The 279,416-nt window shown below is 39.0% G+C and overlaps 1 protein-coding gene, 2 long non-coding RNA genes and 1 other non-coding gene across 45 annotated transcripts; 1 reads left to right on the top strand and 3 right to left on the bottom strand.

Annotated features, from left to right (window-relative positions):
* Positions 1 to 7,711: 7,711 nt before the first annotated feature.
* On the bottom strand, positions 7,712 to 10,461 carry LOC141375516 (uncharacterized). Its single transcript, XR_012383610.1, has 4 exons — positions 10,333 to 10,461; positions 9,561 to 9,658; positions 9,424 to 9,486; positions 7,712 to 9,309 (listed from the first exon to the last, which is right to left on the bottom strand). It is a non-coding gene; the product is annotated as an uncharacterized lncRNA (long non-coding RNA).
* Positions 10,462 to 43,119: 32,658 nt separating this feature from the next.
* On the bottom strand, positions 43,120 to 174,971 carry slit2 (slit homolog 2 (Drosophila)). Of its 42 annotated transcripts, XM_068220869.2 has the most exons (41): positions 173,712 to 174,971; positions 172,688 to 172,759; positions 170,332 to 170,403; positions 163,751 to 163,822; positions 104,465 to 104,536; positions 103,924 to 103,995; positions 102,312 to 102,383; positions 100,004 to 100,167; positions 99,505 to 99,637; positions 95,113 to 95,184; positions 94,951 to 95,022; positions 91,903 to 91,974; positions 90,189 to 90,332; positions 88,160 to 88,323; positions 87,680 to 87,703; positions 86,658 to 86,678; positions 85,496 to 85,646; positions 82,971 to 83,045; positions 82,734 to 82,877; positions 82,334 to 82,477; positions 79,338 to 79,504; positions 78,935 to 79,067; positions 78,631 to 78,699; positions 77,617 to 77,688; positions 76,111 to 76,182; positions 75,894 to 75,965; positions 73,743 to 73,906; positions 73,583 to 73,615; positions 73,223 to 73,347; positions 69,717 to 69,814; positions 64,140 to 64,279; positions 63,916 to 63,942; positions 63,449 to 63,542; positions 55,596 to 55,733; positions 55,260 to 55,500; positions 55,046 to 55,176; positions 50,417 to 50,571; positions 49,975 to 50,263; positions 49,599 to 49,807; positions 47,566 to 47,606; positions 43,120 to 44,695 (listed from the first exon to the last, which is right to left on the bottom strand). In XM_068220869.2, the coding sequence occupies exons 1-41, from the start codon at positions 173,867 to 173,869 to the stop codon at positions 44,603 to 44,605; spliced, it is 4,533 nt and encodes a 1,510-aa protein (XP_068076970.1). In that variant the 5' UTR covers positions 173,870 to 174,971; the 3' UTR covers positions 43,120 to 44,602.
* mir218a-2 (microRNA 218a-2) lies at positions 86,199 to 86,286 on the bottom strand. Its single transcript, NR_030122.1, has one exon. It is a non-coding gene; the product is annotated as a microRNA 218a-2 (primary transcript).
* A 97-nt stretch (positions 174,972 to 175,068) lies between the features above and the next one.
* Positions 175,069 to 195,128, top strand: LOC110439261 (uncharacterized). Its single transcript, XR_011010789.2, has 3 exons — positions 175,069 to 175,387; positions 176,741 to 176,810; positions 194,668 to 195,128. It is a non-coding gene; the product is annotated as an uncharacterized lncRNA (long non-coding RNA).
* The last annotated feature ends 84,288 nt before the right edge of the window (positions 195,129 to 279,416 follow it).

Here is a 279,416-nt window from a genome sequence, read left to right as displayed (position 1 = left end):
ATATTAAAACATCTTTTTTATTTTTATTAAATTACTAACCACAGAGTTAGGAGATCAGTAAAAAACAATCAATTAATCACAATTACAATTCAAAAAATCAATCACAATTTTTCATATTTCAAATAAAACCCAAAAGGGTTTGCAAGTTTACAGTATTCAACATAGCTTCTAGAAATTCTGTGTATTACCAGATTCACTATAGAACTAAAATGATTGATTTTAATATATTTTATTTAACATTTTTTGCATTTATGAGGAAAACGCTCTGTTATGGATGTGACAGATGTGAAATTTCCTTTTGTGTGACTTTTGTAAAACAAATATAATTTTTGAAAAAACCTTGACAGATACATTTTTGAGTATTTCCGTACTGTAAAATACAAGCCTGCTCAAACAAACTTAGAAAGGGTTTTTGGTGAAAACCTTTTTTCATGGCGAGGTTCACATTTGGCGACGTGGTGGCGAAGTGGGTAGCACTTTTGCCTCACAGCAAGAAAGTCGCTGGTTCGAGCCTCGGCTGGGTCAGTTGGCATTTCTGTGTGGAGTTTGCATGTTCTCCCCGTTTTTGCGTGGGTTTCCTCCAGGTGCTCTGGTGTCCCCCACAGTCCAAAGACATGTGATATAGGTGAATTGAGTATGCTAAAATTGACCATAATGTAGGTGTGTGTGTGTGTGTGTGAGCGTGTGTACGAATGTTTTACCAGTGATGGGTTTCGGCTGGAAGGGCATTCGCTGCGTAAAAAAAAATATGCTGTATAAGTTGGCGGTTCATTCTGCTGTGGCGACCCCAGATCAACAAAGGGACTAAGCTGAAAAGAAAATGAATGAATGGATGAATGAATGAATGAGGTTCACATTTATGTATTTGCTCATATGCTAAAACAGCCACTATTACAGTGTATAACAACTTGATCACACTGTAGGTAAATTTAAACAACCAAAATAGACATATACGTCATAATGCTTTATATATATGAACATGTTAAAATGTCTTTTCACGAGAGCTGTTTAGTTGATATTTCATGAAATGCAGTGTTGAGGTCTACAGTATCTGGACATCTGTCACTCTGCAGCTGAGCTCATGATGAAGAATCGCCAGGGATGGGCAATAATACTGTGCACTGAAATGTATTTTCAAATAAAATACCAAATACCTCAATTTTACATGTATGTGAAATAAACTAAAGAAAACAGCAGCCACAAATGTATTAAAATAAACTACTGTATTTAGAAAATGATACAAAATACTTTTACAAGGAAGTGTGACATTTCTTCACAAACCTTCGATCAATAGGCCTGTTCGATCAATCCCTTCACCATTAAACTGATTTGTGAAGTAACAACAGCCTTTCTCTGAGCAAGTTTTAAGTCAGCTTCTCTGCCAACTCATTCACCTCTACTCCTGTATATGAGTAGGCATTCATAAACATTGTTTCTCTTTCAATTCAGTATAAATTTTGTACAAATTTCATATAGAAAGTCCAGTCTTAAAGATGATCTCTTTAATCACTGTAAAAACCATCTAATGCAGATAATGAGTTGGAACATACTACTATATCTCTTTGTTGTTTCCATCCATTGTGTGGCCAGTGAAATGGACACCATCTCTTAACGTCTTATATTTTAACGAAGAGGTTATTTTTTTTTTTGTTCACATAATTATCTTTAAACAAATCTTTAATACTTAATATAAAAACATAATTTCTGAAATCTACTAAAATCCACAGTTTTAGTCATTTCCATACATCATGCTAGTTTTTGCAAGTGTTCTCTTTAATGCACTTCTCTTAAAAAAAAAAAAAAAAAAAAAGGTGTTCTCTGTTTTTGCAAATAAACTCTTTATATACTATATGTCCTGCTGCAGAGGAGGAGCTTGGCCAGATGCACCCCAGCCCAAACCAAACGCATGAATTGAGCATGCCATTGTTAATATATTAGGAGAAACATAAACGTATGTATGCTTTTTTGGTCAAACGCTTTGGACATCGCTTGAACAAAATTTAAGACTTTGTAAAAACTCAATTATTTTTTTAATACCTTTTAAGGGCCTTAATTTTCTCATAACTGATTTATCAACTTTTAATACTTTTCAAGACCCCGCGGACACCCTGTAATAAATAGCATCTGTATGACAAATATAATTAACCTGATGTTTTCTAATAATGATAACGTGGCGTAGCATATAAACTAAAAATAGCTGTGGGCCTAAAGTCATGGTCACACTGCACTTTCAGCCCCATAGATTTCCATGCATACGCATGCGAAAGCAGAAGACAGCAAACGCAGGCTTGTGCGACAAGTTTAGCATGTTGCTGCGTTGTAAAGTTCTAGCTTGGCCAACTCTGACCTGCAAAATATTGGAGAAAAAAAAACATAGGAGGGCTGATCATTTTGACTTCAATGAGCTATACAGTATATGGACAGATCGTGTTTTTCAGCCAATGATGAACTCTCGGTAAAAGCTTGCCTTAATGTGACTGTTTTCAATCTGATATGGTTCCTTTTACAGCATGGATGTTGTGATGTAATTCAAATATAATCAGTTAAAAAGGTTTAAGCATGCAATTGATTGTTAAAGAGTGGAAAAAATTCAATTCAATTCAATTCAGCTTTATTTGTATAGCGCTTTTACAATGTAGATTGTGTCAAAGCAGCTTCACATAAATGGTCATAGTAACTGGAACAGTGTAGTTCAGTTTTTAGTGTTTAAGTTCAGTTCAGTTCAGTTTAGCTCAGTTCAGTGTGATTTAAAATCATTACTGAGAGTTCAAACACTGAAGAGCAAATTCATCGATGCGTAGCTCTACTAATCCTGAACCATGTGAGCCAGTGGCGACAGCGGAGAGGGAAAAAGCAACTTCACCTGATAGCAGTGAAGAAAAAAAACCTTGAGAGAACCAGACTCAGTTGGGCATGACCCTTTAAATTTCTCCGCTGGCCAAAAGTCTTGTGCAGAGCTTCAGTCACGGCGGTGGAGGCTGGAAGCTGGCCTCAGCGAAGACTCGTCTGTCCCTGGAGCGTCGCTGGAATCAGACTCATGTTCTCCACTCCCCATGACCATCAGCGCAGCAGCAGCTCAGGATATGGCCTGGTCCCAGATATGGAAACCTTGGGATCATCTTGTCGCTGGTCTTGGATCCAATCAGTGACTCTGCATAATCTGAGGACCTCGGGATGAGTATCCCCAGGTAAAAATAGAGAATAAAGAGAATAATTAGCGTGCTGCACAAATTATAGCAGCAGACTAGCGCAAAAGTTTCATTGAAAATACTGGGGTCAAATTAATTTCCATATTTTAAAGACGGTGCAGAAAAATGGAATTTAATGCAGTGCTTCTTGTTTGGTCTGATACCTACTTAATATTGTATCTCAGCCAGGTAGTGATGATCCAGGCCTGAAGCCAGCCTGGTGAAAGGGGTGATTCTTTTTCTCAAAAATTGACTTTTTTGCAGTTATTCGCATCATTTTCTATTTAATGGTGACATTTAAATATTGCATTTAAGTGCAATTTTTAGCACTATTTTTAGCTGGATTAGCTTGTGGGATGGCCATCAAAACCACACATTATAATGTTCCAAAAGATATTAGTTAAATATTTAGAATAAACAATAATAGCCAAATTACTATTCAAATTCATTTTAATATGAGCCGCTTTTGGTGCTTCACACCTTATTATTGCTCATTTTTTGTTTCAAGAATAACGTCCAAGATTTAGAATAAAAAGTTACTTGTAAAATCTTTCCTCCATTTAAAAACAATACAGTAGTGAGAGATGACTTCACTTACGTCAGATTGTGTGTTTTCTTGCTGGTTGTTAAACTCATGAAAACTTGTTTGCACTGGCCAAAACTGATTAGCTGAAGTCACACTGAAGCCACAGCCGACAGAGGATTCCGCTTGCTCTTACTGACTTTTTCTATGGGTTATTTTCAAATTAATTAAAAAAATTAAATGAAAGAGAAATTAAAAGTTTGTGTGCATATATCTCATTGCATGTGGACATTTTGTATCTGTATCACCAATTTAGTTGAGTTTACACCACATGTATGTATATTTGCTGTAAAAAATACAACACTGGTACTCGAGAAGTAATGGAGAAGAACTCTTTTCCTGCTCTGATTGACTTACTGCTGATCAAGAGCTGTTTACATTTAAACCAGTTCAATATTCTGTCACCACGGCAACCTGAGTTTACACTTTAAATCCACACAACTGTCTGAAAGTCTTGAATCCTCTGCTTGAAGCTCTTTTAACTCTCCAAGTCGACAAGTTTCATCAGTTTGTCTGATTTAAGTTGATCTTCATGGAGCAGCGTCGCCTCAGAAGAACCAGAGCTCTTCCTGCACGCCTGAAAGACTTCTGGGTGGAGGGCGTCTCTTCTGTTCTGGATCCTGCAGCTGTGGTCAGGTTAGACCACACTTACAGCTGTGTCTCTGTTTCAGGTTTGGAGGAGCGACACCTGAAGAACACGGCTGTCCTTCCTGACCTCCGTCCAGCAGTCAGAGTGTCTTCAGTGGATGCAGGTCAGCAGGCAGAGCCTCTCTCCATCCATGGCTGCAGCGTTGAAGTCTATCAGGACATCTACCGCTCTGTGGTGGAGCCCATGACCAAGAACCGCTGTGGTCACCGCCGTCCATACAGCCTGCAGCTGGGCCTGGATATCAAGCAGCGGCTGTGGGAAACACTCGGGTGTCCTGTAGTGGAGGAGACAGTGCAGGCCGATGGACGAGTAATCATCACTGAGAGCAGGTCTGGTTCCAGCATCGCTCCTCGAATCCAGGTAGACATCAGTGAAGAGCCGCTGCCTGTGGAGCCCAGAAGAAAGAGGCCCAGACACTGAGTCCTCACATGCAGAATCACACCACATGCTGCATTTGTATATACTGTAAATACTGTATATAGTTCTAGAGCAAGTTTACAAGTAAGTTTCCTTTTCACACACTCTTGTTTCATCAATAGGATGTGTTTGGTGATTGTCAGTTGGTTTGCTCATGGTTTTTAATGCTTTGCGGTGTGGTCATCAGGTGGTTTTCTGAGCGGTTGTTCTCATGTCGCTGGTCGGTCGCTGGACTCCTCTGGGTGTTTCGATGCGTTTAGTGATTCACGGTGTCAGGTAGGTTAGGTTAGGGTCCCTCACACGGTTTGCAGCTTGACGTGCTGTGAGGGCTTGTGTGCATCAGTGATGCTGAGAGCTTCACCACTGGTACTTCACAGATACCGGCAGGGTCACCCATAGTGGACAGGTCTCAGCTGAGATGCCCGACTAAGACAAACTGGCAGATTCTGGACCGCAGAAGATCATACACTGAAGACAATGCCAACAACATCAGAATTAAGAAGACACAGGTGGAAGTGGAACAATCGACTGTACAAGACAAAATAAAATAAATAGGTAGAAATTAATTTAATAAATAAAAAAGTTAAGGTGAACAACAGTGTTGTATTTTTTTTCAGCACTCTTCTATACATTTTCACAATGAAAGTCGAGGGTTTTAGTATATTATATTATATTATATTATATTATATTATATTATATTATTTTATATTTAAATTATATTATATTATATTATATTATATTATATTATATTATATTAAATTATATTAAATTATATTTATAATATTATATTATATAATATTATATTATATTATATTATATTATATTATATTAATTATATTATATTATATTATATTATATTATATTATATTATATTATATTATATTATATTATATTATATTTAGGGTTGCCAGTTGATTATAAATGTTCATTTAGTTCACTAAAATTTTAATTCATAATTCAGTTTTACAGACCTTGCAGATTTGGCTGCCAGCTTTCTTCGTCATGTTTTTGTTTTTCTTTGAGCAAAAAGTAGACATTTTTTTAAAGAAATATTTCCCAAATGATGTTAAACAGAGCAAGTAATTTTTTACAGTAAGTCTGATTTTTTTTTTCTTCTGGAGAAAGTCTTATTTGTTTTATTTCGACTAGAATAAAAGCAGTTTTTAATAAAAACCAAAAAACATTTTAAGGTCAAATTTATTAGCCCCTTTAAGCTATATTTTTTCGATAGTCGACAGAACAAACCATCAATATGCAATCACTTGTCTTATTACCCTAACCTGCCTAGTTAACTTAATAAGCCTAGTTAAGTCTTTAAATGTCACTTGAAGCTGTAGAGAAGTATATTGAAATATGTCTAGTCAAATATTATTTACTGTCATCATGGCAAAGATAAAATAAATCAGTTATTAGAAATGCGTTATTAAAACTATTATGTTTAGAAATGTGTTAAAAAATCTCTCTGTTAAATAGAAATTGGGGAAAAATAACAGGGAAGCTAATAAGAAGATAACTATAGATCAGGGGTGGCCAACCCTGTTCCTGGAGAGCCACCTTCCTGCCGATTTCAGTTGCTACCCATATCAATCACACCTGAACCAATGAATTAGGACATGAACACCACGTGATAATTACAGGCAGGTGTGTTTGATATGGGTTGCAACTGAAATCTGCAGGAAGGTGGCTCTCCAGGAACAGGGTTGGCCACCCCTGCTATAGATAGTTATATAGGTTGGCAGGTAGGTAGTTGGGTAGCATATTAAAAAACAATGCCTTTAAAATTCCAGACACTCAGAATTATTCTGTGAGTAATGTTTCAAAAATAATTGAACATTTTGTAAAGTAAAATCATAAGGATTTATGATTGGAAATCTAACACACCAGAGCTAAATAAATAAATAAATAAATTGCTTGTGTTTTACAAATCTTAATCTAACTTTAACCTCAATGAAATGATGCGGAGTGAACTAAAACAGAGCATTTGAGCTGAAGTCATGAAATATAGACGATGTAAATCTACTAATGTGCTAAAAAAGCCACTATTCTCCAGAAAGTATTTTGTGGATATTGTGTTATGTATAAAACTTTAGACACTGTAGGTAACATTTAAACACAAACAGCAGACATATACATGCTAATGCATAATATACAGTTGAAGTCAGAATTATTAGCCCTCCTAAATTATTCGCCACCTGTATATTTTTTCCCAATTTCTATTTAATGGAAATAAGAAATTTTGAACACATTTCTAAACATAATAGTTTTTGTAACTCATTTCTAATAACTGATTTCTTTTATATTTTCCATGAGGATAGCACATCATTTACCAAACATTCTTTTCAAGATACAAGTATTCAGCTTAACTAGGGTAATTGGGTTTATTAGGAAGGTAAGTGGGCGAATCATTGTATATAGATGAAGATAAGGGATGTATAAGGATTGTTCTGTACACAATTGAAAAAAAAATACTGAAGGGGGTTAATAATGTTGACCATAAAATGTTTGTTTTTTTTTATCTGCTTTTCTTCTAGCTGAAATAAAACAAATAAGACTTTCTTCAGAAGAGAAACATGTTAAATGAAATAATGTAAAAAAAACTCCTTGCTCTGTTAAACAAACTGGAAAATATTGGAGAAAAAAAAACATAGGAGGGCTGATCATTTTGACTTCAATGAGCTATACAGTATATGGACAGATCGTGTTTTTCAGCCAATGATGAACTCTCGGTAAAAGCTTGCCTTAATGTGACTGTTTTCAATCTGATAAGGTTCCTTTTACAGCATGGATGTTGTGATGTAATTCAAATATAATCAGTTAAAAAGGTTTAAGCATCCATTTGATTGTTAAAGTGTGAAAAAAATTCAATTCAATTCAATTCAATTCAGCTTTATTTGTATAGCGCTTTTACAATGTAGATTGTGTCAAAGCAGCTTCACATAAATGGTCATAGTAACTGGAACAGTGTAGTTCAGTTTTTAGTGTTTAAGTTCAGTTCAGTTCAGTTTAGCTCAGTTCAGTGTGATTTAAAATCATTACTGAGAGTTCAAACACTGAAGAGCAAATTCATCGATGCGTAGCTCTACTAATCCTGAACCATGTGAGCCAGTGGCGACAGCGGAGAGGGAAAAAGCAACTTCACCTGATAGCAGTGAAGAAAAAAAACCTTGAGAGAACCAGACTCAGTTGGGCATGACCCTTTAAATTTCTCCGCTGGCCAAAAGTCTTGTGCAGAGCTTCAGTCACGGCGGTGGAGGCTGGAAGCTGGCCTCAGTGAAGACTCGTCTGTCCCTGGAGCGTCGCTGGAATCAGACTCATGTTCTCCACTCCCCATGACCATCAGCGCAGCAGCAGCTCAGGATATGGCCTGGTCCCAGATATGGAAACCTTGGGATCATCTTGTCGCTGGTCTTGGATCCAATCAGTGCACTCAAAAAAATGATATGTTGGCGTTAATTAACTTTTTTTTGTCCACTGGTTCCACGTAACCGAGTTAAGTTACCTTTAAGAAAGAATATTCATTTTAGTGAACTTAAGTTAGTTACATAAAGGTAATGTAATGTTGTTTAGTTCAATCAACGTAACATTAATAATTTAGCTTTAATCAATGTAGTTATTTAAGTTCAATTATTCTAAAATTGATATTGTTATGTTTAACCAAATAAAAAAACAATTTCCGTTTCATTGAGTTTATTCAATAGCATTTTTACAGTTTTACATATTTTCCAGCAATAAAATGATTATCAAAATCCAAATACTGTCTTTATCTGTATCTTCACTTATTACAATAAGTTAAAATATTAATACTATTAAAATAATAGTAATACAAGTATGAAGCAAATTGAAAACAATAAATGATTTTAAAAATATGCTTACAAAAACATCATAAAATACACTTTTCAAAAAGATACTTTTCATATATTACAAAAAACATTCAAAAATAATATTCTGCCTTCAAATGATTTATCAAAAATATACTTAGAAAAAATAAGTCTTCTTTTGTAAACTATACTGTACCTTCTTTACACTGAAAAAGTAGATAACACTTCAGTTGTTTAAAGAAAAATTAACATTTTAAAGCAAAGTAACACGATCAGCACTACACCATAAATTAGACCAACCATCACAGAACATGCAGTAACTACACACATTCATCTCTCTGACACTTGCACCATTTATGCACATTTGCACCAGACACTTTCTTACAAGCACTCCCTATATCTAAAAAACAAAAAACAAAACATTGTGCATGAAGTCTGCTTCACACAGGTGTGTGGGCTTGACAAACCACATGTAGAATTTTTTTGTATAATTAGCACATCTTGGGTGTAATGCCTTTTCTTGTTGATTTCCTGAATGTCTCCTCAATTGTAAGTCACTTTAGACAAAAGAGTCTGCTAAATGTTAATGTAACTACTGTAGATTCATAAGGTGGTGTTGCACATCAAGGTTTACGCTTCGTCATGCCCAGCATCCTAAAAAAGTCAGGTAAAAAAATAAAACATTTACCAACAGATCAAAGGTGAAAGGAGAAATTGGTTTAAGAGGAAAATACAAAATGTTTAAAAAAATTAAATAAAATAGCTTACCATGTACTCCCTCACTTAGGGCTTTGAGGATGCATTCACACCTTTTTTTCCACTGGTGATTTTCTAAATGACATGAAATGACAATTAGTAATTTACTACATAATTAGTAGTTAAAATTACTAGTATTTTTAATGTACATCATTTTAATGTGTGTATAGGTATCTAAAGGCATAGTAGCTGGATGATCCACAGTCTCCTCAGCCAGATATGGGACTTTAGATGTTGAGCTGTAAAACTGTGAGGGAGAAAATAGATGTGAGTGAGCAAAGATTTAAAATAATAAAATATAATAATATAAATAGCAAACTACTAAACTTAAAAATTTAAACGTGTTAGATGACCAAACAAATAAACTTACATTAAATATGTCAACATGCTAGATGTCATCCTATTTAAGTGTCACAAATGCATTTTTGCTGATTTTTTTAAGTTAACAGGCTTGAATAATACAATTAAATAATAAATAACACTGTGCTAACACCACATTTTAATTAATATTATGTAAGTTATCAAAACTAGCATTCAAACTCGACAAACTGCTTGACACTCATTTAAAATAAAGACCATCAAATCAAATAAAAAATCAAATCACTTTTATTGTCACATTATCAGCAGCACGTGTGCTATGATGAGTGAAAAGCTTAGACTATTCTAACATGACTATTCCTTACTACCAACGTTTGCAACTTTATTTTGGGGGAGTTAATATATACCAAGTATAAAATTTCACAGGAATGCAAAACAAACTATACATTTATCTGTCTATAATGTGGAAAAGACACAGGGAACATGGCAATTTTATAGCAATACTATACACAAACACAACAGAGTATTACAAGAGAGTACATTTATGATTCAAATGTTGTCACAGCCTCAGTATAAATACATAAAAAGTAAAAAAAATCTCACCTGTGTGACCACATTGGGGAAAGCTTTGTGCAAGTTCTCAATTTGTACTGTAATCTTCATCTTTTGATTCCCATAATATGGCGCCGAGCTGAGAGTGATCGTTGTGGTTTGAATCTTCTTACTTCCTGTGTTGTTTTGAAACTGCGCATGTGCAGATATTACTCCACCTATTGACCAAAATGCAGTACTGCAGAAGCAACAAAACTCCCTTTCATTCATGTTAATTAAGCAAGCTGTTTAAATGTAAAAACTTACTTTTTCTAATTTTTTTCAACACAACACTTTTATTTTTAATACACAAACATAAGCAAATTGTTTAATTTAAACATAGTTACATTCTTTGGACCAACTAAAGCCATAATTCATTTTTTTGAGTGTGACTCTGCATAATCTGAGGACCTCGGGATGAGTATCCCCAGGTAAAAATAGAGAATAAAGAGAATAATTAGCGTGCTGCACAAATTATAGCAGCAGACTAGCGCAAAAGTTTCATTGAAAATACTGGGGTCAAATTAATTTCCATATTTTAAAGACGGTGCAGAAAAATGGAATTTAATGCAGTGCTTCTTGTTTGGTCTGATACCTACTTAATATTGTATCTCAGCCAGGTAGTGATGATCCAGGCCTGAAGCCAGCCTGGTGAAAGGGGTGATTCTTTTTCTCAAAAATTGACTTTTTTGCAGTTATTCGCATCATTTTCTATTTAATGGTGACATTTAAATATTGCATTTAAGTGCAATTTTTAGCACTATTTTTAGCTGGATTAGCTTGTGGGATGGCCATCAAAACCACACATTATAATGTTCCAAAAGATATTAGTTAAATATTTAGAATAAACAATAATAGCCAAATTACTATTCAAATTCATTTTAATATGAGCCGCTTTTGGTGCTTCACACCTTATTATTGCTCATTTTTTGTTTCAAGAATAACGTCCAAGATTTAGAATAAAAAGTTACTTGTAAAATCTTTCCTCCATTTAAAAACAATACAGTAGTGAGAGATGACTTCACTTACGTCAGATTGTGTGTTTTCTTGCTGGTTGTTAAACTCATGAAAACTTGTTTGCACTGGCCAAAACTGATTAGCTGAAGTCACACTGAAGCCACAGCCGACAGAGGATTCCGCTTGCTCTTACTGACTTTTTCTATGGGTTATTTTCAAATTAATTAAAAAAATTAAATGAAAGAGAAATTAAAAGTTTGTGTGCATATATCTCATTGCATGTGGACATTTTGTATCTGTATCACCAATTTAGTTGAGTTTACACCACATGTATGTATATTTGCTGTAAAAAATACAACACTGGTACTCGAGAAGTAATGGAGAAGAACTCTTTTCCTGCTCTGATTGACTTACTGCTGATCAAGAGCTGTTTACATTTAAACCAGTTCAATATTCTGTCACCACGGCAACCTGAGTTTACACTTTAAATCCACACAACTGTCTGAAAGTCTTGAATCCTCTGCTTGAAGCTCTTTTAACTCTCCAAGTCGACAAGTTTCATCAGTTTGTCTGATTTAAGTTGATCTTCATGGAGCAGCGTCGCCTCAGAAGAACCAGAGCTCTTCCTGCACGCCTGAAAGACTTCTGGGTGGAGGGCGTCTCTTCTGTTCTGGATCCTGCAGCTGTGGTCAGGTTAGACCACACTTACAGCTGTGTCTCTGTTTCAGGTTTGGAGGAGCGACACCTGAAGAACACGGCTGTCCTTCCTGACCTCCGTCCAGCAGTCAGAGTGTCTTCAGTGGATGCAGGTCAGCAGGCAGAGCCTCTCTCCATCCATGGCTGCAGCGTTGAAGTCTATCAGGACATCTACCGCTCTGTGGTGGAGCCCATGACCAAGAACCGCTGTGGTCACCGCCGTCCATACAGCCTGCAGCTGGGCCTGGATATCAAGCAGCGGCTGTGGGAAACACTCGGGTGTCCTGTAGTGGAGGAGACAGTGCAGGCCGATGGACGAGTAATCATCACTGAGAGCAGGTCTGGTTCCAGCATCGCTCCTCGAATCCAGGTAGACATCAGTGAAGAGCCGCTGCCTGTGGAGCCCAGAAGAAAGAGGCCCAGACACTGAGTCCTCACATGCAGAATCACACCACATGCTGCATTTGTATATACTGTAAATACTGTATATAGTTCTAGAGCAAGTTTACAAGTAAGTTTCCTTTTCACACACTCTTGTTTCATCAATAGGATGTGTTTGGTGATTGTCAGTTGGTTTGCTCATGGTTTTTAATGCTTTGCGGTGTGGTCATCAGGTGGTTTTCTGAGCGGTTGTTCTCATGTCGCTGGTCGGTCGCTGGACTCCTCTGGGTGTTTCGATGCGTTTAGTGATTCACGGTGTCAGGTAGGTTAGGTTAGGGTCCCTCACACGGTTTGCAGCTTGACGTGCTGTGAGGGCTTGTGTGCATCAGTGATGCTGAGAGCTTCACCACTGGTACTTCACAGATACCGGCAGGGTCACCCATAGTGGACAGGTCTCAGCTGAGATGCCCGACTAAGACAAACTGGCAGATTCTGGACCGCAGAAGATCATACACTGAAGACAATGCCAACAACATCAGAATTAAGAAGACACAGGTGGAAGTGGAACAATCGACTGTACAAGACAAAATAAAATAAATAGGTAGAAATTAATTTAATAAATAAAAAAGTTAAGGTGAACAACAGTGTTGTATTTTTTTTCAGCACTCTTCTATACATTTTCACAATGAAAGTCGAGGGTTTTAGTATATTATATTATATTATATTATATTATATTATATTATTTTATATTTAAATTATATTATATTATATTATATTATATTATATTATATTATATTAAATTATATTAAATTATATTTATAATATTATATTATATAATATTATATTATATTATATTATATTATATTATATTAATTATATTATATTATATTATATTATATTATATTATATTATATTATATTATATTATATTATATTATATTATATTTAGGGTTGCCAGTTGATTATAAATGTTCATTTAGTTCACTAAAATTTTAATTCATAATTCAGTTTTACAGACCTTGCAGATTTGGCTGCCAGCTTTCTTCGTCATGTTTTTGTTTTTCTTTGAGCAAAAAGTAGACATTTTTTTAAAGAAATATTTCCCAAATGATGTTAAACAGAGCAAGTAATTTTTTACAGTAAGTCTGATTTTTTTTTTCTTCTGGAGAAAGTCTTATTTGTTTTATTTCGACTAGAATAAAAGCAGTTTTTAATAAAAACCAAAAAACATTTTAAGGTCAAATTTATTAGCCCCTTTAAGCTATATTTTTTCGATAGTCGACAGAACAAACCATCAATATGCAATCACTTGTCTTATTACCCTAACCTGCCTAGTTAACTTAATAAGCCTAGTTAAGTCTTTAAATGTCACTTGAAGCTGTAGAGAAGTATATTGAAATATGTCTAGTCAAATATTATTTACTGTCATCATGGCAAAGATAAAATAAATCAGTTATTAGAAATGCGTTATTAAAACTATTATGTTTAGAAATGTGTTAAAAAATCTCTCTGTTAAATAGAAATTGGGGAAAAATAACAGGGAAGCTAATAAGAAGATAACTATAGATCAGGGGTGGCCAACCCTGTTCCTGGAGAGCCACCTTCCTGCCGATTTCAGTTGCTACCCATATCAATCACACCTGAACCAATGAATTAGGACATGAACACCACGTGATAATTACAGGCAGGTGTGTTTGATATGGGTTGCAACTGAAATCTGCAGGAAGGTGGCTCTCCAGGAACAGGGTTGGCCACCCCTGCTATAGATAGTTATATAGGTTGGCAGGTAGGTAGTTGGGTAGCATATTAAAAAACAATGCCTTTAAAATTCCAGACACTCAGAATTATTCTGTGAGTAATGTTTCAAAAATAATTGAACATTTTGTAAAGTAAAATCATAAGGATTTATGATTGGAAATCTAACACACCAGAGCTAAATAAATAAATAAATAAATTGCTTGTGTTTTACAAATCTTAATCTAACTTTAACCTCAATGAAATGATGCGGAGTGAACTAAAACAGAGCATTTGAGCTGAAGTCATGAAATATAGACGATGTAAATCTACTAATGTGCTAAAAAAGCCACTATTCTCCAGAAAGTATTTTGTGGATATTGTGTTATGTATAAAACTTTAGACACTGTAGGTAACATTTAAACACAAACAGCAGACATATACATGCTAATGCATAATATACAGTTGAAGTCAGAATTATTAGCCCTCCTAAATTATTCGCCACCTGTATATTTTTTCCCAATTTCTATTTAATGGAAATAAGAAATTTTGAACACATTTCTAAACATAATAGTTTTTGTAACTCATTTCTAATAACTGATTTCTTTTATATTTTCCATGAGGATAGCACATCATTTACCAAACATTCTTTTCAAGATACAAGTATTCAGCTTAACTAGGGTAATTGGGTTTATTAGGAAGGTAAGTGGGCGAATCATTGTATATAGATGAAGATAAGGGATGTATAAGGATTGTTCTGTACACAATTGAAAAAAAAATACTGAAGGGGGTTAATAATGTTGACCATAAAATGTTTGTTTTTTTTTATCTGCTTTTCTTCTAGCTGAAATAAAACAAATAAGACTTTCTTCAGAAGAGAAACATGTTAAATGAAATAATGTAAAAAAAACTCCTTGCTCTGTTAAACAAACTGGAAAATATTGGAGAAAAAAAAACATAGGAGGGCTGATCATTTTGACTTCAATGAGCTATACAGTATATGGACAGATCGTGTTTTTCAGCCAATGATGAACTCTCGGTAAAAGCTTGCCTTAATGTGACTGTTTTCAATCTGATAAGGTTCCTTTTACAGCATGGATGTTGTGATGTAATTCAAATATAATCAGTTAAAAAGGTTTAAGCATCCATTTGATTGTTAAAGTGTGAAAAAAATTCAATTCAATTCAATTCAATTCAGCTTTATTTGTATAGCGCTTTTACAATGTAGATTGTGTCAAAGCAGCTTCACATAAATGGTCATAGTAACTGGAACAGTGTAGTTCAGTTTTTAGTGTTTAAGTTCAGTTCAGTTCAGTTTAGCTCAGTTCAGTGTGATTTAAAATCATTACTGAGAGTTCAAACACTGAAGAGCAAATTCATCGATGCGTAGCTCTACTAATCCTGAACCATGTGAGCCAGTGGCGACAGCGGAGAGGGAAAAAGCAACTTCACCTGATAGCAGTGAAGAAAAAAAACCTTGAGAGAACCAGACTCAGTTGGGCATGACCCTTTAAATTTCTCCGCTGGCCAAAAGTCTTGTGCAGAGCTTCAGTCACGGCGGTGGAGGCTGGAAGCTGGCCTCAGCGAAGACTCGTCTGTCCCTGGAGCGTCGCTGGAATCAGACTCATGTTCTCCACTCCCCATGACCATCAGCGCAGCAGCAGCTCAGGATATGGCCTGGTCCCAGATATGGAAACCTTGGGATCATCTTGTCGCTGGTCTTGGATCCAATCAGTGACTCTGCATAATCTGAGGACCTCGGGATGAGTATCCCCAGGTAAAAATAGAGAATAAAGAGAATAATTAGCGTGCTGCACAAATTATAGCAGCAGACTAGCGCAAAAGTTTCATTGAAAATACTGGGGTCAAATTAATTTCCATATTTTAAAGACGGTGCAGAAAAATGGAATTTAATGCAGTGCTTCTTGTTTGGTCTGATACCTACTTAATATTGTATCTCAGCCAGGTAGTGATGATCCAGGCCTGAAGCCAGCCTGGTGAAAGGGGTGATTCTTTTTCTCAAAAATTGACTCTTTTGCAGTTATTCGCATCATTTTCTATTTAATGGTGACATTTAAATATTGCATTTAAGTGCAATTTTTAGCACTATTTTTAGCTGGATTAGCTTGTGGGATGGCCATCAAAACCACACATTATAATGTTCCAAAAGATATTAGTTAAATATTTAGAATAAACAATAATAGCCAAATTACTATTCAAATTCATTTTAATATGAGCCGCTTTTGGTGCTTCACACCTTATTATTGCTCATTTTTTGTTTCAAGAATAACGTCCAAGATTTAGAATAAAAAGTTACTTGTAAAATCTTTCCTCCATTTAAAAACAATACAGTAGTGAGAGATGACTTCACTTACGTCAGATTGTGTGTTTTCTTGCTGGTTGTTAAACTCATGAAAACTTGTTTGCACTGGCCAAAACTGATTAGCTGAAGTCACACTGAAGCCACAGCCGACAGAGGATTCCGCTTGCTCTTACTGACTTTTTCTATGGGTTATTTTCAAATTAATTAAAAAAATTAAATGAAAGAGAAATTAAAAGTTTGTGTGCATATATCTCATTGCATGTGGACATTTTGTATCTGTATCACCAATTTAGTTGAGTTTACACCACATGTATGTATATTTGCTGTAAAAAATACAACACTGGTACTCGAGAAGTAATGGAGAAGAACTCTTTTCCTGCTCTGATTGACTTACTGCTGATCAAGAGCTGTTTACATTTAAACCAGTTCAATATTCTGTCACCACGGCAACCTGAGTTTACACTTTAAATCCACACAACTGTCTGAAAGTCTTGAATCCTCTGCTTGAAGCTCTTTTAACTCTCCAAGTCGACAAGTTTCATCAGTTTGTCTGATTTAAGTTGATCTTCATGGAGCAGCGTCGCCTCAGAAGAACCAGAGCTCTTCCTGCACGCCTGAAAGACTTCTGGGTGGAGGGCGTCTCTTCTGTTCTGGATCCTGCAGCTGTGGTCAGGTTAGACCACACTTACAGCTGTGTCTCTGTTTCAGGTTTGGAGGAGCGACACCTGAAGAACACGGCTGTCCTTCCTGACCTCCGTCCAGCAGTCAGAGTGTCTTCAGTGGATGCAGGTCAGCAGGCAGAGCCTCTCTCCATCCATGGCTGCAGCGTTGAAGTCTATCAGGACATCTACCGCTCTGTGGTGGAGCCCATGACCAAGAACCGCTGTGGTCACCGCCGTCCATACAGCCTGCAGCTGGGCCTGGATATCAAGCAGCGGCTGTGGGAAACACTCGGGTGTCCTGTAGTGGAGGAGACAGTGCAGGCCGATGGACGAGTAATCATCACTGAGAGCAGGTCTGGTTCCAGCATCGCTCCTCGAATCCAGGTAGACATCAGTGAAGAGCCGCTGCCTGTGGAGCCCAGAAGAAAGAGGCCCAGACACTGAGTCCTCACATGCAGAATCACACCACATGCTGCATTTGTATATACTGTAAATACTGTATATAGTTCTAGAGCAAGTTTACAAGTAAGTTTCCTTTTCACACACTCTTGTTTCATCAATAGGATGTGTTTGGTGATTGTCAGTTGGTTTGCTCATGGTTTTTAATGCTTTGCGGTGTGGTCATCAGGTGGTTTTCTGAGCGGTTGTTCTCATGTCGCTGGTCGGTCGCTGGACTCCTCTGGGTGTTTCGATGCGTTTAGTGATTCACGGTGTCAGGTAGGTTAGGTTAGGGTCCCTCACACGGTTTGCAGCTTGACGTGCTGTGAGGGCTTGTGTGCATCAGTGATGCTGAGAGCTTCACCACTGGTACTTCACAGATACCGGCAGGGTCACCCATAGTGGACAGGTCTCAGCTGAGATGCCCGACTAAGACAAACTGGCAGATTCTGGACCGCAGAAGATCATACACTGAAGACAATGCCAACAACATCAGAATTAAGAAGACACAGGTGGAAGTGGAACAATCGACTGTACAAGACAAAATAAAATAAATAGGTAGAAATTAATTTAATAAATAAAAAAGTTAAGGTGAACAACAGTGTTGTATTTTTTTTCAGCACTCTTCTATACATTTTCACAATGAAAGTCGAGGGTTTTAGTATATTATATTATATTATATTATATTATATTATATTATATTATATTATATTATATTATTTTATATTTAAATTATATTATATTATATTATATTATATTATATTATATTATATTATATTATATTATATTAAATTATATTAAATTATATTTATAATATTATATTATATTATATTATATTATATTATATTATATTAATTATATTATATTATATTATATTATATTATATTATATTATATTATATTATATTATATTATATTATATTTAGGGTTGCCAGTTGATTATAAATGTTCATTTAGTTCACTAAAATTTTAATTCATAATTCAGTTTTACAGACCTTGCAGATTTGGCTGCCAGCTTTCTTCGTCATGTTTTTGTTTTTCTTTGAGCAAAAAGTAGACATTTTTTTAAAGAAATATTTCCCAAATGATGTTAAACAGAGCAAGTAATTTTTTACAGTAAGTCTGATTTTTTTTTTCTTCTGGAGAAAGTCTTATTTGTTTTATTTCGACTAGAATAAAAGCAGTTTTTAATAAAAACCAAAAAACATTTTAAGGTCAAATTTATTAGCCCCTTTAAGCTATATTTTTTCGATAGTCGACAGAACAAACCATCAATATGCAATCACTTGTCTTATTACCCTAACCTGCCTAGTTAACTTAATAAGCCTAGTTAAGTCTTTAAATGTCACTTGAAGCTGTAGAGAAGTATATTGAAATATGTCTAGTCAAATATTATTTACTGTCATCATGGCAAAGATAAAATAAATCAGTTATTAGAAATGCGTTATTAAAACTATTATGTTTAGAAATGTGTTAAAAAATCTCTCTGTTAAATAGAAATTGGGGAAAAATAACAGGGAAGCTAATAAGAAGATAACTATAGATCAGGGGTGGCCAACCCTGTTCCTGGAGAGCCACCTTCCTGCCGATTTCAGTTGCTACCCATATCAATCACACCTGAACCAATGAATTAGGACATGAACACCACGTGATAATTACAGGCAGGTGTGTTTGATATGGGTTGCAACTGAAATCTGCAGGAAGGTGGCTCTCCAGGAACAGGGTTGGCCACCCCTGCTATAGATAGTTATATAGGTTGGCAGGTAGGTAGTTGGGTAGCATATTAAAAAACAATGCCTTTAAAATTCCAGACACTCAGAATTATTCTGTGAGTAATGTTTCAAAAATAATTGAACATTTTGTAAAGTAAAATCATAAGGATTTATGATTGGAAATCTAACACACCAGAGCTAAATAAATAAATAAATAAATTGCTTGTGTTTTACAAATCTTAATCTAACTTTAACCTCAATGAAATGATGCGGAGTGAACTAAAACAGAGCATTTGAGCTGAAGTCATGAAATATAGACGATGTAAATCTACTAATGTGCTAAAAAAGCCACTATTCTCCAGAAAGTATTTTGTGGATATTGTGTTATGTATAAAACTTTAGACACTGTAGGTAACATTTAAACACAAACAGCAGACATATACATGCTAATGCATAATATACAGTTGAAGTCAGAATTATTAGCCCTCCTAAATTATTCGCCACCTGTATATTTTTTCCCAATTTCTATTTAATGGAAATAAGAAATTTTGAACACATTTCTAAACATAATAGTTTTTGTAACTCATTTCTAATAACTGATTTCTTTTATATTTTCCATGAGGATAGCACATCATTTACCAAACATTCTTTTCAAGATACAAGTATTCAGCTTAACTAGGGTAATTGGGTTTATTAGGAAGGTAAGTGGGCGAATCATTGTATATAGATGAAGATAAGGGATGTATAAGGATTGTTCTGTACACAATTGAAAAAAAAATACTGAAGGGGGTTAATAATGTTGACCATAAAATGTTTGTTTTTTTTTATCTGCTTTTCTTCTAGCTGAAATAAAACAAATAAGACTTTCTTCAGAAGAGAAACATGTTAAATGAAATAATGTAAAAAAAACTCCTTGCTCTGTTAAACAAACTGGAAAATATTGGAGAAAAAAAAACATAGGAGGGCTGATCATTTTGACTTCAATGAGCTATACAGTATATGGACAGATCGTGTTTTTCAGCCAATGATGAACTCTCGGTAAAAGCTTGCCTTAATGTGACTGTTTTCAATCTGATAAGGTTCCTTTTACAGCATGGATGTTGTGATGTAATTCAAATATAATCAGTTAAAAAGGTTTAAGCATCCATTTGATTGTTAAAGTGTGAAAAAAATTCAATTCAATTCAATTCAATTCAGCTTTATTTGTATAGCGCTTTTACAATGTAGATTGTGTCAAAGCAGCTTCACATAAATGGTCATAGTAACTGGAACAGTGTAGTTCAGTTTTTAGTGTTTAAGTTCAGTTCAGTTCAGTTTAGCTCAGTTCAGTGTGATTTAAAATCATTACTGAGAGTTCAAACACTGAAGAGCAAATTCATCGATGCGTAGCTCTACTAATCCTGAACCATGTGAGCCAGTGGCGACAGCGGAGAGGGAAAAAGCAACTTCACCTGATAGCAGTGAAGAAAAAAAACCTTGAGAGAACCAGACTCAGTTGGGCATGACCCTTTAAATTTCTCCGCTGGCCAAAAGTCTTGTGCAGAGCTTCAGTCACGGTGGTGGAGGCTGGAAGCTGGCCTCAGCGAAGACTCGTCTGTCCCTGGAGCGTCGCTGGAATCAGACTCATGTTCTCCACTCCCCATGACCATCAGCGCAGCAGCAGCTCAGGATATGGCCTGGTCCCAGATATGGAAACCTTGGGATCATCTTGTCGCTGGTCTTGGATCCAATCAGTGACTCTGCATAATCTGAGGACCTCGGGATGAGTATCCCCAGGTAAAAATAGAGAATAAAGAGAATAATTAGCGTGCTGCACAAATTATAGCAGCAGACTAGCGCAAAAGTTTCATTGAAAATACTGGGGTCAAATTAATTTCCATATTTTAAAGACGGTGCAGAAAAATGGAATTTAATGCAGTGCTTCTTGTTTGGTCTGATACCTACTTAATATTGTATCTCAGCCAGGTAGTGATGATCCAGGCCTAAAGCCAGCCTGGTGAAAGGGGTGATTCTTTTTCTCAAAAATTGACTCTTTTGCAGTTATTCGCATCATTTTCTATTTAATGGTGACATTTAAATATTGCATTTAAGTGCAATTTTTAGCACTATTTTTAGCTGGATTAGCTTGTGGGATGGCCATCAAAACCACACATTATAATGTTCCAAAAGATATTAGTTAAATATTTAGAATAAACAATAATAGCCAAATTACTATTCAAATTCATTTTAATATGAGCCGCTTTTGGTGCTTCACACCTTATTATTGCTCATTTTTTGTTTCAAGAATAACGTCCAAGATTTAGAATAAAAAGTTACTTGTAAAATCTTTCCTCCATTTAAAAACAATACAGTAGTGAGAGATGACTTCACTTACGTCAGATTGTGTGTTTTCTTGCTGGTTGTTAAACTCATGAAAACTTGTTTGCACTGGCCAAAACTGATTAGCTGAAGTCACACTGAAGCCACAGCCGACAGAGGATTCCGCTTGCTCTTACTGACTTTTTCTATGGGTTATTTTCAAATTAATTAAAAAAATTAAATGAAAGAGAAATTAAAAGTTTGTGTGCATATATCTCATTGCATGTGGACATTTTGTATCTGTATCACCAATTTAGTTGAGTTTACACCACATGTATGTATATTTGCTGTAAAAAATACAACACTGGTACTCGAGAAGTAATGGAGAAGAACTCTTTTCCTGCTCTGATTGACTTACTGCTGATCAAGAGCTGTTTACATTTAAACCAGTTCAATATTCTGTCACCACGGCAACCTGAGTTTACACTTTAAATCCACACAACTGTCTGAAAGTCTTGAATCCTCTGCTTGAAGCTCTTTTAACTCTCCAAGTCGACAAGTTTCATCAGTTTGTCTGATTTAAGTTGATCTTCATGGAGCAGCGTCGCCTCAGAAGAACCAGAGCTCTTCCTGCACGCCTGAAAGACTTCTGGGTGGAGGGCGTCTCTTCTGTTCTGGATCCTGCAGCTGTGGTCAGGTTAGACCACACTTACAGCTGTGTCTCTGTTTCAGGTTTGGAGGAGCGACACCTGAAGAACACGGCTGTCCTTCCTGACCTCCGTCCAGCAGTCAGAGTGTCTTCAGTGGATGCAGGTCAGCAGGCAGAGCCTCTCTCCATCCATGGCTGCAGCGTTGAAGTCTATCAGGACATCTACCGCTCTGTGGTGGAGCCCATGACCAAGAACCGCTGTGGTCACCGCCGTCCATACAGCCTGCAGCTGGGCCTGGATATCAAGCAGCGGCTGTGGGAAACACTCGGGTGTCCTGTAGTGGAGGAGACAGTGCAGGCCGATGGACGAGTAATCATCACTGAGAGCAGGTCTGGTTCCAGCATCGCTCCTCGAATCCAGGTAGACATCAGTGAAGAGCCGCTGCCTGTGGAGCCCAGAAGAAAGAGGCCCAGACACTGAGTCCTCACATGCAGAATCACACCACATGCTGCATTTGTATATACTGTAAATACTGTATATAGTTCTAGAGCAAGTTTACAAGTAAGTTTCCTTTTCACACACTCTTGTTTCATCAATAGGATGTGTTTGGTGATTGTCAGTTGGTTTGCTCATGGTTTTTAATGCTTTGCGGTGTGGTCATCAGGTGGTTTTCTGAGCGGTTGTTCTCATGTCGCTGGTCGGTCGCTGGACTCCTCTGGGTGTTTCGATGCGTTTAGTGATTCACGGTGTCAGGTAGGTTAGGTTAGGGTCCCTCACACGGTTTGCAGCTTGACGTGCTGTGAGGGCTTGTGTGCATCAGTGATGCTGAGAGCTTCACCACTGGTACTTCACAGATACCGGCAGGGTCACCCATAGTGGACAGGTCTCAGCTGAGATGCCCGACTAAGACAAACTGGCAGATTCTGGACCGCAGAAGATCATACACTGAAGACAATGCCAACAACATCAGAATTAAGAAGACACAGGTGGAAGTGGAACAATCGACTGTACAAGACAAAATAAAATAAATAGGTAGAAATTAATTTAATAAATAAAAAAGTTAAGGTGAACAACAGTGTTGTATTTTTTTTCAGCACTCTTCTATACATTTTCACAATGAAAGTCGAGGGTTTTAGTATATTATATTATATTATATTATATTATATTATATTATATTATATTATATTATATTATATTATATTATTTTATATTTAAATTATATTATATTATATTATATTATATTATATTATATTATATTATATTATATTATATTATATTATATTATATTATATTAAATTATATTATATTAAATTATATTACATTATATTTATAATATTATATTATATTATATTATATTATATTATATTATATTAATTATATTATATTATATTATATTATATTATATTATATTATATTATATTATATTATATTATATTATATTTAGGGTTGCCAGTTGATTATAAATGTTCATTTAGTTCACTAAAATTTTAATTCATAATTCAGTTTTACAGACCTTGCAGATTTGGCTGCCAGCTTTCTTCGTCATGTTTTTGTTTTTCTTTGAGCAAAAAGTAGACATTTTTTTAAAGAAATATTTCCCAAATGATGTTAAACAGAGCAAGTAATTTTTTACAGTAAGTCTGATTTTTTTTTCTTCTGGAGAAAGTCTTATTTGTTTTATTTCGACTAGAATAAAAGCAGTTTTTAATAAAAACCAAAAAACATTTTAAGGTCAAATTTATTAGCCCCTTTAAGCTATATTTTTTCGATAGTCGACAGAACAAACCATCAATATGCAATCACTTGTCTTATTACCCTAACCTGCCTAGTTAACTTAATAAGCCTAGTTAAGTCTTTAAATGTCACTTGAAGCTGTAGAGAAGTATATTGAAATATGTCTAGTCAAATATTATTTACTGTCATCATGGCAAAGATAAAATAAATCAGTTATTAGAAATGCGTTATTAAAACTATTATGTTTAGAAATGTGTTAAAAAATCTCTCTGTTAAATAGAAATTGGGGAAAAATAACAGGGAAGCTAATAAGAAGATAACTATAGATCAGGGGTGGCCAACCCTGTTCCTGGAGAGCCACCTTCCTGCCGATTTCAGTTGCTACCCATATCAATCACACCTGAACCAATGAATTAGGACATGAACACCACGTGATAATTACAGGCAGGTGTGTTTGATATGGGTTGCAACTGAAATCTGCAGGAAGGTGGCTCTCCAGGAACAGGGTTGGCCACCCCTGCTATAGATAGTTATATAGGTTGGCAGGTAGGTAGTTGGGTAGCATATTAAAAAACAATGCCTTTAAAATTCCAGACACTCAGAATTATTCTGTGAGTAATGTTTCAAAAATAATTGAACATTTTGTAAAGTAAAATCATAAGGATTTATGATTGGAAATCTAACACACCAGAGCTAAATAAATAAATAAATAAATTGCTTGTGTTTTACAAATCTTAATCTAACTTTAACCTCAATGAAATGATGCGGAGTGAACTAAAACAGAGCATTTGAGCTGAAGTCATGAAATATAGACGATGTAAATCTACTAATGTGCTAAAAAAGCCACTATTCTCCAGAAAGTATTTTGTGGATATTGTGTTATGTATAAAACTTTAGACACTGTAGGTAACATTTAAACACAAACAGCAGACATATACATGCTAATGCATAATATACAGTTGAAGTCAGAATTATTAGCCCTCCTAAATTATTCGCCACCTGTATATTTTTTCCCAATTTCTATTTAATGGAAATAAGAAATTTTGAACACATTTCTAAACATAATAGTTTTTGTAACTCATTTCTAATAACTGATTTCTTTTATATTTTCCATGAGGATAGCACATCATTTACCAAACATTCTTTTCAAGATACAAGTATTCAGCTTAACTAGGGTAATTGGGTTTATTAGGAAGGTAAGTGGGCGAATCATTGTATAAAGATGAAGATAAGGGATGTATAAGGATTGTTCTGTACACAATTGAAAAAAAAATACTGAAGGGGGTTAATAATGTTGACCATAAAATGTTTGTTTTTTTTTATCTGCTTTTCTTCTAGCTGAAATAAAACAAATAAGACTTTCTTCAGAAGAGAAACATGTTAAATGAAATAATGTAAAAAAAACTCCTTGCTCTGTTAAACAAACTGGAAAATATTGGAGAAAAAAAAACATAGGAGGGCTGATCATTTTGACTTCAATGAGCTATACAGTATATGGACAGATCGTGTTTTTCAGCCAATGATGAACTCTCGGTAAAAGCTTGCCTTAATGTGACTGTTTTCAATCTGATAAGGTTCCTTTTACAGCATGGATGTTGTGATGTAATTCAAATATAATCAGTTAAAAAGGTTTAAGCATCCATTTGATTGTTAAAGTGTGAAAAAAATTCAATTCAATTCAATTCAATTCAGCTTTATTTGTATAGCGCTTTTACAATGTAGATTGTGTCAAAGCAGCTTCACATAAATGGTCATAGTAACTGGAACAGTGTAGTTCAGTTTTTAGTGTTTAAGTTCAGTTCAGTTCAGTTTAGCTCAGTTCAGTGTGATTTAAAATCATTACTGAGAGTTCAAACACTTAAGAGCAAATTCATCGATGCGTAGCTCTACTAATCCTGAACCATGTGAGCCAGTGGCGACAGCGGAGAGGGAAAAAGCAACTTCACCTGATAGCAGTGAAGAAAAAAAACCTTGAGAGAACCAGACTCAGTTGGGCATGACCCTTTAAATTTCTCCGCTGGCCAAAAGTCTTGTGCAGAGCTTCAGTCACGGCGGTGGAGGCTGGAAGCTGGCCTCAGCGAAGACTCGTCTGTCCCTGGAGCGTCGCTGGAATCAGACTCATGTTCTCCACTCCCCATGACCATCAGCGCAGCAGCAGCTCAGGATATGGCCTGGTCCCAGATATGGAAACCTTGGGATCATCTTGTCGCTGGTCTTGGATCCAATCAGTGACTCTGCATAATCTGAGGACCTCGGGATGAGTATCCCCAGGTAAAAATAGAGAATAAAGAGAATAATTAGCGTGCTGCACAAATTATAGCAGCAGACTAGCGCAAAAGTTTCATTGAAAATACTGGGGTCAAATTAATTTCCATATTTTAAAGACGGTGCAGAAAAATGGAATTTAATGCAGTGCTTCTTGTTTGGTCTGATACCTACTTAATATTGTATCTCAGCCAGGTAGTGATGATCCAGGCCTGAAGCCAGCCTGGTGAAAGGGGTGATTCTTTTTCTCAAAAATTGACTCTTTTGCAGTTATTCGCATCATTTTCTATTTAATGGTGACATTTAAATATTGCATTTAAGTGCAATTTTTAGCACTATTTTTAGCTGGATTAGCTTGTGGGATGGCCATCAAAACCACACATTATAATGTTCCAAAAGATATTAGTTAAATATTTAGAATAAACAATAATAGCCAAATTACTATTCAAATTCATTTTAATATGAGCCGCTTTTGGTGCTTCACACCTTATTATTGCTCATTTTTTGTTTCAAGAATAACGTCCAAGATTTAGAATAAAAAGTTACTTGTAAAATCTTTCCTCCATTTAAAAACAATACAGTAGTGAGAGATGACTTCACTTACGTCAGATTGTGTGTTTTCTTGCTGGTTGTTAAACTCATGAAAACTTGTTTGCACTGGCCAAAACTGATTAGCTGAAGTCACACTGAAGCCACAGCCGACAGAGGATTCCGCTTGCTCTTACTGACTTTTTCTATGGGTTATTTTCAAATTAATTAAAAAAATTAAATGAAAGAGAAATTAAAAGTTTGTGTGCATATATCTCATTGCATGTGGACATTTTGTATCTGTATCACCAATTTAGTTGAGTTTACACCACATGTATGTATATTTGCTGTAAAAAATACAACACTGGTACTCGAGAAGTAATGGAGAAGAACTCTTTTCCTGCTCTGATTGACTTACTGCTGATCAAGAGCTGTTTACATTTAAACCAGTTCAATATTCTGTCACCACGGCAACCTGAGTTTACACTTTAAATCCACACAACTGTCTGAAAGTCTTGAACCCTCTGCTTGAAGCTCTTTTAACTCTCCAAGTTGACAAGTTTCATCAGTTTGTCTGATTTAAGTTGATCTTCATGGAGCAGCGTCGCCTCAGAAGAACCAGAGCTCTTCCTGCACGCCTGAAAGACTTCTGGGTGGAGGGCGTCTCTTCTGTTCTGGATCCTGCAGCTGTGGTCAGGTTAGACCACACTTACAGCTGTGTCTCTGTTTCAGGTTTGGAGGAGCGACACCTGAAGAACACGGCTGTCCTTCCTGACCTCCGTCCAGCAGTCAGAGTGTCTTCAGTGGATGCAGGTCAGCAGGCAGAGCCTCTCTCCATCCATGGCTGCAGCGTTGAAGTCTATCAGGACATCTACCGCTCTGTGGTGGAGCCCATGACCAAGAACCGCTGTGGTCACCGCCGTCCATACAGCCTGCAGCTGGGCCTGGATATCAAGCAGCGGCTGTGGGAAACACTCGGGTGTCCTGTAGTGGAGGAGACAGTGCAGGCCGATGGACGAGTAATCATCACTGAGAGCAGGTCTGGTTCCAGCATCGCTCCTCGAATCCAGGTAGACATCAGTGAAGAGCCGCTGCCTGTGGAGCCCAGAAGAAAGAGGCCCAGACACTGAGTCCTCACATGCAGAATCACACCACATGCTGCATTTGTATATACTGTAAATACTGTATATAGTTCTAGAGCAAGTTTACAAGTAAGTTTCCTTTTCACACACTCTTGTTTCATCAATAGGATGTGTTTGGTGATTGTCAGTTGGTTTGCTCATGGTTTTTAATGCTTTGCGGTGTGGTCATCAGGTGGTTTTCTGAGCGGTTGTTCTCATGTCGCTGGTCGGTCGCTGGACTCCTCTGGGTGTTTCGATGCGTTTAGTGATTCACGGTGTCAGGTAGGTTAGGTTAGGGTCCCTCACACGGTTTGCAGCTTGACGTGCTGTGAGGGCTTGTGTGCATCAGTGATGCTGAGAGCTTCACCACTGGTACTTCACAGATACCGGCAGGGTCACCCATAGTGGACAGGTCTCAGCTGAGATGCCCGACTAAGACAAACTGGCAGATTCTGGACCGCAGAAGATCATACACTGAAGACAATGCCAACAACATCAGAATTAAGAAGACACAGGTGGAAGTGGAACAATCGACTGTACAAGACAAAATAAAATAAATAGGTAGAAATTAATTTAATAAATAAAAAAGTTAAGGTGAACAACAGTGTTGTATTTTTTTTCAGCACTCTTCTATACATTTTCACAATGAAAGTCGAGGGTTTTAGTATATTATATTATATTATATTATATTATATTATATTATATTATATTTAGGGTTGCCAGTTGATTATAAATGTTCATTTAGTTCACTAAAATTTTAATTCATAATTCAGTTTTACAGACCTTGCAGATTTGGCTGCCAGCTTTCTTCGTCATGTTTTTGTTTTTCTTTGAGCAAAAAGTAGACATTTTTTTAAAGAAATATTTCCCAAATGATGTTAAACAGAGCAAGTAATTTTTTACAGTAAGTCTGATTTTTTTTTTCTTCTGGAGAAAGTCTTATTTGTTTTATTTCGACTAGAATAAAAGCAGTTTTTAATAAAAACCAAAAAACATTTTAAGGTCAAATTTATTAGCCCCTTTAAGCTATATTTTTTCGATAGTCGACAGAACAAACCATCAATATGCAATCACTTGTCTTATTACCCTAACCTGCCTAGTTAACTTAATAAGCCTAGTTAAGTCTTTAAATGTCACTTGAAGCTGTAGAGAAGTATATTGAAATATGTCTAGTCAAATATTATTTACTGTCATCATGGCAAAGATAAAATAAATCAGTTATTAGAAATGCGTTATTAAAACTATTATGTTTAGAAATGTGTTAAAAAATCTCTCTGTTAAATAGAAATTGGGGAAAAATAACAGGGAAGCTAATAAGAAGATAACTATAAATCAGGGGTGGCCAACCCTGTTCCTGGAGAGCCACCTTCCTGCCGATTTCAGTTGCTACCCATATCAATCACACCTGAACCAATGAATTAGGACATGAACACCACGTGATAATTACAGGCAGGTGTGTTTGATATGGGTTGCAACTGAAATCTGCAGGAAGGTGGCTCTCCAGGAACAGGGTTGGCCACCCCTGCTATAGATAGTTATATAGGTTGGCAGGTAGGTAGTTGGGTAGCATATTAAAAAACAATGCCTTTAAAATTCCAGACACTCAGAATTATTCTGTGAGTAATGTTTCAAAAATAATTGAACATTTTGTAAAGTAAAATCATAAGGATTTATGATTGGAAATCTAACACACCAGAGCTAAATAAATAAATAAATAAATTGCTTGTGTTTTACAAATCTTAATCTAACTTTAACCTCAATGAAATGATGCGGAGTGAACTAAAACAGAGCATTTGAGCTGAAGTCATTAAATATAGACGATGTAAATCTACTAATGTGCTAAAAAAGCCACTATTCTCCAGAAAGTATTTTGTGGATATTGTGTTATGTATAAAACTTTAGACACTGTAGGTAACATTTAAACACAAACAGCAGACATATACATGCTAATGCATAATATACAGTTGAAGTCAGAATTATTAGCCCTCCTAAATTATTCGCCACCTGTATATTTTTTCCCAATTTCTATTTAATGGAAATAAGAAATTTTGAACACATTTCTAAACATAATAGTTTTTGTAACTCATTTCTAATAACTGATTTCTTTTATATTTTCCATGAGGATAGCACATCATTTACCAAACATTCTTTTCAAGATACAAGTATTCAGCTTAACTAGGGTAATTGGGTTTATTAGGAAGGTAAGTGGGCGAATCATTGTATAAAGATGAAGATAAGGGATGTATAAGGATTGTTCTGTACACAATTGAAAAAAAAATACTGAAGGGGGTTAATAATGTTGACCATAAAATGTTTGTTTTTTTTTTATCTGCTTTTCTTCTAGCTGAAATAAAACAAATAAGACTTTCTTCAGAAGAGAAACATGTTAAATGAAATAATGTAAAAAAAACTCCTTGCTCTGTTAAACAAACTGGAAAATATTGGAGAAAAAAAAACATAGGAGGGCTGATCATTTTGACTTCAATGAGCTATACAGTATATGGACAGATCGTGTTTTTCAGCCAATGATGAACTCTCGGTAAAAGCTTGCCTTAATGTGACTGTTTTCAATCTGATAAGGTTCCTTTTACAGCATGGATGTTGTGATGTAATTCAAATATAATCAGTTAAAAAGGTTTAAGCATCCATTTGATTGTTAAAGTGTGAAAAAAATTCAATTCAATTCAATTCAATTCAGCTTTATTTGTATAGCGCTTTTACAATGTAGATTGTGTCAAAGCAGCTTCACATAAATGGTCATAGTAACTGGAACAGTGTAGTTCAGTTTTTAGTGTTTAAGTTCAGTTCAGTTCAGTTTAGCTCAGTTCAGTGTGATTTAAAATCATTACTGAGAGTTCAAACACTGAAGAGCAAATTCATCGATGCGTAGCTCTACTAATCCTGAACCATGTGAGCCAGTGGCGACAGCGGAGAGGGAAAAAGCAACTTCACCTGATAGCAGTGAAGAAAAAAAACCTTGAGAGAACCAGACTCAGTTGGGCATGACCCTTTAAATTTCTCCGCTGGCCAAAAGTCTTGTGCAGAGCTTCAGTCACGGCGGTGGAGGCTGGAAGCTGGCCTCAGCGAAGACTCGTCTGTCCCTGGAGCGTCGCTGGAATCAGACTCATGTTCTCCACTCCCCATGACCATCAGCGCAGCAGCAGCTCAGGATATGGCCTGGTCCCAGATATGGAAACCTTGGGATCATCTTGTCGCTGGTCTTGGATCCAATCAGTGACTCTGCATAATCTGAGGACCTCGGGATGAGTATCCCCAGGTAAAAATAGAGAATAAAGAGAATAATTAGCGTGCTGCACAAATTATAGCAGCAGACTAGCGCAAAAGTTTCATTGAAAATACTGGGGTCAAATTAATTTCCATATTTTAAAGACGGTGCAGAAAAATGGAATTTAATGCAGTGCTTCTTGTTTGGTCTGATACCTACTTAATATTGTATCTCAGCCAGGTAGTGATGATCCAGGCCTGAAGCCAGCCTGGTGAAAGGGGTGATTCTTTTTCTCAAAAATTGACTTTTTTGCAGTTATTCGCATCATTTTCTATTTAATGGTGACATTTAAATATTGCATTTAAGTGCAATTTTTAGCACTATTTTTAGCTGGATTAGCTTGTGGGATGGCCATCAAAACCACACATTATAATGTTCCAAAAGATATTAGTTAAATATTTAGAATAAACAATAATAGCCAAATTACTATTCAAATTCATTTTAATATGAGCCGCTTTTGGTGCTTCACACCTTATTATTGCTCATTTTTTGTTTCAAGAATAACGTCCAAGATTTAGAATAAAAAGTTACTTGTAAAATCTTTCCTCCATTTAAAAACAATACAGTAGTGAGAGATGACTTCACTTACGTCAGATTGTGTGTTTTCTTGCTGGTTGTTAAACTCATGAAAACTTGTTTGCACTGGCCAAAACTGATTAGCTGAAGTCACACTGAAGCCACAGCCGACAGAGGATTCCGCTTGCTCTTACTGACTTTTTCTATGGGTTATTTTCAAATTAATTAAAAAAATTAAATGAAAGAGAAATTAAAAGTTTGTGTGCATATATCTCATTGCATGTGGACATTTTGTATCTGTATCACCAATTTAGTTGAGTTTACACCACATGTATGTATATTTGCTGTAAAAAATACAACACTGGTACTCGAGAAGTAATGGAGAAGAACTCTTTTCCTGCTCTGATTGACTTACTGCTGATCAAGAGCTGTTTACATTTAAACCAGTTCAATATTCTGTCACCACGGCAACCTGAGTTTACACTTTAAATCCACACAACTGTCTGAAAGTCTTGAACCCTCTGCTTGAAGCTCTTTTAACTCTCCAAGTTGACAAGTTTCATCAGTTTGTCAGATTTAAGTTGATCTTCATGGAGCAGCGTCGCCTCAGAAGAAACAGAGCTCTTCCTGCACGCCTGAAAGACTTCTGGGTGGAGGGCGTCTCTTCTGTTCTGGATCCTGCAGCTGTGGTCAGGTTAGACCACACTTACAGCTGTGTCTCTGTTTCAGGTTTGGAGGAGCGACACCTGAAGAACACGGCTGTCCTTCCTGACCTCCGTCCAGCAGTCAGAGTGTCTTCAGTGGATGCAGGTCAGCAGACAGAGCCTCTCTCCATCCATGGCTGCAGCGTTGAAGTCTATCAGGACATCTACCGCTCTGTGGTGGAGCCCATGACCAAGAACCGCTGTGGTCACCGCCGTCCATACAGCCTGCAGCTGGGCCTGGATATCAAGCAGCGGCTGTGGGAAACACTCGGGTGTCCTGTAGTGGAGGAGACAGTGCAGGCCGATGGACGAGTAATCATCACTGAGAGCAGGTCTGGTTCCAGCATCGCTCCTCGAATCCAGGTAGACATCAGTGAAGAGCCGCTGCCTGTGGAGCCCAGAAGAAAGAGGCCCAGACACTGAGTCCTCACATGCAGAATCACACCACATGCTGCATTTGTATATACTGTAAATACTGTATATAGTTCTAGAGCAAGTTTACAAGTAAGTTTCCTTTTCACACACTCTTGTTTCATCAATAGGATGTGTTTGGTGATTGTCAGTTGGTTTGCTCATGGTTTTTAATGCTTTGCGGTGTGGTCATCAGGTGGTTTTCTGAGCGGTTGTTCTCATGTCGCTGGTCGGTCGCTGGACTCCTCTGGGTGTTTCGATGCGTTTAGTGATTCACGGTGTCAGGTAGGTTAGGTTAGGGTCCCTCACACGGTTTGCAGCTTGACGTGCTGTGAGGGCTTGTGTGCATCAGTGATGCTGAGAGCTTCACCACTGGTACTTCACAGATACCGGCAGGGTCACCCATAGTGGACAGGTCTCAGCTGAGATGCCCGACTAAGACAAACTGGCAGATTCTGGACCGCAGAAGATCATACACTGAAGACAATGCCAACAACATCAGAATTAAGAAGACACAGGTGGAAGTGGAACAATCGACTGTACAAGACAAAATAAAATAAATAGGTAGAAAAAAAATTTAATAAATAAAAAAGTTAAGGTGAACAACAGTGTTGTATTTTTTTCAGCACTCTTCTATACATTTTCACAATGAAAGTCGAGGTTTTTAGCATATTATATTATATTATATTATATTATATTATATTAGTTTATATTTATTATATTATATTACATTATATTATATTATATTATATTAGTTTATATTTATTATATTATATTACATTATATTATATTATATTATATTATATTATATTATATTATATTATATTAGTTTATATTTATTATATTATATTATATTATATTATGTTATATTATATTATATTATATTATATTATATTATATTAGTTTATATTTATTATATTATATTACATTATATTATATTATATTATATTATATTAGTTTATATTTATTATATTATATTACATTATATTATATTATATTATATTTATTATATTATATTATATTATATTATATTATATTATATTATGTTATATTATATTATATTTATTATATTATATTATATTATATTATATTATATTATATTATATTATATTATATTATATTATATTTATTATATTATATTATATTATATTATATTATATTACATTATATTATATTATATTATGTTATATTATATTATATCATATCATATCATATCATATTAAATTATATTATATTATATTGTATTATATTATACTATATCATATCATATCATATCATATCATAATATATTAAATTATATTATATTATATTATTTTATATTATTTTTTATTATATTATATTATATTAAATTAAATTATATTATTGTTGTAAATGAGGGCGATGCCAACCCTCTTGTGCACCACCAGAGGGAACCATCGCCAGAATTCTGATTCGACTCACGGACTCAAAATCCCATAAGCCCTGCTACCTGGCACTGATTACGGTCCAGGTGCAACTCATCAGCTCTCGTGTATATATACCACACTCACGCTCCGGTTCGTTGCGAAGTCTTGATTTGCCTGGCTGTCATTTCTGAGCGTTCCATACTCCCTGCTTCGGACTGATCTGTGTTTCTGACCCTGTGCTTGTTCTACGATTACGAAAGACATCTGCCTGCCCCTGAACTCCAGCCTGTTATTCTGACCAGTAAGATATCTACCTGCCTTTGAACTTTTGCCTGTCCCGCGTTCTTTCTCCTGGATTGCCCCTTTGTGTTTGTTTGTATGTGTGCTCTTAATAAAGCTTGCAAATGGATTCAATGCCTTCTGACTCATCACAACAGAAGACTTCGCCACTACAGAATCCAGCAGCTTTAGCACAAGTCTCGACTGAACTTTCCGCTCAAGCCACTCAGTTAGCCACCCATCATCAACAACTCACCCATCTAACTTCTCTCACGGAGGAACTGGTGAGAGCTATGCAGCAACTCCGTCATCCGAATCCTGCAGTTACCCCGCCTGCTACCATGACAGCTTCTCAACCAACGCATGTCTCCAATGCTCCGGCTACCGTAAGTCCCCGATTAGCTTTTCCTGAAAAGTTTGATGGGTCACCTTCTCGCTGCAAAGGCTTCTTATTGCAATGCAAACTATTTGTTAACCAACAACCTGCATTATATCCCACTGATTCTAGTCGGGTGGCTTTTGTATGCAACCTGTTAACGGGGAAAGCGCTGGAATGGGCTACAGCGATATGGAAGGAGGAGGAATGTAACTATCCCACATTTGAAACTTTTCTCAAGCAATTTCGGCAAGTGTTCGAGCACCCAGCAGATGGGAGAAGCCCCGGGGAGCAGTTACTTTCTCTTACACAGGGGCGTAACACAGCTGCAGAATACGCCCTGTCATTTCGCACTCTCGCCGCTCAAACTAACTGGGTTGAGGATACACTGAAGACACTATTCAGACGGGGTCTGAATACCAATCTACAATCTGAATTGGCTTGCCGTGACGAAGGAAAGAAATTGAACGAACTCATTGAACTTACCATCCGTCTTGATCATCTGATTCGCAGCCGTAGAAATCCTCGCACACAGCTCCATGTTTCAAGTGACACGCCCCCTGATGAACCCATGCAACTGGGTTTCACCCGTCTCACCCATGAAGAAAGAATGCATCGATTGCAAAATCATCTATGCCTGTACTGCGGTCAATCAGGGCACAGGAAATCCACCTGCAGCGTACGACCTCAGACACCAGTTCAATCGGTGAGTCCTTCCCATGTTCCTGCACTTTTCAGTGTACTGATTCCTGTGATTATTAAATTTGATAACAGAATGATTAATACTACGGCTCTTGTCGACTCTGGATCTGCCGGAAACTTTATATCTAAGAAATTTGCTTTATGTCACGAACTATCTCTCAGCTCATATGATTCCTGTCTTGCAGTGGAAGCACTAGACGGTCGTCCTGTGGGTGAAGGACGCATCCGTATGATTACGAATAAGCTACAGTTACAAGTTGGTGTTCTACACATTGAAGAAATGCAATTCTACATTATTGATTCAGTTAATCATCCACTGGTGTTGGGACTGCCCTGGTTAAGGCGACATGATCCTCATATCTCCTGGAGGGACGGACAGATATTGCAGTGGAGTGAGTCATGCATGAAACAGTGCATCCAGCCCATTCACAAAATTTCATTATGAACCACCAATGTGTTACCTGAACTCGTTGATGAACTAATCCCCATTGAGTACCATGACTTACATGAAGCTTTTAGCAAACAAAAAGCTACTCAACTTCCCCCACATCGACCCAGTGATTGTGCTATTGAGTTAATTCCAGGTTCAAGTCCTCCAACGGGTCGAATATTCCCCCTGTCACAACCTGAGCACAAGGCAATGTCTGAATATATCGACGAGGAATTGGCCAAGGGTTTCATACGACCTTCTACATCTCCTGCTTCAGCTGGATTCTTCTTTGTAAAGAAGAAAGATGGCAGTTTACGTCCCTGTATTGATTACCGAGGGCTCAATGAAATCACCGTAAAATTCCGCTATCCATTACCCCTCGTACCTCCTGCCCTGGAACAATTAAGAAAGGCTAGATATTATACCAAGCTTGATCTTCGCAGTGCATATAACCTTGTCAGAATCCGTGCTGGTGACGAGTGGAAGACCGCGTTTTCCACCACCAGGGGGCACTATGAGTACACAGTAATGCCCTTCGGCCTGTCAAACTGTCCATCCGTGTTCCAATCTTTTATGAACGATGTCTTTCGGGATATGCTGGATCGCTGGGTCATCATTTACATCGACGACATCCTCATATATTCAAACACGATGAAGGAACATGTTGAACATGTACGTATAGTGTTGCAACGCATGATTCAACATCGTCTGTACGCCAAATTAGAGAAGTGTGAATTTCACCAGACACAGATCGCCTTTTTGGGATACGTCATCAGTGCAGAAGGGATTACCATGGATGATACGAAGGTACAGGCAGTTCAACGATGGCTGTTACCCCAGAATCTCAAGGAGTTGCAGCGATTTCTAGGTTTTGCCAACTTCTATAGACGGTTTATCAGAGGCTTTAGTTCAATAGCCGCACCATTAACAGCCATGACCAAACGAAATTCCCACAAACTATCCTGGTCCTCTGAAGCACGCCAAGCATTTAGCGATCTGAAGACTCAATTCACCACAGCTCCTATTCTCCGTCATCCCAACCCAGACCTACCTTTCATTGTGGAAGTGGATGCATCCAACACAGGAGTCGGTGCTGTGTTATCTCAACGTCAGGGTCAACCATCCAAAATGTATCCATGTGCCTTCTTCTCCCGTAAATTGACCAGCGCAGAACGAAACTATGATGTGGGAAATCGCGAATTACTGGCAATGAAATTAGCCCTGGAAGAATGGAGACACTGGCTGGAGGGGGCTAGACAGCAATTCACCATATTAACTGACCACAAGAATCTGGAATATCTTCGCTCAGCCAAACGTCTAAATCCCAGACAGGCTCGTTGGGCTTTGTTCTTCACCAGATTCGACTTCATTGTCACCTATAGACCAGGGAGTAAAAATAGTAAGGCAGATGCACTATCCAGGCTATCAGAGGATAAAACCCCAATTAGTGATGAAACCATTATTCCTACGAACTTACTAGTGGCTCCAGTACAGTGGGACATACTTACCGAGATCCAAGAGGCCAACCGAGAAAACAACCCTCCAGTAGACTGTCCGAATCACCTGATTTTTGTACCCAATAACATACGTACCAGATTACTGACCCATATTCATGACACTCCCAGTTCGGGGCATCCAGGCATCACTGCAACTTTGGAGTTAGTCAAAGCCCGTTTCTGGTGGCCGTTCCTCACGAAGGATGTAATTAATTATGTTCAGAAATGTAAAATTTGCCAAAGCACGAAGGCATCTCACCAAACCCCTGCTGGCCTGTTACAACCGCTACCGGTTCCGCAACGGCCCTGGTCCCATATAGCGGTGGACTTCATTACGGATCTCCCTGTTTCCCAGAACAACACAGTCATTCTCTCGGTGGTTGTTCGTTTCTCCAAGGCTTGTCGCCTAAAACCGTTGCCCAAATTGCCCTCTGCCTTTGAAACCGCAGAAGCCCTGTGCAATCATGTATTTCGAATGTTTGGCTTACCTGATGATATCGTCTCAGACAGGGGATCCCAATTCACTTCCCGGGTATGGTCCGCTCTCTGTAAAAATCTAAATATTAATGTTAGTCTCACCTCAGGGTACCATCCTCAATCCAACGGCCAAACTGAACGTATGAATCAAGAAGTCATTCGATTTCTACGTTCCTACTGTCATCAGCAACAGCACGACTGGAGTCGCTATCTGATGTGGGCAGAATATGCACAAAATTCATTAATAAAGCCAGCCACGGGTATTACGCCATTCAAATGTATTCTTGGCTACCAACCACCCCTGTTTCCATGGTCCGGAGAACCCACTGAGTTACCTGCTGTCACGGATTGGCTGCAGCGGAGTGAGGATGTCTGGAACCAGGCTCACAGACATCTCATGAGGGCAGTCAGGAGGAGAGAGATTCAGGCGAACCGTCACCGACGCCAGGGACCCACGTATCAACCGGGGCAGTGGGTGTGGTTGTCGACACGAGACCTTCGTCTGAGATTGCCCTGCCGCAAACTCAGTCCCAGGTATGTAGGGCCATTCAAAATTGTACGCCAGATTACTCCAGTGTCTTTTCGCTTAGCCTTGCCTAATCATTATCGTATTTCTCCTACTTTCCACATGTCATTACTCAAACCCGCTGGTGGTCCACGAGAGGAGGCGGTTGAGGAGGAATCGGAAACCAGGACCCCTCCACCTGTCATGATCGAGGGCGAGGAAGCTTACCTCGTTCGAGAAGTGCTGGACTCTCGACGTCGGGGTGGCGCCCTCCAATATCTGGTGGACTGGGAAGGGTACGGTCCAGAGGAACGGTCCTGGGTGAATGCTAGAGATATTCTAGACCCAACTCTCACGGAAGAGTTTCATCAAAGGTTCCCAGAGAAACCAGCCCCCCGACAGCGCGGTAGACCCCGGCGTCAGGTGCCTTCTCGCTTCAGGAGCCGCTCGCAGGAGGGGGGTTCTGTTGTAAATGAGGGCGATGCCAACCCTCTTGTGCACCACCAGAGGGAACCATCGCCAGAATTCTGATTCGACTCACGGACTCAAAATCCCATAAGCCCTGCTACCTGGCACTGATTACGGTCCAGGTGCAACTCATCAGCTCTCGTGTATATATACCACACTCACGCTCCGGTTCGTTGCGAAGTCTTGATTTGCCTGGCTGTCATTTCTGAGCGTTCCATACTCCCTGCTTCGGACTGATCTGTGTTTCTGACCCTGTGCTTGTTCTACGATTACGAAAGACATCTGCCTGCCCCTGAACTCCAGCCTGTTATTCTGACCAGTAAGATATCTGCCTGCCTTTGAACTTTTGCCTGTCCCACGTTCTGTCTCCTGGATTGCCCCTTTGTGTTTGTTTGTATGTGTGCTCCTAATAAAGCTTGCAAATGGATTCAATGCCTTCTGACTCATCACAACAATTATATTATTTTATATTATTTTATATTATATTATATTATATTATATTATATTATATTATATTATATTATATTATATTATTTAGGGTGGTCAGTTGATAATAAATGTTCATTTAGTTCACTAAAATTAAAATTCATAATTCAGTTTTACAGACCTTGCAGATTTGGCTGCCAGCTTTCTTCTTCATGTTTTTGTTTTTCTTTGAGCAAAAAGTAGAATTTATTTTAAAAAATATTTCCCAAATTATGTTTAACAGAGCAAGTAATTTTTTCACAATAAGTCTGATATTATATATATTTTTTCTTCTGGAGAAAGTCTTATTTGTTTTATTTCGACTAGAATAAAAGCAGTTTTTTAAAAAAAACAAAAAACATTTTAAGGTCAAATTTATTAGCCCCTTTAAGCTATATTTTATCAATAGTCGACAGAACAAACCATCAATATGCAATCACTTGTCTTATTACCCTAACCTGCCTAGTTAACTTAATAAGCCTAGTTAAGTCTTTAAATGTCACTTTAAGCTGTAGAGAAGTATATTGAAATATGTCTAGTCAAATATTATTTACTGTCGTCATGGCAAAGATAAAATAAATCAGTTATTAGAAATGAGTTATTAAAACCATTATGTTTAGAAATGTGTTAAAAAATCTCTCTGTTAAATAGAAATTGGGGAAAAATAACAGGGAAGCTAATAAGAAGATAACTATAGATAGTTATATAGGTTGGTAGGTAGGTAGTTGGGTAGCATATTAAAAAACAATGGCTTTAAAATTCCAGACACTCAGAATTATTCTGTGAGTAATGTTTCAACAATTGAACATTATGTAAAGTAAAATCATAAGAATTTATGATTGGAAATCTAACACACCAAAGCAAAATAAATAAATAAATAAATAAATAAATAAATAAATAAATAAATAAATAAAAATAAAATAAAATAAATAAATAAATAAATAAATAAATAAATAAATAAATAAATAAATAAATAAATAAATAAATAAATAAATAACTTGTGTTTTACAAATCTTAATCTAACTTTAACCTTAATGAAATGATGTGGAGTGAACTAAAACAGAGCATTTGACCTGAAGTCACGAAATAGAAGGCGAAATCTGCTTTGCACAGAAATATGAGCAATTCCAGCATAATGGATGTGACATTTGCAGTAAAATCTCAAAACATAAATTCACAGAGAAAGTATATGTTAACATTATATTAAAACATCTTTTTTATTTTTATTAAATTACTAACCACAGAGTTAGGAGATCAGAAAAAAACAATCAATTAATCACAATTACAATTCAAAAAATCAATCACAATTTTTCATATTTCAAATAAAACCCAAAAGGGTTTGCAAGTTTACAGTATTCAACATAGCTTCTAGAAATTCTGTGAATTACCAGATTCACTATAGAACTAAAATGATTGATTTTAATATATTTTATTTAACATTTTTTGCATTTATGAGGAAAACGCTCTGTTATGGATGTGACAGATGTGAAATTTCCTTTTGTGTGACTTTTGTAAAACAAATATAATTTTTGAAAAAACCTTGACAGATACATTTTTGAGTATTTCCGTACTGTAAAATACAAGCCTGCTCAAACAAACTTAGAAAGGGTTTTTGGTGAAAACCTTTTTTCATGGCGAGGTTCACATTTGGCGACGTGGTGGCGAAGTGGGTAGCACTTTTGCCTCACAGCAAGAAAGTCGCTGGTTCGAGCCTCGGCTGGGTCAGTTGGCATTTCTGTGTGGAGTTTGCATGTTCTCCCCGTTTTTGCGTGGGTTTCCTCCAGGTGCTCTGGTGTCCCCCACAGTCCAAAGACATGTGATATAGGTGAATTGAGTATGCTAAAATTGACCATAATGTAGGTGTGTGTGTGTGTGTGAGCGTGTGTACGAATGTTTTACCAGTGATGGGTTTCGGCTGGAAGGGCATTCGCTGCGTAAAAAAAATATGCTGTATAAGTTGGCGATTCATTCTGCTGTGGCGACCCCAGATCAATAAAGGGACTAAGCTGAAAAGAAAATGGATGAATGGATGAATGAATGAATGAGGTTCACATTTATGTATTTGCTCATATGCTAAAACAGCCACTATTACAGTGTATAACAACTTGATCACACTGTAGGTAAATTTAAACAACCAAAATAGACATATACGTCATAATGCTTTATATATATGAACATGTTAAAATGTCTTTTCACGAGAGCTGTTTAGCTGATATTTCATGAAATGCAGTGTTGAGGTCTACAGTATCTGGACATCTGTCACTCTGCAGCTGAGCTCATGATGAAGAATCGCCAGGGATGGGCAATAATACTGTGCACTGAAATGTATTTTAAAATAAAATACCAAATACCTCAATTTTACATGTATGTGAAATAAACTAAAGAAAACAGCAGCCACAAATGTATTAAAATAAACTACTGTATTTAGAAAATGATACAAAATACTTTTACAAGGAAGTGTGACATTTCTTCACAAACCTTCGATCAATAGGCCTGTTCGATCAATCCCTTCACCATTAAACTGATTTGTGAAGTAACAACAGCCTTTCTCTGAGCAAGTTTTAAGTCAGCTTCTCTGCCAACTCATTCACCTCTACTCCTGTATATGAGTAGGCATTCATAAACATTGTTTCTCTTTCAATTGAGTATAAATTTTGTACAAATTTCATATAGAAAGTCCAGTCTTAAAGATGATCTCTTTAATCACAGTAAAAACCATCTAATGCAGATAATGAGTTGGAACATACTACTATATCTCTTTGTTGTTTCCATCCATTGTGTGGCCAGTGAAATGGACGCCATCTCTTATGTCTTATATTTTAACGAAGAGGTTTTTTTTTTTTTGTTCACATAATTATCTTGAAACAAATCTTTAATACTTAATATAAAAACATAATTTCTGAAATCTACTAAAATCCACAGCTTTAGTCATTTCCATACATCATGCTAGTTTTTGCAAGTGTTCTCTTTAATGCACTTCTCTTAAAAAAAAAAAAAAAAAAAAAGGTGTTCTCTGTTTTTGCAAATAAACTCTTTATATACTATATGTCCTGCTGCAGAGGAGGAGCTTGGCCAGATGCACCCCAGCCCAAACCAAACGCATGAATTGAGCATGCCATTGTTAATATATTAGGAGAAACATAAACGTATGTATGCTTTTTTGGAGTCAAACCCTTTGGACATCGCTTGAACAAAATTTAAGACTTTGTAAAAACTCAATAATTTTTTAATACCTTTTAAGGGCCTTAAGTTTCTCATAACTGATTTATCAACTTTTAATACTTTTCAAGACCCCGCGGACACCCTGTAATAAATAGCATCTGTATGACAAATATAATTAACCTGATGTTTTCTAATAATGATAACGTGGCGTAGCATATAAACTAAAAATAGCTGTGGGCCTAAAGTCATGGTCACACTGCACTTTCAGCCCCATAGATTTCCATGCATACGCATGCGAAAGCAGAAGACAGGAAACGCAGGCTTGTGCGACAAGTTTTGCATGTTGCTGCGCTGTAAAGTTCTAGCTTGGCAAACTCTGACCTGCAAAATTGCATCACGTGACTGTGTGAGACCAATCGAAGCTCAAAACATGACCTCTCTGTACAGAAATGTTAAATATAGACCACTAGCTTGCTTTTTTTAATGTCTAATCATCCTAATCATCGCCCCTTTTCGCAGCGCTGTACAACAGAATTTCACATGCTCTAGTGTGACTGCAGCATAAGACAGAGCCTTGTGGCACTCTTTACTGCAGTTAGCTCAAGACATTTACCTATTTAAATGAACAAAGCAAACACAGTAAAGGGAGGGGACATCTTTATTCATTGATCAGTAAAACAATTTGCTCAATGAATGAGCAACGTCCTCTACAATAAACATCAGCATCATCATCCAAAGTCTACAATACCAATTTAGCAGCAACATGTTAACATGGGGGAGACAGAGTGGTAACAAAGTAGTATCATTTAGAAAAAAAGTCACAGTTTTTCTTTCTATTTGTTTCGTTAAAAAGGATTTGCAAGGAGGATATTTTAAAAAGAGCTTTATTGACAGCTATGGACGCTACTGTTATTTTCATTATTATTATTATTTTTTTAACTAGGGCATGTGCTCTATACAGAATACAAGGGGAGATTTTAACTATACATTTAAACTCTAATATAAAGCACGTCTGTGTCACCATACAAATTTTAGGAGATTTGACAAAAATATACAATGTTTTCACTTCACATTTGAAGATTCAGAACACCACTAAGTTATTTATTTATTAACTTTTTTTTTTTTTTAGAATTTTCTTTTTTATGTATTTTTTTGCTGTTTTCACTGTAAATACAACAGTCCCATTGGTCAAACCAACCAACCGAAGGAGACACAACGTTAGTTTTCTACTCAATAAGCTATGAGTGATTTAAATCGGTAAGAGGACGAATATAAATTAATATATATTAAGAAATTCCAACTGTAACTCCAGGGAACCAAGGGCTATACTGAGTATAAGTAATGTGACAGTATTTTTGATACAATAAATACACATGGTTTATAATGCGGATCAGAAAAGAGTGTGTGTGTGTGTGTGTGTGTGTATGTGTGTGTGCATGCTGGAAGAGACCATGGGTGTATACTTAGTAGGGATGGTGTGTGTGTGTAAGAGAAAGCAGCTATGATAGTGTGTTTGTGTGGTGTAAGGAAGTAAGATGGGAATCCTCCGCTCTCAGTGAATCCCCTTGCAGCCTCCATAATGATACTCTATCTCACCTTCACAAAGTCCAGGTGAAATGAGTTACGGCAGTCCAGAAAATCACAAAAAAAGAATGGCACATAGAATGACACACACAAAAAAGAAACATGTCGTCAGGGTGTGTTTGCTTTCCATTCTTATTTGAGGTGATTTTGCCCCCAAAAAAAAAAAAGGTAATGAAAACGTCACAGTACCTAAGATGGCAAATAAAAAACCTCTAAAATCTATTTTTTGTCCTTTTTTCTCAGCTTCATAATAAAAAATAGGTTCTTTATCTTACAGTAATCCATTATCTCCTTTGAAGGAAAAAAACATTAGTCCAACACTGACAAAAACAAAACAGGGGACTTCAAACAAGGGGAGGGTGAGGATGTATTTTTGTTGTTGTTGTTTTAGGATGGACATTTTGTGCAGCCACACTTGACAACCTTTTCCACCTCCTGTACAAAAGAGGACCCGTCTGTGCATTGGAAGGTGTATTTCCTGCGTTTGCTGCGGAGCGGGGCGCAGCAGGAGGTCCCGTCCCCACAGCTGCCCCGACACTCTAAACGCGAGACCTTCTCTGTGCTCTGGCACGCGGCGTAGCCCTGCTGCGTCTGATAGTGATCTCGGACCCGTTCCCCCCGACACGCCATCTCTACAGGAAACAGACAAAAAACAACACTTAGTCAGCACTATATATATCTTATTAAGCATGATCTTTCATGATATTTTTACTGAGAAAAAAGTCTGAGTGAAATAAAAAAAAGGACTGTGGGAGCTGCAGAAATATAGGTTCACCTTAAAGGGTTAGTTCACCCCAAACATGAAGAATTTCTGTTACTAATTACTCACCCTCATGTCATTCCAAACTCTTGTGATCTTCATTTGTCTTTGAAATACTGATAAATATTTTTTAGATCACAGGTCTCAAAATCAATTCCTGGAGGGCCGCAGCTTTGCACAGTTTTACACCAAGTCTAATCAAACACAGCTGACCCAACTGTGCGCACGACTACTAGAGTCTATTAAGCAGGTATGAGTTAGGGGTGGATGGAGATAACGAAGAGAGTTTTAGCCCTCAAAATATTGAGCTAAAGACCACTGTTTTATATTAAATCTGAGAGCTCTCATCCTATATATATAATATATGTATATATTAATATATATATATATATATAGACAGAAAAGGATGTTTTGCCATAAAATTGCCATTACAGGAATACCTATCGATTTTCACCACAGAATGAGAGCTCAATAATTATTTATTTTAGCTAATTATCATTTTATCCAGTGACTTTTGTTGTTTTATTTTTTAATTTATCGTGATTTTTTTTTTTCAGTTAAAATGTTTCTGAACAATAGTTTTCGTCTTCTTTTTAGTTTGTGTTTACTAAAATAACCTTGGTTCATGAGAGCACAATGCACGTGTGTACTAGGTTGTGCTGTTGAAGTGTTCCCTCAGATGCATCAATGGGTATCTTGTGTATACATCAGTGCACAGTGCTAAATTACAATTAAATTAATTATTTTTGTTTTAAGTGCGTACAAAAATATTCCTGTAGCTTTAAAACACTGTGATTGAACCACTGAAGACACATGAACTGTTTTGACAATGTTTTTGGTACTTGGAATGAATCGGAACTGTTGCTCTCTATGGAGGATGAGAAAGATCAGATTTTATCTGAATGATCTTAATTTATGGCAATGTGGTGGTGCAGTAGGTAGTGCTGTCGCCTCACAGCAAGAAGGTCACTGGTTTGAGCCTCGGCTGGGTCAGTTGGCATTTCTGTGTGGAGTTTGCATGTTCTCCCTGTGTTCGCATGGTTTTCCTCCGGGTGCTCTGGTTTCCCCCACAAGTCCAAAGACATGTGATACAGGTGAATTGGGTAAGCTAAATTGTCCATAGTGTGTGTGTGTGTGAATGAATGTGAAAGGATGTTTCCCAGTGACGGGTTGTGGCTGGAAGGGCATCCGCTGCGTAAAAACGTGCTGAATAAGATGGCGGTTCATTCCACTGTGGCAACCCCAGATTAATAAAGGGACTAAGCCGAAAAGAAAATGATCGAATGAATGATCTCAATTTATGTTTTAAAGATGAACAAAGGTCTCTTTGGAATAACATGAGGAAGAATAATTATTGTCAGAATTTAAATTTTTGGGTAAACTATCCCATTGCATAATTAAAAATCTTTAAGCTTCATAATAAGTTCATACTGTGTCTGACTTCCCATTATTGTGTAGATGTGAAAATATATCAATGGTTTTCAATGTTATCATGTTTTTACCGTTTGCATTCACCACTTTTATTTTTTCATTAAAGAGTATGTCCCAAAAATGTCACTTGCTGCAGAGCCACTTAGGTGGAGCTGGAGCCCCTAACCCTTGGGTGTCAAACTCAATTCCTGGAGGGCCGCAGCAGTTCAGTTTTGTTCCAGCCCTGCTTCAATACAATCTGTAGGTATCAAACAGCCTAAATCCCTCAATTAGTTTGATCAGGTGTGTTTAATCAGGGTTGGAACTAAACTAAACTCCAGGAACCGAGTTTAGCTGCGGTCACACTGGGCTTTTCCTCCCATAGACTTCCATTCATACACACACGAATGCGTCAGACCGGAAACGCAGGGTCAAGTTTCGCAGGTTGCTGCGGTGCAAAGTTCAAGCTTAGTGAACTCTGACCTGCGAAATCACATCACTTTACTGCGTGAGACCAATCAAGGATCAAAACATGACCTCTCTGGACAGAAATTTAAAACATGGAGCAATCGCTCACTTTTTTAGATGTCTAATAAGCTTGTTTAATCCCGCCCCTTTTCGCAGCGCTGCACGACAAAATATTGCATGCTCAAACTCTAATATGACCGCAGCTTCAGACACCTGTGCCCTAACCTCAACCCCCAGTGAAGTACAGCAATAAGGCTCCCCCTTGCTAGAGGTCAGCTCTGCCCATGTGGCTCTGCAGTGAGTACAGTACCACACACAAAGTTGTGTATGAAAATGTAAAATACTTTTTGCATAAGTAAATGTAGATATGTGTATTTGTTTATTTTTTCTGACACAGAAAAACTTTGATGATATGGTTGCAATTTATTTTACAGTGAATGTAATTACCAGATAAAGTAAAAGGATAACTATAAAACTACAAGGCTTAAGGTTGGGTTTAGGGTAGCGCAGAGTTATTATGCAGTTTATGTACATGCAGTATAGGACTGTTAAGTGAAGTGCTGCCAATAATTCGAATGAAAAAAACAAATTGTGGACAGCAAAAAGCATTTTAGGTACTCCATGTCCTGAATACCTGGTACAAACTGACCCGAGCACAAAACCTGTGACTCTGGGTGTATTTTAAGAGCATTAAAGCTTTTCTTCCTCTTTAAAACTTTACATGCTGTGTTTGCCAGGTCAAAAACAAACAAAAAAAAACAGATGTGTTATGAAGTTTAAGTTTTAAGAGTTATTAGTTATTAATTGACGAAAGAAACTAAAGATGAACACACACACACATACATACATGCATGCTTCCCTCACCTGGCGGACCTGAGTGGGGTCCATACCGCTTTCAGTAGCAGCTTGAAGGTTACAGAAATGTTAAAAATGAAGGTTAGTAAAACAAAACAGTAGTGCAGTATTAGCTCTTCATAGAGTTAGCATTTCAACAGCAAAGCAACAAAGAAATTAAGAAAGAAAGCACAACTTTTAGCAAGGTAAGCATTTAAGACATTTAACATGCAAGCACAGGATTCAGTTCTGGAGTGCGTTTCCCAAATAACAACATAACTCACGACTGAACTACCACAACATGATGCATCTTTCGGGAATAAGTAAAAAGTTGCAAAGATCCATAGTCTGTAAGTATGGAAGGGACACTTGTATTTTTATATAATACAATTTTCTATAATTGTTTCACATGATATATAAATGCATTATGAGTTCTGTGAGTATTTAATAATAATTATCTTGTTTGCTTGTACTTCGTCTATCTTTTTTTGCTCCATACTTATGTAACTGAAAAAAGACATTTATTTGTTTTTACAAATTTGTAATGACAAAGTAGTCTAATGTCATGTACAAATTAAATATCTGTCCGTGCAATGACATGTAAAAATCTATTTTAATTTTATTGTAGTGTAATGTTAATGGACGAAAGAAACTAAATAAGAACACACACATACATGCATGCTTCCCTCACCTGGCGGAAAAGAGTGGGGTCCATATATATATATATATATATATATATATATATATATATATTATTTGAATTAGTTTTTGAAAATTGACACAGGCCTACTTTTTAAATGTAAATGAAAACCATGTGTATATGCATTTACCATAACGTATATGTTTCCTCTCCCAGTCTTTGGAAGGTAACAGATTTTTGCTTGTAATATAATGTAAAAAGATTTTGTGCGGCACTGCTGCGATCAAAATGACATAAATGCGTTCAGAATGCACTAAGTAGGGACAAACATTGTCACTCTGAAGATCATTAAACTAAACCGCAATAAAAAATAATAACTTTGAGAGCAAATTACATAAAATGTGAGCAAGCCAAAGATATTTTAATGTGGTTGAAGAAGTGTTTTAAAACAATAGGGTATAGGAAGATAACTCAGAGTAGAATACAGCCAGGAGCTCTGCTTCTAACCACAGGTCTAGAGATGTATTTACAACCACACAAGATTGCGATGCTGCTTACCAATGTTCATTGGAACAACGAATTTAGGAAAAACAGAATTTGCGAACAATGTTTATGATGCAGAACTTGTAAACTTAGTTGGCTAATGATGGTTTTGGGAAATGCACCCCTAGTGAGTATTGCCAACACATACACTTTTATGAAATACCTTGCCATTCAATGATCTGATCAGCTAAAGTTTTAACCCTCTGTTTTTGTTCCCCTGACAGTGACATGAATGTACTTGATTTTATGTTTTTTTGTTGTTAGGGTATTGTTGGTACTAAATTACATTTATGTAGCAGTTTAGTTTTAGTCAACCATTTTTAGGGCATGGGCCTGAACATGAAATTAATTCTAAATTTTAAGTTAAAAAGTACATTTTCTAGAGCTCAAAGGCACAAAAATGTAATTTTCAAATTGTATATGAAATACTTATTTTCACTAGACTATTTAAAGTTTTTAAATCAGTGTGTGTGCCCTTTTTTGTTTGTTTTTGCAGGGTAAGTGCCACAATGTTTCAAACAATTCTGATAAACTGCAAGACAAACCAAAATGTAACAAGTTTCAGTGAAAAATGAACGAATAGCACAAAAGGGTTACCTTTTTGTCGGTTTTAAATCCAACTAAGGTTGAGTTTTAGATTTAAAATAAAACACCCTTAAATTTGACGACATTTTGTCTGATTTTAAAATAAAAGACTAATAAACTAAATTTATTCTCAAAAAAACATTTTTAAAACTGTATTGGATTTGGATTTGTATTTAACTTGGAATCTGCAGTGAATTGTTCTATGACTATTAATACTATGACAGTATTTTTAAAACATGACATTTGATGCTTTTTTTCTAATTATGTTTGATATAAAGAGCAAATCTAGCCATACCTCTGTCGCAGCTTTGCCCCGTGTAGCCGCTGTTGCACTCACAATAGGCTTTGCCCAGTCCAGACACACGACATCGGCCGTATTTGCATGCTATATACTGACAGGGGCTGAGCTGCTCCTCTTCATCACACAGCACACCTGCAAAGCCTGGAAGACAACGGCAGCTGTACGAGTATGAGTTTATGGCCATACACGAGCCATGGATACACCTGAAAGACAAAAACACACAAAGTGCTTTTATGAGTCTGCTCTCTTGCTGTATAATAAACTACGTGTGTGTGTGTGTGTGTGTGTGTGTGTGTGTGTGTGTGTGTGTGTGTGTGTGCGTGTGCGTGTGCGTGTGCATGTGCATGTGCGAGATTTTTGAGTCTCTCACTTGTTCCCGTCACATGGGTTGTTGACCTGCTGGTCACAGAGCGGGCCAGTCCATCCCGCCTCACACTCACAGCTGAAAGAGGACTGTCCAGTGGCATGGCACTGGCCATGAGCACACATGCTCCGCTGGCATGGCTGGCATCCGGGCACAACACCCTCCTGTAGCAAAAACTGGGTGAGATCCTGGAGTTGGTCATTAATGTAGAGATTTCGGATGCAGCCATGGAAACTAGAGCCATTCCTGCCAGAGCCCTGACGCAACGAGGCCAATCCAGACTGCTGAGGAAGACCTGACAACATACAAGATTATTCTATAGTTTTATTCCTAATTGTTAGAATTGTATTATTATTATTATAATTTACATTGATGTGAACTGCGTCTGAAAAGATCTAGACTTGACATAGTGCTAACACTGGCATTTTATAAAGTGGCTTGTACATACCACCAAGATAAAGCGGGGCCGGGCTGGGCACTGGGCTGGGGCTATTGGCAGTGTTGATGGATTTCGGGCTTCCTCCATCAATGGACAGTGACAGAGACTGATCCTTTGCCACCAGCTCCACTACATGAAAGCTGCCATCATTTATTGTCTCGACACTAAAAAAAAAGAGCACAAGTGAGCTGTTAGACAGTTAAAAACACAAAAAGGTTATTTGATTAGATGAGATGATGAAAATTAGCACATTACTGAAAAGAAAATAATTTTTTTTTTTTTTTTTTTAGGATTTTGCTACTGTTAATATCAGAGGTCAATAGTACTAGTGGTACTTCAATAGTACTGTTGATCAATAATCCAACGTGAAAGGCCATTTATACAGGTTTTGGAAAATGGATTAGATTTCTTTTAGGATTCTTTGTTGAATAGAACGTTCAAAATAACAGCATTCATATGAAATGTAATATTTTTTTGACAAGATTAAAGACTTCAAAGGCCTTTACTCACGGTTTCCACCCACCATACCAAAGATTTAGATCTTTTTGGTTGATAATCTCAACACTATCAAATGCAGATGGAAAACACTGCATTCTCATCATCATTTCAATACCAGAAGTCCTATAGTTTTAGCGAAGCAGAATATAAATAATGCCACTCCATGAAAATTATTTCAAGATTACTTGGTGCTATTTTACATCTCAATAAAATCCAGAAAACCTACTCTAAATATGTGGTCTACTATGCTGCTCCAGAAGACTTATTTTTTGCAAAAAGGTCAGACAATCATACAGCAACGCAGGTTTCTGCAGAGTGCGACACCAAAAACAGAATGTGGTCTCTTTTTATCTAGAGCACCACGAGGCCATTAGTGACATACAGGATGAATCACAGTTACATCAATTTTGACCTACTTGCACCAACTTGCACTTTTAACCTACCCACTTTTGATCTATATTTCAGTCTACTTACCTCCTACCTGAACATATAGCTTGTAAAATCATCATGCATGAATCCATATCTTATCTGGTGATAAATCGTGTTAAAGTGGTCACACTTGGTCTAACTTAAACAGTATATACACGGAATAATAAAAGAACAGACCTTTATAATGTATATAAATGAGTATATTAAATGAATATGAGATGAATAAAATGAATTTTCCACCACAGATGGTAACCGCATATATATATATATATATATATATATATATATATATATATATATATATATATATATATATATATATATATATATATATATATACTGTACATATGATTTTGTTAGCTCGCATTGCCAGCTTTGTGGTGAACAATTCATCTTTGCATGGCATTAAGAAAAAAAAATTAATTAATTGCCCTTCCGACGCGGTGACGCAATAGATGCTGCTGCCCCACAGCCAGAAGGTTGCTGGTTTGAGCCTCTGCTGGGTCAGTTGGCGTTTCTGTTTGGAGTTTGCATGTTCTTTCCGCGTTCGCGTGCGTTTCCTCCGGATGCTTTCGTTTCCCCCACAGTCTAAAGACATGCGTTACAAGTGAATTGGGTAGGCTAAATTGTCTGTAGTGTGTGAGTATGAATGAGTGTGTATGGATGTTCCCAAAGATGGGTTGTAGCTAGATGGGCATCCGATGCCTAAAACATATGCTGGAAAAGTTGGCGGTTCATTCAGCTGTGGTGACCCCAGATATATAGGGGTCAAGGGGCTAATAGGGGGCAAGGGCCTAAGCCAAAAAAAATGAATGAATGTTTGCCCTTCTAATCTTTAATTGAAATCTGAAAATGCACTTCCTGTTTGTTTTCAGTTAGTTTATCAGATTACATGATACATCTGTCAGTTTTGACAACAAACAGTAATGGTGAGCAGGAGGAGTCTGTTAGGTTAAAATAACTCTTATAAACCCCCTTACCTGACCTTTCTGAATAAAATGCCTACTTTATTACATCCATTCAACCTGCGGTAGAAAAAACAAACCACGCCCACGGTTTGCTCATTTACAATGCCGTTTCTCTAGAAAATGCGTCACAGTAGTAAAAACATAAAAATCGCAGCTTTCTGTTTACTTTAAATGAGAAGTTATGCTTTGAGCTGTGAGATGTGTCCACGACAAGTGTGTGCAGTTTATGTTACCTTATGGTGTCACTCTTTTGATATTGGATATCGGAGATGCATAAATTGCTGGTATGCACTAATCCTGCTATATCCACTGGTGCTGCCATTTGTGACAGGACAGTACAGATGTCACAAAGGCTATTTTAGGGTTTAACTCAATTTTAACTCAAATATATAGTTACTGAACTTTGAAGTGCAGGTTGATTTACTAATGTTTGGTGAAGATACAAAACAAAACAGCCTAAAGGTACAGTTCAGTCTCTTCCTGAAACAATAACATTTATGTCATATATTGTTGAAAAGATCTCAACCAGCACAACACTATAGGCCAGGGGTTCTCAACCCTGTTCCTGAACATCTACTTTCCTGTAGAGTTCTGCTCCAACCCAGACACACCTGAACCAATTAATTAGGACAGCACTTGATAATTACAGTCAGGTGTGTTTAATATGGGTTGCAACTGAAAATCTGCAGGAAGGTTGAGACTATAGCTCAGGGATGGGCAAACTTGATCCTTGAGGGCCGGTGTCCCTGCAGAGTTTTGTTCCAACACTAGTCAAACACACCTGAACAAACTAATCAGTGTCTTCAAAATCACTTGAACTCTATAGGGAGGTCTGTTTGAATAGGGTTGGAACTAAACTATGCAGGACACTGGCCCTCCAGGATCAAGTTTGCCCACACCTGCTATAGCCTATGACAAGACTACCTAATGCTTTCCAGATGATAAATTCAAGTATAGTTGCATTTTTATTTTTAATTTAGGCATATATTTACAGCTCATATCATTGATCTGTTTAAATGTGTATTTTCATATTTTTTCATCCCATGTATAGTAAATTGATGTACTTTAGTTTGAAGTCCACTCACTTTAAAAATCTCTTCCTATTCTAAAACAAACAAGCTCTTTTCCTGCAGGCTATATGTCAGAATCCTAATTTCAATTGCTTTTAAAGACTTTTTTAAAGACCTTCTCAGAATATTTTAGGACCTCATCACCACTTCAAGTTCTAATCAGTAATTAAACCTTTAGCTTAATAAACAGTTGTACTGCAGCAGTGGCCACATCCCCAATCACAGGCCCAATAGCATGGCAGTGGTGGTAAATCGCAACTTAAAATATGTTTTCATTAATGTGTTAAAACTTGGACAATAAAATAAACTGTCTTTTATTGAAATCTGTGAAAACAGATGCTGTCAGTCTTTCTCTTTTACAACTCTGAAGCACTGATATAGCTGATGTTATGTTTAATAGGGTGGTACACCAGAGTTAAAAGACACCTATGGTGAAAAATCTACTTTTCAAGCTGTTTGGACAGACATGTGTGTAAGCATAGCAAATAGACCGTCATATTGGGGTGGTATAAACACAAACAGTCCTTTTTTTTTTCAATATAACAACATAAAACAGTGGACTGATTGGAGCGGTTTTCAGAGCGACTGCAACTTGACGTAGGAGTGCGGTCCCCCCTCCCACCAATGTTGATTGACAGGCTCATCACCATATCCTTAGTTTGTTGTTTCACGTCCGCCATTTTCAGCTTGTGAGTCAAAGCAATATCACTAAAGGAACACCCTTGCTCTATTTTTAGATGTAAGTCTCATTGGGCTCAACAAAAGATCAATTTTCTCCACATTATTGCTCTAATCAGAATTGCTGTTTGTACCTTTTGGTAGATTTGCAAACGTGTACTTTTCATTGCGTCTACCTTAAACCTGAGCCGTTTGCATTTCTCGCGATCACAGAAGCTCCCTGTGATCTTAACTAGGTGCAGCTGGAAAAGTGTAAGTTTGTTGCCTCATGTGCCATTGGCATTGGCAATGGAGACATTGGCATGTCTTCATTGGAAATAAAATAACAAACTTGCCTGCAGGTCGCTACCTAAAGAAACATCTGCCACTCAAAACTTGACAGACTCCACTTAAAAGACCCGCCTTCCTGAATAGAAAAAAAACAATCAAACTAACAACGACGTCAAGTATTGCCCAATCAAAAGTAGGAAATAAGGCATCTTCATAAAATGTGTGTGGGATGATTTGCATAAAAAGCTACTTTAAAAAAAAAAGATAAATACGGGACAAAACCCGTTATTAATTCAAAACGTGATGCACAATTTTGTTGTCAATTACAGGACGATTCTGTATTTTAAGGGACACGTGGCAACCCTAGTTTCACTACACAAGAGCATCATATCACCTTCCATTGTTTGCCACAAATTACGCAACATCACCCAGACAGAGGATCTTGGCTGGATGCACTCCCGCCCCAACCAATCACGTGGATCGAGCATGTTAATATTATGAGAGATATAAATATATTTATGCTTTTTTGGAGTCAAACACTTTGGACAATGCTTGAACAAAATTTAAGACCTTGTAAAAATGCCTTTAAGACTTTTTAAATACCTTTTAAATGCCTTAATTTTCTCAAAATTGATTTATCAACTTTTAATACTTTTTAAGACCCCGCGGACACTCAGTTTCAGTACTGTTGTTAAATATCTGCAATATCTAGTATGTGTGTGTACCTGTAGATTGCAGATGGAGGATATGATCCAGAGTCATAACTGACTCTCAGTCGGCCTCTGTAAAGCTCCACAGCAATGTGTTCATTATCTCCTTTGTACAGCAACACTCCATTATCCTCATCTGTGGCGATCTATGACACACACATACAGTGCAGGTGTGTGTTTATGCACAATCCCTCTCTTTTTTACATACCTGAATGATCAGTGCATTTACCTGCAGAGATATATTGGCCTGTTCTGTAATAAGGTTGGAGGGGATTTGCAGGAAGGATTCTCTGTTGATGAAGTTGACGCTGACCAGTCTTTCACAGTGCACACCCTCGTAACCTGGCAGACACTGACACACGGGGTCCGTGTCCTTCACAACACACTGTGCACCGTTGGCACAGTCGTAGTGATCGCATGGACTTGTTCTTGGCAGGACCATCGGAGGAGAAAACTCGCAGAACAACCCACTGCACACACACACACACACAGACAGTAAGACACACATTTCACATGGTAAAGTGTAATTATCGGTTTCTGATGACTGTTGTGTGTTTGTGCTTACCTGTAGCCTTCTGGACACACACACGTGTAGCCGTTCACAGCATCAATACACTGAGCCCCGTTTTTACACTTATTATCTTCACAATCATCAAAATCCACCTCACAGTGCTCACCGGTATAACCTGGAGTGCATTCACACCTATAAAACACACACACACACACACACACACACACAAGCCAACACATTTAACATTTAAAACCTTCTTTAACTCAGATAACATATTCAACATAAAAATGACTGAAACTCCTTGACGAGCACAGAGTTGTTTGTTTTGTTGTGGTGATGTTTCTTCTTTCTTTATTTCAAGGTGCCATATACTGCATTGATTCAAGTTAAACTGGTCTCTGATATCTACATAGGTTTGTGGTTTAAGTAAGTTCAGAAAAAGTCCAGAAAAAGATTTATGTGCTCATTTATTACTCCGTAAAATGCCCCTTGAATGAGAAGCTTTATTATATATTGACCATATTTGGGGCGGTCGTATTATATTAATGAGCTCTGAAGCTCTCAGTGCTTTATCAAACCACACACATACGTGTGTGTGTTTATAGTGTGTATCATTTGTGTGCATATGTATAGAGTGCATCATATGTGTCAAATCAAATTAAATCACTTTTATCGTCACATCATCAGCAGCATGTGTGCTTTGATGGGTGAAATCACATATCCAATGACCTACTGTAAGAATGAAATGGTCAATGTATATACTGTACACACGATACATGTACTCAGTACATATGCACAAATGATACACTCTATACACAAACACTCCATACATATACACACAAATGACACACTCTAATCATATACATGTATATATGTATAGAGTGTATAGTCTCATATGTGTATCATGTGTGTATACAGTGATCGTTTTTGTTTTCCAGTAGGTCAGTGGTTATGTGAGTCACCTCTCACGCCACAGACCTGGGTTTTATACCAGACCCTGACAGGAGTGTATCATGTATGTATGTCTAAGGAGTGTATATGTATGGAGTGTATTATTTGTGTATATGTATAAAGTGTATTGTGTGTGCATATGTATGAAGTGTGCATCATATGTGTAAATGTATGGAGTGTACAGTATCACGTGTGTATATGTATAGAGTGTGTCATTTGTGTGTATATGTATGGAGTGTTTGTGTATAGAGTGTATCATTTGTGCATACGTATAGAGTACATGTATCAAGTGTGTATACATTGATCAATTCATTCTTCCAGTAGGTCAGTGGATATGTGATTCAGCTTTCATGCCAGAGACCCGGGTTCTATACCAGCCCCTGACAGGAGTGTATCATGTATATATGTTCAGGGAGTGTATATGTATAGAGTGTATCGTTTGTGTGTATATGTATGGAGGTTATATGGATGAACTGTATATGTATAGAGTGTCTGTATGTATAGAGTGTATCATTTGTGTGCATGTGTTTAATTTGAGTGTATAAGTATAGGGTGTATATGTATATAATGTATCATGTGTGCATATGTATAAAGTGTACCGTGTGCATATGTTTGGAGTGTATCATTTGTGTGCATATGTATAGAGTGTATCATTTGTGTGTATATATGTATATAGTGTATCATGTTTGTATGTGTATAGTGTATTGTGTGTGCATATGTAAAGAGTGCATCATATGTGTATATGTATAGAGTGTACAGTATCATATGTGTGTGTATATACAGAGTAAATGTATTATTTGTGTATACATTGCCCATTTCGTTCTTCCAGTAGGTCAGTGGATATGTGATTTACCTTTCATGCCAGAGACCCGGGTTCTATACCAACCCCTGACAAGAGTGTATCATGTATGTATATCTAAGGAGTGTATATGTATGGAATATGTATGTACATTATGTATATGTATTGTGCATATGTACTGAGTACATGTATCATGTGTGTATATACATTGACCATTTCATTCGTACAGTAGGTCAGTGGATATGTGATTCACCTTTCATGCCAGAGACCCGGGTTCTATACCAGCCACTGACAGGAGTGTATCATGTGTGTATGTCTAAGGAATGTATATGTATGCAATATATCATGTATATGTATTGAGTGTCTGTATGTACGGAGTGTATCATTTGTGTGTATAGTAGAGTGTATTGTGTGTGCATATGTATACTTTGTGTGTTTACTGTATGCATAGAGTGTATACAATGTGTATATGTATAGAGTGTACAGTCTCATGTGTGTATATGGTGATTGTTTTTGTTTTCCAGTAGGTCAGTGGTTATGTGATTCACCTCTCATGCCACAGACCCGGGTTCAATACCAGACCCTGACAGGAGTGTATATGTATGGAGTGTATTATTTGTGTATATGTATAAAGTGCAATGTGTGCATATGTACTGTATGAAGTGCATAATTTGTGTGCATATGTAAAGAGTGCATCATATGTGTATTTGTATGGAGTGTATCATGTGTGTATATGTTTAGAGTGTGTCATTTGTTTGTAAATGTATGGAGTGTATTTGTATAGAGTGTATCTTTTGTGCATATGTATAGAGTACATGTATCATGTGTGCATACATTAGCCATTTCATTATTCCAGTAGGTCAGTGGATATGTAATTCACCTTTCATGCCAGAGACCCAGGTTTTATACCGGCCCCTTACAGGAGTGTATCATGTGTGTATGTCTAAGGAGTGTAAATGTATGGAGTGTATTATTTGTGCATATGTATAATGTATAATTTGTGTATATGTATAAAGTGTCTGTATGTATGGAGTGTATAATTTGTGTGTATACCTACAGTAGAGTGTATCATGTGTGCATATGTATAATTTCTGTGTATATTGTGTGCATAGAGTGTATATGGTGTGTATATGTACAGTGTAAAGTCTCATACAGTATGTGTATACGGTGATCATTTTTGTTTTCCAGTGGGTCAGTGGTTATGTGATTCACCTCTATGTATAGAGTACATGTATCATGTGTGTATACATTTGTCAGTTTCGTTCTTGCAGTAGGTCAGTGGTTATGTGGTTTATCTCTCATGCCAGAGACCTGGGTTCTATACCAGACCCTGACAGGAGTGTTTCATGTGTGTATATGTATAGAGTGTATCATTTGTGCATATGTATAGCGTGTGTCTAGTGTGTATATGTATAGTGTATCATGTGTTTATATGTATAGACTGCATCATTTGTGTGAATATGTATAGAGTGTAAATTTTTGTGTGGGTGTGTCATGTGTGCATATGTATGGAGTTTATCATTTGTGTGTATGTGTATAGAGTGCAGCATATGTATAGACTACATGTATCATGTGAGTATACGTTTATTGTTTTCATTCTTACAGTAGGTCAGTGGTCATGTGGGTCACCTCTCATGCTAGGACCCGGGTTCTATACAAGACCCTGACAGGAGTGTATCATGTGTGAATATGTAAAGGGTGTATAGAGTGTATAGGGTGTATCATGTGTGTATATGTATAAAGTGTATCATTTGTGTATATAAGTATAGAGTGTATCAATTGTGTGTTTATGTATAGAGTGTATCATTTTTGTTTACAGTATATGTTTAGAGGGTATCATGTGTACATATGTATAGAGTGTATCATATATGTATAGAGTGTATCATGTGTGCATATCTATAGTGTATAATTTGTGTGTATATGTATAGAGTGTATCATGTGTGCAAATGTATAATGTGTAGAAAGTGTATACAGTGTATCGTGTATATTTGTATAGGGCAGGGGATGTCCTGAAGGGCCGCAGCCCTGCAAAATTTAGTTCCAACCCCATTGAGTTTGACATCCCTGGTATAAAGTGTATCATATGTGTATATGTATAGAGTACATGTATTATATGTGTATACTTCATCGTTTTCATTAGTTCAATAACTTTCATTAGCTCAGTGGTTATATGGTTCACCTCTCATTCCAGAGGCCTGGGTTCTATACCAGACCCTGACAAGAGTGTATCGTTTGAGCATATGTATAGGGTGTATCTTGTGTGCATATGAAGGCAGTTATTATTTTATTATTATTATTATATATTGTACACACTTATGAAATGAAAGTTTTTAAGTAATTATTAGTAGGCTAAAAGCGAGTTATTCTTTTGATGGCTGTGAAAACATTCTGAAAGCATAAAGAGAATTGCTCGGGGGAATCACGTCAGTTTTAACAATTATATAAATATATATTTGCAATTTAATCTATGATAAATCATAATTATTAATATAGCAAGTTATACTGCAATCAGGTGATGTGGTCCATCGGCTCGATAACCCTAATAAAAATTCTGTAATGTCTGCCATGCTGCGGTTTTCATATCTTCAGTGTGCGCACGTTTAAGATTTGAATTAATTGTTAATGATAATATAAAAAGCCATTATTTAATTGCAAAAAGAAAACAAAAAAAACAATGTATTTTATATTTATATTATCATGTGTGAGTATCATTGGTATAAAACACTGAAAACCACAGCAAAAGCATATAAACGCCACAAAGCAAAGATTGTGGACTAAAAAGAAGAAATTAGACTAAATGTCTTATGTAAATACACACATATGTAGAATACATTCACTCATTCTTTCATTTTCTTTTTGGCTTAGTCCCTTTTTAATCAGGGGTCTCCACAGCGGAATGAATCGCCAACTTATCCAGCATATGCTCTTTATGGAGCAGATGCCCTTCCAGCTGCAACCCAACACTGGGAAACACCCATTACACTCTTGCATTCACACACAAACACTACGGCCAATTTTAGCTTATTCAATCCACCTATACCTATATGTCTTGACGCAGACACAGGGAAAACATGCTAACTCCACACAGAAATCATGCTACCCACTGCACCAACTTGTGACCCACATATGTACATATGTACATTTATTAAATGTAGGTTCATGTATCTAGCTCTGAGGTCCCAATGTAGACCTGAACATGCCATCATCTGTTTAATTTGAACTTGGGCACATTATTTGTTATTTTGAAATACATTATACATAAAGCGTCTCTAATTACAAAAGTTTTACTTCCATAAACCATTAAAAATGAACTTTGTTTTTAAGATTTTTACACACACACTCTGCAGCGTTACATAAACACATTCATCATCCTATCGTATCGTATCATGTCATCTTTAAAACACCCCCTCCAACTCAGTTTTATAGTAAAGCCGATGGGAGAGCTGTAATTGAATATCAGAGGACAAACACAGAGCACAACCTCAGAGACTTCAGCTGAATTCCACACCGATCCACTGTTGTGTTAACATTTGCAGCAATGGGCATAAAAACACACAAATGAACTTATGTGGCCTGCTGCTCACACACTTTAGCAAAGAAGGAAACACACACACATACACCTGATGGTTTATAATGTAGCTTTTAAGTCAGTTTTTTTTTTTGGTGTGGCAGAAAAAGGAATGAAATGAAAGCTGAGGTGAGAGAGAATGTTATGAATCTATATCCAAAGTGGGTTTAGATTCAACAGACTTGAGTGAGTGCAGAGCATGCAGAGGGTTTTCAAGAGTTCCCACTTAGCTGATGAATGGTAATAAGCTCATGAGATCCTCGAGCCCGGGGCTCCCTCCTGTTTGCAGGGCGAGATGGAAGTTTGAGCTCAGGTAGATCTCGAGAACCCCCCTCCCTCCTGCTGCTTAAGGATTGCTATGAGGGTGTATTGCTGATGGAATTTGACTATAGTGCTATTTGACTATAGTATTTGGTTTAGTCAGTTTACTTATGTCTTATGTTTTGGACTGTGAAAGTAAACCGGAGGACCCATGGAAAACCCACGCGAGCACGGGGAGAACATGAACTACACACAGAAATGCCAACTGGCCGGGTAGAGACGCGAACCAGAGGCATTCTTGCTGTGAGGCCACAATGCTAGCCACTGGGCCGCAGTGCTGCCCTATAGAGGAAAAAGAAGGAGGAGAGGGGGTGGAAGGGGGGATTCTTCAAGACGAAGATGACTAAAAGTAAGATGCTTGGTTACTGAGTTAGGAATCATCTGATTGGTGGTTCATACATTAGCTTGACTCAGGGCCAGCCGTGTCAATTATAAGCATGTGATCCTCTCGAAGGATTTAAATGTCTTTAAAGACATATTCACATAGCAGTGTCTATTCAGCACTAATGCATTGCAGTAACTGGAGGATCCTGAGTTTGTGTCATGAAACTACTTGTCTGACACATCAAAAATACAATTTATGTAAGAATTTTAGACTCTAAAGCCTGGAAAAATCTTTCTTTGCTTTAGGTAGCTTAAAACACAACAATGTAAAGGCAGACCTTGTTTACACCTGACATTTAGATCACAAGTGGACGACATTAAATACTGTGGTAACAGGATGTAAAACATGTTGCGTGTGTCCACCTTCCACTGCGTTCAAAGTGTGCACTTCCAGTATTACACTCTAAATATATATTTGAAAAGAGTGTCAGTGTCTCTTTCACTTTCTTACATCACTTCTGCCATGGCTCTCTGGTGTGCTGCTATTCATAATTGACCTTCTTTGATTGAATTATATCAGGGCTTTTATATGCTTTATTTGATCAAACATACAAAACTCTAACAATGTGAATTATTATCATACTTTAAAGTGTTTTAAAATGCTTTATATATATCATGAAATAGAATTGACCCTTTTGATTGTGAAGCTGAAATTTCAGCGGCTTTTACTCCAGCCTTCAGTACCACATAATACCCTTAGAAACCATACTAATATAATGATGCTCAAGAAGTATTTCTTATTATCATCATAATAAAAAAAACAGCTGTGCTGCTTAATGTTTTAAAAAATAAATTTTGGTGAACATCATTAAAAAATACATATATTCTCTGAAAACCTGTCAAATCTGATGAGTTTACAGTGCACTTGCTGTATGCATTTCAAACTATCAAATTCCCTGATTTTCCTCTGACTTTCACTGAATAAAAAGCTGGATTTAAATTATCTAGGAGCACTGAGCAGATAAAAAGAAAATATATTGTAAGCATGTGTTGTCTGTTTTAATGTCAAAACTTCCCAAAAAAAGAGCTATATTTCTATATCGGTAAGTGATCATTTATGCCACCTAATACAGGTTACTGTTAAGACTAAAGTTTGTTTATTTATTTTTGTTGTGCATTGCATGTGTCTTTTTCTTTGTCCTGCCTTCTTGTGTTGTTTTCTGTTACCCCATAGGCTCCCATTTTAAAATTTTTCAGGCTCTGATCGGCTGCTGGTCACAGATCTATAAAAGGGAACTTCCGGCAGAGTTCAGGGAGCTCATTTGTGATGCCACGGTTGCATGGAGTGGAGAGCTCCTGGATTTCCCTACCCCTCCGGCTGACAACCAACCGTTATTCTTGTACAAATGTCAATGTATGCTTGCAACTGTTTAAGCTTATAAGTGTGGCCTGCATATTTATTTGATTACTTTTGACTTCATGTTTAGGCAGGAAGATACGTAAGCTTCCTGTATTTTTCTTTACAGATATACAGGTAATTTACTTTGCAGATTTTTTTGTTTGTTATTTTGGCCTGTGGTCACCCTGAAGAGATGCTCATTTAAATTGCTACTTTTCTTTTTCTATAATAAATATATTTAATTACTCTCAACTGAGTTTCCACATTAGGTTGTCGACCGAAGGGGATCTTTTGCATAAGAAGGGGGTTGGTCAAGTGCCTCCTGAGAGGGGCACCTCAGCCAATGAGGGCAGAGGGGCAGTTGCTCGAGACACCGGGCCATCCCCCTGTGCACGGCCCTGCATACTAGGTTTAACAGATTTGATACTCTGAACTTTGTAAGCGATGTACCAAAGTGATCTTGCCAGTATGTTTCAGATGGTCAGTAAATACTGTGAATTTATTTTGAGTTTACAATACATGTAGTGAAAATCGTAGTCACTTACATGAAGCCCTTAGCAGTCAGAATACATTTGGAGTCATGCTGACACAGGTTAAGCTCTGAAGCGCAAAAATCCAGCTTATCTTCACACAGCTCCCCTGCACACACACACACACACATACATTATAAACAGACAGAAAGAGAGGAAGGCAAATGAATGAGCAAAGTAGTGTTTATTGTAGGAAAACATGAGTTGAATATTATTAAACCAGTAGGCTTGTGTGTCTGTGTGTGTGTGTGTGTGTGTGTGTGTGTGTGTGGGTAGTTTCTGATTAATCAGCTTACAGAGGGAAAAGACAAAATACCAATGCTCTAGGGAACAACAATTCAATACGGCTCTATTTACAGTCGAGGAGTAAGGTAAACATCAATGTATGTGTGCATTTCATACTTCAGCAAGACAGAGGAAGCACTAGCCAGAAACAGCAGAGGGAAAAGACAGACAATGGGAGCATGAAAGAGTAAACTAACCTTTCTCCACTTCATTATTATTAGCGGCTGGTAGAAAAAAGAGAAACAAGAAGCAAGGAAAGGAAACAAAGAAATACAGAGTATGCGTTTGGCACGTTAGCATGTTAGCTCAAGCATGTTAGCAACACATTTAAATCAAGCACAGAGAACACAGAGCATTTGGCATGTGACTGTGTGGGTATGCGTGCGTGTGTCTGTGCTGTGTGTGAGAGCGAGAGATTTACCTGTGTATTCAGGTGAGCAGAGACAGGTGTAGTTGTTGATACCGTCCACGCATGTAGAGTTATTCTCACAGTCATTATCCTCACAGTCGTCAATGTTTATCTCACATTCATCACCCTCAAATCCTTCTGGACACACACACCTGAACATACACACAGGAAAACTTTATCTTGTTGTTAATGAATTTTCTTTTTGTTTTAGACTAAGCTGTAATTATTTGCTTTGATATTTCATTAATGCCTCTAGCAGTAATGTTCTAGAAACTGTGGTGCCCTTGATCACCATTATCAGCAAGTAATCAGAATTCGGTGAACACCTAAAATACAATAATCCAAAAGAAAGATTGGTCAGTATCTGTATAACAAAATTGATTGCTTTAGTAGACACAGTGACACATTTCTATATATATATATATATATATATATATATATATATATATATATATATATATATATATATATATATATATATATATATATATATATATATATATATATATATATATTGAATTGCTCAGAAAATGCTGTAATTTATTTTTTTATTGCTAAACATATTTTATAGCTGTTATACAACAGCAGATTTGGCACTTTCAGCTTACTTTTCATATGTTGTTGACATACCACGTTTAATTTGTCTATAGTTTAAAAGTTCTCATAGATGTCATTTTCGAGGAGCTGTTAAGTTTTTGTTTTGTTGAAATTGCATAAAATCTAAGGTTGTCTATAATACAGTGCATCCGGAAAGTTATTGTAGCGCTTCATTTTTACACATTTTTATTGTTGCAGCCTTATTCCAAAATGGATTAAATGAATTTATTTCCTCAAAATTCTACACACAATACCTTATAATGACAATGTGAAAAAATATATTTTTTCATTTTTGCTAATTTATTAAAAATAAAAAACCTGAAAAATCACATGTACAGAAGTATCCACAGCCTTTGCTCAATACTTTGTTGATGCACCTTTGGCAGCAATTACAGCCTCAAGTCTTTTTGAATATGATGCCACAAGCTTGGCACACCTGTCTTTGGGAATTTTTGTACCTCTTTTAGTACCTCTTTTATTTTGTACCTGATTTAGGACCTCTCAAGGTCTATCAGATTGGATGGGAAGCGACAGTGTACAGCCATTTTCAGATCTCTGCAGAGATGTTCAATAAGATTTAGGTCTGGGCTCTGGCTGGGCCACTCACGGACATTCACTGAGTTATCGTGAAGCCACTCCATTAATAATTTGGCGGTGTGCTTTGGGTCATTGTCCTGCTGGAAGTTGCCCCAGTCTGATGCACTCTGAAGCAGGTTTTCACTCAGGATGTCTCTGTACATTGCTGCATTCATCTTTTCCTCTATCCTGACTAGTCTTCCAGTTCCTGCTACTGAAAAACATCCCCTCAGCATTATGCTGCTGCCACCACCATGCTTCACTGTAGTATGGTATTAGCCTGGTGATGAGCGGTGTTGGTTTTCTCCAAATGTAACGCCTGGCATTCACTCCAAATAGTTCAATTTTAATCTCATCAAACCAGAGAATTGTTTCTTATGGTCTGAGAGTCCTTCAGATGCCTTTTGGCAAATTCCAGGCAGGGAGTGGCTTCTGTCTGTCCACTCTACCATACAGGCCTGATTGGTGGATTGCTGCACAGATGGTTGTCCTTCTGTAAGGTTCTCCTCTTTCCACAGAAGAACACTGGAGCTCAGACAAAGTGACCATTAGGTAATTTATCACCTCCCTGACTTAGGCCCTTTTCCCCGATCACTCAGCTTAGATGGCCGTCCAACTCCAGGAAGTGTCCTGGTGGTTCCAAACATCTTCCATTTACAGATGATGGTGGCCACTGTGCTCATTGGAACTTTCAGAGCAGCAGAAATTTATTTGTACCCTTCCCCAGGCTTGTGCCGCGTGACAATCCTGTCTTGGATGTTTACAGGCAATTCCTTTGTCTTCATGCTTGGTTTGTGCTTTGACATGCACTGTCAACCCTGGGACCTTATGTAATCAGGTGTATGCCTTTTCAAATCATGTCCAGTCAATTGAATTTACCACAGGTGAACTCCAATCAAGCTGTTAAAATATCTCAAGAATAATCAGTGGAAACAGAATGTGCCTGAGCTCAATTTAAAGCTTCACGGCAAAGGCTGTGTATACTTATGTACATGTGATTTTTCAGGTTTTTTGTTTTTTAAAAATTTGCAACAATTTAAAAAAAAAAAAAATTTTCACAACGCCATTATGAGGTATTGTGTGTAGAATTTTGAGGGTTAAATACAACAACGTATATGATGCTGAAGCAACTTTAGTTTTTGCTTTTTGTTTATGAATATAGTATTCTGCTGGTTTATCACCTTAGGATTTTTTTTATTTATTTTTGTGCTGCTGCTCTGACTTAAAAAAATTAGTGTTTAAAAATGATTTTTGTTAAAGATTTGTTATTTAGTTATGAGAATTAAAACTGAAGTTTTTAATCAGTGTATTCTCCATGCAGCACTGAAGTTGGGGCATTAATGGGAGCATTGAAAATGTTCTTTGGAAAAGCAACTTAAAAATGACTTTTAAGACTAACGCATTACTTTTTGGTGTAAGTACTGGATAAAGTAATTAAGTTACTATTTGAATGAAGAAACTAGTAATTGTAACTAGTTGCTATTTTTCAGTAACTAACACAACACTGCTCTTCAAGTAGACAGACTTCCCATGCTTTAGACTATTGTTAGATATCTTTTAGATCAGTGGTCACCAAACTTGTTCCTGGAGGGCCGGTGTCCAGCAGATTTTAGCTCCAACCCTAATCAAACACACCTGAACAAGCTAATCAAGGTCTTACTAGGTATACTTGAAACATCCAGGCAGGTGTGTTGAGGCAAGTTGGAACTAAACCCTGCAGGGACACCGGCCCTCCAGGACCGAGATTGGTGACCCCTATTTTAGATAGTCAATAACAGCTCAAATTTAGCCTTGTTTGGAGGGATTTAGCCAATATGTCTATGTTAGGATGTATATTAGAGGTCAGTTAAACACACGCACACATACACACACCAAATGGGTTCTGCGTCCTTACTTGTGCTGCCATTAAAATAGTTTTCCCAAATGGATACTGACAGCCAACAGTGCTGGAGTGGCAAAGTAATGATTAATTTTCCCTCACTGGTGTGACCAGTGACCAGTTACTGGTCAAAAGGTAAAATTGATCAAGTAAAAATTGACAGCCATTTGACCCTTTTTAAGTTTGTAATTCCTAGGATTTCATGTACTTTTCTGCAAACATTTGGCAGATCAGCATGAATTTATTTTTTTTTTGTCTTTTTTCCAAGCTGTGGTTTATGTTGTGATTATATTTTCCTATTGAGGAATGTGTTTGCTGAGATTTGCTTTAAGTGGGGGCATCACGGTGGAGCAGAGGGTTGCATGATTGCCTTACAGCAAGAAGGTCGCTGATTTGAGCTGGGTCAGTTGGCATTTTTGTGAAGTTTGCATGTTCTCCCTGTGTTGGCGTGGGTTTTCTTCCGGGTGCTCCAGTTTCCCCCACAGTCCAAAGACATGTGGTATAGGTGAATTGAGTAAGCTAAATTGGCCGTAGTGTATGTGTATGAATGCAAGAGTGTATGGGTGTTTCCCAGTGTTGGGTTGCGCCTGGAAGGGCATCTGGTTCATAAAACATTTGCTGGATAATTTGGCGGTTCATTCTGCTGTGGTGACCCCTAATCACTAAGCTGAAAAGAAAATGAATTAATGAATGAATGAATGTTTTAAGTGGTGTACGTCTGAGTAAATAGCATTTAATGAATCTTTTTTTAGATGAAGAGGTATTTTACAGCACAATATTGAATGTATGAGTGCATTTGAAGTTAGATTTTTAGTAATATTGATCCTTGCCTTTCAGAGGACCCTTATAAAACAGTTTAATCTTACATTTATTATTTATGATGTTTCACACTGAACATTTTCCGATACATTATCAGGGTACAAATTCATGCTTTTGCTCTTTGGAAAATTGATCTGTGAATGACTTACTTACGGTTGTCATTGCATATTAAACTGAAAAGAATTGTATGCAGTGTGCGTGCATGTCTGTGAGTGTATTACATTACAGGGCCTAATCAACATGTAAAGCAGAAGTTCTCAAATGAAACTCTTCTTATTCACCAGCACAAAGAATTCATTAGCATTGATAAGTATATGACAGCAGCTGAACCTGAGCTCACCACACACACACACACGCACACACATGCACACACGTACAGAAAGGCCCTTGATTGGTTGATTAAGTGCATGAGTGAGCTCAGATCAGTTTCAGACACTTCAGTCTGATTAAGACAGATTAGACACACTTTGTCCATAAAGTATATTTATTACCGGAGCAGCAGGGACACACACACAATGTTCTAAATGAAAGCCACATTCAGCAGAGCCTGAATAACATAATATCTCTTTATGGGTCTCATATAAAAGTCATTTATATTTTGATAGAGTTCAGTGATTAAAGGTGCTGTATGTATGTTTTTAACTCTTCTGTAGCATAAAAATACCATAATATGTTTACAGATATTCAAGAAACATGCCAAGTGAACATTCTTGCTTAACTAAAAAACAGTTATCCTCAGTTATTCTGCTTTTAAAATGGCCGTTCAGGGGCAGAAACTGTCTTTGATTTGGTTATTTTAAACCGCCCACTGCCAGTTAAGCCAATTATATTCCAGCACCCTGGGTTGCCTAGGTGGACCGCATATTTCATTGATTCATTCAGAATGGCTGTCAAAGCATGTACCCGTGACCGAAATGCGACCTCCGGTTGACAGTAGCAGACTCCGAAATGAGATGCAGATTCAGAGTTCAACATGAGCTTATTAATTAGCAAATAATATAAATACTATGAACGTAAACATTAGGTGAGCAGGTTACATTGTAACCCCATGTCCTAACAACACCGTAATGAGATTTGCAGTGATAAGCAATTTGGCTGTTTGTACCAGACGCAGCACGACAGAAATTTAAATGCAGCCATTCAGAAGCACAGAATATGCACTTACTCATAAAATGGTAACATTTATAATCTAATTAATGTATATTTAACCTCTTTTACATTATTAAATAAATCACTGATATGTGTTGGTTTTGAGTCTAAAGTTCTAAAGTTAATTTTCTAACTGTTTATTTATACTGAGGTGAATTGCTGCAGCTGCTATCAGTAGTATGGCTATAAATGTTATGTAAAATGGCAATCAAACTCACATTATAAGCATTTAACACTAAATAAAGCACATGAGGTGTACCTGAGGTGTAAATTATCCTGTTGTTCAACTGTGAGAAATAGAAGCCATTTCTAATACCAATTCAAGGTGTTGGTTAGAACAAAAACTCCTTTTATTATGGAAAAAATATTCCTTCTATCGCGGCCCGTTGATTTTATTAAGAACATGATTTAAATTAGCCTTTAGGCTTGAGACTTGCTCTTGTTAGTCGACAATCTGGCAAACTGCTCTTGGCGTTTGTTTTTATCCAAGAATGAAATACCTAGTTCAACCACTGGGTGTCAAACTTACATACTGCACCTTTATTAATGATGATCAAGATCTTTCTCACCAGTGAGTGTTTTCCTCTCCATCCTTCAGATGACAGGTTCCTCCATTCTGACAGGGGTTACTGATGCATGCATGAATTGGTTCCTCACAGTCTTGACCCTGCATAAACAAATGCAGCATTACAAACAATTGCCTCATACTCGCTTATTCTCACAAGCAGATGTTTATTCAGCCTTCGCTCATTCAAAACCATCATATTTGAGTTTTTTTCTTTTGTACAACACAAAAGAAGTCATTTTGATGCTAGTTGATGGTACCCAATGAAAAATATAGTATTTATTTCTAGGGTGGAAGCCAATGATTATCTTCATCAGGTATGTTTTAAAATATCTTATATTTTGTTCAACAGAAGAAAGAAACTAGTGTAATGCTGAGCTCATTTTCATTTTTGGGTGAATTAACCGTTTGATTCAAGATAAAACTAGGTTTATATATTCATTCATTTTGCTTTGGTTTATTTCATTGGTTATCAGGGGTCACCACAGTGGAATGAACCGTCAACTTATCCAGCATATGTTTTACGCAGCGGATGCCCTTCCAATTGCAACCCAGCACTGGAAAACATCCATACACTCTCATATTTACACACACACACACACACACACACACACACACACACACACACACACACTACGGCCAATTTAGTTTATCTAATTAACCTATAGCACATGGCTTTGGACTGGGGGGGAAACCAGGGCACCCGGAGGAAACCAACACAAACACAGGGAGAACATGCAAACTCCACACAGAAACGCCAACTGGCTAAGCCAGGACTCAAACCAATGACCTTCTTGCTGAAAGACAACAGTGCCAACATTGTAGGTTTATATATTCTAAATAGAAACTTCCCTTCAAAGTTACCATGTTCCATGTTTTGTGTAACATGTTTGCTTTCCAGTTGCTTAGGCTTTTTAGTGTACTTTTTTGTAGTACAGCTATGTGTTTGCTATGGTGATTTTGCTTGCTAGCATTGTTAGCAAGTGCAATCTCTGTGACACTCTGCTCAGTATACATGACTCATCCCAGAGACTTTAAATATATAAAGACGATTCACTTATTTGACTTATGAAAGGAATAAAGTGCGGTGCACAGTATGGTGGAATAATTCATGACTTCTAAATAAAATAGCCAAACGTCAGTTGGTAAAACTGCAGTTGTCGTCAGAAGCTTATGTTACCATAGATGTTTTCCGAGGTGTGTTTTTAGGACTGCACATTCGCATTAGCAGGACCGGGTTGATATATTCGCTTTTAAAGGGGTTACATATAATATTCAGAAAGACTTGTTTTTAGCGTCACTAACTATGCTCATTAACATTGACTGCAGCAACTTAATGCTCAAGCACATAACAAGTGTGGGTGTGATTCAAAGCCCGTATATACTTACGACAAATGTTTTTTTCATTCTGTTATTAGAAGTAAAAGGAAGTTAGAAATACCACTGCTGTGATATATTAACACCCAAATGCTGCTGACTCTCAGCGGTGTTTAGATAAATATGCAAATTCAATATGTGCTGCATTCCATCATCTCAATAATAAAATAAACAAACAGCCAAAATGACAGCAATGTAAACGCAGCAGTTAAGAAATCATCTACGGATGTGTTTGCACAAGCTCTGCCCTTCACAGACGTGATGTTGATAGATGAGGAAATGTGATAGTTTGATTCTAAAGTATATTTGAGACTGCAGAATCCATGCGTGCAGATCTGTTTAATACTATAATTTCTTTGAATTGATTTCATGACATACTGAGAACATTATACAAACATTTGTTTTATGCATCATAAAAAAAGAGTAAATGCCACATCTGCTTTTCCAGCAAAAACGTTCTGACTTTTTAACGTTTGTGCACTGTTCAAACTACCATTTTGTTATAACAGGGATGACAACACCCACTAAAAAGATGTAAAAATGTATCAGATAAATAATTGTTTTCTTTTTTTTTTTTGCATAAATCTGTTGCATAAATAAACCTCAGTCCTGATCAAAACTACATATTACAGGATTTTAACTCTTTAATTGCCAAGTTCATAAATGATGTCACTGATTTTGGTGGAAAAAAACACACAAAATGACGTATTTTCAATATAAAAAGTAACTGTGGACTGGATTTTTTTTTTTACCTTTTATCACGTCTTGGACGTGTGAAAGATCAGTAACAACGTTCAATTCAATTCAGCTTTATTTATTTTTAAACCAGGTTGAACATTGGCTCTGGTGCATTGTTCTCTATGTAGTTCTGAGAGCTGAGATGCAAATTCTGACTTTCTCAGACACATCAAGGTAAGTGTGTAAAGGTCACTCTTACACTCTCACCGACACACACATATACACACTTTAACTTGCTGTTTTTCTCCATATAAAATCCAAAAACTAAGTTTTCTTTTTTTTTGTACAGGCCTATCTAAAGGGTTAATGGTGCTTATTGATGATCAACAGTAAAAATTACAAATTTTACCTTTTACAAACAGGGAAAACCACCAACAATCAAGAATGTATGACTATATGGTGTCATGGTTTTGTAATCAAAAAATGTGGTAATGATGGAAGTCAATGGGGCAAAAACAGCCAGCAACAGTAAATTAGGGTGAAAAAATGTAAATTAATATAAAATAATGCATCAATAGTGTGTGCATTTTTTACCAAATCAGTTACATCTTTTGTGAACTTGGCAATTAAAGAGTTAAAAATCTGTAATTTTCTAACCAATTTAGTAGTTTTAATCAGGACTAAGGTTGATTAACAGATTTATGCAGAAAAATGAAAAAAAAAGTATCTGATGCGTTTTTACAGCAGTTTAATTTAGTGGATGTTTTCATCCCTAACATAACAAAGTAGTACAGTAAATGTGCGCAAATATGCCAGACTTTATTGTTGAGTTTAACAATAATTGAGTTTAAGTAAAATTACAAAGCATTTTTTTTAAAAATGTGTCAAAATAAGATTTGTCACCAAAAATCATTCTGCTAGCAGAAACATACAAAAAAGTTATGGCTAAATTAAGGCACAAAATCACCCCAGAGTGAGTGAAAACATCCCAAACAGTACATAAGAGTTAACATTAAAAGCTGACTCAATGCTTTGGTCACATTTAAGCAATACATTTTAAGCAATAAACTTTATGGAAGATTTCATGTCCGATTTTGTTGTTGATTTTTGTTGCTTTTTAAGCATGATAAGGAGATTTTAGTATTTCTCCATTCAAATATATAAAGTAGGACATGGTCTTAGATGGCCAAAATAGCTGCCTGAAAGTGATGCAAATATGTGCACTAAATAAATAGAATTTGTTCAGAATTCTTTTTTTTTTTTTTTTTTTACTGCCTGCCTGGTGGAATGTCTAATTATATATATATGTATAAAGTATTATTACCCCTATTTCAAACAACACAGTTTCATTTTGGACAGTTGTAGTACAATTGGTACAAGGCAAATTGTGTATCTAAAATTTAGTAAGACTACTGATAGGATGTTCTTTCCTGATTAAATGTGTATGTACAGTACCTTAAAACCATACGGGCAGGTGCATCTGTAAAAATCTACAGGATGGTTACTGCAGGTCCCATCATTCTTGCAGGGATTGGACAAGCAAGGGTTACATTTAGCCAAAATGCTTACATCCACTGGACCTAAGAGAAATGCAGAGAGAAAAGGTAATTACACAGCATGTTATGCACACAAACAGAAATTTAACAAATGTTCACAGGCTCACAAACACACATAGGATTGATCAGGTAAGGCATCACACAAATTATTCACAATTAAACACAGGTCAAAAGGTCACTTTAAAACCGGGAAAAGTTTAGAAGGCAGATACGGGTGTGGGGCTATAGGAGCTCTCTGGGCTCTGATTGGCTTCCTTACCTGGCACAGGAAAACCACAAGTCCCCGGCACCTCTACAAATGCACCAATCATATCATATTACTTACGATATTACCATCTGCATATATAAGCTAGTGTTAGAGTTAATGTTAATGCCCTCTCTGTGACAGGATAAATGTGTCTTAAGTGGGTTTTTTATACCTGTGCATGTGAATTTCTTAGAGGGTGTAGTGAGCAGCAGTTTGTCAGTCATGTCTCCAGGACCGGTACAGCGGGCGATGCCAGGCTCCTTGTATCCACTCTTTACCCAGTCAGAGAGCCACTGCATGTGACAGTCACAGTACAGGGGGTTTGCGCCCAGAGCCCTGCATAAAACACACACACAAAAACAACCAATTACAAATCAAGTAATGCAGTGTCTTCTGCAAAAACTAAATGTTAAAAATAAAAATAAAAAAGACATCACACTTTTTTTTCTGTTTTGTTACATCATTTGATGTTACTTTTTTTGTACAAATTATTTTGGCTTTGTGTCCCCACCAAAAGTACACACATCCTTTACTCAAGTCGAAGTACAGATTCTCATGTTTTAAAGAATCTGGTAAAAGTTGAAGTACTGACTACACTTTTGTACTCTAGAAAAAGTAAAGAAGTACAGCCTGAAAAAATAAAAAGTAACCATTACTACTACATGCTTTAGTTTCACTAGATTACCCCCACATTCCAAAGATATGCAGTATGGGTGAATATATAAACTAAACTGGCTATAGTATATGAGTGTATGAGAGCAAACATTTTTATGTAAAATTTTTTGAAAGTAGTCAAGCATCATCGCACCCTGTAATATTGCCCAACAACATTGCTCAAAGTCAGCCCATGTATCGAGCCCATTATGGTTACTTTTGTTGTTGTAAAGCATTTGTTAAAAAAAACTAATTGAAGACAACAGTAGGCCTATTTGTAAAATATATATTCAATAAAAAACTGAAAAAAGCATAAATCCTGTATTAAAAAATATATAAACTCATCGGAAATAAAAGAAATAAATCTTAATGTATAAAGTTTTTATAAAGTATTTGATTGTTTTAGTACTAAATGTACAAATCTATAAAAAAAGCACTTTTTTTTCGCAGTATTAGATTAAAAGAGCAGAGAAATCCAGTGCAGTATGATCAGAAGTAAACAATTGACTCTAAGCACTTAAATGGCATATTTTTGAACTGGAATGTGTTTACCTTGTTTACCTGTGATCTGATTGAGCAAAATGTGTCCCATGTAAACTATTAAAACATATTACCGGCAACATCAGTCATGTTAAATTCGCAGACTCCCTCTGTCTAATCTGCGTAGTCATTTTTGCCTTACTCGTAGTAATCGTCATAAACTAGGCTACATAAGGTGTTTGACAGCTTTGGTTAAAAATGACAAAAAAAATTGATTGATTGCATCAAAAAGGCGTTCAAATTGTGCCATAAAACACATGAAAAAGAAAGTATTAACTGTGGTTTAAAAATGTATGGAGTAGAAAGTACAGATGTTTGTGTAAAAATGTAAAGAAGTAGAAGTAAAAAGATTTTAGTCTAGATTTATGTCTAATTTATTTCTAACCATATATTTGTAGTAAATTTCTGTCAATTCCAGCAGATTTTTTATTATCTCATTGGTTCATTTTTTTATGTTTGCTCATTTCTCTTTAGCAATACCATCCAGCAGAGACATCAGAGAATTCATTTTTATAGAAAGCTATCACGCTTCAGATCATTGAGCATGAGTTTGGCAGGGGGCTGTTCCTCCATGCTGCTCTGGTTGGCTGATTGCCCTGTTAATGCGATAATGTCTACCTATCACATTCACAGTCCACAAATCATCCTGAAAGTACCAAACGTGTGGAAAGTTTATAACTCACACACCTGGATATTACTACTTTTTCTTTGTCAAGTTCAAAACAAAAATGCTTGTTTCTGCACTCTAATATTTAATATTTTACAAATGTACATATATGATGTGACTTTGATGTGTTTTTTCTTTTAAATTATTGCAATATTGCTTACTTGACAGTCTCTGGTGTAAAGTAATGTGTATTTTTTTTTCGACTTGGCTGTCAGTCATAATTACACTTGTGAAACCGATCTATGGGAATGACAAAAAAAGGTCAACATAAGAGACCAAGAACTCAACCAATCTGTGTCTGCAAAACCCCAGGTTCAGACAAAGAAAATGTTTCAGTGTGCTTGTGTGAGAGAGAAAGAAAGAACCAAAGTGCATCCAGCTGTCAAAACCTATTTGGGACACTTCATAAGTGCTTTGTGTGTGAGAGAGTGTGTGTGTGAGTGTGTGTTCTGAGGTGCTTACAGGTGAGAGAGTGAGGACAGATCTTTGAAAGCTCCATCTGGGATCACAGCAATATCATTACCATGGAGAGACCTGCAGAGAGAAGAAAGAAATGAAGCTATCCAAGAGAATTCAAAACACATAAATCAAAGTCTAATAGCAAACACACACACACACACACACACACACACACACACACACACACACACACGCACACGCATGCTAGTAAGGTACTTACAACAAGCGCAGAGACTTGAGGCCGTCGAACGCTTTTGCAGGAATACACCTTAATCTGTTGTAGCTTAAAATTCTGACATAAAACAAGATATTACAACACAGTTACAATACAGACAATTAAGTTATTATCTTTAATAATTGATATAAATGTGCTGTATGTGAATTTTTTATTTTTCTAACGCATAATAATACCATCTTATGCTTGCAGATATTTGAGAAACATGTTAAGTGAACATTCTTGTTTATCTAAAAAACAATGCTGAAGTTAAATATTCTGCTTTGAAAATGGGTTTGATGTGCCAGAATGCTGTCTTTGTTTTGGTTCTTTTAACCCGATGCCACTTTATTATTTTTATTATTATTCAATTATATTCCAGCACTCAGGTTGCTTTGGTGAAAAAAAACACATATTTCATTCATTCATTCAGAATGGCTGTCAAAGCATGCGTACGTTGCTATTTTAAGAAACTAAATTAGACTGCACAAAAGACCAGCTGAGAGAAGGTCTAAAGTCCAGTGTAGAGTGTGTAAGTTGTACATTGCTTAATTAAACAAAGAATGTACAGCAATACACAAATATCTTTACAAATGAAAAAGAATTAAAGTAATAAAATATTAAAAATATATATTATTTTCTACATAAATATAAAAACCACTGCCTTCATGACTTTTTCATCTCAGGAGGTTTTTTTAGTTTATTCATTACAATTGCCTTTGGTATAATGTTATTATTATTCTTGGTGTTACTTTTTATATGCATATTTATATTTGTTGTTATTAAAAACAAGCTTAGATTTGCCTACCTGTCAGGTTTTAGAACATATATGGCATAGCATGAGTATTTGGATATAACTCAGGTGTTTGAGCACACTTCGTTATTATTGTTCATTTATTCGTTTGCTGGTAATTAGAACTGAATTAAGAAATAGCTTTGAAATAAATCTTTGTGCTTAAAATAAATTAATTATGTAGGCTAATGGATGTCTGTGCGTACAACACGTTTCCTTATCCACGAAAGAGAGTGAAAGTGAAAGTAAAGAATGAAGAGGCTCATTCTCTCATTCTCGCACTGCAGATGATCTGTTTAACTGTTTTCTCGCTAGCGAAGCATTCAGTTTTTCCACTTACAAAGTTTACCAAGTAAATAGCAAATGTGCCATAGCACGACGCAAATGACTCTTAAAGGTAATGGGAGATGAGACTCTGATTAGTTAATTTTCAAAACACACCTATAACTCATTAAGAGAATAAGCTTAAACATGTTAGCCCTGCGCTTTGCACTTTGAGCCTAGATTGTTAAAATAGAGCCCTAAGTGAGCAAGTATTTGCATTGGTGGATAATGCACCTATATTTGCATATACACAGATAAACATTTAGTTCAAGAAATCTGAAGTTGATTTTGCACACACACACAATGCACAGCTACAGACACACACAACTACAATAGTGTTTGCACAAAAAACGAAGACACATCAATCTGAAGCCTTAGATCGCATTGACACTCACAGTGTGAGCAGCTCGGACATGTTACTGAAGCTGTGGTTGGACAATGTGCTGATCTGGTTATTACTCAAATCACTGCAAGAAAACACACAAACACACACGCGCGCGCACACACAAACAAACAAAGGCAGAGTGTTATGAGCCACAAGAAAATCAAACACTCAAAGCCAACATTTATGGTACATGGCAATAACACTGCATAAACATAATAACACAATAACATTGCACGGCATTAAAAGCACAAGATTCTTTGGAGCTTTCCATTAACATTACATGTCATTAAAAGCACAAGATTCTTTGGAGCTTTCCATTAACTGTTTCACTCGCCCCAACAAAGCCATGACCACAGTTTCTGGAAAAAATATGGTTAAATATTTAACTTAAATGAGCATAAACTGCAAAAAAAAAAAAAACATAAATAAATAAAAACAATGGCCAATGTTAAACATACTCGAATGACTGAATGTAATAATGCAATGACTGTTATATCTTTTAAAACACAAAACATGTACAATAGTTATGTGTTAGGCTTATAGTCAAAATGCAACATACATTCAACAGCAACACAAGCATTCCACATGCTAGAAGCATTGAATCACTTGAACGGACATTTCTCTTTAGATCTGATGTAAAAGTCTAGTTTATATACAGTCATGAAAATAACAGAATATTAAAAAGAAATGAACTTACAGGACCAAAAATTCCAAATATTCTGATAGTTCATGTGTAACTGCTTTATAGTAATGTGACAAAAAAGAGATTAATTTAACTCACAGTCTAAATTTGCTATATTTGTTAATTAGAATTTTGTTTATTTGCTCTGTTTAGTAGAGATGGAATATGCTGCCATAGTGCAGAAAAAAAGATGAAAAGCCAAAACAGCATTTGGCAATGGCTGGATGAGAAAATAAATCATCATATACGGAATACAGATTACTCAAAAAGACTTTAAAGGGGCTGAACCGATATAACTGTAACGACTAGAGACTGGCTGATTCCAAAGTGGGCAGTACCTACATGAGAGTGAGGTGTTTATAATTGGATAGTTCCAGAGGGACTTGTGTGAACTCGTTGCCATCGAGATAGCTATCAGAAAAAAGACAAACAAGTTATTACTCAAACACAGAGGAAATAGCACATTAGCAAGAGTGTAATGGGAGAAACTTCAAAGACGTATATATAGCAGTCATGTATTGTTTCAGACGTCAAGTATGTGTTTTTGGTGCAGCTGCGCTTATAAAAAGGCGTGCTTGGATCAGATACGGGGATTTTTGAAAATGGCCATTTATTATAAAATTGCTTGTGGTTTGTGTACACTCACAGCTCTGTAACGTCTCTAGGAATGCCCTTAGGCAAAACCTTGAGTCCTTTATTACTGCAACGAACCACTGTATCCAAACACGAACACTCGGCAGGACAGCGAGCCAGTGGTGAACAGCTATTCTCATCGTTACCTGCGCACACACAAAGAGGAAATTAATCATCGTGTTAATGTTCTCATATATCAGAAGCCGAGAAGAGTGAAATTTGAAGTGAGTTTTTTGATATGCCCATGGTGATTATTATTGTTAGCTTGCAGGAGTTTATGCAAAGGAAAGATAACATTGATCTACGCTCGAGTTAACATAACAGATCTTATCAAAGACCTATTAAGAGCTAGAAACAAGATCTTCTTACGCACACACATACATATTTAACTCTCCCACACACACATATTGCCATACCTTCTTCACAGGCAAAGTCTTGTACAGCTACATCTTGAATAGGGATCTCCTTGAGAAAGTAGGGGCTCTGACAGCGGGGGTTGCCTGTGACAATCCGTTTCTTGCGGAGCCATTCACCAAGCCAGGCCAGATGGCAGTTACAGTTAAACGGATTGGCCAACAAGTTCCTGTGGACAGCATAAGGTAAAATAATGAAGCAAATATTTGGCAAATTATACAAACAAATCCACTGTAAGCACTAAATGCAGTGGCTGGCATCACAGTGACGCAGTGAGTAGCATGATTGCCTCACAGCAAGAAGGTCGCTGGTTCGAGCCATGGCTGGGTCATTTGGCATTTCTGTGTGGTGTTTGCATGTTCTCCCCTGTTCATATGGGTTTCCTCTGGATCTTCCCCACAGTCCAAAGACATGCGCTATAGCTGAATTAAATAAGCTTAATTGGCCGTAGTGTGTGAATGCAAGAATCTATGGTTTTTTTCCAAATTTTTTTTGTTGGGTTGCATCTGGAAGGGCATCCACTGCGTAAAACATATGCTGAATAAGTTGGTGGTTCATTTCGCTGTGGCGATCCCTGATTAATAAAGGGACTAAGCCGATAAGAAAATAAATGAAATGCTGTGGCCTATGGAGGCAGGATATTGTAGGCAGACTGTCATTTTGAAAAGTGTACAGTTCATTCATTCATTTATTTTCTTGTCCCCTTAGTCCATTTATTAATCCGGGGTCGCCAAGAGCGGAATGAAACACCAACTTATCCAGCATGTTTTCACACAGCTGATGCCCTTTCAGCCGCAACCCATCTCTGGGAAACATTCACACACATACACTCATACATTATGGACAATTTAGTCTACTGTACCGCATGTTTTTGGACTGTGGGGAAAAACCATGCAAATGCAGGGAGAACATGCAAACACCACACAGAAATGCCAACTGAACCGAGGTTCGAACCAGCGACCTTCTTTCTGTGAGGCGACAGCACTACCTATTGGGCCACTGTGTCGCCTAAAAGTGTTCAATATCAATGTTAAAAAACAATGTTATTTGTGATTTTTTATTTTTATTTTAAATCAATTCTGATTTTAAATAACTAAAAAGTTCATGATATTATGCTAATAGATGGGTGTTCTATGCATTTTTCAAACTGCATAGGATGAAAATCTGTTACAGCCACAATTAAAGGGACCGTTTACCCAATTAAAGGGACCGTTTACCCAAAACTGAAATGAATGTCATCGTTTACTCATTAACTTGTCACAGAACTGTTTAAGTTTCTTTCTAATAGTGAACACAAAAGATGTTTGAAAAAAATGCTGAAAACCTGTCACATATTTGCTTTCCTACCATGGAAATCAATGGTTAGAGGTTTCATTTGTCAACATGTGTGTGAATAAAACGTTTACAACATTTTCAAATAACTTATTTTCTTTTGTTATATAACTCATAAAGATTTAAAACAACCTAAGGGTGAATAAATAATGAGTAAATTTAAATTGTGGGCGAACTATTCCTTTACAGACTCTGTTATCATTTAATAACAACACATACTTAAATTTAAACAAAATCATTGCAAACAATATTTTGGTTTGTTTTATGTTGTGAGAATTTAAAGCATATTTTTAAAGTGAATTGTGGAAAATCTGGTAAACCCATTTGGAATACCATTAGGCTCATGATTTTTTATCATGAACAGTACATCACCATAATCAGATGTGTCCTTAATTGCTAAAAAAAGACAGAAGAGTAAATATTTACATATTCATATAAAAATTCAAGAGTTCACCCTTAAATATTGCTTGATGATGTTCAGGAGAGAACCCTGAGCTTGGAGATACAGTAATTGAGCCCAAGGCTCCCGTCTGGTTATTGAGCATGTAAGGGGGTACGAGATCAGGTAGTTCTATAGAACTCCCTCAATTCGTTTGGCCTATTCCTAAATTAACAAGGGCAGCCCTAGAGAAATAGCCAACCGCACCAGAGTATAGCCACATGGTGAAGCTAAGTATTAACTTCCCATTCACACGAGGCTTCAGCATCAACACTAGACTGAAGGCGTGTCTGAAGTTGAGGCTGACGCGATCATCATAGCAGCGTCATCCAATGAAATTCATTCAGTAATAGGCCACTGTCTAGCTGGTGTTTTTGCATACAGAGATCTGATTGGCTGACGCTTCCGTCAGCGCTTGAAAAGTTGAGCTAGTCTCAACTTCTGCAGCGAGCAACGCCTCTGAAGTGTCGCCGACGGATCCACAATGCAGTTTGGCAACGTCTGACGTCACCCATTCATAGTGAATGGGAAGCGTTGACGCTGACACCCCGTGTGAATGAGGCGTAAATACTTCTAAATGTTACTATTTATTTATTTAATTAACTTATGTGTGTTTTTGGATTGTGGGAGGAAACCGGAGTACCCGAGGAAACCCCACGCGAACAAGGGGAGAGCATGTAAACTCCACACAGAAATGCCGACTGACTCAGCTGGGACTTGAACCAGCGACCTTCTTGCTGTGAGGCAATCGTGCTAGCCACTGAGCCGCCGTGTCAATCAATTCTGGACTAATCTAGAAAAGAGGAGGAGGGAGATATGGTGGATGGAGGGGTTCTTCAAAAAACGAACATAAGGAAGTAAAGTTAAACAGGATATTTATGTTGAGTTTGGGATGATTCGATTGGCTTGGTAATGAATACAGATGGGGGACCAGCCACAATCAATCCTATCACGTGCTCCTCTCGAAACTTGTTTGTGAAACTTCACTAAACTCTTAGCAGCACGGCTGGCATTGGGATATTCAATAATACAAAAAATATATATCCTACTGTACAAGAACAACAGAAAACAAAACACTTCGTAACAAAAGAGGATTTTATTTTGTGTTGTTGTTGTTGCTGTGGTTTCATTCTTTGTTAAAGGCTAGGATATGCCCTCACAGTCACCTATTTAGGTAGCAACAGTGCTGAACAAAACAAAACACTTTGTTGATAATGTGGTACTCACAATGTGGAGAGCGAATGTAGTGTGTCAAAGGCTCCTGGGGACATGGAGGTGATCAGGTTATCATAGAGGGAAAGCAACCTCACAGAGCTCAGACCGGTAAAACTGCCGTTATTGACACAGCTTATCCTGTTACTCCTCAACATCCTACATGTGACAAACAGAGACCCATGATAGATTTTTAAACAACCAGAAGCCAAAAACTGCAAATGAGATTGGAACACACAAACCAATGTACCACCACACAGAATACAATCATACTTGGATTTTTGTTTTATTTAACATCGTGCACGTCTCTAGATTTTGCTGTGATCTTTCATAAGATAATTCTTCCTTGTGATTCAATTAGGAGATAATATTTACTTGTATGGTTCAATCGAGTGTGCCAACATGTGATACTCACAGTGTGCGGAGACCACCGAGGCCTTTCAGCATGCTGTAGTGAACCCCCTCCAAGCGATTGCTGGTCAGTATGAGTTCATTTACTCCACTGGCCCCTTCAAATGTGCCTTCTTCGATATCTGTGATCTTATTGTTGCTAAGATTGCTGTAAAACAAACAAAAAAATAGGCATGGCAGTTAAGGTTCTGTCATAAGTATTACTTATATTGATAGATTAAAATGACAGAGCAAAACTTACATTTTGCGCAACTGAGGAAGCTTCTTGAAGATTCCTGTAGCCTCCAGCACTGTGAATTCATTATTATTCAAGCGGCTGCAGGGGGGATTGGGATTAAAAAACAAAGCATGCCAGTAAATCTATTGATAAATTATCTATTTTAACATCTAATGCAAAATTTAACACAACATCTTTATTTGGAATTTTTGAGCAGATTTAAACATAACTGTATTATTTTTTTCCACTTTTTCACCAAAAATATAGTGCTTTAAGGTACAGCATGATTATATGTAATTTTAAAGGGGCACTTACCCAATCATTTACATTAATAAACTATTCACCATACCATTATCTTTTTTGATGCAACTTGAGATAAATTAGATTTTTTTAATATGATGAACAGGTTTCATTTAGGCATTAGTCAACAAACATAGATAGAGAACCCCTATTTGTGGTTTACTGTAATTTGCTTGATGCTCAAGCCTAAATCTCATTAACTTTATTTAACAATATTTTATAAACATTTTCAGGCAGAATTGTTTTTTGAAACATCTTTATTTGAGAGCCTGGAGCCTGGATTTATGTTGAAAAAGTACTTTATAATTTTGCAAATAGTCAAGAATCCATTGTATAGGTCAAAAAATTTCTTGTAAATTTCCTACTGTAAATATATAAAAACTACCATGTGATACTAATGTGCAGTGTTAAGAACTTAATTTGAACATATTTAAAGGCAATTCTCAACATTTTTACATTTGTTAATCCTTAGATTCCACAATTTCATATATTGTCACCTTAGAATTATAGGGTTCTATCTGACATTTTTGTCAAAATTGAGTTATTGACGTACTCTTGTTAAATGACAAATTATTTGCATTATGGGATGTTTTTTTTATATGTTGTTTACATTAAAACTTTAAAAAAGAATAATAATAATAATTTAACCACATACTGTTTGCTATGGAATGCAAAAACTTTAAAGCTCAATATCTCAAAATCATTCAGAACGGAGGAAAAACCTTATAATTCCAAGGTGTTTATATATATATATATATATATATATATATATATATATATATATATATATATATATATATATATATATATATATATATATATATATATATACACAGTATATATATATATATATATATATATATATATATATATATACACAGTATATATATATATATATATATATATATATATATATATATATATATATATATATATTATCTCAGCCAAACATTGCCCAATCCTAACAAAGTATGCATCCATAGATATATACACTAGATATCGCATACGAACCCTGAGCATGCATTAATACCGTCACCATATTTGTACAGTGCTCCCAGGACAAAAGTCATTCAGCCGTACTAGTCAAGAATGAAGCCAATCTAAAGATGCTGAACTTCTGCGCTGCATACAGGTGTAGTAACAAGCAAACAAAGAAAACATTCGTAAGATTTCGTTTTTTACATTTTTGTATGTTACATTTGTTCCAAACAAGTAACTATATTAATAATAATAAAGTCACTCATTGCACTGACCATAAGGCTAAGTAGCACCCACTTGCACTTAATTCTAGGCTAATGCTAGCTTTGTTGAATAAAATTAGCAAACAATGTAAATGAAATATGGCAAGACGCTGCAGTGCCAGAAACTTTTATTATTGTTGGTTAATTGAAGCAACGGCTAACATAACAGTGCCTGCATTAAATGTGCATACGGTTCATCCTAAATTATTGAATATTACAAATTTCAAACACCATTTAGATCACAGGTGTCAAATCCAGTTCTTGGAGGGCCGAAGCTCTAAGTTGAGTTGCTTTAACATACTTACCTGTAGGTTTCAAACAAGCCTGAAGGACTCAATTAGTTTGATCATCTGTGTTAATTAGGGTTGAAGCTAAACTGTGCAGAGCTGCGGCTCTCCAGGAACTGGATTTGACACCTGTGATTAAGATCATAAAGGTGGATATTATGCACATTAAGATGCAAGGATATCAATGGTTCATACAAGTCGTTCATAAAAAAAATTCATTCTCAAACGAATCGCTCCCTCCGTTAGAATAAGAAGTGAAAGCAGGGGGGTGGGGGTTAGGGTGGGGTTCAGGACATGGATTAGATCAAATTGAGCATGGAGGGTGGGTAATACATTTCCATGCACACAAACACATGCTCTTTGTCAGCAATGCTCATGCGATCACTTATCCATCAATATAGAAAAGTGATGTCAAATTATAATTTTCATAATTAAAAACGATAGATATATGTGTATATGTATATCTATGCATGATATATCTGTGGCACCGGATGGCCAGTCCTCTACTGTACCTTGGTCCCACATTCAAAGGAGCACTAATGGCAGCTCTATTGATGCATTCTTTCCAATAGAAAACAACAGCGTAGGCAACAACTAATGTAAATACCTATGGTAGCACCAATAGGAGTTTATTTATATTTCATGTGATGCATAATTCTCTATTCCAATATTCCATATTTTTTTTGTCCAGGGAGGAATGATATGAAAGAGAAACACTCACAGTTCTGCTGTATACTGAGGGATGTGGTCTGGGATCTTGGTGAGCTTTTGTCCAGAGCAGTCCACTGTGGTTCCTTCACATCGACATTTCTCTGGACAGGCCAAATCAGCAAAGCAATCCCCACCTAGTTTTGAGCGGTAGTCTTCTACGCCTATTTATAATACCACACCCACACACCCACACCCACACCCACACCCACACACACACACACACACACACACACACACACACACACACACACACTATTACATTCCACACAATCATGAAAATAAACTGTATGAGACAAACAGAGGGCAAAGAGAGATGGAAAGGTAGATAGGTAAAAGTAAAGGATCATTGGGCGGGACGACATTAAAGGTTAATTGTGCTAGACCAGAGGAAACTCAGTTATCACCATGGCAACATCTCATTCTTAACAATCCACAAAGCCATGCTGACATACCAGCTATGACTTTGGGGTGATATGTAAACACACACACACACATAAACACAACATAAAGTAAGACAAGGACAGTAGACACAAATCTGCGCAAACAATGACAATAAAACGTTCACACACTAACAGACACATGCACACACACACACACACACACACACACACACACACACACACACACACACACACACACACACACACACACACACACACACACACACACACACACACAGGTTGTCTCTTGTTGCTTGCCATGCTGTAGATGCTGCAAGACCTTCCATGGTGCTTGACAGAACCATGTATTAGTCTGAGTCTGCAACCACATGGTTAGATCAAGCACAAAGGAAAACCCCGCTGAATTTCCTCCACAAGACACAGAGAAAAGGAAAGACCAAGAGATAGAGAGAATGAGATACTAATTTGTTTAGCTGGGGTAAACTAGTTGAAATGACAGAGAGAGGAAAGATGCCAAAACAAAACAAGAGAAAGGCGGAAAAATTGTGGCAGGAACATTGCAGTATAGAAATAGATGAAGCAGAGATTATACAAACAGTCAAACAAACACATACACATACAGTTCACATCATGTGCTAAAATCTCATTTTCACATCTGCATGAACCCTGTGATTGGGTTCCTGGTCTGTGATAGGCTGGGGTTGAGGTTGAGGGGGAGGGGCTTGCTGGGTGACGTCTTATTGTTTTTGTTTTTTTTGGTCAGTTACTTACACTTATTGATATGATGAATCCCTGAGTGTGTGTGCGGGAAGGGAAGAGAGAGAATATGTAATACACTCAAATATTTAAACCCTCACACAGGGGAATGCTGGAAAAACCAGGTTTTAGATTCATGCCAAGTGTGTAGTTTTGTGAGCATGCACAAAACAACGTCAGGTGGGTTAAGCTTTCACAACAAATTGCTGAGGTGACATTTGTATAACTTTATGTGTTAGCTCATCTAACAACTTACCGTAAAAACTGCTTTTCCATTATAGTATCAGGACAATTTTATCCCCCTAATATTTACATTATCAAAATAACTAAATATATAACATTATATGGGTTAAAACTATAGCGTTTTCTTTTATGGCATAAAATTATTAGAATAGTAAATAAAAATCATGTTTCATGTAAATATGGCGCAAAATTGCTACTATATATATATATATATATATATATATATATATATATATATATATATATATATATATATATATATATATATATATATTTAAAGAAACTTAAAAAAAAAATACTTTTAAGTAGCTGTATCTTGAGCAAATAATGTCTTACTGTGACAAACCATTAATCAAAGGAAAGCTTACTGTATTTATTTTGCGTTAGGGTAAAGCATAAAGCTCTATTTAAAAAACAAAACAAAAAAAAACACTTATGTCTAATGTTGTAATTAAGGGTCACATATATGAATGTAATTTTTTATATAAATCATTATTCTGAAAAATAAATGTATGAAAAATATAAATAAAATCAATTATTTCACTTAACTGACCCAAAGGCTACACAAGAACACAGCACCACTGTAAGCAGCTTTTCTCCACAAATACAGAAGAAATCATAGAGCATCACACTTCTGAACGTCAAGCAGTGTATTTCTACAGCAAACTGGTGTACAAACTGCTTTTTTTCATCTGTATGATACTGCGTGTGTGTGATTTGCGTGCATAAGCGTAGTTGTTCAAAACCTTTAGTGCAGTACACACAGAGACAAAATGTTAAGCAGTTCAACATACCTGGTATAAAATATTGCTCTTTAGCTATACAAAGAGAGACACACAGAGAACTGAGAATGGTGTGAGTATGTGTTTGTGTGTGTATGAAGATCAATAAATGAATATGAATATTGATCAGAGAATCCTCCTCATTTATAACACCTCAGCAATCAATACTCAGACACAGACAGTAAACTAATAATACACACACACATTTGCATTCTGATTTATAATCTGCTTAGACAGGAGAAGATAACTCATGGTGAGACCCTCACAACTGCTTGAATAACTGAAAGCTGACTAAGACATTTACACCCGTAATCAAACACACACGCACACACACACACGCAGGCAAACACACACTTGGTCTCAATGACACAAGTTGACTGTCAAGATCAGACAGGAAGAGCAAGGTCAATCGACTCAGTGTTTTGGAGAATGTTGACAAATGACCAATAATTACACATAAATGCAAATAACTATCTGCATGTGTGTATTTACCTGAACAGCGGAACTTTTTGCTCTTGATCTGGCCAATACGTTTGTTAGCGAGGCGCCGGGGACTGGTGCACCGAGCTCCACTGGTCTCAATAGGGTTGTCTTGCAGGTAATCTGCTAACCACTTCAAATGGCAGTCACACATGAAGGGGTTCTGGGCCAGATGACTGAAAAAGAGAATTAAAATTACTTAAGAAACTTGTCTTTTTTTGCCAATAAAGCTAACTAAATTTTATTCCCAACTTACAGACTAACCTGAAGTATTACTGAATCATTTACACATTTGCCAAATTTGGAGGGGGTAATTGATTGGCTGATGAATTAATTTGTGTCATGACATCGGAAACGCCTTTTTGTGTTATGCTTTCACATGTCGATAATGTAAAGTATTCCTTTAGGCTCGCTGCTGTTCAAAAACAGTGATGCTGCTAAACTATAGCTTGGAGTGGCTGTAGCTCAATCAGAGTTTTAAATAGCCCTATTTAGTCCTAGGGTGAACAGATGTCCTGTTTTTCCCCAGGAAAGTCCCTTATTTCCCAGAACAGTTTCTTATTTCAGCTCTGCCGCGAGAACGATCCAGCCAAAGGTAGGCTAACCAAACGCATAATAGAACAAATAATAAAATTCAAACAGTATTCGTTATTAACATGCAGTAAGAGGGCTCTGGATAGGTGAAATCATGCAGACTGGACTCATAACTGAAGCGCTGTCTCGGTTATGAGAGGGCAGGATTGTGCCGAGACAGTGTGCGACCAAATCAAATAGCCTTTACAGACAGTTATCAAAATGTCCATCGCTGCAGAGTATCTACCTCAAGGAAATACATGGTTTAAGTCTAACTGAACCAGTTAGACATGCAAAACTTTTAAATGAATGAATTTCCCCTTTTATAAAAATGACAGTAATAATCCGAAGCACTGAAATAATGGCGCTGGCTTTCATCAGACAGTATATGTGAGAAAAAAAAAAAAAACATGCCAATCCTCTGTAATTTATTGAGTCAAGACCAAAAAGAAAATTACTAGCTTGGCTAGTTAAGATATTTAAGGGATTTCTCATTCATTCATTCATTTTCCTTCAATTTAGTCCCTTTATTAATCTGGGGTCGACACAGTGGATTGAACCGCCAACTTATCCAGCATATGTTTTACGCAGCGAATGCACTTCCAGCTGCAACCCATCACTGAGAAACACTCATACACTCTCATTCACCTACATACACTATGGACAATTTAGCTTACCCAATTCACCTATAGCGCATGTCTTTGGATTTGTGGGGGAAAGCAGAGCACCCAGAGGAAACCCACGCCGACACGAAGAGAACATGCAAACTCCACAGCCGGGACTTGAACCAGCGACTTTCTTGCTGTGATGCAACAGCACTACCCACTGTAACACCACGCCGCCTTTATGGATTTCTGCTCAGCTAAAGTTTAAAGCAATTTTTTTAAAGGCAACTCTATTTAAAGAATTTATTGTAAACCACTCATTTAGGAAGTATGACATGTGGTTTACTATAACCCCAGGGAACAATATGTTTTGTGTAAACCACACTGTAAAAGCTATTTTACATGTTTGTTTACATATTATAGATGTTTAAAAACTATTTTTAGATGCTTAATTTAATTCAAGATTCGTTGTATATGCTTGTGACAAATATAGTAGCTAGAAAATCATAGCTTCACCAATTTTGTTTTTCCTTTTCAACTTCCTTAAATTGTTATACTACAAGGAACCGTTATAGACAAAACATGACATTAAAAATAGATATTTGTTAAATTATTTATACATTTGCATGTTTGTTTTTTTTCTCACTGGTTTTAAATTACTAAATTAGTATAGTATAGTATAGTATAGTATAGTATAGTATAGTATAGTATAGTATAGTATAGTACAATACAGTATCGATCAAAGAACAATGTCCACCAATGTTACAAATAACATTTGTGAAAAAAGTCAAGGGAAATGTTCTATCATCAACTAAAACATAGTGGCAATTGTTTTTATTCATTCTGCAACCAAGGCTACTCACAGGGTTTGGATAGCTCTGAGAGAAGAGAAAGTTCCCTTTGCGATGGTCTGAAGTTTGTTGTCATAAAGCGACAGAAGATTCAGATTCTGCAGGTCTTGGAAAGAATCTACACGCAAACAATTGATCTTGTTCGCATTCAGCAATCTGTTGGGATAAACATTCGCATGTGACATTTTATCCAAATCTCACAGGTAAACAGGAAAATCTATACATGCGTAGTAAATTGAGATATTATAAATGTCATATGCAAATAGATTAACATTTAAAGACAAACAAATAAACAAGACATTCTAAAAAAGAGAATCAATTCCCTGTGGTCTCCAGACTCATTTACACTGCATTACGAGAGAACAAAGTTGTGAATAAATAGAGGCTTTATTTTACAAAGCAGCTTTTGTTTAAACAGGATTTACATGTTCCACATTTAGTGCAAGCAGTAAGACTCTGTGTGGGTTTGTGTGTTGTTTGAGGTACTGGTATAAAACTTTTATATTTGTGAGCATTTACAAATGTGAATTTCTTATTTAGTTATTTCAGAAAGAGTCTGAAAGAGTGAGAGATTACATTAAATTACATTTTATTTCTTCCCCAAACCTAACTGATTTCTGTGAGAAAATTGGGTCCATGGGGGTTCCAATAGGTCTTCTGCAGTATTTGTGATGATAGGGATGCAGTTCAACAGATGATTCATAGGAAAAGTCTACCTTCTGCCACTTTTCGAAATGATCAACTAGGGGTCAAGTTATTATTTATCGCTTTTTTACAACTGGGATCGACGACAAGAAATTTGTAAGGTAGCGTACTGTATAAACTGTATTTTCTATCACCCTACAATTACCCTAACCCTACGCCTCAAAGGAAAAAAAAAAAAAGCGAAAATAATTCAGTATAAATTATAAACCTTTTAAAAATGGTAACATTGGCAATGTTTTCTTATTGTAAGTCACTTTTTCCTTGTAATAACGGTGTCATACCCATGCCATTATACAAGTTTGTGTCCTAATATGTCAAGCAATTGCACACACACACACACACACACACACCATTGCAAGCAAGCATGCATGTAGGTATGAATGTAGAATGTAGGCTAATGTTCATATCCTTCCAGTGCAAACACAGATGTTTTTTTTTTTTTTTTCTGAGATAATGAATTTTTTAACTGAAACTCTGTGGCCACTGTGGCTACGTAATGCATAACATTTTGATCTAAACAGTATTTTTTTTACTTAAGCAATAATGTGTTAAACAAATAGTACAGTCATTTAAGTGTACATTTAGCAGTCTGACGTCAAGTTTTGCAAGAACACATATTTATATGACATTTTTACAAATATCTCATGTGAAGTAATACTGAATTGCTGTAAACTACCCAAAGACTATATTACAACACTTTATTTTGTCAATAAAATAAAGTGCATTAACTAAATTAATGTGTAATATTATAGTTATTATTAATATACTGGTATGTAAATTTATGTCGAAAAATAATTGTGGTATCTTGACAACTTTATAATGAGCTAATCAAATTTCCCCACACACAAACCTTGTTGTTTTATTAGATCCTAATAGCAACATCATTTAGTATATCTCTTAAGCTGTTTATCATTGGCTGGTCTTTATTGGCAAAATCTGATCCACACATGCTTGCACAGAAATAAACGCCCTGCTCTCATTGTCTTTTTAAACATAAATTCATAGAATGTGCATCACTCACAGTAGCTGCAATGAGAACAGTCCATCAAAAAGGCCTTTGGGAAGTTCAGTGATTTTATTCCCATATAAAACCCTGAAAGGCAGAAACACAAGGGAACATTAAATAAAAGCAAAGATTAAAGATGTTCATTACCCACCCACACACACACGCATTCATCACAAACGGTTCCTCAAACAGAGCACAAGACGCACCACCACAAATCATCCCAGTGCAGGCAGTGACAAATCACATTTGAACACAAACAAAATCATGTGGATCCAGATTCATGAAGAAAACTCAAGAAACACATGTGCACAATCATCTTCAAATGATGAATATATCAATTACAGCTCATATTCATTACTTTATTCTAATGGTCCATAACCTTACGCAAGCTGAGGTTGCTGTAAAAAAGGGTGAGAAATACTGGGTAATTTAACACTAATCTGTTAAAGCCATGCAGTGAAACTTTTTTTTTTTTTTTGCTATTTTTATTTTAAAATGAAAAATGGCATTGTGGCTTTGGCCGTATGCTGATATCCTACATATGCAGAGGCTCACACACAACCTCTACAGAAACAACACAGATTTTCAGTGTCTGCCATTCACAAAGCTGTGTAAATACTACATGAAATATGTATGTTTATCTGATTGGTAATGATAATGATAATGATTTAAGCTAATAACAGACATCTGCAAACAAATAGTATATTCAGTCAATTATCCACACACCTGGCAAATTCTGACTTAAAGTTACTTTTATTTACCCAAGAAGGTTTTTTTTTTCTTCTCACAAACACAGACTTCTACCAAAAGAGAATACAATGATGTACAAGAGCCATCATTGTGGAAAATTCTCAGCTTTTATTTACCTTTGAAGAAAAAGAGTGATGTCCAAAATAATTCATACCTTCTGCAAACTGACACAATCAATAGGAAAATCCGAAGTTCTATTACAAATAGTCCAAGCTGTTTTAAGGCATCCCAATTACCCTCATTCATTGGGAACAGCTGTTTTAATCAACTCAACAGATGGAAACAGAAGCTCTCTGCTGTTGGTTTGTGGACAGTCATGGCTAAGACAAAGGAGCTCATTAAGGGCCTGTGGCTGCGCATTTCGGCAAGTCAAGAAAGAGATATAAGACCATGTCTAAATGTTTTGAAGTTCCAGTGGCCACAGGGCAAAGCTTTTTTTTTATCCAACATGTGTCTCATTGTGGCCCAGCCAGTGTCCTGATTTAAATCCAATTGAGAATATGTGGAGGGAGCTAAAACTCATGGTGATGGCAAGGAGACCCTCCAACCTGAAAGAGTTGGAGCTTATTGCTAAAGATGAATAGGCAAAAATACAACAAAGACATAAAAAAGCTGGTCAGCAACTATAGAAAGTGTTTTAATGCTGAAAGAGCCAATAAAGTATTTTCTATTGATTATTAAGTAGTATATTCATTATTTTGGACTTTTTCTTCAAAGGTAAATGAAAACTGAGAAATATTTTTCCACAAAGATACTTCTTGAGCACTGTATTATTATCTTTTGAAGCCTGTGTCATACTGTATATATACATTTTTTTAGTAGGTTCTATCTGACTGACTGTATAATTGTGATGTCATATCAGGACTTGCATGTGTGTGTTCGCTTATGTTACACCGGATCACTCATCTGGCTTGAAGTTGTACTTTTTCAGGAGGAGAGATTTTAAATGGCTGGCTGCTGTTCCTAAGAGGCTGGTCCGAAGGGAACAGGAGAACTGTTCCGCCCACTGAGTTCTGGCTCATTGGAACCCGGTCAGTAAAGTAAACCAAAGAAAATACAGAGACCAGGCAAAAAGGACATATACATACCAACCCCCTAACGCACATGGAAAATACCAGGCCAAAACAAACAGCTTTGTACATTTCAGCAAAGGGCTTATATTAGCTAATTTTATATTCTAGGTCATAAGGTCTGATTTGTTAACATCAGTTGATGTATTAACTGTAATTTGATCATCCCATTAAGACATTATATTAACTATAAATAACGTTGTCAACTAGCATTTGTTTAATACCCGCTAATACTTCCTTTTAATCTATTTTATTCATTGCTGCGGACTTTGCAACTACGCATAGACAAAAGCCAAATTTATTCGAAGTGCCTTCACATACAGTGCACATGTTATTACAACAATTACATGGTGTGTGTAAAGTATGCACGTACTGATGAAATTGGCTGGTGCACACTGTGTGCAAATGAAGTGTTCTTTGGACTTCATATTAACCTCCACTAAAACGTTATTAGCAAGCCAACTCCACTGATAATTAGTTTAGGTTGAGCAAAATTATATGTAGTAAAAAATGTAGAATATTTATATAAATAATGTAAAATAGCATATTTTCAAAGTTGGAAAAGGTCTTCATTGTTTGCTCATGTTAGATCACAGTTTAAAAAAATAAATGAGCAAATATTGAAAATAGCATATTAACATTAAATAATATATTAACTGAATATTAATATTAAATGCTGAAAAAATATTTTTTTAGTTTATGTTTATGCCAACTACTGCAGCTCACCCCTGTGGCCTCATTGTAAAGTGTTACTACTTTCTTTAAAGATGCAGAATGTCTGTTTTGTTTATGGTATTCATTTTAGAATGATAATGGTTTAGCTTTTTCCATGTCATAGAAATCTATGTTAAACTGCCACCTTAGAAAATTCTCATGAGGGTTAAAATAGGTTAAAATAATATTTATTAATATAATATATTAAGAATAATAACTATATATGTACACATAATAATTAGTAAGACAACAGAAACTGTACAGTAAGGATGCTTCAAAAATGCTTATTAATTTAAGATTACAAATGCCATGTAAATTATGTTTGAATGGTGGTTGGCTTGACTTAAAACCTGCAAGGACTTACCTGCTCTATTCTCTAAAAGCTTGAATGAGTCAGATCATCAATAATTTAGAGAGTGACGGAAGCTTAATATAACTCTTACATTTACTTCTCACGCACACACACACAAAATATACATACATGCATACACATATAAATACATATATATACATATATATACACACTTACAGAGAGTTTAAAGAACGGAGACCTTGAAAGGAGTCTGAAGCCAATTCAGTTATTTGATTATTACTTAGATCTCTGAAACAATAAAAGAACAATTAGAGAATACGTGTGTTTGTGTGTGATTTTGCATGTATTCTTCATGTGCTCACTCAGACACACACTCACATTCTTCGGAGTCGCTTGTAAGGTGCAAAAGCTCCTGCTGGAATAATCTTGATGGAGTTTTGCTCCAGTCGACTGTGAACAGAGAGGATAAACCAGATCAACAAATCAAGCAGCAGTGCAGATGGAAAATCCAAAGCGCAGAAAGGTAAGGGTAACTGGAAAAATGATGGCCTCTGACAACACTATTGAGGACTTATAGGAGGAGTGTGCATATGAAGAGTGAGGGGAAGACAAGATGGCATTTGAACATTTGGAAAGCCTCATATTTTCTTATCTTGGATGATATTATTTTTATAGAAAAAAAGAAAAGAAAAAGCAGAGGGAAATGAATCTGATTGACAAATGTAATAGTAATGCCTTTAGAATGATTTTAATCATAACTATACTCTTGAACACACTGATTGAACATCTGAGTTTCGCTTTGCGTGCTTGAAAGCCCAGTGAGTGTACACTGTCTGAAACAAAGGTATGCGAGCTGTCACTGGGGTGGTACCTTTTCAAAAGGTACAAATTTGTACCTCAAATGTCCATATTGATACCTCAAGGATACATATTATTATCTAACAAGTCCAAAGGTGTTCCTCTTAAAATGTGTTGAATTTGTACTAATTTATTCTTTTGAGGTAACAATATGGACCCTATAAGTTCAAATGTGTATCTTTTGAAAAGATACCACCCCAGTGACAACTCACATACTTTTATTTCTGAGAGTGTACTATTTCTGTTTTTATCATTGGATATAAAGTGTATTTGATGCAGAGTAAACTCTAGCATGTAAGATTCACAGTCGCTTGGCTAAGAGCCCTCTGTGTTTTTATTAAACACATAAGAAGAGAAAGCAAGAGTCTCTCTAGCCCTGAGAAATTATATTCTTTGTTATTGTGGTTTTGATTTTGTAAAAATGTGCTTGTTTAAATTTACTTAGCCTTTGAAGGTCCCATGATGTTTGACATAATCTCAACCAAAACAAGAAGAGAGGGCAGGGCATAATGTAGCCCCTCCCCTTTAAAAAAATAGCCAATAGTGTTTAGTTTTATCACTGCTCTGCCAGATAGAGTGGTTGAGCTCAAGAGCATCAAATAAGAAGGGTCTTGAAGGGGGCAGGGCATGTCAGATTATGATTTGATGAGAAACTGAATTATGAGATGATGTGAATAAAACCGTTGACAAAACTACAAGCTTTACATGTTTATATCAGTTTTACTAGTTCTACTAAACATAAATTTTGGTACTGTTTTAGAGCACAATAGTTTATAGATATTTTAAAAACTACATTGTAATTAAATAAGACCTTTAAAATTGAGCAGAAGACACTGCTGGTTCCTTTAGTAGCGGTCAGAAATACTAACAAGAACATGAGTTAACAAGATCTAATGATAAGTGACTGTATTTTCATCAACGTTAACAAAAATAAATAAACACTGAGGGTGGCATTATGGCTCAATGGCTCAGTGGTTAGCACTGTCGCCTCACAGTAAGAAGGTCACTGGTTTGAATCTTGGCTAGACCAGGTGGTCTATTGGCTTGGGTTTCCTCTGTGTGCTCTGGTTTCCCCTACAGTCCAAAGACATGTGGTATATATGAATTGGATAAACTAAATAGGCTTAAGTAAGTGAATGTTAAAACATATGGGTGTTTCCCCATATTGGGTTGTGGCTGGAAGAGCATTCGCTGGATACAGAGTATATACAGGAATCTGAGAGTGAAATTTGAGACCTTTTCAAGACTCTTTTCATACATTTTACGACCTTATAACCACTTAAGGTTTCAACTGGAAACAGTGGTGAGATTTTACTCACAGTATTTACTAAATATTAAGGTAAAAAACTAATCCAAAACTAAAACATTATTCATATACAGAATAAAAATCTATTAATTCAGCAGTTAGGCACCTATAGAAATGCAGAAATAATAGTGCTGCCATGGTTACTGCAGTAAACAAAGCAGCATGATGTCAAATCTAGAAGGATTTTATTGATTACATAAACTACATAGTATCCAGATATTCGCAGATTGAATTCAAGCAAACTTTATCATATAACCATACACTACATAAACAAAAATTATATTAAAAATTAATACCTTACAAAATAGCATTTAAAACTTTTTAATACTTTTAAAAGCCTTAAATTTCTCTAAACTGATTTATTTAAATTTTTAAGACCCAGTGGACACCCTGTGCATAAAACCTATGCTGGAAAAGTTGGCAGTTCATTCCACTGTGGCAACCCCTGATAAATAAGTGATTAAGCTAAAGAAAAATGAATGAATGAATAAACACTGATTAAATATGCTGCTCATTGTTTGTTTATGTACACTAACTAACATGAACTTTTGAAATCGTTACTTATTGTAAATGGTTAAAGTATAATAATAATAATAATAATAATAATAATAATAATAATAATAATACTGTATATAGGTGTCTATAAATGTTTGAGAAAGTTTAACAAATTTAATCCACAAATAATTATTTAGTTCTACACTTTCTTTACGTGTTTTCCTGTTTCTCAGGTGTTATCAATTTTATAGCTGAACATTTAATTAATCAATTTTTTTAATCCTAATTTTTAAAGTGCTTTTTTGTCAACTTTCCAAAATAATTACATACATACATAACTATACTATGATATATAGCATTACCGTGAAATAAAATTACTCATACCATGACACAGAATTTTGGCCACCACTAGTAGCAGCTGTGTCTGTTTGTTCTTAGGCAGAGCTCATGTCCGGTTGGCTGTCTGCTTCTGTCAGACTAAGAATAAATCCAACATCTCCGTTTCATGAAAATTTAATTATCAGCACACTTCTAAACATAGACATTTAAACATTGTCTCAGTATTCTATACTTTTTTCAATGTTTTTTTTATTATTATTATTTATTTAGAAATGCTTATGCCTAAAGAAAAACAGTACTGTGTCAGCCTTATACTGTACAAGCTTTTGTAATTGACATAACATTGGTCAGATAATGGAGCCTGTTCACTTAGAAACTCTGTTTACACATTTTTTCCTTAATTGTATTATTGTATAATATCTGAAGTCTGCTGCTGCTTACATATCTGCATGCTTTAATAAAAAAATACGATTATTATGATGATTTGTTTCCATGGATTAAAACAATGTAGTAAGTTTGAGCGTGGACACAGATTTCCATTTTATTTTACCAAAAGTTTAAGCATTTTACCATTAATTTTGACTTAATTTCTTATAGCTGTTGTCTCACTTGCTGCTTTTTACCCATTAAACATTACACATTTAAGCTAATTTCATTTTTGATGAGTACAAAAAACAACATCAGTTGTAGGTTTCTTAACTGCACTGTCATGACAGCTTTAATTAACTAAGAGCAATTATCTTATATCTCGTTTTCTAGCATAAAACAAGCCATGTATATTTATAACACCTCTCGCACTTGTGGTGGCACTCTCTCTCTTTACATATCTGTTCTTCTCTTTGACAGTAAATATGTCATAAATCAGATAAGCTCTCCAAAGTTGACAGAGCATGAAAATCAAGCCCTTGCATAGGTGGATGAACACACGCATACACACACATTTCATTCAACCGGAGCCAAATGAGATAATCCGACTCATCTGCCAAGGCCCGGCATGCGGCTTTCAGAGGATGAAAAATGAAGAGATGACAGAAAGAGAAAGAAGGGAAGAAAAAAGACAGACAATGACCCTGGCAATGAGAGGCACAACAAAAAAATGATGAGGCATCTCAATCCAGGCCCCGTTGGCAGAGCGCTGGCCCTCAGAAGAGATGCCATTGATAAAATAAATCCATTTCCACACTGAATTAATGCGCATGACTTCAGCATGGCCTCCGTGGTTAAAATATTTGATACACATTCAGCAGGCCTCGCTTTCTCTCTTTCTCTCTCTCTGTGTGTGTGTGTGTGTGTGTGTGTGTGTGTGTGTGTGTGTGTGTGTGTGTGTGTGTGTGTCTGTTTATGTCTGTATGAAAACTATATCTGTCAAAAAAGTCTACATGGAAACCTCAAGTGTGTGTCTGTGTTTCAGACAAATCTGTAAAAGTTAATGTAAAAGTTAATATACATATACAAATAAGTTAATATACATATACAAATATACATTCAAAGCATTTATAATATAATATAATATAATATAATATAATATAATATGATATAATATAATATAATATAATATAATATAATATAATATAATATAATATAATATAATATAATATAATATAATATAATATAATATAATATATGATAATATATGATAATACAAGATAAGATGATATGAAAATTAGTATTTAGGTTATGTTTATAATTAAATTTCATTATAATTAGTATAATGTACTAAGCAAGAGAAGCAAATGAGAATGTGTGTGCCCTTCTATCTGCTCTTCACTCACATCTCAGTGATAGTTTCTGGCAGGTTGGTGGGTATTTCAGTAAGTCCTTTCCCCCGGCAGTCCACTACATTATTACTGCAGGTGCAGAGCTCAGGACACTGCAGCACACTACAGGATGAGTGTGACTGGGGCCCTAAAACACACATACACACAAACAGATGATGATGAGAATGCAGACACATATTGTACTGTATGTCTCACAAAGATTAGTTAAATTTAAATAAAAGCTTAAGCAAACAAGTTGTGGGCTGCATATTAGAAACTAAATGCAATCTGATTTTTTTTACTCGTGTTATTTCAGCCCAAAATAACTTGCCTTCACTGAAGTCTTGAAAGCATGAGCAAAGAAAGATAACAGTTAAAAAAAATGAATATGACAGAATATGAAAGGCTCTACAAAAAACAGCAAATGTATGTATTTATAAATGTTTGTCTCTTTATTCTCATATGACATGTCTCCTATAAACATGCTGGGTAAGTAAAACAGTCAGAAACTCACCTGTACACATAAACTCTTTCTTCTGAACCTCTGCGATGTTGTGGCCTCTAAGGGAGGGTGGAGCCATACACTGTGTGTAGAGGCCAAGGCGGGGCCTCTGTCTCAGCCAATCAGAGAGCCAGGCCACATTGCAATCACATAGCAGATTATTAGAGTGCAGGCGACTGGACAGATGCAAGAAAAAAAAAAAAAGAGTTATTTGAAGGTCTGCTTGCAGTCGGAGCTAATATATCAACACAACCTGTGCGCGTATATATATATATATGTATATGTATATGTATATGTATATATATATATATATATATATATATATATATATATGTGTGTGTGTGTGTGTGTGTGTGTGTGTGTGTGTGTGTGTGTGTGCGTGTGTGTGTGTGTGTGTGTGTGTGTTTGTAAGTGTGTGTAAATCTTATCGACTTTTCATCACACAGTTTCATGTTTATTAATTGCTGTCTTATACTTGCAAACAACAGTGATTTCTCTGTTGCCTCTGGTGTTTCTGTGTAGTCAGCATCTTTAGCAGTCCTTCCCCTAATAAGATTAATGTTACAACCAAATTCGCACCACATTTGTAAAAATCTGTTGTAATATTTTCTAACATGAAAAATTAATGTTAAAATGATGTTAAAATGATATAAAGATAAATTATCAATATGATACTCAGAAATTGAAAACAAAGATAGTGAGACATAATAATGTTTAATAATATATCTTTTACATTATTTTATACAGTAATTCATCATTCATTCATTCATTCATTCATTCATTCATTCATTCATTCATTCATTCATTCAATTTCCTTCGGCTTAGTCCCTTATTAATCAGGGGTTGCCACAGCAGAATGAACTGACAGCTATACATTTTCCTTCTGCTTAGTCCCTTATTTATCAGGGGTTGCCACAGCGGAATGAACCAACAACATGTTTTACGTAGCGGATGCACTTCGGCTGCAACCCAGTACTGGGAAACATCCATACACTTTTACATTTACACTCAGACACTATGGCCAGTTTTGTTATCTAATTCACCCATTTCTTTGGACTGTGGGGGAAACCAAAGCACACGGAGGAAACCCCCGCGAACACGGGGAGAACATTTAAACTCCACACAGAAATGCCAACTGTGATTTTTCAAAACTTCTATTGGACTTTTATTTTTTTTATAAGATTTTTTAGGTTCAGTAATTGTTCTTACTAAACTTATTTGATAGTGGTTAATTATATATATTTTAACAAAATTTAAAAAGGTCTGTGTATGCTTTTTCAGATCTCAAATTACTCTCATGAGTGCCATTCGTGCCTGCTGTTCTTGTGTAAATCCACCAGAGGCCGCTGTCGACTGACTGACTGACTGACCGATCAACTGACCCACCCTCCTGTCTCCTTAAACCCAGCCAATAGTGTTTTCAAAAGCATGGATTGACTCGCCCACCCACTTCCCTTAATCCAATCATCAGTTTTAAAAAGCAATTCAGAAAAAGAAAAGCCCTCGCCTAATTTTTACCATATTTTCAGATTTTACCACATTCTCGTCCTGTTATTTACTTGTTTATTTTATTTTTTGGCTTCTATTTTTGTCTGCCGTTCTTTACCAGACTCGAATATCATCGCCATGATCAACTCCTTCCTGTGTCTCAAGTCTGTCAATGTACATGGCGAGCTACTAAACAAACTGGTAACAACGGGAAAGCCATCCTTATGCAGGTAAGCAGTCAGTTGGTAAGTGCGAAAAGGAACAGCGTCATAGTGTTCCTTTTGAAGATGAAATGCAGCCAAACATACTTCTGGCTACATATTCAAAATCCCCAGAAATGTATGTACAGCTGTATTCTCAGAATAAGCCTATGTTGGATGTATGGCAACAGAACATAAGATGATTTAGTACCAAACTATTCAATGGCATGATCGCAAAGACTGACATTTCACACTTTCCTATCTTGCTGCACGCTGCCTTTCTTTCCATCATCTACTGCTGACGTTTAGCTAACAAGGTCCAGAATACAAATATAGCAATTAGCTACTTTAGCTCATCACGCAAATGGAATTAAATCATGATCGCACACAAAGAACTCCAATCTATGAAATGTATGCTAATGAAACATACATATTAATGCACTTATTAAACCTTATTTCCTTATAATCACAGTTATTAAGGGCCAGCATGATAAGTGCTGGATAACATGCTAACGATAGTCTGAAGAACTGCTTTAATGTGGTTTAATGTGATGTGTGTGTGTGTGTGTGTGTGATAGAATAGAGAGAAAGAGTGTGTGTGCATGCGTTGTGTGTGCTTGTAAATTACTCACAATGTCCTGAGCTTGGGCATGTGGTTAAAACTGGCCACTGACAAACGAGAGATATTGTTGTTGTTCAGTGTGCTGTGAAACAAAGATAGAGATAGAAAACATTCATTCTATACACTGTGAAACCCAAAAAGTTAAGGTAACTCAAAGCAATTGCATCAAACCACTTAAGTTCAAGAACTGATCCTGAGTACTGAAAAACTTAATCCATTTGAGTAAACGAAGTATTTTGAGCACAGTAAAACCCAATCAATGAAGAGAACTTAAAACCAACTGAGTACTGTAAAACCTAAAAAAGTCTGGGCAACTCAAACTGATTGAGGAAAAAACTAATCTGTATGAGTACTGTGAACTTAATCCATTTAAGCTGAAGTAATGAGGTATTTAATTAATGCAATACCTTCAACACTGAGTTCAAAACTCTTTTCAAATAATAAGATTTAACTTTCAGTAAATATTAAATTTCACCTTTCATTTGATAGTTTAAAGTTGAAGTTGACTGTTGAATTTTACAGTGTAGTTATATTTAGAGAACCAGCATATACAATAAAGAGGGACAATTCCATTTAAAAAAATAAATACATTTTTGTCATATTGGTTCCTAGTTTTTTTGCTAGTAGAATGTCCAGTTTCAAACATCGAAAGTGAATGATGACCCTTGAACGTGAACTCTGCCTACTGCTGATCCCCATTAACAGTCATAATAATAAAAGAGCATTTTAAACAATTATGCAAATAAGTTTGTATTCCACACACACACACACACACACAAATTCATTCATTCATTTTCTTTTCACCTTAGTCCCTTTATTAATCCGGGTTCGCCACAGCGGAACAAACCACCAACTTTACGCAGCGGATGCCCTTCCAGCTGCAACCCATCACTGGGAAACATCCATACACACTCATTTACACACATACACTACGGACAATTCTTTGGGGCTTACCTAATTCACCTATAGTGCGTGTCTTTGGACTGTGGGGGAAACCGGAGCACCCGGAGGAAACCCACACGATCACGGGGAGAACATGCAAACTTCACACAGAAATACCAACTGATGTAGCCGAGGCTCAAACCAGCAACCTTCTTGCTGTCAGGCGATCGTGCTACCCACTCTGCCACCGTGATGTCCCACACACAAAACAATGCTTTGAAATATATTCTGAGCACATCTGCTATTAAAAAGAAAAGCTCCTAAAGCCTCTTCTGTCCAATTGTCACAAAGCATCAAACAATTCAAAAACAAGCATTTTGACACACTCATTTGTATATCTTAAATCCATCCGCTAACAGGATTATTCCTCTAATCCTACTTTAAAAAGCCGATATGAGTTTTATATAATCATTATATAAACACCCTGCAGGTATGATCTGACAGGCGAGCACACAGCATGCCGTCAACGTACAGAGAAATGCACACCAACTTTACACCAATATACAATTTTCTCATCTCTATTTCAATCTAAATCAAACAAAGTTTCTGGAACATTCTCAAACCTGTGTGGCCCCGCTTTGACCCAAGTCTAATAAAATCTTGATTTTTAAAAACATCTCTATGGTTGGATTTAACTCAACAGTCTCTCACACACACACACTCACACATAGTGCACTTACAGTACTTCTAAGTCCCGCAGAGCTCTGAACGCTCCATCTTCAATGCAGGAAATCTGATTATAGTCCAGCTGCCTGAGAGAGAAAATCACAGAGAAAAAAAAAATTTGAAGATGTTGTTGTCGCTTTTTTTGTTTGGTGCTCACAGAATATGGTAATAGAGTAAAACACTCTCAGAAACAATACTGATCCTTACTAATAAACAACATGCATGTTTCACGCTTCCATCCTTCAGTCTGTCTTTCTTGTCTCTCTCTCTCATTTTGTTGTCACTGTCTTTTTCTCTTTCTCTGTCCTCCAGTTTCCTGCCTCCACACTGTGTCTGCTGTGCTCTCCTCCACTATTGTCTACAGTACCTGCGCTGCCCACTCCTCCCATCTGTGTGCGTATATATGTGTGTGTGTGTGTGTGTGTGTGTGTGTGTGTGTGTGTGTGTTCATGATGGTCAGTTTGCCGGGGCACCTCATTAACGCACACTATCATTAATGTAAAGCTCTATTTCCCTCTCTCTTTTACACATATACAGTATACACAGAACACTCACAGGTTTTTGATCTCTGTAGATCCTCTGAAGGCTTTTCTGGGAATCCCCTGGATTTGATTTTCACTCAGGTCTCTGGCAAATAAAGAGAAAGAACATTAACAGTCACAGTCAGTTATGAAGAATGCATTAGGATGATCTACAGGTCTCTTTAAGGCAGAGAGTACACTATTTTTTCATCATTGCAGTTGTTGTGGTAAGTGTGAATTCTTCAAAAAAAAAAAACAAAGGAATGTAAAGCCTCTGAATGTCAGATGGTAACATTTATCTTAGTTCATTCATTCATTCATTCATTCATTCATTCATTCATTCATTCATTCAATCAATCGTTCGTTCGTCCGTCCGTCCGTTCATTCGTTCATTCATTCATTCATTCATTCATTCATTTTCTTTTCAGCTTAGTCCTTTTATTAATCAGGGGTCGCCACAGCAGAATGAACCGCCAACTTATCAAGCAAATGTTTTACACAGCGGAAGCACTTCCATCCGCAACTCAACACTAGGAAAAACCCGTACTCTCTAGCATTCACACACATACACTATTCTGTCTTTTCTCATGTTATGTCTGAATTATATGACCTTCCTTACAACACAAAAGATAAAAACGTGTTTGCAAAAATGATTTTAAGAACATTCTAGTCTCCAAAATAAAGTTGTTAATCTCATTAAAAAAGATGTGTATTAGTGATAACTATTAGCGTCTGATTTATTTATTGGATGTTTAAAGAATTAATTTGTTGGCTCTATTTTGACTCCAACCTTTTTCCAAGATAATATTTATATGTCTGTTCTAATCAGTCTGTTATCGTTTTAGAACAAACAATAAATAAACTTAAATAGATAATATCAGTTTTATGTTCTATCTAGTGAATATGTCTGTTTTTTTCTGTTTTAGTAACTTGATAAATATTCAATTCTCCATACATGTAAAAGAGCAACCAGAACTTAAAATAATACAAAAAAGGCAAATACTGAGGATTTTACATTACAACAAAGTATCTAAGACATCATGCACCAAACCAACCAGCTACTAAATTAAAGCAAATCAATGAAACATTGTGATTAACAAAATCAATAAAAAAATGATAGATAAATTAATAACTTAATGTTCTTTGTTGCAAAATACAATAATATAAATGCAAAATGAAAATATAATCCTGATGCACTTTGTGATGGTGTGCATTTGTACTTCAAAGAAACAATCTTTGATGAAGAAGATGAGAGTCATTGAAGATTTGATTGCACTGCCATTCAAAAGACAAGTGAACATTATCATAAAGGTTTATGACCATTTTTGTTATATTCAGAAAGCCTGTAAAGCTTTTATATAAATAATTAATGCTTCAGATGTTGTATGTGCATATTGTGTTTACATTTTTGTTAATATGTCAGTACTGTTTTTCATTCAGTGCAAATCAAAGAAAATGTATGTTTGGTCTATTGTAGATAACATACTTGATGTGAAATATGAACAATTATCAGATTACTATGAGAACACATATATATATATATATATATATATATATATATATATATATATATATATATATATATATATATATATATATATATATATATATATATATTTATATATTATATAAATTTTTAGACATTTTATTTATATGAAACACACACACACGCACGCACGCACGCACGCACGCACGCACGCACGCACGCACACACACACACACACACACACACACACACACACACACACACACACACAAATATAGTTATGACACTAAACCAATATTTTTAACAGAAGCTCCAACTTCTTCAGGCATGAAAGCAGACATTTAAACAGCCTGGGTAAGTATTCAGCGCTCTTTAAAATGTCATCTTGACATGACCTGAGCATGAACTGAATGGGAATCATCTTTAATCAGGTTCATCTGCGCCTGTACAGGACACCGACATGGCGTCTGTGTGCACATTTATGAGATCAAAAGTACTTCTGGATTACAGCACAAACATTCCAGCTGTCAACCAGATGAGAGCGAGACGAATTTAGGCAAAGACAATCACACCATGTAAATCAAACAATTAAAAAGCCTGTTCCCGGTTCAACAGGGTTACTAAAATCAAAATAAAGCACCACACACTCAAAGACATAGTGGGAGGTGGGCTCAACAACTGGGGACAGCTCTCTCTCTCTCTCTCACATGCAGACAGGACACACACACATACACACACATACATTTGTATTGTACAGCTATAAATGGGTTACAGCTATTTATCCTATAGATGCAATGCTTCCTATAGGTTTGAAATATACTGTACTTGGATTGGTAGCCGGATTGAAACACACCATTTATCTACATCACATAAACAGTTAACTATATGCGACAAACAAAACCTAATTAAAATTGTAACAATAATTTTAATTATTATGACACTGTTGGACACTGTTTCTTTTCAATGGATTAAAAAATACTGTTGAGAAAAAAAAAAGAAATCCACTATTCTTCTTACTTATTTGCTATTTAGGAGCCACGTGCATTTTAGATATGTACATAAAATAGCCTATGTAAAATAGCCTAATGGCATCATCAAAATAATACAATAATTAGCAACAGAGAAATATATTTATGTTATTTTGCAACCAGTTTAGACCAGTCATTTGGTCTTCTCTAAGTAAATACAAAACTTTTTTGTCGTTTAGATTCAAGAATGAACTATTGAATGTTTCTCTTGCTCTTGCATTCGCAGTCAGCTGCAAAGCAAAGTGAAAGTAGGCAAAAAAGTACTGCAAAAACACATGCTTAGTGAACAACAGCTTTAAAAAGCAAAAGCCGAATCCCAGACATTTTAGGAGATTTAGAAACCCCAGCCAGACTAATTTTTTAAGTGCCAAAAAGGAGCGTCTCTGTGTGTCTACAGAAAACGTGACACTGTTTGTGGGAGTGTTGGAGTGTTGTTCACGTACACAGAACGAAACGTGTAAAAGAGAGAAGATTTTCTACAACTTAATCAATTGCGGATGTTTGGTTATATAAGGCAGATACAAAATAGTGTAAAGACATGATAATAATAGTAAAAAAACATGTCACTAAATATTCTTGGGTGGCCATTAATACAGTATACCTGGGTGGCCCACCCAAGTAAAAGTCTATGTGTATGAAGCACTGAAATGTAATGATTTTTTATACTGTATTTTCTATCCAACTCTTCCCCTGAAACCCAACCCTGAAAAGACATAATCATTTTCAAACTTCTAAAATACTTAATTCGGTGTGATTTCTGAGCTTTTTTCTGCATGGTGACCAAATAAAATGTCCCCACAAGGTCCAAATTTACTGCACACTCACACACACTATACAACTTCAGTGGCAACATAGTATAGAACACTCAGTAGGACATCGGGTGCAAAGAAAGAACTGAAGAATAAAAGCAAAAGAAAGAGGGTTAAATGATGACCCCTGAGCACCTTTAGAGGAAGTGCTTCACTCGCTCTCTTCCTCTTTTCATTAAATGAACAAAAACGAACAGAAGCTTAATCCTTGCTTTCATCCTGCTCTCCGTCCTTCACTTTCTGTCACTTTTGCTTTTTCTTTACTCCTGCTGTGGGAAAAAAAAACTCATACAAGACACAATAAAGCGCAGAGAAGTTAAACGAATCAACGCATATGCTCACTCTCACTGTGAGTATTAATATAATGAAGAGTTATGAAGAGCCCACCTGCACTAATTATGATGACCAATTATCTTATTCATTTCAATGAATATCAATTACTTTAATAGCAGTTAACAAAACACTTGGGTTTTTTTTCCTCCAAGGGTCACATGATCAGATTTTAAGAGCAAGGCATGTGATCAAATCACCATTCAGGGGGTCCCACGGGTTGACCTTTGCACCCATGGAGTGTGCATATGTGCGGGTTTCTGTGTGTGCGTCTCCATAGGGGGTGACTTTAATGAAGTGTCTTCCCTCACGCAAAGCAGACCCTCAAAGACAAGCCTCTCATTTATAGACGTACACCCGCACTTTCCTCTCTCACACAAACACAGCATGGGACCCTTACAGATTGTTAATAGCCAGTTCAGTTAGCCAGACCTGTCAGTCAAATTCCTCAGCCGTCAATCATAATAGGAGACAGACACTGAGTCTCCAAAAACTAGACACTGACCGTAAGAGTCATCAACTGTGTGTAAGTGTGTGTGTGTGTGTGTGTGTGTGTGTGTGTGTGTGTGTGTGTGTGTGTGTGTGTGCGTGTGTGCGTGTGTGCGTGTGTGCGTGTGTGTGTGTGTGTGTGTGTCCACGCAGTGAGGTCAGGCTAGACAGAGATAGATTGTCTGTCTGTTGAGGGCTCTATTCATCAAGAGGCCTGTCATTTTCATGAGTGGCACATGACAGCACCAATCACAGAGCACCAGGATTTAAATGAAAATGCCAAGGAGACAGACAGGTATTTATAATATCACAAATATTCACTCAAACACACACACACACACACACACACACTTGTGGCAGCCGTGATGCATTCCGTTTTCATTCACTAGGGGGCAGTGTGAACTAACCAGCATGGACGACACACACCAAGTGCTTTTGTTAAGGTTATGTCCATTAACCTTGTAAAGACATTACACATGACAATAGCTCAGAAATAGATCACTATTTAATACAACTGGTAGAAATAAATTTTCTAAAATAATAATAATAATAATAACAGAAGGGAAATTCAACGAAATTCTGTCAGTGATTTACCAAGTATTTGAATTCAAATAGTGCTATTAGAGCTGTTGGGGGAGAAACATTATCATATATTATATTTTAGCTGACAATATTCAATACTGCTCTTTTCATCCTGTAATCATAAAGAATTGGGTTTAATGCAAGTAAGTGGGCTCTAGTCATTGTGGGACATTAAGTTCTGTCCAGTGGCAATCTGGGCTATCACTGGGGGATGGGCTACCCAGAATGTTGTCCCAAGCCCTGTGACAAGGGGGGCCCACTAAAGTGCACTATGCTATAGCCTTCACATTGAAAAAGGGGGCCCACCGATTAACATTTTGTCCTGGGTCTCAAGACTTTAAGTAACTGACTGCCAAAACGCTCTGCTTGGTTTAAAACTTACTTGCATTTTCCTTTAGATGAGCAAGACACTTTTTCAAAAATGAAACTGCATTTATTTCCTTTTTTTTGTGTGATAGTGGATTAAACCAAGAAATCCTACAATATGAGTCTACAGGAATAAAGAGACGGAGTGGAAAGTGAGAGGGAAAAAACAAACAAACTGAGATACTATCACATCCTTGAGCCTTTGATAGCTATTGTTACATTTACCGCCAGTATGACGAACCAGAAACAGTGCTATCTGGCCAAATGACACGATAAGCACACAAACATCAGAGCTGGAAGTGTTTGGATTTGCTTGGACTGCATCACAAATGGTTATTTCACTCAGACGGCGTGCGAGAGATTTTAAGTATGAGCCAGAGTGAAACTATGCCACAAATGAGACTCTCAATCGTCTGCCAATGCGGGTCTGTTTGGTATGACCCCGAACGCATTCATTCAGTATTTGAACATGATGAACATTCAGTGTTTGATCATTTTTCATCTTATATTTGTTAATTACCTGCAATAATTTTTTAGAACTGACAATACATCATTTCCCTTTTGTAAATTATGGTGACACTTTATTTCAAGAGTTCCCATTTAGATATGCGTGGCATTTATAGCAGGTTTGGCATGCTGTCCCGGGAGAGAACCCTGAGCTCGGAGATATTTGAGCCCAGGGCTCCCGCCCGGTCTAGAAGCATATCAGGGGATCCGAGATCAGGTAGGTCTCGATCGCTCCCCCTTTAGAAGGGGAGAAAAAGGAGGAGATGGGGTGGAAGGGGGGATTCTTCCAAAAAGAAGATAGAGCAATAAGGAGAAAGTGATGCATTTCTATTAAGCTAGGATCAGTCTGATTGGATTATTACTGGTTACAGATGAGTGGCCAGCAGTGCACAATCATATCACATGCTCCTCTCGAAATTAGTTTATGAAACTTCACTTTGAAGGTACATTTGAGTATTAGACTATCTGTTTAATATCTGTTGATATGCTTCTTTAACAGACATTTAACTGAGTATGAGAAACTTTGCAAGTACATGTCAACTTACGCTAACCCTAACCCCCTTAACCCTAACCCCAACATAACAGTATACTTATAATAAATTAGTTGACATGTAGATGCAATGTAACTTAATTAAACAATACAGATCATCAAAATAAACAGTGACCTAAATTGCAAATATACCACCATTAATAATCACATAAATAAATACTGGCATTTAACTTTCAAATGTTATATATTTTTGATATACTTTGATGGTATATTGATACATTTTTTTTTATCATAATTACATTATAATTTGTTTTGTAAATAAAAATTTTAGACCCCAGAGAGTGAACATACAATTTATATAGTAATTATTTTAATATTACGTTTCATCCCACGACTGAATCTTCTATCTGTTCATGTGCAGTTTGATGGATTTCTTGAATAGTTTAGTCTGCCTTAACCACAAACTTCTGTTTATTTTTGAGTAAAATGTACACATTTCAAAATCCTGAATCCTAAAAACTACTAGATAGAAAGACTTCATTCATTCATACATTCATTCATTTTTTTTTTGGCTTAGTCCCTTTACTAATCAGGAGTCGCCACAGCAGAATGAACCGCCAACTTATGCAGCACATGTTTTATGCAGCTGGATGACTCCAGCTGCAACCCATCACTGTGAAACACCCGTACATTCTCATTCACACACATACACTATGAACAATTTTGCGTGTCCAATTCACCTATACCAAATTAAACTGACCCAGCCAAAGCTTGAACCAGCAACTTTCTTGCTGTGAGGTGACAGTGCTACCCACTGCACCACCATGCCGCCATTGTTGAATATCACAGTACAGAAAAAAATCTATTGCTATTTTCAGTTCATCTCGACTTTAATATAATTTGTCATTTGAGAGTTTGTCCCCCTTGTTAGATGGTAGTTTGGCTTCACTAACAGCTGAGATGCATCAATAAAAACACTGGAAATGGATTAGTACACTGAGCGTGAATGTGTGGTTGACACATTCTCCCTCTCTCTCTTTAACATCCAGTGGTGCTGGGGAGACCACCTGTCATCCATGAAAATGTCATACGCGCACACTCACACACAGAGACACGCACACACACACATTAGCAGATGTTAGAGGGATTTGTGAAGAAATAAGCGCTGATCATTTGCTTTCCCCTGTGAGGCTCATTAGTGAGGTGTTTATGAACTGGAGGCATTCAGCACTCTTCTTGTAAGCCTGACTCTGAGGGCACCAGACTGCCCTTCTTCTCACACACACGCACACACACACTCACGCACACGCATACTGTACAGATAGTTTTTTGGTGAGGTGGGCACTCGCTAGTCCTGCGATCTGCTTTATATGTTGGATAAACAATAAAAAGTCACAGAACCAATGACTTTAATGCTGATCAATGCTACATTAATAAATCCCTGAAATAAAGAGTCTGATAAATATTAGTGAAATTTTACATTTTAAAAAGTTCAATCATTCAGTTTCTTTAGGGCTTAGTCCCTTTATTAATCACGGGTCACCACAGCTCCTCCAGCATACGTTTTACGCGGCGATTGCCCTTACAGTTGCAATCCATCACTGGGAAACACCCATACACTCTTGCATTCACACTCATACAGTTTATTCATGAACTAATTTCGAGAGGATCACGTGATTATGATTGAACACAAAAGGAAAAACAAGATTATTTTGCTTACCCCATTGGCAGATCATTTTGCTTGTTTTAAGGAAAAATTCACCTAATATTGGCACATTATTTCTCAAAACAAGAAAATATGTTTTGCTTGTCTAGAAAATGCTTCTTGATTTAAGAATGTTTAGATATTTGGACTTGAAACAAGACAAAAAAAAATCTAAATAAGAAAAGCATTTTTGCAGTGTAACACACTATAAAGAGCCAGGGTTTTTTCACTACAGTCATCTTCGATTTGAAGAATCCCCCCTTCCACCCCTACTTCTTCACCTTTCCCTACATAGGGTGGCATGTTGGCTCAGTGGTTAGCGCTGGGTTTTCTCCGGGTCCTCTGGTTTCCTCCCACATTCCAAAAACATGCACAACAAGTGAATTGATCAATCTAAATTTTGCACTACAGTCAACCTCTTACCCTGCAGCATATCTTTTCATAGCATTCAATTTTTAGTCATCAGTTTTTATCAAGGGGGAGTTCTACCTGAGCTCAAGGCTCCCCTCTCGCCCTGCAAACTGGAGGGAGCCCAGGGCTCAAGGACCTTTTGGGCTCAGTGCTCTCTCTCTCGGGACAGCATGCAAAACTTGCTTATAATCAATCATCAGCTAAGTGTAAACTCTTGAAGGCCAATTAAGCTCATCCAAGTCTTTGGAATGTGGGGGAAACCGGAGTATCAGAAGGAAACCAAGGGAGAACATGCAAGCTCCACACAGAAATGCCAACTGACTCATTTAGGGCTGAGTCCATAAGGCTAACCACCGACCATCTTGCAGTGAGGCGATCGTGCTACCCACTATGCCACCGTGATGCCCCCAATAATTTAATGTAAACCTCAAATAAAAATGACAATTTCAAAATGAGCAACAGCAACCAAATAAATCAATAAAAATGTACATACTTTCTTGAGACACAACACATTCACAGAATAAATTGCTAGTGGAAGATCAAAAAGTTGAAGAAGTCTGCATGTTGCTCTGGTCACTGAAATGTCAAAGTCATCATCAAAATGATTGGCTACTCTTTAAAGACGTGCCTCAGGCAGTTTTGCTAAGGTGTCTGCCATAAGTTGCTAAGAAAAACACTACAAACAAATAATGACATTTATTATAAAAAACAGCTCCTTCACCGGCGGTAACAACTTCATTTCATTTCTGTTTTTCTTTTACAAAAGAAAAGATGAAATGAAACTAGATATCTAGTCAAATAATTTTTACTGTTATCATGGCAAAGATAAAATAAATCAGTTATCAGAAATTATTAATTAAAAGTTGAAGAAATCTCTCCGTTAAACAGAAATTGGGAAAAAAATAAACAGGGAGGTGAATAATTCTGACATTAACTGTACTCCCAATACACTTCAAAATGTAAAGTTATATCAAATTTATGATACTTAAATTTATGACAAATGATAAACAGTTTATGACAAAAGCCAAAATATTAATGTTATTGGATTATGATGAAAAGTGTGGTTGCAGCCCTACAGTGCATTAAGTGCAGGGTTAAAAAGTCAGTAAAACTTGTGTGTGTGTGTGTGTGTGTGTGTGTGTGCTCTTATGTGAGAGCAGGATCGGATTGTGCCAGTGTGGGTGAACACAGACAACCACCAACTTTCCCACAACCACTTGTTTTCTCTCTGTCTGTGTCTCCCTGTGTGTCGTTCTCTCTGACTCCATCTCTTTCTGCCTCTGTCGGTCGATCTGTTGCTCTTTCTCTCTCTTTAAGACACACAGATCGAAACAATTGAGACAAAGAGACACTCAAAGATGAAAGACAGGAGATAGTAACTCTATTTCGCCTCTCCTGTCTTTCTCTCTCTCCCCCTAAATCCTTTCAAGATGTTTGAGTCTCGTAGCTATTTGCCGTAGATTCCAGCAGACAGTATATGTGTGTGTGGGTGAGTCAAACTGAAATATTCCTGTTCAAATACAGACGAGGCCTCAATGTTGTCTTTCACACACCCGCAAACTTCAGTCACGACCAATGGCTACACACACAGCTGCTTGAGTCCATCTGTCCTTTCCACACTCACACACACACAAAGTTAAGCCCACATTTCTTCAGCGGGTCACTTTAAGGATGCGTCTGTCAGAGCTGTTGATTTTGGAGCTTTGAGGTTCAGTTTCTCAAACACACACGTTGAGAAAGTAGACCAAGAGTCCAAATTCAACTTGTCTGTGATATATAATTTCAAAATATAGATTAAAAATCTCATAGAGAACAGAAAGAGAGAAGGAGGGAGGCAGTGTGGTTTTCCAGTCACACTCAATCTGCCAGTGGGAATTACATACAGCCGTCGAGGATTTCCTTCTGTAATTTACTGCTTAACGATCACCACAGTTTGTGTGTGTGTGTGTGTGTGCGTGTGTGCGTGTGTGTGTGTGTGCGCATACGTGTGCGCCTCTCATTTGTAATAGCAGGTTGTGAGTCGGTCTTACCAGAAGTTTCCCTCGGCCTAAACCACCATGAACCAATCAATAAAACTCAGCCCACAGCAGCTGTTAAGATGTCAGCTTTACATATCTGATTACATTACATATGAAACACAGTCAACATTATCAACTCCCTCTCTCTCTCTCTCTCTGCGCGACCTTTCCCATAGTTCCACTCTCTCGTCCGAGTTCATCGGGAACAAATAATCATGGTTGAGGGGAGATTTTGTTTGAAGGCTAATGGAAGGTTCTGTTAACGCCTGACCAAGCCATAAAGCATTGCAGTAGAGTCCTGCCGTCCTGCATAGTATTCCTCATGTCTAAACCGCATATAGACACTTCTGGGGATCGTAAAGAAACTGATTTACTGCCTCATTTGAATGTATTCAATGACTTTAGTACAGTTTGCAGTGGTTTATATTTTTGAAATACGTTTTCTCTTACTGATGCTCATTTTTCCTGCATGCTTTGTGGTTGAATTCTTGTCATGGGATTTTCTTATTGCAATTTCATATGCTCGCGCACACACATGCAGGAGGTTACGTATGCAAGCGCAAGAGCCAAAGCAAACATACAAATAAAATCTAGAGATGCAAACTGTGTGTCAAAGTCAAAACCTCTTGCAGTAAGCAGTAAACTTCAGTTTTTTGATTCACGTGCGTTCTGGGGAATATATTACGAAGTAATAGTTTAATAACAGCTCACTTGATATGTGTACATTCTCCTGCGTGTGTGTGTAATAGATTATGTTACATTGTGGGGTAGGGATGTAATGATTACCTGTGGGCTGACTTAAAATTGATAGAAATATGTGACAATTTAAATCGGTTAGGATGTTAATTGAATCACAATGCATGATTGGAAAAGCAGACGCCATTTTGTTTATTGCAAGCTCACTTAACATGCACCATAGCTGCGAACAATGAGTTGAAGCAAATAGTTTTAAAGCAACAGCGAGCGTGAATGCTGATATTAGGAAAAAGCTCTGATCAAATCTGGCCAGCGTCATCACACAGTTCATAAAACGTATGAATTGTCTTTTTTTTTTTTTACTGTCATTGATTAAATCGAATTTAGCTCACTTGTAAAAACCTGCAGAGATGACAGTACACTGCAGTGGAGACGTGTGCTCTCTCCCGTCTGTGCAACAATCTCTACTTAAGTGCACTAACTACTCTGCAAGTATTTTCGATGACACTATGACAAATACGACAAAACACAAAGTTAAAAATGATAGACATAAATCTGAACATTTAGAAAATTTGTATTTCTCAGGTTTTTTCCTTTCTCTCTTTCACTCTCTCTTTCACACACAAACACGTTCACTTTTAAAATGCATTTTGCAAGTCTGTGTAGAAACTATTAGAAGCTATTAGAAACTACAAATAAAGAATGCTTTTCTGTATATCTGAAAGTGTATATTATTAGGAGATTGTAAATGTGGATAGATCTCAACTTATACTTTAAAATGATGATGTGCTGATATTACTAAAAATATAAAAAATAAATCAAATAAACAATTAAAGAAAAATCCAAGCTAAGAAAAGTATAGACAAATTCATATACTTATTGTATATATTGGACTCTCAATAATGACTTCAAACCACACTGAACTGAGCTAAACTGAACTGATCATAAACACTAAAAACTGAACTACCCTGATCCAGTTACTATGACCATTTATGTGAAGCTGCTTTGACACAATCTACATTGTAAAAGCACAACACAAATAAAGCTGAATTAAATTGAATTAAATATACTTATGAGATGAGAATATTATATTTATTTTATTTGTATTATTCTTTTGTATTTTATTTTATTTGGAACGTCTTTTCGAATTGCAAGTTAGTTTTGGTGCAGTTCATTTCACTGTGGTAACCTCTGAAATAGAGACTAAGCCAAAGAAAAATGAATGAATGACTGAATAAAGTTTGTTTTGTTTTTAGACAATTTTGTTTTTATTTTACAACTTAATATGCAGCATTTGGGAGTTTGGATGTTCTTTCCGTGTTTGCGTGGGTTTCCTCCGGGTGCTCCGGTTTCCCCCACAGTCCAAAGACATGTGGAATAGGTAAATTGAATAAGCTAAATTGGCCGCAGTGTATGTGAGTGTGTGTAGGAGTGTGTGGGTGTTTCCCAGTGATAGGTTGCAACTGGAAGGACATCCGCTGCGTAAAACAAATGCTGGATAAATTGGCGGTTCATTCCACTGTGGCGATCCCGAATTAATAAAGGGACTAAGCCGAAAAGAAAATGAATGAATGAATGAATGAATGAATGAATGCAGCATTTGCAAAATAGTAAAAGGGCATTTGTCAACTTTGTTAAATAAATGTTTAAAATTGTGTTATGTGTTAAAACATTAAACATAAGAATATGAAATCCAAATGCATGCAGTGGAACAAAGCAAACTATAAAAACTTTGACAATTGACCCATCCAAAGCTCGACCCAGCAAGCTTTTTGATTTAAGGCGACAGAGCTACCCACTGTGCCACCACACCTCCCGGTAAATGTAGTACAAAGCAATAATATACTAATATATCAGTTTGAAATTATCAGTTTGATAACCACGTGCAGTACCACCTCTAATGTACCTTGAAATTTATGCCAAGAGGGTCAAATTTGTATAACACCATGATACTACCGTATATGTATTCAGTACATATACGGTAGTATCATGGTTGTATTTAAAGTTACATTGCATGTATAATCATGTAAACTTTCTCATGAACCAAAAACAACTTCTTTAGGACTTTACTTCAATATCAGTATTGTGAGATATATGCTTCTGAAACTGCATACTGAATGGGACAGCAAACTAACAGCTTGAGAGAGATGGTTAAAAACATTCTGCTCTAATCATTAGAAAAGAAATGTCGATTTGAATAAATATTACCAAGGTGTGGATAAACCTCTGCTGATCAGTTGTTCACTTCAAGCAGAGCATTGAGAACTTGCAAAAAAAAAATGCGAATTCTGATTTTACGAGAACTTTAAGCAAGCCATGTTTTTGCACATTCGAGCACGTTCTGACACACACTAAAGATGCATGTCAGACATTTTAAATTATAATAACAAACTCCAACAGAGAAGTTGCAGACTGCGGGATCAAATTACTGTACCATGAACTACTTAAATGTGCCTGTTTGACTGTCTTTGAATGATAATGTTCCACTCCATAATTCAAACTATTTCAAAAGAGGAACATAATGTGCCAGTGCAAACACATATGCATAAAAACAACACTCGCAAAAAACATACACTTACTTACTTTGATGGAAAATCCCCTGACTTCACAACATCACAATTTCAAACCATGAAAACACACATACTGTAAGTGCGTTCACCAGCACCACATGAAGGAACACGCGCTCACGCAAACACACACACACACACACACTTTGCCATGGCAGGAGGTTTATTAGAGTCAATGCTATTGATGTGAATGAAGTCATTAAGAGATAAATTATTCACGGCTCATTTGATTCCTATGGACCACCGTACTCCCCGAAAACATGTTTCCATGACAGCAAGAAAGCACAAAGACAGGAATTCAATATACACTCCAACCAAAACACACAAACATTCACACATAATTGTATGTGGCCTATGACACATGTATGAAAAACATAAACAGCCTTATTTTTTAGCATATAAATCTGACCAAATAAACTTTTTTTTCTTTTAGCTTAAACTAAGTGAAAATAAACTTTGTTTGTTTTTTGTTTTGTCACATGGTACACATGGGTATTGGAAGTTGCGAAACATCTGTTTTAAAATACAGTGCGTGTATGTGTGTGTGTTTGTGTGTGTGTGTGTGTGTGTGTGCGTGCGTGCGTGCGTGCGTGCGTGTGTGTGTGTGTGTGTGTGTGTGTGTGTGTGTGTGTGTGTGTGCGCGCGCACAAGTGTGTTTGGAAAGTGATTTGATGTCATTATTCACCCGTGTGATAACAAGTGACTCTACACCCTTAAAAATCCTTAAACCCCCACCCACTCGCATACATACACACATGCACACACATTTTGAATGCAATAAAATCTCACTGGATGTCTCAATGTATCAATGTCATACCGGCATAATCTGCCCACTCTGAGTAATTCATCACAGAGCAGTGTGTACGTCCCCTGATCACACACACACACACACACAGAAACACACAGTCCACCCGCAGGCTCTACACAATGATAGTACTGTATGGTGAGGCTGCCACCACAATAGAACTGCAGAAGCCTTTGTGTATCTGTCAACCCCTGTCTGACTATCTTAATAGATCACACACTCAGAGAGAGAGAGAGAGAGAGAGAGAGAGAGGGAGAGAGAGAGATTCAGTGATATTTCTCATCTATCTATGCATAGTTTTTATTTTGCATTAGAGAGAAAAGGACCGAAGGCTTATTAAAAGATTTAATATAATTGACTGTTTATTTTGACAGCTTTTTACTCTCTTTCTCATATGTACACAAACACCTTTTTTAAAACATCTTTGTAGAATTCAAGAGATTTTTGTAACCCACATACTTCAGTTATAATACTCTTCTATGAACTCAACAAAGTTAAAACAAACAATAAAGTATTGTTGGTTCTCGCTAACACACAGACCGAAGATGGGATGATAATTATTGATCAATATGAGTATATAGACCAATAGATGTGTAAATATGAGTAGACAAATGTAATTATTACTCAAATAATAATACAAATAATAATAATAATAATAATAATAATAATAATAACGACAGATTACTAGATTTTCTGTAACCAATTGTTAGTTGCATAGATTGTTTCCATTAAAATAAGTGTGGGTTTCACGAGTTCACACTTGCATTCGTTTAAGTATAAAGCATATTTGGCGTGCTGTCCGGGGGGAGGGCTCTGAGCTCGAGGAGACACCCCAACTCGAGTTATTCCCCTTATCAGGAAACAAAGAGGAGTTGGGATTCGAGCGAAGTATCTAGCCCGGCCCCAGAACGCTCCCCCCGGGAATGCAATGCAAGAGGTGACAGGGTGGTGGAGGGATGCTAAAGTCGTGAGATGCTGCAGGTAAGACAGCTTAGTTATATATAGGGGTGGCTCAAGAACTGATTTGATGATGGAATAATTGTCAATGACGTATTCGATACTGAAACTTCTGCGCATGCTCCTCCCGAAATTTGTTTACGAAACATCACTTAGAAGCTGTTTTTAGGTTGGCCATGTGTATGTTGTATAAATCATACTGTTGTTGACTATTAGAAATTAATAAAAAATTTAATAAATTCAATAGATTTTTTTCTAGCATTGTTAAGTATAAGTCATTAAATGTATTATCAAGCACGTTGTTTTAAAGAAATACATTTTAAGTAAAAATGTATGTATACGTACCATAGACTTTTATTTTACTGCAATATTGGCTAGCAGTATTGAAGCAGTATTACTGTAGGCCTGGGTGATAAATCTATAACGATAATTATCACGATATATGTATTTTTTTCAATAAAATGATAACGAGAGTTTGATAAGTGCTCAAAAATGTTTATGCACTGTGCGTCTAATAATCTGTCTGATAAAATAGTTTAAAACACCTGCAGATATAACTGAGATCTGCACATAACAGGGTTTTATGCATCGCACAATGCAATGTCAAGAGGTTGACTCCATAAGGTAAGGTAAACTGCACACACATGATTATGTAATGATTGGACGCATTTCACAGCGCACAGCATAACTTAACCTTTAAATGTCCATGCTTAATCAGTCCAGCCCCTTAGAATTATAAGGGTCTATCTGACATTTTTCTCAAAATTGATTTATTGACATTTTTTTATTAAATGACATCTTATTTACATTATGGGATGTTTTTTATTAGTTGTTTACATTTTTAGACTTTTTATTAAAAAACAAATGTTACACACATACTGTTTGCTATATAGAATGCAAAAACATAAGATCAATATCTCAAAATTATTCAGAATGCAGATAGAACATTATAATTCCAAGGTGATGAGTCATCGATAAGGTCTATCTATTTAAGGGTTATTTACAATCAATCGATTATCAAGTAATCGTTAGCATCCCTAAATAAAATATATTAAAGGATCTTTCATTCATTCATTTTCTTTTTGGCTTAGTCCCTTTATTTATCAGGGGTTGCCACAGCAAAATGAATCGCCAACTTATCATATGTTTTACGCAGCAGATGCCCTTTTAGCTGCAACCCATCACTAGGAAACACTCATACACTCTTATTTACATACATTACACTATGGAAAATTTAGCTAACCCAATTCACCTATAGCGCATGTCATTGGACTTGTGGGAGAAATCAGAGCACCCGGAGAAACACGGGAAGAACATGCAAACTCCACACAATAATGCCAACTCAAGGCTTGAAGCAGTGATCTTCTTGTTACGAGGAGAAAATGCTACCCACTGCAAAAACGTTACCCCTTTCCTGCACAAAGGGACGGGCATGCTAAAAAGCCTTTAATATGGATAGATATAAAAAATTGACATTTATTGTGATAATTATTGATATCAACTGATAAAATTTTTGCCATATCGCCAGACGTTTTTAATTGTAGTCCTTTAGTAGGCAATTTAAAAATACATTTTTATTCATTTTCATTTTTCAGCTTAGTCCCTTCATTAATCTGGGGTCGCCACAGCGGAATGAACCGCCAACTTATCCAGCATATGTTTTACGCAGCGGATGCCCTTCCATTCACACTCATACACTATACAGCCAATTTAGCTTAACCAATTCACCTGTACCGCATGTCTTTGGACATGTGGGGGAAACTGGAGCACCCAGAGGAAACCCACACAAACACGGGTAGAACATGCAAACTCCACACAGAAATGCCAACTGACCCAGCCAAGGCTCTAACCAGTGACCTATTTGCTCCGCCTGCGTGATGCCAGATTTATATTATATTATATTATATTATATTATATTATATTATATTATATTATATTATATTATATTATATTATATTATATTATATTATATTATATTATATTATATTATATTATATTATATTATAATAAAAATCATGCTCACAAATACGTTATTTTATTGGAAATATGCTCATTACATTGACAATTCATCTAAATGGACACCCTGTAATGGTATTCGGATAATGCCACTGGGTACGAGAGCAGACATTCAAAGTTGTGTGTGTGTGTGTGTCAGTGGTTTAAGAGGTCATTCCTCTATGTCTTATATGGACTGAAAGCTGAGCATCTTAAAAACCCTTCAAAAGCTGGAAGGCAAATTGGCGCTCACTTCAGCTGCTCTTTTACTTTTCTCTTCACCGCTCTCTCCATCTCCCTCTTAAAACATAGCCCTCAGTCATGCATTTATAGAGCGAGAGAGAAAGACCTGGTGTGAGTGTGTGCATTTGTGTCCTCGGGTCGCACTGATAAAGGCTGTGTCTGTTAAAACATGCTTGCTTTAGTGTGTCTAAAAACATACTGACCGGTGAAGGATACTAATCAGCAATCTTACAAAGCCAATAATGCACGCCACATAAACACATACCAATGTAGTCTGTCCACTTGCTCCAGGAGATTATTCATAGTTGGCGTGTTGCTCTTTTTCCAGTTCTGTCCATCAGACATAAACTTCAATAAACAGACAGTCACCGCTGTCTGTCAAACACAAATATTTGTCTAAGCACACCCATATCTCCAGTGCAGTTAGCATGGTGGAGAGCTTCATTACACTAAATCAAAAAAAGATCAGATGCGTGCATACATTTAGACACATTCTGTTTAGCAAATATATAAATGACTCATCAATAAACCTCTGTAAATGTCTGCCAGACGACAAATGCTTACTTGATGCATATGATCATCTCAAAAACATTGCAAGAAATAGACGCCTTGTTTCCAGAGACAAACTTGTTCATGCTTTTATCACCAGCAGGGTGGATTACTGTAATGGACTCCTCATTGGCCTTTCCAAAAAGACATTTAGACAGTTGCAGCTCATCCAGAACGCTGCGGCCAGGATTCCGACCAGAACCAGATAATTAGAGCACATCACACCTGTCCTCAGGTCCTTACACTAGCCTCTAGTTACATTCAGAATAGATTTTAAAGTATTATTACTCGTCTATAAATCACTAAATGATTTAATACACTACAGCTATGCTCACTAACTACAAACCTAACAGATCACTCAAATCATTAGGATTCATTAAATTAGAAATTCCAAGAGTTCATTTAAAGCAGGGTGAATCCCCCTTCAGCTACTACACCCCTCACAGCTGGAATCCAGAAATAATGTGATATGCTTCAACATTAGGCTCATTCAAATCAAGACTGAAAACACATCTGTTTAGCTGTGCCTTCACTGAATGAGCACTGTGATATGTCCCACAGATCACACTATTACATCCTTTTTTTTTTGTTTTTCATTCTTTTATAACCAATTTAACACATTTTAATCTGTTTATATCTGTTTTAATCATTTATAATTTTCTTGCTTCTTTTATTCTCATTTATGTAAAGCACTTTGAATTACCATTTTGTATGAAATGTGCTATATAAATACACTTGCCTTGCCCTGCCTTGGCTACTTAGCCATCTAAATAGGGACATTCCGAACACTTCCATTGTGTTTTCATAAACAGATAGTTATAAATACTGTAACCAGCACCCTAACTGAAAACTTTGCATTTTTACAAATTAGGACATCGCCAATAGAATTTTTTTTCAGATTTCGCTCACTTCTGTGTACAAATTTGGCTCTACAAAAGATAAGGCTAAAAGCACAAACATTGTGACAGAAATAACAAAACAAACAGAGTTCTTTAGTGAGGTAGCTTGAACAATCAAGTAAAAATAAATAAAATCAATTCTTCACCTTCACTTTTGGACTTTAGTGCAACAGTAAATCAAAAAAAATAATAATAATAATATAAAATCAAATAGCACCTCAACTTAAAACACCCAGCAGGCAATCCCACGTTTACATATCTCACAGCTTGCTATGGCAATGTTGTCGTCATCAACTTTTAATACCTCCAGACCATAGACAAACTTACGCTTTCAGCTTCAAGCTGCTTCCGTGTTCTACTATGCTGGCATTTAACCAATAGCATCTCTGCAACAAAGTGATGTCATTCCGCATATATATATATATATATATATATATATATATATATATATATATATATATATATATATATATATATATATATATATATATATATATATATATATATATATATATATATATATATATATATATATATATTCGAGTCCTGATCGGAAGATAACGTCTGAAATCATTTTTCGATCACGTGATCGGATCTGGACAATCCTATTTTTAACTGTCTTGTGAAAATGAAAGCAGAAATGAGTCCGCTTTATTCTAAAAGGGACACAATTGCAGTCACAAAGTTCATCTGTGATTTCTTCTTCTTCAAAAAAAAAAAAAATGGTGACGTCTATATGTACATCACTGAATAAACCTAAATCGTTCATTTCAACAAAACCCATTTAAACTCATTTCAAGAGTTCACACTTAGCTGATGATTGATTATAAAGCTTGTTTGGCATGCTGTCCCAGGAGAGAGCCCTGAGCTCATAAGATCCTTGAGCCTGAGGTCCCTCCCATTGCAAGGCGAGAGGGGAGTTTTAGCTCAAGTAGATCTCGAGAACTTCCCTTCTGTAGTAGCTAATGTACAGATAGTGATTGCTCTTAAGAGATAACTGCTTACTAGGAGCATGTCTATAGTTACTCAATTAACTTAGGTTGCATGTTTTGGACGGTGGAAGGAAACCGGGGAACCCAGGGAAAACCCACGTGAGCACAGGGAGAACATGTAAACTCCGCACAGAAATGTTGGCTGGCTTGGTAAGGACTAGAACCAGTGACAATCTTGCTGTGATGCAATAGTGCTAACCACTGGGCCACCATGCCACCCATCTAGGAAAGGAGGATTAGAGGTGGAAGGGGGATTCCTTAAAACAAAAATGGCTGTTATATGGAACTTAGGGTATATTTATATTGGCTTATAAATCGTCTGATAATAGTGAATCATAAATTGAATAATGCGGGGCCGGTTGCAAGCAACCATAAGCACGTGATCCTCTCGAAATTAGTTTATAAATAAACTTTACTTGAATCCAAACTTTACAGAGTAGAATAGTCATTGAGGAGATACATTGTTTTTGTCTTTGCAATAAATAAAATTAAAAAATGGGATTTTGTATAAATAGAAAACATATTAAATTCAATAATGATTCTACTTTAACACAATACTAAAATTAATTTTGGCCATTCATTCAAAGCTTCTATTGAGATATTAGAATTGACCTTAGAATGTCTGTTGTATGAGGTCAGGACTCTAAAAATATTACAAAAATATTTGTTTGCAATATAATTGTGAACAAGTAAACAAACCACATTTCCTCAATTTGTGCAGCAAGTAGGAGAGTAAAGGTTTTTTTTAATTCAGTGAATTTGACTTTAAACACAATATGTCTGAGGTAAAGTATGTTTTTGCTATCAGAAAGTAAAAAAAGAAAAGTTTTATAAAATTAGTGTGGAATAGTAGCAGACGCTGAAATGCTTTTGCCATTTGACTATTCAAAGTAGTAATACTCAGAACTCTTTTGTGTTTTGCCATTTTACAATGCAAAATTTACACATATTTAACAGTTATTAAATAAATTATTAAAAGATTTAAATGACTATCTCTGTAGTTCTAGTGTTATTAAAAGCAACATGTCACATTGTGATTTACAGAAAAAAAATCTTGAAAGACCTTTTCTGTATTTGACCAAAAAGCTGCCAAATTAGACAGATCCTAACAAATTGCCTGACACACTCAACCTCCAAAAATTATTAACAACAAATCTAAATGTAAAACATGGCATAAATTACATGTAATTATGATAAACATAGTTTGAGTCACTTTGTATTGACTTATTGGAGCATTAAAACCATACAGTAAAACAGGAAAATACAAACAAGACAAATACAGAAAATACGTTTAAGGAATTACGTAACTGTAATGAATAAATAATTAGTATGTTTTGGGCTATATGTGGAGCTCATAATAAGGTAAAGGTTTTAATGTAATCTGAACTTAAGTGGTCACAAGAGACACATTTGTATGAATGCGACGGAAACGATATTGTATCTCGGATGACTGCTTATGATCAGGTCACTGGAAACACCACAGGTGGAAATAGGGTGTAAATCAAAAGAAGAACCAGTTACAAAGCACTGATCTAATGCATATGTGCTTCTCTTATGTTTAGCACATTAGGTGTGATCTGATAAGCATTTCGTTTTGAAATCACTGTCGCCTCATGCATTCATCTGACACTTACAGTGACAAATTCCTGCACAGACAAGTGACGCGACGCAAGAGAGACTCCTGAGCAGAAAAAGACATCTAAAATTAACTGTCCCACATGAGCGGAGAGACTTTAGCACCCGGAAAGCACACACATACACAAATAAACCCTGTGCAGAATTACAAGTCAGTGGACAATCTTATTAGTTTTGATACAAATTTGACTTTAAGTTACAAATTTGACTTTAACTCAGCTGCAAAGTGAGTGTGTGTGTATGTGTGTGCGCGCACATCTGGGCTCATTGTTTGACTTTTGTGAGTATGTCTAAATACGACGGCAGTTGTCGACAGGTTTGGGTTTATTGGGAGAGGGTTTTTATAGGGTGTGTAAGTGTGTGTGTTTGTCTGTGTGGTGTTGATCCATGTTAAGCTCCTGCAGTCGTTATATCTGTGTGTCACATTCCCGACAGTTCCTGAATTATTTTTAGAGGCCAGGGGATTTACACAGACACACATCTAGTCAACCTAATCTTGATGAGAAAACTGTTTTGCCCTGACACAAGTTCAAATACAGTTTCCACAAGATCAGCAGAGTTCATCTCAGAGTTTAACTTCAAATGTATTCAACTGATGTCGACACCAAATCATCTACTACAAAAGGTAACACTTTACTTTAAAGGTCCATTTAAGTATTAGTAGACGGCTTAATTTTTGTTGATACTGCTCCTTTAACAGACATTTTGCTGACTATAAGAAACTTTGCAAGTACATGTCAACTTACACTAACCCTAACCCCGACTTTACCAGTCTACTTATAACCTAATGAGAATGTTTCAATGTAACTTAAGTTCAACAAACGGACCATCAAAATGAAGTGAGACCCCACGAAACATCCTCGAAAACATCTCAATTAAAGGATCCTCTTTTGGCCTCTGGTTTTTTGACTAATTGTAAGTTGGCTTTTTCGTCTTAACTTTCCTCGCATTTGCATCCAATCACTTTCTAAAACTACTTGTGAATTTTCACATTAGGAAAGTTCAGTAGTGCTAACTGCATGCTGCTGCTGGGGTCTTATCACTAGGCAAAGCTTATTCACAACCCAAAGGATTTCTGGTCAGAATGAAAAACACATCAGAAGAGGAAGAGACCTCCCAGTGAAAGAGGTGATGAGGAGGAAGTTGGTTTTGTAAAGGGCACTGCAATGGCCGACGCTTTGAGACTCTTGGGAAGGAGCTGGCAAACACAGCGTAACATACGTGAGAGAAATTGCCAATGGAAATGAAGTACATTTTCTGGAGAGTGGGCTTAGTGGTGGGAGAGGAGGATTATCTGAAAAATTCCTTTCAAGAACTTGGGTTTAAAAAGTCCATTTTGTCTCACTGGCAAATCTCTCTTCTTTCACTCTTTATCCTTTTTTTTCTTACTTCCGAATGGTGGTATTATGTTGCATGTCTCCATCATAATGGTAAACTAGAGATGTGAGATTACAGTGACCTAACATGGGAGGAATTCCTGAGAGAGAGTCAGAGTGAGAGAGACAAAGGGAAAAATAAAATTAACAACTGCTAGACCCACATTCCCAAGTGAAAACATTTCTATCCCAAAGGAAAACATACAGTACAGGGAAAGGAAAGCAATGGGAGAGAGGGAGAGAGAAGCACAAAATCCACTACCATTCAAATGATCTGGGCCAATTAGTCTCCATCTGTCATTTCGGAAGTACACATACTGACAGACAGATAGAGGTGAGCAACTGAGGAACGAAAGTCATGACATGTACGCACACATGCATTACACACATTTTCATTTACACTTGGGTCAGAAGAGGTTGCTATAAAAGCAACTGAATACTTTTTTTCCAAATTCACTGAATGTAGGGGTGGAGATTTCAAGCTTTGAAAATGATCCTTAACAATAACCTTTTGTATATGGCTGATTGTGCAACTTTCCGGATTTTCTAAACCCATGTGATATGTCTCTAAGCAAATGAAAATAGAAGTTTAGTTTTTCAGAGGGTGAACTATCCCTTTAGCAATCTCTCTCACGCTCAGCCTTATCCAAACTACTGATTTTAATGCCTGATAGCATTGTAGGATTACATAAAGACACATTCCATAAATGCAGGATCAACGACCATGTGAAAATAATCGTAACAATTTCTGCCTCACTGGAAATCACAATACAGGTACTGTACTGTACACCTGTGGGTGACTGTGTCTTGTGTATGTATGTAAGGGTTTGTATGTATGAATTGTAATGATTCTAAAAGCTTTTAGATGTGTTTAACATTAAACAGCACTTTTTTATATTCAAAGAGATTTCAAACACCATGAACTAAAACATTAAGCTTGTGATAGACCTTTACAGACCCTTACATAAATATATATATATATATATATATATATATATATATATATATATATATATATATATATATATATATATATATATATATATTTGCAGTGTTCTGATGCAAAAACCTCTAAACGTAAACCTTTTCTTCTAAAATGAGCATTTTCTGAGCCTCTCATGTTTATGTTCAGTAATTTATCCTTCAAGGCAATGAAAATAACTTCTTTGTCACTTTAAAAGTAAAATTACTGAGCCTGCACACAGGAGTCCATGTTCATTTTAGAAGAAAATGTTCAGCGACATTTAGAGGTTTTTGCATCTAAACTCTTTATATATAAAACGTACATGTCTGTAAGTCTTGATTTCTTTTTACTTCATCGCTGCATGCTATTCTAAATCCTTATTCTAAAATATATTTTAAGTATATCATGTAAAATTAAAATAATAACAATATTTCATAGTATGATATTACAAATGCAGACCAAATAATACCACGCACTACTATGAGATGGTGTAAAAGTAATACTATGTTGTTTCACTACTATAGTAATGAGACATCAGCTTGTCACAGTAAATTCTGGGTAAGTAAATAATACCAAAATTAACTGCAAAATTGGGACTGTAAACCTTTTGTAAAACTCTTAAAATGTCCTTATAGGGTATGTACAATACAGACAGATGTCAGTTGGAAAGAAAAAAAACCTTAAGGCAGTAAAATACAAACTTTTATTCTTCTTGATCGTGTTAAAATTGTTGGACAGAACATTTTTCCCCTGTTGTTTAAAATGCTTAAAATTAAGGTCAGATAGGTGGATGGTTGAACACATTTGACCACATGAAGATTTGCACTATAATCTAATCAGATGCATATTCAACTACTATACCTCTGCCTCATTTATACCAGTATTTAGTGCTGTCTATTTGTGATCAGATTTACAAGAAATGCATCTTAATAGTGAACAGGGCCTTTAGCATAAAGAAAATTATGATTAAACAGTTCTTAATGTATATCAATTAATAAAACATGCTGACAATAATAAACTATTAACCCAACACAACTTTACTATAGTGAACTTTACACAAATGTCCAAATTTATACTAAACTTGCTTGGTAGCCCACCTGGTACAGTATTGTGCTTTTGATATGGCACATATTATTATTGTTTCGTGACAGGTAGGGCTGGATGGTTAATCAAATGCAATTTGCATAAGTATTTGTTCAATGCCAGTTCTAGTAAGTCTTCAGAGCATGCTTTCAGATGAAGACCACAAAAAGCCAAAGTACACTGTTTCAAAATCAATTGAAATGTCAATCAAATGATAATGGTTGATAATGACAACTTTTTGTGCATATTCTTAGTGAACTATGATGTTTTGTAAATGCTGCACAAGAAAAGACCAAATATGATAACATGTTTTTACTCCAAACTGACTACATAGCTTCAGTTGAGTGTTTAAAATAAGGCATTAAAGCACATGTACCTGTGAATGCATGTCTGAGAGTGCACATTGTGTCGATCATTTTCTTGTGGGTATTTGGAGTTTGTGCACAAGATTGCCCTCTGGCCTTTGGAGAAGATTTAACACAGATCACACTTGTCATGGGCTGTAATAAGATTCTGACGGCATTATAACCTTAGATAAAAAAAATTACGGTTTACGGTATTGTTATTAATGCTCTAAAATATAATCTTTTTAAATGTTTTTAAAAAAACTAAAACTTTTTTTCTGCATTGAACACAATATATTTTATTTTTAGAAACTTTTAAAATATTTTGGAACAGTAAACATAATTCAAATAATTCAAATGAATCATTGACTTCTGCTGTCTTCATTCAAAAACACAGATGTATTTACAATTAAAAATGGCATCTTTGGATATCTTTTCTGCTGGACATACTGTTGTCATAAAAACTTAAAACAAAACATAAACAAGACAATAGACCATTTTTGGCGGTTTTAGATCCAGCGGTAAATTCTTGACAAACCGTCAGACATGGTCCGCTCTCACCTTTGGTTCTGTGCTCAGAGCACCCGCTGGATGCCTGGAGTTGAGACACCCACATACGCTGCAGTGCATGCCAGTGTGTGTGTGAAACCTTTAAACCTTGACTTTTCCAAACCTTGGTATACCTTGCAAAACAGTTATCGTCCCATGCCTAGATCACACAACTGTGTTCCCCTGACAAGATGTGCATGGCGATAGCAGCTTTGCTCAATCACGTTCACTATTTCATTTCGATTAATCGCTCAGTCCTATTCAAAGACATACATTTTGCATGAACCTTGGTTGTAAAATCTTTAAATTAAAACTAACGTTTTAAATGCTGTGATATCCCTATCATTCATTCCATGCGTTAACAACTAACACATGGATTCTCCCTCATAAATATCCCAGTTCAGTTTATCAGTTTATAAGCCCTCTGTTGATGACAAACAGTATATGTTTCTTGCAAAATTTCACTCCTCTAAAAGTTCATTAGTTCATTTCTTTTCCCCCTGCTGAGTAACGGCTTTTGGGGGGGGCTCACACACTCTCTAACACAGACACACACACACACACATACATGCATGCACAAACACACTTTTATCTCCCTGCGCAGACTGACCCAGTGCGGGGAGCCTTGGGCTGTTAATTGCTGCCATGGCGATTCCCTTCATTCTGAAAAGACAAGTGTCTCCACCCCTCTGTTTAGCACGTCTCTCTCACTGCAGTCACTCTCGTTTACCGATGCCATCCCGTCAGACTACTGCACCTCCTCTCATCATCCCTTTCCCTCAACTGCCACAAAGTGAAAACTAAACTGTGAGTAAAACATGATGCACAATAAACCTCAGACGCCCTTTCTGTATAATATCATAGCAATGAATCATTTACTCTTCACAGTCATTGGAAGTAGTTTGGGTCATTTGAAGAAATCTGGGAATGTGTGTGGATGAGTGTTTGTTTCCAAACACCACAAAGGCATAACAATGCAATGAATCATAAAAACACACAGTAACCTATTTACTGTGAACTTTTGAACCTTTCCTGTTCACCCCCGCCACACACATAAGACAAAAGTCAGGAGAGCCTTTATTACAGTTGTGTTTTGTTTCAACAGGTAGAGTGGTGTCATTCTCTACCTCTCTTCTCATTTCTTCCTTTTAAATGCACATTCCTGCAGTCACACACACACACACACACACACACACACACACACACACACACACACACACACACACACACACACACGCACACACACACACGCACACACACGGAATTCGTTTTTTCATGTTTTATAGGGACTTCCCTTAGACATTATGTATGATTAATAAACCAGTCGTCAACTGTGTGTCCTTACTGTATTTAGAGATCTAAGAAAGTGTGTGTAAGTGTGTTTGATGGCAAAATGTCCACATAATGATGGTAAAACCTGACATTTATGACATTGTGGAATGATATAAGATTGCAAAAAGGTTATGTTTCGGGGTAGCTGTAGTGGACAGAAAATGTATAAGACAGGGGTTTTGGATGGTACGAAAGACCCACCCCCCACTGACAAAAGTCCAGAATTTGAACTAAACATGAGCTAAATCATCATAAATTGTGAAAATAACCTATAAAAGTCTTTAAGACCAGACATTTCAGTACGATTGTGTTGTTATTTAAAAAAAGAAAACATTTTACAAGGAACTTTTATTCTAAATCTTGGACCTTATTTTAAAAAAAATAAAAAATAAAAAATAGGCTGTTGTTAATATCCATGAATTTTTTTTTTTACAAGAGAGGCTAGAAACATTGTCAAGCTCTACATTATTATACTATGTTTTAACTGTTCAATATTCAAATGGCCAAATTCAGACAGGAAAGTTAAATGTGCTGCTCAGTTTGCTGTCATTCATTCATTGATTCAGTCATTTTCTTTTCGGCTTAGTCCCTTTAATAATCAGGGGTCGCCACAGCTGAATGAACCGCCAACTTATCCATCATATGTTTTACTCAGTAAATGCCCTTCCAGTCACTAGGGAAACACCCATATACTCTTGCATTCACACACATACACTAGGGCCAATTTTGTTTTCCCAGTTTCACCTATTGTGCATCTCTTTTGGACTGTGGGGAAAACCGGAGCACCTGATGGAAACCACGAACACTCTACACAGAAATGCCAACTGACCCAGCTGGGGCTCAAACCAACAATCTTCTTGCTGTGAGGCAATCATACTGCACACTGCGCCACTGTGATGCCCTCAGTTTGATGTTTGCCTAATAAATAAAAACAGGTAACTGTTTTTATTTTAAACTTTATTTTTTTAAAGCTAATATTATAACTCTCTTTTTTAAAGAAAAAAAACTTTTCCCCTACTTTTTTCCCTATTGATATTTAATGGAATACATTTGTATTTTAAAACATAAGATGTTTTTTTTCTTCGTATTTCTTTAATCTAAATCTGTAGGAAATATTTTTAGTACTTCAAAAAGTGTGGTTATGTGACAAGCTAATCCAACAATCCAGGTGAAAATAGTGCTTAAAATGTCACTAAATGCAGTATTTAAACCTCATAATTAAATAAAATATGAAGCAAACAACTGAAAAAGCTCCACTTTTGGAGAAAAAAGAAACACCCTCTTTTACCAGGCTGGCTACAGGCCTGTTATAAATAATATTTAATAATTAATTAGACTTTCAAACAAGAATTACTTCAATTAAATCAATACACTAATTCAGTGTGACCACAGAATAAACGAATAATGATTTCTAAGAAAAAAAAAGTACCAGTGAAAACTGAAAAAAGTTTTCAGTTTACACATTTCACATTATCACCTTTATAACAGCGAAAGATTTTGACTGCCAGATATATCACTTTCCTTAAAGGTAAGCCTTTAATGCAACAACTTGAGCCAAAAGCAATTTTTCCCTCCAAAAACTCTAATTACAGTGCCTTGTGCTCTGACCCCAAAGAAAAAAGGTTAACTTAAATCCCCCCTCTTCTCTTTTGAATTTTTTAAATGGAGGCATCTCATTTTCTTCATATGTAGCGGCACTACTACAGAGGTTATCTGAGGAGCAGAAGGATGTGGAAGGGAGAAAAAAAACAACATTTATCTGGTATCTATGCAAACACCTCCAGAAAGACATACCAGAGAGTCTTTCTATCGTTCTGTTACCTGAGGACACACACACACCTAATGCTCCCTGGGGCAGCAAGATCTGACACACCCTTGTATCACCCTGCAATTAGAAAACCCGCTTACATCATCCCTTAAGCTACTGTTACACATACACACACCCAGGAAGCCAGAAACAGAGCTGACAGACACATAATCAAGTGTCACCGTACATATCTGCCTCCCACCGTGCCTGATCACAAATAGGCAGGTTTAGAGCCCCAGAGACTAAGAAGAGGATCAGCTTTTCAGGCTATGGGTGGTCTCCAGGAAACATTTGGTAATATCCTTTCTTTCAAAACAATCTCTCTCCTCCTTTTCCCTATCTCTTTAGGTGGCCATTATGATGCTGTTTTATGATGATATAATACCTCACAGTACTTGTGCAGAGCCCAGAGCGGGAAGATGTAAGATATGACATAGTAAAGTACTCATTTTGCCTTTGATTTAAAAGCGCTAAAAAAATCAGGAGCGAGCCACTCAGGTGTTCCAAGAAACATAAAATCTAAGCCTTGCTCATGAAGAATTTTTACGAGAATGTGATGAGATGATGAGCTCTTTTGAGAAGCCAAATGAACTTTTTGTCTGCAGCAGCTTGTTATTGGGGAATGTGTTTAGGAAAATGCAGAGTCAGATTTTGCTAGTTTCTTTGTATTTTTTTTCTCATTTCAACACGCCAATAACATCAAGAACATTGTGAGAATAAACCATTTTCCATTTTCTAACTACACTCACTGCAACCCTGCAAAAATGAAACAATATACTCAAACAGTTAAACAGCTATTCGCAGAACTTTATGTTATGTAATTACTGAAAATGTTACAAACAACTATTTACCGCATGGGTTTTATTTCATAAATTTGAAGCAACTCTTAATTAACTGCCGTTGCAGAAAAAGCGCACACGCCCATAGTTCACATGATCCATAACCGGTAAACATTGGGATGTGAAAATTACTATATATGTTTATTTTGTAATTCTAAAACTCTAAAACTCTATCATTGTAAATAAAGAGTTAAACGGTCAGTAATATATTATTATTATTATTATTTACAAAAAAAAAAAAATAGTATACATTAGCAGCAAATAAATTAGCAAACATTTTTAACAATTAAAATTAATAGCTATTATAAAGAAATACAATCAAATTATCTCAATTATACTCATTCTGATTAAAGAGCAACAAAGGAATCTCTAATTTATTTAATTTTTTTTTTGTTTGATAACATAAAATAACAGAGGTGTCACTTTAAAAATGCACACATCTAATGTTATAATGAAAGCATTCGATTGCTTTGCTAACGTTTTATGCTCATTCACAAAATTTTTGTACAAAATTACAAAATTAGTTGTGTTTCGAAAGACCTACCAAGATCGACATCTTTTGATGTTATTATTATTATTAATTATGTGTATATATCTGTTCAAACCATTCAAACACGTACACAAAACCCAGATTTTTGCTCCGCTTTAAATCGTGTGCACAGAATCCTTTTGGGAAACAGCGTCTATTCAACACTATGGAGCGCGTAAGCTGACAGTCATGCACTGCTATATAACTGATATATTTAAAATGCTATATATATTGAGGATTGCCTAGGAGGGGCGACAACATCTGTATTGAAAAGTAAGGGAATCGCACCGATTTTATGTTTAATTTAAAGTGTTTTAATGCCTAAATAAAACGAAAGCACAGAACAGACTCACATTTAAGAGCAAGGGGCATCCCCTAGTGGATCGGCGGTATGGGTCGCGTATAGGGGGAATTACTATATAGCTTTAATGTTTGTTCCCACCCTTCATAGATAGATTCAAAATACAGGAGTAATACTGGAAAATACCCTTATAGGATGATAGCGGAATTGAACTTTAAAATACGGGAGAATCCCAGGAAAAATGGTAGGGGTTGACAGGTATGCATGATCACATTTTTTCCCATAAAACAATATTCAAAAACCATGTTTTGCTTTGTGTTCTATGTGACAGTTTAATGTGATTGCACAACAAATGATTACAGCTTTAAGCTAAAAGTTACCTGTAATGCTGCATGTTGAACTAGAGTTATTCAGAGCCTGTTTTGATGGGACTGAACTACGTTACCAATATTTATTTTAAAGAGCCATTTCAGCAGATACATTTTGTGTGTGTGTTTTTTGTTTTGTTTTGTTTTTTAAAAGATTTACTAAATGACAAATCTTTACAAGACTGCCATTATAAAACATTGCTGAGAAGCATAAAATGTCTTTGGGTGATTTACAGACAACACTTATACTAAAGAACACAGACAAAACATCTCATTTACATATCAGCAAGCGATAAACCAAGTATAGTGCAAAATAGCGTAGTGAAAAAATATAGAGAGCTGTGCGAGTAGCTAGCAAACTTAGGACATATCATATTTTTTCAGCTATTTGCACACCTTTTTTCTGTTCACTTAAGCTGCACCTGATGTGATATTTCAGGTACAAGGAAAACTGACCACATGCTGTCTGGGGGAACTGCAAATGTGCAAATGTTAGTAAATTACGTTGTGTGTTTTATCTACTCTCCTCCCTTCAAATTTGCATCCAAAAAGGAAACTCCCACAAATGCATATAAAATATAGTAAGACGTAAAAATATTAGTGGTTACAGACTTTTAGCCAAAATTATTCATTGGGCGTGTTTGGTAAATCTTGGCATAAATGTTATAATGGCAAAAAGACAGTTTGTGCTGATATAAGCTGTTGGTAAATCTGGCTCCTATCCTGAACAGACCACTAAATGGAAGCACTCAAGTGTAATTGCCAATTGTAACAGTTGTTTGCTGGTGTAATACTAAAAATAACAAAACAACTTTTTCTCATTTATGTCTACATGTTGTTACCACTTTTCACTAATTTGTTTTTTAAAGGGATACACTCAAGGTGTGGTCCTTATCAGTCAGGGCTAAGCCCAGGTGTTCAGTGTTAAGCCAGCCAACAACTTTCACCAGTGACCCTAAGGACATCTCACCTTTGCTAACTTAACCTCTGGACACTTTGCACACACTGGCTAAACACAGGAATTTACAACCTAACACATACACATGGACACACACACACACACACACACACGCATGCACGCACACACCCGCCAAGTACAAAGACAGAACAATTTACAGGCACACATGGAGGTCTGGTGTTTGTGACACTACCTGGTAAAAAAGTACAAAGACAAAATCAACACACACAATTTCCACACCATGTTGCCCTTATGTGAGCAGTTAATTGGCTAAAACAACGGAGTGATTAGCCAAGTAAAGAAAAGAAGTGATGCTTGTTAGTGTCTGAAAGAGAAGGGTAAGGACACGGAGATATAAAGGAGAAAGAGAGCGAGGGTGATTGTTGAAGAATTCACATTAGCAAAAGCCGATTAGAGGGCATACACTGAACAGGATCAACTGTGTAAGCCAGAGAACAACACTAAGCTTTCATTCAAAGACTCAACCCTTTCAAACAGATCCTGATTTGTGCAGCATCCAAGACACACACATATGTATATATACACACAGGGTGGCAGACATTCCTCCGGGAATAAAACTCTGTGAGAACTCAGTTCTTAGTGTATCAGAATGGGTGGTGATTATCAGGGCTGTAATGGGACAAAAAGCTCAGAAACTATGTTCTGTGTTTCACACACAATGCCGCTTAGACAAGATCCATTCAAGCTGGGAAAGTCTGACCCATAAACATGACACACTCTCTGGTGAAAGCGTCCTATTAGTCCTTGCTAACCCCTCACTTTCATTCACCTCATCAATTTGCTAGACAGTACAACTTATTTAGGCAGGCTAATGCAAATCAATCTACTGTACATGACAAGACACAACAGTTAAAGATAATGCTAACTTTAAGTCTCAATTCTCGCTATGACTTATTACCTGCCTCTTATTGACTGTTTATTTGTACTTATGAAGTAAATAATCTAAAGACCTTATTTTAAACATACAATACCTATGCAAATATAGTTATACTATACACTATATCCATTCATTCATTCATTTTCCTTCGGCTTAGTCTCTATTTCAGAGGTCACCACTGTAGAATGAACCACCAACTACTCCAAAACAAGTTTTCGCAGTGGTTGCCCTTACAGCAGCAACCCAGCACTGGGAAATCCCCACACTCTCATTCGCGCACACATACAGTATGCCGAATTTAGTTTATTCAATTCACTTATAGCACACCTACGCGAACATGGGTAGAACATGGAAACTCCACAAAGAAAAGCCAGCTGGCCCAGCAGGGACTCAAACTATATACTATACTGCCTATACACTATACATATTATATACCGTAGATCACTGTTTCAAGTTTCAAATCAGAACACCCATTCCAACGTCACAACTTAATCATTTATTTATTTATTTTCTTTTTGACTAAGTCACTTTATTCATCAGGGGTCGCCACATGAATGAACCACCAACTTATCCAGCATATGTTTTATGCAGCGGATGCCCTTCCAGCCGCAACCCAGCACTGGAAAATATCCATACACTCTTTTTTTTCAATTTGGCCTTTTTTTTTTTTTTTTTCCTTTTTTTAAGATCGGATTTTTTTATCTACCAAGATCTAGTTTCATTTTTTTCCAAGAGTCTGTGTTAGTTGTGTGTTTTTGAGTTTTGCAGGGTTTTATATCCTCTTGAGATAACTTTTACTTTACAATTGATTTGTAAAAATACTTTATGAGAAAAATACTTTGTAAAGACAATTATATTTTAAGTACATTGTGTGTAATTGCTAAATCGGGAGTAAAGACCTTTAATAAAATGTGTAAAATGTATTTCGTTGTCTGTTCTGTTTCTAAATGAGAAAATCTGCTAGAATAACTTCAGTGAACTTGCAAAGGTAAGTTAATGTATTTAAAATAAACTTGGTAACTTTGCTAACTTGATAATGCAAGTTAACCTATTAAAACTAAACTTTGCAAGTCAAGTTGACTTGAAATAAGTAGTTGGTTCAATTATTTAACCCTGTCAACTAAACATTTCAATTGAAATAACTTATAGAATTAAGTCAATACAACTTAACTGAGTCAATGCAACAAGATGACTTAACTAAGTTAAGTTTAATAAACAATTCATTTTTAACTTTGCACACAAACACAAAGAGAACAGGCAAACTTTACACAGAAATGCCAACTGCCTCTTCTGAGACTTGAACTAGCAACCTTCCTGCTCTTATAGATCAGTGTTTCAAGTTTCAAATCATCACACTCATTCCAACGTCACAACTCATCAAAAGTTATTTATTTATAAATTGGTCATTCACATTTAATCCTGTCAGGAACAGAAGAGAAAGATATACATAAAACTGTTTATTGTTGTTTTCTTTCTGACCGAAGGACCAAAGGACTCCAAACGTTCGAGGTTACAGAAGTAACCCTTCGTTCCCCGAGGAGGGGAACGGAAGTGCCATGAATGGGAGGATTCGTATCAGAAGCCGCTTATCTGGAGAGTATTGAACGGGCCAATGAATGAAATTAATTGGCAGCGTAAGCTTGCGCAGGTGTGCGACATCTGCAATCATCTCAGCATATAAGCACACCTGAAGCCAGCAGACGCCATCCTTTTAAGCTGAAGAGACTTTCAAACAGCTAAGGGACAGTCATTATGGCGACGGAATATGGCACTTCCGTTCCCCTCCTCGGGGAACGAAGGGTTACTTCTGTAACCTCGAACGTTCCCCTTCGGTTGGGGAACTTCAGTGCCATGAATGGGAGAATATGGAAAGCGCCATAATGACTGCACCTTACCAACACCCCCGATGAGGAGATAGTCAAGCAAGCGTGACGCACCCACATCATGGGGGGCGCGGTCCTCCAACGTGTCCCTGGCCCTAATTTATCCTACTTCAACAGAAGTTTTACGGATTTAGATATATTTTTTGGGAAGTCGTGAGCATCTAGATAATTCTAGGAAATACGACAGTACGTTGGGAAGCGTGCAATCCCGATAGGGAGGACGCTGCGGAGGCCATCCGTTACCCAAGGGGGGGATAGATGGCAGAATTTACCTATGGACTAGCCCTAAAAAGGGGGAGTACGCATAGCAAAGAGTGGTTAGCGGAGAGGGAAGACACGGGTCCGCCCAGGGGGGGGACTTAACCGTGGCGGAATAAGCATATGGGATCGCCTAGTGGGGATCACGCATAGCAGGCACCTATACCCAAAACGCGGGCTGACCAGCGGGCAGACCTACAACGTAGTGGGCCAGCAAGTGACTCCTCCGCTGAGTCAGTGCTGGGGGCCACGGAGGAATCTGCAGGGCTCACCTGACGGGGAACTTTACTGACAGATAAAAAAGGCGCACGTACCTCCGTGTTAGGGAGAATGGCGCAGCAAGCGTGTTTCAACACCCTACCGAGTTGTCTCCTCAATCACCAAAGGGTTACCTAATACCCTTGAGGAAACCGGCTCCACTCGCAGATTGTAAAACCTTGCAAATGTGTTGGGTGTCGCCCAGCCCGCAGCTCTACAGATGTCTGTTAGAGAGGCGCCGCGTGCACGCGCCCAAGAGGATGCAACGCTCCGAGTGGAGTGTGCACGTACTCCCGGGGGACACGGCTGACCTCGACTCGAATAAGCGAGTGAAATGGCATCCACAATCCAGTGGGATAATCTTTGTTTCGATACGGCACTTCCCTGCTGCCGACCGCCATAACAGACAAAGAGCTGCTCAGATGATCTAAAATTCTGAGTACGGTCCACATAAATGCGCAGAGCGCGAACTGGACAAAGTAAAGAAAGGGCTGGGTCTGCCTCCTCCGGGGGCAGCGCTTGCAGGTTCACTACCTGATCTCTAAAGGGGGTGGTAGGAACCTTGGGCACATAACCGGGGCGGGGTCTCAGGATAACGTGAGAGTAATCCGGCCCGAATTCCAGGCACGAGTCACTGACCGAAAATGCCTCCAGGTCCCCAACCCTCTTGATGGAGGCCAACGCAACCAGCAGAGCTGTCTTCATGGACAGAAATCTTAGAGATACTGATTCGAGTGGCTCAAAGGGATCGGATCGCAGACTCGTGAGAACGAGGGCGAGATCCCAAGAGGGCATGAGAGGGGGGCGAGATGGATTAATTCGCCTAGCACCCCTAAGGAACTGGATGACCAGGTTATGCTTTCCCACGGTGCCGCCAGCTACCGCGCTATGATAAGCGGAGATGGCGGCCACGTAAACCTTGAGAGTGGAGGGCGACAGCCTGCTGTCCAACTTCTCTTGAAGGAAAGAGAGCACAACACTAATCTGGCAATTTCGGGGGTCTTCTCTGCGAGAGACGCACCATTCAGTGAATAGACTCCACTTCAGGGCGTAGGCGCGCCTCGTGGAGGGGGCTCTAGCCTGAGTGATGGTATTAACCACCGCAGTCGGTAGGTTACCTAAGTCTTCCTCGCGTCTAGGGACCACACGTGGAGGTTCCAAAGATCGGGGCGAGGGTGCCAGATGGTGCCCTGTCCCTGAGAGAGTAGGTCCTCTCTCAAAGGGATCCGCCAGGGGAGGGCCGTCGCGAGGAGTGAGAGCTCTGATATCCAGGTCCGGTTGGGCCAAAGGGGCGCAACTAGCAGAACCTGTTCCTCGTCCTCCCTGACCTTGCACAGAAACTGCGCGAGCAGGCTCACTGGGGGAAACGCATACTTGCGCATGCCCCGAGGCCAGCTGTGGGCCAGTGCATCCGTGCCGAGAGAGCCCTCGGTCAGGGAAAAAAACAACTGGCAGTGAACGTTCTCGGGGGAAGCAAACAGATCGATCTGGGCCTCCCCGAATCGCGCCCATATCAGCTGAACAGACTCGGGGTGGAGTCTCCATTCTCCAGGGCGTAACAGCTGTCGTGAGAGCGCATCGGCTGCACGATTGAGCGTGCCTGGGACGTGAATGGCGCGCAGCGATTTCAGCCGCGGGTGACTCCAGAGGAGCAGACGGCGGGCGAGCTGAGACATGCGGCGAGAGCGCATACCCCCCATGCGGTTGATATACGCCGCCGCCGCCGTACTGTCCGTCCTGACCAGCACGTGTTGCCGCTCCAGCACCGGTAAAAAGCGGTGGAGAGCGAGGAACACTGCCAACAGCTCTAGGCGATTGATATGCCAATGCAGCTGGGCACCCTTCCAGAGGCCCGCAGCCGCATGCCCGCGACACACGGCCCCCCAACCCGTGTTGGAAGCGTCTGTTGAAACAACAACATGGCTGGACGCCTGTCCTAGAGGCACACCGGCCTGTAGGAACGAGGGGTCGTTCCAAGGGCTGAGGGCGCGGCGACACAGCGCAGTAACCGAGACCCGGTGTGTGCCCGCGTGCCATGCGCGTCTGGGGACCCGATCGTGAAGCCAGTGCTGAAGTGGTCTCATATGGAGCAACCAGAGCGGCGTGACGGCGGCTGCGGATGCCATATGCCCCAGGAGCCTCTGAAAGAACTTCAGTGGGACCACTAGTTTGCTGTCGAGCTCCCTCAGACAGTTCAGCAACAGGCGAGCGCGTTCCTCGGAGAGGTGCGCTACCATGGTGATCGAGTCCAGCTCCATCCCGAGAAAAGAAATCCTCTGCACGGGGGCGAGTTTGCTCTTTTCTCGGTTGACCTGAAGCCCCAGTAGGCGGAGATGCCGAAGCACCTCGTCCCTGTGCACAATCAATTGCTCCCGCGAGTGGGCTAAAATCAGCCAGTCGTCGAGATAACTGAGTATGCGAATGCCCGCGAGCCGAAGGGGCGCTAGGGCACCCTCCGCGAGTTTGGTGAAGACCCGCGGAGACAGAGAGAGCCCGAAGGGGAGGACCTTGTACTGCCACGCTCGACCCTCGAACGCCAACCGCAGAAATTGGCGGTGGCGTGGAAGAATGGAGACATGGAAATACGCGTCCTTCAGGTCTATGGCTGCAAACCAATCCCGAGGACGAACGCATTGGAGAATGCGCCTCTGCGTGAGCATTCTGAACGGCAGCTTGTGCAGACAGCGGTTCAAAACGCGCAGATCTAGGATTGGCCGTGACCCACCGCTCTTTTTGGGTACGATGAAGTATGGGCTGTAAAACCCACTCTCCATCTCGGCTGGAGGAACCGGCTCGATTGCACCCTTCGCCAGGAGGGCAGCAATCTCCTCTCGCAAGACAGGGGCGGACAGGGGGTTGACCCTGGAGAAATACACGCCCGTAAACTTGGGGGGCCGTTTCGCGAACTGAATCGCGTAACCGAGTCTGATTGTGCGTATGAGCCACCGCGAGGGGCTGGCCCGCGCTAACCAGGCAGGCAGAGCCCTCGCTAATGGAGTCATCGCTACAATCGCTGACGTACCAGCGGTGGGGCAGCGCGGAGTGGGTGTGCTGATCCGGGAAGCACGAGGGTCCCGCGGAAAAGCTGGAGGAGAGCGATTCGCTCTGGCTCCGCACCCTGACTCCGGAGAGGGGGCTGGAGGGCTGAGGGAAGGGAGACCGTCCCCCCAGCGCTCGTGAGCCACTGGCGAAGCACGTAGAGTCTGCGAGCCGGAAGGCAGCACGTCCCGGACTGGCAGAACTCGTGCAGTCACATCCGGGGAAGGGAAAAAGTGCTCTTTTACTGATGTTTTGGTGGCACTGAAAAGTACCGTTGTTATCGGGGCCCCGCCCTCCAGCGGGGAAAGAGCAAGTTTCCTCTTCTCCGGATGGCCTGTCTCAGGGACGCTTCGCAGTCCGTTTACCGGACTTAACGGCGCCCTGGGCAGGAGGGGCTGCCTGCTTTCGAGGTGAACGCCGCGCCCGCTTGGCCGGAGGCGCAGGCGGGGGCGGGGCAGCACTCGTTGGCGGGCGCCCTCGGCGAGGAACAGCGGAGGTGGATGGCTCGGCGGGCGGAGCAGGCTTACGGCCACGCCGATAGATGACATTGCCCATCGCATCCGACTGCTCTTTCACCGCCTTGAATTCATGGGTGAATTCACCGACGGTGTCGCCGAACAGGCCAGCCTGGGATATGGGCGAGTCAAGAAAGCGAACTTTGTCAACGTCGCGCATATCGGCCAGGTTTAGCCAGAGGTGGCGTTCCTGAACCACAAGTGTGGACATCGTCCTCCCCAGCGCACACGCGGCGGACTTAGTAGTCCGAAGAGCATAGTCGGTCGCGGTGCGCAGCTCATGTAATAAGCTTGGGTTGGACCCGCCCTCGTGCAGCTCGGCCAGCGCCTGCGCTTGGTAGCGCTGGTAGGTGGCCATCGCGTGCAAAGCAGAAGCAGCCTGGCCCGCAGCCTTATAAGCTCTGGCTCCGAGGGAGGCAGACAACCTACAGGCTTTGGACGGGAGGCGGGGCAAACCCCGCCATGTAGAGGCGCCGCGCGGACAAAGATTGACCGCGATAGCGCGCTCCACTGACGGGATCGCCTCATACCCCCTGGCAGCTCCGCCGTCAAGGGCGGTGAGGGCGGAGGCACTCGCAGCACGGGCAGAGAAAGGTGCCCTCCAGGACTGCGTGAGCCTACTGTGCACTTCCGGGAAGAAGGGGACGAGAGGCTTCGAAGGCTTCGCCTTCTGGTCCTCTACGTAGCACCCATCTAGTCGGTCCGGCCGCGGAGCTGGGGGATAAACCATCTACAACCCCACGGCCGAAGCAGCCCGGGAAAGCACGGCTAACATGTCCGCTTCAGGATCCGATTTGACAGCGCTCACCTGCCCGGAGGGGGCGAGCGGGTCCGGATCTTCGTCGGACAGTGAAAGCCCACCCTCCGATGCCGCGGAGGACATCTGATCTCCGGTGTCAGCGAGTGTGAGAGCTACCATCTGGTTAGACGGATCACTCTCACCACCCGAAGCTTGGATGGAGCGCCGTGAGGAGCGAGAGGTCCGCGAGCCCGTGGGCGGCGGATTAGCTCCCGCTGAAACCCTCAGATCTGCCCGAGCGCCCGCTGCTTTTTTAGAACAGGAGGCAACTGGGGTGGCTCGCTCTCTTGCGAAAGTTAGCCGCGATCTTAGCTGTGCAACGGTCATGGCATCGCAATGACGACATGAACCGCCCGCGAGCACCGCATTAACATGCTGGACCCCCAAACATGCAATGCAGTGATCGTGTCCATCATCCGGAGACAGGAAACCCCCGCATCCAGAAACGCACAGTCGGAGCGCCATCCTGAAAAGGACGTGCTGCACGACTGTGTTGCTCTTTTAGGAAAGTTGCAACTATACGCACCGCTCTGGAGGACCGGACCCAAAGAACCGCAGGCAAGGGAGTAACCCAGCTCGACCGTCTGCCACCGCGAAGACCCACTCTGGACCGGGAGACACACTCGTTCGCTCTGAAGTGCTGATCAGCAAGAGGAACCCTCATCGACTCACTCAGAAAGGATCTGAAGCGAAAAGGATGGCGTCTGCTGGCTTCAGGTGTGCTTATATGCTGAGATGATTGCAGATGTCGCACACCTGCGCAAGCTTACGCTGCCAATTAATTTCATTCATTGGCCCGTTCAATACTCTCCAGATAAGCGGCTTCTGATACGAATCCTCCCATTCATGGCACTGAAGTTCCCCAACCGAAGGGGAACTGTAATTACCTTTTTCAAAGTGCCAATAGGAATTTCCCTGAATGACCTTAAAATAGTACTTTATAATGAAACAGGAGTTAAAAAAAACAAAGATAAATAGTTCAGATCTTCATAAATAAAACCATATCTTAACATACAATTAACCAGCTTGTGTGTTTCTGACAGCTATATATATGACCCCGTATGGCCTCAGGATAAATCTTCAGATCAGCATACAACTTAAAGGAAAAAATACAACACATTTACAAGAACATGCTGAGAAAAAGGTTTGGTCTATTTAAACAACATTTTTTCTAAGCAAAGAAAAATAGACTTTGGTTAAGAAAAAGGCCAAACCAGCAAAACTCATACTGTATAGTGCAGATACACACACAGTCTTCCACAAACACCCACACAAAAATTCTCACACACCACCAATACTAGTCACTGCTGTGCTTGACAAACTTGAAAACCTGACAAACTAAACACCACAGAGGGCGTGAGTGTGTGTTTGTGTCCAGCCTTGGTTGACCATAGGAAATGCGTGATTCAGTCATCCCAGAGTCTCCTCTTACTCTGGTTGCTTCTCAATACTTTGCATGACCTTCTTAGACAACACTGTAGGTGTCTGTGACATCCAAAAATGCCATTTAGGTAGCTAGTTCTCCAAGTATTGAGCCACAGCCTCTGCCTCACCTCACTTCACTAAGGTCAGGAAGTGAGGAAGTGACTCGGCAACCATACACCAATCAGGGAAACATTACGTTACCAGGGAGATGGAAGGAAGCAGTAATTAAATAATAACAGAGCTGTGGCTGAAGCCTGTTATTACTGAATTACACGTGCACACAGATGCACTTTCACTTCGTCTCACCCTGTCAGTTCCACACAGTTTCCATGTGTCATTTTCTAGCAATGTTTACTTGTTACACTTCTTGTGTCTGGTGTGTCAGTCTGTCTTTGTGTATGCTCACTTGTTTGTGTTTGTGTGACTGTGAGTGTGAGAACTCAAAGTGAAGAGGCTCTGTAAAGAGGTTAAAGATGACAGCAGTGCTGAAGAATGCTGACAATTCCACTCCAGTGCTGCTGAACTCACTCCTATTCCCTCCGAATGGCCTACTGTGCCACTGTGTGACCAGAGCCAAAATGGAGTCCACTTCAGAGCAATTACACTCCCACGCTTTCACTCAGAATAAATAACTGTGTGACGGAGCAAAAGGAGCCAAGATGGAGTCCACCTTCCAGAGTTCACACCCCACACAGCTGCAAAATAAAACCTGAATGGATGGACTCACATCTTTCACATTGACTATATCTGAGAACAAGCTCCATGGCATTTGGGGTATTCAAAATTTTTAATTAAGTGCACAAAAGCAAAGAGTGAAAAAAGGGTTTAGGCATAGAGCATCTATTTAATGCTGAGTGCTTAGCATCTGTCATTTTTTATGGTCGTCAAAAAGTTATATTCCACTTAAATGCAGAGCAGCCCTGCTGAAAAATCCAGCTTAAACCAGCCTAGGCTGGTTGGCTGGTTCCAGACTGGTCGACCAGTCTGGTTTTAGAGGGGTTTTCGCCATTTCCAGGTTGGTTTCCAGCCATTTCCAGCCTGGTCTTAGCTGGTCAGGCTGGAAAATGACCAGCTTAATCCAGCTAAAACCAGCTTGACCAGCCTGGTTTAAGCTGGACATAGCTGGTTTTGGCTGGGCTCCCAGCCTGGCTAGGCTGGTCAAGCTGGTTTTAGCTGGTCATCTCCCAGCCTGACCAGCTAAGATCAGGCTGGAAATGGCTGGAAACCAGCCTGGAAATGGCCAAAACCCCTCTAAAACCAGCCTGGTCGACCAGCTAAAACCAGCCAACCAGCCTAGGCTGGTTTAAGCTGTTTTTTTCAGTAGGGAGTGCTTCTTAACCACATTCCTAGAGGACCACCAGCTCTGCACAGTTTCCATGTTTCCTTAACAAAACTGTCATGGTCCTGATCTGACAGTCTTGTCTGTCCTGTCAGTGTTTAATGTTTGCCTGTTTGTCCTGTGCTTATTTACATTGCTAAGTCTTAATTTGTGTTGGCCATGTGCTCCTCTTGTCTTTCCTCCTTGCTTTCAGTTACCCCGCTCTCTTATTTAGACCTTGTTATCCTGATTGTTTTCATCTATCTCTTGTGTGCTTTGTTCTATATAATGTGCTGTGTGTTCTCAGTTCTTTGCTGGTTCGTTCCATGTAGCTTGTCTTGTATCCTTGCCTTGCATCTGTACTAAGCTTTCGGTCTTGCCTGTTCTAGTTCGCTTGTCTATTTATTGTTTGCTTGTAGCTATTACTTACTTTCCTTTGTTTCTACTTTTCTTGTTGCTCCAGGATCTAGCTCTGGTTTTGACCACTGTTGCCCCTACTCCTGGCTGGCTGTTCATTTTAGTACCATCTTGTCACTACGACTGGCTTCCTTGTGTTGTTGCCCTTAACGTTTGGACCTTATCATCCCCTTGTGTGTCTACTTGTGCCTTATTCTGTCAATAAACCCCTTTGTATTGTTCATTGCTGCAACTGGGTCTGTTTTCTTGCAATCATTTGTGACAAAAACACACCTGATTCAGATCATCAGCTCATTAGCAGAGACTGAAAGACCTTTAATGGGTGTGACAGACGAAGTAGACATCCAAAACATGGAGTGTTGATGGTCCTCCAGGAACATGGTTGAGAAACACTGCATAAGAAGATTTTCAGTGCATTTCAGTTAACTTTACAATGATCCGTGAATATACAGTTTGGTACATAAATATTTGGACATGGACACAATTCAAACATGTTTGGCTCTATACACCAACACAATCGATTTGAAAAAAAATATATATATATATATATGCTTTAACTGCAGACTACCAGCTTGAATTATTTAAGGGTATTTACATCCAAGACAGGTGAATGCTGTAGGAATTACAACAGTTTACGTATGTGCCTCCCACTTGTTAAGTGTCCAAATGTAATTGGACAATTGGGTTCTAAGCTGTTCCATGGCCAGGTGTCTGTTTTTCCTTTATTATCCCAATTACAACGAGCAGATAAAAAGTTCAGAGTTCATTTCAAGTGTGCTATTTGCATTTGGAATCTGCTACTGTCAACTCTCAAGATGAGATCCAAAGAGCTGTCACTATCAGTCAAGCAAGCCATCATTAGGCTAAAAACATTCTTAAAAAGAAAGAACGCACCAGTGAGCTCAGCAACACCGAAAGAGCCAGAAGACCACAGAAACAACTGTGGTGGACGACCAAAGAATTCTTTCCCTGGTGAAGAAAACCTTTCACAAAAGTTGGCCAGATCAAGAACACTCTCCATTAGGTAGGTGTATGTGTGTCAGAGTCACTAATCAAGAGAAGACTACACCAAAGTGAGCACAGAGGCATTACCACAAGATGTAAACCATTAAGAAGCCTCAAAAACAGGAAAGCCAGATTAAAGTTCTAAATAAGCCTTCACAATTCTGGAACAACATCCTATGGGCAGATAAGATCAAGATTAACTTGTACTAGAGTGATGGGATGGGAAGAGAAGAGTATGGAGAAGAAAAGAAGTGAAGCATGGCATGGTTCTGCATTTCACTTGTTGAAGACAAAACTGAAGGCAAAAGGCCCCAAGAACAAGCAGGAACTTAAGACAGTTGCTGTAGAGGCCTGACAGAGCACCACCAGGAATGAAACCCATCTGGTGATGTCTATGCGTACAGAAATTTAGGCTTTAATTGACTCCAAAGGATTTGCAACCAAGTATTGAAAAGTTTGATTTATGATTATTATTCTTTTCAATAACTTTTGGACCCTTAACAAATGGAAGGCACATATGCAAACTGTTGTAATTCCTACAGCGTTCACATGATTTGGATGTAAATACCCTCAAATTTAAGCTGACAGTCTGCAGGTAAAGTACATCTTGTTTGTTTATATTTCAAATCTATTTTGTTGGTATATAGAGACAAAGCGTGGCTCAAATGCCTTTCAGACAAATGTTAGAATTGTGTTGATGTCCAAATATTCATGGACCTAACTGTATACATTACGTGGAAACAGACTACAACAAATGCTCATGCTGACACTCACACAAACTCAGAATTCTATTCATTCATTTATTTTCTTTTCGGCTTTGTCCCTTTTCTAATCCGGGGTCGATAAAGCGGAATGAACTGCCAAAGCACCCGGAGGAAACCCACGGGAACGCAGGGAGAATATGCAAACTCTACACAGAAACGCCAATTGACCCACCTGAGGCTCGAACCAGTGACCTTCTTGCTACCTACTCACTACCTACTGCGCCACTGCATCGCTCTCAGAATTCTATATTCCTTAGAATTTTATACACGTTGTACTTAATTCAATTGCATCAGTAAGTTGCTCAAGTATTTTATTTATTTGTATGGATTTGGAAAAACATGAATGCTGTAATTATTAATCTTTTATTGATTTTTATAGAAGTTATATCAAATCTATAATGTTGAGGCCAGTTTTTAAACATTTCAATGCAGTTTACATTCGTTTAACTGTCAAAAACAACTGTCCCATTCTGGGCAGCACAGTGGCTCAGTGGTTATCACTGTTGTCTCACAACAAGAACGTTGCTAATTCGAATCCTGGGTGGGTCTGTAGTGGAGTTTGCATGTTCTCTCCGTGTTTGTGTGGGTTTACTCTGGATGCTCTGTTTTCCCCACAGCCCAAAGACATGCGGTATAAGTGAATTGGGTAAAAAAAAATTGGCCACAGTGCAATGTGTGAGTGTATGGGTGTTTCCCAATATTTAGTTGCAGCTGGAAGGGCATCCGTTGCCTAAAACATATGACGGAATAGTTAGTGGTTTATTCCACTGTGGCGATCCCTGATAAATAAGAGACTAAGCTGAAGGAGTGTTGTTCTTTCTTTCTTTCTACTCAATAGACTCATACTAAGAAAGAGGGTGCAAATAGTTCAACACATTCCAAATTTTCAGTGATAATACTCAGTTGGGCCACTTTCCACCTTGCCACAGAAACATAACACTGACTCCATACACTGATTTTCTAATAAAGGAAGTCGATACGTGACACCCTTAATGTAACAGATTAGCTGATATAACACTAATCAAGGGCCTTAATTATTTAATTCAAGTGCTTCCAATGGTGTGGTGTTAAGGAGCCCTAGTGATATTGTGTTCTAGTTGCTGTGGTGTTGTGAAGGTGAAACTAAAGACCATGGAGTGGCCAGTATGGTTGCTAGGATACGGACAGAGTTTCAGTTACAAGCTAACAAGAAATTGCCCACTTCTTGTAACCCGTCACTAAGACACTTGCTCACATGCAAACAATCTCAGACACAAACACACAACCACAAACTAGAATTGTCACACAGAGAACTAAAATGTGGCTTGCTCAATATGAAAAGGATATCTTTAAAACCCAGTTTTGTGTGTGTGTGTGTGTGTGTGTGTGTGTGTGTGTGTGTGTGTGTGTGTGTGTGTGTGTGTGTGTGTGTGTGCGCACACGTGTGCGTGTGGGTGCGTGTTTAAACAGGAATATAAGCCCCGCGTGGTGCGGTCTGACAGGTCAAATAAGCAATAGAGATTGATGGTGCTGTTGTGCAGCGATTACCAGATATTGTTCACTTCAAAACTTTGCCAAATCCACAAATCTACATTTCACATAAATGTGGAAAAAGATTAGAGATGAGCCCAAATATCACACCCTCTTTGTGAGGCAAAACACACACATTCTTGCACACCAATGAGGCTTTCAAACGTTTTCACAAGTTCAAAACCTCAGATATCAATAGAAAAAAAGCTTTGGAAACCATCTCACATACTTGTCAAAACACACTATGAGTTGTTCAGACAAACAGAAATCACTTATCAAGTGGTAAAAGTTAAAAAGTCAAAGGCCAAGAACTATGTGGTCAGCTGATAAAAGAGGGCGTCTCATGAATCCCAAACACACACAGACACATGCATGAATGCAGGTGTTTTTTCTTATAATTGTGGATGGCTCAGTGCCTGGCCTGGAGACTGTCTGTCTGAGATTGTCTCCCGAGTACCGCTCAGGTGAGTGTATATGTGTGCGCTTGCCAAAAGCCCTCTTCCGTCCTCTCATCGACCAAATAAACTTAATGGCAGGTTCAGACTACACAATATTTTGTCTGTAATAATAATCAGTTGGATTATTTGATTTTGATCTCTAAATACTGCAAAAAATTGGTAGTGGAAAACAAAAAAAGTTGCTTCCCAACTGAAAAGTTGCTTTCCAAATTAAATGGCTTGGCACCTTCAAAAATGCGATGTGTGTAATGTCATTGAGAACATTTAACAAGCAACTGACTTCTGGAAAGTAGAACATAAAAACAATGGCAACCAACTTGTTTTGTATTGACTGTCTTGTCAGCAGATAAACATTAGGTGGGAGCACAGTTTCCATAGCTCCAAAAAGCTTTCCTCAATTGTATAATTCCTTCAGTGCTAAGAATGTCTCTCTTTTTGTGTCATGACATTTGAAAGGAGCTTCTTGTCCTTACCGGTCAATGTCAGAGATTTGTTAAAGCATCTATTCTAATATTGCTCAAAAAAAAAAAAAAAAAAACTCTGTTTACCATGCATCTTCTTCTATACACAGTCAGCATTATATTCCTGAATACGACATGATGTGTGTATTTTATTTCCTGAATATGCAATTCTATTTCAGAAAGAAATGTTAATTACAGTTGCTCTAGTATATGCTGTTGATTCAGTTATTAATTTAACAGTCATTTAAAACTGGGTTAACTGCTTCAAAGTTCCTGCAACTAACAAAAATCATTTGCATCCACTCTGCAAAAACATATCTGTTAATTAACAGGTTCGGTATTTTGGTGTTTTCTGTTTATTTACGGTTATGAAAGTTTTATCTCTGCTTTGTCGACTTTTGATGTTGAAAATTCAACACTGCAGATTAACAAAGAGACTTTTATTTGCATTTTAGTAGCTTGAGACAAGATAATGTTTAAGAAATCATATAGAGAGAATTAAGTCTGTAAAACAACAGAAAATGTACCGGCAGTTTATTACCAGGTTTTTGTACCGTCACTTACAACACAACCACAGACAATATATCAATTCAAAAACTACTAAAAATGTTAGCAAGAGTGACTTTTCCAACTTTAAAACTTTTGGAGGAAAGATTCCATGATGTAATTCAAATGAATAAATAAGTGAAAAATATGAATCATCAAATATGGAAAACTGTTTATTTACTTTTTTTATCTTTTTTTTTTTTTTGCAGTGTAGTGTAGTGTGGATGATTAAAACACTAGATCACAACAAAACATACATTTGAATTCAGAATTATTAGCCCCCCTTTGAAATATTTTTTTCTTTATTAAATATTTCCCAAATTATGTTTAACAGATCAAGGAAATTTTCACAGTATGTCTGATAATATTCTTTCTTCTAGAGAAAGTCTTATTTGTTTTATTTCAGCAAGAATAAAAGCAGTTATAAATTTTTTTAACACCCTTTTAAGGTCAAAAGTATTAGCCCCTTTAAGCTACTTTTTTTTTCCCGATAGTCTACAGAACAAACCATCTTTATATAATAACTTGCCTAATTACCCTAACCTGCCTAGTTGAATTAATTAACCTAGTTAAGTCTTTAAATGTCACTTTAAGCTGCATAGAAGTGTCTTGAAAATATATATAGTCAAATATTATTTACTGTCATCATGGCAAATATAAAATAAATCAGTTATTGGAGATGAGTTATTAAAACTATTATGTTTAGAAATATGTTGAAAAAATCTTCTGTTCGTTAAACATAAATTGGGGAAAAAATAAACAGGGGGGCTAATAATTCTGACTTCAACTATACATATTGAATAATTTTACAAACAAGGTATACCATATAAAGATACCTTATAAAGCATTTATGTTTATTCTGATTGCAAAATTAGCCATTTGATATTTTAAGGTGGCTCCTCCATCTGCCAGTCTGATCTCTATGAATATAAACACTATTTTTTCATTCATTCATTCATTCATTCATTCATTCATTCATTCATTCATTCATTCATTCATTCATTCATTTTCTTTTCAGCTTAGTTCCTTTATTAATCCGGGTCACCACAGTGGAATGAACCACCAACTTATCCAGCACGTTTTTACACAGTGGATGCCCTTCCAGCCGCAACCCATCTCTGGGAAACATCCACACAAACTCATTCACACTTATACACTACAGACAATATAGCTAACCCAATTCACCTGTACCGCATGTGTTTGGACTGTGGGGGAAACCGGAGCACCCGGAGGAAACCCACGCAAATGCACGGAGAACATGCAAACTCCACACAGAAACACCAACTGACCCGACCTTCTTGCTGTGAAGTGACTGGACTACCTACTACGCCACTGCATCGCCCCACTATTTTTTAATAAACTGGAAATTTCTAACATCGCAAATATGCTTGGTATAACTGCATTTGCAGGAATGTGCAGAGAGACTTCAGATTAGGGCTGTGCAATATTGGAAAAGTTTGTGATATTCAGTTTTTCTGCAATAAATATTTTTGTATATACCATGTTGACCACATGACTTAAAAATCGCTATTTTTAAAGAATTTGTTAAATAAGATTGATTGGAATAGATTTGTACAAAGTTAATTATTCACAAAATGCAATTAAGAAATTACAAGCGTAGATAAAAACAAAAGAGCAAAGACAAAAGTGTGATTAAATATTGTTTTATGGTTATCTGGACAGTCAAATAGTAATCGGCAACAGAATTTGAATAATCATTAAAAACACTGCAAAACTCTGTACAAATAATTCAATACAAATATTCTTTACTAAAGTTACAACTTTAAAATGACTTGTGCCTGAATTCTGTCAGGCCTTGTGCAAATAATAAACTTCCACTCCATTATGATTAAACTCTGCTATCACTACACAATTCTCATGCTTTCTAAACTGTTTCTCCTGTTCAACTATAATCATAACTCAGTATTGCATACTGCCATGTGACTATTGTGGATGTGTACATTGCAATATCGATGCTGAAATGATTAATTGTGCAGCCCTACTAAGTCCAAACAGGTAAAACAACATTCATGTTTACAAAGTTGATTAAAAACTGAAAAAAAACTGCTTGACCAAAATAAGTTGTCCAAAGTGGAATCGTGCAATCAGCTCTGCATCTGTATTAACTCTAATTTCTAAAGACATAAATTGAACAAAATTAGCCAGAGCTAAACTATGCAAAAATATACGCAATACCCATCCGATTTTAAACTTGACATTTGACCAAACTAAGCACACATTTTTTATGATATTACAATAGTTTGTTTTAGATCTAAAACTTTAAGGTAGATGTGAAATCCTAATTGACATTGTTTATTTTGCTAGCACACATTGCTATTCTTTTGGTAAACAATAGATCTGTGCAAGTTCATCTTTACCTTCTCTTAAATGTCTTTTAAAATCAGGACAGGAGTCCAAATCAACCCTAAAACCATTCATAATTCTCCCCCAAATGAAAATGTCCTGTTTCATGTCAATACTATGCCCTTTAGCAAAGAAAATACAAGCTGTGTTTAGCATATTTAATTTCAGAAAAGACTGATAGAGCCAAGATATGACTTTGGCCAGGACACCTGTCACCTCATTTGTAACCGCTTCTGCATTTTTTCCTTTTCATCAGCATACATTATGATACTACATTGTTGATTTTCCTGTATATTTTTGAGCTCTATCCATAGCGGATATATTAAATATATAACTTAAAAAAAAATGTATTTAAGCTATTCTGTATCATAGGAATGCCATTATATTCTGAATATCATTATTCAAAAAACAACAACATTCCCGCTATTAAATGAATACAAAAAATACAAACCAGACAGATAGAGAGAGTATGTGTGTGTGAATTTATGAATGTGAATGAGTTTATTCAAACAGCCTGCAGGTAAAAATAATAATCTAAGTGAATTTCCTGAAATGTTTGTTTGAGTTGTATTTGCATGAGAGAAAACCGAGGAATGCGACAAAGAATGATTTTGGTGTCAGTATAGGTTTTTTCTTGTATTGCATAAGATGCTGTTAATTGACATTATAAGTCAAGTACCAGGCTCCAATTATCAATATTTGTTGAAGCCATTTATTGAAGATTATTTACAGGCTTTTTATATATATATAATTGATCAAACTAAAAGAACATTTATAATTGAGCCCTAGTAAAAAATATTTTATATAGAATTCATAGACGATTTTGAGAGATGCAAAAGCAATTGTCCCAACATATTTTCTTGTTTTATATTTATCATTTCTATGGCTTTCGAGAATCCAAAATGAGTCACAAATTATTTGATAAAACATGTTATAATGGCTGTTTAAACATTAAAATATGAATAAATTGCCTCTTGTTACAGTTATGAAATAGTTTTATAACAAGCAGAAAGTGTTCATGGGCCAATGACATCATCACATTGAAATGGTATACTATATAGTATTATACACTCACAGAAAAAAAGATACAACAGCTGTCACCTAGGTGGTACCTTTTCAAAATGTACATATTTGTACCTAAACAGTCCATATTGGTACCTCAGGCTGTTTACACTCTCAGAAATAAAGGTATGTGAGCTGTCACTGGGGTGGTACAGTACCTTTTCAAAAGGTATTTGTACTTATAGGGTCCATATTGGTATTCAAAAGTATATAATAGTACCTACAAATTTTAAGAGGAACTCTGTTGTACATTTTAGGTACTAATATGTACCCTTGAGGTATTAATATGGACCTTAAAGGTACAGATTTATAACTTTTGAAAAGTTACCACCCCAGTGAAAGCTCACGTACCTTTATTTCTGGAGTATACTGTATATTAGTTCCTAAATATTTCAAGAGGTACACTTTTGCACTTGGTAGGCACTAATTTGGGCTGTTTCCACTGAGTGGTATGATATGGTACGGTTCGGTTAGGTACATTTTTATGGCTGATTCACTGTCAACCGTAACACTTTTAGGTAACCCTTTGCAAAGGGTGCCAAGCAGGACTAAAGGGTACCAAAAGGCGGAGCTAGATGCGCAGCTGAGCGCTATTGGTTTACAGAGATACGTCACTCGCTCGTGGAGCTAGCCAGAATGAAAACAAAGAAATCACCATGTTTTAAATACACAGCCAAGACATTACATCGTAATAATATATGCATATAATAACGAGCCATGCTCGACCCAAGCTCAAACAAATCTTGTCGTTTTCTTGATGTGCAGCCACAAAGCCAAGAAGAACAAAATCTGCCGTGTCCTGTTTTTGTTTTAAAAGGGCATCTAAAAGTGCAAACTTTCTTCAGGGAGCTTGCGATCACTCACGGAGCGCCTATACTTGAAATAAGGAACTTCTTGAGCTGATGATAATCACGTGCGTGTGATTATTGAAGTGCTTCTGACATTTGATCCTTTCAGAAAAGGACAAACATGAGAGTGAAATGCGAAAAAACTATTGAAGCCTGACAAAACACAGAAGCAAATTGTTTCAGCAACCTGAATCATAAACAAACTGCCATGTTTATCTTCACCTTTTGGACTATTATGAACTCGGAATGAATATATTACTTTTTTACAGAGGTTACATGTGTTAGTGAAGATTACAGACACAGATGAGAGGTTTGCACTGACTGTGGGCTATATGTTGCGTGTTGTTTTTGATCCAAATTAAGGATAGTTTTTCTGTGATTGGTAACATATCAGAGACTGTTAGGGTCTGTATGTGTTCATATTTGTTGCATTTACTTATTTATTTCATATAATCGCAGACGTTACAGCAGGCTATTTCCCACCGTCATTGATCTGCAGTTATAATCAAATCATGTTTATAGAAAAGTTAGTAATGAACATTTATGCACAAGTATTTATGTGTATAAAGCATCTGTTTTGTGAGAAGTGCTTCTCTTATGATATGTGAACGACTCATAAGGCTTTACTTTGACATTTCCTCGAGAGAATGACGGCGACTGAAACTTTTTGTCGTTTACCACACCCTTCAAAAGGTGACCCGTACCAACCTGTACCATACTGTACTGTACCAGTCAGTGGAAACGGGCCAATTTACACCCTTTAGGTACAAATGTGTACCTTTTGAAAAGGCCCACACCAATCACTGCTCTCTTGCCTTTATTTCTAAAAGTATACATACACACAACATATATATTTTTAAAAAAAATTTACTTTCAAACCAAAGTTCATTTAAAAGAGTGCATCTTTAAAACCATTAACATTCACATACGATTCCTCAAAATGTTGACAGATTGTTAAAATTACTGAACTGTGTGCAACAGATTAAGCCATTACCTGTTGTGTCTTGCTAAAATATTCTGATTTGCATATTTTTAGGCAGCACAGTAATGGCAGCTTCATTGTTGACTTATTCTACTTAAAGCTGTCGTGCTAAATAACATTTTTCTAATGGTCATCGAGTCCATTGAAAATGTTACTTCTGATGACTTGTGAAACATGCACATAAACATATCAACAACACATACAAAGCCACACACATACTGACATACATGTACACACATGTCTAGAAGCTTGAGGTTTTTCCGTTATGAGTCACTGTCACTATGACAACAGGCTATAAACTCTTTTTCTGTCTTCATTAAAATCTGATTATGAATAAAATTAAATTCCCCCGCCACACACAACCATGCATGCACACACATATACACTCACACCTAATAAGGCTATACTTTAACAGACAGGCAACACTTCACTCCATTGTATCCGTCTTTAATTTCAAAACTGTTCCCACCAACTCGTGTGAACAGACAAGGCTTAGTAAGTGTGTGTGTTGTGTGCCTGAATGTGTGTGTGTCTTGCGAGCTGAGAGGACTGGGGTTAAGCGTCCACTCCGCAGACAAAAGCCAAACTCTCTACAGCACTGTGACCTAGGAAACGCCGAGCTCGGTAAACACACACACGCAGACACACACTCTGAGATGGCAAACAGTTTGGCTTGTCTAGAGTTTGGTGTGCGGATTAAGCAAGAAAACCACTATGATTTTTCACCCCAAAAACTTGTGGCACTTTTCTCAAGCAAACCACAGAGTCAAAGCCATATTTAAAACCAGCTAAGCGTGTGTGAACCCAAAGCCACTGCTAACAGACATGACAGGAATATGAAGATGTCTGCTGGCATATTCACATATTTGACCTCACATTTTTTCCCTCCATTAAAGTTTCTTATTAAGTACCTTCTCACAACGCTGTTCTCATAACAGAACAACAGTGTTCCCAGAAACGTCATAATGTTTTGGTTTAGCCGGCAGGTGGCCTGATAAATTTTTTTGCTACTATTTTAACACAACAGAATAACAAATGCAACTATTTTTCAGACTCAAAAATTCACTCTAAGCAGTTTGTCAGGGATAGAAAATAAATGTAAAAAAAAAACTGTATAATTCTGCTGCAGTGATATCAAAGTTTAAATTGTAAATAGAATCAACCTAAAATTGCTTAAACTTATTATTATTATTTTTTTTTTTTTGCATAATAAATTTGTATATGAGATGGTACACAACATGTCACAACAGTTAACTCACTTTTTTCTGAAACAACAGAATGAGTTTCTTCAGAATAATAATACAACCTCAAATTGGAAAACATTGGGACAGTTTGAAAAACGCAAATAAAAATAGAAAGTAGTGATTTCTAAATTTAGTTTGTCTTGTATTTCATTGCAGACAATACAACAAACATTATTTAATGTGTTCCTTGTGATTTTTTTGGCTATGTTTTTTTTCACAAAAATTATATTCTAATTTTGGTTCTTAACATTCAAAAAAAGTTGAAACAGGAGAAATTTAGCAATAATAACCAGGTAAATTGGTTAAATAATGATGTGATGGGCGACATGATGGCTCAGTGGTTAGCACTGTCGCATCACAGTAAGAAGCTGGCTGTTTTGGGCCAGTAGGCATTTCTGTGTGGAGTTTGCATGTTCTCCCTGTGTGGGCGTGGATTATCTCCGGGTGCTCCAGTTTCCTCCACAATCCAAATACATGCTCTATAAGTAAATTGAATAAACTAAATTGTTTTTAGAGTTTGTGTGTGAATGAGTGTTTATGAATGCTTACCACTACTGGGGTTGCAGCTGGAAGGGCATCCACTGTGTAAAACATATGCTGAATAAGTTGGAAGTTAATTCCGCTGTTGTGACCCCTGATGAATGGGGGACTAAGCAGAAGGGAAATTGAATGAATGAATGAATCAATCAATCAATCAATCAATCAATGATGTGATATGAAACAGGAGCAATGATGGGTTGAGGATCGCCAGTTTGTCAACAAATACATGAAAAAAAAATCATTGAAATGTTTAAAACCAATGTTCCTCAAAGAAAGATAGTATAATACTTTGATATTTCACCTTCAACACTGCATAACATAATTAAAAGATTCAAGGAATCTGGAGGAGTTTTAGTACCTATAAGGCAAGGATCTAAGCCTAAGCTGAACAACCAATCCCTCAGGTGGCACTGCATCAAGAATCATCATGCATCTATAAGCAATATTACCACATGAGCTCAGGACTACTTTGGCAAACCTTTGTCAAGTGCCACAAAACATAGTTACATCCCATAATGTCAGTGAAAACTGTACTGTGCCTAAAGGAAGCCCTATGTAAACAGTGCCTACTTCAGTTTGACTTTTCTGTATTCAAAGTTATCTGCAATGGATAATCACACAGTGGAAACCTGTACTGTGGTCAGATAAATCAGTATTTCAGGTACTTTTTGAGAGAAATAAACGCTCCAGACCAAAGATGAAAAAGATCATCCAGGCTGTTACCAGCAACAAGTCCAAAAACCATGGTCTGTCATGGTCAGGTGCCTTTGGCAAAGGTAACTTGCATTTCTGTAATGGCACCATTAATGCTGAAAAGTACAAAGAGATTTTAGAGCACAATATGCTGCCTTTTTTTCCAGGGACGCCCATGCATATTTCAACAAGACAATGCAAAACCACATTCTGCACACATTATAAAGTCCTGACGGCGGAGGAAGAGGATAGAGGTACTTGACTGGCCTGTCTGCAATAAACTACAAGTCAAAGTAAATTTAGAAATCATTACTCTGTCTTTTTTATATGGTTTTAAATGCTGTCACAACTTTTTCTAGTTTAAGATTGTAAAAGAAGATCATAAAATGTCTGGATTTGCATGAGGTCAAACTATGACAGAATGTTCATCATATCTCAAAACATTAATTTCACCATCATATCTGTCTTTATTTACAGACATAAAATTATTGATCAAAGTTTGTCCTTATTATTTAAAATAGATGCATAAACAACTTACAATTACAATTGTAAATCATTTAGTTAGACTTAATAACCAGTGACAGGATCAATGCAAGACACACACAGACGTCACAACGGGAGAAATTCCTTCGGTGGTCAGAAACACCAACAAACAGCACTAATGGTTACTGGATGAGGGATGATGGCTACGTGACATGACAACAGTAACCGTAGCAACTATGGGCATTCGCGCCAATGAATAAGTTCGCAAAAGCTCAATTCAGAAGAAAAGTAACGGCTGCCTTATCCAAATCAGCAAATAAAAAAATTATATTAAGATGTGACCCCATAAGCAAAATCACAGTAAATTTTAAATATATTTATTGTAATTATTATTATTATTATTAATATTATTGTTATCATTATTATTATTATTGGTATTATTATTATTATTATTATTATTATCATCATCATTATATTATTATTATTATTATTGTTGTTATTATTATTATTATTATTATTATTACACTGGTTCATTTTGCTTCTTTGCCATGTATTATTTCAGAACTCTTGAAAAAAAACTTGTGTTTATTAAAAAGCGTTCATCTTATCACAATTTCTCTACATGTATTTACAGATATTAATTATAAGGTTTAATTAAAGTACATGTAAATGTTTTTCACATTTTTTTATTAATTGAGCAACTTAACACATAATTTACTTCAGACTTTTCCATTTTATTTCTCTTTATATTTTTAAGGCTTTAGAGTGTATTCTATATCTGGCTTGTTATGTAAAAGTTATTGTAATAACTTCATAAAAGTATTGTAAACATATTTACATGTTGCCATTTTAACGTTTCATTATTTAACACAACATTTTAGAAAAGTTTAATACAAAATAATTGTACTGTGAAGCATAGTGATATCTATTAGTTACACTTTTAATGCTGTTCACCTGTGGTGCATTAAATATTTTAATATATCTTTTAATCTAAAGTCTCTTCCTTATTCTGTTTTTTTTCAGTTTGTATGTTTTTTATTGGTGAGTCAGTCTTATTTTGAAACTACTGTTGGGTTTTACAGAGTTCTTAATGGACTCTCAAAACTCTGACCAGTAATCTCCCCCTCTCTCTCCCTCTTTCTCTGCCTTCATGTCTCCTCTTTTCCTTTTCTACCTCTCTCTTTCAAGTCCCTTTCTTCTCTCTTTCCCACTTTCTCTCTATCCAAACATACACAGCTGTGACCGACCTGCTGTCCGTGAGAAATGTTATCTGAACGTTCTCTCCAACATAACCAATGTTATTCAAAGGTTTTCAAACAGGCCCGGCCTCAGAGGAGACAAAAGGCAGAAATACTTCAGCCGCTACTGTGGCAGCGGCCGTATGTGTGTAACCATAACTCATATTCACACAGACACACACACAAACATATACTCTCTCTCACACACACACATACAGCAGAAGCCGGGGTCACCAGGGCACCCGGCAAGATGAACAAAACAAGCTCTAGAAGGTTCTGTCACCCGCTACCAGACCATCCCCCTCCAAAAACACACACACACACACACACACACTCCATCCAGACACATTAACGTCAAACCTGATCAGGGGAGCAGAGGAAGAGGATGCATGAAAGAAAGAAAGAAAGAAAGAAAGAGAGAAAGAAAGAAAGAAAGAAAGAAAGAAAGAAAGAAAGAAAGAAAGAAAGAAAGAAAGAAAGAAAGAAAGAAAGAAAGAAAGAAAGAAAGAAAGGCTTAAGAGAACAGGAAAAGGAGCAAAATAAAGCCAAATGAGATAGACAGAGTGATGAAAGAGGCAGGCAGATAAAAGCTGCGCATGTTAGCCACAGATGTAGACGCGCAGAGATAATCTAATGAGGACTGAACACTGTGTGTGTGTGTGTGTGTGTGTGTGTGTGCGTGTGTGTGTGTGTGTGTGTGTGTGTGTGTGTGTGTGTGTGTGTGTGTGTGAAATCAGATAATACTATCAGAAAGTACTATGCACCAGGAGGCCTTCCTCTTTTCCTCTCATTTTCTTTTTTTCTCACACACCTGCTACCATCTTGAGTTGAAACTGAGTTGACAGACAGAACAAAACAAATCCTTCCTAAGAATCATTCATTCCTTCATTTTCTTTTCGGCTCAGTCCCTTTATTAATCTAGGGTCACCACAGCAGAATGAACCGCCAACTTATCCAGCATATTTTTTATGCAGCGGATACCCTTCCAGCTGCAACCCATCACTGGGAAACATCCATACACACTCATTCACACACATACACTACAGACAATCTAGCTTATCCAGGTCACCCTTACTACATGTTTTTGCACTTGTGGGGGAAATCGGAGCACCTGTAGAAAACCCAAGCAAAGACATGAAGAACATGCAAATGTCACACAGAAATACCAACTGACCCAGCTAAAGCTCAAAACAGTGACCTTCTTCCTGTGAGGTGATTGTGCTACCCACTGCAGCACCGTGATGCCCTTCCTAAGAATCATGAAAAACTAATATGTGCCTGCTTGCTCACATAATTTCCATTGATATTTCCTATCCCTCACACAAACCAGTGTCCCCATAACATGGGTAAAACTTGAGCCCTACACACACATTAACACATAAACCAATGAACTGCGTCTTGGAAAACACATCAATCTATTTCTTTAGGATCTGACTTTAAGTCCAGCAATTTACTTTAAGTCTCACAAGCAACTATGCACACCTGATAGTTGAGCCTGTAGATCCCAGTATATTTTTAGGAGACCACACACACAACCATACCATGTCTAGAACATGAACAGTGGATATATGACGGCAGAAACATGAGCGATGTGTGCAGCACACACACACACACAGACACACACACACAGACATTTCCTCCATCAACCTCCTGCAAAGTCTGTTAGAATGTTGTTTTTCCTGGTAAAGCTGTTAGCGCTCGCTACCCTTCCTCTCGCTCTCTCTCTGAGCAGCAGATGTTTAAGCGTGTATCTCCTTTTAACTCAATTTACTCTGTTCATGGTCTGAACCTCCCTCACTGCTGATCCCTAGATGTCCTGCATAACTCAATTATAACCACACACATGTACACATACACACACACACACACACACAACCACACACACACACACACACACACACACACACACACACACACACACACACACACACACACACACACACACACACACACACACACAGATCTGTCTGGGAGTAATGAGCAAGATTCAGAAGACATCCCTCAAAATTGTCCTGTGTTTATACTGCAACAGTAATGTAAAAGTGTATAAACCCCAAATCTACAAATCAAACCACAACATTAGAGAAGCCAACGGGATTTAAATATGCAGTTCGCAACACAAATTTCACAAAATGTATCTGTAAAACCTACATAGATAAATACACTTTAGAAACGAGACAAAACAAAAAAAAGAAACAAAGAGGAACCAAGAAAAGACAGCAATGAAGAGAGAACGGGAAAGAAAGGGGTGTGAAAAGAAAACAGGGCGAGGAAATAGAAGGGGCCTAAAGATAAAGGACTCACAGTCTGAAGAGTTTGGTCGTGCCCAGAAACAGCAACTCCGGAAGAACCTGAAGATTATTCCTGTTGAGACGCCTGCAAACACAGACACACGCAGCGACATGAAATGACACAAAACACATTGTACACTGTAAAAAATGCAGGGTTCCATACTATTCATTCATGTTGTCCCAACACAAATTGATTAAATTAACCTGACACTTTTAACAGATTTATGTGGACTGAACATAAAAAATTAAGTTGTCCCAATGAAATGTCAAGAATGGTGTTGTTTCAGCTCATTTTAAATAAGTAGTTTGAACAAAAAAAGTGTTTTTTTTTTTTTGTGTATGTACGTATATTTACAAGAGTGGAACTCAATGACTGTAAGGCACCAGAAACAGTACATGATGTGCATCAGACCGTTACCTGTTCACAGAAACTTTGAACTAAAATGTATTGCCACTTGCAAAACTGAAACAGCTAAAATAATCTATCCTGATGACATTTAAAAATAAGAATATGGCAAGATGAATAGATTCCACATGAAACATTGGTAAATATGTAAAGAAATAAGCACTGGTAAATTTGTGTTTTTAAAAATGTATAAAATATTTTAATTCGGGCCTGTCAGCCATCAACTTGGGCCTTGACTGAATGTGTGCAAGTGTGTGTGTGTGTGTGGGGCTGGCAGGCACTGTGTGGGGGCATCTAGCAAACACACGCAGACAAAGAACAGCCCGGAAAAACAGATGTGGGAAAAACAAACAGAACGTCTCGCACAAAGTGAAGCGAAAGAACTTACAGTGTAAATACACATACACACACAAACACATATGCATACTTGTCATGAAAGACAAAACGCATATTTGGTTTAATACAGCCACTAACTTCTCACTATCCCCTTGATTCTCTCATGCTCGATTGTAGCTGAAAATAATTCCCGACTAGCATCTATAATAGACATTATGCATTACAATCAGCACATATATAATACCCACTGCGCATATTAATGAAGAGTGGCGCCACTGCTGTCTGTGTGTTAGATTAATGAGGCTTGAGATTAATCAATAATGTTTTTAATACCAGAATACATATTGTTCAGAGCAGCCTATTAAGCATCCGAGATTTGACAACTTCTACAGCGACATTATTGAGTCTGCTGATAATGGGAGAACGTTAAAATAACACAAACACTCGATCAATTCCTGAGCTCTGACATCAGCATGCGAGATTTGCCGCACGTCAGTCACACAAGCCAAAGTTCCAAAGTGAACTCTGTCTGCACAAAGTATGAAACCATCAAGCTCTCACTCGCTCTCTCTCTCGCTGTTGTACACCCTCACTTTCTCTGACATACTCGCACAGTCAAACATAGCAGCCGATGACATCATCGTTCAGCTTCTGGAGTTACATCATTCCATTTGAATATTTAATGAATGATGAAATAATAACGAGGCACACAGTGCTCCACACTCCAGAAATGCCCACGTGTTTCACTCAGGCACAGAGGACAGCCTTCCCTGTGGACCCTGCTGCAGAAACACACAAAGACACACACACATACACACACAGTGCTTAAAGCGAATAAGATCGACCCTTAAAATAGACAAGTACACACAGACACACACACTTACAGATAGAAATGCACATAGCCAGACTCTGACACACACACAAACAGAGACATGCACTCAGTCATTTCCAAAGAGGGCCATAAAGTGAGATGACTTTTAATGCCAAAAAACCGGCAACAAGACTGAACAGAGCGAAGAATGAATTGAAAGTTAGTCTGAACACATGCAGCTACTGTAACGTAAAGCATACATGATCCACAATCAATCAGGTCTAACACTTGAGATAAGCTTATGACTATGAAGTTTGTAAATCTGCAGACTCAGGCCCACAGTCAGTTCACTGAAAAACCATTGCATATTGCATACTTTTTTCATTTGGCAAGCATTAATCTGATTGGCTGAATTTCCTTATAGATGCACAGACTTTATTAGGCCAAACAGAAACAAAGGGCTTTTGACAACAAAATAATCATCTGATTTGCAGAAGTTTTCCAAGTTTAAATTCTTTAAAACTTGTCTTGAGTTTGTTGTTAAAGGAAGATTCATTCATTTTTCTTCGGCTTAGTCCCTTTATTAATCAGAGGTCACAACAGTTGAATGAACCGCCAACTTATCCAGCATATGTTTTACACAGCAGATGGCCTTTCAGCTGCAACCCAGTACTGGGAAACACCCATACACACTCATTCACACACATACACTACAGCAAATTTAGTTTATTACATTCACCTATGTCTTTGGACAGTGGGGGAAACCAGAGCACCAGGAGGAAATCCATGCAAACATGGGGAGAACATGCAAACTCCACACAGAAATGTCAACTGGCCCAGCTGGAACTCGAACCAGCAACCTTCTTGCTGTGAGGCGACAGTGCTAACCACTGAGCCACCGTGTATAGATATGGAATACTTAAATCCTTATTTTTTTTGGTTACACAGATATATATAGTAAGTTAGATGAACCTACTGCTAAATGGCACACAAAACAAAACACTTTAAGGTAAGATCCTATCTGTGTGGGCAGTTCTTGGTTAGAATGAGCTGCAATTCATACTAGTACTAACAATGTTTAAGGCAAATGTTTGATTGTGCAATATTAAATCAGGAACCCTGTCTATGCTCTTAATATATTATAATGGCCCGTTTCCAATGAGTGGTACGGTATGGTTCGGTAAAATTTTATGGCCGTTTCCACTGTCAAACGGGACCTAAAATCAAACCGTACAGTACCACTTTTTTGGCACCCTTTACAAAGGGTAACTAAGCATGACAAAAGGGTACCAAAAGGTGGAGCTAGATGTGCAGCTAAACACTATTTGTTTACAGACAAGCGTCACTCGCGCATACACAAGCAGAAAAATGAAAACAAGGGAACCACCATTTTTTTAAATACACAGCCGAGACATTACATTGTAATACTATATGCATAAAATAACGAGCCATGGTTGACCCAAGCTCAGACAAACCTTGTTGTTTTCTTGATGTGCAGCCACAAAGCCAAGAACAACAAAATCTACCGTGTCCTGTTTTTGTTTTGTGAGGCCATCTAAAAGTGAGAGCTCGCCACACGTCTATAGGCTATTTGAAATAATGAACTTCTTGAGCTGATGATAATAGCGTGCGCATGATGATTGAAGTGCTTCTGACATCCGAACGTCTTATAAATAAACAAAAGCGATATTCAAGCACGAAAAAACGAAGGAGAAGCTCGAAAAACGAAGGTGCAAATGATTCTTTCACCAACCTAAAACATGAACAAACTGCCACGTATAACTATTTTCATCGCCTTTTGGACTATTATGAACTTGGCATGACAGAATTACTCTCTAACAGAGGTTACATGTGCTGCTGAAGATTAAAGGTACAGATAAGAGGTTTGCACTGACTATGGGCTATGTTGCGTGTCGTTTTTAAGCCCAAAAATATGCTATGTGTAGTTTTTCTGTAATTGGTAACATATTCAAGACTGTAAGTGTTCATATATGTTTCATTTATTTATCGCAGATGTTACAGCAAGCTATTTTTGCAATGATCTGCAGTTATAATCAAATTATGTTCTTAGAGAAGTATTTTTGGGTATAAAGCATCTGTTTTGTGAGAAGTGCTTTTCGTATGATGTGTGAACGACCCGTACAGCTTTGCTTTGACATTTCCTCGAGAGAGAATGACGGCGACTGAAACTTTCTGTCACACACCACGCCCACCAAAAGGGTACCCTTGGTACCCTTTAGGCAGTGGAAACGCAAGCTTTATAAAGGTGACCCATACCGGCCTGTACCGTCCCGTACTGTGCCAGTCAGTGGAAATGGGCCACAAGCTACACTACTAAGCTAAGAATACAAAAACAGAACGTAACAAATCAAAATAAGTGCATGAAAAACAAGCTACATCATAGAAGAAGAAAAGAAACTGTGTGAGGAAATAATCAAGCAAATAAAAGAAAAAAAAGCAATGAGGAAAACAAGGCTCCTGTTCGTTTGCTCAAGTTGTTCTCCATAGGCTTACTTTACCTGACTGCATTGCTCATGTCTAGCAAGCCGTGACGAAGGGTGTTTGCATGTATGTGTGTGTGTGTGTGTGTGTGTGCACAGAGAAAGGGGGGTCATATCTGGAACAGAGTCTCCACTTTTCCTCCCCACAGGAGGTCGTCACACCCAATACCTAAGTGCATCCCCAATACACATACACACACACACACATATTTATGAAGGGCCTTTGGTAGGGCATTATAATGCCTGTGCGTTCTAATCCTCTCAGCTATGCAGTCACCCTCTAGCATTAGACTCCTGCTTTTGTACCGGCACAGTGGGACTGATCTTACACACTGACTTTAGCTGTGCTATTCAACGCTACCGCTAGCTCCTCTATCCCTACACTTATCACTATAAAGAGCTATTCATCCCCACCACTCGCCCACCTAACCCTTCAGTTATGCCAACACTGCACAATTTACGCTGAAAGCAAGTTTGCTATTATTACAAGCTATTACCAGTTAGCTGTACTCCTCTTTATGAGCTATAAGTTACCACATTTACAATTAATGCCATTGACCCTTTTCACTAGCTAGCATTTAAAGCCACACCAAACACAGCTAACAAAAAGCTTTTCGAAAGCTAAAGTTAGCATCCTCGTGAGTATATTATGTGCTTTTCTCACAAAGGCAAGTTAGCAAAAGCCAAAGGTAAGTCTCAGTCATAATAAGTTTACTAAATTTACTAATTTATCTCTTAGTAAATTTACTAAGAGAAAAACAGGATAGCATTGAGCAAGTGATTGACTGGTAATCAGGCAGCACAGCACACCTCTTAATCCCTACATCAAAAATATGTTTTGCTGTAACTGTGGCTGTAGTGAACTTTGGTCATCTCAAAGTAGAATAATGTAGGAATATGACATTTAAAATATGCATGGACTGAATTTTTAGAATGAATGAACTGCACAGTAATCTTTATTAATTGTGTTCCCTTATTAATTGCTAACTCTCCCTGTTTTCCTTTTTGAATATCAAATGTTTTTGTTTGTTTGTTTGCTAATTTTATGAGTAAGAGAAGTAAGTGCAGAATATGCTCCCACTTTGCTGAAAATGTTATGTACAATGTACTTTTTTTTTCATTTTGTCAATACGCTTTTGCTACGATGGTATGATATGGTTAACATTTTTTTTTTCATTTCTAATAATTGATTTCTTTTATCTTTGCCATGATGACAGTAAATAATATTTTACTAGATATTTTTCAAGACACTTCTATACAGCTTAAAGTTATATTTAAAGGCTTAACTTAACTAGGTTAATTAGGTTAACTATGTAGGTTAGGGTAATTAGGCAAGTTATTGTATAACAATGGTTTGTTCTGTAGACTATCAAAAAATATATAGCATAAAGGTGCTAATAATTTTGACCTTTAAATGTTTTTTTTTTATTATTATTAAAAACTGATGTTATTCTAGCTGAAATAAAACAAATAAAACTTTCTCCAGAAGAAAAAAATATTATCAGACATACTGTGAACATTTCCTTGCTCTGTAAAACATATTTTGGGAAATATTTTTTTAAAAATTAAAATTAAAGGGGGTTTAATAATTGAGATTTCAACTGTAAATGCATTACCTTTCACCAGCTTTGTTTTTTTGTGGGGTCAGATAAGGTAGAATAACCTTGTTCAGGTTAAACTTCTCCTTGAAGTTTACCACTTTTTTACAATGTACAGGCATTTGAGCTTGTGCGCTGTTAAAATTTGACAACTGTAGCAACTTGTTAACCACATGTCTTAATACACTCGCAAATAGAAAGGTTCTGTATTATGACTTGAAAAATTCTAACTATATTCCGAATTTGCAGTATTTTCATTTCACCTATACTGGTTAATATCATATAATATTCAATTTTTTATAACTTTATAAAGCATTTAAGGTAGCATATGGCATATGCACCACTTTACGAAACTGACAAACCTAAACTTTTGTCTGAGTCAGTGACCATAAAGGCCATCAAAAAGAATATGGTTTGAAAATGGAGAATAGCTGGGGGGTAAAAGCTTGTCCGTAAGAGCGTAATTCCCGTTTCCATTCCAGATTCCAGTGTCATTCTCTTAAAGGCCTGAGTGTGCCAGAGTTACTTGTGCATGTGTGTGTGTTTCCCTGAGGCTGGGTTGGCTGTCAGACAAATATGTTGCTCCATCAAATCCTTACCACAATGTGCACACACACACACACACACACACACAAACACACACACACATGCCGACAACATACAATGTTCACCATTAATGTATGAAAACACACAGTTGATTGTGTCATGTGCTTTTTCAATTAATTGTACAGTACAGTGCTGACTTTTTTGCTACATATAAATGTGTGTGTGTGTGTGTGTGTGTGTGTGTGTGTGTGTGTGTGTGTGTGTGTGTGTGTGTGTGTGTGTGTGTGTGTGTGTGTGTGTGTGTGTGTGTGTGTGTGTGTGTGTGTGTGTGTGTGTGTGTGTGTGTGTGTGTGTGTGTGCGTGTGTGTGTGTGTGTGCACGTGTGTAGTCACTTACAGTCTTTCCAGCTCTTGTAGATCCTGAAATGCCCCTCTTTCAATTGAACTGATCTTGTTCTCCATTAACTGCCTAAAAAGGAAATGTAGGAGAGACCAAAATTTCGATAAATCACTCATTGCATGTAATTCAATGATTGAAACGGTTAGTATGTCTGTGCATACTTGGCTCCTTTATATTTATTTTTCAATGCCTGTAAATAGTTTTCACAAACACCTTTTTAAAATATATCTCTAAATCAGAGACACTCCTGCAAACAGGAGCAAGCAAAGCAAACAGGAACTGCTCTATTTTTCAGTCTACAAATACCAAACTCTTGTCAAAATAATGGTTTGAAGTCATGTGTATTATAATTTTATTAGGCTAGGTTCAAATTTAGAGAGAAACAACAGCAGAAATCAGATTTAGTCATTCAATCACACAACACTGCAATTTTTCTGAGCTCTGGCTTTGTCATAGTTACTGCGCTTTGCATTTTTATAGTAGTAGCACATTGCAAAATCACAGATGCCCAGGGTATGCTTGAAATGTATACACTTGCAATATGGGAGTCATATATTTATAGCATCATTCTAGGTTTTACTGATGCATTATTTAACCCTTCTGTGATGTAAGAGCCAGCATAGCTGGAAACTGACCCTACATGAGAAATGGCAGTCACAGTTTTCTGTTTGACTGAACAAGTGTGTGAGACATGGAGAAAGCAAACATGCTTTACACCTGCAGAGGACTTCCAGAAATGTATGCTGCTGGTAAAACAAAGTACATCTGTCATAAATCTGTAGTAAAACAATCTAAAATGTGTTTAAAACACAAAACACTGAAGATGTGTCAAATTAGAGTCATTTGTTTTGCTTTTAGGTTTTGAATGTGAATCAAGTATTGGTGGTGGTTTTAATGAGTTGTTATAATAAAAGTAATTACAGTGAAGTCTGATGTCCCAACGACAGAAACTTAACGAGAGCCCGAAGAAGAAAAATAGTTTGGGGCGAGAGGAAAGACGGACACAGAGAGAAAGTCGTCAGATGAAATACTACCCCATCCGATTGGGAGGGCAAACCTGTTCCTACATGAGTTTTCTATATCTCTCTCTCGCACTCTAACACATACATTCACACCCAGACATTCCATCTCAGTCACATTTACATTCACAAAATCTCCCTTTCTGTCACAACCTCACAAAGAGACAGAAAGGAAGATCAGAAAACAGATAAAGACAAACACTCACATTCCAATAGTGCAGTCATTTTCTCAATAAATGTCTTTGTGATTTTCTGACAATCACGCGTTCACTGCCTTGTAAAGCTTTGCTGTTCAAACTTGTCTGCCGTATGTGTGCGAATACTACAAGTGTTTAACCTCCAGTGAAATCCAGAACTCATGGAATTTGGTATAACAATGCTTCACAGATATTATTCTAATAATGGAGCAGCTGCAGATTGATGTGTTTACTTGGGAATGAATCTGCATTAGAATACATAGCGGGTGAAAATGTGTATTGAACCCGTCGTGATAGTTGTAAATATATTTCTAAAGGAGCTGTTGACATGAAATTGACACAGATTTTGGTGAAAACCCAAACAATGCAAACACAAATAAAACAAAACAGAAAGAATTGGAAAATTAATGATGTGTAATAACAATGGAATGACACAAGGTAAAAAGTAAAGAGAAACTACTGAATACTTTGTAAAAAAAAAAAAAAAAAAAAAAAGAAAAAGGCTTTTTTTTATGACAGCTTAAAGATGCCTTTTATATAGAAAATGGAGTCACATGCATTGCTCAGGTGTGATTTTTTTCCACTAGACTTTAACAGAGTCTAAAAATCATGGCATCCGTCTGTGGGTCTCTTCTGCAAAATCTTAAATTCTTATTTTTCATTGGATTCAACTCATGTTATTGGCCAGGCCATTCTAGCAGATTTATTTTCTTTTCTGAAACCAACTGAGTCACTCTGAGTTCCCTCGGCTGCATTTGGGGTCATTGTCTTGTTGAAATTTCCACCCTGGTTTCATCTTTATCATCCTGGTAATGAAGGTGTTGGGACTTCTGGTCTGGGCTTTCCATGTCTTTTTACACCTCACTTTCTTCAATAACTTTTCCCTGTAACATTTCATTTTATAACAAATAATTTAATTTCTAAACTAATTAATTTTATTGTCTTATACGTGTGGATTACTTTGGCATCTGGTGAAAATTTCAAGTCAACAGCACCTTTAGAAGTATGTTTTCTCAGAAAATGGAGATGTGTTCAATACTTCGAATGTGTGTGTGGGCTAAGATTAATTTTACTTTGGATGCACAAGTCTTTCTGTATTCTTAACACAGCAAAAGAACCAGGCTATTCAATACTTACAGAACTCGAAGGTTCTTCAGTCCCGCAAAATCTGCCTTAGTGATTTTAGTCAGATTGTTTGCATTCAGGTCCCTGTAGAAAAAAAGAGAGGTAGTAAAACTGTGAATAATGACTTAAGTATATAGCCTTAATTAAGTGATGTCATTTAGCCATTAAGAGGGTAATGTGGCGATGGATTTTTTGTACACTTCATTACACTGGCTTTCACTAAAGTTAATTTTACATGTTCAACAATTGTCTACATCATGTACCATCCTGGCGGTGATATATTTTTTTTTAATCATTAGTGATGTATGTCCTTAGATCATGTTTCTGTGGTCAGGTTTCAGCAATCCTGACAAAACTTACATTAGTGTCTCATATAATTTAAAATCCTCCTATGGAAGCGACTTTCAGCCAAAAGTGCATATTTTTATTACTGTATGTATATATATATATATATATATATATATATATATATATATATATATATATATATATATATATATATATATATATGTAGTGGACCTGGAGTCATTGGAATTCTAACAGCAGAACATCAGACAGTTTTAAAAGTCTTTGCTAGCTCCAGCTCCTATGGCTCTTGCAGTCTGAAAGCAGAGCAGGTTGTGTTTAAACTTCATGCCAGTTTAATTAATGAATCCACTTCAGAAAGACAGTCGGTGTTAGAGACAGATAGAGACATGCGTGCTTGGAATAAGAAAGGACACACTAGTTTTGTTCTGATGAGAGTGTGAAAAAATGTCACAGAATTAAATGTTTTTTTAAGTTAATTAAAGCTATTGTAAATATGTTAATATGACAACAGTTAATAAATCATTAATTCAATTAATTGTACTTATGCGCCAATTGAATAGCCTAAGTGCTATTTGCACGTTAATCAAAATTGTCAATAATATTAATAACTGTAACTGTTTGTGTAAAATCAGTTTTCACTATTTTGTTGACAAAATTATTAATAATATATTCTGTTGCTACAATAGAAAATTATCAATTATTATAATCGTGTTTTTGGCGCACTCACAGTCGCTCAACGTTGCGGGGAATGTTCCGCGGCACGCTCCGCAGACTCTGGCCGTGGCAGTCCACCGCTGTCCCGCTGCAGGAGCACTGGGACGGGCACGACTGGGCTCCAGCCCCGCAGAGCAACGCACAGAGCACCACTGATTTCAACACAAACATCACCGCTGTTTCCTCAAGTTCTGATAAAACACACAGAATCCCTCCTGCGCGACAACTGCACCAGAGCAGGCGCAGGACTTTTAAATCCAAAAAGAAGAGGAGTCAGAACAAATAATCTTTGCAAAGGAAACACTTGTAATCTCCTCCGGCTGGAATGTCCCCTTCTTCTTTAAGGGAAATAAACTGCAATTCAATCCAGATCCGCTCCCATCTGAGATCTACGTAGTCTCTTCTGTACAGCGACGCGAGTTTAGAGTCCAGATCCCGACGATTCCGCAGCAAACCAAAGTTTAAACTAATCCCGCACGCGCATTGTCGCTCTGCGCTTTTGTTTTGTGGCTCTCAAAACACCTTATGCGCACATTTACGCCAACAGGAGACACGCGCTTGAAAACACGCTCTTGAAAAGCCACCTGGTGATAGAGATGCGGTCATAAACATCCAGCGGAGCTGATCTTCACGTGCGCGGAGAGGGTATTGATTAATTGGGTGTATTGATCTCGCGCGCCCTCATGCATCCATCATGTTGTCACACAGACCAATCTGCGGTATAAATCCAACTCGATGTCTGGAAAAGTCCTGGGTGATCTTCGCTGATTTGTCTTTACGCGTACACTCAATCGGAAGAGTGTGTGTATCTGGCACCTGATGGCGCGTGTATGTGTTCAGAGCAAAGGCGGCGCCTCTAGTGTGGAAATAAGCCCCGCACACCGCTAACAGCCGGTAACGGAGTCACACATATTCTCAATTCAATACTGGTCCAACCAGAAGACCGTCTAACCCGCCCTTGAAGCTTACTGGACTAAAGACAACCCGGTCGAGATAACTTTAAATAAACTATTTAATATTATCTGGCATATGTTTTAAATATGTCTGAAATATGTTTTAAAGTGATTCCCGATTTTTTTATATATAAGTTGCGATGTTTTATTTTTTTCCTGCAAGTCAAATAACTCCCATGCATGAATCAATGCAGTGAATGAACTCCTGTGCTTTAAATCCCTCAGTTCTCACACTCGGATTAAAGTTGTTTGAGGTGAAGTGCGGCACCCGGACACGGGACCTCTCTCTCTCTTTCTCTCTCCCTCTCGCTCACTCTCTCCAGACTAACATGGAATTGCACTATATGCACCGGGAGCAGCTCCACCCCTCGATCCGCCCTGCTGGCCGCATAACCGTCTGCCTTCTACGGCACCGTCGCTTCTGGGACACGAACAGCTATCACGAGCAGTCTGCAGACGGTAGCCGATGCGCAAATGACGCACAGAGAGCCTCTCACACGCGCTCTGTATTTTGATTGTGGAAGGGGTAAATGGTAATTGCAGGGAAAGTTTTGAAACGGTCCTAAACAATTTAAGCTGTTTTGAGAAGATTGCAGATGAGTATCTACAGATCTGTATTTAGATTGCAGTTAACAAGAACAGGAACCAAAACCAGATCGTGGTGGAGAGTTTTGCCTGGGAGATAGAAGCCAGCAGAATTATGACCTCAATCAACTCCACAGTATGCACCTGCAGGGTAAGGAGAGGTCAAGGGTCAATTGCAGATCCTGCAAAGCTGAAACACACACAGACACACACATTGTTTTTGATAATTGTATTTATATTTTCTATCTGCTACACAGCCTGTTTTACATTTATTTATTTTACTGATTATACCTGCAATTCATTTAAAGTATATCCAATTTCTGTTTAGTGGCAATGCAAGGTGCTACTGTTGAAGATAAATTTTTTCCTGTCATGCGGTGTGTAATGCTGTTGTCTGTCAATTTGAAAACACAGATCAATAACACATTTACAAAACGCCAGATTTTCACTGGCATCTTCATTATGAATTACTTTCCCTCAATTACTTTTATTGGTTAACATTTTCAGCATGTCAAGAGGAAGCATTTATTGTCAAGACAATGTATTCTAGTGCAGTACTACTGTATGTACTGATTTATTTTTCACTTTCATGGCATTTTTACCACAAGATTATTTCTTAACTTGTTAATGTTGATGTAGTGGAATTACAGCTATAGTGTAGTGCCTAATTATAAATCCTAAACACACACACACACACACACACACACACACACACACACACACACACACACACACACACACACACACATATATATATATATATATATATATATATATATATATATATATATATATATATATATATATATATATATATATTTTTTTTTTATTATTATTATTTTTTTTTTATATGACTCTAAACAAAAACACAATATATTCTTATTAATATCTTGTCAAGCACAGTCAGGTTTATGCAATCATTAGTTCTGAGTGTTTTTATTCATGCAACACTGGGACTTATTTTGTTTCAGACAGACTGTCTGTAGTGTTTTCAGCAACTGTGACATGATTTTTAGTGTTGATACTGTAGGTAACAAGTGACTATATGAGTCATTTTGAATAAACCACTGGATTTCTTAATTACTTTAAATTCATTAATAAAGTGGAACCAAAACTTTGTGAGTTTCTTTTCTGTTCAACACAAAAAAATATTTTCAATTTCAATTTGTTTATTGTCATGTGCACAGTAAGGAGACAAGTTACCCTGTACAATGAAATTCTTACTTTGCTGTCCACACTTTGCCGACCTTTTTTAAAGAAAGCTGAAAACTTGTAATTGTTTACTTCCATATTACAAAAAACAAATATTATGAAAGTCGTTGTTTAAGTTTTTTTTGTTACGACAACTTGACAAAAACATATACATCTCAACTTGTTCTTTGTTATGACAATTTAACATTACCAAGAAAAGATAACTTCAAAGAATTGTGTCATGAATATTTTTCACATCACTTTTTTTTTAGTGGAAATGACGGAATATTTCATTACAATTTCTCACTAACAGCATTACAGTGGCGCAGTGGATAGTACAATCGCCTCGCAGCAAGAAGTTCTCTGGTTCGAGCCTCGGCTGGGTAAGTTGGCATTTCTGTGTGGAGTTTGCATGTTCTCTCCGTGTTGGGCACCCTCCGGGTGCTCTGGTTTCCCCCACAAGTTCAAAGCCATGTGGTATAGGTGAATTGGGTTAGCTAAATTGTCCGCAAAGTATGTGTATGAATGAGTGTGTATGGATGTTTCCCAATGAAGGGTTGCAGCTGGAAGGGCATCCACTGCGTAAAACATGTGCTGTATAAGTGGGCGGTTCATTCTACTGTGGTGACCCCAGATTAAGGGCCTACTCACACTATGCTATTCGAACCGTGCACTTTTCTACTGAACAGCGCATCATCGATGACGAAACCATGCCCAGGCCCAGGCCCAAATCTAATGTGATGAGTGTGGGCCGTTGGGGGGGGCGGGAGGGGGGACAAGCGTGCTTTGGCCCGGTTCAAGGCAACTGTTCATAGTGTGAGTACGTCCAAATAAAGGGACTAAGCCAAAAAGAAAATGAAATTAAAATTTAATGACATTTTATGGATTTTTAATCCCAAATTCAATTTGTATCACTAGCTAAGGTTAAGAAAAATTCTTTACACAGTTCTAATAACCACATGACAATAGTTATAATAGTTAGGTTAAGATTTCTGCATATAATTGATGACTCAAATTATATTAATAACTTTATTTTGTAACTAAATTAAAAAAATTCTTCTTTGTAAAATAATAGTCCTATTTTTATTTTTACAATTTGGGTTAAGGGATCTGAAAATGTTATAACATTAATCTATAAAATTGTAATGTCTATAAAACGCATTCATACAAGTATTTTAAATATGTAAATATGTAATAATGTTATTTTTAAACAATGCAGTACAGACAAGCTCTGCATAAAGTAATGTTTTGTAGCTCTATTGATACATAATAATACCAGTATAAAACCAATTAGACTAAGCTGGAATGAAATTGACTGCACAAATTAGTTAAGTCAACTTTAGCAACACTCACAGTTGTACAAAACAATCTGACTAAAACAGGTTATCCAAGGAGAACAGAGTTGTCTGTGTTTCAACAACAGCCAAAGTTATGTTCCCCTTCGGTTGGGGAACTTCAGTGCTATACAGTGGATTTGATCTTTGGGAAAATCCACGTATGGGAGGATTCGGTTCAGAAGCCGCTTGTCTGAAAGAGTATTGAACGGGCCAATGAATGCAATGAATTGGCAGTGTAAGCTTGCACAGGTGTGCTTCATTGCCAATTGTCCCAGCATATAAGCACGCCTGGAGCGAGCAAGCGCCATCCTTTTCGCTTCAGAAACTTTCTGATCGAGTCGATGAGGGTTCCTCCTGCTGTGATCCAGCGATTCCGAGCGAACGAGAGCATTCTCCCGGTCCGAAGTGTGTACACGCAGCGGCAGACGGTCGAGCTGGGTTTCTCCCTTGCCTGGCGTTCTTTGGGTACGGTCCTCCAGAGCGGCGCGTATAAATTTGCAACTTCACAGAAAGAGCAACACAGTCGTGTAGCACGTCCTTTTCAGGACGGCGCTCCGACTGTGCGTTTCTGGATGTGGTGGTTTCCTGTTCTCGGATGATGGGCACGGGCACGGGCACTGCGTTGCATGCCTGGGGGGTCCAGCATGTTAATGCGCTGCTCGCGGGCAGTTCATGTCATCATTGCGATGCCATACTGTTGCGCAGTAAAGACCGCAGCTACCCTTTGCAAAAGGGCGAACCACCCCAGTTGTCCCCTGCTCTGCAGCGGGCACTCGGGCTGATCTGAAGGTTTCAGCGAGAGATAATCCGTCGCCCACGGGCCCGCGGACTTCCCGCTCCTCCAAGCGCTCCATCCAAGCTTCGGGCGGGGGAAGCGATCCGTCTAACAGATGGTAGCCCTTACGCTCGATGACACTGGAGACCAGACGTCCACCGCGGCATCGGAGGGTGGGCTTTCATTGACCGATGATGATCCAGACCCGCTCGCCCCCTCCGGGCAGGTGAGCGCTGTCAAAACGGATCCTGAAACGGACATGTTAGCCATGCTTTCCCGGGCTGCTTCGGCCGTGGGTTGGAGATGGTTTATCCCCCAGCTCCGCGGCCGGACCGACTAGAGGGGCGTTCCCTTCTTTCCGGAGGTGCACAGTAGGCTCACGCGGTCTTGAAGGGCACTTTTTTTCTGCTCGTGCTGCGTGTCCCTCCACCCTCACCACTCTTGACGGTGGAACAGCCAGGGGGTATGTGGCGATTCCTCAGGTTTCTTGACTTCCCCATATCCCAAGCTGGCATGTTCGGCGACACCGTCTGTGAATTCACCCAGGAATTCGAGGCGGTGAGAGAGCAGTCTGATGGGTGATGTCTTATCGGCGGGTCCGTAAGCCTGCTCCGCCCGCCGTGCCATCCATACCTGCTCCTCGCCGAAGGCACCCGCCTACGAGGGCTGCACCGCCCCCGCACACGCCTCTGGCGAAGCGAGCACGCCGAGCACCTCGGAAGCAGGCAGCCCCCCTGCCCAGAACGGCAACGGACCGCGAAGCATCCCTGGGACAGGCCATCTGGAGAAGAGGGAACTTGCTCTTTCCCCGCAGGAGGGCGGGGCCCCATTTCTAACAGCACTTTTTACTGCCATGAAAACATCATGAAAGAGCACTTTTCCACTTCCCCGGATGTGACAGCCAGAAATCTGCCAGTCTGGGACGCTATGCTTTCTAGCTTGCAGATTCAGTGCGTTTTGCCAATGGCTCACGAGCGCTGGGAGGACGGTCTCCTTTCTCCCACCCCTCGAGCCTCCCCTCTGGATCTCGGGTGCGGAGTGAGAGCAAATCTCTCACCTCCAGCTCTTCCGTGGGACCCGCGCGCTTCCCGGATCAGCACACCCACTCCGCGCTGCCCCACTGCTGGTACGTCAGCGATTGTAGCGATGAGTCCATTAGCGAGAGCTCTGCCTGCCTGGTTAGCGCGGGCCAGCTCTTCGCGGTGGCTCATACGCACAATCAGACTCGGCTATGCGATCCAGTTCGCGAAACGGCCCCCCAAGTCACGGGTGTGTATTCACCAGGGTCAGCCCCCTGTCCACCCCTGTCTTGCGAGAAGAGATTGCTGTCCTCCTGGCGAAGGATGCAATCGAGCCGCTCCCTCCACTCGAGATGGAGAGCAGGTTTTACAGCCCACACTTCATCGTGCCCAAAAAGAGCGGTGGGTCAAGGCCAATCCTAGATCTGCGCGCTTTGAACCGCTGTCTGCTCAAGCTGCCGTTCAGAATGCTCACGCAGAAGCGCATCCTCCGGTGCGTTCGTCCTCTGGGTTGGTCTGCAGCATTAGACCTGATGGACGTGTATTACCATGTCTCCACTCTTCCTCGCCACCGTCAGTTTCTGCGGTTTGCGTTTGAAGGTCGAGCTTGGAAATACAAAGCCCTCCCCTTCGGGCTCTCTCTGTCTCCGCGGGTCCTCACCAAGCCCGCGGAGGGTGCCTTAGCGCCCTTTCGGCTCGCGGGCATCCGCATACTCAATTTTCTTGACGACTGGCTTATTTTTGCCCACTCTCGGAGCAATTGATTATGCACAGAGACAAAGTGCTCCGGCACTTCCACCTGTTGGGGTTTCAGGTCAACCGAGAAAAGAGCAAACTCGCCCCCGTGCAGAGGATCTCTTCTCTCGGGCTGGAGCTGGACTCGGTCACCATGGCAGCGCGCCTCTCAGGAGAGCGCGCTCAGCTGATGCTCTACTGTCTGAGAGAGCTCGACAGTAAAATAGTGGTCTCACTGAAACTATTTCAGAGGGGCATATGGCATCCGCAGCCACTTCATGCCGCTCGGATTACTCTATATGAGACCACTTCAGCACTGGCTTCACGATTGAGTCCCCAGATGCACATGGCATGCGCGCACACCGAGTCTCTGTTACTGTGCTGTGTCGCCGCGCCCTCAGTCCTTGGAGCAACCCCTCGTTCCTACAGGCCTGAGTGCCTCTAGGACAGGCGTCCAGTCTTGTTGTCGTTTCAACAGACGCTTCCAACACGGGCTGGGGGGCTGTGAGTTGCGGGCATGCGGCTGCGGACCTGTGGAAAGGTACCCAGTTGCATTGACATATCGCCTGGAGCTGTTGACAGTGTTCCTCGCTCTCCACCGTTTTTTTCCGGTGCTGGAGCGGCAACACATGCTGGTCAGGACGGACATTACAGCGGCGGCGGCGTATATCAACCATATGGGGGGTATGCGCTCTTGCTGCATGTCTCAGCTCGCCCGCCGTCTGCTCCTCTGGAGTCATCCGCGGCTGAAATTGCTGCACGCCATTCATATTCAGGCAAGCTCAACCGTGCAGCCGATGCGCTCTCACGGCAGCCTTACGTGCTGGAGAATGGAGACTCTACCCTGAGTCTGTTCAGCTGATATGGACGCAATTCGGGGAAGCCCAGATCAATCTGTTGCTTCCCCCGAGTTCGCTCATTGCCAGTTGTTCTTTCCCTGACCGAGTGCTCTCGGCACGGATGCACTGGCTTACAGCTGGCCTCAGGGCATGCGCAAATACACGTTTCCCCCAGTGAGCCTGCTTGCGCAGTTACTGTGCAAGGTCAGGGAGGACGAGGAACAGGTTACTGGTTGCGCCCCTCTGGCTCTACCGGACCTGGATGTTAGAGCTCTCCCTCCTCGCGATGGCCCTCCCCTGGCAGTTCCCTTCGAGAGAAGCGCTCATGACGCGGTGGTTGGCAGCACCGTGGGAACGCATAACCTCATTATCCGGTTCTTCAGGGGCGCTAGGTGAATTAATCCACCCCGCCCCCTCTCATGCCCTCTTAGGATCTCGCCCTCGTTACACGAGCCGCGTCACATCCCTTCGATCCTCGACTCAGTTTCTTTCTGTCCCTGAAGACAGCTCTGCTGGTCGCGTTGATATCGATTAGAGGGTCGGGGACCCGAAGGCATTTTTTTGGTCAATGACTCGTGCCTGCAATTGGGCTGGCTTTCTCTCATGTCCTGAGACCCCGCCCGCGATATGTGCCCAGGGTTCCTACCACTCCATTTTAATACCAGGTAGTGAGCCTGCAAGCGCTGCCCTTGGAGGAGGCAGACCCAGTCCTTTCTTTATTGTTCAGTTCGCGTCTTGCGTATTATCCGGACCGCACTCAGACTTAGATCATCTGAGCAGCTCTTCGTCTGTTCTGGCGGTCGGCAGTAGGGAAGTGCCGTACCGAAATTAACTTTTCCCACTGGATTGTGGATGCCATTCTCTCGCTTATCAGAACCGAGGTGAGCCGCGTCCCCCGAGAGTGCGTGCGCACTCCACTCGGAGCTTCGCATCCTCTCGGGCGCGCGCACACGGCGCCTCTGTAACAGACATCTGTAGAGCTGCGGGCTGGGCGACACCCAACACATTTGCAAGGTTTTACAATCTGCGAGTGGAGCCGGTTTCCTCAAGGTTATTAGGTAACCCTTTGGTGATTGAGAAAACAACTCGGTAGGGTGTTGAAACATGCTTGCTGCGCCATTCTCCCTTACACGGAGGTACGTGTGCCTTTTTATCTTTCAGTAAAGTTCCCCGTCAGGTGAGCCCTGCAGATTCCTCCGTGGCCCCCAGCACTGACTCAGCGGAGGAGTCACCTGCTGGCCCACTACATTGTAGTTCTGCCCACTGGTCAGCCCGCGTTTTGGGTATAGGTGCCTGCTATGCGTGATCCCCACTAGGCGATCCCATATGCTTATTCCGCCACGGTTAAGTCCCCCCGTAAATCCGTAAGACTTCTGTTGAAGTAGGATAAATAAGGGCCAGGGACACGTTGGAGGACCGCGCCTCCCTTGATGTGGGTGCGTCACGCTTGCTTGACTATCCCCTCATCGGGGGCGTTGGTAGGGTGCAGTCATTTTGGCACTTTCCATTGTTCTCCCATACGTTGATTCTCTCAAAGATCAAATCCACTGTATAGCACTGAAGTTCCCCAACCGAAGGGGAACGTTCGAGGTTACAGAAGTAACCCTTCGTTCCCCGAGGAGGGGAACGGAAGTGCTATACTCCGTCGCCATAATGACTGTCCCTTAGCTGTTTGGAAGTCTCTTCAGCTTAAAAGGATGGCGTTTGCTTGCTCCAGGTGTGCTTATATGCTGGGATAATTGGCAATGAAGCACACCTGTGCAAGCTTACTCTGCCAATTCATTGCATTCATTGGCCCGTTCAATACTCTTTCAGACAAGCGGCTTCTGAACCGAATCCTCCCATACGTGGATTTTCCCAAAGATCAAATCCACTGTATAGCACTTCCGTTCCCCTCCTCGGGGAACGAAGGGTTACTTCTGTAACCACGAATGTTCTGCAGGCCAGATGATGCGTAAAAAGCAGAGCGAGATTCTGTTTGCTTAATTATATTTAGTAAAATTGGAGAATTGGTTCTGTTAATTACTGTGACAGGCGACCACTGATCATATTCTAGAGAAATAATAAAGGAAGTGTCAGTAACTAAGAAACTGAGTGTTGGTTTACAACCTGTGTTTGTTGTAATTTCCAATTGTTTAGACTGCAGTAAACACATTTCCAGATGGGCGTTTATCTGCACACTGTCCTTCTTCGTGAGTGTGTGAGTCTATAAACTAGACCGTGTGGTTCCTGTAGTATATGACAAGTCTAAAAATGAGTTTATCTTAAATAAAACTTGTCATGGATTATGAATGCAAGAGTGTATGAGTGTTTCTCAGTGTTGGTTGTAGCTGGAAAGGTATCTGCTATGCTGTAAAAGTTGGCAGTTCATTCCACTGTGGCGACTCCTGATTAATAAAGGAACCAAGCCGAAAAGAAAATGAATGACTGAATAAATGATAAAGAGTCAATTGTTGTTATATTGCTAATAAACAAGTTTTGCATATTGGATCCCCTTCCTGAAGTAAATGTAAAGTCTTACATGACTGTATAAGTTATTATTTGAGTGCGATATTGCTTTATATACAACAGTTCGATGGCATAAGTGTGTAAATAAAAAAAAAAATAAAAACCATGGAAACCATGCAAACCCTTTTGTTTGAGAAATTTAAGCCACAAATTCATATCTAAAGTTGACTGCCTTTATTGCTCGCAAAAAGCCATTGCTAATTTTTAAAATGTCGCTTAAAGACTAATATTTAAATATATTATTTGCGGCATGTACATTATTGCCATGCCCAAGTGACAAACAAACAGAAGATCTAGCTCACAGATGAAGATTTTAAGTCTGAATGGCATAAAACAACATCAATATACAGAGTTTTGCCTGTATTTCTTGGCCACATCCTGGCATTCTCCAGCATTGTCCCCATAAAACCAAAGCAACGCAAACTCTAGATTACTATATAACTACTTAAAATGACACAAAAGAGAGCGATTGACTTAGAGAGACTGATTTAACTTGATTTCTCTAGGATTTACAATGTCCTATGAGAAAAGTGTCTCCTTTGGACTGATTATTGTAGTGTAAATTCATAAATATTTAGTATAAAAGTGTCTCTGTTGCCATCTGATAGCAGAACAATGTGTCAATTGCCAATCACTAAAAACCTGCAGCACTTTGCAATACATAGTTTTATTAAATGCTACTACAATTTAAATTAAATTCATGTACTGAATAATAACACTCAACATACAACAATATAAAGATGGTAAGTAAATATACAAATAAAACAAAAAACAGATTTCATATAATATAATGCTATTATATAAAGCTGTAAAACATAACAATACCGTAGTCAAATCTATTTGCTCAGAAACAGATGATTGTAACCAAAACAGTGTCTTCATATAAGATATATATATATATATATATATATATATATATATATATATATATATATATATATATATATATATATATATATATATATATATATACTGTATATATAAACAGTGTCTTTATATACAGTATATACACACACACACCCACAAATCTAATTAGATTTCACATTTAACTTCTTTACGGACATCCATCAGACACCAGGATAAGGATCTCAGAGGGGTGGGATTTGTGTTTGTAATTGTATTTATTTGTTTTAGTCTTTGTCATGTCTTTATGGGACCCTCTTGAAAATAAGATGTTTCATCTTAAGGCACAATCCTTTAAACAAATTAAAATTAGTCTGGGCAGGCAGTGAGACTCAAGGGCTGCCAGTGGGGTGAAAGCCCCTTCTCTGAACCCATCAAAACACTTTTTTAAAACAGGTGCTATTTTTATGAGTAAACCACATATTAGATATCTAAAAAACTATCTAAAAAACTTTCAACAATGTATTATGTGGTCTAATAGGTGAAGGATTTGTAAAACTGCACTTTTAGATTTTTGCTTGGCACTTGCTTTGCGTGGAAGGATAGACATAGATGAAGAAACTGGATTAGTGAAAATACTAACAGAATATTACATAGCTTTCAGGGCAATCAGATTCAAGAATCAGAAAACTGCCAACCATTTGGCAGCATCTTGTGGCTGAATAAAAATAGGAACAATGCACTTGTTTACAACCACTTTCCCATAGGACCACCATGGCATGTTTGGGATTTACATTTACATTTACATTTAGTCATTTAGCAGACGCTTTTATCCAAAGCGACTTACAAATGAGGACAAGGAAGCAATTTACACAACTAAGAGCAACAATAAATAAGTGCTATAGGCAAGTTTCAGGTCTGTAAAGTCTAAGAAGGGGAAGTATTAGTAGTATTAGTTTTTTTTTTTTTTTTTTGTACAGTGTGATATTCAAAGAGGCAATTGCAGATTAGGAAGTGAAGTGGAGACTAAATAGTTGAGTTTTTAGTCGTTTCTTGAAAGTAGCGAGTGACTCTGCTGTTCTGATGCAGTTAGGGAGTTCATTCCACCAACTGGGCAGATTGAGCGTGAGCGTTCGCGAAAGTGATTTCTTCCCTCTTTGGGATGGAACCACGAGGCGACGTTCATTCACAGAACGCAAGTTTCTGGAGGGCACATAGATCTGCAGAAGTGAGAGCAGATAAGAAGGAGCAAGGCCAGAGGTCACTTTGTAGGCAAACATCAGAGCTTTGAATTTGATGCGAGCAGCAACTGGCAGCCAGTGCAAACGGACTAGCAGCGGAGTGACATGTGCTCGTTTAGGTTCATTGAAGACAACTCGTGCTGCTGCATTCTGGAGCAGTTGAAGAGGCTTGATAGAGTTAGCTGGAAGCCCAGCTAGTAGAGAGTTGCAGTAATCCAGTTTGGAGAGAACAAGAGCTTGAACAAGGAGTTGAGCTGCATGTTCAGATAAGAAGGGTCGGATCTATATGTTCATACTAAGACATAAAGGGATCCCTTTATGTCTGCCACACCCATTTGAGGTCATAGAGTTTCTGCTAATGAGCTAATGATCTGAATCAGGTGTGTTTGGTGGCTGGTTTGGTTAAAAATATTTCAGTTAAGTGATGGTGTTGCTGCAGGAATTTAGTTGAGAACTACGGTGGTAGGCTGTTTTGGTCAACATAAACTATAATTTTATCTCTAGCACGCTTTTATTAAGCAGTTTTTTTTTTTTTTTTTTGCAGACCAGTAATGAATGTAGATTTTTTTTGCTACCCTGCAAAGAAATAAAAAAATAATAATAATTAAACCAGCACGAAGAAGAGCCAAATCACCTAAATTGTTGAGACTACTGTAATATTATTCTAAATGTAATTGTTACAGGTAAGAGTACTTTTATTTCTGTTAAATTTAAAATATATTTATTCCAGTAGGTTGAAATTTTGTTAAATGCATTTGTTTTTATTTTTCCTCCTTTTATGAAATCTGTAAACACTAAACAAGTTAGAACGTTTTCTTACGTGATCATACACAATCGATCCAGGGTGGTCTTGTGCAACACTCACATGTAAAACAAAGACACTCCTCCATATTAAACATGGGAATATTAATTCCATTCAAATCAATAAATGAAATGACTGATGTCAGTTGGCTAAAAAGAATTGTAACTCAAATGTTTTTAGAATACCAGTCCCGTCCAGTTGCTGTTGAGCAAGCACATGACTTGTGAGCTTTGGCTTTACATTACACACAATTTTCCTATATAGTGCGAGTTGGTACCTTGCTGAAATTGCATGGAAATGTCACAATGTATGCTGCAAGCTTTAGATTTAATTAAAGAGTTAGTAAATTATTAAAGCCCAGGGCCTTTATTTATCAAGCTTCTCAGAGTTGAATTTTATTCCACAGTTATCTGCTTATTGTGGGGCTGAGGTTTAATAAAGGATTTGAGCAGTCAACTCTCCCATATATGACAAAATGCATATTAACACAATTTTGATGGTATATGTTCATACTAAGACACTTCTGTGGCATTTGCGAAGATTCACTTCACCTTGACTTCAGCACCAACAGCCCATCATGCCTGCCCCCAACCCCCTCCCCAAATCACTGTTACTTTTGTTCATTTATTATAATAATTATTTATTTACTTTCATTTTATTTTTAACTTTCTAATTATTTCTCCTGTCCCATTCTTCTCTGTAATTTTCTTTCCTTTTTATTTAGAGTGGTGAGTCAATGCTGTTAGCTATCTCCTTTAACAGCTTGTAATGTAAACATCTGATATTAGTGATCTCACACACAGACACACAGAAAGTGAGTATACAGACACGCAGTTCATCAGATAAATGGCAGATCTAGTAAACACCAAATGAGAGAAATCAGTTCCCTTGATCAGTAGGTTAAGAATCTGAAGGCACAAAAGGAACCTCCATGGAATAAGAGTAGAAGACGAAGGAGCGAAGCTAAGGACAGCCACCCGACTTTAATACCGGCCCATGAGTGGAAGATAGAGGTGGGTTTATATAATGTCGTTGATGATGGGAAACAGGTCCAGGGCCCAGTTTTTCAAAAGGTTTAATCCGGATAAAATTGATCCAGATTTAGTAATCCTGTTTTTGCGATCCGTGATCACGTAAGCTTACTTTTTGAGCCAGTTTTTCAAAGCAACATTGGATTGGATCAGTCTGATCCAGATAGGAACTTTTCAGGATCACTAAATCTGGATAACCAGTGCTCAACCAGGATAGGACATCACAATGTACAACTATAGATATGCAAAGAGCGACAAGTAGAATAGCCAGCGTGGGGTCAATATAGCTTTATTTTTATTTGAAATGAAAACTAAGAAAATTTAATAATTATTAAAATAATATTAAATAATAAAAACAATAAAAACCCCACCCCATCCTCTTTCAGCAGTCCACTCATCTGAGACCTACAACACTGTACATTGAGGATATTTATAATACGTTTCAGATAAAGATGTAAATAAAAAAAAGACTTAATGTCAAAAACTCCACAATAATTTCAGACTTCCTCATCTGATGTGGAGAGAGCAGCTTGTCTGAGCGTAGCCTTTAGGAGGCGGATCTCAAGTCATTGGCCTTTTTTTGCTGCAGCTTGGTCAGAGTCAGTTGTTCCTCTGCCAGATGAAGCTGTGCTTCTGCCCTTTCAGTCTCTTTTTGCAATTGTTGAAAGAGATTTCTAAAATCAGTCATTGCCATTCTTTGCAATTTTTTTTTGTTATTCTGTAATCATTGCATGCATCACTAATAAATATTCTAAAAAGAAAAATATTTTCCATTGTGATGAATATATATATCAATTAGTGACGGAATAAAATTGATTGTTTTTGGTCAGTTTTGACAGCTGTTTGGGGGATTATTTTATGAGGCCAAGCTATTTCTACTTTGCTGTAGGCCTATACTGAAAGGCTGAGTACGTTAAAGCCTATTCTCACTGTAGCCTGACAGATGAACAAATAAAATTAAAACATATATCTATTGCTTAAAGGGGCTAATAATTTTGTCCTTAAAATGGTGTTTAAAAAATTAAAACTGCTTTTATTCTAGCCAAAATAAAACAAATACGACTTTCTTCAGAAAAAAGAAAAAAAATATATTATCAGACATACTGTGAAAATTTCCTTGTTCTGTTAAACAGCATTTGGGAAATATTTGAAAAAGAACAAAAAACAAATCAAAAGGAGGCTAATAATTCTGACTTCAACTGTATGTGGGCATAAGTTGTGGTAGGCTAATTTAAAGTATTAGACTCAAATCAGAAAAAGTCTATTTACACCCATGGATTTATCAAAAGACTAAACAGGGATTAAAACATAAGCATTAAGGGTATTTGACTGTCAATTAATAGATAGCCAGTCAAATATAAGCAGACCGAGAACAAATGAATAAAAAATGAACCCCATGGCATACTGAAAGCCCATCCCAGAGAATGTCTGTTATTTCAATCTCCTTTAACAAGTTCTGGAAATAATGTCAGCTGTACATGAGAGAGACAGCAAAGAAAATAAAAGGTGGACAGAACAGAATATTCCACATTCCAAATTGAGGTGTTTCCTTGTTAATTGTTTAGCAGGGTATTGTGTCGTAAGAAGGTATGTTTGCTCAGTGGTTTTGCTCAAAGATGTTTTCCACTTTCCTTTAATGGTATGTAGATGTTTTCCACTTAAAACATTTCCATTCTCACAGAGTGTGAACCACGATACAAGAAAGACGCTCAAATCCCTTCTCAAACAAAAAGCTGTTAGCTTTTGTTTAGGCACTGCTAAAGACTACAAGTAAACATCTCAGAAATTTCAGTTGTAAAAACAGGCAATACAAGAATGTTGATACAATCTCTGTTCTCGTGGAACAATAATAACTTCCATCTGATACCAGGCCATGAGTGAGCAGTCAATTCAATAACCAATGCTTTTTTTTTGCTTCTGTGGCTGATCATATTTACCAATGTTTTGTCCAAAGAAAGTTTGAGATAGGGGGTCTTTTTGACTGGAAGCAGAGATGAAGGGATAAAGGCAGAAATAGCAACTGCATGTGTCTTTAATCAGAGAGCGGCAGAGCTCATGGCAGCATGGCAGCATTATAATGATATCATCAACTCCTCTGTAAACATGCAGAATGGAATTATTTGTGAAAACTCACACTGCCTATTTAACACAGTTATGCTTACTACTAAAGTAATCTCTCATCTCTTATTTGTTTTCCTTCTGAATTATGGCATGATTTGCTTCAGATCCTATCAAACAACAAATTTGCGTAAATAAATATAAGTATTTGCGTAAATAAATAATAAATAAACAGTTATTTGATGATAGAATGATAGCGCCAGCTGCTTTTGAATGTTTAACAGAAAGAAACAGATTTAGTTGTAACATTTAAAATTTTGTTTTTATATTTTAGATTTTTGTTACAATAACATTTCAACAACCTTAAAACAACTGCATTGTAACATTAAGGTTTTTCAGCTCAGCTTACATAAATACATTTAAACAAAGAAATTATTAATGCTTGTTTATTTACTTACAAAATGAGGGATGAACTGGGAAAATATTTACAGTTTTTTTCAATTGCTAACACACTAAAATGACACTTTTTAAATGCACTGAAAACAGTCATTCATTTGTTCATTTTCTTTTCGACTTAGTCCCTTTATTAACCTGTGGTCGCCAATTAAAGCAGAATGAACTGCTAACTTATCCAGCATATGTTTTACGCAGCAGATGCATCCAGCTGCAACCCATCACTAAGAAACACCCATACACTCTCATTCACACACATACACTACGGACAAATTTTTTAGCTTACCCAATTTACCAATAGCGCAAGTCTTTGGACTTGTGGGGGAAACCAGAGCACCCTGAGGAAACCCACTCGAATGCGGGAGAACATGCAAACTCCACACAGAAATGCCAACTAACCAGCCGAGGGTCGAACCAGTGACCTTCTTGCTGTGAGGCTGCAGCACTACCTACTGCACCACCGCGTCGACCCGCACTTAAAACAATTCTCTGCATAAAGGCTGATTTATACTTCTGTGTTAAGCGCATGAATATGCTACGGTGCAGCCTATGCATATTTGCGTAGCCCTCGCCATGGCCGTTGATGACGCTGACGCACACCTCTCAAAAAATTTAACTACCTGTCACATTGACCCATAGCGCAAGCTCTGTGTCTGTGCCTGGTCGGCTTGGTAGGGCTGATGAATGTGGGCGGATGTGAGAGCCACATGAGCCCGATGGAGCGAGTGTTTACAAGAGTGGAGTCCCGTGAAGGAGCTCTGGATGGAGACTTTTGTTCTGTGTATGATTAAAGTTGTTGCACGTTCACTGATTTCAGCCTCAAAATGAGCAAGTTTGAGCCACTTGTACATTAAGGTAGCATTCAGAAACAAACAAAACACCAGCGAAGAAACTCGGCACATAAACACCTACTGCCAGCTAGCATTTCGGAAGTGTTATTGCAGAGCAACAGACACATCACGCAGAAGTATAAATGCACGGCTACGCGCAAGGCATGTGCCATGGGTCACGCTGATCACTCGACACAGAAGTATAAACCAGGCTTAAAACACAACAGTCTGACATAAAGTTACATGTTTGCCATTTCAAAACACTGCCATTCAAAATGACACTACATGAGCTAATTCGCAAATTACATGTGCCACCTGGCCAAACACCTCAATGGTTAACCCTCTCAGGCTCGAATTAAGTTTTAGAAACAGGAAAAATCTGATATTTGGGGAAAATTATCATATGGGGTAGTACAATAGAATCCTGACTTTTTTTTTAGAGAGACCTTCACATGCAAGGCGTTCTGGGATGTTGCAGATTTGCAACATTGGCCCAGTGTGGTAATTAGACACTGACGACTGAATATGATATGAACAATAACTTTTTATATACAACTTTTCAAACAATGTAACAAATTGCTTTTCAGTGGCAGAACAACAACAAAAACAATATGGGATCCAAATAAAATATCTTAAATCCTCATTGAGTAGGTCATTTTTCAAGTCACTTTGTCATGTGGTACTTCGAAAAACAGTTTTTGTCTTTTGTGTCATCTGGTGAGCAAGTGGGGAAACTGTTTGTTGCTAATGGACAACCAAGTCCTACAGTGGTACCTCTGAGTAAAAAACTCATAAAATATGTATCTGGAGTAATAAGGTAGTTAATTCTTAACTGTTGCAAATCTGCAATGCCTGCCTTGAGATTAATTGTTAACACTTCAATCAGGATGTAAGCACTATGAAAACAGCACGGGTGAGAATCTTTTTTTTTACAACATCGAAAGACATTGCAGAGAGAAGAAGAGGAAGAGGGAGGTTGAGAATAAGAGGGGAAGAAAGAGTGAGAGGTAGGGGTAGAGCAGGTGGAGGACTTAATTGCCAAAGAAGACAAACACTTTTCAATGAAATCAGAGCAACCTTAGTAGAACATGTCATCAACCATGGGCTGATGATGCGTGAGGCTAGACAGAGAGAGAGTCTCTGTCATCCGGACCTTTAGACTGGAGAACAGGTATGTAACCAAAATTTTACGTAGTACACTTGTAGTATACCCCATGTCATAGTGTATCAGTTGGGTGACACTTGTTAACTTAATGTATGACACCAGCCATTCATGAACTGTACAAGTTTCTTGCACAATGAAGGAAAATATTCATTTTCTTTTCAGCTTCGTCCCTTTAGTAATCCGGGGTCGCCAAAGCCGAATGAACTGGCAACTAATCCAGCACTCATACACTCTCATTCACACACATACTCTATGAACAATTTAGCTTACCCAATTCACCTGTACCGCATGTCTTTGGACTTGTGGGGGAAACCCCAGCACCTGAAGGAAACCCATGTGAAGGCAGGGAGAACATACAAACTCCACACAGAAATGCCAACTGACTCAGCTGAGGCTCGAACCAGCGACCTTCTTGCTTTGAGGCAACAACACTACCTACTGCGCCACCATGTCGGCCCCTTATATCTATCTATCTATCTATCTATCTATCTATCTATCTATCTATCTATCTATCTATCTATCTATCTATCTATCTATCTATCTATCTATCTATCTATATACACACATATATATATATATATATATATATATATATATATATATATATATATATATATATATATATATATATATGAGCAATATCAAACTCGTAGCAGTGCGATATGGCTGTGTATTGGCACTAGTGGGAGGCGTGCGCTAGTTCCTCCACCAGTGACGATATACAGCCATATCGCACTGCTACAAGTGTGATATTGCCTTTATACAACAGTTTGATGGCATAATTGTGTAAATAAAAACAAAATCAAACATGGAGAGTCTCAAAAACCCTTTTGTATGAGGAACTAATTTTTTCCGCGTTGGATTCAAATCATAAGCTAACAGTTAAACAGCTGAGCAAGCATCTTTTAAACTTTAGATCTGTAGTGTCTGCTTTTTGCTGGCTGTATGTGAGCGGAGTAATACACAAAGGGTAAAGAGGCTGTACGGGTGCTGATATTACTTAAATATATCACGGCTAGCAGCCAATCAGATTTGAGAACCAGACAGAACTGTTGTGTGTGTGTATATATATATATATATATATATATATATATATATATATAGTTTGTATCTATAGTCTGGTTTTAACAAAATACATAACATAATTCACAAAACCACACACCCAAACTGCAAAATACCTCATATATCCTGCAAAACGAAGCACAACAACCAAAACTACACACAGCATTATCAAAATCAAACTTTTGAATGAAATCGCACACACTTAATTCATCATACCAGAATTTTTGCAATTTTTGCACACTTTTGCATAATGGAAAGCACCCCCAACTTTAGAATGCTTTGCCATAATACTAAAACATGTATCAGAATGTTTACATGCATATATATATATAAATGTTGGTCTTTGGTCGTGAAGTCCTCTACCTGCTCTACCTCTACCTCTCACTCTTCTTATTCTTAACCTCCCTCTTACTCTTTCTCTCTCTGTGATGTCTTCCGTTGTTGTTGTTGTAATAAAATAGGTTCTCACCTGTGGTCTTTTCATAGTGCTTACATCCTGATTAAAGTGTTAACAATTAACTATTGAGGTGTTTGGCCAGGTGGCACATGTAATAAGTGAATTAGCTCATGTAGTGTCATTTTGAATGGCAGTGTTTTGAAATGGCAAACATATGACTTTATGCCAGATTGTTGTGTCTTATGCAGAGAGTTTTCAGTGCATTTAAAAATGTAAAAAAATTTGAAATGCAAAATGTGTGTAAAGCAGGAAATGTAAGAAAAGGTTTTGCTGTTTGTGTGTGTCAGTTTACATTATTGTGCTGTGCATGACATTTTAGCGTGTTAGCATTTGGCAAAAAAATAAAAAAATATATATAAATAAATATAATAAATAAAATAATCAAATAAAAAATGTTGCAACAGAATGTGTGTGTATCTGAAACTAGTTCTGTGCATGTGAACAATCTAATACATATTTTAGTATTATGGCAAAGCATTCTAAAGTTGGGGGTGATCTTCATTATGCACAATTTAGCAGTGTGTAGTTGGTTAGGCAAAAATCTGGTAATATAAATGAAGTGTGTGCCATTTCATGCAAAAGTTTGATTTTCATAATGCTGTGTGTAGTTTGGTTGCAGACAGTGCTTCATGTTGCAAGATATATAAGGTATTTAGCTGTTTTGGTCTGTGGTTTTGTGAATTGTGTTAAGTTCTTTGATAAAACCTGACTAGTTAAATTTTTTTTTTTTTAAATGTGTGTTAGCAATTGGAAAAAAAACTGTAATGTTCAAATATCAAGAATTTTAACCCGGAAAGTTCCTTTAAAACATTGTAATTTCCTTAAAAACTAAAGGCTTGGTTTATCTTCAGGTGCTTTCACTGTTTAAGGTTAAAAAAAGGGGGGAAAGAAGAGGGAAAAAGTTGGTGTATAGTGTAAGTGAAAAAAAAAGAATAGTGGAAAAAACGAAGGAAAAGGAGAAAGAGAAGAGTGTGGGAAAAATCAATAAGACTCCCACTCCAAATCCGTCTGCAAAAGAAGCAATCAACCACCTCTCTTTTTCTTATATTCTCTCTCTCTCTCTCTCTCTCTCTCTCCCTCTGTAGGGCGGATAAACAGAAAGACCTATTGGTACCTCTCTACCATCAGAGCACATCCAGACACACAGACTGTCCCAGACACACACACACAAAGTGCAGAAGTGAAGTGGGCACCCCAGACTGTTATATTCAGCCCATTGAAAGCTGCCTGGAGTATTACACATCCAAAAGCAGGGATCACGGAGAAAGGAAACAAAAAAAAAAAAAGACTGCTAAAGAAAGAAAGAAAAACGAACAAAGAAAGAAAGAAAGAAAGAGGAGTTTTAAGTAAATAATATTAATTGTGCCTTTGCTTCATGTTTTTATGTGCAAAAATGAGTAATTGTGTTTGAGTGTAAGTGTGTGCATACAAATATACATGTGATGAGTCTGATCGGTAAGAATGAATGGTATTGCTGATTGTTTAGGGAGGCCCAGAGCGATAGCCAATAATAATCCTGCATTTGAATAAACAGCTTTTTTCCCTCCCTGGAATTTTTGTGTCTCTTCCGCCCTCCCTATTCACACCCTTTACTGTACATAATAGAAACAACAGAATAACATCGAAAGAAGAAGAAAAGGGAGGAGAAAGGCACTCTGAAGTGGCTTAGGTCTATCTATGCTATTTGTCAATTGAAACTGAGGCAAGCTGAATGCCTTTGTGTGTGTGTGTGTGTGTGTGTGTGTGTGTGTGTGTGTGTGTGTGTGTGTGTGTGTGTGTGTGTGTGTGTGTGTGTGTGTGTGTGTGTGTGCACGCACGCATGCTTGTACAAGACTGCGTGAAGCATTTCTGTGTAGCCACATGGCAGATGGGGGCATGAATGTGAGTGTGTTTGTTTCTCCCTGCGTGTGTTTTTCTGCATGTGTAACAGATGGTTAGTTGTGGTATGCGTGTTGCACTTGATGTACTCAATAGCAAGCTGGACAGTGTCCAGTGGATTTTGAATACAGTACACAATACTGTCTGACTGATGAAAGACACACCTGCTTCACCGCATATACTGAACATTAAAATACTGGAAGTGTTTTGAAAATGAGTCTGAATGTACTGTGCACAACTCAATACATTTGTTTTTATTAGCAGTGGTGTAAAGACTACATATAATTATCGTTTGCCAACTGGTCAATGAAATCATATTTAGTGAGAAAAACAGCTGGTAAAACACAAGCACCGTTTCCTTGTTTTTGTCTTTTCGTGTTTTTATGTGTGCACTTATTTCCTGTACTTTCTCTTAATGAAGAGACCAAAACTTTCAATTTAAAACTCATTAAAACTTTGCAAAAAAATCCCTAGAAAATCAGGTGCCCTATGACTTTTGCAAAGTACATTATCTAAACTGTATCAGACTGAATATGCTACAGTATATACCTCATATATATTTATAATAATTCCTTACATTTATGTGGCACTTTTTCTGGAAACTCAAATCACTTTACACATTTTTTGGGGGAATTTTCTCATCCACCACCAGTGTGCAGCTGGATGACACAACGGCAACCATATTGCACCACCACAAACCAGCTGATTGGTGGAGAGGAGACAGAGTGATGAAGTAACATGGGGATGGTTAGAAGGACAGAGGCCAGTGGGCAAATTTGGGACATGGGATTTTTAATATATCATCTATAACATCAGTGGTCACTGAGCAGTATAAATTCACCATCCAGATACTGGGGCATCAGGGCCCACACAGACCACAGGTTGAGCACCCCCTGCTGGCCTCACTGACAGCACTTCTGGCAGCAACCTAGCCGTCCCATGTGGTCTCCCATCCATGTACTTATCAGGCACATCCCTGCTTAGCTTCAGTTGACAACCATGTGAGAGTTGCAAAGAGCTAGCTGCCAGCAATTATTATATGTATCAATTGGCAGTTATGTGATAAAGCTATGTACAGAGTAAAGGTCTAACATTTAAATACATATTAAATCCTGTATTGAACTTCAAAGTGATAAAACTTCATGTTATTAACAATAATTAATTCTACTCGATTATCTCTGTGAAGCTGCTTTGACAATGGAAGTCGGTGGAAAACCAACATGTTCAAAACAACTTTTGTGTTTTGCTAAATAAAGTAAATCACATGTGTTAATTTTTTTTTATTAATTATTTGTTTTACAGTTTTTCTCGATTGCTAAAACAATTTCTGAAAACAAAGAAACCTCTGTTTTCTTAATCCATATATAGTTCTCAGGGAGAAGTACATTTTTAGATTTGATGTTCAAGGCCATACAATTTGTTCATTGTACAGTAAACAGCCTACAATGCACTGTACTACAGTTTACAATACTAAAAGGGACAAAAGCATAGAAACTTGATCGATTTGCTGTTTCTTGTCTTTGAGCTGTGTCCGGCCAGAGCCCAGTGACAATGTCACAAGCAATATTGTACTTCTGAGGCAACAGGAGAAGAAACCTTGTGTGCCATACCCAGCCCTAACATGATTCATCACCTATATCACCACATGCTAAATCCATTACTTGCAGCAGATTTAGGCCTAATCCCAATTCTATTTTAGTACCCCTACCCCTTCCCCTTGGCCTTTACAACCGAGGGTTAAAGGTAAGGGCTTTAAAATTTAACCCTAAGAATTAGGACAGCACTACACCAACTGCACACCTCATCCTGTGATATGGTCTCGTGATCTCATGCTTCATGTGAGATCAGACAATCGCGACTGCTGTAGTGATTCCAGTTGTGTTATTTTTTGGTATTTCTCTTCAGGAAATCACTGAAGGCATATATTATGTTATCATAACGATCTAATGTGGAAATAAGATCGTAACTGTACGGTGTATTACAGTTTTTCTTGTTTGCTTTGACCTGGTTAAAGAAACTAGGTTCCACTTCATTTTCATTTTCACTATCCCAGCAGAGCAAAAGACCGGTCTTGCAAATGTGTAAACTCTTTCTCATTGGGTTGACACATTTTCCCCACCATTTTTCAAAACAGCTAACACGGATGTCATTCAAGCAGTCCAAACTCCATTGTTTTAGTTATGGTAACCAAACAGAAACCATCTATTCCTAACTATTAGAAAGTACCAACATCAGTATGAATTCAGTGAAGCACCGGTTTGACACTACTTCACACAAATCTTTAAAAAGCAATCAGTCTGCAAACCTTATAAAACAGTGGAAGGTCTGTGTTGTTCTGTGACAGAATGGATGGAGGAGGTCAATAGTGGCTATGTCTTATACTCCCAATAGATTTGACTGTATATTGGTTTACATGCGTTTTCTCTAATATTTACAGTATTTTATTACTTTTGTCTGTTTTTACAGTATTTCAGTTTTCAGCCACAGTTTGAAAATTGTCATGAATTCAATATAAATGTAATCAAAGCATTTCTTATTCTGGATTCAATTCTTTGCAAAAAGGCAAATTTGACAGTCCAAATAGAAAGACAACAAATGGTATTGGCAATAGGCTATACAAGCAATGGCGGTGCACTGAGTTCTGTATTTTGTATTTTGTTGTCCATTGTGTAATGATTAATTGAAAGAGCTCATATACTTGTTTGCAAGTTGTGTTGTTTGAAGGTAAAACTAGCTTTTGTTGCATATTTTAAATGTTTTGACACGGTATGTGCCTTTTGCAAGCAAAATGTGTCATTTTGACCATGAGTGCCGCCGTTTAGGCCTGTGTGTAAACTGTTTTGAAAATGTGGAGTTTCAGTTGACAACTACATTTAAGCAATTGAGAAAAACTGTAACACAGTGGCCATATTCATCAATGGTAACACACCAAAAACAACTTTAAAATTATAGCAGACACTGTAAAAAGCTCATTCTCAGCCACTAAACACTACTGACAGGGTTTTCGAATGTCAGAATGTTGTGGGACTGCTGTACAGGAGTTATTAATAGGGATTATAGATCACAAAATTTAGCGTTTTTTTTTTTTTTTTAAACATGTTTGTTTATCTAATTTGTGGAAATTCTTATTTCCGGGTTCAGCAATTCTGCTGAAAATTGTGGCAGGTGTATTCTGGGAAATTTTCTTACCCCTTGGTTTCGAGTGTGGTCCTGAAAAATCTTTGTTCGAAGGGCTATTCACCCCTTCATCTTAGCCCTATGTCTTCAAGCTAAAGAGAACTGGGACACCCCTACCCCTTGGCTTGCATGCGCGAAACAAGGGGTAGGGGTAAGGAGATGGGGCTAAGGGCTAGGATTGGGCCTTACTCTGGTGTAGGTTTGTCAATCATACACATTCCATTTCCAAGAGTAGAAAAACTCCTCAAGTGGATTCAGAATAGGAAAATATCGAGGGGCATACAAGTTCATAAACTACCCATTGCACTCGTCCTCTCACATTGTTTCTTCTATCCATGCTTCTTACCTTCAGTAACCTGTTTACTGGTTTATAGTGCTTGTGTCACTTCATTTAAAAAATGTGACATAAATGTTGAGTGGTTGTGTGTAAGCAATGACATATTTTCTCTATTTGTATTTGATTCTTGCTACTTGTGTTTTCCAGTATGGATGGCATGCATTAGAGTGCAGAATGTGTTTTGGAAAATGTGTTTAGAATTTTGCTGTAAATTCTAGTCTAAGTAAGATCTGCACATTGTATTTTACCTTGTGAGATGATTAAGTGTTTTGACAGCAGACTACACAATTAGCTAAATGAGGTCAGGCAACTGAGAACTTAGTTTAGCCAATGGGTTTTAATGTTTTAACAATTGAGAAAAACTGTAATGCAATAGGAATCATGCACTAACAATAAATAATGACTGGCCTGCTTTATAAAAGCAAACAGTAAAGTATTTATACTAATTATATAGTGCTAATTCATGATGATTTAAAATGAGTGGTTTGTTAAGTAAGTGCATAGAGTTTGAGCTGATGACAAGCTAATTTAATTAAATGTGATGTGACAAATCAAAATTAGCTTAAAATAGTGAAGATGCTGAATGCATTAATCAAGCCAGTCAAATCTGGTATGTACTGAAAGAAGTATATAGTCCACATGCAGTTCACTCACAGTTAGTGGTGCCACTGACTGTGCTCATTTTTATGCAAGCAGCTTATTATATACTATGCTTGCAGAGTTTGTTTTACAGTGTGTTGCTGTATAAATTTGCAAAATATTTTGTTGTAGTGTTAGTTGTATAGTGAACCCACATGTGTGAGTAACTTAAAATTTTGTATTTCAATTAGCAGCAGAGGTTTCTTTGTTTCTTTTTGTGTCTCAGCACTTTTCAAATAAATGAAGTCATTTGCAAGAAATAATAATAAACTTAACCAACATCAAATAAACATGAATGTAAATGTCATTAAGTTATCCACCTATTACGTACTTAAAGAGTCTGGAAATGTTTATTATTTGTGTTTATAAAATAAAATTAAAATTTCGTATGGAAGCAAAGTGGCGCAGTGTGTAGCAAAATCGCCTCACTGCAAGAAAGTCACTGGTTCCAGCGCTGGCTGGGTCTCATGGACCCACCATGTTCTTGTGGATTTCCTCTGGGTGCTCCAGTTTCCCCCACAGTCCAGAGACATGTTATATAGATGAATTGAATAAGCTAAATTGTTCGTAGTGTATGTGTATGTATGAATGTGTATGGATAATAATAATTAATTCCTTACATTTAAAATAGCAGGAGAATCTCCTAATCCACCACCAGTGTGCAGCATCCACCTCGATGACGCGATGGCAGCGATTTTGCGCCAGACCTCACACCACACACCAGTTGATTGGTGGAGAGGAGACAGAGTGATGAATCCAATTATGATATGGTCATGATAAACAAAGGGCAGTAAGCAAATTTGGCCACATTGCCGAGGTAAAACCCATACTCTTTTTTGAAGGACATCCTGGGATTTTTAACAACCACAGAGAGAAAGAGAGAGTCAGGACCTTGTTTTAATGTCTCATCTGAAAGACGGCACTCACTGAGCAGTATAGGGTCCGGTTTCCTCTAGGTGCTCCAGCTTTCCCCACAATCCATTGACATGTGCTATAGGTGAATTGAATAAACTAAATTGGCCGTAGTGTATGAGTTTGATGTGAACGATTTTGTAGGGATGTTTCCCAGTACTGGGTTGCAGCTGGAAGGGTATCCGCTGGGTAAAACATATGCCAAATAAGTTGGCAGTTTATTCCACTGTGGAGACCCCTGATGAATAAAGGGACTAAGCTGAAGAAACACGAATATTGTTATACGCCTCATCTGGAACGGTGACGAGTCTGCATACAGACAGGAGGTGGAGCAGCTGGCTTTATGGTGCTGATACAAAAACCTGGAGCTGAACACGCTCAAAACAGTGGAGATGATAGTGGACTTTAGAAGAAACCCCCCTGCACTCCCTCCACTCACCATCATGAACAGCACTGTGGCTGCAGTAGAGTCATTCAGGTTCCTGGGCACCACCATCTCTCAGGATCTGAAGAGTGACATTCACATAGACTCTAATGTGAAGAAAGCCCAGCAGAGACTGTTCTTCCCTCGTCAGCTGAGGAAGTTTAACCTGCCACAGGAGCTGCTCGTACAGTTCTACTCAGCTGTCATCCAATCCAGCCTCTGCACTACAATCAGCTCAGCTGCCAAAACCGACCTCCATAGACTACAGCGTATAGTCTGGACTGCTGAACGAATCACTGGCACAATCCTTCCTACACTGTAAGAACTGTACTCTTCCAGAGTCAGTAAAAGAGCTTGCAAAATCACTTTGGACGCCTCACACCCAGCACACTACCTGTTCGAACTGTTACTGTCTGGTCGGCGCTTCAGAGCACCAAGCACAAAAACAGCCAGACACAGGAAAAGTTTTTTTCCTCAGACCATCTACCACATGAACAGTTAAATATTCCCCTACTGTGCAATAAACGTGTAATACTTTCTCATACGCACTTGTACTCAGCATCTCAATATACAATGCAATACTTTCTCCATACGCATTTGTATACAGTACAGTATAACCGGTATATTTATAACAAATCAGTACATACAAATCAACATCTAGATTTCTTGACTAACTGCATCTCTGTTTAATGTTTATCGTATTTATTTTTTCAATATTTATTTTGTGTTGTCACTTTATGTACACTGGAAGCTTCTGTAGCCAAAACAAATTCCTTGTGTGTATGAAGCACACTTGGCAATAAAACTGATTCTGATATTTCAATTGTATATTATTTTTCACATCATTTAATCACCCTTTATTTGTTCCAACCATGTTTGAGTTACTTTCTTCTGTTGAACACATAAGAGGATATTTTGAAGAAGTTTGTCTGGAAATCTGTAACCTTTAACTTCCAAAGTATTTATTTTTCCTACTATAGAAGTTGATCTTCTTTTTTAAAATAGAAATAACACAAGGGTTTGAAACCATTTGATGGTGAGAACAGAGTGTGTAAATTCTCATTTTTGGGTGAATTATCATTTTAACGTGAGTTCATTTATATATAGACAAGCCTAGTCCCAGACTAAAATGTAAATCTGACCCGTTCAAATGAAAGAAACTCAGCTCTTCCCCTGATGGAGAAACTTGGCAGCCCTGATGGAGAATACCGCCTGGCTCCATTCAATATTAAACTGAGATTTAGCACAGAAATAAATGTACTGTATATAGGGTGTCTCGGTAGCACAGTGGGTAGCAAGATCACCTCACATCTAGAAGGTCGCTGGTTCGAGCCTCTGTTGGGTAAGTTGGCATTTCTGTGTGGAGTTTGCATGTTCTCCCATGTTCGTGTGGGAGTACTCCGGTTTCCCATACAAGGCCAAAGACATGCCCTAGGTGAATAAGGTAAGCTAGATTGTTCCTACTGTTTGTGTGTAAATAAGTGTGTATGAATGTTTCCCAGTGATGGGTTGCAGCTTGAAGGGCATTCACTGTGTACAGCATATGCTGAATAAGTTGGTGGTTCATTCCGCTGTGATGACCCTAGATTAATAAAGGGACTGAGCCAAAAAGAAAATTAATAAATGAATGAATGATAAATGTATAAACACTGCAGCTAAATCTCACAAATGTCTTTTGGCATCACTTTACCAGAGAAAGACACTGTACAGGAAGAGTCAAGAACTTTAAGCAATCTCTGCATCGCTGGAGGCATTATTCTGATTCCTAATTCACAATTCAAGCACCCAAACGAACCAGGATTGGTAACACAAAACTTAATGACATGCCAATCGATTAGGCTCAAATTTATTAGCATGCCAAGCTGGGCCAATAAAACTGTGTGTCTGTCTGAGAGCACCTGTCCTCTCTGTAGAAGGTACCAGACAGAGTTAATGAGACCAGCCATTCAGTGAATGACTCAATTCATCTTCATTAGCAGGCTTAGACACTGACTCCTTCCTCTTATTCACATACACACGTTTTCCAGACATCTTCATGCAGATATACAGTGCACAGAGATTCATTGTGTCATGAGAGTTTATTCACTCTATGATAATAATTCCACATGTCCATATTCATAACAGGACATATAGTATAAATGTAACAATATGCTCCCATTAAAATGAGATATGTTTAACAAGTTAAACATGGTTGTTACAGTTGTTATACCTTTTCCATTTTTCCAGTGCATTAAATGTTAAAATGTTAAAAACAGACGTCTCAATGGTTCAGAAAATACGACTTTTTGATCTATCATAAAACCTCAGTTTGGTCCCTAAGAGCGGTTTAACTAGACTGCAATGTGTATGTCTGTGTGTGTGTTAGAGTGTGTATGCAAGCACGTAAATATTGATTAAACCTGACGTTTTTCAGCAGGAGGAAGTAGACACTTCAAAGCTGACTTTTACCACACAGGCTAACACACACAAGTGCGCACACACTGCTGATTTTCTACTTCAAACACTCCTGGTGTTTGCTCTGAAAATAAGACCGCTGTGTAGCCAAAAGATTCATTTCCTATGCGGAAGGGAGCAGGAGGGAAAAAAATACAGAGCCAGATACTTGTCCACCTAGTGAACTGACTTAGGATTCATAGCCATAACAATAATGATAACGTCAGTGACCTCTCTGATAAATTTCAATGTCCTTCTGTTAAAATGGCCCAAACGCATCTTAAACAGACCCAAAAACTCTTTCATAAAACCCTAGTTTAACTAAGGAATACAAGTTAAGACATTTTCATGAAATCTGACTCTCCATAAACTGCAAGGGTCTTGAAATACAAGCTTAAAATCATACAAGTTTGAAATGACATGAGGTTAAATAAATTGACTTTTCATTATGATGAAGATGCAAATGATTTTTCATTTATGTGTTTCATTTAACTATTGATTTAAGCCACATCAGTTCCCTCAGTGGCCATCTTCGTAACATTCTGTTAATAAAATAGCCAAAATCTCTTTTTAATAATTTTAATAAAATATTTTTATATATTTAATCACTCTCAGATCTGCCAAAAATATATATTAGCACCTAAAAAATACAAACTTTGTTCCTCTTAAAATTTGTAGGTACTAATATATACTTTTGAGGTACCAATATGGACTCTTCAAGTACAAATGTTTACCTTTTGAAAAGGTACCACCCCCCTAACATCTCGCGTATCTTATTTCTGAGAGTGTGGTAATACAAAAAGGTCTTGTCAAGTGAAACAATCAGGATGTGTGAAAACTTTAAAAAGGCGATTCCTCTGTTTCTCCCATTTAGTTCTGTAGTGGTCTCTCTCCTCTCCATTATATGGTTTCTGGTTAAAATAGCAGGAAGATGCTATAAAATATTAATGTGAACTCAAACCAACTGGTACAACTAAGCAAAACATACACAAAAGACACCTACTATTAATATACACATAAACACACACGGTCAACCGGTGGAGAGGGAGAGAGAAATTATGGTTGGCGTGTGGCCTGTGAGAGTGTTATCTGCCAGTGTGGCATTTCTCTATCACTTCCACACACTCTCACTGAGGCCTCATGCCAGACTCACACTGTGCTGGCCCACTGAACCACTCACCGAGCTCAGGCTGTGCCAAATACACACACACACACACACACACACACACACACACACACACACACACACACACACACACACACACACACACACACACACACACACACAGAGTGACTGCTGGCAGCAGTGGGTTGTCAGGCAACAGATGGTTTCACTGAATGAGCCTCTCATGAGAGATAACTGATCTGGAAACGCTCAAACCATTATACAACCAAACACCAACCATTCACAAACCAAAGTGTGACCACAAATGAACAGCTAAACTAAATAAAAACCTTTAAACAAGACCATTCTAACCATTATATCAACCAAAATATCGACCACTTGGGGTGATCTCCTTTAAAAAGATAGCATAGTGCAGAAATTTCAACAGCTCTTAAGAAACCTATCAACACTTTGGTCAAAGTCAGTGCTAAAATCAATACCGCACTGTGTACACAAAGTACATTTGCATCCAGGTTCCAACATTCACTTTTTCACTTATTTCCCAACCTGTTATTGGTGGGTTCATTTAAAAAACAAAAAAACAAAACAAAAGCTGATTTAGACTGTTTTGCACATTTATTTGCCCCTATGTGCAATCTGTAGGAGAGGTAGATTCCAAAGTAATTGCCACTTTTGTAGTCAAAGATCTCACAAAAAATGTGCATGACCATGGCCTCAAAGCTTTTCGTTTTCAGGCTATGATTCCATCAAGTCAGAGGAAATCAAAAATGTGACCCTGGATCACAAAGCCAGTCATAAAGGTCATTTTCTGGAAATTGAGATTTACAGTGTGCATCACATGAATTAGGACAGGACAATATTTGGCTGAGATGAAATAACTGAAAATCTGGAATCTGGGTATTCCAAAAAAGCAATTTATATTACTAATCAAGAAGTAAGTTTTGTTAATTTTATATTAGGAATTTTTCAATATGTTCTTATTAAAAATTATATTTACCTATTATGTGTATCATTTTTGGCACAAAAGGATCATGCAATGTTTTTTCAAATGTTTTTGATTCATGCAATGTATTTTTGGCTGTTCCTACAAACACATCTGTACAACAAAAGATTGGTTTGTTTTTTCCAAGGGCACAAATGTTGCACATTTTAATGCAATTTCAGAATCAGAACATAAAGGTGTTTCAAACTTATATAGTTAATCCTATGAAATTCTAAAACCCCAGGGTAAATTAAATTCTAGGTTATTTTTTTTCACATTTCACCCTATTCTTTTTACAGGAAACATTCCCAAACACAGCATTAAGGGGACAATACACACAGAAAAGAAAAGTATACTGTCATCATTTACTCACCTTCCACTTTACTAGAAAATACTTAAGAAGATATTGTGAAGAATGTAATGAACTGAAAGTGACTGACTTCTATAGTCTTTTTATTTCATACTACTATATACTGCATATGAATATCTCTTTGACATCCCTTATTTGTATTTTTTCACACACATGACAAGTGGCTTGATGACATAAATGCTCTAGCTCTGCATACCCTTTTATTGTAAATTGCAGACAACCTTAAAGTATTTTTTCCTGAATGAACTTGAATAATAATTTTTTCTCAAGTCCAACTGATATACTTTAAATCATTTCCAGACATATTTTCACATATAATGCTAAAACTACAGTTTATGTAATTCATATATTTTCTTGATGGCACAAAGCATGTGAATAGGAGGTCCCTTTATGATGCAAACATTTTTTTTAAATAGACACCTAAGTATTTAAAAGTATTTAGGTATTTTAAATAGTTTCAAGAGTTTCAAGTAATCATAATTAACACCTGAAAAGCCAGCCTTAATCTTGTTCGAGATTATAAATTCAAAACTTCAGGTAAAAAGTGGTGCTCTTCTAAATGAAATGGTTCACAGTGGGTAAAAGTATGCATTGGAATGACAATAACTCTGGTTAATTGCGGTGTGAAAAGCCTTAGATTGTTTTCAGTGTGTCACATGTTGTGTTTGGATAGACCTCAAAGTTTGGCAGTGTACAATCTTTATTTATTTCGAATAAGATCACCAGTTTATCTGTTACAAAGTACTGTATGATCCTTATTACAATTTGTTCCTGTTTTAAATAATGTGTCATATGTCATGCCTTTACACTTAAACTGCAGTCTCAACACTTACAGCAGTAAGAGTCAAATTAGTATTCTCACAACTTACAACAAAGGAAGGACTATTTAGTTTCATCTTCATTTGCCTTTGTGTCAATCCAAATAATTTCACTTTTTTATTAGGTGCAACCAGTGCCGAAATGGGACTCCTTTTCATTGCTGGAGTTCAGACCAGCCCACTTTAGTTCACGACTGATTATATTAAAATAACATAATTTCCTTTTTCAGTGCAAATTGTTGCTTCACAGCAAAGATTTGTTTGAACAGGTAACACAATGGAATATCTAACAGTATCAGAAACTATTTTCTGTATGAATTAGTGCTCATAAATGTCCAAACCTTGAAATATAAAAAATCAAATAAATACAAATATAATGTTAATAAAATATATTGAACTTTCTAGTGGCATTATTATGTCTTTTTTTAGGAAACAGCTGCTTTATAACTTTAAATATTTTTCATGAAAATGAGAACATTAAAGGGTAGCTAAATCTCCAACACTATTTTTTAAAACATCACAATGTCCTTTTCTGCAATATCTGAATATATTATGTGCACAATTGTTCATAGATATACTGTCCTTAAACACAAATAAAAAATAAAACAAGTATTTCACTGTTATCTGCAAGACTTTTTTGACCACAATATTATTTTCTAATAATGGCTTCATCTTTTTTTCCCCATTTTTAGCTTTCTGATCAAGTCATTTATTAATAAAGTGTATCATCTGATTTCATTAATTGTTGTTGGCCTTTTCGTGTGTTGGGCTCATGGCAGGTGCTTGGTAACGTTACAAGGCCTGGCTCATTACTTTTAGCAGACTGGACTGGAGGCTGCTGCTGCTTAAGTGCTAAAGTACAAGAAATTGTTTGATACATAAACGTTGTTTTGCATTGCTCCTAACTAGCTTAACGTTAACTTATCATCCATATGATAGTCTTCATGTGCTGTTGTACTCTCGTTGCCGCTGGTTGTAGTGAAAAATGTACTCAGCTTAGTACATTTGGTCGCATCAGTTTTTAGACATTTCTTTTTATTTAATTCTGGCCTATTCAGCGCCACTTTTGCACTTTTTATTATCCATTTTTCATCGCTTGCCACTCACACATCTCTTAAACAACTGATTTTGCTGTTGAGCAAGGTGCCGCGGTCTGGGGAGTCGAATGATAATTATGTCATCATTAACCTGCAAGAATGCTCATGGGGCTGCAAGAAAATAAATAAAAAGTGTGGAGTTGTGGTAGAATAATAACTAAAAAGAGTGAGGCTATAGTAAAAAAGATAGATAAATAAATAAATAAATAAATAAATAAATAAATAAATAAATAAATAAATAAAAAGTGTGACTCATGTGAGTGCAGACAGCTAAGGACACCGGCAATTGTGGCCAAAAAATGGACCGGCTCGCAGGGAATTTTCCCGGTCCTCCTGATTAGCCAATGGGTAGGTGCAACACAAAACAAACTATTCTGATGGTAAGTCAGTGTGCTCCAAAATGTTCAAACTCAAAGATGTTAGAAAGATATTCTAACTCAAAGATTAAATTTGAAATTTGAATCACTTTGTATAATGTAAAGACATTAAATTTAAGCCTTTTTACTATCACATGCCTACACAGAAAAATCAACCAAAACAATGAAGAAATGAAGGGAATTGTTAAGGCTGTTCCAATAGTAAGAATCTTAATGAGATTTGCATGGTGTTATTAATTTATGACAGTAATAATAATAATACATATCCCAGTGATGGGCTCAGCTGGAAGGGCATCCGCTGCCCTTAAATTGGCGGTTCATTCCACTGTGGCAACCCCTGAAAAATAAAGGGTCTAAGGGGAAAAGAAAATGAATGAATGAATAGTAATAATACACAAAAGAATGAAAGCACAATTACCAAAATAAAACATATCACTGTATTTTCATCTCTAATTATCCATGGAACTAACTGCTTTAAATACGGGAAAACTCAGAACATAAGAAAACATTTTCTTTCCAAGTGTGGAAATCTTCAATTGCCTGCCAGCATGGAAATTCTGGATAAAAATGTATTAGCAAACACGCAAATGAAGTCACAACAACAGCATGTACAAAAACAGATCTGGAGAGGATCACTGGCTGCTCTCTACAAAATCATGGGCAATGATGTTCTAAAAAAAAAAAAATCTAAAACAGGTCAGATGGCACATCATTTTGCTGAGTGTGCTACAGTAGGCAGTAAAAATGCTTTTTTCTTTCTTTCTTTTTTTGCACAGTGTTCATATTATAAAATACAAACATAATAAGACAACCTTTTTTTAATTTTGTAAAAAAAGAACTAAAAGACAGAGAGACAAGAGACACCCCAAACACTGTTTATACTGATTGAAAATGAGGACAAATGAGGAAAATGAGTCCTAAAGACTGAGGAGAGTCAGAGGGGACTGAGACAGAGGGGTCTAGATGCAGACTTAGTGCAGTTGCATGCAATACTTTTAATACGCAATGCTTTTAATGCGCACACCTAACCCCACCCCTTACTTTACCCCTCACAGTGACATCACTAGTTCCATAGAGTGTGTTGTGTCTGACATTTCCAGTCTGAGATTTGCAGTGTTAGCTTGCAAATCCAAGTTTGCATCCAGATACTATTGGAATTTGACTGCAGAATGTTACAACTGATCAAGAAGATTCTTAAATTCCCCAAAGTCATGTATTTTAAGTCTTTTAAAAGTACTCCTGAATACAAGTTGGAGCTGTTTGTGAATGTCTGGGTGACAGATGCTTGTTTTATTGAATTCTTTCATGGTTGTTTATGGGAGTGGTACATGTGTGTCAGTGTGAGCAGTGCTCTTTTGCAAATGTGAACTGGATGAGTCTCAATCCCACTCCCTCCTGTCAGATTAAGAGCAGATGATAGTATGATACTGTAAAAAGTTGGAAGAAAAAAGTGATTAGGCTACTAGAACTTCTAAGTTGCTGAAGACTATTGACAAAATCTAGTAGCTGTGCAGTTTACAAATGAAAATACATGGAACTTTTAAAAAGCCAGTTCAGGAAGTGAAAAATGAAATACAAGCGTTTAACAGAGTATTAATGAACTATTTAGATGCCATGTACTGTATGTCCGCACTATGTACTTACATGAACTGTAATAGAAACAAATGTCGTTAATTAGCAGTTTCTGTATTTTGTGTTTTCCATTCATTTGCGGTTGTGAATTGCATTATGGAACCTTAATCTCTGCTCTTTCCACTTTTGATGTTAAAAATTCAACTCTACAGTTTAACAAAGTGACTTTTATTGACATTGTAGTAGTTATAATAATAATAATAATTATAATAATAATAATGTATACGAAATAATATATAGGGAAATAAATCTGTAAAATAACAAAAAATGTACTGGCAGCTTAATGCAAGATTTTTGTACCATAGTATAAAGATCTAATCAATTCAATCTACAGTATGCAGACGGTATAGAGTATATGCCGAAGCATGCTAATAGGACTTTTAATTTGCCAGTAACCTAGGTTAAGCGCTTCCAGCAGATCTAGAAACAGACATAATAACCGTACTTTCCTGGGCTTCCGTCGTGAGTTCCACAGATGGACCGACTAGATGGGTGTATGTCGAGAATTAATCTACCCTCCCATCCTTTTTTCCCGGATGTGCACAGTGGGCTCATGTAACCCCGCCGGTGCTACGCCACCCAACCTGCTCCAAACTGGTATCAAACCGGCGACCTTCTGCATGCGAGTCGGTTGCTCTACCAAGGAGGCTAAAGACCATGGCCTCTAGCGTCTGTTGCTAGAGCACCTTTAGAGGTCAGAGGAGTGAGGTTTACCTGCACAGCATTTGACTAGCTGGCCTCCGTTACACTCACCCCCCTAAACCTCACTACCATCCCATCCGGGTCACGGCAACAATGTGGCCCCGCCAGTCCTACGCCACCCAACCCGCTTCGAGCTGGTATCGAACCGGCAACCTTCCGCATGGGAGTCGGTTGCTCTACCAAGGAGGTTAAAGACCATGGCCTCTAGCATCTGTCGCTAGAGCACCTTTAGAGGTCAGAGGAGTGAGGTTTACCTGCACAGCATTTGACTAGCTGGCCTCCGTTACACTCACACAATCTGGAGGGCACTTTTCTCTGCCTGATCTACGTGCGCCTCCACCTCACCACCCTTGATGGTGAAGCAGCCAGGGTGTACAAGTCGATTCCGCAGATTGAGAGTGCCACTGCGGGCCCACATGGTGCCTCTTTCTGCTGGAATATGCCTTGACTCCTGTCCAAAGTGTGTCGGTTTTCTGCCTCCCCGGAGATAGAGCCCACACAGATGCGGGCCAGGCTGCTTTCACCCTGCATGCTAGGGTCCATGCGCGTGCGCTGGCCCAGCTGCACGAGGGTGGTTTTAACCCAGGCTTGTTACAAGCGCTGCACCATAGCTGATTGAGTTTCATGGACCTCAAGTGCATTGCATGTGCACCTGGGAAGGACGATTGCCACATTAGTGATCAAGGAGCGCTCGTCTACGAGAGCTGCCCCGCCCTGCCTGTGCCTCCGGCCAAGTGGTAGCGTCGAGCACCTCGCAGACAACCAGTGCTCCCCGCCTCAGGGCGCCGCTAAGTTCAGTAAAACAGACCGCAAATTGCTCCTGAGGCGGCCCATCTGGAGAACATGGAACTTGCTCTCTCACCCCGGTGAAGGGCAGGCTCCTCAGAGAGAGCACTATTTCCACTTTACTGGATGTGACAGCCCAAACTCTGCCAGACTGGGATGCTTTGCCTTCCAGCTCGCAGATTCTGTGCACTTCGCCATTGGCTCACAGGTACTTGGAGGACGGTCTCCTTTCTCCCACTCCTCGAGCCCCCCCCCTTCCCACTCTGCACACCCACTCTGCTATGCCCCACTGTTGGAGCGTCAGTGATTGTAGTGATGAGTCCATTAGTGAGAGCTCTGCCTGCCTGGTTAGCATGGGCCAGCCCTTCGCAGTGGCTCATAAGCACAATCAGTCTCAGTTACGCGGTTTAATTTGCAAAACAGCCTCCCAAGTTCACGGGTGTGTATTTCCCCAGGGTCAGTCCTCTGTCTGGCCCTATATTACGAGAGGAGATTGCTGTCCTCCTGGCAAAGGATGCAATCGAGCTGGTCCCTCCAGCCGAGATGGAGGGCGGGCTTTACAGCCTGTACTTTATCGTGCCCAAAAAGAACAGTGGGTCACGGCCAATCCTAGATCTGCATGTTTTGAACCGCTGTCTGCACAAGCTGCCGTTCAGAAACATCCTCCGGTGCGTTTGTCCTCAGGATTGGTTTGCAGCAATAGACCAAAGGATGCGTACTTCCATGTCTCCATTCTTCCATGTCATCGTCAGTTCTGCGGTTTGCGTTCGAAGGTCGAGCTTGGCAATACAAAGTCTGCCCTTCTGGGCTCTCTCTGTCTCCGCGGGTCTTCACCAAGCTTGCGGAGGATGCCTTAGTGCCCCTTCAGTTCGCGGGCATACTCAGTTATCTCGACGACTGGCTGAATTTAGCCCACTCTCAGGAGCAATTGATTATGCACAGAGACAAGGTGCTCCGGCACCTCTACCTGTTGGGTCTTCAGGTCAACTGAGAAAAGAGCAAAATTGCCTCGTGTAGAGGATCTCTTTTTCGGGCTGGAGCTGGACTCACCATGGCTCCTCTCCAGGTAGTGCGCTCAGCTATGCTGAACTGTCTGAGAGAGTTTAACAGCAAAATAGGGGTCTCACTGAGACTCCTGGGGCTCCTGGGGCATATGGCATCCACAGCCGCTGTCACGCCGCTCGGATTACTCCATATGAGACCATTTTAGCACTGGCTTATGATCGAGTCCCTAGACGCACGTCACGCGGGCACACACCGAGTCAATGTTACTGCGCTGTGTCGCCGCGCCCTCAGCCCTTGGAACGACCCCTCGTTCCTACAGGAAGGAGTGCCTCTAGGACAGGCGTCCAGTCATGTTGTTGTTTCAACAGATGCCTCCAGCACGGGCTAAGGGTCTGGCATGCAGCTGTGGCGCTATAGAAAGGAACCCAGTTGCGCTGGCATATCAATCGCCTAGAGCTGTTGGCAGTGTTGACAACACGGTGGCGGCAGCATATATCAACCGCATGGTGGGTATTCGCTCTTGCCACATGTCTCAGCTCGGCCGCCATCTGCTCCTGTGGAGTCATAAGTGGCTGAATTCACTGCACACCAATCACATTCCAGGCGAGCTTAACCATGCAGCCAACGCACTCTCACGGCAGCCTTTACGTCCCAAAGAATGGAGATTCCACCCTGAGTCTGTTCAGCTGAGATGGGCGCGATTCGGGAAAGCCCAGATCGTTCTGTTGATTCCACTTAGAACGTTTTTTTTTTCCCTGTCCGAGGGCTCTCTCGGCATGGATGCATCGGCCCACAGTTACTGTGCAAAGTCAGGGAGGACGAGGAGGAGGTCTTGCTAGTTGTGTCCCCTCTGGCACAACCGGACCTGAATGTCAGAGCTCTCCCTCTTTGCAACGGCTCTCCTTTGGCAGATCCTTTTGACAGAGGGCCCTCTCTCTTAGGGACAGAGCACGATCTGGCACCCTCGCCCCGATCTTTGGAACCTCCACGTGTGGACCTTAGATGCAAAGGAAGACTTAGGTAACCTACCCACTGCAGTGGTTAATACCATCACTCAGGCTAGAGCCCCCTCCATGACGCGCCTACGCCCTGAAGTAGAGTCTATTCACTGAATGATGCGTATCTCACCGAGAAGACCCCTGAAACTGACAGATTAGCGTTGTGCTTTTTTTCCTCCAAGAGAAGCTGGAGAGCAGGCTGTTGCCCTCTATACTCAAGGATACGTGGCTGCCATCTCCACAGTAGCTACCCGGTGGTTATGCCTTGCCACAGCACGGTGGGAAGGCATAACCTCATCATGCGGTTCCTCGGAGGCGCTAGGTGAATTAATCCACCCCACCCCCTCTCATGCCCTCTTGGGATCTCGCCCTTGTTCTCACAAGCCTGCATACAAACCCCTTCGAACCACTCAACTCAGTATCTTTAAGATTTCTGTCCCTGAAGACAGCTCTGCTGGTAGCGTTGGCATCAATTAAGATGGTTGGGGACCTGGAGGCATTTTCGGTCAGTGACTTCGGGCCGGCTTACTCTCACGTTGTCCTGAGACCCCGCCCGGGATATGTGCCCAAGGTTCCTACCACAACGTTTAAAGACCAGGTGGTGAGCCTGCAAGTGCTGCCTTCGGAGGAGGCAGACCCAGCCCTTTCATTTCTTTGTCCAGTTCACACTTTGCGAATTTATCTGGACTGCACTCAGAGCTTTAGATCATCTGAGCAGCTCTTTATCTGTTATGGTGGTCGCCAGCACGGAAGTGCCATATCGAAACAGAGGATGGCCCACTGGTTAGTGGATGCCATCTCCCTCGCTTCCAGAGCCAGGGCGAGCCGTGTCCCCCAGGAGTGCGTGCGCACTCCACTCAGAGCATCGCATCCTCAAGAGTGCATGCACACGGTGCCTCTCTAACAAACATCTGTAGAGCTGCGGGCTGGGCAAGACCTAATACATTTGCAAGGTTTAACAATCAGCAAGTGGAGCCGGTTTCCTCAAGGGTATTAGGTAACCCTTGGTGATTGAGGAAACAACTCGGTTAAGGTATTGAAACATTCTAAATAACACGGAGATACATGCGCTTATTCACTCTGTCTGTAAAGTTACCCGTTTAGGTAAGCCCTGCAGAGATTCCTGCGAGGCCCCCAGCACTCACTGAGTGGAGGGGTCACACACCAGCCCATTAGGTTGTAGGTCTTCTCTCTGGTCAGCCCGTGTTTTGGGTATTTACTCATTTTTGGACCATTTCATTGGCCCATTTACATACTCTTTCAGACAATTGGCTTTCTGAACGAAATTCCCATAAGTGAATTAAATCCACTAAAGCATTTCCGTTCCTAGTAAACAAAGCGTTATTTATCGGTTCCTAATGATTTTTAGAGTTTTTTTTTTTTTTTTTACAAAATAAATATTCCAATTTTGGTTCTTGCAAATTAGGGCTAATATTCAGGTAAATTGATTAAATAATGATGTGATTTGAAACAGGTGACGTTAACAGGTGATTATAATTATGATTTGGTCCAAAAGCAGCATCCAAGTAAGGTGTAGTCCTTAGGTATGGGCAGAAAATCGCCAGTTTGCAAACAAATGCATGAGAAAATTATTGAAATGTTTAAAAACAATCTTGCTCAAAGAAAGATAAGAAAACATTTGGATATTTCACCTTCAAAAGCATATAACAGAATTAAAAGATTCAAGTAATGTGGAGAAATTTCAGTAAGTAAAAAACAAGGGCACAAGCATGAGCTGTACAACCGTGATCTCTCAGGTGGCATTTTCATTCATTTCTAGGTGATATTACCACATGGGCTCAGGACTACTTTGGTAAACCTTTGTCAAGTTCCACAATATGTAGTTACATCCACAAATGCCAGCAAAACTGTACTGTGCCTAAAGGAAGCCCTATGTTAACTGTGTCCAGAAACACCGTCAACTTCTCTGGGCTCTGAGGCATTTAGGATGGACCTTCACACAATGGAAACATGTAATGCAGTCAGATGAATCATTATTTCAGGTATTTTTTGTGAGAAATGGACACCATGTGCTCCAGACCAAAAAAGAAAAAAGGATTATCCACACTGTTACCAGCAACAAGTTTAAAAGCCAGGGTCTGTAATGGTCAAGTGTCCTTGGCTAAGGTAGCTTGCACGTCTGTGATGACACCATTAATGCTGAAAAGTACATAGAGATTTGGAACACAGCATGCTGCCTTCAAGAATACTTCTTTTACAGGAACGTCCAGACACAGCAATCACACAGCAACCTAAAAAACACAAAATCAATACCAATATCAATACATCAATACAATGACCAAATCACCACAAAATCCGAACCACCTTTTCTCCACCGCCATCCACACAGTGCAGAGAACCCAGTGGCCACTGATGGTAAAGCAAATCCAAAACAGAGCCTACAAAAGAAAGAAAAGATTAACAAAGAAAAATACAAATACAAACTGTTGTCAACCTAACATCACAATAAACAACCCGAATTCACATACAACAAAAAAAAGTAAAAAAAAAAAAAAAAAACTTTTCAACAAGAAAAGATTCAATAACAAAAACATTATTGTAGGTCTAAAGTCAACGGCAACCTAACATGCCTAAAAAGGGAAAACACAGTTCATTACAACACAGAAACTGAGAATATAAAAATCTCAAACAGAATAAAACATCCTATAAATAAAACACGCATTAAAGTAGAAATAAAAACCCTTCTTTGTTTTAAACAATACCTCTAATATCCATAATTTCCCATTCTTACACAAGGCAACAATCAGCAGACAATGATCCTGTAATAGCACTAAAATTAAAAAAAGATAATATCATTAAAACACAATACTAATGTCACCGACTCGGTCCCAGTCAATCCCCTCGCTGGCCAGCAGAGGTCATCATCACAGGACTATTAACATTACGTCATCCTCACAGACTGATTGGCATACACCTGCAGCACATTCCCGAATCACTCTCCACACACATATAAGCAGCACACACACGCTGCTTCATTGCGAAGTCTTGTTCTGCCCCGGCTGCCCGACTACTGAGCATTCTCATCCTTGCCTGCTTTCCCGTTGTGATCCTGCTTCGTTTACTGACCCAGTCCTGCCTGCCGCCTGCCTTGTACTTTAGCCTGCTTACCGACTCTGATACTAGCCGCCTGCCTCTGACCCATGCCTGCCTACTCATCCTGTGTTTACCTGCCGCCAGCCCAACGACGATATACTACTGTGTTTGATGTGAGTTTGCGCACGCAAAACATCTGTGTTCTATTTGTTATTAAACTGGGTTTAATAAAAATACTGCAAATGGATCCCTCTGTGCCAGCCACTTCGTTACAGAAGACTTCCCCAGACATGGATCCCGCAGCCCTACAGGTCTTTTCCAACGAACTCACAACCCAAGCCCAAGTTCTAGCGACCCACCAGCAACAGCTTGATCATCTCAAGCAGCTAACAGAGGAACTTTTGAGTACCATGCGAAATTTGAAAGTTGCGACCCCAGCGCAACCTACCGCCAACTACTCAACTCATCAACCTCCGATAACCTTTACCCCTCATCATACCAGTCTCCGCCTGGCATTCCCTAACAAATGCTATGGTAACCCTTCTAAATGTAAAGGTTTTTTGCTTCAGTGCAAGCTGTTTGTCGCACAACAACCCCATATGTTTACAGATGAGAACAGCAAGATCGCCTTTGTTTGCTCGTTACTCTCTGGAAAATCCCTGGATTGGGCTACTGCAGTTTGGCCGGAAAACACCCCCACTTTCCCAACATTCAAGGAGTTTCTCCAGCGATTTTTGTGTTGTCTTCGATCATCCCTAGGGAGGTCGAAACGCAAGCGAAGAATTACTGTCTATCCAACAAAATGATCAACCAGCAGCTGAGTTTGCTCTCCATTTTCGCACTTTGGCTGCACAAACAGGCTGGGCTGACGATCCTTTAAAGACTCTCTACCGCAAAGCATTAAACCCTGAATTACAGACCGAATTAGCGTGTAGAGATGATGGCAAATTACTCGACCAACTCATTGAGCTCTCAATCAGGCTGGATAATCTGCTTCGCACCCGAAAACACTCACCTGTCGCTCTCTTCTGTCCCAGCCAGGAATCCACTCCAGCTCCTACAAGATCAGGTGAACCCATGCAACTGGGTCGAGCCCATTTGTCCCCGGAAGAGCGTGAGAGACGCATTAAGAAAGACCTATATTGCGGTCTTGGTGGTCATACGAAGCTCAAATGTCCAAATAAGCCTCCTTCCAAGACAGAATTGGTGAGTGCTACCTCAATTCTTGCTATTAATAAAAGCGCTATGGTTGTCCCCATTTTGGTGTGTTACAGGAACACCAGTATTAACACTGTCGCCCTAGTTGACTCAGGAGCCGCTGGCAACTTCATGGATGAGGCTTTTGCTTTTTTTTAGCAACAATATCCCACTAACTTCTTGTGATTTTTTTTTTTTCCGCTAGCAGTCATGGCAGTAGACGGACGCCCCCTAGGGGATGGAAAGATCACTTACCGCACTGTTCCTCTATCAGTACAAACTGGCTCTCTTCATAAGGAAGTATTGGATCTGCTAATAACCAAATCCCCGCAACATCCCATTATTCTTGGATTACCCTGGTTGCAGACACATAACCCCTTCATTTCCTGGAAAACCGTTGAGATCACAAGATGGAGTGATTCATGTATTGAAAATTGTCTGTGTTCTATCGTCCCAGTTCAGCTCAATAATATGGTTACCTGCTCTGATACCCCTGAGATTTCCATGATTCCCGAAGCTTTCAGCAAGAAGAAAGCCACACTCCCACCTCACCTTGAGTACGATTGCGCAATAGATTTATTACCTGGCACAACGCCCCCTCGTGGGAGAATCTTTCCTTTGTCCCAAACAGAAACGGAGACCATGAATGCTTACATCAAGGAGGAGCTGGATAAAGGGTTTATTCGTCCATACACGTCACCCGCATCAGCCGGCTTTTTCTTCGTCGAAAAAAAAGATGGTACCCTCCGCCCATGCATCGACTACAGAGGTTTAAACGAAATAACAGTAAAGTACAGATATACTTTACCTCTAGTCCCTGCTGCCTTGGAGCAATTACGCTCAGCCAAGTACTTTTACCAAGCTTGATCTTCGCAGTGCTTATAACCTCATACACATAAGGCGGGGCGACGAGTGGAAAACCGGGTTCTCGATGACCACCGGGCACTATGAATACCGGGTGATGACCTTCGGCCTGGCAAACAGTCCTTCTGTGTTTCAAGCATTCATCAACGGGGTATTTCGGGACATGTTAAATCAATGGGTCATTGTGTATATTGATGACATTCTTGTCTACTCAGAAATGCTTGAAGACCACGTTAATCACGTTTGAGCTGTGCTCCAGAGGCTGATCAAGAACCAGCTATATGCCAAATTATCCAAATGCGAATTTTACCAGACGTGCACATCCTTCCTGGGGTACATAATTAGCGCAGATGGAGTCGCTATGGATGAGAGCAAGGTTAATGCTGTGTTGAATTGGCCAAGACCTAAAACTGTGAAAGAGATGCAACGCTTCCTGGGATTTGCGAATCAAGCAATCCTAGACTCAAGTGGAATCCAGATGCCGAACGAGCAATCAATCTCCTGAAGACCCGATTCTCCTCAGCACCTATCCTCTGTCACCCTGATCCAAAACTCCCCTTCACCCTTGAAACTGACGCCTCCAATACAGGCATTAGCGCTGTATTATCGCAGAAGCAAGCTACATCCAGCAAACTCCACCCTTGTGCCTTCTTCTCCCGAAAGTTAAACCCGGCAAAAAGAAATTACGAAATAGGTTATAGAGAACTCCTGGCTATGAAATCAGCAATGGAAGAATGTAGGCACTGGCTAGAAGGAGCTTTACACCCATTTACCGTAATAACCGACCATAAGAACCTCGAATACATCCGTTCAGCAAAGAGACTAAATCCCCGACAGGCTAGATGGGCTCTATTCTTCACTCATTTCCATTTCACTGTGACATACATTCCCGGACCCAAGAACATTAAAGCTGATGCACTTTCCCGTCTTTCTGAAGAGGATTCCAAAGTTGAAGATGAACAATCTATTATACCCGACTCTATGATTCTGGCACCCATCTCTTGGGATATAGATGCAAAAATCGCTCAGTCCGCAGCAGAACATCCCTCTCCTCCCACCTGTCCAGCTGAAAAGGTCTTTGTCCCACTACCACTCAGAAGCAAACTAATTGAAGAAATTCATGCTAACCCCAGTTCCGGTCACCCAGGCATCGCAGGCACCCTAGACCTCATTCTCAACCGCTACTGGTGGCCCAACATGAGAAAGGGACGTCATTAACTTTGTAAAGAATTGTGCCCCCTGTAACATGAACAAACACTTCCGTCACAGTTCAGCCGGCCTTCTACAGCCTCTTGAAATTCCCTGTCGCCCCTGGTCACACATTGCCATTGACTTTATTACTGATCTCCTCCTGTCTATGGGCCACACCACAATACTCACCGTCATCGACCGCTTTTCCAAGGCTTGCAGGCTGATCCCCATACCGAAGCTTCCCACAGCATTAGAAACCGCTGAGCTCCTGTGCAACCAAGTTTTTCGAATTTCTTTTTTTTTTTTTTTTATGGGCTACCTGAGGATATCTTGTCTGACAGAGGTCCCCAATTTACTTCAAGAGTATGGTCTGCATTCTTCAAAAACCTTAACATCAATATCAGACTAACTTCCGGATATTATCCTCAGTCCAATGGTCAGGTAGAGCGGCTGAATCAGGAAATTGGATGATTCCTTAGAACGTATTGTCATCAGCATTAAACGAATTGGAGCCGTTTTCTGATGTGGGCCGAAAAGCAGCCACTGGCCTAATGCCTTTCCAAGTCATCCTAGGCTTTCAACCCCCCCTGTTCCCATGGTCTGGCGAACCATCCGAACTCCCAGCCCTCGATCATTGGTTCCAACAGTGTGAAACAACCTGGAACGCAGCCCAAACACATCTCTCCCATGCAGTCCGAAGAGTTAAGGAACAGGCCGATCGTCACCGCCACCCCAGTCCCACTTACACTCCTGGACTATGGGTATGGCTATCCACCAAAGACCTACACCTTAGACTCCACTGCAAAAAGCTCAGTCCAAGGTATGTTGGCCCTTTCATGATTGATCGTCAAATCACACCCGTATCCTACAGACTAAACCTGCCTAATCACTATCGCATCTCTCCTACCCTCCATGTATCACTGCTCAAGCCAGCTGCTGGTCCAGCCGAAGTAGATAGGGAGGTAGCAGCCGGGGATCTGGGTTCCCCACCAATCAATATCGATGGAGAGGAGGGGTACCAGATCCGTGAGATCCTGAGGTTCAGACGCCGGAGGGACATCTACAATACCTGATCGACTGGGAGGGGTACGGCCCGGAGGAACAATCGTGGACTAATCGAAAGGACATCCTTGACCCAACTCTGCTAAGTGAGTTCCTAAGTGAGTTCTGCATCCGGAAAGGCCGGCCCCTCGTACCCAAGGTAGACCTCGGCGTCATGGAGCAGGAGGGGGGCTCTGTCACCGACTCGGTCCCAGTCATTCCCCTCGCTGGCCAGCAGAGGTCATCATCACCAGACTTCTAACATTACGTCATCCACTTACACTGATAGCATGCTAGCCGCCTGCCTCTGACTCATGCCTGCATACTCATCCTGTGTTTGCCTGCCGCCAGCCCTTCGACGACATACTACTGTGTTTGATGTGAGTTCGCATACGCTTAACATCTGTGTGCTATTTGTTATTAAACTGTGTTTAATAAAAATACTGCAAATGGATCCCTCTGTGTCAGCCACTTCGTTACAATCTGTCTATCCTTATCAAGATGAAAATTGTTTTTATTTATTAATTCAACATTTTACATATATAAATATAAACTTATCAATAAGAAGCCTAAATTTAGGGTATCGATAACTTAAATATTATTGTATATTACCAGTATCAGAGACTTTCTAAACATGAAAGTCATATGCACTTTAAAAATTTGTGAACTCTATAATGCATTTATTTAATTATTAAATATATGTACATTTGGCACATTTGTTTTTTATTTATACTTATACCCTGACATATGTATCTTTTGTATTGCAAAATGTTTATCATGCAGTTTTTTTTTTTTTATTTTAAAAAATAAACAGCATTTTTTCTTAGGTGGCACAGAGGCAGAGTCGTTAGCACTCTCAGCTAGAAGCTCGTTAGTTCAAGTACCGGCAGGGCCAATGAGTGTTTCTTTGTGGAATTTGCAAGTTCTCCCCGTGTTTGCGTTGGTTTCCTCTGGGTGCTCCGGTTTGCCCACAATCCAAAGACATATGCTATAGGTGAATTGGATAAACTAAATTGGCTGTAGTGTGTGTGTGTGTGTGTGTGCGCGCATGCGTGTGTGCATTTGTGTGTGTGTGTGTGAATAAGTATTTTGGGGTGTTTCCAGAAAATGAATAAATGTACTTTCATTGTCATTGTGATTTGGCTGATTATGCATATTGAAAAGTGCACAAATCTTTGTAAATGCAATTTAGTGTGTACTGATGTAACTATGAGAGAGAATGCCTGCTTTAATCTTTAACGCTGTGTTTCAGTTGAGTTTTATTGTATTGTAGTTTAAACGTGTATATGTATATACGTGAGTTTGTTCATAAGTTCACACTGTATGATAATCAGTGTTGCCAACTTAGCAATTTTGTTGCTAGATTTAGCAACTTTTAGTACTACCCTAGCAACGTTTTTTTCAAAAAGCACCTAGCAAACAATTTAGCAATTTTTAACATTCATTTGGCTACTTTTAGAATTTTTTTAAAAAGTGACTCAAGTGACTTTTTAAAAAGCTGCAGGCTTCACTCAGTATAGTAAAATGTTAGCTCAGATTGTTTTTGATATCTGCTAATTTACTGATATTTGTTAGCATGTATAATTGTTGGTAATTTAGCTAACAATAAATTACAATAGTGCTATAATTGTTGTCACTTTCACAAATGAGTTAATTTCACAAGTTAAAAAGAGTAAGTAAACAAGCTGTGATTGTTTATTTAAAAGAATGTAACTGTTCATTATTCAATCGTTCATTCATTCATTCGTTTTCTTTTCGGCTTAGTCCCTTTTTTAATCCAGGGTCGCCATAGCGGAATGAACCGACAACTTATCCAGCATATGTTTTACGCAGCGGATGCCCTTTCAGCTGCAACCCATCTCTGGGTTGCAGCTGAACCCAAACTCATTCACACTCATACACTATGGACAATTTTTAGTTTACCCAATTCACCTGTACCGCATGTCTTTGGACTGTGGGGAGGAAACCCACGCTAACACGGGGAGAACATGCAAACTCCACACAGAAACGCCAACTGACCCAGCCAAGGCTTGAACCAGCGACTTTCTTGCTGTGAGGTGACAAAACTACCTACTGCACCACCGCGTCACCCTACTGTTCATTATCAGTGTTATATTTAAAATAAAAAAATTCTTATCAAAATGTGTTTGTATTACTTTTATAAAAAGTCAACTACATTTTTCATACAAATCTAAATAGACATATTTCAAATAATGTTTTTGCTGAGATGGCCAGCCAATTTGAGAAAACATTTATTTTTTATACTACACACAAAGATGTAGTTTTGAGTTGCGATTACGCAATGACATCATCAAGCAAAGTAATATGTGAACAAGAATCTATTTATTGTGCATCTGGGTGTAAAGTTTTAATATAATATAATACACGGCGCCACGAGAGTAGAGACAGGACAGGCTTAAGCTACTTTTTAGGCGGGTTTTACCTAATTTTCAGTGAAAATAGTTGACAACACTGATGATAATAGAGATAAGTAACATTTTTTAAAAACTGCGTTGAAGTGACAGTGTCAGACTACAGTGGAAATTTGCTGCTGCAGGCTAATGAAGGATAAATGGGTAACACTTTATAATAACTACATACTATAAATCATTTATTAAGCATTAGCAAATAGTGAATTTATTATCCGTTAAGCATTAACTCTACATTAATAAACGTTAGTAAGCAGTTTATGACTGCAGCTACAAATGGTGTATTCTTGACTTATAACCACATTTAAAATGTGCTTAATTTTATTTTCATACTTAGTAAATTGTTTATTTTTCATTACTAAATTAAGTATCGCATTATTTACAAACCAGTTGTATTTAAGAGTAGTTGAGCGTTTTAAGGATCAATAAGAATGAGTTAGTAAAAGATAAATAAACTATTGAAATCAATGTTTATATAGCTTATTATTCAGGCATATATTAATGGTTACAATGTATGTTAATAAATGCTTTATTAACTCAACTTCACCTAGTTTTGTGACCTAATCTAAAGTGGGGACTATTCATGCTTTATAAATCCCTTATAAATGACAAATAAAGGCTCAGTTAAATTCTAAACAGGAAAAATGACATTATTCATTCCAATTTAATTAAAGATACACAAATGAAACTGTACTTCAAATGAAAAATAAATCTTTGCAACCGTATCTAAAATAACATCACTGTTGAGTTTAAACATTACATTTTACTACATTGTTTCATTATTATATTGTTGTTTTATCCAGTTTTGTTGTATTTTGACACTCCTGTTATTCAGCAATCTTTAAAGTTTACAGTAATTTTACATTTTAGAAAAGATTGCAAAGATTATTGTTCATTTGATTCTGAGCCTTTATTTGTCATTTATAAGGGATTTATAAAGCATGAATTGTCCTCACTTTAGATTAGGTCACAAAACTGCATGAAGTTGAGTTAATAAAGCATTTATTAACATTAGTTGACTATTAGTATATGCCTGAATAATAAAACATATAAACGTTGATTTCAATAGTTTATTAATCATTTACTAATTCATTCTGGATGATCCTAAAAACCCTCAACTACTCTTAAATACAACTGGTTTGTAAATAATGTGATACTTAATTTAGTAATGAAAAATTAATCATTTACTAAGTATGAAAATACAATTATTAAGCACATTTTAAATGTGGTTATAAGTCAAGAATACAGCATTTGTAGCTGCAGTTATAAACTGGTTACTAACGTTTATTGATGTAGAGTTAATGCTTAACGGATAATGAATTCACTATTTGCTAATGCTTAACAGATGATTTATAGTGTGTAGTTATTATAAAGTGTTACCGATAATTGTTCTGTTACTAAGCCACAAGCAGCAATGTTGATATGTTGTGAACACTATTTTTGTGTATTTGCAAGTCAGATTTTTTTATTATGTTGAAATTACTGAATGTTTCAGTATGAAGGATGATTCAAGATGCCAAGTCAACCCACAAGATGAATGCAGATGTAAAGCAGAAAAACTACACCAAGAATGTGATAGGAAACATCCAATTATCTGCTAAACTGTGCAAACAGAACAAACTTATGTTTTTGTTTTTATTTGAAAAACTGCTTAAAGGATATTTTTTCCTTCTAAACATTGGGCTATTTTTGTGCTGAACTAATATTTGATTTGAAGTGATTAAACTGAATCGTTTGAACTGGGTTATTAGAACTGAATGTAAGGAATCTCTTACACGAACTGAATCTTTTTCTTTTTTTCAACTAGATCTCTTACATTCACTGTATCACACGGTTATTGAACAAACATTTGTGAGTATAATTTCCTGAATGGTTCATTTTAAGCATGTTGAAATTGTCAAAGTTTTTGTACTTTTTGATATTTTAAGTTCATGCTATCATTCTAAGTGTTAGTGGTGGCCGTAGTCAATGAGTAATTTATGCATTATACTTTGAAGCTCTACATCATTGTGATTTCATTTACAAATTAACACAAAGTAATTGCTCATTGTTTTTTATTTTCTTAAAATAATTTATTTAATATCAATACAGATTTCTACAAGCTAAATTAAGTATATAACATGCTGTTACGCAAGAAAACATCAGACAATAAATTTGTATTGTATCATATCATGCACCTGCACAATAGTACACTATTATATCAAATTGTTAAGTTAAATAACACTACATACTAGTTAAAGACTACATAAAATGACCAGGGTATCCATTTTTTCATCAGTATTGAGGTACAAGGACTGCAATCAATCTAAAGCCAAAATTGTGCCCTCAAGCTTTTCTTTGAAGGAGATCTATATATACAGTTCAACATAGTCTCAGCAAGTATTACTGATAACATCTGAAGCATTGGACAACTGCAGGGAATGAGAAACACATGTCTACAAATGAATCTGTATCTTAATATCTCACTTATAAACTATTAAATTATTTAAATAATTTAGGCAAGCCATAAAATATTTGAGAAGCTTTTACGCAAAGTGATTTATTTTGTTTCCTCTCTCCTTGCTTCCCGTCTCTCTCACTCTCTCAGCCTTTTCTGTCTCACTCCATCTTTCTATTTCTAGGCCTTGTTTCCACTTGGAATGAGGTATGACTTCATGATTCCACTGACATAACTTGGGCGATATGAGCTCTAAATAATTTCCACATTTCTTAGAAATGGCATTGTAGAAGTAATACACTCCATCAATACATCTCCCAGAAGCATGTGTGACAAAAGGGAGGAAATATAGTGTGAATATATGGCTAGCGTGTGTGTCATGTTTTATACAGCTATTAAAAAGTAGAATTTTGAAATATAATCTCTTCCTTGCTGTAGATAATAAAAAACATGTAATCATTGAATCCAAGAACACACACAAAGATCATATTAGATAAAGCAAAATGCTGTACTCTGTATAAGGGTCAGACATTTGTAAACTTACGCACAGAGAGTTCTGGCACATTATTTGGGAGCAGGGTGGCCTGTGTGTGTGTGTGTGTGTGTGTTTAAGAGCTTTAAGTTTGAGACGCTACAAAACTCAAACCACATGTTTGGGAAAAAGTGTGAAAGAGGCAGACAGAGCGAGGAAAAAACACCTTACTCTGCTGTTGATGTTGCCAAATCTAATGCTCTCTCTGTACAACCTCCTGCACTTTTGAAGCTGTCCACAGCTCATAAAGGCAGAAAAACTGCAATTCCCATAAGGCTCAGTTACAGCCATGGCTAGCTGCTTACAATCAGCAGAAGTACAGCAGAGGCATACATTAACCTGTGCTTCAAAAACATTTATCTTTGAGCTCATGTTATTTATAATATTAGCTAATATCATTGTGGTAAAAAATTAGGTAATAGTTTATTTTGATGGTCCATTTGAGTATTAGTAAACTGTCTGCCTAATATCTGTTGATATGCACCTTCAACAGACATTTAACTGACAATAAGAAACTGTGCAAGTACATGTCAACTTACACTAAATAACCCGAACCCCAACCCTAATCCCATTTTAAAAGACTACTTATAATCTAATGAGATAGTTGGCACGGAGATGTAATGTTACTTAGATTCAACAAACAGACCATCAAAATAAAGCGTGACAAAACATTACAATGAATTATACATTTGACAATAAATTCCTAACTCAATTCATTGGCAAATGTATTTTGAAAGACATTTGAAAGAATTTTAGTACCAAACAGTTGTTGGTATCTTTGAGTGAATGGGTTTTGAGATCTGTTTGATACTGGCATTGTTTATTCGGTATTGTTCAATATTCATTTTTGAATGAACTATCCTTTTAACATTACAGGAATAACTATCCACTTGACACATTTAAGACACAACAACATGTACACAAAGACTCAACATTAATCAAAATCACTAAGCTGTACAACTTTAAATACCACCTCTCTGCTAAGATTTCTATGGGAACTGCAAATAAAAACATTAAACAAGAATGTGGCACAAGCCCTGCCCAGAACACGCCAGAAAAAAAAAAAGATTTAAACCCATAGACACATTTACAGTATATAATGTAACACACATAGACAGTCTGTAGCAAGTTGCCATGGTCTGGGAATACTGATGTCATTAGAATGACATCACGGGTGTGGTTAAGATTTTAAGCTCAGAGTTCGTTTTGGTTTATCCCTCAATTACAATCAAGTACACATTCCCATTCTCTTTCACACACATGCAGAGAGAGTAACAAGTGTGTCTGAAAATCTACACAGCATATAAAGGAACGTTATGATTAACGAACAGTCAGAATTACAATAATGCTTTGATCATGCCCTTTGCTCACTGGAACAACAGCTGGGTTGAGTATGATTACTAAAGTTCGTATGACAACCATGTCGCACACACATGCATGACAATGTGTGTCGTTTGAAACTTGTCCGAAGCTTACTTCTCATGTCATAACAGAAAGAAGAGGGGGAGACAAAAAAGAAACAGACATGGAACAGGTGAAGAGTGGATAGAATTGCATGTTTTATACAAGATAATTTACATGTTGTTTTCTGAAATTTATTCATTCATTCACTGACAGATAAATATAGATATGCCACATTTAAATGTTTAAGATCTATACATTTTTAAAGAAATTATAATCATTCTTCAGCAAAGGTTGCATTATTTTGTTAAAATGCTACAACGCAAGCATGTTATAATAGTAGTAGTAATAATAATAATAAAAATGCACAAAGAGAAAAATTGTTATCCCTCCAAAAAACCACAAGATGATTGTAGGGTTTCAACATCTGTCTAAGGACATAAATGCATGAATAGGGCTGCCTGCTCTGAAAGTCCTCTTAAAAACTATTAACACATTACATATTAGAAATATAGGTAATATGGGTTTGTATCTATTGTTGAGTAAAATCACACTTTAACAAAAAGTTAATTACTTACATGTTAATTAATATACTATGATAATTTATATATATATATATATGTGTGTGTGTGTGTGTGTGTGTGTGTGTGTGTGTGTGTGTGTGTGTGTGTGTGTGTGTGTGTGTGTATGTATGTATGTATACCTAAAAATCCAGTTACATAATACATACAAATCTAATTTAGTTACTTAATTACTTAATTACTTAATTACTCAAATACATGATGCAATGTATGAACTGTATGAAAAATTTGAACCACAAACTTAAGACAACACAAAACTACACACAATGAAATTGTGTACCTGCTTTCCCCCTTTACTTTACATTTTCCCACAGCCCACAAAAAAGTGTTCTGACTTTTATAAAGTGCTGTGACAGAGAGAGAGAGAGAGAGAGAGAGAGAGAGAGAGAGAGAGAGAGAGAGAGAGACATTTGGCTTTCTAAATGCATATATGGAGATGGAATCTCCTCAAATAAGACACTTGCAAATATTTGAGCTCAAGAGTAATGATGGACATCGTTGTGTTTTGGACAGTCAGCAAACGATATGAGTCTCATTTAAAGGTCTTTGTGCTCTCAAACACTCAGTGTGAGATTTGTGATTGTGTGAGAGGGCCAACTAGGATATTTAAACCTATTATGTTTGACACTGTGTATGTAGATCATCCAGTGGCCCCACAAATGAAAAAAACATCTAGAAATAATGAAAATGTAAATGCAAAAAAAATATATTTCTGTGAAGGTTAGATTTAGGGGTAGGTTTAGTGGACAAAAATACTGTTAGGCCAATATAAAAAGAATAGAAATTGATAGCAAGTAACTACAAACATTCAGTGGGACGCATGGGGACTAACCAACATTAAAAATGACATGAATAACATTCGTGCAATAACAACTTTTAGCACTCAGCACTTGAATATTTTTGCTAGACTGGACACAAACTAATTTATGTAACAGGAAAGTATTTTAATTAACTGCTGAAAGCAAGTTTTATGTCAATATTGTAAATACCCCCTTTAAGTAACAAGAATGGAAATGCTTGTATGGAAAGGAAATAAAATACAATATGGAAAGAAAATGCTGTACTGTATTTATTCAATGCACATACACACATGCATCTAGCACTTTATTTGAGGCTATTGCGTAATAGTGAGACTATGCGTGTATGTGTGTGTTTTTGTATTCAGTCTAAACGTCTGGTTGGAATAAACAGCCAATCATACACTAAGTCTACACATTCCCTTTTTCCATCAAAATATCAGGAAGAGCTCATGCCGCCTACAAAGCTGTTTTTGTAACATCAGAATGCTAATAATGTGGTTGCTAATGATTAAATAGGGATTCTCTTGGGAGCAGTTTGTGGAATGTGAGCCTGAGAGATGTTTGGACCTTTCAGCAGTGGCCGTAAGTGATTAGGTTTAACCTAAACACTATTTAAATTAAGCACCAATCAAATCTGTCCATAGCTTGTAATCATCAGGGCTGTTATAGCACTCCAGAGAGCTCAAATCAAAACACTGAATATATTCATTTACTAAAAGAGTCCCAAAGAAACTCAATGCAAAGCCAAAGAAGTGGGAAATGCAAGGTTACAATGACCATATGTGGGATAATATTTGTATTCTATAAAGAAATAGTTTGCCTGAAAAAGGAAAATTAGTACTTACAGTTAAAGTCAGAATTATTAGCATTCCTTAGAATTGTTTTCTTTTTTTTTATATTCCCCAAATTATGTTTAACAGAGCAGGGAAATGTTGACAGTATATCTGATTATATTTTTTCTTCTGGAGAAAGTCTTATTTGTTTTATTTCAGCTAGAATAAAAGCAGTTTTTAATTTTATTAAAAACATTTTAAGGTCAAAATAATTAGCCCCTTTAAGCTATTAGTTTTCAATAGTCTACAAAACAATCCATCGTTATACAGTAACTTGCCCAATTACCCTAACCTGCCTAGTTAACCTTGTTAAGCAAGTGTCTTGAAAAATATCTAGTAAAATATTATTTACTGTCATCATGGCGACGATAAAATAAATCAGTTATTAAAAATGAATTATTAAAACTATTATGTTTAGAAGTATCTTGAAGAAAAATCTTCTCTCCATTATTGTGGAAAAAGTAAAATAATTCCAACTTCACTTGGGCTAATAATTCCAACTTCACTTGTACACATATACCGATTGTTCTTTATTAAACAAAATCCATATGTTATTTGCTACTTATTATTTTGCACTTTTAATATTTTGCCCTTAGTTTTATTTTTTTCAGTTGCACCACAGGGTCTTAGAAATAGGTGCATTCCAGCATCTGGCATTTTCTGGACCTGGTGTCAATAAAAGTGGTTATTTTCTTAACTCATGACAAGTTTTAAAGCTTGTGGATGTTTTACAAATGGAGATGGGATTGACTTGCTGCATGCAGCAAACCAAACCGACTGTTTGTTTTATGCCATTTTCAGCTCTGAAACAAAAGTATTCTTTTTGTAAGGTGATTTCTTATATATCAAAAGCCATAAGAATTAAATTAAATCAACAGTTACAAGAGCGTCAAGGTGGTGCAGTGGGTAGCACAATCATCTCACAGCAAGAAGGTCACTCGTTCGAGCCTCGGCTGGGTCAGCTGGCATTTCTGTGTGGAGTTTGCATATTCTCCCTGTGTTTGCATGGGTTTCCTCTGGGTGCTCCAATTTCCCCCAAAAGTCCAAAGACATGCTATAGGTGATTTGGGTAACCTAAATTGTCCGTAGTGTATGTGTGTAAATGAGCGCTTATGGATGTTTCCCAGTAATGGGTTGCAGCTGGAAGGGTATCTGCTGCGTAAAAAAATATGCTGAATAAGTTGATGGAAAATAAATGAATGAATGAATGAATAAATGAATGAAAACAGTTACAAGTTGCAACTGATTTACTTAACAGCTAATTAGAGGTTCAAACCACTGAGTACCACAGAAGTATTACATGGAGAAAACATTTTTTTATATATATTTTACATTTCTTTTACATCCTGGATGACAATATTTTAAAGCATATTAGTATTAAAAGTGTACATATCAGGTATCTAAAAAGTACACTTTTAAAATGGTATTTTTTCCAGTAACTGCTTTTGTACATTTACTGTAGTTTGAGACCCAAATTTGAAATCTGAACTGAATCTTTGGCAGAGAAATGCATATCATTTAAAAAAGACTAAAATATTACTTTTTGGCATGCAAACGCCTTGTATGAGTTCAACAGTTTGTGTTACACTTTTACAGCGCATTTACTCTTTTTCCTTTGTCTCTCTGAACTTGACAGCACCTGATCACAATGAACCATCATTGTTTAGCAAGAGCTGCTTAATGACTCTTTGAAACATTCCGTGGATTTGAAACAACATGACCATGGGTAAATAACAGAAAAATATAGTTTAAAGCTGTCAAAGTTGCTTGCATTCAGATCAAACACAATATGCACACATACACATACAGCCTGAAATTAAAGCAAGACACAGAGATAGAGAAAGGAATAAAAGGGTCTACTGTTTTATGGCAAGTTTTGTATGGCATAGCTCACTAGACTTGTCAAGCAAAACAGTTATACATCATCTGTGGCCTAGAGAGGGAGTGAAAGAGTGAGAAAGAAAGAGCAAAACAGAGCCATAGCTTTTGAACTTTAGGGGGGTGGACAGTTAAATGCTTCAAAATCAAAAGACTTTGAAACAAAAGCCACACAACAACAATCATTTCCAGACCTTCTTCTGATCGAATGCACTAACCCAAAGTACATGTGGGAGAGTCTCTAATTGACTCTTATGGCAAAGTCAATCTGAACCACACCATGCTGATGTCATTCTGGGGTTTTCCAAAAGAACAATACAACAGCAGTCTAAAAGCCTCAGAGTGAAACACTTGTACCAATAGATCCCCACCAAATCAAAACTCATGGCAAGTTTCAAAGCTTGTGGGTGTTTTACAAATAGAGGTGTTAAAGGATTGACTTGCTGCATGCAGCAAAACAACCAACCAGTCCAAACCAAACCGACTGTTTGTTTTATGCTACATATAAATCAAAAATTGAACTTGACTGATGTTAACTGTTACTTTAAGTGCAACTACTCAACAGTATTTGAGTACAAAAATGTGTGTGCTATTCAGTCACTGCCATCCGTCTAATTTAGCCAGATGCTGAATGATCTGAAACTCTTTTGTGTCTTTAGGGCCTGAAACAAAACAGACAGACAGACATCAAAATAAGTGAAGTTTCACAAACTAATTTCAAGAGGAGCAATATGATTGAGCATGACTGGCTGCTTATCTGTAATCAGTAATAATCCAATCAGAGTGATCCAAGCTTACAATAAATGGACTGTTTTTTTCCTAACTGCTCAATCTTCGTTTTGGAAGAATCCAAATCTCCCTCTATCTCCTTCTTTTCCTCCCTTTTCTACGGGGAGCTCTCGAGATCTTGGATCCCGTTATATGCTTATTGACTGGGCAGGAGCCTTGGGCTCAAGTATCTCCAAGCTCAGGGTTCTCTACCGGGACAGCATGCAAAACCTACTAAGAACGCTAACCATATCTAAGTGGGAACTCTTGAAACATGTTTTATTGAAAGCACTAGTTATTACATTTAGTTCAAAACATGCTTTGTGACAATTAGAAAAAAAACATACAGTATGAATGTATGTAGTGTGAATAAAGTCCTATGTACATTATTAAAAATCATAGATGCATTTATAAATAAACAAATTCCCATTGTTCCATGAAGAAACTTTAAAGGGAATATGTTTTGTCTATTTTTACAAGACATAAATGTCTTTTATGTCCCTTGAATGTTAATGTGAAGTTTCAACTCGAAATACCTTAGAAATAATGTTTTCTTTGAAATTGCCCCTTTTAGATTTTAATGGCAATAGTGCCATTTTGGTGACTGTCCCTTTAATTTCAAATGAGATTGTGCTCCCAGCTCTTTTTTCAAAAGAGGACAAGGCTACAAAAGCCTGTGTGTCAGCATAGTGGGAGATTCAAACACAAGACTAACATCTAATGCTAATGAGGAAGAGAATGGCTCTATTGGATAAGACTTCCCCCCTTCAATGGCATGTACAAAGAGAGAATGTCAGCTGAAGTTTTTCTGCAGACTGTTTAATGAAGTGTAATTCTAAAAAAAAAGGCGTCACAGTGGTGCAGTGGGTAGCACGATCGCCTCACAGCAAGAAGGTCGCTGGCATTTCTTGTTTGGAGTTTGCATGTTATCGCTGTGTTCATGTGGGTTTCCTCCGGGTGCTCCGGTTTCCCTCACGAGTCCAAAGACATGCGGTATAAGTTAATTGGGCAAGCTAAATTGTCTGTAGTGTATGTTTGTGAATGGGTATGTATGTATGGATGTTTCCCAGTGATGGCTTGCAGCTGGAAGGGCATCCGCTCCGTAAAACATTTGCTGGATAAATTGGCGGTTCATTCCACTGTGGCAACCCCAGTTTAATAAAGGGACTAAGCGGAAAAGAAAATAAATGAATGAATAAATAAATTAATGATTATAAAAAATAAAATTACTACTTCAGTTCAGATGCAAAACCCTCTAAATCCATCAGACCTCTTTTTTTGTACATGAGCATTTACTATCAGGCTCCTCTGATTGGGTTCAGATTTTTTATTTTACAGGTAATGATAGGGTTATTAGGTAATTTTTTTTTTTTTTTTTTTTTTGTCCCTTTAGACATTTCTTTGGTTTTTAACAAGGTAGATTTTCTTTTGCATCAAAACCTGTCAGACACAGATGCAGGTTTAAGGATCAAGATAAAATTATTTTAAGCTCAAAAAGTTAAAATAATAATTGAGGAAGACCAAAATACAGCCAGGGGAAAAAACAGAACAAAAAATCTTTTGACAGTATGCAGCTGAAGTAGAGATCTGGCACAAGATACTCCAGACAGAAGACGTCCCTTTGCAATCCTCAGTTCAAAGAGAAAAAGCAAAAACAACAGTCGGAGTAAAGTCACAAACTACAACAAATTCAGTGTTCTTCTCAACATTACCTGGCAGGGGGCGCTCAAGGATGCGGCCGTGTGGAAGATGCAGAGGAACAAGTGAGAGAAAGAAAGCCGGTCATTGTAAGAAGCCGCTGGGCTCCGAGAGCGAGAAGTCCGGCCTGGGAACAGAGAGAGATGAGAAAAAACCAGATGCTGGAGGCAATGGCCCTCGGGAGATGCAGCACGACATAAAGGCGAACTGGACTGACACACACACAGACAGAGAGAGAGAAAACTAGACAGGACACGACTCGAGTGGCTGAGCGTGAGCACACTCGCAAACAGCGATCTTGCACAGGACGACACACATGCACCGTATAGACTGGGGAGCTATCCACTAGATGAGGTGAAGGGGGGGTTGGGGCAGAAGAAACAAGGGATGAGTACAACACAGGTTTAACCCTAGATACATGAAAAGTAGGGTGTACCCGACCAAGCGTGGGGGGATGTTTGAGCTGTACCATCACTGGACTCAAGACCTTGATGATCCGGTATGGTCCAATAAACCTGGGTGCCAACTTGTGTAGGGCTACTCTGAGAGGCAGGTAGGTAGTGAAAAGCCATACTCTTTGACCACACCTATAACAGGGGGCATTGGAAGTCTTGTTCTGAGCGCAAACCGAGCAGGCAGACACAAACTGTCTGACGTCCTTGGCCATATATGGCTACCAGAATCTCTAGGTCTCTAGGGTGACAGGTCAACTCGGAGGAAAGACCCCACTGAATAACTTCAGAGTGCATTTTGACTGGAACAAACAGTTTATTCACTGGAATCCTTACGGGTACTGTACCTATCTGCCTGGCCTACTTAATCTGTCTTTCAATGTCCCAGGAAAGGGAAGCCACCACTATCTTTTTGGGTATGATGGTGTCAGGTGGTTCCTCCTCCCCAGAAGCTTCAAACAGACGGGAGAGAGCATCCAACTTGATGTTTTTGGATCCCGGCCTGTAAGACTAAAATTAAAATGGCCAAAGAAAAGGGCCCCGAGGGAGCCTGTTGGGAGCTCAGCCTTCTAGCTGAATGGATGTATTCGAGATTTTTATCATCTGACCAGACCAGAAAAGGCTGAGCAGCCCCATTCAATCAGTGAGCAGCCCCATTCAATCAGTCATTAGTTGGCCACTTGGCAACGGCCCTTACCTTACAGGGGTCTGCCTGGATCTCTCCTGCCGAAATTATTAATGCCAGGAACGGAACCGACTGGGCATGGAAAACGCACTTCTCTGCTTTAACATGAAGCTGGTTTTCCAGCAGCCATTGTAGCACCTGGCGAACATGTTGAGTGTGTAACTGTGGAGATGGAGAAGGTTTCAAGATATCGTCAAGGTACACAAAGACAAAGCGATTGAACGTGTCTCTCAACACATTATTGACCATTTCCTGGAAGACTGCTGGGGCATTGGTCAGACCGAGTGGTAGATGCCGGTACTCAAAGTGTCCCATAGGGGTGTTAAAGGCAGTCTTCCACGAATCCCCCTCGCGTATGCGAACAAGATGATAGGTATTTCGGAGGTCAAGTTTGGTAAAGACCTTGGCTCCCTGCAACACCTCAAAGGCAGACTACATAAGTGGTAAGGGGTACCTGTTCTTGATAGTGATGTCGTTAAGCCTTCGATAATTAATACAGGGATGCAAGGAGCCATCCTTCTTCTTGACAAAGAAAAACCCAGCGCCCGCAGGGGAAGAGGAGGTCAGATGAGGTTGGCTTTAAGAGATTCTATAACGTATTTGTCCATGGCCTCTCTCTCAGGACCAGAAAAGGAGAATAACTGACCCTTTGGTGGAGAAGTGCCTGGGAGATCTATGGCACAATCATAAGGAAGGTGCAGAGGCAAGGAGGTGGCCCGAGACTTGCTAAACACCTGGCGCAGGTCATGGTTCTCCGCTGGAACCCCAGCCAGATCAGCCAACTCCACCTGCAAGACATACAGAGACAGGAAAAGAAGCAGGACCACGACACGAACCAAGACAACGCTGATTTCATGACAAAACTGAATTAATCAACCAATTAACGTGTGGGCTATGCTGCGCTAGCCATGGGTGATTGCCTGAAACAATAAGAGTGACAGGAGGGGTGCTATGGGACACAGTGGTGATAAGTGTGCCATTAAGGGAACAGGCAGGGATAGGGTCCGAAAAAGAAAGAGCAGGGATCCCCCACAAGGCGGCTAAGGAACGATCCATGGAGTTACCCTCGGCTCCCGAATCAATCAGGGCCAAACAGGAAGTAAAAAGATCCCCAAACTGGACAGAGACAGAAAGAACAGTACAAGAGGAGGAGAAATGCAAAAAAAGAGTAGTGCTCACTCTCTTTACTGGTGAGATGTGGCTTTTAAAGGACAGGCAGCTGCAAAATTTCCTGGCTTGCCACAGTACAAGCACAAGCCCTGGGCGAGGCGATGCTGCTGTTGTTGTGGAGTGTGCAGGAGGCGTCCCACCTGCATGGGCTCTGGACCCGTGGAAGCAGAGGTAGAGGCATCAGAGGTAGGAAGGGTGTCCTCAGTCTTCCAGGAAGGGTGGAATACCAGGCGATGACTGCTGCGGCGGCGTAAACGTCCCTCCACCCGTAGGGCCATGTTAATCAAATCATCAAAGTCGTGAGGAAGATCAATGGTGGCCAGCTCTTCCTGGATCTCATCCTCCAGCCCTGTGTGAAACATGAACCTGCAGGCCCACTGATTCCAGTCACAAGATGCTGCCAAGGTCTTGAATTGGATGGCATATTCAGCAACTGAACGGCCTGCCTGTCGCAAACGGGCCAGCTGCTCTGCTGTTGCCTGGCCCTGAGCAGATCTGTCGAACAGCCTAATCATTTTCAGTCTGAACTCATCAAATGAAACGCATCAAGGAGCTTGAGTGTCCCAGACCGATGTCCCCCAGTCACGAGCCTTGCCAGTGAGGAGCGTTAGGATATAGGCCACATTTGTTTCTTCAGCTGCATAGGTGTGTGGCTGTAGAGAGAATACTACAGAACACTGAGATAAGATGGCTCAGCACAAATTTGGATCCCCATCATAAGGTGGCGGGTTATTGTACTGGGGGTCATGCTGGTGACAAGGGCCAGGGGCTGTTTGCCCTCCCTTGGCTACATTGTGCTGCAACTCTTGAATTCGGACTGTCAATTCAGCTACTTGGTTGGCCAGGAACTCCATCTCTCTGTAAGCACTAGTCAGCCTGGCCTCATGCTGCCCCAGCAATGCTCCCTGCTGTGTGATAGAGAGTCTAAGCCTGCTGTGTCCATAGTTGCTAGATCGTTCTGTTGGGGATCTCAGACACAGATGCAGGCTTAAGGATCTAGATAAATTTATTTTAAGCTCAAAAAGGTAAAATAATAATTGAGGAAGACCAAATACAACAGGGAAAAAAACAGAACAAAAAGTCTTTTGACAGTGTTCAGCTGAAGTAGAGAGCTGGCACAAGATACACCTGGCAGAGGACGTCCCTTCGCAATCCTCAGATCAGAAAGCAAAATCAAAAACAGCCGGGGTAAAGTCACAAACTACAACAAATTCAGCGGTATTGTCAACATTACCCGACAGGGGGGCGCTCAAGGATGCGGCCGTGTGGAGGATGCAGAGGAACGAGTGAGAGAAAGGAAGCCGGTGATCGGAAGAGTCTGGCCAGGGAACAGGGGGAGATGAGAAAAAGCCAGAGAGAGAGAAAACTAGACAGGACATGACTCGAGTGGCTGAGCATGAGCGCACTTGCAAACTACGATCCAGCAGAAGACGACACACATGAGAAGAAATAAATAGGGCAAGAGGGGAACTACTTATGAAAATCAGGTGAGTGTAATTAATGTAAATAGAAGAACAAATGGGAGGGTTGCCATAACGAACACATGGTGACTGATCAAAACAAAAAACATTCACGTGCGCTTGTGACATGTTAACAAACACAAAAAGACAGCGTGATCAGACAAGGGGTGTGACAACCAGCTAAATCCACTTGTACTTTTTTTTTCTGCAAAAAACCTCTAAATCCACCTATTGAAAAAAGACAGTGTAAGTAGTTGAAAATCACTAAAGATGCAATTAGAAATTATTTTACCAAACTTAAAACACCTAAAATTAAAAATATATAAATCTGTCAAGTAAGTGGCGCTTCATTCAGTTGTGTTAAACCCTGATAAACCAGGGACAATGCAGAAGGAAAATTAATGAATTAAATCTGTCAAGTAAGTGCATTAATCAATAACATTAAAATTGGCATTAATTAAATCTTAACAATCTGTTGTCATTTCTGATATTTGGGATTTAGATTTAATGTAAGTAGAATAATGTAAACATTGTAAACTAAGCTTGTTAGATTCAAATAAAGTAGATGTGTATTGTCCATTAATTGTCCATTAACTGTGTAATGTCCATTAATATAAAAAGTTTATCAGGCATTTAGATAATATGAAGTAATATAAATAATGCATAGTTTTATACATTATATTTATCTTTTAAAAAATATCTTACATTAGCAAATAAAACAAGGTAGGCCTACTGGGCAAAAAGGGAATGTCTCTCAGACACTTTTAGAAGCTGTCATTTATTCATCCTCGCCATAATCAGTCTCTTTTTCGTCTCTTGTTTATACTCGTAGCATCCACGTGGGATAAAAGAACAGCATCTTAACTTTGTCTTTTGTGAGATATAGTTTCCATTAATCCATTAATTATACAGTGAATAATTAATGAAAGATAAAAACATAATATGGTATTTCAAATGAAGCAATGATTTTAATAGTATCCTTTTTATGTTTCCCATATTGCAGAACTTGATTGTCTGTACAGCTGTCGGTTTATCTACAGTAGCTAATCTATACACATTATTTTCAAGTGAGCAATTTTGTGCAATCATGTGGAATTTTATTTATTGTATTATATTATTAAAATGACGTTCCTTCGCAATTTGGAAGCAGGATGTAGAGGCAGAAAGGGCAAGGTTCTTAGCAGGATAATTATTTAGCTTAAATCCTTGGCTTTCTCTTTGATTAAATTATTAAGTAAAAGTCACCATTGACCATGTGATATTTCAATATATCACAAGAAATAAAATAAAAAAATGATAAGGGTGACAACTGCACGGAGAATTGAGACAGGAAGCCGCGCTTCTTCTAGCAGATGTTTTAATGGTTTGTTTGCTGACATTTGAGTGTGTTATTGTTGTTGTGATCTGCAGTGGAAGATAAATTAATTACTCAATTGGAGACTGAGTCGCTGAGCCAAACATTGATTGGAATGATATTTCAAAAGCATTTTCAATCAAAAGCTATCAGAGAAGGTTAGAAGTGAGGAGAAACTACACAGTGAATGAAAGAGTAAGTAAGAATTAAAGATTGTAACCCTACTCCTCCAAATAATTTTTGCTTTATATCATTTTAAAATACCTGAAAGTAGTGTAGTGTCACTTGTGCGTAGTAATAAAGTATTAAAGTTTAAAGGAACAAAACTGACACCTGAAAAAAAAAACAGAACGAAAAAAGTAATTAAAACTAAAATTATATGATAAATAAAATACTGGACTGCAATCTATTCATAAGTCAACAACTCACAGATTCAAATTATTCATTCAGACTGAGTATATATAAATAATTCACTGATCCAAATTATCTGTTTGGGGTTAGGCTCTAGTAAATGATTCACTGATTCAAATGGTCTATTCAGAGTAAGTATCCAGTAACAACTCACTGATTTAAATGATCTATTCAAAGTGAGTCTCCAGTAAATGATTCACTGATTTTTACTAACTGATCTGAATGGGGTTCAGACTGTGAATGTGAATTTGCTAGAATTAGGAATTATCAATGTTGTTATTAGAGGATGAGTTATAAGAATATGAATTATAATGCTGTGGTGTGGTTACACCAGACGCGACAAGCACGGCTAAATCGTGCTATTTGCGCGTAAATAGACCCGTGAACAATTTGAGTTTACTCAATTCATTCACGTGTTAAATCTGCTTTATTCGTGCATGAAATTAACTTCACAACAGATGTGGATTCACATGATGGGCAGGGCTTCTGTCTGTCTGGTGACTTTAGCTTCGTTGCTAAATGGCTAATATGGATTTTATTGAGAGAATAGCTGTGTTTATGTACTTTATTAAGGCTGAAAAACAGTGTTGACTTTTTTGTAGCCGAGTCCACTAGATCCTTTCAGAGGTGCACCCAGCTCTGAGCTCATAAACTCTGGATGATGGAAGCTTTCAGCTTTCCATAATAGAATGCTTCTGACTTAGCTGAGCACAGTTTAGTGAACTGTTGTCTGTGTCGGCAGAACACCAATAACCAACAACAAGCGCTATGTCACAATCACGCCCCCACAAGAGCAAGCTCCTGATTGGTTAATGCGGCGTAAATGTCCACTGGGGTTCAGATTTTGGAACTCAAATGATTCACACGAAACATGGGAAATGCACAATATCACGTCAATTGCGCAAAAGGCTCAACTTGTGCAAAATCGCGTCATTCGTGCCTTTGCGCTTATCATGCCGCAGGATGTCTATTCGCATCTTTGCATTGACTTAACATGTAAATCACTAGCGCTTCATGCTTCTTCCGCGTCTGGTTTAAACGTAGCATAAGAATTTTGGTAATTCAACTTTCTTGCAAAATAAACATTCATAAGTATTTTTTTACTATTTATTACTCAAATAAATGAAAAGTACTCTAGTAATATTGAAAAGGTGGACTTTGTACTTCTACTGTAGGGATTTTTTAAGGTGTCTGATTTGGGTATTTTTGTCCACCACTGCCTGGAAGCTTCTGTCTACTGTAACCTTTATTATTTTAGGTTCTACCAGAAAGACTTTAGGAGGCAGACAAACGTTTGAACATTTATTGTGAATTATTTGCATGAATAAGAGTTCCCCTTCGGTTGGGGAACTCCAGTGCTATAAGTGGATTTGATGTTAAAATCCACGTATGGGAGGTTTCGGTTTAGAAGCCAGAGTTCTTACCAGGTCTAAAAAATACGATCATATCACCCCAATTTTATCCTCCTTACACTGGCTGCCTGTTAAGTTTTTTATTGAATTTAAAATATTACTTCTCACCTATAAAGCTCTAAATAATCTAGCCTGTTTATCTAACCAACCTTCTGTCTCACTACAATCCAACTCGCTCTTTAAGATCTCAAACTCAGGGCTTCTGGTAGTACCTAGAATAGCAAAATCGAGTAAAGGAGGTCGAGCCTTCTCTTTCATGGCTCCTACACTCTGGAATAGCCTTCCTGATAACGTCCGAGGCTCAGACACACTCTCCCAGTTCAAAACTAGATTAAAGACCTATCTGTTTAGTAAAGCATACACTCAATGCATCACTTAGCGGGTTCCACACAGGCTTATTCATCTTGCTTAAATACACTATGAACAGCAGCTACGCTAATTATTCTCTTTATTCTCTATTTTCACCTGGGGATACTCATCCAGAGGTCCTCAGATTATGCGGAGTCACTGATTAGATCCAAGACCAGCGACGAGATGATCCCAAGGTTTCCATATCCGGGACCAGGTCAAATCCTGAGCTGCTGCTGCGCTGATGGTCATGGGAAGTGGAGAACATGAGACTGATTCCAGCGACGCTCCAGGGACATACGAGTCTTCGCTTAGGCCATCTTCCAGCCCACCGCGGTGACTGAAGCTCTGCACAAGACTTTTGGCCAGCGGAGAAATTAAAATGGTCGTGCCGAACTGAGTCTGGTTCTCTCAAGGTTTTTTTTCTTCACTCCCATCAGGTGAAGTTTTTTTTTCCCTCTCCGCTGTCGCCACTGGCTCGCATGGTTCAGGATTGGTAGAGCTAAGCATCGATGAATTTGCTCTTCAGTGTTTGAACTCTCAGTAAAGATTAAATCACACTGAACTGAGCTAAACTGAACTAAACTGAACTTAAACACTAAAAACTGAACTACACTGTTCCAGTAACTATGACCATTTATGTGAAGCTGCTTTGACACAATCTACATTGTAAAAGCGCTATACAAATAAAGCTGAATTGAATTGTCTGAAAGAGTATTGAACGGGCCAATGAAAACAATGAATTGGCAGCGTAAGCTTGCCATTTAAGCATTGCCAATTAACTGAGCATATAAGCACACCTGGCGCCAGCAAACGCCATCCTTTTCGCTTCAGAGACTTTTCCGATCGAGATCATGAGGGTTCCTCTTTTCCTCTTGCTGAGCTACAGCGACATCGAGTGAACGAGTGTCTCCTAGTCCAGAGCGAGTCCACGCAGCGGCAGACGGTTGAGCTGGGTTTCTCCCTTGCCTGGCGTCTCTTTGGGTCCGGTCCTCCAGAGCGGTGCGTATTGTTGCAAATTTTCCTAAAAGAGCAACACAGTCGTGCAGCACGTCCTTTTCAGAATGGCGCTCCGACTGTGCGTTTCTGGTTGCGGGGGTTTCCTGGCTCCGGATGATGGACACGATCACTGCATTACAGGTTTGGGGGTCCAGCATGTCAATGTGGTGCTCGGGGGCGGTTCATGTCGTCACTGTGATGCCATGACCGTCGCGCAGTTGAGATCGCGGCTAACTTTGTAAGAGAGCGAGCCACCCCAGTCGCCTCCTGCTCTGCAGCGGGCGCTCGGGCAGATCTGAGGGTTTCAGCGGCAGATAATCTGACGCCCCAAGGGCTCGCGGACCTCTCGCTCCTCCAAGTGCTCCATCCAAGCTTCGAGTACTGGGAGTGATCCGTCTAATCAGATGCTAGCTCTCACACTCGCTGACACCGGAGACCAGATGTCCTCCGCGGCATCGGAGGGAGGGCTTTCATTGTCCGACGATGATCCGGATCCGCTCGCCCCCTCTGGGCAAGCGAGCCCCGTCAAAACAGATCCTGAAGTGGACATGTTGGCCGTGCTTTCCCGGGCTGCTTCGGCCATCGGGTTGGAGATGGTTCATCCCCCAGCCCCGCGGCCGGACCGACTAGATGGGTGTTACGTAGAGGACCAGAAGGCGAAGCCTTTGAAGCCTCTCGTCCCCTTCTTCGCGGAGGTGCACAGTAGGCTCACGCAGTCCTGGAGGGCACCTTTCTCTGCCCGCACTGTGTCCGCCTCTGCCCTCACCACCCTGGATGGTGGAGCTGCCAGGGGGTATGAGGCGATCCCGCCGGTGGAGCGCGCCATTGCGGTCAATCTTTGTCCGCATGGTGCCCCTACTTGGCGCGGTCCGCCCCGTCTCCTGTCCAAAGCCTGTAGGTTATCTGCCTTCCTCGGAGCTAGAGCTTACAAGGCTGCGGGCCAGGCTGCTTCCGCCTTGCAAGTGATGGCCACCTACCAGCGCTGCCAAGCGCAGGCGCTGGCCGAGCTGCACGAGGGTGGGTCTAACCCAGGCTTGTTACACGAGCTGCGCACCGCGACCACTATGCTCTCCGGACTACTAAGTCCACCGCGTGTGCGCTGGGGAAGACGATGTCCACACTTGTGGTCCAGGAACGCCACCTCTGGCTAAACCTGGCTGATATGCGCAATGTTGACAAAGTTCGCTTTCTTGACTCGCCCATATCCCAGGCTGGCCTGTTCGGCGACACCATCGGTGAATTCACCCAGCAGTTCAAGGCGGTGAAGGAGCAGTCGGATGCGATGGGCAATGTCATCTATCGGCGGGACTGTAAGCCCTCTCCGTCCGCCAAGCCGTCCATCTCCGCTGCTCCTCGTCGAGCACGCCGGAAACCGGCAGCCCCTCCTGGGTCACGGCCAATCCACGGCCACGCTGCCTTCGCAAGCTGTCGTTCAGAATGCTCACGCAGAAGCGCATCCTGCGATGCGTTCATCCTCAGGATTGGTTTGCAGCTATAGACCTGAAGGACGCGTATTTTCATGTCTCCATTCTTCCACGCCACCGTCAGTTCCTGCGTTTTGCGTTCAACGGTCGAGCATGGCAATACAAGGTCCTCCCCTTCGGGCTCTCTCTGTCTCCGCAGGTCTACACCAAACTCGCGGAGGGTGCCTTAGGCTCGCGGGCATCCATGTACTCAATTATCTTGACTACTGGCTGATTTTAGCCCACTCGCGGGAGCAATTGACTCTGCACAGAGACAAGGTTCTCCGGTATCTTCGCCTTCGCTTGGACTGCTCCATATGAGACCACTTAAGCACTTGCTTCTAGATGCACCGATGCGCGATGTGCAACCGATGCGCTCTCACGGCAGCAGATTCACTCTGGAGAATGGAGACTCCACCCCGAGTCTGTTCAGCTGATATGGGCGCGATTCGGGGAGGCCCAGATCGATCTGTTTGCCTCCCCCGAGAACGCTCATTGCCAGTTGTTCTATTCCCTGACCGAGGGCACTCTCGGCACGGATGCACTGGCCCACAGCTGGCCTCGGGGCACACGCAAGTATGCGTTTCGCCCAGTGAGCCTAATCACGCAGCTACTGTGCAAGGTCAGGGAGGACGAGGAGCAGGTTCTGCTAGTTGCGCCCCTCTGGCCCAACCGGACCTGGATATCAGAACTTTCCCTCCTCGCAACGGCCCTCCCCTGGCATATCCCTTTGAGAGAGGACCTACTTTCTCAGGGACAGGGCACCATCTGGCACCCTCGACCCGATCTCTGGAACCTCCACGTGTGGTCCCTAGACGCAAGGAAGACTTAGGTAACCTGCCGTCTGCGGTGGTTGATACCATCACTTAGGCTAGAGCCCCCTCCACGAGGCGCGCCTACGCCCTGAAGTGGAGTCTATTCACTGAATAGTGTGTCTCTCGCAGAGAAGACCCCCGAACTTGCCAGATCAGTGTTGTGCTCTCTTTCCTTCAAGAGAAGCTGGATAGCAGGCTGTTGCCCTCCACTCTCAAGGTTTACGTTGCCCCCATCTCCGCTCACCACGACGCGGTGGCTGGCGGCACCGTGGGAAAGCATGACCTCATCATCCGGTTCCTCACAGGTGCTTGGCGAATTAATCCAACTTGCCCCCCTCTCATGCCCTCTTGGGATCTCGCCCTCGTTCAGATCCCTTCGAGCCACTAGATTTAGTATCCTTAAGATTTCTGTCCCTGAAGACAGCTCTGCTGGTCACGTTGGCCTCCATTAAGAGGGTCGGGGACCTGGAGGCATTTTCGGCCAGTGACTCGTGCCTGGAATTCGGGCCGGATTTTTCTCACGTTATCCTGAGACCACGCCCGGGTTATGTGCCCAAGGTTCCTACCACTCCCTTTAGAAATCAGGTAGTAACCCAGCAAGCGCTGCCCCCGGAGGAGGCAGACCCAGCCCTTTCCTTACTCTGTCCAGTTCACGCCCTGCGCATTTATGTGGACCTTACTCAGTACTTTAGATCCTCTGAGCAGCTCTTTGTCTTTTATGGCGGACGGCAGCAGTGAATTGCCGTGTCAAAACAAAGATTATCACACTGGATTGTGGAGGCCATTTCATGTGCTTATTTGAGCAGAGGTCAGCCACTCGGAGCGGTCAGCCCTCTTTAACAGACATTTGTAGAGCTGCGGGCTGGGCGACACCCAACACATTTGCAAAGTTTTACAATCTGCGAGTGGAGCCGGTTTCCTCAAGGGTATTAGGTAACCCTTGGTGATTAAGGAAACAACTCGGTGGGGTGTTGTAACACGCTTGCGGTGCCTTTTTTCCCTAACACGGAGAGATGTGCACCTTCCTGTCTGTCAGTAAAGTTCCCCGTTTGGTGAGCCCTGCAGATTCCTACGAGGACCCCAGCGGAGGAGTCACTTGCTGGCCCACTACGTTCGGTCTGCCCGCTGGTCAGCCTGCATTTTTGGGTATAGGTGCCGGCTATGTGCGATCCCCTCTGGCGATCCCATATGCTTATTCCGCCACGGTTAAGTCCCTCCCCTGGGTGGACCCGTGTCTTCCCTATCCGCTAACCCCCTTCTTATGCGCACTCTCCCTCCTTAGGGTTAGTCCATATGTAATTCCATTTTGATTGCACGCTTCCCAACATACTGTCGTATTTCCTAGAATTATCTAGACGCTAGCAACTTCCCCAAAAAAATATACCTATTCCGTAAAGCTTCTTTTAAAGTGGGGATAAGTTAGGGCCAAGGGCACGTTGGAGGACCGCGCCTTCCATGATTTGGGTACGTCATGCTTGCCTGACTGTCCTCTCATCGGAGGCGTTGGTAAGGTGCAGTCATTATGGCGTTTTCAATGGCTCCCATACGTGGATTTTAACATCAAATCCACTTATAGCACTGGAGTTCCCCAACCGAAGAGGAACGTTCGAGGTTACAGAAGTAACCCTTCGTTCCCCGAGGAGGGGAACGGAAGTGCTATACTCTGTCGCCATACTGACTGTCCCTCAGCTGTTTAAAAGTCTCTTCAGCTTAAAAAGGGTGGCGTTTGCTGGCGCCAGGTGTGCTTACATGCTCAGTTAATTGGCAATGCAGCACACCTGCGCAAGCTTACGCTGCCAATTCATTGTTTTCATTGGCCCGTTCAATACTCTTTCAGACAAGAGGCTTCTGAACCGAAACCTCCCATACGTGGATTTTAACATCAAATCCACTTATAGCACTTCTTGAACGTTCGTTACAGTCCTTTTTTAAAGTTCTTTGGCGTAAACCCCGACTATAGTGCAGAACTCTGGGTGAGCTGGCAGATCCTGCCTGAAGATGAAGGCAGGGCGAAGCCAATCCCCTGAGTGGAGACGAGGCCGACCTGGTAGTGGTGGTGATAGGGAGGATGGAGGGAAACTTCCGCAACGTCACCTGAATACAGCGAAACAGATTGTTTAGATGAGCTTATATACATGGCTTGCTTGGTTGTTATAGGCTGACAAGATCATTATTATGAATGACGTGACATCTCAGTCTTCCTGATAGAACTATTGCTAAAGCTTTCATGTAAAAGAAGGAAGTTCATTTTTAGTGAAATTACATTTTGGTGATAATGAATATTTTGTTATCAATGCAGCTGACTGAGCTTAAAGGGATAAATCAACCAAAATTGAAATCTTGTCATAATTTCCTCAGCCTTCACTTGTCACAAACTTTCTTTCTTGTGTAAACAAAATTGGTTAACAAGAAAACATGTTAGGAACCTGTAACTATTAGCTTAGCTTATCTCTTGCTTATTCATAAATACCATTTATGAAAGAATACTTGGTCAGACATATAGATGGAACACAGAAACACATTACCTATAATAAAATGGAAAAATTACAGATTATCTTGCACACACAGTCCAATGGATATTGTATGCAGCTTAGGTCTATGCGTGAATCAAGTCAGTCTGCATACAAGAATGTTGTTACTCTTAGATGCTTATGAACATAACTGTGAATAGTTTAAAAGCATTAAGCATAAAGCTCTAAGTTGTGGTCTATATTGTGTGTGTGTGTGTGTGTGTGTGTGTGTGTGTGTGTGTGTATAAGAGAGAGAGAGAGAACAGAAAGTGCACATGTATCAGAGCAGCTGGATTTAGTTTCTGAGTTTTAATGAGCTTCACAGTGTGATACTAAGACTGCAGGCTTTATTAAGTATTTCTAATGAGGTCCACCCATTTGACAACCCACACAGACCTGTGCAAATCCACACTGCAAAAATGACATCATATTTACAGTGAGAATAACACCAAAGATAATTCGTAAACTCGTCCATGAAAACGTATGCATTGTTTATGTTGACAAAATACATAAATTATGGCAACACTGCATTAAAATAATGCAAATTAGAATGGATAAAGTAGTTTTTTTAGATTTACATCAATGTACTCCAAAAAATTCTGTTAGATAATCACATATGTTTTTATAACAATTCATTCTGATTCTTGAAACTGACTGTCTGGAAAGATTTACTACCGTATATGATATTATATTGAAAACAGCACTCCTACAACCATTTCACCATTTGTATTATCTGCAATTGTAGCTTTCCTCACTGTGAATGCCATTGAGGAGAGTGTCTTTGTTATCCTATCTGTAATCCACATTCCCCGAAGAAGGTAAATGAGATGGAGTGTCTACTGACACTTTAGGAATTACTAGACGACCAATCACTCTAAAGAGTAAGAAAATGGGCCAATTAAAGCCTATGAGCTGGCAGAGCGCAGCTCCTGCAGGTGCTGCCAATTAAACAGGTGAGTATACAGCCAGCACCTGCAGGAAAGCAAGCTATGATTTAAATCACTGAAGAAGTTGAACACTCAGTTATCAGATGAAGACATAGCTGTTGTAGCAAGAAGACACCACATCTTCGTTCCCTCCTTCAGGTAACATGACCAAGCGAGCATACCAGTCAAGAACTCACCTTCTTCACCAAACCGGGTACTGGGGGCCTCTGAGGAACTCTTTCGGATTTGCCAGATGGCAGTCTTGCTAAGCAGAGCAGAACAAGTAATAGCATCTCTAAGTTAGGAAGAATAGTGTGGCAAGCATTTTTGGACACCAAGCTCAGTTTCCTCTGGAATGACCAGAATTGGCCAAGAATTGAGAGGTATCTCCACCCAAAGATTATAGAATATCGTGAATGTATTAGGTGTTGTCCAACCTGCAGTACTACAGATGTCTGTTAGAGAGGCACCATGTGCTAACATACAAGAAGAGATTTTGGATCCCGCAAAGAGTCTTTAATCTAAATCCTTTGGTTGGGAGCTTTGATTGTCCCCTACAGGTAGTGGCGCCTTGTAAGCAAAGGATGACCGCAATAGCACACTCCACCTGAGAGACTTCCTGGCCACCCCGCCAACAAGGTCACTAAAAAATTGAAGCAAACGAGGACAGGGAGAGGAAAGACACCCACCATGCCTGCATGACCTTACTGTGCACCTCCGGGAATAAAAGGATGGGGACTTCGAGGGTTTGCCCCTCTTATAAGCCCCACATAGCACCCTTCTAGTCGGTCCAGCGGCAGGACTGGGAGTGAAGTCACTTTTATAAGTTAAAGAGATTAAAGAGGGCCCATCTTGTCATCGGAGCTTGGCAGCTCACCCTCCATTCCGTGATGGACATCTGGTCCCCGGTGTCATCAAGTGCGAGAACGGCCATCCCTTAGGAGGAGTGCTCTTTTTGGGCAAATCTGCTCTTTATTGAAACTGCTTTTTCATACACTCAGCAAAACACCCAGGGGACAGGAGATCCAGCTCGACCAATGTTGCTTGCGAAGTGATAAGTCTGGCTTGCTCTCCTACTGATTAATTGGCAGCACCTGTGGGAGCTGTGCTCTGCCAACTCATAGGCATTCATTGGCCCGTTTTCTTACTCTTCTGAGGGATTGTTCATCTAGCGATTCCCAAAGTGTCAGTAGACATTACGTTGAAGTTCCTGATCTGAGGAGGAACTAAACTCACCATGTCCAGTTAATTTAATCGTGATGAGATAGCAGCTATTTGAAAATGTGTTTCAATCATTTTAGAAATGATTTTTGGCTTATATCGGTAACCAAAAGCAGCTCTAAAACAGACAGGTTTTGTGAAAAGTGATATATATGACATATGACATTTGATATATAAAAATGATTATTGGGGGATATGTCCCGTTTTCAGTATTTGGTCTTAGTCACTGGTAATTTGTTCCAGATTAAACAGGACTGAGAGGGGCAACTTTAAGTTTTTATAAAATGCATTAAATGCTGTATCAACCTGTAGATTGTTCTTTTGACTAATTTCTTTTTTTTTATTGCTGCTTGTTAAATACAGACGTTCAACCAATTATATTTATATAAACAATAGTATTATGTAATGCAAGAATTTAGCAAAAACAGCCTGTATTTTTAAAGGTGATTTGCAGTTCATGTTACATTGGTGACTGTCTTATGATGAGTCACTACTAAAGACTTTTATATTGAATGAGAGCAAAATAACAAACAATCAATCCTGCACACTATCAATACTTGCTTTAATTTTATTAAATGTAACATTCTCAGTCTCCTGACCTTCATTGGACATACTAAAGGGGAACAAAAGCAATGTTGGTGAATCCCTCTGGTGAAAAGATGCATTGCATTCCTTGCATTGTTCATTCAAACCAATGCTTTATATTGATGAGCTTGACTCATTGCAAATATAAAGGCATATCACTATCTCTGTGTTCATCTATGTCTCCTGCATAATACAGAATAATCTGCATATTATTGTAATTAAGATTTTGCTTTGCTTGGGCATTTGAGGGACTAATAATGGGGAATTCCTGGATGCAGATGAGTAATACAGACTCGTTTTTTTGTTTGTTTGTTTGTTTTTTTTGTTTTTGTTTTTTCATCATTTAGCGTAAAATCAAATGTAAGCAATATCTTCAGACTTGTCATCACTAAGTTTTTACAACACTTTATATAATATGGTGAAAAAGAATATTTCTTTTGTTACTAGTTCTGAAGTGATGTTTCCAAATGGCAATGGAATGAATTGCAATGGATGCAATGGAGCAATGGATGCTTTAGCTGAGATTTGTGATTTGGAAAAAGGAAGTATAACCAAGAAAAAATATCTAAAAAGGGCTAACAATATTGACCTTTTTAGACATTCTATGCACATTTAGAACAAGAAAGTGAGAAAATTACTATACTGTACCTTTTTTTTTTTTTACAATGATTTCTTAAAAAAATAATCTGTGAACCTGTGAGAAATACAAACAAGATTGTTAAATTATCAGCTGGTAAAACTTATTTACAGCTTATATCTTATTAATAGCACTATTCACAGATCACTATATAAGTTTTGAATAAATGTGTGGTAATATGGGCTAAAAACATACACAGAGGAACCATTATTTACCTCGATTTCTTCAGATTTCTTAATCCAAAATAGTACAACAAATGTCTAAAATCTATAACATACTGCATTGAAGAAGAAAATTACCTGGAGGCATTGGACATTAAACAATATGTGTTTTTGTATGGTCACCCACTCTGTTAAGATACTTGTGGCTTCTGGCAAATAAGAATAAACATACAAAGTAGTGTTCGCATCTTTCACAAAGAGAAAATAAAGAGGAAGGGAATCACTCTGTTTTCATATGAATGTGCTGTCTATCTCATCTGATATTTGAGGCTAAAACCTCCGGAATCTTAGTTCTGCAGTTTCCCTTACCACAGGAATGTTAAATAGATACACAGCTCAGTGTCCAACCTCTCTAAATGACAAAGGTTGTTATCAGATTGCAAGTGGACAAAAATATTATGACCCAAAGTAATCTGCTATGGTCATTTGATCACAAGTTATATGATCACATATAAACATAAGCACTACATAAATCAATTGATCAAGAAAATACAACCCACATAAAATTGCTTGCAATTTAATTTCTCAATCAGTGATGGTCAAGTTGCATACTGTAGCTTCAATGGTTTTTCTCTTTAAAGGTGCTAAAGATTAAAAATATTATTAAAGGAAAACAATATCCAATCAACATAGCCTTCTGTGAAAAAAAGTGTTTGAGCCTCATTTTCACGTAAATCCTGTGTGAAAAGCCCAGTAAAAAATAGGCCAACAAAACACTGACTCTGACAATCCACATGTAATCATTACCCCTTTCACATGTGCAATCAGACTGGTGTGATCAGCCTTGGCTTGTCGCCGAAGCATACAATCATACTTGTGTGATTAGAATGCTTAGAATGCATGTCATCAAATCCTCTTTCCCACAATTGCTCACACTGAGCCAATGCTCATAAATTTATCAGTGTTTTCAAACAAATAAGATTTATTTTACATTTCAGACATTCAACTACACATAAGTTCAGCTAACACAACATTTATGATTTGTAAAATACACTGATATCTATGGAGATAGCAATAACAATTATTTTAAAATATAAATGAATGATGGGCGAAACAGTGGCGCAGTAGATAGTGCTTCTGCCTCACAGCAAGAAGGTCGCTGGTTCGAGCCCTGGCTGGATCAGTTGGCATTTCTGTGTTTGCATGTTCACGTAGGTTTTCCTCCGGGTGCTCCGGTTTCCCCCACAAGTCTAAAGACATGTGGAACAGGTGAATTTGGTTAAGCTAAATTGTCCATAGTATATGTGTGTGAAGGAATGTGTATGGATGTTTCCCAGTGGTAAGTTGCAGTTGGAAGGGCATCCGCTGCATAAAAACATGCTGAATAAGTTGGTGGTTCTTTCCGTGGTGGTGACCCCAAAATAATTAAGGGACTAAACCGAAAAGAATATGAAGGAATGAATAAATGAATGATGTGCTTTATTCACCTAAGATACACACTCTTTATGTTACTATAATATTTATTTCATTTAATCTCACTGTTAAACAGCCACTAAGTTTCATGTATTTCAAGAGAAGTAGTTAAGTTAAATTGTAATTTTAAAAGTTTATTAGTAAAGTTAAACTAAAATTTAGCTAATCCAGGACATCTGACCTCTCATGCAGTACAAACCCTACCATTAGCTTTGTAGCTGCCATTTGCCCTGAGTGGCAATTGAAGTCGGCAATTGAAGAATGCCTTGAGGATGCCCTTCGATGATGGTTATTAGTTTGATGCTGGTATCTTAGGGAGGTTCAAAAGAAAGTGATTTTATCTCTCCTCCAGGTTAGTCAATGGTGTTGAACAAAGCATAGGGCTGAGGGAACTTTCACTTGCACAGGGAACAATGGGGGTATAATCAAATTGGCAATCAAAAGGGCACAGTTCAGTGGCTGAGGACTTAGGGGTGTTGTGGGCATACTCGGCCCACATAGCATAGGAAGTCCAAGTGGTGGGGTTGTTGGCTGCTTTGCATCGTAGTGTGGTTTCCAGGGTAATTTTCTTATCCCTTGGTTTCGAGTGTGGTCCTGAAAAATCTTCATTTAAAGGGGTGAATCCCCTTTGCCCTTAGCCCTACGCCTTCAAGCTAAAGAGCATTGGGACACCACTACCCCTTCACGGGCATGCGCAAAATGAGGGGTAGGGGTAAGAGGAAGGGATAAAGGGTAGAATTGGGATTTGACCAAATGGGGTAAAGTCCTTGCAGCAGTTTTGTGGCAATGGTCATCAGAGGCAGGGGATGTTGATTCTAAACTGTTATTTTGTTGAGGGCCTCGAAATCAATGCATGGCCCAAGACCCCATCTTTTTTCCCCACTAAGAAGAAGCCAGCACCAGCAGGGAAAGTGGAGGCTTGGATGATTCTAGCTGCCAGAGACTCCTAAATGTAAGTATTCATAGCAGCCTGCTGGGGTGGATATAAGGGGAAGACTCGACTCCTGTGAGGACAGGAACCAGGGAGAATATCAATTGCACAGTCGTATGGGCAGTGAGGTGGCAAAGAGGTGGCTCAGGACTTAGTGAACACTGCCTTAAACTGATGATAGACAGTGGGAACTTGAGACAGGTCTACAGACTCTTGAGGCTCAAGATGAGGGGCTGAGAGCCTCTGGGTTAAGCAGGTGAGTTGACAAGTTGGACTTCAACCTAGAATGGAACCAGAGAATGGGTTGATCTGGAGATTATGTCTGTGCAGCCAGGGATGGCCCAGAATAACATGATACTCAAGAGAGTCAATAAGGTAGAAAGTCTACTCCCTGCTAATGTTAAGCAATGGTAAGTTTCAGGAATTAAATGGCTTCAGTTGCTTTGTACTGTTCAATGCAGTAACTGCCTGGGGATGAGAGAAAAAGTGGGTAGGGGTCTTAACTCTCTCTGCCAAGGACAGATCCATGGAATTAACTGTAGCACCAGAATCAACCATGGCCTGGACTGGAAACTGGTGGCCCTCCTATGATAAAGTGGCTTGAACAGCTAGGCCAGTATTGGCAGGAGGAGCTCTTAGCTACCCCATCACAGTTCCCCTATAACTGCGTGGGAACCATTGTTTCCTGAGAGTTCAGGGTGGACCAGAAGTGACCAGAAGTACCATAGTAGACATTGTCACTCCTTCATGCTTCGTTCCTTTTTACTTCAAGAGAGTGTGTAAAGACCTAGTTGCAAATCCTTTGGACGATTAGGGGCTTGTTCAAGAACCAGGGGGACTCTGGATGGTGGGGCACAAATTGGGGATACAGGTTTGCAAACAGGAATTTGGGACTAAGATGCTCTGCCTCAAGTCATTCTCTCAGACAGTTGTCTAGGCGAATGACCATATCAAAGAGGGATTTTAAGTCTTCTTGGGTGGCCAACTCATCTTGAAGAGGTTCAGATAATCCTTTCTGGAAGCAGACTCTCAATGTTTCATCATTCCATCCACTGCCTGCTACAATGATCTGAAACTCAATGGAAAAATTTGCGGTGCTGCAGGGACCTTAACGGAGAGTAAGCAGATGCTTATAAGCCTCTTGACCACTGACTGGATGTTTAAAGACCCGCTTGAACTCCTCCTCAAAGGCTGTGTATGACTTGCAACAACTAGCCTGGGACTGCCATACCACAAAGGCCCAAGATAGTGCCTTGTCAGACAAAAGGCTATAAATATAAGCAATCTTGGAGCAATCAGTGGGAAAGCTAGAGGGCTGAAGATCAAAAGTGAGAGAGCACTGGGTGAGAAATCCCTGGCAGGAACTAGGATCTCTAGAGAATGGCTTGGGAGGTGAAAGTCAGGGCTCTGCAGCAGGAACTGGAGCTATGGGAGGGCTGTTGGTGCTTAGAGGTGGTGCAGCAGCAGAATGAGAAACACCAGGGAGCCTTTCCAAGAGCTGCCAAATGGAGGACATCACATCAGCAAGGAGTTCTTAACTCCTCTTGACGACAGAGAACCTCTTCTTGGTGCTGGAATAAAGTTTCAACAGATCATTAGCACTAAGTGTCTCTGGGTTCATGTCCAGTTTTTCTGTACCATTTGGGTATTAAACCCAGGTCTCTGGTGTGGAGACTGGTGAGTGAACGACTGGGCCACAGGAGCAGCTGTGTTGGACCCAAACGAGACACTCAAAGCAGAGATCCATAAAACAAGGATTTATTTTAAATATCTGATTATTCTCAGAATGAGATAGCAAAACAGACAGCCAAGATTCTTCTCAGATGAGATATACAAAATGTATATCATACAAAACATATAAAGAAAACTCCACGTTGGGAGAAAAAACAGACAACAAGGCAGCAAGCAACAGAGAAAAACAAAAGAGTTTTACTAGACGTACTGTAGCTCAGAAGGTCCAGTGAACACAAGGCAAGTTCACAGGGTACTGACTCAAAAACCGAGTGACGAACACAGAAAAAAAATTACAACTTAAATACACAGGCTGAAACAGGTGATAGAAATGAAGGAAAAGAAACAAGAAAGAACTAAGGCAGAGAGGGAACACAGGGACCTCTCAAGGAATGCAGACAAAGTGTAGAATGGTGACAAAACCAAGAGATTCTTGCTGCAGTCTGTAACCACGATGGTTTAACATGTAAATTGTGAAATTTGTTGCCTATGTTTGTAATGATGCAACAATTATATGTCGACATGTTTATGTGGAGGTGGATATTAATTCCCACTTTTGTTTTCATATACAATTAACCTACTGAATAGAACTCTAAATATATTTGTGGCAGCCCAATTTTGTCAAGTATAATTATAATTTAGCCTATATTTTTGTGTGTTACCTAAGCTACTGTACATACCTATGAGTAAATGCTTTATGACATCTTTAAAAAGGAAAGCACTGAAAATCAGCTTCTGAACTGAACCAGACATTTGCAAGCCTCATGAATTTGCCAAACTATGCCAAGTCTAATGATTTCAATTACTTTAGTAATGATTTCTAATCCATGATGTTTTTAAGAAATAATATAAAAATACTGTGTATGTTTACTATGTTCATCACTTTGTCCCTGATTGTAGTTGACAGTGCCGATTGCAGCAGACGTCACTAGCCTGAAGTCAGGAGCAGCTGTGAGTGCCGACACCTCCAGAGCTCAGAGAGGCGACAGCAAGAGCACTAACCCAGCCAGGAGGCTTTGATCTGGGCCAGCACTCCAACACTTCCCCCTACAGCCCCGGAGCAAGGTGACACTCAGAAAAGCAGAGAAAGCACCATAAAATAAGAGAAAGACATGTTAGATTTGGCACAAAAAGACAATCAAGGCAAAACAGTGCAGATAGAAGAGTAACCAATGTCAAACACGCACCCTGGCCGCTTTCGTTTCTACCAAATGTGTGAGCATTTTTCTCTGTCTCCAAGCTTTAGAGAAATAAACAATGCAATATATCTGCAATATCAATGTCCTGTTGTAGTGTATGGGAGGAAGAATTTGCTTAAATAAGCCTCTGAGTTTTACATCCTTGTTCGTGCCAAAAACACATTATTTAATGTTCTTCAAATTTAAAATAAACAGGAGAAATGCAGATCTATAAAAAAGTGGCAGGCAAATGACAATAATATTAGCATACCGATAAAAATGCTGCTCTCATCTCTAACCAGTGGACATGGTGTAGCATTCACCAAATGATGATCTCTGACCTTTACCTGTAGGCCCATAAGAGTTCATAGTTGGGACATAAATCCATGTTAACACGTGTCCATGCTCACTTAAGGACCTTACCATACATTATTTACGCCCTAAATCATTCCATATTTTGTATGCCAATGGTAGCTCTAAGCACTCTAAGACCTGGTCAGACATGTAGCACAAGATATTTGAAGCCTGATCACACAGTTGATGTAACAGATGATGTCAGTTTTCATTGAAAATGACTTTTTTGAGTTTTATTACATTTGATGAAAGCAGAACAAATAACCCTGTACTTTTTTATTTTGTTTCTATGCTCTCTCTCTCTCTCTCTCTCTCTCTCTCTCTCTCTCTCTCTCTCTCTCTCTCTCTCTCTCTCTCTCTGAGATCAGTCATAGCTTATGTAGTTACTTACAGTATCTATCTATCTATCTATCTATCTATCTATCTATCTATCTATCTATCTATCATCATATTATTCTGTCATAATTTTTCTATAAATATTTTTGAACAATTCGTACCCTATACTGTATTTATTATTCTGTGCACCCAAACTGGATCAGAAATAAACCGCAATGGCACTCTGGGCATCTTCAAACAAAGAATTTAAGGGGGAAAAAAGGAAAAAGAAACAAACAAACAAACAAATAAATAAATTAATTAATTAATAAAACAAAGTACATGGGAAGTTTACTTACCAATTCATTCCATTTCATGTGAGATCCGCTCCTGCTTTTGTTCAATCCATAATATTTTTCTTCTTTAAGCAAGTCCTTTATTGCAATTTTACAATACAATTGTAAAGAGTAGTGAGAAATCTAATCTACAAATTGCTATAAATATAAAATGTGATCTGTATTGACCAAAACTGTGTTAACCAACTGTTATGGTCATATATGCTTCAAAATCATTATCAAAATCATTATCATGAAATTCAAGTGAACCTTCAGAGTTCCACAAACTTTAAAGTGCTTTAAATTACACAAATTTACTAGTTTGAACATGCTTATTCATTTTAAAATATAAAGACAATGGGCTCTATTTTGACGGTCCATGCGCAGAGCGCAAAACGCAGGGCGCAAACGCTTTCAGGGCGTGTCAGGACGCATTTTTGCTAATTTAAGGACGGGAAATCTGCCTTGCACCGCGGCGCATGGTCTAAAAGGGTTGAGTTTATTTTCTTAATGAGTTATAGATGTGTTTTGAGAATAAACCAATTAAGAGTCTCATCTCCCATTCCCTTTAAGAGTCAGCTGCGTCGCGCCAAGAGCGCATTTGCTATTTACAGGAAAATTTTTAACAGAAAATTGTTAAACAGAGCATCTACTGCGAGAGAATGAGAGATAATGGAACACTTTTACTTTCGCTCTTGGATAGGGAAACCTTTACGCACAGACATCAGTTAGTCTATAAATAAATAATTTTTGTTTGTTAAGAGCAAATATTCGTTTCAAAACTATTTCTAAATTAAGTTCTAATTTCCAGCAAACGAATAAATGAACAATAATAACAAAATGTGCTCAAAAACCTGAGTTATATCCTAAAACACATGCTGTGCCCCATATGGTCTAAAACCTGACAGGTGGACAAATCTAAGCTTGTTTTTAATAAAACAAATATAAATATGGATATAATAAATAATACTGCTAATAATAATATTATACAAAAGCAAATTGTTATGAATGAACTGAAAAAGCCTCCCGAGATGAAGAAGACATAAAAGCAGTGATTTTTCATATTTATGTAGGCTAGAAAATAATGTTTTGTAATATTTTAATCCTTTATATTTATATTCTATATCTATTCTTATTATATCCTATATATATATCCTTAATATTAAAAATTTTTTTCATATGTAAAGATATTTGCCTATTGCTCTCTTGTGCGTATTAAGCAGTGTGTAAGCGAGGCGTAACTCTGCGCCGGAGTTTAGACCGGGTTTGTTTTGGTCTAATGAAAAATCTATTGTATTTTCTCAAAATAGCAACGCAGCAGCGGTTCGCCTCAGAACGCCTTCCTTTTTAGACCAGGTATGCCTATGGGCGCACAAATAAGTGCTAATGCATTTGCTATTTAAACAGCGTAGCGCAACGCCTCAAAACTACTCTTGCGCCAAGCTGAAACTACCAAAAGACTATTGTGCCGGGTGTATGATAGGGCCTTACATGTCTAGGCCGACACAGTGGTAAGCACTGTTGGCTCACAGCAAGAAGGTCGCTGGCTCGAGTCCCGGTAGGACCAGTTGGCATTTTTGTGTGGAGTTTGCATGTTCTCCCCGTGTTGGCGTGGGTCTCCTCCAGGTGTTCTGGTTTTCCCCATGCACAGTCCAAAGACATGTGCTATAGGTGAATTGAATAAACTAAATTGTCTACTGTGAATGAGTGTGTATGGATGTTTCCCAGTACTGGATTACAACTGGAAGGGCATCTGCTGTGTAAAACATGCTGTAAAAATTGACGATTCAATCTGTTTATTATTGATATTTATTTATTGGGATAAACCCCTTGAGATGTACCATCTCATTTTCAAGGGGGTCCCACAATTAATCACAATCACATGATAACAACACAAGAAGGCAAAACATAATTTACCAAACATCCAAAAAGCATGAAATAACATCAAAAAATAATAAATAAATGAAATAAAGTAAAAGTTAAACAAATTTAAAAGAAAAAAAGAAAAGAAAAGAAGGGGGGTGGAGTAGTTTACATACACACATACGTATATATACGTGGAAAAACTATATACAGATCAGTAAATTAATCACCAAATAAATAATAACATTCTCAGGAAAAACAAGTACAATCCAAAGTAAAATATGATAGCAAAGTCTGCTTAAAGACCTTAAATGATGTAATGTATCGAATGTTCGCAGGTAAATTATTCCCAGTCTGTTGGACCCTTAAACATAAAAGCTCTTTTACACATAGATTTTTTTAAATAAGGAACAAAATAAGAAGTCTGAACAGAATGTCTAACTTGATAATTTAAGGGAAAACATACAAAATGTTGCTGTAAATAGTAAGGATACTCAAAATAAATACATTTAAATATAAATTGAAGCCAATAAATATGTCGTCTTGTATGCAAAGATGGCCACTGCAACAGATCATACATTAAACAATGATGTGTATAATAAGAACAACCCAGAACAAATCTGCAAAGTCTATAATATGCCGTATTAAGGGGAACAATATCTAATTTTGATGCACTCTGATAAACAATATCGCAATAATCAAAAATTGGCAAAATAAGTTGAAGATCAAGTCAAGTCCCCAATTAATAGAAATTAAATAATTTTCAAATAAATTTAAGTTTATTTTTTATACTGCCTGATTTTAATTAATCTAGGAGGTAATTTAGATAATTTAATTTTCCACACACAAAATATCATACAATGATCACTAAAGCAGTCAGACATCACACTAGCCCTTAAAAACCTATTAGGATGTGAAACAAGAATCCAGTCAAGAAGTGACTGGATTCTAGCAGTAACTCTAGTTGGCTCATCAATTAGCTGGGTAAGATTTAAACTATTAATTATATTTTTTTCTTTGGCAGATGATTTGTCTAACCAATTTTTATTAAAATCACAAAGTAATATAATTTCATTTTTCCCAAAAATAGAACTAATTGTAGCAATCAAGCAATTGAATGACTCCATTGGTGACGAGGGTGGCCTGTAAATGCTTCCAATAGTTATACATTTATTTACAGTTTTTTACAATTGCTATGACACTTTTTTCAATACATTTAACAAGTTTCCTAAACTCTTAACACGGTTAGCACATCATCCATCTTCCAGGGCTATACAATTAACACATTTCTTGTTGCTTTGACACAAAATGCATCCAGTTAACACAAATTAAAAATGCTTGAACTTCTTTTACACACAAACTCAACCAAAATCAAAACAATGTAATTTTACAGTCAAATTTACAAATGCTTTCACACAGTATGTCAGAACAGATAACATCATGTTCTAAACAGAACCTATATAGGCTAAAGCCACAGTAAACAGCTGTTCATATTGTCAATTGAAACACAAATATATTCCCTGTATGTATATATATATATATATATATATATATATATATATATATATATATATATATATATATATATATATATATATATATATATATATACAGAGTTCTGTAATGTGCTCACTGTTCCTTTCAAAAACCTCATGAGTCCTCTTTTTGAACATGCAGTATTATCATATGATTTGAAAAACCACAACACATGAGTGTGGTTTCTAGATGGGAATCTGCTGTCATATAGTGATGTTTGTAAACAAATTTCCGGAGGAGCATGCGCAGAAGTTTCAGTATCAAATACGTCATTGACAATTATCCCATCATCAAATCAGTTTCTGAGCAACCCCTATATATACCAAAGCTGTCTTACCTGCAGCATCTCACGACTTTAGCATTTGCATATTCAATCGCTGTTACCTTGTTCATACAGCAAATTTCCATGAGGATGACACGGCTCCTCTTGCAAACTCCAAGCCGACGTCCAGCGCATCAGCACTCGGCAGAGCATATCAACAGAGTCCGCGGTCTTAACTTAGGCCCGCCACGCCACCGCTCTTCCAGACACCGGCAACAAACCTGAGCCGCTCCCCAGTTGGAAACCACCGGCCCAGATCAAGCAAGTGCCAGGCCACCTCTCTACAGGCGAAGCACCACCATTGGCCAATTCGCCATGACAGCGTGAGCACGTCTCCGCTACCGCCTCATCCACCCCCCACGCACGGAACATTTCCACTTAGTAGTGCCCGCAATGCCTGCTCTTGGCGCGCCAAATTTAGGAATAACAAGCCTGTCCGCTCGTGAGTGTGACGTCACGCGAGGCGGCTTCCGAGTCCAAGCGCTCTATTCAACTGCATGGGGAGACCCATGAAATGGTAATTATAACGTTTTACAAAGCGATTTATTACTTTCGAAAATCATGATCACAATATATATGTCTATGCCTCATACATGACGCAAGTGATTAATTTTTATAAATTGTTAAAATATATATATATATTTTTTTTTTTGGTATTTGTTATGCAGCAAAAATGGTTGTATACAACATGACTTATTGTTGTTTTATGTTTAAAATTGATCATAAACAAATAATTTCTCAACTTACTGCATGGGGAGACTCATGAAATGTTAATTATAATGTTTACAAAGCAATTTATTAATTTCGAAATCACTATCATAATACATACGTCCACACCTTATATCTGATGGGCAGAAAGTGATTAATTTTTATAAATTGCTAAGTTTTTGGTATTGTTATGCAGCAAGCAATGGTTGTGTACACTGATTTTGTATAAAATTAACTTTATTGTGTGATAAAAATTTAAAAGTGATCATAAACGAATAAATTTCTCAACTCAAATGAGTGGCGGCTTGGACCCGGAAACAGTATTACATACGTCACCAACAGGTCACCACTTAACAAGCGACTCTTCCTTCATGCCGCTTGCAGATTAACCAGGTTTGTTCAGGCCCTGATGCAAGTTTCAGCGTGAGGCCGCCTCCGCTGATGTCACCAACGCCGGCAGCCCCTTCTCTCTTCTCTTTTCCTTCCACCTGTGATCCTAGGGCCATCAGTAGCGTGAGCACGCCTCCGCAAACGGCTCTAATCCCCAACTTTCTGTCAGGCCCCGACGTAAGTGCCAGCGCGAGGCCGCCTCCGCTGACGTCAGTAACGCCGGCAGCCCCTCTTCTCTTTTCCTCCCACATGTGATTCTAGGGTCATTTGTAGCGTGAGCACGCCTCCGCAAACGGCTCTAATCCCCAACTTTCTGTCAGGCCCCAACGTAAGTGGCAGCGCGAGGCCGCCCCGCTGATGTCACTAACGCCGGCAGTCCCTCTTCTCTTTTCCTCCCACATGTGATTCTAGGGTCATCAGTAGCATGAGCACGCCTCCGCAAACGGCTCTAGTCCCCAACTTTCTGTCAGGCTCCGACGTAAGTGCCAGCGTGAGGCTGCCTCCGCTGACGTCACTAACGCCGGCAGCCCCTCTTCTCTTTTCCTCCCACCTGTGATCCTGGGCCACGTATAGACTATATTCCTTAGATTCATCGTCTAGGTACTTATAAACTTAAATAAGTTATTAACGTTTACATAGACAATACGCGTATATAAAATAAATAGCTTAATTAAATAAATTTGATAAGTAATTATGAAGTAATAATTACACCAAGCCAATAAGCAACTTCAGCTCAGAAATCATCCAGAATCCCATGACTAGCTTACCCCATCTATTTTCACTGCGATTTCAAGTCGCAATTGCACTCAATATAAACCATGGAACTCCATTCAAAACTTCGGCTACTACTCAATACTCCTGGTCATTAACCCCTTTAAGGAGTTCTATTATAAGGTTGCTGCTGCACAGCGACCGCTCTCACTGGGGGCGCACACCCTATTACGTACTACTGCAAGCACAGTGGCTGCTTCCACTCTAGACACACGCCTTATTACGCTCCACTGCAAGCGCAGTGACTGCTCCTACGGTAGACGTACACATAATTATTATGCACCACTGCTAGCGCAGTGACCGCTCTCACTGGAGACGCACACCTTATTTATCATGCACCACTGCAAGCGCAGTTACCGCTCCTACAGGAGTCACACACCTTATTTTGTATTATTGCAAGCGCAGTGACTGCTCCTACAGGAGTCGCACACCTTATCATTTTGTACTATTGCAAGCGTAGTTACCGCTCCTACCGGAGACACACTCCTTAATATTACGAACCACTGCAAGCGCAGTGACCGCTCCTACAAGAGACACACACCTGATTACACACTGCTTCTAGGGCAGACACACACCCTATTATTATGCACCACTGCAAGCGCAGTGACTGCTCCTATGGGAGAAGCACACCCTACTATTGTAAGTGACAGCTCCCACTGGAGACGTACACCTCATCACGCACCACTGCTAGTGCAGCGACCGCTCCCACGGGGGAAGCCCACCTTATTATTATGCACCACCACAAGTGTAGTGACAGCTCCCACTGGAGACGTACACCTTATTATGCACCACTGCAAGTGCAGTGACCGCTCCTACGGGAGACACACATTTGATTACACACTACTGCTAGTGCAGTGACCACTCCTACGGGAGACGCACATCTTATTATGCACCACTGCTAATGCAGTGACCGCTCCTACAGGAGACGTACAGCTCATAATTATGCACCACTGCAAGCGCAGTGACTGCTCCTACGGGAGACGCACACCTTATTACACACTGCCGCTAGGGCAGTAACCACCCATACCTCATACAAGAGACACACACCCTATTATTATGCACCACTGTTAGTACAGTGACCGCTCCTATGGGAGACGTACACCTCATAATTATGCACCACTGCAAGTGCAGTGACTGCTCCAACGGGAGACGCACACCTTATTACACACTGCCGCTAGGGCAGCGACCACTCATACCTCATACAGGAGACACACACCTTATTATTATGCACCACTGTTAGTACAGTGACCGCTCCTACGGGAGACATACACCTTATAATTATGCACCACTGCAAGCGCAGTGACCCCTCCTATGGGAGACGTGTACCTCATAATTATGCCCCACTGCAAGCGCAGTGACTGCTCCTACGGGAGACGTACACCTTATTACACACTGCCCCTAGGGCAGCGACCACTCATACCCCATACAGGAGACACACACCTTATTATTATGCACCACTGTTAGTACAGTGACCGCTCCTACGGGAGACGTACACCTCATGATTATGCACCACTGCAAGCGCAGTGACTGCTCCTACGGGAGACGCACACCTTATTACACACTGCCGCTAGGGCAGTGACCACCCATACGTCATACAGGAGACACACACCCTATTATTATGCACCACTGTTAGTACAGTGACCGCTCCTACGGGAGACGTACACCTCATAATTATGCACCACTGCAAGTGCAGTGACTGCTCCTATGGGAGACGCACACCTTATAATTATGCACCACTGCAAGCGCAGTGACTGCTCCTACGGGAGATGTACACCTTATTACACACTGCCGCTAGGGCAGCGACCACTCATCCCCCATACAGAAGACACACACCTTATATTATGCACCATAGTTAGTACAGTGACCGCTCCTACGGGAGACGTACACCTCATAATTATGCACCACTGCAAGTGCAGTGACTGCTCCTACGGTAGACGCACACCTTATTACACACTGCCGCTAGGGCAGTGACCACTCATACCTCATACAGGAGACACACATCTTACTATTATGCACCACTGTTAGTACAGTGACTGCTCCTACGGGAGACGCACACCTTATTACACACTGCCGCTAGGGCAGTGACCACTCATACCTTATACAGGAGACACACACCTTATTATTATGCACCACTGTTAGTACAGTGACCGCTCCTACGGGAGACATACACCTTATAATTATGCACCACTGCAAGCGCAGTGACCACTCCTATGGGAGACGTACACCTCATAATTATGCACCACTGCAAGCGCAGTGACTGCTCCTACGGGAGACGTACACCTTATTACACACTGCCCCTAGGGCAGCGACCACTCATACCCCATACAGGAGACACACACCTTACTATTATGCACCACTGTTAGTACAGTGACCGCTCCTACGGGAGACGTACACCTCATGATTATGCACCACTGCAAGCGCAGTGACTGCTCCTACGGGAGACATACACCTCATAATTATGCACCACTGCAAGTGCAGTGACTGCTCCTACGGGAGACGCACACTTTATAATTATGCACCACTGCAAGCGCAGTGACCGCTCCTATGGGAGACGTACACCTTATAATTATGCACCACTGCAAGCGTAGTGACCGCTCCTATGGGAGACGTACACCTCATATTTATGCACCACTGCAAGCGCAGTGACTGCTCCTACGGGAGACGTACACCTTATTACTATGCACCACTGCAAGCGCATTGACCACTCCTATGAGAGACGCATACCTCATCATATACCACTGTCAGCACAGTGATAGCTATTACGGGGATGCATACTTTAACACACACCATTGCTAATGCAGTGACCGCTCCCACGGAAGACGCCCGTCTCCCATGGGAGCAGATACTCTTGCTAGAGACATTCATCATGCACCACTATCAACACAGCAACTGCTTCCTCCCGAAACACTCCTGATCTTTTAAGATCAGCAAATTTTGGGGGGCTTGCACATTGTCTGGCTGCTGTCCTGTAACCAAATAGCGTTTTTTGGGGAGCATTCTGGGGCCGGGCTAGATACTTCGCTCGAATCCCAACTCCTCTTTGTTTCCTGATAAGGGGAATAACTCGAGTTGGGGTGTCTCCTCGAGCTCAGAGCCCTCCCCCGGACAGCACGCCAAATATGCTTTATACTTAAACGAATGCAAGTGTGAACTCGTGAAGTGATGTTTGTAAACAAATTTCAGGAGGAGCATGTGCAGAAGTTTCAGTATCGAATACGTCATTGACAATTATCCCATCATCAAATCAGTTTCTGAGCAACCCCTATATATACCAAAACTGTCTTACCTGCAGCATCTCACGACTTTAGCATCCCTCCACCACCCCGTCACCTCACCACTTGCATCGCATTCCCGGGGGGAGCGTTCTGGGGCCGGGCTAGATACTTCGCTCGAATCCCAACTCCTCTTTGTTTCCTGATAAGGGGAATAACTCAAGTTAGGGTGTCTCCTCGAGCTCAGAGCCCTCCCCCCGGACAGCACGCCAAATATGCTTTATACTTAAACGAATGCAAGTGTGAACTCGTGAATATATATATATATATATATATATATATATATATATATATATATATATATATATATATATATATATAACAGCTCCCATCTCCCATATGAACATGATTCCCATCTAGAAAGCACACTCATGTGTTGAGATTTTTCATATCACATGATCATACTGTATGTTCTAAAAAAGGGCTCATGAGGTTTTTGAAAGGAACAGTGAGCACATTGCAAAACTCCGTCACCAATACGTCCAGATAAGGTTATGCAATACAGTCATTACTTTACTATGCACAGTGTGTTTTGCAATAACCTACTCTATAAACCTTGCGTTCATTAGTACATACATTAGTTATAGTACAGTGAACCATTTACACTGTGTCTAATTACTTTTAGAGAGTCATGAAGCTGGAGGTCAATTTGGAGGTCCCACATGAAATTATCTATGTTGACGAGGCTGGCTTCAACTTGGCGAAAAGGCGTCACCATAGGAGAAACATAATAGGCCAAAGGGCCATCGTTACCATGCCGGGCAAGAGAAGAAGTCGGGCAAATGCAGAAGACCAGGCAGTATAGAAAATTATTTAGTTTTTTTTATTATAATTGCGTTGCTTTTTCTGTTTGTATATCTTGCAGTGATGTCCTTTTCCAAATAAAGTCTGTACTGCAGCAATTCTGTGTCTGTATTTTTTTTTACATCAACTGTAAATTTTATAAAGCAATTTTTTCTTTATTTTTGTATTGAATTTTTGCAGTAAAATAAAGAAAATGCATGCATTAACTAAACCCAACAAAATGAAAATGTAGAGAGTCTTAAAATATAAGGGCAAAGCTGACACATAAACTAATGCAGTTTCTGTAATTTTAACTGATGCTAGTGTTTTTATTGTCAGTGTTTTCTGATTGACTGAATGTTTCTGTTGGAAGAGAACATGTTTTTGTATTTTGAACAATTATGTCATTTTGAAACATGTTTGTAGTGTTTTGTTAGACATAGTGTAGTGTGTTCGTTTATTATTGTATTTTGAAAAGTAGTTTAGAGGTTTAGTTTACAATGTGTGATTTTGAGCATAAAATTAACTGTATTGTCAATTGTGTGTTTTAGGTGTGTTGGTGCGTTAAGAGTTTAAATATATTGACAAAACTGTCATAGCCATTGTAAAAAACTGTAAATGGAGAATAACCTTAACAAAGATACACTCACAATATAAGGGATCAACTGATGGTATAACCAACTAAGAAACAAGACCAATAGAAACATAGATAGCCACACCTCCACCCCTGGAGCACCTATCATATCTATAAAGAAACGTAATTAGTTAGATTTATTTCACTATCCGAAACACAGCTGTTGAGCCATGTCTCATAGAGTGTAATAATATCTGGCTTGTTTCAATCAACCCACACATGAAGTAAATAAATTTTGCTCACAAGACTTCAAACATTCTAACATTTCAAGAAAAATTCTTGACCCTTTAACTTCATTCATCCTGAAGATATATTATAACACCGATCCGATATACAATCATAGGATAACCCCCAACCCACCACACCACCCCTGATTGGTCACCCCTGACCACCCGCATTAGTGAAAATAATAATAATAATAAAGTAGATTATAATAATAATTCTTTCATCCCCAACAATAGTAATAATAACGTATGAGTGTGACCACGAAATAGCTACACTAATCTTACACAACCACACAAAAAAAACTAAATGAGTAAACCCAAAAAATAATAATTATAAGAAATAAATATATAATAATAATAATAATCATCAAGCCTCAGCTGCAATTCAAGCAGTGAAATCAAGCAGTCATTGTACTGTGCAGATCTAAGATGACATAAAAGCAGCTTCAGCTTCTTTATGACAATTGAAACTTTGCTTTTTACCATCAACAAGAACACATAGCGAGCAAGGATAGTGGAGAAAATATTTCATATTGAGTTCACGGAGCTTTCCTTTATACATATATATACGCGTCCTGTTATAATCCAGTTTCTTTTCCCTCGCAATGCGAAGAATATTCCGCTTGTCTTGAAAGTAAGGAGCTCGACCTTAACAGGCATCGGAGTAGCTCTACCGTTTTGACCGTCTGTCGGTGAGCGATGAGCCCATTCAATGATCAGAGGAGTGGGAAAATTATCTTGTCCGAAATGTTGCGTAATCAACCGAGGCATAAAATTAGTAATGTCCTTGCCCTTCGATGACTCCTGCAGTCCAACATAACGGAGATTATTTCGACGACTTCGATTCTCCAAATCATCAATTTTATCGATCAGGTAGGAGTTGTCTTTTTTTAGTAGTTGGATCTGAGTAACACACGCTTGCACAATGTCTTCATTAGCAGAAACACGCTGCTCCAACAAGCCAACCTGATCTCCCAAAGTATCCAAAGAATTCTGAATGCTGCTCAAGCTGCCATGAATAGACTCAGTTTTTGTATCAAAGAGAGCATATCGATCTTAATCTGATGAATAGCATCCCACAAAGTTTGCAACGTGATGTGCCGCTCATCCATTGTTAGAAAAAAACAACAACAGACAACAATGGAGAACGTTCGAGGTTACTAAAGTAACCCTTCGTTCCCCGAGGAGGGGAACGGAAGCACTATAAGTGGATTTGATTTGTAAAATCCACGCATTGGGAGGTTCGGTTCAGAAGCTACTCGTCTGAAAGAGTATTGAACGGGCCAATGAAGAATGAATTGGCAGCGCAAGCCTGCGCAGGTGAGCGGCATAAGCAATCAACTGAGTATATAAGCTCACCTGGCGCCAGCAGACGCTATCCTTTTTAAGCTGAAGAGACTTTCAACAGCTAAGGGACAGTCATTATGGCGACGGAGTATAGTGCTTCCGTTCCCCTCCTCGGGGAACGAAGGGTTACTTTAGTAACCTCGAACGTTCCCCTTCGGGGGGAACTTCAGCACTATAAGTGGATTTGATTTGTAAAATCCACGCATTGGGAGCCCATTGAAAGCGCCATAATGACTGCACCTTACCAACACCCCCGATGAGGAGATAGTCAAGCAAGCGTGACGCACCCGCATCATGGGGGGCGCGGTCCTCCAACGTGTCCCTGGCCCTAATTTATCCTACTTCAACAGAAGTTTTACGGATTTAGATATATTTTTTGGGAAGTCGTGAGCATCTAGATAATTCTAGGAAATACGACAGTACGTTGGGAAGCGTGCAATCCCGATAGGGAGGACGCTGCGGAGGCCATCCGTTACCCGAGGGGGGATAGATGGCAGAATTTACATATGGACTAGCCCTAAAAAGGGGGAGTACGCATAGCAAAAGAGTGGTTAGCGGGGAGGGAAGACACGGGTCCGCCCAGGGGGGGGACTTAACCGTGGCGGAATAAGCATATGGGATCGCCTAGTGGGGATCACGCATAGCAGGCACCTTTACCCAAAACGCGGGCTGACCAGCGGGCAGACCTACAACGTAGTGGGCCAGCAAGTGACTCCTCCGCTGAGTCAGTGCTGGGGGCCACGGAGGAATCTGCAGGGCTCACCTGACGGGGAACTTTACTGACAGATAAAAAGGCGCACGTATCTCCGTGTTAGGGAAAATGGCGCAGCAAGCGTGTTTCAACACCCTACCGAATTGTTTCCTCAATCACCAAGGGTTACCTAATACCCTTGAGGAAACCGGCTCCACTCGCAGATTGTAAAACCTTGCAAATGTGTTGGGTGTCACCCAGCCCGCAGCTCTACAGAAGTCTGTTAGAGGGGCGCCGCGTGCGCGCGCTCGAGAGGATGCGAAACTCCGAGTGGAGTGCGCACGCGCTCTCGGGGGACGCGGCTCATCTCGGCTCTGATAGTGAAAGAAAGGCATCCACAATCTAGTGGGAACTTATTTCGGTACGGCACTTCCCTGCTGCCGACCGTTATAACAGATGAAGAGCTGCTCAGATGATCTAAACTCTGAGTGCGGTCCGGATAATACGCAAAACGCGAACTGGACAATAAAGAAGGGCTGGGTCTGCCTCCTCCGAGGGCAGCGCTTGCAGGCTCACTACCTCGTATTAAAACGGAGTGGTAGGAACCTTGGGCACATATCGCGGGCGGGGTCTCATACGTGAGAGAAGCCAGCCCAATTACAGGCACGAGTCACTGACCGAAAAATGCCTCCGGGTCCCCGACCCTCTAATCGATATCAACGCGACCAGCAGAGCTGTCTTCAGGGACAGAAAATACTGAGTCGAGGATCGAAGGGATCTGACGCGGCTTGTGTAGCGAGGGCGAGATCCTAAGAGGGCATGAGAGGGGGCGGGGTGGATTAATTCGCTTAACGCCCCTGAGGAACCGGATGATGAGGTTATGCGTTCCCACGGTGCTGCCAGCCACCGCGTTATGAGAGCGGAGATGGCAGCCACGTAACCTTGAGTGTGGAGGGCGACAGCCTGCTCTCCAGCTTCTCTCGGCGTAAAGAAAGCACAACGCTGATCTGGCAAATTACGGGGGTCTTCTCAGCGAGAGACACACCATTCAGTGAATAGACTCCACGTCAGGGCATAGGCGCGCTCGGGGAGGGGGCTCTAGCCCGAGTGACGGTATTAGCCACCGCAATCGGAGGTTACCTAAGTCTTCCTCGCGTCTACAATCTCTTCAAAGATCGGCGAGGGTGCCAGGTGGTGCCCTGTCCCTGAGAGAGTAGGTGCTCTCTCGAAGGGACTGCCAGGGGAGGGCTATCGCGAGGGAGAGCTCTGACATCCAGGTCCGGTTGAGCCAGAGGGGCGCAACCAGCAACCTGTTCCTCGTCCTCTTCCTGACCTTGCACAGTAACTGCGCGAGCAGGCTCACTGGGGGAAACGCGTATTTGCGCGTGCACCGAGGCCAGCTGTAAGCCAGTGCATCCGTGCCGAGAGCACTCGGTCAGGGAAAGAACAACTAGCAATGAGCGATCTCGGGGGAAGCAACAGATCGATCTGGGCTTCCCCGAATCGCGCCCATATCAGCTGAACAGACTCGGGGTGGAGTCTCCATTCTCCAGGACGCAAGGCTGCCGTGAGAGCGCATCGGCTGCACGGTTGAGCTTGCCTTAATATGAATGGTGTGCAGCGATTTCAGCCGCGGATGACTCCAGAGGAGCAGACGGCGGGCGAGCTGAGACATGCGGCGAGAGCGCATACCCCCTATACGGCTGATATACGCCACCGCCGCCGTACTGTCCGTCCTGACCAGCACGTGTTGCCGCTCCAGCACCGGAAAAAAACGGTGGAGAGCGAGGAACACTGCCAACAGCTCCAGGCGATATGCCAATGCAACTGGGTACCTTTCCACAGGTCCGCAGCCGCATGCCCGCAACGCACAGCCCCCCAGCCCGTGTTGGAAGTGTCTGCTGAAACGACAACAAGACTGGACGCCTGTTCTAGAGACACCCAGGTCTGTAGGAACGAGGGGTCGCTCCAAGGGCTGAGGGCGCGGCGACACAGCGCAGTAACAGAGACTCGGTGTGCGCGCGCGTGCCATGCGCGTCTGGGGACTCGATCGTGAAGCCAGTGCTGAAGTGGTCTCATATAGAATAATCCGAGCGGCATGAAGCGGCTGCGGATGCCATATGCCCCAGGAGCCTCTGAAATAGTTTCAGTGGGACCACTATTTTACTGTCGAGCTCTCTCAGACAGTACAGCATCAGCTGAGCGCGCTCTCCGGAGAGGCGCGCTGCCATGGTGACCGAGTCCAGCTCCAGCCCGAGAGAAGAGATCCTCTGCACGGGGGCGAGTTTGCTCTTTTCTCGGTTGACCTGAAACCCCCACGGGTGGAAGTGCCAGAGCACTTTGTCTCTGTGCATAATCAACTGCTCTGAGAGAGGGCAAAAATCAGCCAGTCGTAAAGAAATTGAGTATGCAGATGCCCGCGAGCCGAAGGGGCGCTGAGGCACCCTCCGCGGGCTTGGTGAGGACCCGCGGAGACAGAGAGAGCCCGAAGGGGAGGGCTTTGTATTGCCAAGCTCGACCTTCAAACGCAAACCGCAGAAACTGTCGGTGGCGAGGAAGAGTGGAGACATGGAAATACGCGTCCATCAGGTCTAATGCTGCAGACCAACCCAGAGGACGAACGCACCGGAGGATGCGCTTCTGCGTGAGCATTCTGAACGGCAGCTTGTGCAGGCAGCGGTTCAAAACGCGCAGATCTAGGATTGGCCGTGACCCACCGCTCTTTTGGGCACGATGAAGCGTGGGCTGTAAAACCCGCTCTCCATCTCGGCTGGAGGGAGCGGCTCGATTGCATCCTTCGCCAGGAGGACAGCAATCTCCTCTCGCAAGACAGGGGCGGACAGGGGGCTGACCCTGGTGAATACACACCCGTGACTTGGGGGGCCGTTTCGCGAACTGAATCGCATAGCCGAGTCTGATTGTGCGTATGAGCCACCGCGAAGAGCTGGCCCGCGCTAACCAGGCAGGCAGAGCTCTCGCTAATGGACTCATCGCTACAATCGCTGACGTACCAGCAGTGGGGCAGCGCGGAGTGGGTGTGCTGATCCGGGAAGCTCGCGGGTCCCACGGAAAAGCTGGAGGTGAGATATTTGCTCTCACTCCAAACCCGAGCTCCGGAGGGGAGGCTCGAGGGGTGGGAGAAAGGAGACCGTCCTCCCAGCGCTCGTGAGCCACTGGCGAAACGCACCGAATCTGCAAGCTAGAAAGCATAGCGTCCCAGACTGGCAGATTTCGGGCTGTCACATCTGGGGAAGTGAAAAGTGCCCTTTCATAATGTTTTCATGGCAGTAAAAAGTGCCGTTGGAAATGGGGCCCCGCCCTCCAGCGGGGAAAGAGCAAGTTCCCTCTTCTCCAGATGGCCTGTCCCAGGGGCGCTTCGCGGTCCGTTGCCGGACTTAGCGGCGTTCTGGGCAGGGGGGCTGCCTGCTTCCGAGGTGCCCGACGCGCTCGCTTCACCTGAGGCGTGTGCGGGGGCGGAGCAGCTCTCGTAGGCGGGCGCCTTCGGCGAGGAGCAGGTATGAATGGCACGGCGGGCGGAGCGGGCTACGGACCGCCGATAAGACATCACCCACCAACTGCTCTCTCACCGCCTTGAATTCCTGGGTGAATTCACAGACAGTGTCGCCGAACCTGGCTGGGGATATGGGGAAGTCAAGAAAGCGGACTTTGTCGACTTTGCGCATATCAGCCAGGGGTGGCGCTCCTGGACCACTAATGTGGACATCGTCCTTCCCAACGCACACGCAGCGGACTCAGTAGGCCGAAGAGCTAAGTCGGCGGCGGTGCGAAGCTCGTAAGCCTGGGTTGGACCCACCCTCGTGCAGCTCGGCCAGCGCCTGCGCTTGGTAGCGCTAGTAGGTGGCTATCGCATGCAAGGCTGAAGCAGCCTGGCCCGCAGCTATGTAAGCTCTAGCTCCGAGGGAGGTAGATAACTTACAGGCTTTGGATGGGAGACGAGGCGGATCCCGCCAAGAAGAGGCGCCGCGCGGATTTACCGCCATCGCGCACTCAACCTGAGGAATCGCCACATACCCCCTGGCTGTTTCACCGTCAAGAGTGGTTAGGGTGGAGGAACACGCAGCACGAGCAGAAAAAAAGTGCTTTACAAGACCGCGTGAGCCTACTGTGCACCTCCGGGAAGAAGGGAACGCCCCTCTAGTCGGTCCGGCCGCGGAGCTGGGGGATAAACCATCTCCAACCCACGGCCGAAGCAGCCCGGGAAAGCACGGCTAACATGTCCGTTTCAGGATCCGTAGTGACAGCGCTCACCAGCCCGAAGGGGGCGAGCGGGTCTGGATCATCATCGGACAATGAAAGCCCACCCTCCGATGCCGCGGTGGACATCTGGTCTCCGGTGTCATCGGGCGTAAGGGCTACCATCTGTTAGACGGATCGCTTCCCCCGCCCGAAGCTTGGATGGAGCGCTTAGAGGAGCGGGAGGTCCGCGGGCCCGTGGGCGACGGATTATCTCTCGCTGAAACCCTCAGATCTGCCCGAGTGCCCGCTGCAGAGCAGGGGACAACTGGGGTGGTTCACCCTTTTGCAAAGGCTAACCGCGATCTTGCGCAACAGTCATGGCATCGCAATGACGACATGAACTGCCCGCGAGCAGCGCATTAACATGCTGGACCCCCAGACATGCAACGCAGTGCCCGCGCCCATCATCCGAGGACAGGAAACCACCGCATCCAGAAACGCACAGTCGGAGCGCCGTCCTGATAAGGACGTGCTGCACGACTGTGTTGCTCTTTCTGTGAAGTTTGCAACTTTATACGCACCGCTCTGGAGGACCGGACCCAAAGAACGCCAGGCAAGGGAGAAACCCAGCTCGACCGTCTGCCACTGCGTGTACACACTCTGGACCGGGAGAATGCTCTCGTTCGCTCAGAATCGCTGGTCACAGCAGGAGGAACCCTCATCGACTCGATCAGAAAGTCTCTGAAGCGAAAAGGAAAGCGTCTGCTGGCGCCAGGTGAGCTTATATACTCAGTTGATTGCTTATGCCGCTCACCTGCGCAGGCTTGCGCTGCCAATTCATTCTTAATTGGCCCGTTCAATACTCTTTCAGACGAGTAGCTTCTGAACCGAACCTCCCAATGCGTGGATTTTACAAATCAAATCCACTTATAGTGCTGAAGTTCCCCCCGAAGGGGAACTAACGTTACTCAACAAGCACGCAGCTACTGACTTGATGAAAATAGATCAAAAAACAGAAGAGAGAGAGAAAAAACAGGCATATCAGTCCAAAAGGGGGGTTTTAAACAGCTGCTATAATAGCAACAAGCTTGAGTTGTGAGACACATTCACTCACGCTGCGGCCATCTTGATGTAATAAAACATTATGTTGTGGTGCTGTTGTGATGACCCCTGATAAATAAAGGGACTAAGCCAGGGGTGTCCAAACTCGGTCCTGGAGGGCCGGTGTCCTAGAGTTTAGCCCCAAACCTAATCAAACACACCTAAAGCAGCTAATTAAGCTCTTACTAGATATACTAGAAACTTCTTGCAGGTGTGTTGAAGCAAGTTGGACCTAACCTCAGCAGGACACTGGCCCTCCAGGACCGAGTTTGGACACCCCTGGACTAAGCCAAGGAAAATGAATGAATGAATGAATGAATGAATGAGGACAACATGCCCCATTTTGTTGTCTGCATCAAATTAAACTTGTTTTAATAAATAAGAAATGAGAAAATAATGTGGGGCAAAGACATAAGTTTTCCCTGACTTCCACTGACTAAAAAGCTGAATTGTCACGATGACCTAAAATGAACAGAAAAACATGCAGCTGTTGGTTTAGCAATCCCTCCAGAATTTTGTAATTCTGAGATTGTCAGATTTAAAGCAAAATCAAGTAAATGCTCAATTAAAAAGAGCTTGCGTTTTTAATATGATGATTCCATCATTTACATACCTGCCAAAACTCCCGTTTTACCCGGGAGTCTCCCTTATTTCAGACCCATCTCCCGTTTTGTTTAGCCTAACCATAACAACATACAAAACATGTGAAACAACTTGTTTAAAAACACATTATAAAAATACATCTTGAGAAATGGGAAATAAAATTTTACATTACAAAAAAATTCCCTGATATTCCATGACCTGGATAAAAATATTTCAAATTCCATGACATTCTCGGAAAATAAATTTTCATGTCAGAATACATTTGGTAGCCATGTGCTAGGGTGCTTTCACACCTGCCTTATTTATTTAGATTTAATCGCACTAGAGTTCGTTTTCCCTTTTGGTGCGGTTCGTTTGGGCAGGTAAGTAAAAAAAGTACTACGCTTTTTGGACTAATCCAGCTGCCGTAGGCCGATGCACTGTGCATTATGGGATATGGAGGAAAAAATATTTGTTGACAGCGCTTTACCAACAGAGAGAGAGGGGAAAACATTACCTGATGGATCATTGGTAATGTTTCCGCAAGATTACCATGTTGCAGTTTAGCTAAATTAATTCACACCTCTTCCTGAAGTGACAAGCGATGCATTAAAACATTGTTTTTCAGCCGCAGCCGTGCTTCATTCTCGAAATTTATAGTTTGTCTAAAGCAGGGATACAATCAGTCAGCGCAGTCGTCCCTCCAGAGTAAAAACGACATTTTGTGTCTGCCGGTTTTGTTTACTTGCTAGAGTTCATTGGCATTTCTCCGCACGTGAATTCTGACCAATCAATAAGCAGTTTTGGAAATATGATCAACAACATCTGGCCAGTGAGAGATGTGGGTTTTGTCAAATGACTGCAATTTGGTTTGTTTTAACTGGTTCGGACCAAAGCCAGCAGTGTGGTGTGAAAACGACCCAAAGACGGCAGAAAATGCAACAATTTATTGCCCTTGGTCCGGACCAAATGAAGCGAACTACAGATGTGAAAGCACCCTTAAAGAATTGAATCAATCACACCAAGTGGATGTTATTGCACCTGTTATAGCTTTCTATATATTCTAGTTTTTTTTTCAATGCCTTGTTGTCTTTTTTGAGAAGACTGAGGTAACACTCGTTTTCCATGTCTTCCACATTACTAATTCTTTGCTCAGCTGCTGTTACCTGGCCTTGCATAGTAGACACTGATGCCATAATCGCATCAGATAAGCTCTGGATGGAGTTTCTAAGATCTGATATTGGATAGATGAACTCCTGCTTAATGGTCCCAGGAATTTCACAAAGCTTTTTTAGTGCAGCGGTGAGAACCACCTCAGGAAAATTCACTTCAGTACCATTGTGTGGGAGCCTTCTCTCAGTAGTTTCGGCAGATTTTATGCTTATCTTTCTTAAAAACCAATGACCATCTATTAGATATAACAAAAACCAGCATTAGTTCTTGTCTAGCCACCATAGAGCTTCACCTTTTATACGGTCTTTTATACAGTAATGCTATACAAAAAAACCTTTTAAACTTTGACAAATATGTGCTAGAAACAGACTTTACAATAAATGCCTGTATGTACAAACAGATAGATATTACATCTATTTTTAGGCCTATGTGATAGCAATTTATAAAAAGTTACATTTATAAATGAACAGGTAGTTTTGTCTTATTTTGGATATGTAGGGTTATATTTTAGTGTCTCATACAGTCCACTTTCCCAACACAACCACATGCTTTGTTTACCATTTCCCTTATTACAGTCTTGCAGGGGTTCCGTAGAGGCTATCTGGCTCACTTTTTGATGAAATTATGACTTGACCTGACTTGACTTGCGCACGATAGTAACAAACACAAACCTCAAACACATACTGACATACAGCTCCAGTTCATCATCCTGATGCATGCGGTTCTGCTGCTGGTCACACTGTCTTTTGCTATAAATGACAGAGCCCAAAGGTGATCCACGCATTTCATCTGACCTCAAGTCAAATCCCGTCTGTGTGCATTATTTCTGCCCGCTACACTACACATTTAAACCTCCTCAAACCTCTTCTGTCAATTTGAATCTTTATTTTTGTGGCAGGTGTTTACTATAAAGTGGAGAAAACAATGAGAAATGAAGAAATGATGCTAAGGAATAAAAGAAAGAAAAATCACAGTGAAAGAAATGCTTTTTGTTCTGTGTGGTAACCACTGGCAACTGCTCCCACCCCTGGGCTGTTTGTTTTGAGTGTAAGAATTCCAACCAGCTGTTAATGACAGCAATAATCAGTGCTCACTTTGTGTCTGCGTTTGGTTTGTAAATGTGGATGTCTCACTGGTTTTCACACATTAACAGGCAGACGTGTGGCCTGGTGAATCTACTTGACAGAAATATCACAAACCATCAGTGTCTTCACAGCACACACAGAAACACACAGTCTCGTACACATATGCCCAAACAAGCCAGGAAATGTCAAATCAGTCTTTTAAAACGGAATCAGAATACATTTATATAGGATTGTTGGACAATCGCAACATAATGACAGAAACTGAGAAGTCAGGTAAGGCAAATAGATTTCATACAAAAAGTAGAAATTTGGCTTTTTGTATTAAAAAGAAAAACGTTATATACACTAAAGTGCTCCTTGTACACTGATTTATTTGAAGTGGTCAGGGGTTGTGAGAGGAGGGAGGTGTGAGATATGAGAAGTTGGGGGGTCAGGCCAGATTCACAGTGTTTCTGCTAAGGTACCCGTTATCCGTTATCCTGAGCACTGGCGAGAGCATCGAAGCTGTAGTTCACGCGGGGACGAACGACACCGGGCTATGGCAGATGGAGCTCATAAAGCGGGACTTCAGGAGCCTGACGCACCTTGCCTGCCACGCAGATCTTGTTCCACACAAAATGCAGCTGCCAGAGTTCTTACTAGGTCTATAAAAGATGATCATATCACCCCAATTTTATCCTCCTTTTATGCTTCTTACCTATAAAGCTTAAAATAATCTAGCTCCTGTTTATCTAACCACCCTTCTGTCTCGCTAAAATCCAACTCACTCTTTACGATCTCAAAACTAAGGGCTTTTTTTAGTACCTAGAATAGCAAAGTCAAGTAAAGGAGGTTGAGTCTTTTAATTTTTGGCTCCTAAACTCTGGAATAGCCTTCCTGATAATTTCTGAGGCTCAGACACACTCTCGCAGATCAAAACTAGATTAAAGATCTCTATTTTTCGTAAAGCATACACACAATGCATTGAATAAAGTCATGAAGTGTGCTCCATGCAGGTGAGCGGGCTTGACAACTACCTGTAGGACACACTCCTCCTGTCTTAATGCACCAGACATTTTGTTAGAAACAACAGACATATTTGTTTATATAACTACTATTTTCATTTAAAGCACTTCATTTTTGCATCTTGTTTACAGTTTTTTACAATGGCTATGATACTTTTTTCAAAACATTTAACAAGTTTCCTAAACTCTAAACACAGTTAAAACAACATCAATCTTCATGTGTTATACAATTAACACATTTCTTGTTGCTTTGACACAAAATGCATCCAGTTAACACCAATTTAAAATGTTGGTACAATGTTTTTTACAATGGCTATGTCAGTTTTTATTAATACATTTAACAAGTTTCCTAAACTCTTAACGCACCAACACACCTAAAACACACAATTGGCAAAACAGTTAATTTCATGCTCAAAATCACACATTGTAAACTAAACCTCTAAACTAATGTTCAAAATACAATAATAAACGAACACACTACACTATGTCTAACAAAACACTGCAAACATGTCAAAATGAAATAATGATTCAAAACACTAACACATGTTCTCTTCCAACAGAAACATTCAGTCAATCAGAACACACTGACAATGAAAACAGTATCATCAGCTAAAATTACAGAAACTGCATTATTTTATGTGTCAGCTCTTATTTTTGAAGCCTCTCTGCAGTTTTGTTTTGTTGGGTTTAGTAAATGCATGCATTTTCTTTCTTTTACTGCAAAAATTCAATACAAAAAATGGAGAAAAAAAATTGCTTTATAAAATTTACAGTTTATGTAAAAAAAAATACAGAATTGCTGCAGTACAAACTTTATTTGCACATCCA

Source organism: Danio rerio, chromosome 1 (assembly GCF_049306965.1).
Source record: "Danio rerio strain Tuebingen ecotype United States chromosome 1, GRCz12tu, whole genome shotgun sequence".
Lineage (NCBI taxonomy): Eukaryota > Metazoa > Chordata > Actinopteri > Cypriniformes > Danionidae > Danio > Danio rerio.
This window is presented reverse-complemented; position numbering and strand designations above follow the sequence as displayed.

Excerpts from the sequence above, each read along its gene's own strand:
- slit2 (XM_021475850.3), bottom strand. The coding sequence starts at position 173,869 with ATGTTTGTGTTGAAATCAGTGGTGCTCTGTGCGTTGCTCTGCGGGGCT. Across the intron at positions 87,704-88,159 it reads CAAAAAGTTCCGCTGTTCAG|CTAAAGAGCAATATTTTATA; the intron begins GTAAATACACAC and ends CTCTTTGTATAG. Across the intron at positions 82,878-82,970 it reads CTTCCTCAGTTGCGCAAAAT|CAATCTTAGCAACAATAAGA; the intron begins GTAAGTTTTGCT and ends TTTGTTTTACAG.